This window comes from Muntiacus reevesi, chromosome 8 (genome assembly GCF_963930625.1).
Source record: "Muntiacus reevesi chromosome 8, mMunRee1.1, whole genome shotgun sequence".
Taxonomy (NCBI): domain Eukaryota; kingdom Metazoa; phylum Chordata; class Mammalia; order Artiodactyla; family Cervidae; genus Muntiacus; species Muntiacus reevesi.
Window position 1 is genome coordinate 19,094,628 of NC_089256.1, and position 288,358 is coordinate 19,382,985.

Genomic DNA, 288,358 nt, shown 5'->3' on the forward strand with positions numbered 1-288,358 from the left:
CTGTAAAGCTTTTGAATTCTCCTGCATATCTGAATGAGATCCTTGCTGGGTACAGTCATCTAGGTTGTAGGTTATTCTCTTTCATTACTTTAAGTATGTCCTGCCATTCTCTTCTGGCCTGGAGGGTTTCCATTGATAGATCAGCTGTTATCCTTATGGGAATCCCTTTCTGTGTTATTTGTTGTTTCTCCCTTGCTGCTTTTAATATTTGTTCCTTGTGTTTGAACTTTGTTAATTTGATTAATATGTTTCTTGGGGTGTTTCGTCTTGGGTTTATCCTGTTTGGGACTCTCTGGGTTTCTTGGACTTGGGTGGCTATTTCCTTCCCCATTTTAGGGAAGTTTTCAGCTATTATCTCCTCGAGTATTTTCTCATGGCCTTTCTTTTTGTCTTCTTCTTCTGGGACTCCTATGATTCGAATGTTGGGGCGTTTCACATTGTCCCAGAGGTCCCTGAGGTTGTCCTCATTTCTTTTGATTCTTTTTTCTTTTTTCCTCTCTGCTTCATTTATTTCTACCATTTTATCTTCTACCTTACTTATCCTCTCTTCTGTCTCTGTTATTGTACTCTTGGTTCACTCCAGAGTATTTTTTTATCTCATTTATTGCATTATTCATTTTTAATTGACTTTTTTATTTCTTCTAGGTCTTTATTAAACATTTCTTGCATCTTCTCAATCTTTGTCTCCAGACTATTTATCTGTAACTCCATTTTGTTTTCAAGACTTTGGATCATTTTTATTATCATTATTCTAAATTCTTTTTCAGGGAGATTCCCTATCTCCTCCTCTTTTGTTTGACTTGGTGGGCATTTTTCATGTTCCTTTACCTGTTGGGTATTTCTCTGCCTTTTCATCTTGTTTAGATTGCTGTGTCTGGAGTGGGCTTTCTGTATTCTGGAGGTCTGTGGTTCCTTTTTATTGTGGAGGTTTTACCCAGTGGGTGGGGTTGGACGATTGGCTTGTCAGGTTTCCTGGTTAGGGAGGCTTGCGTTGGTGTTCTGGTGCGCGGAACTAGATTTCTCCTCTCTGGAGTGCAATGGAGTGCCCAGTAATGAGTTTTGAGATGGATCTATGTGTTAGGTGTGACTTTGGGCAGCCTGTATGTTGACGCTCCGGGCTATGTTCCTCCATTGCTGGAGAATTTGCGTGGTATGTCTTGCTCTAAAACTTACTGGCTCTTGGGTGGTGGTTGGTTTCAGTGTAGGTATGGAGGCTTTTGGATGATCTCTTATTACTTAATGTTCCATGTAGTCAGGAGTTTTCTGGTGTTCTCAGGTTTTGGGCTTAAGTCTCCTGCCTCTGGATTTCAGTTTTATTCTTCCAGTAGTCTCGAGATTTCTCCAACTATACAGCACTAATAATAAAACTTCTAGGTTAATGGTGAAAAGATTCTCCCCCATGAGGGACAGCCAGAGAGGTTCACAGAGTTACATGAAAAAGAGGAGAGGGAGGAGGGAGATAGAGATAAGCAAGACGAGAAAAGGGGTGACTCAAGAGAAGAGAGACAGATCTATGCAGTTCTTTCTTCCCAGAGTGTTCTCCGTGGGTCAGACACACACATTGATTCACAGAATTGGATTGGGAAGAGAAGTGGAAAGAAGGAAATAGAGGTTTTCTGGGGTAGAAAACGGAAAGTCAAAATTGGGAGAGAGTAATCAACACACTCCTGCATAAAAATGGGAACTGAATATTGGATTCTTAAATGTCCTAAATTTATATCACATGCTGAAAAACAAAGATTAAAAATCTAGAGTAGAGGTTAGACTCCTAAAAATACAATATTAAAAACAAAAACACAAAAAAATTTAGTAATATATATGAAGTTTGATTTAAAAATAGGGCTTCTCTTTTTTTTTTTGCAAGGTTATAATGAAATGAAAATGAAAATTAAGGAGTAGTAGAGGAGTAATAGAGGACTTTAAAAGGAGATAAGAGAAAAAGAAAAGAAAAAAATGAAAAGAAAAAAGAATGAGAAAATTTTTTTTCCTAATTAAAAAAATCATAAAAATCTATGAAAATGAAAGTTAAGGAGTGATGGGCGTGTAATAGGGAATTTTAAAAGATAATAAAAGAGAAAAAATAAAAAAGAAAAGAAAAGAAATTTTTTTTAATTAAAAAAAAAGTTAAAATATATCTAGAAATTTCTCTGGAGCTGTTGCAGTCAGTGTGGGTTCGGTTCAATTTCAGATAGCTCTTCGTTCCAGCTTACACTTCTCGATATCTACAGGCCCCTTCCCGTGTAGTCGGTGTTATCTACAGGGATTTTAATCTGTTGCACCGGTCCCTTCTGAAGCGGTTCCCTTTGTTTATTTGGCTTCTGTTTGCTGGTCTCTTCAGTGCCTAATTTCCGCCCTGACACAGGCGGGCGGAGGTGGTCTCTTGTTCAGGTTGGCTGGTGCTGCCTTCCCTGTCTAGGCTGCTCAGGCTCCCGGCTGCTCTATATCGAGCATGCCCTGCCCTGCGCTGCGCCCGGTTCCAGCCCTCCGGTGTTCCGCTGCACCTGCGTTTTGTGCCTTCCCTGGCCCAAGCAGCTCAGGCAGCCAGGAGCTTGACGGGCTCACTCTCCCTGGGTGCGGCGCGCCTTCTCCCCTCCGCGTCCCCAGCCCTAGTCCCCGCCCACGCTGGTTGGGTGCGTGCACCCTGTGTCTAGCCACGCCCCTCCCAGCGGATGTTGTCCATCCAGAATCTCAGGAGGTCTTTGATTAGAAACTGGAGGCCTGTTTGCAGTGCAGTAGGGGATGCGGTCCTTGGTGCCCAGCCTGCCCTTTCCCCTCCCCCCTGCCTCCTGCCTCCAGCGGGGCTGGGCCGGTTGGCAGCTGGCTAGCTCCTCTGGACTTGCTCGGTCCCTTTGTTCTGCAAACGGCTGGCAGTGCGTTCAGGCCGGTTAATTATCTCTCTCTCTTTTGGTGTCCCACAGTTTAAGTTGGTAACTCACAAAAGCTCCCTCGAATTGCCCTCAGGGCACTCAGGCCCGGTCCTTACTCTAAGCAATGCTGCCTGCTCCTCTCTGTTCCGCCCCCACTTGCTGGTGGCAGATGTGGGCATCTGGGGTACTTTTCTGCTGGAAGTTGTTTTTAGACATGTAATCTGTGGGTTTTATTTATTTTTCCCCTCCCAGTTAGGTTGCCCTCCGATATTTAAAAACTTCCACCAGACCCACCAGTGAGAGGGTTTCCTGGTGTTTGGAAACTTCCTCTATTAAGACTCCCTTCCCGGGATGGGTCTCCATCCCTAGCTCTTTTGTCTCTCTTTTTATCTTTTATATTTTGTCCTACCTCCTTTCGAAGACAATGGGCTGCTTTTCTGAGTGCCTGATGACCTCAGCTAGCGATCAGAAGTTGTTTTGTGAAGTTTGCTCCGCATTCAATTGTTCTTTCAATGTATTTGTAGGGAGAAAGTGGTCTCCCCGTCCTATTCCTCCGCCATCTTGGCTCCTCCCCCTAGATTCCACATCTTAAAATTTCTTATTTGTTTATCATCTGTCCTCCCTGCCCAAATAAGAGCTCCTTGCAGACAATAAACCATGGCCATCTGGTTCCCCTCTACAGTCCCAGGGCTGGAAGGGGTCTGGGACCCAGCATACACTTTAATAAACTGGTGTTCAATGAATAAATACAGGGATTGTTGGAGGTCTTAATATGTATTCATTGCTCTGATGATGAAAAGTTATTCTAAAGTCTTTAATCTCAAGCTAGGAAAAATAATTAAATCCAATATTATGGGGTCTTTGGGAGGCAAACAAATTTTCCATTCTGATAGTGCTACACATGTAACCTGGTGTCCAGCAAAGTGGCAATGGGTGATGAAAATTACAAAAGCATTCATCCCTTTGCTAGAAAAGCAATGAAATAATGACTCGTTTTTTTTGGCTGCACCTCCTGGCATGTGGGATATTAGTTCCCCAACCAGGGATCTAACACAAGACCATTGCTTTTGGAACTCAAAGTGTCAACTGCTGGATCACCAGAAGTCCCAAATGATATGACTCTTTTTTGACAATGAAGTAATGAATAACCAAATTAACTGCAGAGAGGTTATGCAAAAATGCTACATCAAGAGATTTATAAGGCAGTGAAGCTATTCTGTACAATACTGAAATGGTCAATACATGTCACTGTACATTCATCAAGATTTACAGGAAAAATGGACAGAAGACCTAAATAGACATTTCTCCAGAGCAGACATACACATGGCCAATAGGTATATGAAAAGATGCTCATCATCACTAATTATTAGAGAAATGCAAGTCAAAACTACAATGAGGTACACCTCACACAAGTCAGAATGGCCATCATTAAAAAGTCTAGAAATAATAAATGCTGAAGAGGTGTGAGGAAAGGGAACCTTCTTACACCATTGATGGTGGTAATGGTGTAGCCACTGTGGAGGTAAATTCGTGTAGCCACTGTGGAGGTTCCTCAAAAAGCTAAAGCTAGAGTTTTATGATCCTGCAGTCCCACTCCTGGGTATACATCTGGACAAAACCAGAACTCAAAAATATACATGCACCCCACTGTTCACAGTAGCATGTTCATAATAGCAAAGACATGGAAATAACCTAGGTGCCCATCAGCAGATGAATAAATAGAGAAGATGTGGTATATACAGTCAATGGAATCTTAGTCATTACAAAGAATGAAGTAGTGCCATTTGCAACAACATGGCTGATCTGGAGATAATTGTACTAAACAAAGAAAATCAGAAAGAGAAACACTATAAGATATCACATACATGTGGAATCTAAAATATCACATAAATGAACATATCTATGAAACAGAAACAGACTCACAGACATCGAGAACAGACGTGTGGTTGCCAATAGGGCAGGAGGTGGGGGTGGAGGAGGGAAGTATTGGGAGTTTGGGATTAGTAGATGAAAACTGTTATTAATATATAGAGAATGAATAAACAATAAGGTCCTACCACATAGCACAGGGACCTATATTCAATATTCTGTGATAACCCATAAGGGAAAAGAATAAAGAATATATATATATATATGTGTGTGTGTGTGTGTGTGTGTGTGTGTATAACTGAGTCACTATATATATATGTGTGTGTATAACTGAGTCACTTTGCTATACAACAGAAACTAACACAACATTGTAAATCAACTATATGTCAATAAAATTTTTTTAAACCTATAGAAAGTGAACCCCAATGAAAACTATGGACTTTAGTTAATAATAATGTGTCAATATTGGCTTATCAATTGTAGCAAATGAAGCACCTGAATGCATAGTGCTAATAGAAGGAACTATGGAGGGGGAATACAGCGGTATATGGAAACCTTGAAGTTTCTGCTCACCTTTCTGGAAACCTGAAATCACACTTAAGAAGTCAATTAGTAATAAATAAAAAATTTAAGCTACAGCACAGTTCCTAAGCATGACTAGCTGGAAACAGTTTGAGAACCTAGTGATACAGAAATGATGAGGGAACTACTAAGATGGAACCACAATGTGAGCTTTTTGGAATACACAACAGTTGTTTTTTTTAATCTCATGCACGTTGATTTTATTTTAGACTCCACAGCCCTAAAGAAGGTAGGTTATCACCATCACCCCCAAAAGAGACAGCAGGGTCAGGTGGAGAGATGGGAGGGACACCTGCTGGTCCCTGAAGCCTCAAGGGGCTTGGACCTGGTATCCTGACTCTAAGTCCACGATTCTTCCCACCCCATTATATCACACACAGAAAATGGGCACCAAAGAGGATTGTCCCACTGCAAGGAAAGGAAGACAGTGCCAAACCTGATATATGAGAAGTGCATAAAGCAGGACTCAAGGAGAAAATCTAAACTAACGCTGGAACAGATTTTGAAGTTAAAGAGTGGTTAATACAGTTCATGGCAAATAGATGGGGGGTGGAAAGTGGAAACTGTGACAGATTTTCTTTCCCTGGGCTCCAAAATCACTGTGGACAGTGACTGCAGCCACAAAATTAAAAGAGGCTTGCTCCTTGAAAGAAAAGCCATGACAAAACTAGAAATCACATTCAAAAGCAGAAACATTACTTTGCTGACCAAGGTCTGTCTAGTCAAAGCTATGGTTTTTCCAGTAGTCATGTATGGATGTGAGAGCTGGACCATAAAAGAAGACTGAGAACTGAAGAATTAATGGTTTTGAACTGTGGCGCTGGAGAAGACTTTTGAGAGTCCCTTGGACTGCAAGGCCATCAAACCAGATATTCACTGAAAGGACGGATGCCGAAACTGAAGCTCCAATACTTGGGCCACCTGATGCGAAGAGCCAACTTCACATCAGGAATAGACCCTGATGCTGGGAAAGATTGAGAGCCGGAGAAGGGGGCAACAGAGGATGAGACGGTTCGATGGCATCACCGACTCAATGGACATGAGTTTGAGCAAACACGGGGAGATGTTGAAGGACAGGGAAGCCTGGTGTGCTGCCGCCCATGGGGTCACAGAGAGTCAGACACGACTTAGCAACTGAACAACAAACACAGTGAATGTGTGTCTCCTGGTTGTTCAGGTTCTGTGCGCTTGGCCAAGTTTATAATGATCAGGTTTTAAAAAGACTGGAAGCTCGGGGTCCCAGGAGGCACTGTTTTTTAATTGGAGGAAAGCTGCTTTACAGTGCTGTGTTGGTTTCTGCCATAGAATGCCAATCAGCCACACCGGAAGGCACTCTGGCTGATGCTGAGACACCCGCCTCCCTCCCAACTTCTCTGCCCTCTCGTCTTCCCGTGAGCACACCCAGTGGGCCTGGCCCTCAGGCAGAGTCAGGGTGCTAACTGGGGAATTCCTCTGCAGCATCACCCCTCCCTCAGCCCCTGTGCCCCCCCACCCCCACCCCCACCCCCAGGCTGGCGCGGCTGTAGCTGCAGACTCAGGTGAATCTCCAATGATGGCAGCAGTCTGCCAGTCAGAGGGCTTGTGAAGGATGACTCAGTACCAGCTGCGGGAGTGGCCTCATGCTTCAGGCGAGCCTGGCTCCTTGCACGGTCATGGGGGCGGGGGGACGGGCAGTGTTGTCGGGGATCCACAGGTGATCTGGGAGAAAGAAGCTGAGGGTGGGTGGCCCCTGGCACCGGCTAAGTCACTGGGTCCTGCCAACCACTGCCACACACTAGAGGGACAGGGAAGGAGCGTTGTGAAGGGATGACCGCAGTCACGTCGAGGGTCACCACCACCACCGTTTTAAAGAAGAGACTCAAGGGACTTCCCTGGTGGTCCAGTGGTTAAGAATCTGCCTTCCAGAATTTATTTACAGGGCAGTAATGGAGAAACAGACATAGAGAACAGACTTACGGACATGGGGAGAGGGGAGGAGAGGGTGAGATGTGTGGAGAGAGTAACATGGAAACTTACATTACCATGTGTAAAATAGATAGACAACGGGAATTTGTTGTATGGCTCAGGAAACTCACACAGGGGCTCTGTATCAACCTAGAAGGGTGGGATGGGGAGGGAGATGGGAGGGAGGTTCAAAAGGGAGGGGATATATGTACACCTATGGCTGATGCATGTTGAGGTTTGACAGAAAACAACAAAATTCTGTAAAGCAATTATCCTTCAATAAAAAAACTAATTAATTAAAAAAAAAAATCTTCCTCCCAATGCAGGGGATGCCAAGTTCTATCCCTGGTCAGGGAATTAAGATCCCATAGTTCTCGGGGCAACTAAGCCTATGCACCTCAACTTGAGAAGCCCCAACAAAGACCCAGTGTAGTCAAAAATTTAATTAATTTAATTTTTAAAAATAAAGAAATAAAGAAGAGGTGCAGGGCAGTTCAATGAGTCACTACAGAGCAGAGGATCTCAGATCCCAGACCCCCTCTCAGCTCTGCTGGCCTGAGATGACCATCCTCCCCTAGAAGCAGTTCACCCTTTGCTTTGATGCCAGTCTTGGGTTTGAGGGACTTGTGAGACCCTCCCCCAGATCCCTTATAGCCAATACCACACTCAAAAGGTCATCCTCAGAAGTCATCAATCTTGCCGGAGGCGGTCTGGGGTGCTGCCCTGGCAAGCAGGGGGTCTCACTGTGGATGAGAGGAGACAACCACCTTCAAAGATGCTCACCTATTTCATTTTAAGAAAACACAACAAACTTGTTCCTGGCAAACAGAGCACACGTGGACATCTCTCCATGAACTCCAGCCGGCCAATCTGCCAAAGTTAAAGACATCAGAGAGGGGTGGGGAATATATGGAGAGAGTAACCTGGAAACATACATTACCATATGTAAAATGGATAGCCAGTGGGAATTGGCTGTGTGACTCAGGGAACTCAGACATGGGCTTGGTAACAACCTAGAGGGGTGAGATGTGGAGGGAGGTGGGAGGGATGTTCAGGTGGGATGTTTGGTAGAAACCAATGCAACACTGTACAGCAATTATTGTTCAATTAAAAATAAATAAATTTTAAGAAAATAACAACTTCAACTCAAAAAAAAAAAAAAAAAAAAAAAAGATGTCAGAAAAACTGAAGATTCGCCCACACTCACAGCTAAAGATGTCATGAACCTAGGAGAAACGCAGGGAGGGTTCGACCAGCAAGGCTCAGTCTCTGGTCAAGAACAAAGAGGGTTTCATTCCCACGATAAGTGGTAATGACTGCTTTCCCCTTTATTGTCCCTCCAGAGAGGTATCAGACTTCTCAAACCCACACGCACACACACATGTGCACATGCACATGCACTGGTCTGTGTTCCAGGGGAGTGTGTGCAGGAGGTGGCGTGCACACACAGCTGTGAGTCCAGATCCAGGCTGGTGGGGGTTGCATCTTGGGTCCCGCACCTGCCCTGCTGGGAAACGGCAGAGGCAGGGAAAAGACTAAACCGGGGATTCTAATTAAAGCAAGCTGATCTTCTGTTCCTCAAATAATCTGGGGACAAAGCATGACATTTTTCCTGAATGTATTTATGGCGTTTTTCCATTTGAAAAAGCATCTGCAAAAGCAAAAAAGGAAACAATGCTAAGAAACATTGTCTCCATTTTCTAGAGGAGGAGAATCCCTTTGGTGGGGGGGGGGGGGGGGGGTTGCCCAAATCTGTAAATAGCCAACCTTGGAAGGAACAGCGAAGGAAACCATGTTTGTGCCTGTGTCCATGGGGGTGGGGGGGTGGGACGAACCTTCCAGAACTTCCCCATCCCATGTGATGGCAGGAAGCCCTCTATAAGCTGAAGGCTGCAAACCCCACAGGGACCCAGCTAGAAGCTCCAGAGGTCCAGGTAAGAGCCCCTCCCACCACCATGCGCACACACACACACTATATCTGTTTCACTGTGTTTATTTCCATTGCAGAAAAAGGAGGCGCAGAGGCTGGGGAAAGAGCACAGGGGCTGCTTTACCCCATGTCTTTGTTGAATTACCCTATGTTCGTTGGATTTGGAACTTGAGATCATTTGTGTGTGTGTGTGTGTGTGTGTGTGTGTGTGTGTGTGTGTGTGACCTCCCGATTAACTGTTGTCTCTTAAGAGATTCTGGCATCACGCCCTAATCTTCAGCAAGAACCCACTCTCCTTTTGGGATACAGCACGCCGTCCCCTCCCCACAACCTAGACACACATTCCATACACAGCACACACATCACCCTCACACCATGCACCGCACGTGCGCATCGCACACCCCTGGCCCTTAGGACATCTCCTGCAACATCTGGTGCCGGGCGGGGCTCAGCTTGCAAAGCAGGTTAAAGTCAGGTCACGATGCGCCCACTGACGGTCGGGACTGGAAGGGCCCTGCCGTGGAAACCGCAGGATGCAGCGCCACCTGGAGGCTCCTCGGTGACACTGTTTCCCAACTAGGGTAGAACAGAACACCAGGCGCTTGGCATCTTGTGAAAGAGATCGCCAGTCCAGGTTCGATGCATGAGACGGGGTGCTCAGGGCTGGTGCACTGGGATGACCCAGAGCGATGGGATGGGGAGGGAGATGGGAGGGGGGATCGGGATGGGGAACACATGTAAACCCATGGCTGATTCATGTCAATGTATGGCAAAAACCACTACAATATTGTAAAGTAATTAGCCTCCAATTAAAATCAATAAATTAAAAAAAATACTAAAAAAAAAAAAAAAAGAATGTGGGAGAGCCTGGGATGATCTAGGAAGACGCCGCGTTTCTTGGGAGGACTGGGGAGCTGGGGCTGCCCCTTCAAGGTGCTGGTTGGGTCACTACGGCAGCCGGATGTGCTCCACACCCTGTGATTTTGTGACTCCACCTTTTGTATATTTATAATTCCTTCAGAGCACAGAAGAATTGATATCTTCCAACTATGGTGCTGGAATAGACTCCTGAGAGTCCCTTGGACAGCAAGGAGATCAAACCAGTCAGCCCTAAAGGAAATCAACTCTGAATACTCATTGGAAGGATGGATGCTGAAGCTCCAGTATCTTGGCCATCTGATGTAAACAGCTGACTCATTGGAAAAGTCCCTGATGCTCAGAAAGACTGAGAGCAGAAGAGGGTGTCAGAGGATGAGATGGCTGGATGGCATCACCACAGCAGCAGACATGAACTTGAGCAAATTCCGGGAGATGGTGACGGACAAAGAGCCCTGGCATGCTGCAGTCTTGGGGTTGCAGAGAGTCAGACACAACTGGGCGACTGAACAACCACAGAAACTCCCTTTCCACATGTATATCCATGAATCAAGGCAAATTGGAAGTGATCAAACAGGAGATGGCAAGAGTGAACATCAACATCCTAGGAATCAGCGAACTAAGATGGACTGGAATGGGTGAATTTAACTCAGATGACCATTATATGTACTACTGTGGGCAGGAGTCCCTTAGAAGAAATGGAGTATCCCTCATAGTCAACAAAAGAGTCTGAAATGCAGTACTTGGATGCAATCTCAGAAATGACAGAATGATCTCTGTTCATTTCCAAGACAAACCATTCAATACAAGTCTACGCCCCAATCAGTAATGCTGAAGAAGCTGAAGTTGAACAGTTCTATGAAGACCTACAAGACCTTCTAGAACTAACACCCAAAAAAGATGTCCTTTTCATTATAGGGGACTGGAATGCAAAAGTAGGAAGTCAAGAAACACCTGGAGTAACAGGAAAATTTGGCCTTGGAGTACAAAATGAAGCAGAGCAAAGGGTAATAGAGTTCTGCCAAAAGAACGCACTGGTCATGGCAAATACCCACTTCCAACAACACAAGAGAAGACTCTACACATGGACATCACCAGGTGGCCAACACCGAAGTCAGATTGATTATATTCTTTGCAGTCAAAGATGGAGAAGCTCTATACAGTCAGCAAAAACAAGACTGGGAGCTGACTGTGGCTCAGATCATGAACTCCTTATTGCCAAATTCAAACTTAAATTGAAGAAAGTGGAGAAAACCACTAGACCATTCAGGTATGACCTAAATCAAACCCCTTGTGACTATACAGTGGAAGTGAGAAATAGATTTAAGGGACTAGATCTGATAGACTGCCTGATGAACTATGGACGGAGGTTCATGACATTGTACAAGAGACAGGAATCAAGACCATCCCCAAGAAAGAGAAATGCAAAAAAGCAAAATGGCTGTCTAAGGAGGCCTTACAAATAGCTGTGAAAAGAAGGGAAGTGAAAAACAAAGGAGAAAAGGAAAGGCATACTCATTTGAATCCAGAGTTCCAAAGAATGGCAAGGAGAGATAAGAAAGCCTTCCTCAGAGATCAATGCAAAGAAATAGAGGAAAACAATAGAATGGGAAAGACTAGAGATCTCTTCAAGAAAATTCGAGATACCAAGGGAACATTTCATGCAAAGATGGGCTCAATAAAGGACAGAAATGCTAGGGATCTAACAGAAGCAGAAGATATTAAGAACAGGTGGCAAGAATACACAGAACTGTACAAAAAAAGATCTTCATGACCCAGATAATCACGATGGTGTGATCACTCACCTAGAGCCAGACATCCTGGAATGTGAAGTCAAGTGGGCCTTAGGAAGCATCACTATGAACAAAGCTAGTGGAGGTGATGAAACTCCAGCTGAGCTATTTCAAATCCTAAAAGATGATGTTGTGAAAGTGCTGCACTCAATATGCCAACAAATTTGAAAACAAATTGGAAAACTCAGCAGTGGCCACAGGACTGGAAAAGGTCAGTTTTCATTCCAATCCCAAAGAAAGGAAATGCCAAAGAATGCTCAAACTACCACACAATTGCACTCATCTCACATGCTAGTAAAGTAATGCTCAAAATTCTCCAAACCAGGCTTCAGCAATATGTGGACTGTGAACTTCCAGATGTTCAAGCTGGCTTTAGAAAAGGCAGAGGAACAAGAGATCAACTTGCCAACATCTGCTGGGTGATCTTAAAAGCAAGAGAGTTCCAGAAAAACATCTGTTTCTGCTTTATTGACTATGCCAAAGCCTTTGACTGTGTGGATCACAATAAACTGTGGAAAATTCTTAAAGAGATGGGAATACCAGGCCACCTGACCTTTCTCTTGAAAAACCTGTATGCAGGTCAGGAAGCAACAGTTAGAACTGGACATGGAACAACAGACTGGTTCCAAATGGGGAAAGGAGTAGATCGAGGCTGTATATTGTCACCCTGCTTATTTAACTTATACGCAGAGTACATCATGAGAAACCCTGGGCTGGAGGAAGCACAAGCTAGAATCAAGATTGCCGGGAGAAATATCAATAACGTCAGATATGCAGATGACACCACCATTATAGCAGAAAGTGAAGAAGAACTAAAGAGCCTCTTGATGAAAGTGAAAGAGGAAGGTGAAAAAGTTGGCTTAAAGGTCAACATTCAGAAAACTAAGATCATGGCATCTGGTCCCATCACTTCATGGCAAATAGATGGGGAAACAGTGGAAACAGTGGCTGACTTTATTTTTCTGGGCTCCAAAATCACTGCAGATGGTAATTGCAGCCATGAAATTAAAAGACATTTACTCCTTGGAAGGAAAGTTATGACCAACCTAGACAGAATATTAAAAAGCAGAGACATTACTTTGTCAACAAAGGTCCATCTAGTCAAGGCTATGGTTTTTCCAGTGGTCATGTATGGATGTGAGAGTTGGACTATAAAGAAAGCTGAGCACCGAAGAATTGATGGTTTTGAACTGTGGTGTTGGAGAAGACTCTTGAGTCCCTTGGACTGTAAGGAGATCCAACCAGTCCATCCTAAAGGAAATCAGTCCTGGATGTTCATTGGTAGGACTGATTTTGAAGCTGAAACTCTAATACTTTGCCCACCTGATGAGAAGAGTTGACTCATTTGAAAGGACCCTGATGCTGGGAAAGATTGAGGGCAGGAGGAGAATGGGATGACAGAGGATGAAATGGCTGGATGGCATCACTGACTCAATGGACATGGGTTTGGGTAAATTCCAGGAGTTGGTGATGGACAGGGAGGCCTGGCGTGCTGCGATTCATGGGGTCACAAAGAGTTGGACACGACTGAGCAACTGAACTGAACTGAACACATATCTAATTTTTCTAATTATAAAAGTAAAGTGTTTTAAAAGATGCCAGGTGTCTTTAGTCATGAGAAAATGCAACCTGTCCCAGGGGGAGGATGGGAGGAGGGATAGTTAGGGAGTTTGGGATGGACATGTACACACTGCTTTATTTAAAATAGATAACCAAGGACCTACTCTGTAAAAGCCAACTCCTTGGAAAAGAACCTGATGGTGGGTAAGATTGAAGGCAAAAGGAGAAGAGGGTGGCAGAGGACGAGAGGGTTAGATAGCATCACTGACTCAGTGGACATGAATTTGAGCAAACCTGAGGACATACTGAAGGACAGAAAAGCCTGGCATGCTGCAGTCCGTGGGATCACAGAGTCCGACACAACCTAGCAACTGAACAACAACAAACCAACTCGGACCCACCGAATAGCACAGGGAGCTCTGCCCAATGTTATGTGGCAGCCTGGATGGGAGGGGAGTTCTGGGGAGAATGGATGCATGTGTATGTATGGCTGAGCCCCTTTGCTGTCCACCTGAAATTATCCCAACATTGTTCATCAGGCATACCCCAATACAAAATAAAAAGTTTAATTAAAAAAAAAGCAAGAATGCAAACTAAAATCATATGCAGCTCCTGAATGCTCATATGGGGAACACCAAGTGTTGGTGATACTGTGAAGCAGCTGGACTCTCGTAGCCCACACATGGGGGCATAAACCCAGTACCCGGGGGGAACTGTGTAGGGCTTATCTGTGGAAGCCCAGCCCAGGCATCCCTGGGCACCGTGGTCCCACTCCTGCTGTACACCCAACACACACGCGGGCACACAGACCTACTGCTCCCCCTCCAGGTGCATAAAATGAGGGCCTGCAGGACCTCAGCTCTCACTGGGCCCTTCACTCCTGAAATGGAAGATCCCCCGGGTGCAGGGGCATCACAGGTGTGGCTGGCCCTCTCCACCTGCTCTCTCTCCACCCTCTCTCAAGGCAGCAGTCCCCCACAGGGACAGTTTGGCCCCAGGGGACTCTGGGCATCTGGAGATTTCTGGTTGGCATTTCTGGTTGGCAGCACTGGGGAGGCGGGGTGCTGTGGCATGCAGTAGGTGGAAGCCAAGGGTACTGCTCAACATCTTCAAGGGCATAGTGCAGCCCCTGCCAGAGCAGGACCATCTGGCCAAAATGCCAATAGCAGGTTGAGAAACAACCTTAAACGCCCAACTCTGGAGCAATGGTGTGTATATTATTACTGCTTTTAAATAAATGGATGTTTTATCTAAAATTTTAGAATAAAAAATTCTAAATAGAATTAATCAGATGAGATGGTTATATATCATCACCGATTCAATGGACATGAATTTGAGCAAACTCCAGGGGACAGCAAAGGAAAGAGGAGCCTGGCATGCTGGGAAGAGTTGGACATGGCTTAGCAACTGAACCACAACAAAAGAATCCAGCAGAACACAGTTATAACATAAGTGCATCCAGCCTGTATTGAAAAGGACAAAACTTCAGAAGGAAAAAGGGAGTTAGAGCACTTGTTATCCAGGGCTTATGTACAGCTTTTAATACTTCTTTTATCAACAGTGGGGTCACTCTGTTCTCCAGCTAGCATTTTGCTTTCTTACCTAACAACTGTTACAACTTTGGACTTGGGAAGGCACTCACATCCACGCGTTTCTGTAGGGAGCCATTCAAGAAATACATTTCTGCAGCTCTTTTCTCCCTAAGGGCAGTGCCTTGTGCAACATTCCTTTTGCCTAATTGGATACTTTGACTAATTTAATTATGTTACCTATGAGATTGATGATTCAAAGGTCTACATAGTCAAAGTAATTAGCCTCCAATTAAAATGAATAAATTAAAAATAAAAATACATAAATAAAATGATGTTCAAATTGAAAAAAAAATGAAACAGTCATATGGTCTATTATGGTCGGCATTAGCCGTGAAAATTGTTTCCACTCACCATGGATTTATTAGGCATTTAACTCAATATTGCATAGAATTTACTGGATGCCATAGGAGGCACAAAAAAAACAGAAGACACAGTTTCTACAAATGAGGAATTCTGTGTGTTCGATTTTTGCCAAACACTTTCTAGATTGTAGCTCTATCTGGTGTTTTAGAGACTCTGAGGTCTCTTTCAGTACTTTTATTTGTTGATCTACATCATTCAAATACAATCCAACAAAGTTTCAAAATTTATTCTGGCTGCTCTGCTTTTGAATAATTAAGTATTTTTCTTTGTAAAACAGTTTTGTAGAAGAAACCAAAACCCCAACAGCTCAAAATATCTCAGCAGAAACCAACACAAGGAATCAGTATAATCTTCAAGGGCTGTTCCCAGAGTAATTTAAGGGATCAATGTAGGAGAAAGTCCAATCTACTCATTACTAACTTGTTATAAATTTTAAAAGTCAAACATGCACATCATAAATTAAAATTCCAAACAGCATCAGAAAGTATACAGAGAAAAAGTAGGTCTCCACTTCATATGATTTCCCAGACTCCTTACTTGTCAGTTTTTTTGTGTTCTTTCAGAAATTCTTCAGGCTTCCCTGGTGACTCAGATGGTAATGGATCCACCTGCAGTGCAGGAGATCAGGGGTCAATCACTGGGTCAGGAAGATCCCCTGGGAGAGGGCATAGCAACCCACTCCAGTATTCTTGCCTGGAAAATTCCATGGTCAGAGGAGCCTAGTGGGCTACAGTCCATGGGGTCACAAAGAATCAGACATGACTGAGCAACTGTATTTTCACTTCAGAAATTCTTTATGCATGCAACAAGCAAGCATAGATACTTTTATAAATGGGGGTTCTGCTACATACTCAATGAAATGATGAGCCATGCCATGTAGGGCCACCCAATATGGATGGGTCTTGGTGGAGAGATCTGACAAAACGTGGTCCACTGGAGAAGAGAATGGCAAGCCACTTCAGTATTCTTGTTTTGAGAACCCCATTAACAGTATGAAAAAGATATGACACTGAAAGATGAACTCTCCAGGTAGGTAGGTGTCCAGTATGCTACTGGAGATCAGTGGAGAAATAACTCCAGAAAGAATGAAGAGGTGGAGCCAAAGCAAAAACAACACCCAGTTGTAGATGTGACTGGTGATGGAAGTAAAGTCCAATGCTGTAAAGAGCAATATTGCATAGGAACCTGGAATGTTAGGTCCATGGATCAAGGCAAATTGGAAGTGGTCAAATAGGAGATGGCAAGAGTGAACGTCGACATTCTAGGAATCAGTGAACTAAAATGGGCTGGAATGGGTGGATTTAACTCAGATGACCATTATATCTACGACTGTGGGCAAGAATCCCTTAGAAGAAATGGAGTAGCCCTCATAGTCAACAAAAATGTCCAAAATGCAGTACTTGGATCCAGTCTCAAAAATGGCAAAATGATCTCTGTTTGTTTCCAAGGCAAACCATTCAGTATCACAGTAATCCAAGTCTATGCCCCAACCAGTAATGCTGAAGAAGCTGAAGTTGAACAGTTCTATGAAGACCTACAAGACCTTCTAGAACTAACACACACACACAAAAAACGTCCTTTTCATTATAGGTGACTACAATGCAGAAGTAGGAAGTCAAGAGATCCCTGAAGTATCTTCAAATTTGGCCTTGAAGTACAAAATGAAGCAGGGCAAGGCTAACAGTTTTACCAAGAGAACGCACTGGTCATAGCAAACACCTTCTTCCAACAACACAAGAGACAACCCTACACATGACATCACCAGATGGTCAACACTAAAAGCAGACTGATTATATTCTTTGTAGCCAAAGATGGAGAAGCTCTATACAGTCAGCAAAAACAAGACTGAGAGCTGACTGTGGCTCAGATCATAAACTCCTTATTGCAAAATTCAGGCTTAAATTGAAGAAAGTAGGGAAAACCACCAGATCATTCAGATATGACCTAAATCAAATCCCTTTCAATTATACAGTGGAAGTGACAAATAGATTCAAGGGATCAGATCTGATAGAGTGCTTGAAGAACTATGGATGAGGGTTTGTGACATTGTACAGGAGGCAGTGATCAAGACCATCCCCAAGAAAAAGAAATGCAAAAAGGCAAAATGGTTGTCTGAGGAGGCCTTACAAATAGCTGAGAAAAGAATAGATATACCCATCTGAATGCAGAGTTCCAAAAAATAGCAAGGAAGGATAAGACTTCCTCGATCAATGCAAAGAAATAGAGGAAAACAATAGAATGGGAAAGACTAGAGATCTCTTCAAGAAAATTAGAGATACCAAAGGAACATTTCATGCAAAGATGGACACAATAAATGACAGAAATGGTATGGCTCTAGCAGAAGCAGAAGATAATAAGAAGTGGCAAGAATACACAGAAAAACTATACAAAAAAGACCTTAATGACTCAGATAACCATGATGGTGTGATCACTCACCTAAAGCCAGACATCCTGGAGTGTGAAGTCAAGTGGACCTTAGGAATCATCACTGTGAACAAAGCTAGTGGAGGTGATGGAATTCCAGTTGAGCTATTTCAAATCCTAAAAGATGATGATGCTAAAGTTCTGCACTCTGCCAGCAAATTTTGGAAACTCAGCAGTGGACACAGGACTGGAAAATGTCAGTGTCCATTCCAATCCCAAAGAAAGGCAATGCCAAAGAATGTTCAAACTACCACACAATTTCACTCATCTCACATGCTAGCAAAGTAATGCTCAAAATTCTCCAAGCTAGGCTTCAAGAGTATGTGAACCATGAACTTCCAGATGTTCAAGCTGGATTTAGAAAAATCAGAGGAACCAGAGATCAAATTGCCAACATCCACTGGATCATCAAAAAAGCAAGAGAGTTCCAGAAAAACATCTACTTCTGCTTTACTGAATAGGCCAAAGCCTTTGACTGTGTGGATCACAACAAACTGTGGAAAATTCTTCAAGAGATAGGAATACCAGACAAACCTGACCTGCCTCCTGAGAAATCTGTATGCAGCTCAAGAAGCAAGAGTTAGAAGTGGACATGGAAAAAAAAAAAAAAAGAAGTGGACATGGAACAACAGATTGGTTGCAAATTAGGAAAGGAGTACATCAAGGCTATATATTGTCACCCTGCTTATTAAACTTATATACAGAATACATCATGCAAAATGCCAGGCTGGATGCAGCACAAGCTGGAATCAAGATTGCCGGGAGAAACATGAATAACCTCAGATACATAGATGATACCACCCTTATGGCAGAAAGTGAAGAGGAACTAAACAGCCTCTTGATGAAAGTGAAAAAGGAGAGTGACAAAGTTGGCTTAACTCAACATTCAAAAAACTAAGATCATGGCATCTGGTCCTATCACTTCATGGCAAATAGATGGGGAAACAATGGAAACAGTGACAGACTTTATTTTTCTGGGCTCCAAAATCCCACAGATGGTGACTGCAGCCATGAAATTAAAAGAAGCTTGCTTCTTGGAAGAAAAGCTATGACCAACATAGACAGCACATTAAAAAGCAGAGACATTACTTTGCCAACGATAGTCCATCTAGTCAAAGCTATGGTTTTTCCACTAGTCATGTATGGATGTGAGAGATGGACTAAAAAGAAAGCTGAGCGCCAAAGAATTGATGCTTTTGAACTGCAGTGTTGGAGAAGACTCTTGAGAGTCCCTTGGACTGCAAGGAGTTCAAACCAGTCCATCCTAAAGGAAATCAATCCTGACTATTCATTGGAAGGACTGATGCTAAAACTGAAACTCCAATACTTTGGCCACCTGATGCAAAGAATTGACTCCTTGGAAAAGACCCTGATGCTGGGAGAAATTGAAGTTGTGAGAACAAGGGGACAACAGATGATGAGTTGGTTGGATGGCATCACGGACTTGATGGACGTGAGTTTGAGCAAGCTCTGGTTGTTGGTGATGGACAGGGAAGCCTGGCATGCTGCAGTCCCCAGGGTCGTAAAGAGTCGGACACGACTGAGCAACTGAACTAAACTGAACTGTGCTACATACACATTGTTTTTGCAAGTTGCTCTTTTTTCAATTTTTTATTGTGGTGAAATACACATAAAATTTACCATCTTGGACTTCACTGGTAGTCCATTGGTTAAGAATCCACCTGTCAATGCAGCGGACACAGTTTCCCTCCCTCTTCCAGGAAGATTCCACATGCTGAGGCGCAACTAAGCCCTTGTGCCTAAACCCGTGCTCCACAACGAGAGACCCCTCCGCAGTGAGAAGTCCTTACACTTCAAATAGAGAATAGCCCTTGCTCATCACAACTAGAGAAAGCCGGAAAACAGCAACAAAGGTACAGCACAGCCAAAAATAAATAAATGGTGTAATTAATTATTTTTTAAAAAAGAAAGAAATTACCATCTTAACCATTTTTGTGTATACAGTTCAGTGGCATTAAGTACTTTCATATTGTGCAGCTATCACCACTGTTTATTTCCAGAACTCCTTCATCCTGTGAAACTGAAACCATCCCCATTAAACAACTATTTCTCATTCCTCCCCTGGCAAGCACCATTCTATTCTAAACTTTCTGTCTATGAATTTAACTACTTTAGATGCCTCATGTAAGTGGATTCATACACTATTTGTCTTCTCTGTGACTGGCTTGTTTCCCTTCCCATAATGTCCTCGAGGTTGTAGCATGTGTCGAAATTTCCTTCCTTCCTTTTTAAAGCTGAATAACATTTCATTGTATGCATACACCATAATTTGTATATCCATTCATCTCTCAGTGAATACTTCAGTTGATTCCACACTGAGGCTATTGTGAATAACGCTGCTATGAACATGAAGGTACAAATCTCTCTTCAAGATTCTGCCTTCGATTCTTTCAGGTTTATACTTAGAAATGGAATTGTTGGATAACACGGTTGTTGTTTAGTCCCTAAGTCGTGTCTGACTCTTTTGCGACCCCACGGACTGTGGCCTGCCAGACTCCTCTGTCCATGGGATTTCCCAGGCAAGAATACTAGAGTGGATTGCCATTTCCTCATTTCCTTCTCCAGGGGATCGTCTTAACCCAGGGAAGATAAGTGTACAATCTCTCTTCAAGGCTGCCTTCAATTCTTTCAGGTATATGTTCAGAATTGCTGGATCGTATGGTAAGTCTGTCTTTAATTTTTGGAGGAGCTGCCAAATTGCTTTTCATAGAGGCTATACTACTTTACATTCTTACAACAGTGTACAAGGGTTCCAGTTTCTCCATATCCTTGCCAGCACTAATTTTTTTTGTGTGTGTGTAATATACATCCTGACGGTTACAAGGTGGTTTCTCATTGTGATTTCTCATTGTCATTGCACTTCCCTAATGACCTAAGGATTCATGACGTTAGGCTTCTTTCATGTGCTTATTGGCCATCTGTATGTCTTCTGTTCACTTTCTGTGGTTAGAACTGAGTCATAAGCAACTACAAGGAAGCTTGAGAGATACAGTCTAGTTGAGCTAATGCTAGATAACATTAGCTATCTGTTATGCCTAATAACATTGCCACTAATTTACTACCTCAAAACTGAACATTTCTTATGTCACAGTTCCTATAGTCAGAAGCCTGGGCGCAGCTCAACTGGGTTCTTTGCAAGGCTACAATTAAGGTGCTAGCTAGGCCTGCAGTCTTCTCTGAGACTGAATGGGGAAGGATATGCTTTTGGTTGTTGGCAGAATTCAGTTCCTTGCAGCTGTAGGACGGAAGACTTCAGTTTCTTGCTAACTGCCCATCAGAAGCTTCCCTCAACTCCTCGGAGCCACCTTCAGTTCCTTGTCATATGGGATTTCCTCCAAGCCAGTGAAAGAGAGAGAGACTCCAGGAAGATGGGTGCTACAATCTTACAAACACACACAAGTCTGTGTCCTACTACCATTTGTAACCATATTCTATGGTTACAAACAAGTCTCAGGCTCTGCACACTCAAGGGGAGGGGACTGTGGCAGGGCACAGACATAGGGATTGTGGGCAGCACCCAAGGGTCCTACAGAGGCCTGCCTAGGATTCCAGGACAATGGAAGAAAGAATACAGGTTTCAGAGGACAACCAGCTTTCAGCCTCCACCACATTATGTTGCAATGGAAAATTGCTATGTGGAAGATTGACTTTATATTTTAATTTGATGGTTACTTTTTGGTTGAGATTTTATTTTAAAAAATATTTATTTATCTATTTTATTTGGCTATACTAAGTCTTAGTTGCAGCACCTGAGATCCTTTTTTTTTTTTTTTCAGTTGCAGCGGCTCAGACAATAAAGAATTTGCCTGCAATGCAGGAGAGGTGAGTTTGATCCCTGAGTTGAGAAGATCCCTGGAGAAGGTAATGGCAACCCACTCCAGTATTCTTGCCTGGGAAATCCCATGGACAGTACAGTATATGGGGTCACCAAGAGTCGGACACAACTGAGTTTTTCTTTCATGCATAATCTTTGGTTGCAGCATGTGAGATCTAGTTCCCCGACCAGGGATCCACCCAGGCCCCCTGGACTGGGAGCATGGAGTCTTAGGCACTGGGTCACCAAGAAAATCCCTCGACTGATATTTTAAATACTCACGACATAGAGAAGCTTTCCAATTTGATGAAGTCAAATTCATCAATATTTTCCTTCAAATACCTTCTGAATTTTGTCATGATATATGTCATGTCTTGTAAGATCTACCCCTCCCAAAGCTACATAAAATCCCATCCATGTTGTCTCCTAAAACAACTCATTATTATAGTCAAGCATCCCATTTGGGGGAAATTGTTCTTCACTGGCAGGGTAATTTGTTTATATAAACTATTTTGCTGCTAACTTGCTTAAAAAGCAATTTGTTCACAATTTTGCTTATCAGTGACTTTTTAAGGGGACAAGTATGATTTCAGCAAATTATTTTCACCCTTTAATATACAATTCTTTGTACAGTTCTAAGATAAGCAATACAATTTCATGGAAAGCTCTTTTTGGGTGCAAAATCATCATTATCCCCATACAGTTCCCGGTATTGTTTATTCCATTTCTGAATTCTTAGCCTTTCTTGAGCAGGGCATGACTTCATGTTTCTGAGGGTTTACTTCCAACAGAAAATTATGATTGTGCCAATGGTATTCGTCCACGTAAAGTCACCCGCCTCTCAAACAGAGGTTGAATCATTTAGTAAATCATAGAGAGACACAGTTTCCTTCTTGTCTTTTAGCAAATATTTAGTGCACCCCCTACTCTGGGCAAAAGAACTCATTCAAAATGGGTAGCTGCTAGCAAAAAAAAAAAAATTTTTTTTGAAAAATTGTCACCAACTTAGGAACCCCATAATTATATTCTACAGATTCTACACTTTTGGTAATAGTATAATATTCCAGCATTCTTCATATGTCCAAGTAGCATGAGACCTTCAAGCATGGCCACCTGTGGTCCTGGTGGCTCAAGAAAGGATAAAAGAATAAAAGAGGAGACCAGTGTCTCATGAGTGTGTGTCTGTGACAGTTTTTGCATCCGCAGTACTCATTATTTTGCCAGGCCCAGAGCTGATGTCCGTAAAGTCTTGTGTAGCAGATCCAGATCTCTGTTGACAAGTACAGGTGAAACCCTGTTCATTTCTCTGTACTGGTACTCACTCAGTTGTGTTCCACTCTTTGCATCCCCGAGGACTGTAGCCCACGAGGCTCCTCTGTCCATGGGATTTCCCCGGCAAGGATACTAGAATGGGTTGCCATTTCCTCCTCCGGGGGGTCTTCTCTTCTCAGGGATCAAATTCATATGTCCTGCATTGGCAAGCAGATTCTTTACCACTGGGCCACTAGAGAAGCTTGAAAATATTCTAAATGATTGTATGATGGTGGGTACATGTCACTATACATTGGTCCAAACCCACGGAACACACAGCACCCAAAGTGAACCCTAACATAAACTATGGGCTCTGGGCAATGATGCATTGTCAGTGCTGATTCATGGATTGTAACCTGTCACCCTCTGGTCCATAGACTCTTAAATATATTTTTAAGGATTTTTTTCCCTTGAAATTTTCATTATTACCAAGGATGAAACAGCGATCCTCTCCTGGAAGATGCTGTCCTGTGTCAGCAGAGCTGGAACATCCAGTTCCAGAGAGGATCGCTTTTAAAGGTCCGATGCACACATATTTGGGGGGCATATTTTTAATTGCTTCTGGGTCCTCGAAAAAAGAACAGAGTATTATTGAATGGACGTATTTAGAAAGAGCAGATTACCAGCTCCAGGTTCAGCTGCCTAAATGAAGAAACTGTGGGGCAATACTGCCCCCTGGTGACCAACTTTTACTTTATTTCAGGACGTCCCATCTAGAAACCAATGCAGCTAATTTGCATCAATACAATCTGCAGAACAGGACGTGAAACAACCGACTGGTTGCAAATTGGGAAAGGATTACATCAAGGCTGTCTATTGTCACCCTGTTTATTTAGCTTATATGCAGAGTACATCGTGCAAAATGCCAGGCTGAATTAAGCACACAGTCAAAGCTATGATTTTTCCCATAGTCATATACAGATGTGAGACTGTGAAGAAGGACTGTAAAGACCACATGTTGGACCATAAATAAGGCTGAGTGCCGAAGAATTGATGTTTTCAAACTGTGGTGCTGGAGACAACTCTTGAAAGTCCCTTGGACAGCAAGGAGATCAAACCAGTCCATCCTAAAGGAAATCAACCCTGAATATTCATTGAATATTCTTGACTGATGCTGAGGCTTCAATACTTTGGGCACCTGATGTGAAGAGCCGACTCATTAGAAAAGACCCTGATGCTGGGAAAGACTGAGGGCAGGAGGAGAAGGGGGCAACTAAGGAAGAGATGGTAGGAGGGCGTTACCAACTCATGGGACTTGAGTTTTAGCAAACTCTGGAAGATAGTGAAGGACAGGGAAGTCTGGTGTGCTGCAGTCCATGGGGTCACAAAGAGTCAGACGCAACTGAGTGACCGAACAACAACAACTAATCTGCAGAAATAGAGGAATCCTATATGTTGCACCCCTGTTAACACCCTTGTACTCTTGAAGGAAGTAGGCATTTGCAGCACCATCTCTAAGTATGGAGAAATTTTAGAACAATGTCACCAAATTGTCACAGTGGCATTCCCAGGACAACTTAAGAAAATGTGGACCATTGATGTGGTGAGGAAGGTCTCGCCTCCATCCTAGCATTTTTTTTTTTAACATTCCCCACAAATAAGGGAGCTGCAAATGCCCAAGGGATTAAAGTGTAAATTCCTTCCAGCTCATATAACTTACCTGGATTGTTTGCTGTAAAGAGATTGTTGTTCAGATAGTTTGTCTTCCTGACTGAGAACCCTGCAGCAGAAATAGCTATCACCAGCCCTGTGTCATAGCAGGAGATGCAGCAAGAGTAACCATCCAACATCACTAAAGTTGCACAATTAGGCTGCAGTGCTGACGGGCAGGCACAAGGTTACTGGACCATGGCACAGCTAAGTCCACGGGCCACAACTACCGACTGCACTCTAGAGCCCGGGAACCACAGCTACTGAGCCCATGTGCGACGATCACTGCAGCCGGCGCCCTAAAGCCCGTGCTCTGCAACAAGAGAAGCCGCCTCCCTGAGAAGCCGTCACACCACAACTAGAGAGCAGTCTCCGCTCACTGCAACTAGAGAAAAGCGCGCACAGCAATGGAGACCCAGCATAGCCAAAAGTAAATACATACATCTTTAAAAAAGAATGAAACAGGAATGGAGGACAAAGAAAGTGTCAAATGAGTGGGCAGATTTCAGTGGCCGTCAGTTATATAAATCAGCAATAATAACCACTGGATCTTTTCATCTGTACAGATAGACTTCAATCCCCAACTGATAATCCTATGTCAGGAGCAAGAACAGGCTGAATGTTCCCTAAGATCTGTGTATTATCTAGGAGGAGGGGGATGCTTTTCATTCATTTCAAAAATAGCTTAATTTCATATGTTTATAATTTCTAAAGTAACCACTAAAAGAACAAAAAGAGTATAATTTACAAGCCAGTGAACTGGGAATAAATGGAACAATGTAAGGAAGAACTGATAGATCCCAGAAAAGGCAAAAAAAAAAAAAAGAGAGAGAGAGAGAACACTGACAGCATGAAATAAGATGGCAGAAATAATCCAAATATAACAATTACATGAAGTATAAATGGAGTAAATGCCTCACTTAAAAGGTAAAGACTCCATTTTTTAACCCAATTTAGAAGAGATGCAGGGAAATGTATATATTTCCCTGCATCTCTTGTAAATTGGAAATATATATATACAAAAACTGAGCAAATGCTAATCAAAGAGAGTTAATGTCACTAATTAATATCAGATAAAATAATATCATTCAGCATTGAAAAAGAAGGAAATCTTGCCTTTTGCAAAAGTATGACGGGACCTTGAGGGTATTATGTGCTTAGTCACTCAGTCGTGTCTGACTCTTAGCAACCCCATGGACTGTAGCCCGCTGGACTCCTCTATCCATGGGGATTCTCCAGGCAAGAATACTGGAGTGGGCTGCCATGCCCTCCTCCAGGGGATCTTCCCCACCCAGGGATTGAACCCAGGCCTCCCACATTGCTGGCTGATTCTTTACCACCTGAGCCAGCAGGGAAGCCCTGAGGGCATTATGCTAAGTGAAATAAGTCAGAAAAAGAATGGGAAACACTGTATGTTCTCATTTTTATGGAGTATCAAAAAGGCCAAGCCCGAAAAGATAGCAAGTAGAATGATGGTTTCTAGGGACTGGGGTTGGGAGAAACAGGAAATGTTGGTCAGAGAGTACAAACTCCCAACTTTAAGGTGAATACATTCTGGGATCAAACTGACACACAGTGACTATAATTAACAATATTGTATTACATACTTGAAAGTTGCGGAGAAAGTATATCTCAAATGCTCTCATTACAAAATAAAAAATTGTCAGGACTTCCCTGGTGGTCCAGTGGCCAAGACTTCATGCTCCCACTGCAGAGGGCCGAGGTTCCATCCATGGTCAGAGAACTAGATGCCGCATGCCACAGCTAAGACTTGGCACAAATAGATAGACAATTTTTTTAAAAGCTTTTTAAGTGTAAGGGGAGGACTTCCCTGGTGGTCCAGTGATTAGTGATCTGCCTTCAAGTGTAGGGGGAACAGGTTCAGTCCCTGATCGGGGAGCTAAGACCCCACATGACTCAAGGCCAAAAAACCAAAACATAAAACAGAAGCAATGTTGTAACAAATTCAATAAAGATTTTAAAAATGGTCCACATCAAAAAGAAAAAAATCTTTTAAAAAAAGTGTAAGGGGAAAGAGGGACCCTTTTATAAAAAGGTATAATAAGTGAGAAGATAGATGGGTTAGCTAACCATTTTTGTGGTAATCATTTATAATATCTACATGTATAAATCACATTGTAACCTTGAACTTACACATGTTTTATGTCAATGATACCTCAGTAAAGCTGAAGGAAAATAAAAGTAGTGGATGAAAGCTTAAAAGAATATTAAATAAAACATAATTTTAGTCCAAGGCATTTTTAGAGTCAGATAAGATTGCTAGGGGGACTCTTGGGCCAGCGTCCATGGTTTGACTGAGGTGTTCACGAGAACGTGTTCACTTGTGGCTGTAGGTTTAGGATCTGTGTACTTTCTGCACAGAGGAAGTGGGGGCTGCTCTGGCCTCTCAGGCTTCAAGCCTTATTCCTTCCCCCCAGAGGCTAAAAAAGGACTTTAACTTAAAGTCAGACTTGCACATGGTGAAAAGGCAGCGTCTGTTCTGTCCAAGGCCTGAGGTTTTAGATCCTAGACTCTCCCCCCATGTGTCCCTGATATGCCTTGCATTACGACTTCCCTGGTGGATCAGATGGTAAAGAATCTGCCTGCAATGCAGGAGACCGGGGTTTGATCCCTGGGTCGGGAAGATCCCCTGGGAAAGTGAATGGCTATCCACCCCAGTATTCTTACCTGGAGAATTCCATAGACAGAGGAACCTGGCAAGCTACAGTCCACAGGGTCGCAGAGTTAGACACGACTGAGGGACTTAAATACACACCACTTGTCTGGCTTTGCCTAATTAACAATTTTGCCTAATTGAAACAGATAGATTTGTGTGCCAGCTGCATGTAACAATTAAGGACAAACCCTCTCCTCCGCCCCCCCAAAAAAATCACAAAAAGTGAAAAATGAAAGTGAAATTCACTCAGTCATGTCCGACTCTTTGCGACCCCATAGATTTTACGGTCCATGGAATTTTCCAGGCCAGAATACTGGAGTGGGTAGCCTTTTCCTTCTTCAGGGACTCTTCCCAACCAGGGATCAAACCCAGGTCTCCCACATTGCAGGCAGATTCTGTACCAACTGAGCCACCAGGGAAGCCCAAAAATACTGGAGTGGGTAACCTATCCCTTCTCCCGGGGACCTTCCCAATCTAGGAATTGAACCTGGGTCTCCTGCATTGCAGGCGGATTCTTTACCAACTGAACTATTAGGGAAGCCCAAAAGTGAAAAATAGACTTTTCTATAAAGTCAGATTTTAAGTCCCTATTTATACAAAAATCTTTTTTATGAGATATACATACAAAAAACATTCTAACCCACTGACTTATAAAGTGACTGAAAAGTACATAATTTGTGGATTGGGCAGCTGCGTGCCTTGGTTCTCCTCTCATTTCATGAGCAGGAAAAATGAAGTCAGGAAATCCAGAGCCTGAGCTCTACCTGGGAAGTCTTCAGCATCGCAGGTGAGCCCCTGGCTGGCTGTCTGCCTGCTGGCTTCCTCTGTCATCAGCCAGTAGGAGAAAGACCTGCTTTGATTGTCTACAATGAGCCGAGCTCCTGGTACTCCAGATGTGTTGAATGCTTGTAACACTTCTCTGAGGTGAGTGTTTATGCTTACTTTAGAGATGCCCAACCCCCCAGCGCCTGAGAGTAGTACTGCAGGTGCCCCGGGAGCGTGGTCCTCCCTCTACAGAAACTACAATATCAACACGTTTAATTAACACCAGCACCAATTGTGCTGCAGGTGACTGTCTCCAGGTACCTGTCTGGAGATGTAGGAAAATGCTCAGACAACTTGACAAGTACCCTCAGGGAAACAACGTGGATGCTTCAGAGTCTGCTGGTTTCCATCAGCTAGGAGGGAGACCAGGGGTCTTTGGGGCACCTGAATGGAGATGGTGGAGCCCAGAGAGTGAGTGCAAGCATCCTCTTCCTCCTCTGTGTCCTGCCAGAGCCCAGGTTTCCGAAAAAGCAGAAAGATACCACAGAAAAAGGCTTTTGCACAGAACTAACTAACATTTTGGACCCCGTGGATCACCAGGCTCCTCTGTTTCTGGGATTTCCCAGGCAAGAATACTGGAGTGGGTTGCTGTTTCCTTCTCCAGGGGATCTTCCTGACCCAGGGATTGAACCCACATCTCTTGCATCTCCTGCATTTGCAGTGGATTCTTTACTGCTGAGCAACCAGGGAAGCTCAACTAAACCCAAGTGTAAATCCTAACTCTGGCACATGCTAGTTTATGATAGGCAAGTTACTTCTCTGATCTGCACTTTTCTAAGTCAAAAAAATGAGGAAACGCTTACCTAGAGAAATGTTACGAGCATTCAATACATCTGGAATACCAGGAGCTCGACTCATTGTAGACAGTTAAAGCAGGTCTTTCTCCTACTGGCTGATGACAGAGGAACCCAAAAGACAGACAGACAACCAACCAGCTTTCCTGAGGGTCCCAACACCCCCTTGGGGATCTTTCCAGCCTGGAGACGGCTCCCATCCAAACCCAGTCCACATCCCTAAATCGATTCCTGCCTGCCTGCCTGCTTTCTGAAATCCTGGAAATGTTCTGTATTTCCACTGTGCAAAAACCACGTGGAGCTACTGAGCCCAGGGAATGTGACCAAAGCGACGGAGGAACTGAACTCTCCATTCCCTTCGTTTCACAGTGAAGAGCCACATATGACCAACAGCTTCTGTTCAGAACGCTGAGTCTTCACAAGCTCCAAGAGACCCACTTAGTTGCTGGAATGGTCAGATGAACTCCAAGTAAGGGCACCCCAGCATTGATTAAGCAGCTCTCCCATCTGAGGTCTGCATGAATTGCTGGATTCCAGGACTGGGATTACAAACATCAGATAAGTATTTATTTTTGCACTTTCATAAAGCAAGCCGTCTTGATTGGACATAAAGCCCAAGCCCTAGTGGAGCCGTTTTGATTCATTGGGTAATTATGTCTAAAATATGTTCTGTTTCCCTCTTCATTGTTTCATACTCCGCATGTCCACCACACATTTGCACACATGTGCATGCAAAACCTCACACACTTAGCACTTTGATATCCCAGCCTCCTTCTCCATCTGCTGTTCTGCTGGTGGCCAGGGCTGTTGAAAGGGCAGGGAGCTGTGGTCCTGAAAACTCCAGCCGGGCTCCCCAAGAAAAGCTGGAGAGGGTGTGTTTGCTCTGTCTCCTCCTTCAACCCCAGCACCTGCACCACCTTCCAAGACTGGCCTGGGGCAGAAGGTGCTTCCTGGGAATCAGAGTAACTGCAATAAATAGATCTCTAACTTATTTCCATTGTCATCAAAGAAAATACTATATTTGATGCTCTTTAGTTGCTAAGTCGTGTCTTACTCTTTGTGACCCCGTGGACTGTAGCCCACAAGAATCCTCTGTCCACGGTATTTCCCAGGCATGACTGCTGGAGTGGGTTGCCAGTTCCTTCTCCAGGGGATCTTCCTGACCCAGTTATCGAACCTGCGTCTCCTGCTTGACCAGCTTTACCACAAAGTCATCTGGGAAGCCCATGATGGTAATCATTTATTTTGTAAACATCCCCTGTACATTTGAAAACAAAGAGTATTCTGCTGTTGTTGGATGAAGGGTTCTACAGGTGTCAATCAGGTCAAGTTTTTTGAGCGTGCTGTTCACGTTTTCTATTCTTGCTGATTTTACACCTACTTGTTCTATTACTGAGAGAAGAGTATTAAAATTTTCAACTCTAATTATTGGTATTTCTATTTCTCATTTCAGTTCTGTCAGTTTTTACTTTATGTATTTTGGAGCTTTCTTTTAGGTACAAATAGATTAATAATATTTCATTTATTCCTGCTGTATGACACTTTCATCATTTCGATATAGTCCTGTCTCTAGTAATATACGTTTTCTTAAAGACTCTTTCATCTGGCATTAATAAAAATCACTCATCTTCCTTATGATTGTTGTTTACACGTTTGCATGAGATATATTTTGTCATCCTCTTACTTCAACCTTTTGATGTCTTTGAACTTAAAGTGATCTCTTGCAGACAACATCTCTCTCTTTTCCCAGTCTGACAATTTCTGTCTTTTGCCTGGAATTTTTGGTTCATTCCCATGGTTATGTCTGCCTTTTGCTATTTTTTTTTTTTCCTATTGGTTTCATCTTTCTCTCTCTTCTTTATTTATTTGGCTGTGCTAGGTTTTAGTTGCAGCTCGTGGGATCTTTGATCTTTGTTTCAGCATGCAGGTTCTTTAGTTTTGGCATGTGGGCTCCAGTTCTCCAACCAGGGATCAAACCTGGGTTTCCTGCATTGGGAGCGTAGAACCTCAGCCACTGGACCACTGGGGAAGTCTTCTCTCTCTTTTTAATGCCTGTTACTGTTGCACTATTAAGTTAAACAAATATGTTTTAGTATTTTGTTTTAATTCTTTTACTGACTTTTTAGCTGTATTTCTTTGCATTCTTTCCTATTTTATGTATTACAGTATACATTTTTGATTATCACAGTCTATTTCAAGTTAATACTGACTTACTTCAAATACAATACATATAGAAATTTTACGTTTTTGTAGCTTTATTCCTTTTGTGCTATTTCTGTGCTATTGAGTGTGTGTGTGTGTGTATATATATATATATATATATATATATATATATATATCTTTTTATATGTTAAAGTCCAACAAAGTGGAATTAGAGTTTTTGCTTTAGATATTTCTTCTTTTAAAGGGAGAGGAAAAAAAGAAAATTTTTACATATATATATATCCTCCACATTTCCATTTTGAGTATTCTGTCCTTCTCATATCTATGTTACTATCCAGGTTCCCATCTGATATTTCTCTTTAGCAGTTCTTTTAGCACAGGCCTGCTAGCAACAAATTCTCTCAGTTTCAATTTTAAAGTTATTCTCTCTCTCTTAATCTAAAAATGACTTTATTTTTTGTCTTCAGTCTTGAAAGATAGTTTTGTTGGTTAGAGCTTTTTATTTTCTTTTAGCACTTTGAAAACATCATTAAATGGAATAGGAAACCACCAAAAAGAATAGGAAGCCACTCTTCTTTCACAGAAAATGCAGTAAATCCACAAAGTATCTTAGGCTGTCAGTGTCTTTTAGCTTTTATTATTTGTATGAAAAGTTAGCAATAAATCATATTGTTGTTCCCCGTGTATGATGTAAATTTTTCTTTTCCTCTCTTAAAAATTACTTTTTTACTTTTGGCAGTTTGATCATGAAGTGTTTTCTTTTTGTTCTTTGTGTCAAATCATTTCTATCATTCTATCAAATTCAGGGATTCTTTCTTTTCACATTTCAAATAAATTCATGCCATGAATTTTTCGCTTCCCAGGTGGCACTAGCGGTAAAGAACCTGTATGCCAATGCAGAAGACACAAGAGATGAGGGTTCAATCCCTAGGTCAGGAGGATTCCTTGGAAGTGGGCATGGCAACGCACTCCGGTATTCTTGCCCGGAGAATCCCATGGACAGAGGAACCTGGCAGGCTACAGTCCATAGGGTCATGAAGAGTCAGACTCGACCAAAGCAACTTACCACAGCACACAGTGAATTTTTAAGTTCTAGAATTTCCATTTTCTTCTTTTTTCCATTTCTCTGTTGAGATTCCTCAGTTGTTTATTCATTGTTAGCACAGTTTACTTGAGTATATTGAATATATTTTTTAATAGCTTCCTTGAACACTTTATCTGCTAGACATGCTGTCCGAGCTGACTCAGAGTCAGTTTTGATTAAATTATTTCCCTCCTTCCTTTTCTCCCTGGGGATGCAAACAATTTTACTGTTTCTAAGCACGTCTAGTGCGTCTTTATTTAAGACCAGACATCATAGGCAATATGTCGCAGCAATTCTGGATTCTGTTTCACTCTTCTGAGGACTCTTGGTTTTAGTTGACAAGTAACTTGCCTGGATTCAACCTACAAGTCTATCTCACTTTCAGTGGCCAACCACTGACATCTCTGCTCATTTCTCTTTCTGAGGGGAGGAGGGCTCTGATTCTTAGAGGTTCCCCTTTCACCTGCATAATTTTGTAGCCAGGCAATGATTTAGTCAGAGATTATGCTCAGACACCTCAAGCCAGTAAGTCACCCACTCTCTGATACCTAAGCTGTGTGTGGACTGAGGGATGTTCTCAAAAGTGCAGTAAATCTACACATCTCTCAGGATTTGAATTTTTTCCAGACCCCTGAGTTTCCTGAGTGCCTGTGTAGTTGAGCAGTCAACCAGGGATCCGTAGAAAGATTTCTATCTGCTCTTCCTTGGTTCTCTCACTCCCAAATCTCACCCTTAAGTTTCTAGCTACTCTGTCAACTTCCTGAATCAAACCTGCCAAACCCAGCTGACAAAAGTTGTGTTTTCACCACCCAAGTTGGGTGAGATGGGAAAGCCTCCAGAAAAGAAGGCCACAGACTTACCATTCTTACCCAGTGCTGTAGCAATGTTCATGGGTAAATTCTGCTTAACTTATTGCCTATCTTTAATCATTTTCCAGTGACCTGAAATGATTGTCCTTAATAACCTTGCCAGTTTTGTACTTTTTTTTTGTACTTATTTTCTACAGAGGAAAGTCACTTGATTTTCTTTCACCATCATTACCAGAAATAGCCCCGAGATTTTATCCTAAATGGAACAGGAAGTTACTAAAAGGACTCAAGCTACAAAATGATAGAAATCAGCTTTGTATTATTCTTAAGTACACATTCTGACTGTTGTATGGGAAATTCACTGGTGGAAGCGAGTTCCAATTAGGATGTATTTAGGAACAAGTCACAAGAAACACAGCACATTCAGCTAAAACAATGAAAGTAATTTTGTTGTTATTGTTCAGTCGCTGAGTTATGTCTAACTCTTTGCGATCCCATGGGCTGTAGCAAGTCAGCTTTCCTGTCCTTCACCATCTCCTGGAGTTTGCTCAAATTCATGTCCATTGAGTCAGTGATGTCATCCAACCATCTCATCCTCTCACCTCCTCCTCCTACCCTTCATCTTTCCCAACGTCAGGGTCTGTTCCAGTGAGTCATCTCTTCTCATCAGGTGGCCAGACTATTGGAGCTTCAGCATCAGTCCTTTCAATGAATATTCAGGGTTGATTTTTCTTTAGGATAGACTGGTTTGGTCTCCTTGCAGTCCAAGGGACTCTCAAGAGTCTTCTCCAGCACCACAGTTCAGAAGCATCAGTTGTTCAACACTCAGTCTTCTTTATGGTCCAACTCTCACAACCGTACACGACTAAAGGAAAAACCATAGCTTTGACTATACAGAACTTTGTTGGCAACAGAGTGATTTGTTGGCACATAACTAGAAGTAGGACAATGCAGTTGGAGCCAGATATTCATGATGTCTTTAGAACGGTACTTCTGTTTCTCTGTGATGCCCCTCTGGTCTGTCTCAAGCAGTCACGGTAGTGAGGTGTGTGTCAGGAGCATCCAGGGTCATGTTTCTCCATTTATATCCAAGAAGAAGAATCTTCTCTTTCCTCAGTCATTGAGCCAGAGCACTGGGCTTTTCTCTGGCTGGGTCCATATGCTCACTGCTCACTGCTGGACCAAAGAATTCAATGTGAAATGGCTCTGACTGATCAGGATGGATCCCACCCAGACCACGTACCTGGGAATTTCTGGACCTCAGTAGAAAGGGGGAGGGTTAGGTAGAGGCTGAGGAGGCTCCAGGGTACCAGAGGGGAGAAGTCCTGATCCTGTCCTCCATCACCAGTGTGTACCAGTCAGTGTGTACCAGTGTTGTCGTTGTTGTTCAGTCACTGTTGTTCCGACTGTTGTTTAGTCACAGTCATACAAACAGTGTCCGACTGTTTGCGACCCCATGGACTATAGCCCGCCAGGCTCCTCTGTCCATGAGATTATCTTGGCAGGAATGCTGGAGTGGGTTGCCATTTCCTTCTCCAGGGGCTCTTCCTGACCCAAAGATCAAACCCACATTACAAAATCCTGCATTACAGGCAGATTCTTTACCACTGAGCCACCAAGGAAGCCCCATTAGTCAGCGTGGGCTGCTGCTGCTGCTGCTAAGTCGCTTCAGTAGTGGCCAACTCTGTGCGACCCCACAGATGGCAGCCCACCAGGCTCCGGCGTCCCTGGGATTCTCCAGGCAAGAACACTGGAGTGGGTTGCCATTTCCTTCTCCAATGCATGAAAGTGAAAAGTGAAAGTGAAGTCACTCAGTCGTGTCCAACTCTTTGCAACCCCATGGACTGCAGCCTACCAGGCTCCTCCATCCATGGGATTTTCCAGGCAAGAGTACTGGAGTGGGGTGCCATTGCTTTCTCCAAGTCAGCTTGGGCAGTTATAACAAAATACCACAGACTGGGAGACTTAATAGAAAGCATTTTCTCACACCTCCGGAGACCAGAAGTCCAAGATCAAAGCATCAGCAGGGTGGGTTTCTGTGTGACGAGTCTCCTCAGCTTGCGGATGGCCACCTTCTCCCTGTGTTTGTACACAGCATTTCTCTGTGCACATGTGGAAAGAGAGACCTCTAGTGTCTCTTCTTCTTCTCCCAAGGATACCAGTCTTTGTGGGTTAGAGCCCACTTTTATGACCTTATTTAACCTTAATTATCTTCAAACACTCAATCTTCAAATACAGTCACATTGAGGGTTAGGTCTTCAATGTACAAATTCAGGGTTGGCGGTGGGGGGACACAATTCAGTTGATAACATCAGACAAGGAGCAAGGCTTTGGACCACCACTGCTCTCCTCTGGTCTGGCCAGTATCACTGCAGAAGATTCCACATGCCATGGAGCAACTAAGCCGAGTGCAGCAACTACTGAAGCCATGGGGTCACAAAGAAGGGACACGATAGGGCTTGCATCCGCTCTCTCTCTGCCATACAAGGATTCAAGGAGCAGATAGCCATCTTCAAGCCAGAAAGAGTCTTAGCAGAAACCAAGTCAACCAGCAACATGACCTCAGACTTCCCAGACTCCAGAACTTTAAGAAATAAATGTGTGGGTTTTGCTACCATATGACCCAGCAATATCACTTCTAGGCATACACCATGAGGAAACCAAAACTGAAAAAGACTCATGTTCCCCAATATTCATTGCAGCACTATTTACAACATCTATGACATGGAAGCAACCTAGATGTTCATCAACAGATGAATGGATAAAGAAGCTTGTGATACATATATACAATGGAATACTACTCAGCCATAAAAATGCATTGAAGTCAATTCATTAGATGAACCCAGAGCCTAGTATATAGAGTGAAGTCAGTCAGAAAGAGAAAAGCAAATATCATATATTATCACATATATATGGGATTTAGAGAGATGGTACTGATGAGCCTATCTGCAGGGCAGCAGTGGAGACACAGATATAGAGAACAGATGTGTGAACAAGGAGGGGCGAGGGGGAGGAGGGAGAGGGTGAGATGAATGGAAAGAGTAGCATGGATGCATATACAGTAACCTATGTAAATAGATAGCCAATGGAAATTTGCTGAAATTAGGGAACTCAGACTGGGACTCTGTAAGAACCTAGAGTGGTAAAAGGTGGGAGGTGGGAGGGAAGGGACATATGTACACCTATGGCTAATTCATGTTGATGTATGGCAGAAATCAAACCAATATTGTAAAGCAATCATCCTTCAATTAAAAATAAATAAATTTAAAAAAAAAAGAAATAAAATACTGGTTTTTAAACCACTCGGTCTGTGGTAATTTGTTGTGCCGTCTGAGCTAAGACACTCCTCAACACTCCTCCTGCTTTCCCACACAAACCCAGTCCTCAGGGGACAGAAGTGTGTCCCCCCTGACAGCTGTCCGCCTCTCAGGAGCTTCTCTGGCTGGAGACCTCTAAATCCCATGGAGCCCATTCTCATACTCGTGTTACTAATCCACAAACACGGAGTCATGAGTGCTGAGCCGCTGCGCTAGGGGAGACATGGGCACACACACTGTAGATAACGCACCTCACACGAATCACAGCCTCTCATCCTTAAAACAACCCATCCAGGCAGATCCTAGTTTCTTTATCTTATGAAAGAGAAAACAAACAAAGTTCAGAAGCTTAAAGTGAGTTGCCTGCCACAGCAGAGCTCAGAGAATAGGAGTCAAACCGTGGCATTCTGAGTTCTCAAATGTGAAGGTGTGAGTCACTCAGTCGTGTCCGAGTCTTTGCAACCCCATGGACTGTAGCCCGCCAGGCTCCTGTGCCCATGGGATCTCCAGACAAGAATACTGGAGTGGGTTGCCATTTCCTTCTCCAGAATAAATAATGTGGAGGATCATAATAAACTGTGGAAAATTCTTAAAGAGATGCGAATACCAGACCATCTTACCTGCCTCCTGAGAAATCTGTATGCAGGTCAAGAACCATTAGTTAGAACCGGACACAGAACCACAGACTGGTTCCAAATTGGGCAAAGAGTATGTCAAGGCTGTATATTGTCACCCTACTTATTTAACTTATATGCAGAGTACATCATGAGAAATGCTGGACTGGATGAAGCACAAGCTGGAATAAAGATTGCCAGGAGAAATATCAGTAACCTCAGATATGCAGATGACACCACCCTTATGGCAGAAAGTGAAGAGGAACTAAAGAGCCACTTGAAAGTGAAAGAGGAGAGTGAAAATGTTGGCTTAAAACTTAAAATTCAAAAATGAAGATCATGGCATCCGGTCCTATCACTTCATGGCAAATAGATGGGGAAACAATGGAAACAGTGACAGACTTTATTTTCTTGAGCTCCATTTCTTGAGTTAGATGGTGACTGCAACTATGAAATTAAAAGATGACTGCTCCTTGGAAGAAAAACTATGACCAACATAGACAGCATATTAAAAAGCAGAGACATTACTTTGCCAAAAAAAAGTCCATCTATTCAAAGCTATGGTTTTTCCAGTAGTCAGCTATGGATGTGAGAACTGAACCATAAAGAAGGCTGAACACTGAAGAACTGATGCTTTTGAACTGTGGTGTTGGAGAAGACTCTTGAGAGTCCCTTGGACTGCAAGGAGATCAAACCAGTCCAGCCTAAAGGAAATCAATCCTGAATATTCATTGGAAGGACTGATGCTGAAGCTGAAACTCCAACACTTTGGCCACCTGATGCAAAGAACTGACTCATTGGAAAAGACCCGAATGCTGGGAAAGATTGAAGGCAGTGGTGAAGGGGATGACAGAGGACGAGATGGTTGGATGGCATCACTGACTCAATGGACATGAGTTTAAGCAAGCTCTGGGAGAAGGTGAAGGACAGGGAAGCCTGGTGTGCTGCAGTCCATGCGGTCACAAAGAGTCGTACATGACTGAGGGACTGAACAACAAGTCATATAAATAGATAAATTTTTTAAAAAAAACATCTAAGCTGGGACTTCCTTGGTGGTTCAGTGGCACCTCACAAAGGTGGAGGCATCCTGGGACCCCCTCCACCTCTCCATGGACAAGCCCAGAAGCCAGCCTGGCTGGGCAGCCCTGAAGGCAGGCTTGGTCTTGGCTGGCCAGCTGGCACACAGCACTAGCGGTCAGGTCTACGGGCTGGCCTAGTGGGTGATGCTGTCTGGATCAGGAGTCAAGGCAGCAGGTGGATGAGCTCTGCGACAGTCCCCCTAGCACGTCAGCAGCGCCTGGCTGGGCCCCACCAGGCTTGTTGGAGGAGCCGAGTGCCCAGCAGACAGACTTCCAAATCCCGCGTTGCCGTCTGCAGCCCAGTTCAGCTGACAGATCTCTGGCTGGCCATGTAAGCTTGTAGTTTGCCCTTCATAAAACAACTGCAGACATCCTCAGCCTGACTGTCTCTGAGCCACGGCCTGCATGGCCTCTAACTCCCTTTCTTCCAGGACTTGAGTCTCAGAACCTTGCTCTGTCGGCCCAGCCGCCAGCCCATGGTTTCCAAACCTGCCCAGCAGGAAACGGGTGCCAAGTTCAGATCTAGGAGGAGCATCAGGGGAACCGGGTCCGGAGCTAAGAGGCACAGCGCATGAGAGCCTGTGATGGAAACCCGGGGGCAGAGCTGAGAGAGACGAGACTCCACAGCTGGCCGCATGTCACCCCGGCCTAGCCAAGGCTGCCACTCCGTGTCCAGGTTCCCCAGCTATGGCCAAGATGGAGCCATCGAGGCCAGGAACTGGTTCTTCTGGAATGTTTCCCTCCCAACAAGGCTGAATCCACTCTTCAGCAGGTGCACTCTTCCCTGTCTGCTGGTGGTTCCAACCGTGAGGCCCAGAACCTCATATCCCCAGCCCTGGGCAGGGCAGGATGGGCAAAACCAAATCTGCTCCTTAGCAGAGTGAAGTTCTACTCAACGCATCTGTATCATAAAACAGGCTCTTCTAGGCCTGCTTCAAGGATATGAAATCGGGGAGGGATGAATTACAAGTTTGACTAACATGCTTTTTTCAGTCGCTAAGTCCTATCTGACTCTTTGTAACTCTATGGACTGCAGTGCACCAGGGTCCCCTGTCCTCCACCATCTCCCGGAGCTTGCTCAAACTCATGTCCATTGAGTTGAAAATGACATCCAACCATCTCATCCTCTGTTGGCCCCTTCTGCCCTCAATCTTTCCCAGCATCAGAGTCTTTTCCAATGAGTCAGCTCCTTTAGGTGGCCAAAATATTGGAGCTTCCCCTTCAGCATCAGTTATTCCAATGAATATTCAGAGTTGATTTCCCTTAGGATGGACTGGTTGGATCTCCTTGCCGTCCAAGGGACTCTCAAGAGTCTTCTCCAGCACCACACTTAAAAAAAGCATCAGTTCTTCAGGGCTTAGCCTTCTTTATGTAGACACTACTATCTATAAAACAGACAACTAACAAGACCTTACTGTATAGCACAGGGAATTAGCTCAATATCTTATAATAATGCTTATTAGAAAAGAATCTGGAAAAGAAAGAATACATGTATACATATAATTGAATAACTCTGCTGTACATCTGAAACTAACACAACAGTTGTAAATCACCTATATTTCCATTTTTAAAATAAAGAAAACAAAGCAGGGACTTCCCTGGTGGTCCAGCGGTTAAGAATCCACCTTCCAGTGCAGGGGCCTGGGTTCGATTGCTGGTGGAGGAACTAAGGTCCCGTGTGCTGTAGGCTGCGTCCAAACATTTTTTAAAAAGGAGACACACATAAAACCAAAGAAGGGGACATGAAATGACAAATATAACCGTGTCTAGGCAGTGCCACGCACGCTATGAGGATTTCAGAAGCATTTGTCCCTGCTCCTCTGGTTAATCACAGTAGCTTCTTTTTAGGGTGGAATTCAGGTGAAAGGGGAGTGAATGCATTTCCAATGGCCCCGAGGATGGAGAAAGGAGAGGGAGGTTTTAGTTCATTTTGTTTGTCCTTTTCCTAAATAAGCAAGTCTGACGTTACTGGCTGGAAGTTATCTTTTCCTGAAAGAAACAACACTGACCTGGCTTCTTCGGAACCCGTCCGTTCCCTCCCTCTCTCTCCGCTCTGCTGGTGTGAAACCCGGGAGGACTCAGATCAAGCAGCAGAGATGTGTTAATAGTAGTCAGCCAGCTTTGCCTTTCAACTCCCTTCCTTTGCTTTTCTGAGGTGCTAATGAAGAGTGACATAGCCATGGGGTTTCATGAATTATAAAATGTCACTTGCAGATTATGCTGAGACAAGGCTTCTTTTTGTGGTCATACTTAAATAATTTTAAGCAGCGTTAGATTGTGCTTTATTAAATACACAACCAGATAGGGGCTAGAGATGGTTTTCATGTTCCAAAATCGTTGTGGCGGCTGTATTTAATGGGAGGGGGTGGACCACAGACTGGATCACCAGCAACGAGATAGACTGATGTCAGATGATTATTTCAAAGAACTCCACAGACGTGGGTGACGTGTGTGTGTGTGTGTGTGTGTGTGTGCACATGCGTGCTCGTCATGTCTGACTCTTTCCAATTCCACGGACTGTAGCCCGCCAGGCTCCTCTTTCCATGGGATTTCCCAGGCAAGACTACTGGAGTGGGTTTGAACCCAAGTCTCCTGCATCTCTTGCATTAGCAGGCAGATTCTTTACCACTGAGCCAACTAAAGTGTGCAAAATGAGTTCCTCCTCTCATCGGAGGCTCTTGGCCAAGCTGAATTCAGTCTGAGTTTTTCTTGAACTCTGATTTATCTGGAGAGTCCCAAGAGGAATCCAAGCTGCATCATGCATCCTGCTTCCCTAAAAAAAACAGGAATACCAGGCTGCTCTGGAAGCAGTCAGTACCCCTCTCTATTTTCCTCTTCTCACACTTTCTTCTCTCTGCCCCCTCCAAGGCCCTAATGAAGGTCACGAGACTTGACTACAACACTGAGAGAAGTCTCCCTTGCGTTGGAAAAGAGAAATCAGAAGGAGAAATCATCTGTGTGCATTACGATGTTTACTTTCCTCCAGAAACCACCGCCATACACATTCATGATCCACTGGCATGAATAAAATCGCAAATCCTAAACCTTGAAATAATTACTGATCTGTTGTGTGCATGCTAAGTTGCTTTGGTCATGTCTGACTCTTTGGACCCTATAGACTCTAGCCCACCAGGCTCTTCTGTCCATGGGGATTCTCCAGGCAAGATACTGGAGTGGGTTGCCATGCCCTCCTCCAGGGGATCCTCCTGACCCAGGGATTGAACCTGAGTCTCTTATGTCTCTTGCATTGGCAGGCAGGTTCTTTACCACTAGGTCCACCTGGGAAGCCCATTGATCAGTTACTCTTTAATCTCTGTGCAAAGTGAGGGATTTCAACCAACCACCACACTGAGAAATCCAACCTCGTTTTCCTTGATGTATCAGCAGTATGAAAGTCAAACAATCCTTCCTGCTGCAAGCACCTTCTTGGAAGGCTTGCAGGAAACCATGGTCTCCCAGCCCCGTCCTGCTTTACTGGGGGCCCTTCTGGGCTTCCCTGACCGATGACATTGCCAGGCCCCAGGGCTTGTCCCTTGGCCCCTCATACTCATTGCCTGGAGATCTCATCCCACCCCAAAGCACCAAAATGGTCCCTTTGCAGCCAACTCCCATCTTTAGCCGCCAACCAGGACCTGTCTTCCAAGCCCCAGGCTGTGTGTCCAACTCAACATCTCCACCTGAGCATCTAGTTGACACCTCAGACTGATACCCAGAGCCACCTGGACTTCTCTCCTTAACCTACAGGCTCTCCGCCTTGACTGACATCCCTGCTTTTTTAACTGTTCGCAACACAGGTGCATCCTGGCTTCTATAGCCAAGCTGTTAGCAAATACCATTGGTCAGATTGCTCAGTGGCTGGTGGGGCAGTGTAGATACGAGGAGTGAATTTTACTGGGAGAGAAGTGTCACATTTCTGAACTTGTTAAGAGCAGAGACGCTAATTCAAGGCTGTTTGTGGGGCAAATGATCCTGGAAAATGGAGATTGGATCTCCTGGAGCAAAGCGCAGATCTGTTTCTTATCCAATGACATAACGTTTCCTACAGAGAAAAAGCAGGGCTTCCCCAGTGACTCAGAGGGTAAAGAATATGCCTGCAATGCAGGAGATACAGGAGATGTAGGTTCCATCCCTGGGTTGGGAAGATTCCCTGGAGGAGGAAATGGCACCCCACTCCAATATTCTTGCCTGAAAAATCCCATGGACCGAGAAGCCTGGTGGGCTACAGCCCAAAGAGTCGCAAACAGTTGAACACAACTGAGCGACAAAGCATGCACACAGAGAAAAGGTAGGTTTGCTTATCATTCATCATGGAAGTCCCAGGTTCCTTAAACACAAGTCTTCATCTCTGACGCAGACCCACTGCGAGCAAGTATCTACCTGGATAGTTCTGTCTCACCCTATTGAGACTTGGGGGACGGAGGGCAGGTGAAACTGACACAAACATGAAGCACAGGCTCCTTGTTACACTGCAATCAAGTCCTTTGTCTCTAGCCTGGAGTCTCACGTCTATACCAGGCCTAGATTTTGGCAGACTTACCTGTAAGTTTGCAAGTCAGCAAAATTCCTGACCCTTCACGGTTCTTGACACTGCGATATTTCACAGAGTGGACTATGATTAGATATATAGAAACAACACAATGTTTTTAACGGTGTTGTATTTCAGGCCATCATCTTTTTACTAACCAGAAAGCTACAAAGCTACTAACAAAGGTCATTTCTTTGAGAGTATGCAAGGAAGCAATGAAAAAGAATGTTTTAGGAAAGGACAGAGAATGAGGTGGGAGAAGCTCTGCCAGAGAAAAGAAACGGTCTTGTCATGGAACACTTCCCTTGAGTAGGGGGCGGACGCCAGGCACTAATTTCAGGACTGGTACAACCAGTGCCTACTACCTGTGTTGGGTTTCCCGGTGGCGCTAGTGGTAAAGAACCCACCTGCCAGTGCAGGCAACATGAGACACAGGTTTGATCCCCTGGAGGAGAGCACGGCAACCCACTCCAGTATTCTTGCCTGGGGAACCCCATGGACAGAGGAGCCTAGCAAGCTGCAGCCCACAGGGTCGCAGAGTAGGACACAACTGAAGCGACTTAGCTCCTATGCCTTATCTGTGTTCTAGTCTTTGCGTTTTCAAATAGAAGCCTTTCTTGCATATGGACTGTCCCTGTCTCACCCTCGTGCACCAGATGTGTTGAGAACAACTTGTCTTTTTAGTTTGTTGGTGTCTGTAGAGGGTGCATCTTGACCTGATCTAGGTCACAAGATTCTGGACTTTGAGCCTGATACAGTAACTAGAAGAAACAATGGGTGTCCAAGGACTGGGATGCATGTATGTTGCACGTGGGAGAGGCGTGAGTAACTGTGATCAGAGGGCAGACCCAGGCATATCGATTCTATTGATGGCCCCGGTTTCCCATACTCCCCTGCCCCTGCCCCGTCTATATCTCTTGGTGGCCCCCCTCCCACATACTGTCTCTGGATGCGACCATGGGATTACAGCAAACTTGATACAGTGACTTGAAAAAGCCCTTGCTAGCTTCTGTCCCCTCTCTTGCTCCTCTGTAATCAGTGAGAAATGCTGAGGCAGGTCTCAGCACATATCCTGGCTCCTATTGAGTCAATTCCTAGGCAGGTTGATAAGAAGTCCGGGGTCCCCGAGGAGGAGGAAGGGGTCTGGGGCCCTCAAGGAGGAGATAGGGGTCTGGAATTCTCAAGGAGGAAAGGACAAATTTTTTTTTCTACATTCCTTAGGAAGGATTACATAACAATAATGTATCCCGCTTGAGGACGTTTTTCCTTCCTAAAAACCTTCTGACTAATCGTTGTCTTAAAATGTATATTATGGGAGTGGGTCTAGTAAGATCTTTACAACTTTGAGATATTCTTTTGATTTATTGTAATAACCAGTTAAAAAGTATATAATTCCCTTGCCAAGACTAGGGATTGGGGCACTCTCCATCCCCCTTCTGATGTCTGTATCAGCTTTTTCTGTCCCTTTTTGTACTTTAATAAAACTTTGCTCCACAAAAGCTCTTGAGTGATCAAGACTGGTCCCTGGTCCTGAGGCTAAATCTTCTTCTTCAGAGATCATGAATTGGATATCATTCACCGTAAGCCATCACTGTGCTGGGGGAACAGGAGTGATGGGTGGAAGAAAGCTGAACCACACCGAGGCCGTCGCAGGATCAGCCAGGCCCCAGGAACTCATGTCACACACCCAACTATGGATGTGGGAGCCGAGAGACCAGCCAGTCAGGGACACCTGCCCAACCTGCAGACTCAAGATTGACAGAGAATGCATTAGGTCTCCAAGTTCAAGTGTGGGTATTAGGTAGTAGTATTATGGCTAGTATACAGGTTAAGTTACAATTTTGTTCTCAACTGCATGGCACTTCGGCTTAAAATTCAATAATCTAGCTTTTTGTCTTCCTTCTTAGTATTGATGGGGCTCTTTCAATTTACAAAAAGTCTTTCAAAGTCTGTCTTCATATTGGAAGAAATTGTTGTCATTAATTACTGTCTCTGGTCTGGTCCCTTCTTCAGGAACAGGCTGTCTTGCATCATTTTCTGCTACCTTTCCACTCCTGTCCTTCTGCATCTAAGGACACCACCTCAGCTTAATTCCCATCGTAACAGCTTTGTTTGTATTAAATACTGTAATATACATGCAATAAATAGTACATGTGCTTACATGACATACTGCATTCTATTGCCTCATAATCCCGATTTTAATTCTAAGGGTAAATTTTGGTTTCTTTCCACATTTCTTACACAGTTCTTAAATTTTCCTTTCAGCTAGCTTCTTTAGCACATACATTCTCAATCTCTCAGAAGAATCCAAAGTCTCTGAATTTAAAAACAGCCTGACAGGCATGGTTCTGTCAACTTCACCATTTTAAAATTTATCTTTGTGGATGCAGGTTACGGTTTAATGAGTGGTTCTATGCAGCAGTGCAGCTCCTTGGAGCTCATCACCTCCTCACATTCTAATGAGAACACAGCCGCAATGGAGCTGGGGACATCAGAACAACAGCAACATTGCAAACAGTCCAGAAAATCCGGGGAACGAAGTTGCCATTAAGAGATTACTGAAAGTCATGAAACTCACAATATAGAACCTTTCCACATATTAAGACTCACCAATACCAGATCATCAGCTTTCAGGTATCACATAGAATTTTTGCACTGAAGTATATATTTTGCCATAATAGTAACACTTGTTAGCTGTAGCTATAGCTTTTTAACAACTTAACTGTCTTACCTTAAGACAGTCAAATAAGACAAAACCCCCACCTTGTGGATAAAGAGAACCATCTGGCTTATTTCAGGTGTGACTAGAACTACCATAAACAAGGAACAGAAACTATAATGAATTTAAAATAAGTTTATTCTGTTAACACCCTCATAATACACCTGTGGAAAAAAGTAATTACAAAACAGGGTACGCTGTTGCCCTTAAAGGAATGGATGGGCGATAGATACACTGTACAAAACCATCTTGGGAATCACGTGTAAATGTTACTCTGAATCTCATTTGTTGTCATCAATTTCTTCAGTATCTCTGTGCTCTGGGGAATATCCTGAAAGGAGAGAAGAAGTGTTATCAAAGTGAGAATGTAGTCAGAACAAGGCACACGTGTCCAGCCCCACTACTGACACAGACGCAGAGAGGACACCGAAAGGACAGGCCCCGCCTCTCACCTCCGCACCTGACGGACGGGACCTCTGAGTGGGTCCTCTTCAACCCTGCCCGAAGCTCTCTGACAGGACCCCAGGCCTCCAGAGGAGTCTCGAGCCCTTGGACGGACACTCGCCTCGGTCACCTCCCCCACACGTGCTCACTCCTCCCTGCACCCCGACCGAGGGTCCTCCAGTCTCCTCAAACGCACCTGAGCCTGCCCACTTCACGCCACCCGCCTCCCTGGCCATGTCCCCTCCGCCAGGACCCGCCCGCCCCTGGGGTCCCGCTGAAGGGCCCCTTCCCGTGGAGCCTCTCCTCGGCTGACCTCACCCCCCGCCCACCCTGGCTGGCAGCTGGCACCGGGCAACCTGTGCCCCATCCAGGCCGTGGGCACCCAGCACCATGGGGTCCACAGCAGGGACGCAAGGGAATTCCATCTTGTTCCCAACTTGAACTCCATCCTGTTGACCAAAGAGCACTTCAAGAAGAACAGAAGCTCTGCCCTAAGCCAGGACGACTGTGCTCAGTCACTAAGAGGACAGTGCTCTTCAAAAAGCCCCTTCACCCTCCCACAAGTCATCATGTTTACAGCAAGAAATGAAAAAGTAAAAAGAAGTTAACTACATTTCCCCTACAAAGGATGTCACCTGAAGGTTGACTTAAACTCTACATGACAAACGGTTTACAAGTCTCAGAACAAGTACAGAATATTCTGGGTCACTGGTGCCCTGAGCACTGACTACGCCATCAACAGAGCCCTTTCACGGGAGCCTCCGGACAGCTCTGCTCCCCGCCCTTCACCACTCTCACTGCGGAGCTGACGGCTGCCAGGCAATTTGCCATAAAAGAGGAAATAACTGCCTACAGTCTGGACTTTGCCACCGCCGAAGGACTCTCATTTCTTTGTCACTGAGTCTCAGCCCTCACAATGGTATGCATGGTGACAAGGAGACCTGGTGTCTTAAAACAGGGGACTGTGACAACTACGGACACCGACATGACAGAAAACATGGCGACAAAACCCAGGGGACCACATGCAACACAGAGCCAACAGGACTTGGCTGTGTGGTTCAGGAGACTCACACCGGGGCTCTGTATCAACCTGGGGGGGGGGATGGGGAGGGCGGTGGGAGGGACGTTCAAAAGGAGGAGATGTATGTACACCTATGGCTGATCCATGTTGAGGTTGGACAGAAAACAAAACTCTGTAAAGCAATTATCCTTCAATAAAAAAATAAAATTAAAAAAAACAAACAAAACAAAAAAACCCAGGGGAAGTGTGACACGGGAGCATGAAGCCAGACTGCGTGCTATATAGAAAAGAGCACATCCGTGGCAAAGCCTTTGGTGATCTTCAGGCGCAGAGTCGGGTTCACGCTTCACACAGAATTTAGAACGTCCACCAACGGACATGTGAGAAGGGGCCAAGAACAGACAGTGCAGAACAGGCTTCACAAGATAACAGCAGGCTCAGGCCACACATCCACATCCCAGGCCTGGAAACTATAAAGGGAGAAATTCTGGTGAAAAAGACGAGGTGCGATGCTGAAAAGGGAGACAAATCAACAAGTCTGTACCTATATACACACACACACACGTATGTTCACATGGACGTACAACCTAGAAGACTAGTGCTTAAGTACAACCCACAGAACCCATTCTTTGCACAGCACTGCCAGGATGTAGATACATTTTAAATGTATTCAAATATTTTGTGCTTCACAATAAAATCTGTTTGTTATTCATTTCTCTTGTTTCACTATGTCCTTTTTAATGTCCCTCTTTTATTTTTTCATTATTTTATCTCTCAAAACAAAACTGCCCCTCAGACAATTAGCTAGGTGGTGACAACGTCTGCAGTGAATGAGCTCGAGTGGCCATGACGTCTGTGGTGAAGATGCCTGGGGGCCAGCACCCAGAGTGAAGATAGCGGCCACGGCCCCTGCTCTTGATGAGGTGGGAAGAATCGATCAGGTAATCACAGATGCAGGCAATGCCACTAGTTACCACATCCTCAGAAAGGGATGCTAAGTACAAAACAACTTGTCTGAGAGGTTATCCATGACTCTAGCTAAGCTGAAAGATAGACTTGAATTATACCAAGTTAGGACTTCACTCTTGCTAATTCAGTAAATGCCCGAGGGCCTTTGACACATCAGACTAATGAACTGGGGCTACCACAAGAGAAAACGCTCCCATGTAGGTGACAGTCTAATTTATGAAACCTATGAAATCAGCTGACGCCACCAGAAATTACAAGGAAAGCTGCCCTACTACTAATGGCAATCCTAGAATAAAACAAGGCTTCCAACCTGGAATAATGCTGTTATAATCTCGTCCCCTTAAGGAAGAAGTTCTTCAACCAGGAGTTCATACTGTCAGTGAATCTCTTAGGGAGAAGAGGGGAGTCCCTGGACTACCTGAAATTACTGGCAAAACCTTTCTGTACATGCTCTGATATGTGTTTTTCTGGGAAAAGAGCCCACATGTACATCCAAACTGAGAACAGGGAATGGATTTAGCCCATCTAGTCCCATGCAAAATTAAGTCAATAAACATTACGATAACTTGATCCTTACTATGCTCAAAAATGCCTTCTCAAAAATTATACTTTCTAGGAACTTCCCTGGTGGCACAGTGGATAAAAATCCACCTGTTAACGCATGGGACCAGGTTCAATCCCTGGTCAGGGAAGACCCAACATGCCACGGAGCAAGGAAGCCTGTGCACCACAACTATGGAGCCTGCACTCTGGAGCCCATGTTCCACAACAAGAGAAGCCTCCGCAGTGAGAAGCCTGAGCACTGGAACAAACAGCAGTCCCAACTCGCCTTAAGTAGACAAAGCCCATGAACAGCAACAAAGACCCAGCGCAGCCAAAAATAAATTAATGTAAAAAAAAAAATTACACCTTCCAAATTAGAGTTACAGAAACTTCTTGAAGAGTGAAACCATCTTCCCTCACGGACATCTGGGATTTAGAGCACTGGCCTATCCTGACAAACATGAACAAAATATTCTCCAAGTTTCAGAAGTGTATCTAGAAGAACACGTGACAATCACGTGGAACCTGCCAGACCAGCAGCTTTCTCTTTACTTGGGGTGAAAAGGACCTCTATTTACTACTTAGGTTTCACATTCAATACCACACGTTTATGTTCACTACCGAGTTCATTATTAAGTCAATAAGATAGAGCCTTACCTTAACCAAACACTTTAAGCTTCTGGAAGAAAGTACAGGCTTAAAAGCTTCAACTGTGATCAGGTCTAACTTCATCACATCAGTGTAACACAAGTACAGAACTGCAGGGATTCTCCATACTTGGCAGTAACTCAAAACTATGAACAGACAAGAACAAAATCACTTAGGTTTTCTGTTATACAATTTTAAAGTGCAACACCTCTACCTCATAAAGGCTGCTTTTAAAAATAGTCGTCTCTGTTGCCTCTTTTAATCATTTACAGCCATTTTGAATCAATTATAATGCATATTTTCTTTCAAAGACAATTTACTTTCCTAAGTTATCTTTTGCTTTATGAATAAGATACAAGATTATAATTTTGTTGACTGCACTGAAGTAAATTAAATGCATATAATAAATATATAATGCATTGTATGAAACATTTGGCCATTTGTTCTAGTAAACTTAACATTTAAAGTTTAAAAAAAACTTTTATTTATGAACAAATAAGTGAATTATATACTATAACATATTAACCACTAAAAAGTGAGAATCAAAATTTGATGTTAGGGTATAATTGGTAATATGAATAAAAAATAAACTATTAAAGTAACTACCAAAATTCAGTATCTAAAGGTCTATTCTGACAATTAAAACACACTTTGCCAACTTTTCATGCACAAACAAATGACATCTAATACTGGCTTGCATGATAAGTTATCAACGCTAGAAACAAACGGCAGCTCTGAGTTAAGAGCTAAGAACTCTGACCTGCTCTCATACAATGAATGTGTGTCTACAAAGTTTAAACAGTCAAACCAAATATAACATGCAAGCGTGCTAAACTGCTCAGTCACGTCTGACTCTTTGTGACCCCATGTACTGCAGTCTGCCAGGCTCCTTTGTCCATGGGGACTCTAAAGGCAAGAATACTGGAGTGGACTGCCATGCCCTCCTCCAGAAGATCTTCCCCACCCAGGGATCGAACCCACTTCTGCATTAGCAGGCAGGTTCTTTACTGCTGAGCCACCAGGGAAGCTACAAAATATAACATACCAGCAACTACGGATACTGAGGACTAACACCAACACACTGGTATTGGTCACCATTAACAAATACCTCAGAAAGATCTCTACTTGTCCCAGTAACAACTATGAAAAAAGCAGTAACAAGAATAGAAGTGAATGTCATGCACTGCAATACTACCTGCTGCAGGAAGGTCGTGGACAATATTTGGTTGTTCTAGCAGTGAACAGAAGGGAGGCTCTTTGAAATTCTGAGTTTTTAGAGCTTTCAGGAAAGGAGTATGAAGGCTGCTGGTAGATTCTGAAGTTTTATAGTCAGTAACATGGCGACATGTGAGAATAGTGACTTGCATATTCTTCCTTGGACAAGAGCCAAAAACCTAACACAAAATTGATTTCAAATTAAAATAGATACATATTTTGTGACAGAACAGAAACATCCCTCAAGCTATTTACCTAACACCATTCATATAACAGTGTACACATATGCTCTGAAGGGCTGGACATGTCAATGGAAAACAGAGCCCCCGCTCTGCTGTCCCCTCACTGGGGTGGGACTGATCTTAATTCTGTCACTTTCTAGCCAGGTGACCTTCTCCAAGTCACTTCCCCCACCTGCGAACTAAGGACAGAGGGAGGTGTGATCTGAAGTCAGAGAAGTCAGAACAAAGAGGCAGAGCAGCTGCTCTAACAGCCAGGGACGCCATCACAGGCAAGGGAGCCTCAACTACAAGCACCTGTTCACTCACACCCTCCCCGTCCACCGCCGACGCCTGTAGGCGATTCTTTTTGTTTTGCTCCAGTGTTTGTTCAGTTTCTAAGAGCACCACTTGCCATCAGTGTTGAGAACAGCGTTACACTGACTGGAAGCGGCACCCATTCTTTACTGGAGAAAGCGACATAATTAAGATCCTACCTCTAAGAATGCTCCATTTAGACTAGTGTTGTATTAGCAACAGGAAGTGGTCCTCTCCTTAAGGCATGGAGTGATGGGTTTAAGAGCGCTGTACTGAGGATGCTTCTAAGAACATCACCTGCAAGTTGCACTCGTAACAGTGTTACATCAGTGAAAATGATTCTTAAATTCACTTTTAAGTGTATTTCCTTTATAAATCAAGTTTCAACTGCTCAAGGCCTCAATGTCCACCTAAGTTGATATTTCATGGATTTCTAAGGACTCTTCCAGCTTTTAAAATCTTTGGTGACATAAGAAAAAGGAAGAAGCTATCCTCAAGGGGAAAAAAAGAGTAGATTTTAGATCTCTGCACCTCTTCTGAAAATATTTTATGAAGAAAGAAAATGGCTATTTCAAATAGCAAGAGGACAGAAGATTTTAGATCATGTACTGTAAATGATCTGTAAGAGTATTTTAATTATAGCATAGCTTTATAAATAAACACAGAACTTAACATCATATACATTTATAAGCAATGTTCCATTTAAGAGATATAACATTATTCACAAGGCCTGATTTATCATCCTCCCTGAATACTTATGTTTTGGAATACTTTGTTTTGGAAATGCATAACTTTACACTTTCTCAAGTCTGAGAGAGGAAAGTTATTCCACAGTACAAAACATCATACATAAATTAATAATACAAATTAATACAGCTGTTTTCTATTCTTCTGAGATCTATTTGAAGTTATGGAGTCTCTCCCTACAAAATACACATAGGGACATAAAGTAAAATCACATATATAGCCATCAGAACATTCATAGACCTTATCTGAGAATTCCTCCTTTAATCAAAACTACCACCAAAAATTATAAAGTGCATTTTAAGTATGCCAATCTGGTTTCAAACAGGTGTGCACGAAACTTATCTCTAATGAACTTAATTATATCTATGTTTAACTGACATTAAATATATATAAAAAATAAATATAAATACATATCTATATTTAGCCTAACATTTAAACTGAAACATTTATAAGATGTATTGAAAAGGTTTATTTCATTAAAAAATAATACACAACTAAGAAAATTATGATCATTCCCTAAAATTGTTCAGTTCAGTTCAGCCGCTCAGTCGTGTCTGACTCTTTGTGACCCCATAGACTGCAGTATGCCAGACCTCCCTATCCATCACCAACTCCCAAAGTTTATTCAAACCCACGTCCACTGAGTCGGTGACACCATCCAACCATCTCATCCTCTGTCAGCCCCTTCTTCTCCTGCCTTCAATCTTTCCCAGCATCAGGGTCTTTTCCCAATGAGTCAGTTTTTCGCATCAGGTGGCCAAAGTATTGGAGTTTCAGCTTCAGCATCAGTCCTTCCAATGAATATTCAGGACTGATTTCCTTTAGGATGGACTGGTTGGATCTCCTAGTTAAATTCTTCATTGAAAAATATTTTACTGGGCACATACAATTGCTCTATTCTCCCGCAAAATGAAGACTCAATCGATCCATCCTAATGCTAAGAACCATGGCTGCAGCTCTGGTGTGAGTGGCGGCTTGGCGCCAGCCCCGTGAACCCAGGTTGTGAGCTCAGTTCACAGGGGCTTCCCACCTCGCGGCCCCACGTTTCCAGGCAGCCTGGGCACCATGGCCGGTTCTTACCTGTGGCTGTGCCCTGCTCTGCCTCTGCTCTCTGGGTAACTTGTTTGCAAATGTGTTACATTTTCAAGACCCACGATCTTCAGTACACGCTGGTTACATGTGCCCATGTTCTTTTATTCTTTATGTTCTAAAACTCCTATAATATTTCTAAGGGAAAAAGCAAATACTTGCTCTACATCAACATCTGACTACACAGGCTTTTGTGTAAAGACAATGAACCCCGATACGGCAGCAACCCCAGATGAGACTCTCACCTTTTCCAGCCACTGATACTGCTGATCTTCGGCCACGTAGCAACTGCACTGGCAGAGCATGATCTGAAATCAAATTCCATGTTTCCTGTCAGGTCAAGCAAACGTTACACACACCCCACGCTGTCATCACTTATGTATCATGTGAATCCCAACACAACCCTTGGATAACATTTGGTTTGCTTAATCTGCTACCGGCTTATTCGTTTTTCTTTAAAGTTTAAAATTTTAAGAACCAAGCCACAACTGGCAAATAGTGTCAGAAGACAGTGCACAGTGACAGCACCACCGCGAGGGCTGGCACAGGAGATTCTGAAGAGGCTGTCAGTAAACACTACCAGCGTCCTCTTTACAAAACAGGGCTTAACGCCAGGCCTGCTGCCCTTCTCGGGGTCACACACTGTGAAGACCAAACTAAAAAAAAAAAATCACAGAAACATCAAGTGCTACGAGAGTCAAGGGCAACAGTCCAGCCACATCTCAGGCCAGCCGTACCCAAGGACGGGGTTGATGTCTGGAAGGTGGTGGTAGTCTAGAAGCCACGTGCTCAAACTGAAAACCCGCCACACAGCGGTGTCAGAGGGTAAGATGCCTGATCATCAGTGCTCGTGGAACGACAGCATCCATAAAGATCAACCATGTCCAAATATCGGCAGCAACAGTCACACCTGATGATGCAAGCGGGAAAACATGAAGCACAAGGCCCAGTGGTTAAGACCCCGCACTTCGACTGCAGGGGCCGTAGGTTCAATCCCTGGCTGGGGAACTGAGATCCCACAGGCAGCATGGCACAGCCAAAAGAAAAAAATTAAGCACAAGAGGAAAAAAAGGGGCCCAGGGTTAGGGAGAAGAACAAGACTAGATATGTAATTAGTTACACACACAGGGTCTGAATAGTCAAGACACCCAACAAACCAATGGTAAAACTAAACACAGTAACCGAAAGTTCTCCTGCTTGACCTCCAAGACGTATTCTACAGCGAAAACTTTCCACTAAGGATCAGAAGAAGAACGTGCTTAATTCCCTTACTATTTATTCCCCATAAATACTGGATGCTTACAAAAATCCTTATGTAAATTTTAATAACGTTGGATTACATGTTACAGAAACAAACTGTAAATATTATAAAATCAAATTTTATCATTTTCAAGGCTAACATTACAGTATTACAGAGTTACTGACATCTTCCACTGTCTGAGCCCCTGGCCCTGGCCTCGGTTCAAGCGTCCAGCAGCAGTGGAAGAGCACTCTGTCAACAAGCAGGTGGACAGACAGGCATCACTTGCGGGGCTGCCTCACCAGCCTAATGTGTGTCCCCAACTGTGCTGCTTTCTCTGAATGGTCCCAAGGACAGAAGATGTGCTCAGTTGCTCAGTCGTGTCCGACTCTCCGTGACCCTATGGACTGTAGCCCGCCAGGCTCCTCTGTCCATGGGATTTCCCAGACAAGAAGACTGGAGGCGGGGGGGTAGCCATTTCCTCTTCCAGGGCCTCTTCTTGACCCAGGGATCGAACCTATGTCTCCTGCCTTGTTTCCTGTGGAGCCACCTGGGAAGCCCAGGACCCAACAACAGGACTAGGATAAATGCGATCCAATGGAATCACTAGGTGTCAGCTGCAGAGCATGTTTTATAGCTCAACAAATCAGGATGAATTAGGAATTCCCTAGGGGTCCAGCAGTTAAGACTTCACACTTCCACACCAGGTTCCATCCCCAGTCAAGGGGAACCAAGATCCCTCAGGCCATGCAGCAGCACAGCCAAAAAAAAAAAAAAATCAGGATGAATCAGGTAAGGATGAAAGCTCAGTATCAACAGAATTGCATTCAGAGTGCATAAACCACTCATCGGCTCAGTGTTAACTGAGTGTCCAGTCTACAGGAATGGGTTTAGAGCTGAATGCCAGGTGGGTTTAGGGCAACAAAGCAGAACCCCTGCTTCCACAGCATGTACGCATTTTCCCACATTTAGATCTGACAGCTTAAATCATTTTCTGAATGAGGGCAAGGTTTAAGTATCTAATGTTATGGTTTGTTTCTAAAAAAGTTACTTCAGAATTTCTTCAGAAGTTTACCAACACAACGTATTTGCCACATTGATATTATATAAGCAGAAAAATGATTACTACCACTGCCAACAGGCAGAATCCCTCAGTCCAAAAGTAGATACAAAGGAACGTGGAATTCAAATGAACACTACATAAGTGATGCCTAAATAACTCCCACTTATACACACAAGCCAGGCCCCACGTACCGAGGGATTCGATTTCAGGTGATAAAACACACAAAAAGCCTCTGCGGGGGACAGGTGTGCAGTGTCCGTTGTCCTACACCATTCATTCCAGAGTTTAGCACAACCGACTTCTTCCCAGGCTCCCGAATTCATGACAAATGACGACAAAAACGCTGTGAAAAACAACGCACATCAGTTAGTGCTCGGCTCCACAAGTTGTATTTTCTATTCAGTAAAACACAAATTCAGTATCTATGGCTGATTCATATTGTTGTTTGGCAGAAACCAACGCAACACTGTAAAGCAATTATCCTCCAATTTAAAATAAATGAATTTTAAAAAATTGTAAAAAATAAATAAATTCAAGTTGAGAATCCTAATGCTAAAACAGCCATTGAGAGCATCAACCTTACACACATCATCATTGTATAGAAAAAGAAACTGAGGCCTCAAGAAGTTAGAGGCCATGCCCTGAGTTTAGATGATACTGGAGCCAGGAATCAGGAAGACAGGTTTACTGACAGATCTCACCAAACTCTCACACTATAACAGCCTTCTGGAAAATTTTAGGCCAGGAGAACTGTAAATAAGTGAGTCAGCAATTATTTACCATGTACTGTTCTACAGGCACTAGGGGTACCTTACAGGGCAAGGAATCTTCACTGGAGTTCCCCAAGGCTCTCCTCTGAGCCTGTGAACTCCCTAAAATGATACAGGTTTGTGTACTTTTGTGTGAACATTCATTGTTCTAGCTGAACTCTGCACTGTTCCGACTTTATCAAATGAATTCATATATATGTAAAAACCTTATACTGCTTAGTTCTTATGGTTTTAAAGGAGTCAGCTAACTCACAAACATACAGGGACCCACTGTGACAAGGGGCCGTGTGCACACGCCACCTCTGCCCCTGCTGAGTTGGGCCACAGCAGGCCCAGAAGCCCAAGAAAACCTGGGTACTAGAAACAGTGTTTCCTTGACTTCGTAAGTTCCTAAAGCCAAGGATATTGCCCCTAAATTTTATTTTTCAAGTTTCTCAAAAAGCGCCACATAAGCAGGGACAGATTTCATTCAGACACAGTTATTCTGCTATGACTTCTTCTAAAAAAGTAATATACCTCTGAAATCTGTTACGATGGAAAGAAGCAACTTCAGCTTCTGCCCTTTCAACAAAGCACGTAATCTAATGCACTTCCACTTACCTACTGCATTATTTCCTACTGCAATTATAAACTTGGAGCAAGGATGTTTTTCCAGCAGAGAAACTTCCAAACTTGCTTTTGTCTGTCTTCGAAAGAGTCGCACCTCCCTAATAAGAGAAACAGAAAAATGAAAGAAAAGCCATTTAAATGTTGTTGTTCAGTCACTCAGTTGTGTCTGACTCTTTGTGACCCTATGAAATGCAGCACTCCACCCTTTCCTGTCCTCCATACAATTTAAATGCAATTAGTATCATACTGTGACAAAAAGGTTCCCACAGGTATGATTCTGTATTAAGCAGAACGCAAACTTTAATTCTATAAAGAACATAATTAGCATTTTAAGGAAGCAACGGATTCAGGCAACAATAATTCATAGGTAAAACCGTTTGTTGCCCAGTTCATGGAGAACTGTACAAGAGAGATCAGGCTGTCCAGTTGATCCACAGATCAATCTATCTTAGCAACCAAAACAGTGGATCCCTTTACTGGAAATGCAGGTGACAGACACACACCTGAATAAAGGACACCAAGAGGGAGCAATCAGGCCAATCCAGACGGTGGGACATCCTACAGGGCACTCGGTCTCTCAAAGGGGGTGAGAAAGTTGGGGGACCGGGGCCGGGCCGGGGGGGGGGGGTCCTGCTCTAAATACATGGAAGTTCAAGAGATAAAACGTATGAAACTTAAGGTGTGTGCCTTGCCAGGGTTCTGACTTCCTCAAACCCACTGTAAAATGTCGCGTCTGAGACAACTGGATAAATCGGACCACGGACTGGTTACGTTACACAACATCCAAAAAGTATTATCAATTGTTAATATCTAAGAAAACACCTGTATTGTTTGATACGCATTCTGAAAACTGTAGAAGTGAAAGGCCACGGAGACTGGGACCCACCAAAGGGTGGAGAGAGATAAAATGTAGCAAAATCTTCCTAACTGTTGAATTTATGTGACTGGAGGGGCTTAACGTGCCACCTTACTGTTTCCTCTAATGTCTGTGTGTTTGGAAATAACACTTTAAAAAAAAAAAAAGACATATCTATCTGCTGCTAACACACGATGCTAACCAAAAAGTGAGGCGGAGAATACAGTTTTAAAGAGTTGTCTTATATCCATGAACCAAACACACGACAAACTTGGGGGAGGAAAACAGCCCCGCACCGTTGGAAAATGGATCACGCCCGCAGGAAACCACCAGCACCAATGCTGAAGGAAGCCTTGAAAGACGGCAGGAGCCGACGTCCCACCGAGCCGTCAGCAGGCCCGCGGGCCGCCTCCACCCGGCAGCCCCGCAAGGCCGGAGGCCTGGGGGAGGCCGGAGCAGCCGCAACCTCAGGGCCGGCGCGTCCGCTCCGATGCCCCAGGACCTCACCTCTTCCGCGCCAGCTGTCGCCGGACCTCCCTGTCCTCGGGAGTCTCCCTCCTCCCCTCCTCTTCCTCCTCCTCGTCCTCCGTCCCGGCTCGGCACGGCGTCCGCACCACCTCTCCGAAGAACGTAGCCGCCATGCCGTCCCTCACGCTCTCCCAGCCTAACTGCGGTCCCACTGAACCGCGCACGCGCCCCGCCCACGCGCCCGAGAGCACCGCCACGCCCCCTGCACCACCCCCGCGCACGCGCCCCGAGTCCTTGCGGCGGCGCAAACCCGGGGCCTTTTTCTTTCGCAGCCCGAGCCGGGTGGGGCCGCCGAAAAATCAGGTGACTGCCGACTAGAGAGGAGAGAAACAAGAGGCGAGCCGAGGGGTGGGGCCTCCCGTCCCCGCAGGTAACGAACCGGGCCGACCTGGGGCTCGACCGCCCGCGGCCCAGTCCGTACAGCTCCGGGCAGAGGCCAGCCCAGTTACCTTTCCTTCCTTAACTCCGTTTCCGTTTTCTTCCCCGTTAGGAGTGACAGGGTGAGCTTTGGTTTATTAAGCACCCGGCTTCAAACCGCGACCGCCCCAGGTAGGTGCCGGCCCGGCCCGGCGCGTCCTCGGGACAGTGGACAGAGGGCGGATGGACGGGCAGGAAAAAATACAGTGCTTCGCGGTGTTGTAAAAATGAGCCTTTACTCTGGCAATAGGAATTCACATTTCAAAAGCTGATGATCTGAAAGATTTCATGAGAATGCAAAAATAGTTGCTTCTTTTTAAAAACTTGGCCATCTCTGATACAAAATTTCGTTTTAAATAGCCTTTCATTAAGAAGAAACGTTATGTAATTATTTTTGAATTGGTTCTTTTTTTAACAGAGCACTAATCCATGCAGGAGAGAAAAGTGACACTATACCATAGCTTAAGTGAAAATATACAATATTGCAACGAAAAAAAAATCCATTTACCTACATTCAGTTGTGCTGAAACTAGAGGGCATTTGCTTACATCCTGGAACCCTATCAATAAATAAGTCACAAAGTTAAGTACTAATATGGGGTCGGGGGTGCCTCTTGAGATTAGAAAAAATCGCAAATCTGTTGCTAGAAACATCTTGCTTTTAGATGTGGAGAAACTGTCAACAAAAACATTTCCCTAAAATCAGTTATTTAGCAATTTTACACATTACTGCAAAATAATATATTGGGTTTTGAAGCAAAATATGAACATTAAAGTATAAACAATAAGACTAACTATCTAGTTCGCGCTTAGGAAACTCTGGCTATTGTTAGCACGCTAGAATAGACAAGATTACCAGTGTAATATTTTAAAATTGCATTAACACTTCTGGGCTACAGTTTGGGCACAACTTTGTCTTAGTCCTTTTGTTGAATAAAATAACATCACTTTTACCAGTAAGATCTTCAATATGATTTCAGTTACATTATGAAGAAGTCACTTGTGGAAAGCTGATTAAAAATCATAAATAGGGTAATGATAGTACATTTAGTCATGATTAAAATTCTGCATACATTTCAGAGAGATTTTTACAAGAATATTAAATTTTAAACAAATACTTATTTCATGCAGTTACAATAAATTTAGGCCAAGCACTTAAAAAAAGGCAAGTATATGTTCAAATCAAATACTCAACCAGAAAAGGGATTCCATTATGAAAGAAGGCTAATGGTACAATCTCAAGTGCTAACAGAAATTAACACCACCACAGAAAATTATAACTTCAAAATGAAATCTTCACGACACTAAAACGGTCAAAAAACTGCATAAAATACTCGAGATTTTTAACATTTTACGGCATTTGTTGAGGACATAGCATATCCCAATAAGAAATTTCTGTGAAATTAAGTGCAAATATGGGACTGGAAATAGGTTTAAGCATTTCATTAAAGATCAAAAATCAAACCCCATGCACCTAAAAATATTCGCAGTTTATTAGGAATTCTTCCCTTTCTCACCTGTACTAGTAACAAGTTACTGGTATCAGTATTTCAGATGAAAATATACTACAAACAGAGTAAATACAGACTCTGGCTTTTACTAAGAAAAAGAAAGTGACAACAAAAAGCCTTTTTTTAAAGCAGACATGCAACCACAAGTAAATTTCTCAATAAGACACTTAAGTGATCTGTGTAACAAAAGAAATGCATTACATTGTCTTTTAATGAAAAAGGAACAGAAACCCTTAGATTGCTGTATTTTACTTGTTTAGATTTACACATGCAAATCATATATTAATATTCACAGATACTTTTAAATGGGAAAACAACTTGCTTGTAACAGTTCATTTTTCCAATAGCATGTTACTATGTTAAAAAGATTTGACAGTGTGATCATTTAATCTGGTGATTTTAATTTCAACAAATACCTACTCACAAACCTCATTGCAGATAAATTCTTTATATTATCAAGACCAGATTTTCTAATCCTAATGAAGGATTGATATAGCCCAGACATGCTGCCTTTAAGTCTGTTTTGATGAGACTCTAATAAATTTGCTCAAAATATTCATAAAGTTCTAACTTTTAAGGTGCTATAAAGAAACATAAGATGTGACAGTATCATCTAAAAATATGACTGTTTCGATCTTTAAACTTTTTATTTTCTAACTCATTAAGTAAGACCTGCCTCATAGTGAGACACATTTTTGGCATTTCTATAAATGCTGCTACATGAAAGTAAAAATGAGAAAAAGTTGTGATAGTCACATTCATAGCTTTCATATAAAAATATATATTCCCTGAATTCATCTATCAAGTGGTCATTCTGTATGAATTGCAGTATTATAAACAAAATAAGAACATCAATGGACTTTTTCTATTTCCAACACTACTTCAGAACTCATTTATTAACATTCCCATCATGGAATCCCCAGGCCCTTCTAGTTTATGACTTTTGGGGTTGTGAATTATAGGGCGTGGATCTTAGTGAAGTATTTGCTTCACTCAAATGTCAAATAGGCTCAGTGGCACTCCCTCTTGAAATGTGCCTGTTTTTTCCCTTATTTCAGTAATGACACCACAGTCATGGTGGCCTGAAATGTTATACTCTTTAACATAGAACCCTGAAAATTAGCATCAGGTTGAGATTTTGAAATGTTCTCAGTCCTTGAAGTTTTTGCTACTGACCCTGTACACTTCCCGTTTTCTTCCTCTACAGAATCAAGAGATTTCTTCAAGGCCCTTCCTTTCAGAAAAAGAATAATCTCATGACAGGGTCATTTGTCTTTCCACCTCTCCAACTACAGGCTCCACAATCTGTTTCCTCCTCAGAATTCTCTTGTCATGTGCATCGGTACAAGGGCTGACTAGGAGGAAGCCCTCCTCCCACTTTGCCCCACTGGGTTATGGCTTTTAGAAAATCCCTCAGAAGGTGCCAACAAGGGGTTAAACAACGTTAGAGCTAGGAGCGGAATGCAACTGCCAGTTTACTGTGGCCCCTGGTTTTCAATTCCACTTCTACATTTTCATGGTCACTACTGTGCTTTTTCTTTCCAGGATCTGAACCGCCTTAAAAGGGGCATTTTTCTATTAATATCTTCTAGCTCCTTTTCACTTTCAGAATTTATGGTTGTATCATCCTCTTTATAAACATTGAGTAATTTTTTCTTAGCCGCAGCAGAAGCATTTCGATGGGGCAGTTTTCTGCTGCTCTTCCTAATCCACACATTTTCTGGTCCTGAAATGGTTTCCTTTAGATTACTCATTATCTTTATTTTATTTGCAGCAACAGTAGCACATCTGCGGGGAACTTTCTCAGGTACCATTTTTGCTTTCAGAGTCTCACTAGGCATTGGCACTGCGTCCTTCTGATTATGCACACATGTTCTCATTTTTGTATTGGGTTCTCTGTCTCTAGGAACAGATTCTGAAAAATGAAAGTTCATGTAAATGCAAAAATCTTGTACCACAAGATTTTACTACTACGTACATTCCTCAACAATACATTCCTCAACAGTGTTACAAATACTCAAATTGCTAAATGAAAAACCAATGATCATCAATGACACTACACCTTTTCGACGTTGATAACACCTTCCACTTCCTTGTCTACAAATGAAAGTCTTGGACAGAAATTACAGCACCTTGCACACTTCACTGTCTCTAAGGGTAACTGTCCCTTAAAGCAGCAGACTTGTAAGAATAAGGTTAAGTACCCTCAGGGTCATAAAGCGAAGGCATGTCACTCAGTCGTGTCCGACTCTGCGACCCCATGGACTATAGCCTGCCAGGTTCCTCCATCATAAAGCCACTCACTAAAAAGCACTTTTTAAAAATCTTAATTTTTACAGAACTTTGTAGGTTTTAAATTTTTGGTGTCATTTCTAATATTCTATGTTGAATTACTTTAAAATATTCAACAGGATTTCTGAAATAATTTTCCTAGAACCTAAACAAGAAGGAAATGCCATCACGACTATGACGACACAGCATCAGCCCTACTTCAAGATCCTTAAGGTTTTAGTTCCAACACTGATATTTCCTTTAGTCAAAAAAAAAAGTTAACATGGTTCACTAGTAGATAAAAAGGAATTGTATATTGGTTTTATACAACCGAAATGTGGTTTTAATCCTAGATTTGTCTTTTTCAATTTCAGGATTTTATATAACTGAAATGATTAAATCCTAGTTTCACTGCTATTCAGATAGTTTCTGAGCTGGTGTATGTGGGGCACAGAGAGGATCAGGCTGAAGCTTCTAAAAGAAACGAACTCTACACACACAAGCAGTCGCTGTAAGGAACTAAGGAAGTAGCGCAGGCCGCTGTGAGAACTTGTTCTAGAAACGAACCTCCTAAGGGGCAAGGAGAACCTCTTTCAAGGAAGCGTTATTGTAGCTGAGAACCAGAAACTAGGATAGGATCCAGCAGCGAAAAGGCAGGACAGAAAGCACTCTGCAGAGGCTAGTCCTTCACTGGGCCTGAGCCAGCCAGGGCAGTTTAGATGGAGCACAGTGGGGGCAGTTTAGATGGAGCACAGTGGGGTTGGGCAGAGCCACCACGTGGTGCTTACTTAGATGGGCTCAAATCATTTCATTTTGCCAACATCTGAAAGCCAGACTTTCAAATTTCAAATACAAACTTAACTAGCACTGTTCTTGGGCACTAGTATTTGTTGATAAAAATGCACCTGAAGTTCATCAGCCCCTGAATGTCAGGCCTTATCTGTTGGCACTCTAGTCTTGCTGCCATTAAGAGCCAAACTATCTAAGACTGTCTTCACAGGGCACAAGTCTTGCTGGTGGTGAGCGTGTAGGACGCTGCCTCAGGTTTCCAGACATTCAGCATTTGCTAAGGACAGTCTGCAGCCACTGAAATAACCATACATCATTTGGGACTCACTTCCTTTTCACTGCTAAGGATAGAAAATAAGGGTTTTCCCAGTCGTTAGGACAGTTACTCGGTAGCAGTGAAACTACAAACTACCAGCCTTCTTCCTTTTTCCTTTTGTGAAGGGAGACATTTACCTGTGATCAAGGGCAAATGAGTACAGGTGAAAATGACTTCTGTGGATTGACAAGTTCGTTAGCAACAGAGTGATGAGCAAAGCCTTAAAACCTCAAAATTAACTCTTCAGAGTTCACCTTAAATCTGTGACACACATTTCAAAGATGTGCTTGTGTTTTCTCCAGGACCCACGAAAGTTTTTCCCATAGTTGGCTAGGAACTACTTCGCTAAAAGCAATTCCCCACAAATGCTTCAGTCCTTTTTACCAAAATCACATTATTCACTTGTTTTTCCAGTGAAAATTCCATTTCTAAAGACATGTTTTGCTCAGTGTAAGTCACAAGGCATTGCAAAAATGGCATTTTAGCAGGCTGAGCTGCTCAGCGGGGCCCCCCCATCAAGCCCCCCCAACCTTGCCTTGGTTGGGCTCTGGAGTCGCTGCACAGGAAGTTGGGGAGTGGACGGAGGAGAGGCTTAAAAGTGGTGTTATTATCATTTCAAAAAATATTTTCTTAGGAATTTTTAAATTAGAAACTACTGTCTGCAAACCACTCCTAGATTCAGAGTGAATCTTCAGCACATTAAATCAGTGTTAAGCAAATACTAGAATATAAATATGCAACAACAGATGAATAGTTTTTAACAATACATGTAAAATTAAGGTGAAATTTGTACTTTACAGTAAAATGAGGATATGCTATTATCAGTCAACAAACTGCATCCATTTGCATGTTGGAAAAATATTAAAAATATACAATTGGTTCATTCCCAACATATCCAGTGGATTTGTATATATAAAATCCTACTACACTAAATTTCTGTGAGACAAAATGATTGAAGTTGCAGCAACTAACTCCTTTTCAGTGTTGTGATGAAAGTACTTATACTGACACCTTAGAAACCTAGTAAGTACCAACTCTTAAGACATTTGTAATCCAAAGTAAGGGGAAACATTCTACAGAAGAAATGGTAACTAGTCTTTTTAAAATGCTCTAAGGAAACATGAACTATTAGAGCAGAGAGGATACAGGATTAAGTTATATCATATAAGGTATCTCCAACTTGATTAAGCTGAATCTCTAAAGGGTTAAACCATAAAATGGGAATGTCATCAAGCTAAAAACAATCTGAGGAACACAGAGTGACAGTGTGGGGAATTTTTAAAACTGTAACACAAGTCAGTGTCAATTTTATTACCGAGAACTTGGTAAATTATCAAGTGCTTTATTCTGAGAAAACTAGTTTTTAGAAATATATATACAGACTGATTCAGGGTTAGAAGTTCAATATATATATTAGGTATAAGCTTAAAATTTTTGGAGGATACTGCTCTAAGGATAATTTATGAGAGTGCCATTTAATGTTGACTAACCAGCACAACCCCACAAGTCCGTCTATCCCAGGTGGTCTTGGGTCAGCCATGGGTGTTGGAATGGTCATTGAGTGCTTGAGGCATTGTTGCTCTTCATTAAATGACTCCTTACTTGGGTATAATAAAAACTTCATTAGTACAGTGACAATTTACATCTTTAGTAGGGCTCGGTCATAGTTTACTGAGATGACCACTTTAAAATATAACTCACAGATCACTATGTATTCTAATACGGTCTGTAGTGAATAGAAATCTGGATGTAGACATTCTAGTTTTGAATCAAAGCAACAATCTCTGGTTTCTGAAGGATTATTCATATTCCAATTATGATACTTCATAATACAAAATTGTATTCCTAAATCTGAAGTAAACTTCACATCATTGCTATAGAAGCATAAACAATTGTATTCTTATCAGCATTTAAACAGAGAATTAGAAACAAATTTGAGAATGGAAAAATATAAGAAAATGTCTGAATCAAAGTAAAAATAATATACTGGTCTATTTCATACACTTTAAGTACAGACAACTACTGGTCACTATGATCACAGGTAAATTAAACTCCTGTAAAGGGAAAACATTTTAGTTGCAAATCATAACCTCTCTCCAGCAAGCCTATCAGAGCAGACTTTGAGATGGCCTTTCTTTTCTTCATCGTCTGACTTTCACTGATAGGCAATGACCAAAACTCTGGAAGCAAATAGCATTTACTGATATTCCCCACAGTATAAGTCTCCAAATATCCCATAACCTCAAAGTCTCACTAGAGATGGGCTGTAGAAGAGGGTTTTCTGTAACTCTCAGGGTTTAACATTTTTCTCAGGGGAGCTGGTAACACTGAGAAGTCAATGACTGTAAGTATGGCAGTGTCAGGTCAAGAGATTGTTAAATAATTCTGTAACCTAGGGTTGTTCTCCAGTAGTTTGGTCACTTCTGTGGTTGAATAAATGGCCTTCAGTCTTCAATTCACTCAATGATGGGTACACAGAACCTTGATGTGTTTTGCATCTACAGCTAATCTAGCTCCCTATAATTTTATCTCTAGAAACAATTAATTGATAACAATCATTTTTAATGATTTTCACAAGAGTTGTGATGGATACTGCAACTTTTTCTAAAAATCTAATTTAAAAAAATATGAAGTATGAATTCAGGGATCCTAATCTGCTTAACAAATCTGTTAGGAGATGGATCATTTCAGAATAATGCAGGCAGGATAAGATGATATCAGAAGTAAATACTGGGTTTTTCAATCTGTTTTATCAGTTTACAAATGAAAAGCAATGGAGCCACCGACAGCTGGAAGGCAGCCCCCTTTCAAGCACGATTGACTCCCGCCAGGCTCTGACTCACACCAAACGTGGGAGTCATGCTTTCTGCCTGCAGGAGAAGAGATCACAGATGGACACAGGGTGGAGAGCTGCTTAAATCCAGAGGTGAAAGAGCTGCAGGGAGAACTGGATGGTGCAGCCCTCACAGAATCAACCAGCTAGAAGGCTTGTAGTAGTTTAAAAAAAAAGCCTTGTAATTATAATGACTATTAAATTTATTGTATTTTACTACTTCAGTTAGTTGAATAAAAAACTGGTTCCTAGTTGACAATGCAGATTCTAACGTGGTAATGACCTAATTTAAAAAGTTAAAAGTACAGACCTCATAGGAAGGTAGAAAACTAAAGATCTGCCTTTCTGACAGGCTCCAGTTAAATGGTTAGAATTTTACAGGTGAACCAAGTATGTCCGTACACTCCTAGAACTTGGATCAAAACTTAGAAAATAAACTTTAACCTATTAAAAACTGAAGATTTCTTTAACATGTAATCACTGATAGAAAAAGGTTAACAATTTCTAAATAATTTTCCTTGTGGAACCAAGGGTAGGCTGGCTGCTGCAGTCCACATAAGTCTGTGCCATCTCATTTCAACTGTCAGACTGCCTCTTTCTCTTTACAGTCTGAACTTCCACTGAAGATTTTAATAAATGATAAAACTTACCTTAAAATTAACTTAAAAAACTAAAGTATGACCAGACAATATGCTGTGGCACTGATAACTCAATTCAGTGAACCCATCAGTCTTGACAAACAGTCTGAAGTTACTTACATGCTGCCAGAGAGAGCCTGCAGGCTGCAGGACTCCAACGCTGAGCACCCCCACCCGCCTCCCTCCATCAAATCCCCACACACAATCCTTGAACAGACACCAAGTAAGAGCCTTGATTGTTTTTTAACCAAATTAGCAATGTATTAGAAACCAGTTTGGCTTATGAGTGATCGGTGAAAATTTCGCTTAAACTTGAGAACTCCCATGTATCCTTAGGCAACATCTATAATTTTTAAAAAGTTATAAGATTCTCCTTAAACTGTGAGAAAAGACAACACAGCTCTCATCAATATACTTTTTACATTTCAATCCTTTCCATTAAATTCACAATTTGATACTACTACTATAAGTAGTATTTATTAATGTAGTTGGACTAGATTTTTCCACAATGCTTCATTTTCTCCCTAGCTTTGACAAATATATTTGGTCTGGTCTGTATGTTCCCAAATACTAGAATAAGAGACAGTCTTATTCTGTTAGGTTGCAATTTTCTTAGGGTTTCTGCTTTATTATTCCCTGATACCCACAGCAGAAGTTGAGAGATATAACTTAAATAATTAACACACAAAAAGTTCTTCTACAATGAAGGTGCTTTGTTACACTCCATCATACTAGAATAATTGAACTGTAATTTCCATACAATGTATGAACTAAAGGATTTGGTGACAACTACAAGATACCTGATAAAGTAAGTATACTGACTTAACACCAATGAGAAGAATGCAGATGGCATTTCAGCTATAAAAAGGCAAGGCAAAAAGACCTTTTCCTAGCCACTTAAATATTACTCAAAAAACAAATACAATTGAGTAGAAAGGAAAACCAAAAATACTGTATGTACCTTTAACAATGTTCTTGCAATCTGATATACAAAATCTCTCATTTTTTTTTTCCAGGTAACACAAATTAAATTTGTACTGACAGAAGAGATTAATAAAGTCCTTCCATTTCAGTTCTTAATACCATACAGTGAACTTAATAAATTCTGTGTTCTGATTATTCTAAAGAAAAAAGGCTAGAAGAGGGACAAGGGAACATGGTTATGGACCCAACGTTACTCTAAATAAGAATTTTACTTAAGAGATCATCAGCCAGTGGAGTATGAAGGATTTAGTGATGTATTTTATTCTTACTTTTGGATAGTAGTACCTTCAGGTGGTAAGTTTATTGGTTTATGTCTCCTTTTCCATTTACCTAAAACATAAGTTCTTTCACCCCATTTCTTATTATAAAACTAATTTCCCTTTTAGGTACAACTCTTAACTATTCTTGGAAGAAACTTTTATGTTGTAACATAGAAGTTGGGAGTAAATAAATGTTTTTTATCATTCTTTTGAGGATTATTAAACTGACAAAGGATCTAATCCCCTAAAATTAAAAACAAAGGGGGCAAGGGAGAATGATTACCTTAGGAATTATCTGAAAATGGGATAAATGTTTCCTTTTATTCAGAAGTTACTATACATTGTCAATATACCCTTTTTAAATAAGGAGGAAATGGGTGGGGGAAGCTTTTTAAACTTCACCTATTTTTATGTTTGAAATCTTTTTGTCTTAATATGCTTGGTAAAATTAGGAATCAAAACTCCAATCTAAATAACCTCAAACCTTTTTTTAACCCATAAATGAATAAAATCATAGGACTCTGGACATACACAACCACAGTAGTCTTTTCTTCTTCATATACATCATTCAGTTACTTCAAGTGCATTGGAAAGCTCTAGCACTTACTTCTGGATCAGTTCACATTCCACTTGTAACCTTTTGTCTTTTTTCACAGGAAAAATACAAACTGATCCCAAACTTATTAAAGTACATCTGTGCATTAAATCCCTGCTCATTATGCATAAAGAGAAATAGAAAAAAAAGTCAAACATGTTCTAGTGCTCAATGTAAACATTTTGAACTATTAATTATTTATTAATTTTCCTTAAGGGTACTTAGAAGTGTGTGTCACATATTCAAAGTTAACCTTAGGAATAGCACCGTGACCAAAAAAATCCATAGAAATGATTCTCTCTATAATCCCTTAGTTTTACTCCAGAACTTGAGAAGCTACCATTGTCAACCATGTTTTCAAAGTCACCAGGCCAATTCTTACTTGTTGTGTTTTTTTGTTTTTGTTTTTTTTTCTTCAGATGAAACCAAAATACTGCTTCTACACACAAGGGTCTAACCATTTTGGACAAAATGAAAAATGAGCAACCGGTTGACCAGCCAATCAATTCAGTCCAAAAGTTAAGAACAGTTCTACTGATGAAGCCTAAATGGTTTAAGTATCATTTTACCAAAAGAACTGATGTATTTATGAATATATTCCATATGAGTTTATGGATTTTTTTGGTACCTTTTTGCAGATGATGGTAAACATGGAGTTATAACCCTGAGAATAGATATAAAACAGAGAAGTTTAAAAAGAGTTAAAATAAATTAATGGATATGACATCTATCACCAGTTTCCAAAATTAAGGAAGTAAAAAGCATTCCATTAATTTTTTTCAGGTCACTAGTCAAGGACAATTATCCTGACTCAATCTGTCAACAATATAGTTAACACGAACTTTGAGAAGGAAAGCATCATAGTTTTGAAGTGGTGATAGCTCTCTCAACAACCAGAGAAGCAGGCAGACCACCTATCTCACTTGGTAATATCCAAGAATATCCTCCCCCTTACACCAGAGCAGAAAGAGAAAGAACCTTCTACCATGTCAACTGGAATAGAGAACCAAGAAATACCAACACTTGAGAACATTCTAACACTGATATCAGCCTGATGCTTTCCCATGTCTGCCACCTTAAGGATACACAGGAGAAAAGGGTTAATTTTGTCTGAAACCAAACACAGTTAGGGCCAATAAATAACAAAGGGTGGGGGTACTGTAACACACCCTTTAGCTACAAAATATGTAAACCACTTGAGTCAAGTCCATCTTCAGGCACAAACAAGCTAGGAATGGCCACCTACACTGTTTGGAGTAGCACAGCCTATCAAGTAAAAATATTTGGCTCGAAAATAAGTGTACTATGGTATTTGATGATGTGGCAAAAGTCACGCTTTAAGTGAGTTTCAAAATTATTTTCCCACAACAGTTTCTGATTTATACTAGAGGTCACTAATAAAGATACTTAGTTGCACCAGCAAAGAATGCTTGGGATTGCACATGGCAGCAGTAGAGTAAAAGAGATGGAGAATAACAGCTAACTATTTTCCTATATGAATGAGATTTGCAATTGCACTCTTATCAAAACTCAACTCTACAATTTAAGAGATGGGGGAAAACTACATATAAATACTCTTTTAGCCCTGTACACTCTATTAAAGAACACACTTTATCTAAATCTAAGGCACACAAACTCTATTTCACAGAGTAAGACTATGGAAGACCAAGATTTTGGTTAAATTCCATAAATGGAAAACAGGAGATCTTGGAAAGACAAATTATATAATATTTTGTTAGTGAACAATTTAAAAGAAAATGCTAGCTATGGTCTGGCCTTAGAGATTTAAAATATACAATCAAACATTAAAAAAAAAATAATTTACCAGCACTTTATGAATTCAAGTTTATAAAATAAAGTGGATGATATTTTCCTTAAAAATAAAGAGAAAAAGAAGACCCACCAGGACTTGGAAAGAAAAAATGGAAACCATTTCAATGAAAATGATAAAATCTGGTAAAATGCAATCTACTCAAGTAGCCAGGGAAAGAAAAAAGTGGCAGGTACCTTGCCTACTAATCGTGGTTACCACCCACTCCCCAATTGTTATGTCAGTATGAACATAATATTTGTGAAGAATCTGTAAACAAAGGTCATGTGAAATTTATACTACAATAGGACTGAAATTAGAAACTACCATCTCTTGAAGAATTCTGAAAATAACTGTATGACACTTGCTACCATAAAAGTAATGCTTATTGGTTCTGATAACCAGAATGTATAGTGTTTAACATATTTCAAACTCTTGCTATGTGTAGTTAAATACTGTCAAAAGTAGATTAGATCTGCCCCCAAAATGAAGCATATTTTGGCACCTGTGCTGAATGCTGCTACAAAGGCAAGCAAGTGCAAATAAAAATAACAGTCATGATTTAGTCACATTCATAACTTTTCATAGAAAAATATAAATATATTCCCTGAATTGTAGGACAAAAAATAATTTCAACAGCCAGCTTTCACTATAAATTCCAGTCCATTCCCTCTTTAAGTGAACTGGTTTTCCCTCAAGGTCATAAGGTGCAATCATCAAAATCTAACACATTTTCTAAGCTCCTATCATCATCCCCATCATGGTATCTCACGGTCCTTCTACCCTGATTTCTCGTCTTTATTTTTGAACGTCGAAGAACTCTTTTAGATTTTGCATAGTCCACATCCTCCCAGTCATTATCATCCACATTTAACCTAGGACGTTTGCTCTGTCTTGGTCGTCTCATGGTTTTAGATACATTAGCTGTAAAAGTTTTACCTTTTCTAACTACTTTTGCTTTCTCTTTCGTTTTCCTCTTTTTGGTTTTTGAATCATCCGTACAGTCAGCATCTGATTCAGTGGCAGATCCCAAATCTGAGTCAGATTTGGGGCTCGTGTCTGGTCCACACTTTGAACTCCCTGTTGTTCCAGAAGCTTTCGCATTTTCCAGTTCAGTCTGCAGTCTCTTCCTTTTCACTTCTGTCTCGGCAGCTTCCTGCGAAGCCCGCACCACTTTTGTCTTACTGAAAGGAGCCTTCCCGTAGGTCCGCAGCCTCCTGCCGTTCCACCTGCGTAGCCCATAGTTCAGTTCCTCTTCAAAGTTATTCTCTGCAGTAGTTTTGTGCACCAAAGTTGACTCAGAAGAACATTTTCTACCTATCTCACCCCCTGGAATATGGCTTTTTGAATCTTCCTCCAAAGACCCAATCAAGGCATTCTTTGTTTTAGAAGGTGCAACACTGGTTTTGAGACTCCTGGTATGCCTGTTCTTGTGTCCTGAATCCAACACACCTTCAGAGTCTGAGTCTTCATTTAAAGACTGACTGATACTTTTTGTACTACCTTCTGAGTCGGCTTCAGGTGGCTGCCCTTCACAGCCACTCTGTTCGTTTGGCACTTCACAATTTACATCCCCCTCAGAATCGCTGTCTAGCTTCTGAGCTGTGGCACATGCAATATGGAGGGGCTTTTTCCTCGCATTTCTGCTCCCAGTGCATACGTGGTCTACACTGCCATCTTCTGCGTCACTCATCAGCTTGATCCGGCTGGCAGCAGTGGTGGCACACCGCCGAGGCACTCTCAGAAGGCCTGGTCTGGCTCTGGATGCTTTCTTAACCACCTTCGAATTGCTGTCTGAGTCACTGGAACAGACCCTTTTCCTGGCAGCTTTCCTGCTCTGTCCATGATTTTGTGATGCAGAATCTAAAAATCAAGCATACTCTTTTAATCTTTACTAGAAGAGTAAGTCTAAAGGAATTAAATGTTCAACATTTTAAACAACTTAAGTCCGGGATTCCTTCTAACTTCAAAGGAGGATGGCAGTGAATGGGTTCAGCTTTTACTACTTTCGAACAGTGACTTTTTCAGCCTCAGCACCATTCACAAGTGTAACATACGCCCATCAGTAACACCCCATGCCTTTCTATCTATACACACAAGACACTCAACACTACAATATTTTATTTACCTGAATACAAACTAAAGTCTCTTCACCACTGCACTAAGATATGCAAACTAACCACGCAGCCTCCCTTAAACTTAACAAGTTCCGTCACACACTACGTTTAATCTGAGGTTTATATGGCTCCTGATCTAGTATTTTTCTCCATTTACCAGGACAATCTCAATTCAGCGATTTAGCTTAACTTTCCATACTCCAGAGTTATTATCAATAAAATGGACATAATAATAATAGTACTTATCTCATAAAAGATATGAAGATTAAACTGGTTCATAAATAAATGTAAAGCATTTAGAAAAAAATCCTGATGACAAATAGCTTGGGATCTGTTCTCTGAGCTGCTATTATTATCACTACCTACCACATTCCTTTCAATCACCCTTTTCTTTCCTTTTCTCAAACTATTATCACTAACAGCTTATAAATGCTGGCCTCTGCTTTTCTTGAACCCATAGCTGATACAATGTCCCCATTATCAATATAAGTGAAATCTCTATTAAAAAGAGCTATGGCTAAGGCTGCCTGTCACATGAGCAACATTAAATGTACTCAACAACCAGTAACAGTACACACAGAGAAAAAATGAATGGAGAATGCATGACATGGAAAGAAAGCAGGTGGCAAAGAAAAATTTCATGGGGAAAAAAAATGCTATAATAAAAAAGATAACAGTGAACCAAGGTTAAATGTTTTGAATTACCTTTTATAAAACTATTTGGTTTTTCTTTTGCTTTCTTGTCATCATCTGAATCCAAATCAGTTTCAGATACATGATCTGAAAAACACTGGGATCTGGCAATAGGTTCACACTTCGCATTCCCTGAACTCGGGTTCATTTCCATCTTATGACATCTGTCTTGTCCATCTTCTTTGTCAGACTCAGAGTCCTCTGAATCACTGAAGATCTTTGCTTTTTTAAGGAAAGGAGCATTCTTGCGACCTGTGCTGTATTTCCTACTGCTGTATTTTCTTGTTTCAGAACTTGCTTTCTCCTCTTCCTCTGAGATGCCTTCTGCCTTAAGTTTTGGCAAAGATGTTGATGGGCCAGCAGTTCTGTTATGTCCATTATCTGAATCACGACTTTTAGAGTCTTCCTCAGAAGACGCTATTTTAAGCAATTTTGTTTTAGAAGTTGCTGGAATTTGGGACTTGTAACCATTAGCATGCCAATTTTTCCGGGCTACCCGTAAATCACTTTCTGACTCTGAATCTCCATTTTCAGTATTCTGGGCAGCAAGAGAGTTGGACAATGGTGACAGTTGATCTTTTAGCTCCTCTTCTTCAAGTTCTGACTTCAAGCTCTGGTCATCCTCAGAATTATGTAATAATTTTTTTCTAGCTACAGCAGAAGCATTGCGGTGGGGTAGCTTACGGCCAGAACAGACACTTTCAGAGGTAGAATTCTCCTCTACGTCACTCATTAACTTGATTTTATTGGCAGCCACAGCAGCACACTTTCGTAGCACTTTCCGGTTATTTCCAGCTCTCGCTTTTACACTTTCACCAGTCGCCAAAGAATTGTTATCTGAGTCACTTAAATAGACTCTCTTTCTAGTGGCTTTTCTGCCACATCCATTTTCTAAAGAAACTGGACCTAAAAATAAAGTAACAGTTAGATTAGAAAGGGCTTCCTTATTCCAACGTTTTTAAACAACTTCATTATTTTAGTATTAATGTTCCTTATTCTTTTAATGTCAAAACAGATTACACCTTTCTAAATTTAAAAAGTTTAAAGGGTAGAACAGAACAGAGAATCCAGAAATAACCCAAGCACAGATGGTCAATTAATTTATGACAAAGGAGCCAAGAATATAAAATGGAAAAGGACAATCTTGTCAATAAATCGTGTTGGGAAACTAGACAGTCACATGCAAAAGAATGAATAAGACTACTATCTTATACCATAAGATATACTGTATTTTATACCTTATAATACACAAAATTAACTCAAAGTGGATTAAAGAATATAAGACCTGAAACCACAAAACTAGAAGAAAATATAGGCAGAAAGATCCTTGACATTGGTCTTGGCAATGATTTTTTAGATCTGACTTCAAAAGCAAAAGCAATGAAAACAAAAATAAACAAGCAGGACTACATCAAACAGCTTCTGCACAGAAAAGGAAATCATCAACAAAATGAAATGGCAACCCACTGAAAAGGAGAAAATATTTGCAAAAACATATATCTGATCAGGGGTTAATATCCAGAATACATAGAGAACTCATTCAACTCAAACCCCACCCTCCCAAAAAAAACCGATTTAAAAATGGGCAGAGAATCTGAATAGGCACTTTTCCATAGAAGACATACAGATGGCCAACAGGCACATGAAAAGACACTCAACATCACTGATCATCAGAAAAATTCAAGTCAAAACCAGAATGAGGTACCACCTCACATCTGTCTGAACAGTTATTATCAGAAAGATAAAAAATAACAAGTGTTGGTGAGGATTTGTGCCAGGAGCCAATACACGAGATCCTACCCATGACAAGGTCATGAGGGAGAAAACCTGACAAGCAAGGCGGATCAGGTTTTCAGGGATTCCGAAAAGCTGCCCCCCGCACTCACCTTAAAGATGATATCTGTCTTTCTAATGCTTGCTTCAATAGACTACGCCCTAATTTCTGTGACACAGGCAGAAGGCCTTCCCTGATCTCTTTCCAAATAAGAATCAATTTAGAACTTTAATCAATAAGTTTCCCAGGTGGTGGTATTTTATGAAATTATCCAGGGTGAAAGGAGTGTTTTAATTTAAACTCCTTTGCTGATATTTTAGTTTGTTTGGCAAATGCGTTTATGCCCTTGGTACTAATATGCATGACTGGTTATAATACCCTAATCATAAAACAGCATAAAGAACCTGATCATATAAAGACCCTAACAGACATAGAGCCCTTCGGGGAGTAAGGAAGCCCTATTAGAAAACACAAGAAAAATTATTCTAAAAGTGGCTATTGGGTTAACATTTGCTTGCTGTGTTTTTGCTCTTAATGTGCTAAGGTTGTGCAGTGGAAGCCATTGTTAATATAGTTATAGATCTAGAAAAATAAGAGCTTAGCCCTAGTGTGGTACCAATGAGACGGTTGTTAATTATTAGCCAGGAGTGCTAGGCAAGGGCTGCCTCACCGAAGCCGCAGAGTCTGTGTGGGATAAACCTCTTAGATAAATTCAAGTGACAACTTCTGCCGAAGAATTGACTTTTTGTGTTAACAAAGTTATACTTCTACTATGTTGTGACATGCTGTACTGTTGCCCTAAGAGATTGCAACTTTTCTGTTAAGATCACCACAGAAACAGAAAATAGGTTTACATTCACCTGACTTGCATAAAATGTTAATAGGTCCCAAGGTCAGAAGACAATGTACAAGACCCTCATAAACAGAAGAAGTATGCAGAAAACACCCTGGTTTCGTGAGGGACAAGCTGACATAATGTTAAACTATCTTCCCCTCAGAAATGTACTAACTTAGGGTATAAAAGATACGGTAAAAAATAAAGCATTGCCAGACCCTGCTACCAACACCCCCGTTTGGTCACTCTCTCTCTATCTCTCTCACCAACACCGTTCATCCTGAGGGTACCCCTGGATCCTGCCAGGGCTGGACGCCAGCAGATTTGAAAGAAAAGAAAACCCTTGTGCACTGTTGTTGGGAAAACTGGTGTAGCCACTATAGAAAATAGTATGGTTGGTCCTCAAAAAATTACATGATCCAACAATCTCAATTCTGGCTATTTATGCAAAGAAAACAAAAACATGAATTTGAAAAGATACATGCAACCCCCATGCTCACTGTAGCATTATTTACAAAAGCCAAGATATGGACACAACCTAAGTGTTGTTTCCATAGGGATGGATGGATAAAGAAGATAACAAACACATCTACACAAACAGGAATACTGTTCAGCCACAAAAAAGAATGGATTCTTGCCATTTGCGACAACATGGACAGACCTTGAGGGCACTATGCAAAGTGAAATAAGTCCGACAGAAAAACAAATACCCTATGTTAAAGTGGAATCTATACTTCTATGTGGAATCTACAAAAACAAAACAAAACATGCTCCACCAGAAAACAGACTGATGGTTGCCAGGGGGAGGGCGGATAGGGAGTGGGTAAAATGGGTAAATGGAGTCTAAAGGTACAAACTTCCAATTATAAAATAAATAAATCATGGAGACATATCATGGAGACATAATGTACAACATGGCAAGCAGAGTTAAATATGGCACTGCATATTTGAAAGTTGCTAAGAGTATGTCTTAAAAAGTCTTCATCACAAGAAAAAAGAAAATTTTCTGACTATGCATGGTGACACATGGTAACTAAACTTACTGTGGTAATCATTCTGTCAAGTACACAAATGTCAAGTCAATTACACAGTAAACCTGAAATTAATATACTTTATGTCAATTATGTCTCAAGGGAAAAAAGCATAAAGGACATGTAATCGTGTGCAGATGCGTCAGGTGAGTAAAGCACTCGCTGTTTATTTAGCTTTGGGCTCCCCTGACCACACGCTTCCCCCAGCACACTGAGCCGCCTCTCACCAGCATTTCTCTGCGCAGCTCTGGTCCTGGTCACCCTGAGGCCGCTGCTCCTGGCCGGCCCACTGCGGGAGGAGGGGTCTCGAGCTCTTGGACTCTCTTTGCTTTCCTCAGAACTATTTGAAGCTGAAGATGATGAAGAGGTACCTAAAGAATCTTCCATTTCACTGTCTAAGAAAAATGAAGCATTAACAGTTCATTACATATACACTCCTATCTTTACACAGTAAGCAGTTATTTTGTAACAACAGACTAAAGGCAGATTCTTAAATACTTAGAAGCGAGTATATTTTTAAAAATGGTTTCAAAGAATAGCTGATAATACTAAAAGGTACATAACCAGCATTTGAAATCAAGTTTGTTCTCTTATTTCTGAAAGTAACATATTAATACTGATTTAGATTCAGAAAATAAGAGTTTATATACTGATATTTTATAAACAAGCTTTCATTAAAATTTTAACAAGCCCCACAATAGTGGGGCTTCTTCCTGCTTCTGTTTTGAAGTATTTCCTATAGAAAAGACAGTCACTTCAAGTCCAATATTTCAGCAGGCTTTCAGGTCTCTCTCTAGCAGTTGTTCCTAACAGCATCTTTGTACCACACATGCTTCCAAGCTCAAGAAAGAGCATTTCAACATGCAACACACACACACACACACACACACGTAGAAAGGTGTGAGATGAGTAAGATAGGAAACCAAATTTCCTGTTTCTTCAGCCAGGCATGTCTATCACAAAACAAATATTCCACCAAAATGAGTGGGGACATATTGTTAAAGGACAAAATCGTGCTCCATAATACAACCCAACTCTATGTCAAAGAACAAAGTGGCTGATAGAGGAATGTGTATGTGCCATCTCCTGCATTCCACGTCCCATCATTCTGACTATGTTTCCAGATTCTTCTCCTTCCCCATGTATCACTGTCAAACTGATTCCTCCTCCTGAGACAGAATTCGTCATGTGATTCCCTCAAAACAAGGGACCCTATTAAGTAATCCAAACTTCTCTGTAAGGCTTGCCATTCTCTAAACTGAGGCTGCATTCTACCTGCCTGATCTTACTGTTTTTAAATCACAACAGTAATCACTAGACTATCATGACAAGTCACCAAAATCACTCAGAACAAACTCAAGGATGTACATAACACAACATCATTCACAGGATGTTCACAGTCTGTGTCAGCTTCAGTTAAACTGAAGTTTAGTAATAACTTCAGTTATTACCAAATGGTAATAAAATAAACAGTATTTTTTATTTTCCAGGTCATCAAGCCTTAAACTTACATGATTTAAAGAAATTTTTCCATGTCAAATTTTGCACACAAAGTATGATATTTATACCACATTATTTAAAACCTGAAGGATTCAAATTTGCTTAAAATGTGGCTGCACCATTTGCAAAAAACAGCATTTATCAAATATAATTAATTATTCCATGTGTTATTTATGTCTCTTCTGTTAAATTTTACATTCCTCGAATATCAAGACCATATCTTACTTCTTTATTCTTTCCTCAAAATCCATAGTAACTAGCAGTGTTATAAACTGTCATAACTGTTATAAAGCAGTGTTATAAAATGTTGTGAACACACAACATTCCATTTCTCACCAGATAATGTAGAACCATTTGTCAGAGTGACAGGTCTATTTCTTCTCATTCTTTCTGATGATGCTGCTGAATCTGAAGAGTCACCAGAAGTAACACCTGAAGAGACACTAGCAGTTGTCTTGCGGCTTGTGGAATAAGTTGTCCTACTTGAGGTAGGCTGGATAGGAGAACCTACGAACTCAGAAATTACTTTTGTCTGAGATTTTAAACGCTTCTGCTTGGTATTTCTGGTCAAAGATAGGAAAAATAAAACAACACTGAGCAAAACAGAGGATGTCTAAATAACAGTGTATTATTAAAGAATAACTTTATGATCAAGACACTGAAATATTCATTATTAACATCTTACTCTAGCTTGGGTTACTATTCTTTCACTTTAAATTTGACATTGTTTTATTCCAAATTTGAGTAATAAACAGATGATCTAAGTAACAGTATTATAGAAAATCATACTGAATACCTTAGATTCTTTGGATTAAATGCTAAGAAGAGCCAACATTTATGTTAATATAGGCATTCATTCATATGATATATTTTCTAAAGTTGTATGTGTAATGAAATTTGTGATTTTTTATTTATTTATTATTTTTGGCCACATAACTGCCTGTGGGATCTCAGTGTCCTGACTAGTGATTGAACCCAGACCATGGCCGTGAAAGCCTGGAGTCCTAACCACTTGGCCACCAGGGAATTCCCTATATTAAGAATGAGATTCTCAATATGACAATATTCCCTCTAGGCTCATTTTTATATATTCCTAAAGACAGTATAGACTTCCCTGTATTTCAAAGGGTAAAGAATCTGCCTACGATGCAGGAGACCAGGGTCTGATCCCTGGGTTGGGAAGTTCCTCTGGAGAAGGGAATGGCAATCCACTCCAGTACTCTTGCCTGGAGAATTCCATGACAGAGAAGCCTGGCAGGCTACAGTCCATGGGGTCACAAAGAGTTGGAGACAACTGAGCGACTTACACACACACAAAGACAGTATAAAATCAGGAGAAATCAACAAAACCTGAACAGAAAGAACAGAGAGGCAAAAGACAGATCGAGCTAGCTTTTTCCTGAGACCAATATGTTTACATCTAAGTGCCAATTCACCATATTTGATTCCTGAGCCATGTATTATGGTGAAAAAAAGATGGAAGTTTAAGACAATCTGAGTTTAAATTACAGATTTGACTAATATTCATGTTTTTTAAAGATAATCCTTTAAAACAAAAGATTTGGTTTTGTTTTCCCTTAAAACAAAAAGATAAAGGTGCTTTCTTTTCCTTTTAGGAGTATCTAAGGCATCTGAGCTTAAAGATAACCACACTCAACTATACTGCAATTCTTTGAAGGAAAAAAAAAAAGTAATTCTTTTAAGCAGTAACTTTATCATAATTAAGAAAATCCAAGTTTCAAATGTAAATAGACCGTTTTTAAAGGCAAGCAGTTTTCTAGTTTCCATGTGTTAAATGCAATCTGTCAGTTACAAATGGGAGAAGGACAGATGGCTGCAAAATGTATTATCTTGTTTTCCTTCCTTTATTAAAAAAAAACAAAAGGATTTAAAAAGAAAACTCAAGTTTATTATGTCAAAAATTTAACTTCCATTAATATCAAACATGGGCTTCCCCAGAGGCTCAGTGGTAAAGAATCAACCTACCAACGCAGGATGCATGGGTTAGATTCCTAGGTCGGAAAGATCCCCTGGAGAAGGAAATGACAACCCATTCCAGCATTTTTGCCTGGGAAATCCCAGGGACAGAAGAGCCTGGCAGGCTACAATCCATGGGGTCGCAAAGAGTCAGACATGACTGAATGACTAAACAACAACATCAACTAGAGAGTAATATAAGAAGAAATAATTACATGCTTACTGCTGCTGCTGCTGCTGCTAAGTCGCTTCAGTCGTGTCCGACTCTGTGCGACCCCACAGATGGCAGCCCACCAGGCTCCGCCGTCCCTGGGATTCTCCAGGCAAGAACACTGGAGTGGGCTGCCATTTCCTTCTCCAGTGCATGAAGGTGAAACGTGAAAGTGAAGTCGCTCAGTCATGTCCGACTCTTCGTGACCCCATTGACTGCAGCCAACCAGGCTCCTCCATCCATGGGATTCTCCAGGCAAGAGTACTGGAGTGGGGTGCCATTGCCTTCTCCAAATTACATGCTTATACCTATCATAAACTTGACTTTTAACAGTAGACAAGGTGTAGTAGCTCAAAATGAACACATTCTCTTTGTATCCTATCCTTTATGAATAAAAAATGAAGGAAGCCTCAGAAACCATTGGGAGAGCATTACACACACCAGCATATGTATAATGGGAGCCCCAAAGGGTTTCCTTTGTGGTTCAGTTGGTAAAGAATCCACCTGCAATGCAGGAGGACCTGGGTTCGATCCCTGGGTTGGGAAGATTCCCTGGAGAAGGGAAAGACTACCCATCCCAGTATTCTGGCCTGGAGAATTCCATGGACTGTAAAGTCCATGAGGTCGCCAAAAGTCGGAGACAACTGAGCAACTTTCACTTTCACAGGAGACAAAAGGAGCAGAACAAAAACATTTGAAAACAAAATGGCTGAAAATCACCCAAATCTGATGAAAACAGTACATATCCATAAAGTTGCACAAATTTCAAGAAGGATAAATTCAAATCCACACCTACAGTCCGCTGCAAGATGAAGACAAAAAAAAAAATCTTGAAAGCAGCAAGAGAAAAACTGCCTGTGTACAATGGAAGGAACCTCAATAAGATTAATAGCTGACTTCTCATCAGAAACACTGGAGGTCAGCAGGCAGAAAGATGACATAGTCAAACTGCTAAAAAGAAACACCGCCAACTGAGAATTCTATATACAGCAAAACTAGTCTTGATAAAAGTGAAATTAAGACATTCCCAGATGAACAACAAAGATTAAGGGAATTCACTGCTAACATGTCTGCCTTACAAGAATAGTAAAGGACTTCATAGACTTCCCTGGTGGTCTGGTGGTTAAGAATCTGCCTGCCAATGCAGGGGACATGGGTTCAATCCCTAGTCCCAGGGAAGATCCCAACATGCCTCAGAGCAACTAAGTCAATGTACCACAACTATGGAGCCCACATGCTGCCCACATACTGCAACTGCCGAAGCCCACATGTTCGAGGGCCTAGGCTGCACAACAAGAAGCCACAGCTGTGAGAGGTATGCACCTCACACAGCCCGTCAGCTGTGGGAAGCCCGTGCACCACAAGAGAGTGGCCACCCCTTGCTGCAACTAGAGGAAGCCCACATGCAACAGTGAAGATAGAGCACAGCTCAAAAAATAAATAGGGAACCCCTGCTGGTCCAGTGGCTAGACTCCATGCTCCCAATGTAGGGGGCCAGTTTGATCCCTGATCAGAGAACTAGATCCCAAGTACCTCAATTAGAACCCAAACTAGCACAGCCAAATAAAGAAAGATAAATAAGTAATTTTTTAAAGAAACATTAAAGGATTTTAGGTTGAAAAGAAATAAAACCAGAGGGTAACTCAAATCCACAAAAAAAAATAAATGACCACTGGGAAAGGTAATTACATAGGTAAATATATTGGGCTGACCAAAAAGTTTGTTCTGGTTTATCCATTAAGATGTTACAGAAAATCCTGAATGCGTCTTTTGGCCAACCCAATCTAACAGTATAAATAATTTGTTTCTTCTTTTCTTAACTGATTTGAAAGGCAACTGCATAAAACAGCATATAAAAGTATAAACTGTATGAGAGTTAAGGGCACAAATAAGAAGGGGAAAAGAGCTAAACTGAAACAAAATTCTTAAATCTGTGGGAATGAAATAGTATTAACCTGAAATAGATTGTTTTCAATTTAGATGCATGATGTAATCCCAAAAACCACCATGAGGAAATCCATCAAGGTAACAGTGCACATTCTAAATGTACATGAAAACAACTAAACACTGAAAAACTCAATCTCCACATTTCAACACTTTAAACATCTATAAATGTGATATTAATGCAAGCTACAGTCATAAATGACAGAATAATTTACTATAAAAAAAGAGTAACTCCTGCATTTTATATTTCTTCTCTACAAGTAATCTCCAGTGAAAACATATACATTACATCAAACTGGCACTTTACCTTACACAATCAAATGCTCAGTAGCCATATCTAATAATCATTTTACTCTCTGCATTAAAAAAAAATTCTTATGCAAAACATAAATATTTTGCATAATCCTTAATAAGACTTAATTGATGTTTCATTAAATGCTTACAAATTTATGTAATGAAAAATCACCACAATAGCTCTATATGCAGAGAATGCCTTCAACCTATAAAAAGTGACTATTCTTTTCTGTTCTCTAAAATGATTAAGCATTTCTAACGTAATAGAAATCAAATATCAGAACCTGATTTAAAAACTGCATACAGAGACTACAATAACCAATTCACCTGATATTTCTGTTAGCCTGATTGACACGGTTACAATTTTGTCGTCTCTTAAACCTCTGGCTTCTTCGAAGTTTTTCATTGAATTTTTGACCAATTTTAAAATCAGAGGAGATTTTCTTCATTTTTTCTTCAAATAAGGCAGACAATCTCAATGTCATACTGTATATCTGCAAGGACATAGCAAAACTGGAACTATAAAATCTTATATTTTTACAAATAAATTTGTAATAATCACTGAGGTACTTGTAATCTATTATATCACTGTTCTAGATAATGGCTGGTCCTTATTTTATCTATTTCCCATCCCTTCCCTTCAAGGACACTGAAGTACCAAATACACACCTCTCTGATAAAAAGGAAGTAATTTTAAGTCAATTAACCCTCTACAATCTTGGGTTTAGATCTGTATGTTTTCAGTGGTTCTCAGCTGATTTTTCCCACATCTACATGTACAAACCTCCAAAATGCCTCCTTCTCCTAAAGTTATATAGGAAATTGATTGGTTTTATGGTTGCTATTTAGGCAGCAAAAAGGCAGTGTCTCCTTGGGACAAGGGAACAAAAGCACTTCCACATCAGTCTCTAATTGAAATCTGAATGCCCCTTATGCCACTTAAGATCTAAATTATTGTTAGAAAAAGAGATGGCTTGCATCCAGAAGAAGACATTATGCCCTATAACCTTAATTATATAAGAAAGATTATGTTATAATAACTTTTATAATTAAAAACATCAAATTTTCAAAAGGACAGCAATGCTATTATAAATAACTTTTGGCACAGCTATGTATTTACAGGAAGTACTATGCATTCATCCACAATCATTCCTGACAATAAAATGCAAAATTATTTAACAAAGTTAAATATCAATCACTCTGGTGCATGGTGGAGGAAGGTGAAGAGACTAACACTGGCGAACCTTTAAAAAGTATGTAAAATATGTGACTTTCTCATATTTATATATACACACACACGTATATAGGTATCCCCCACTTTTAAGAAAGGTTTACTTTCTGCCACTTCATTTTTATAAAAGACCTACTTTAGTAGTATCTCTTTTCACTAACTCAAAGAAATCCAAAGATTTTCCCTTTTATGAAAAAAGGTGAAGAGAGTCCAGCATGTTTGCAACAAGCCATTACAGAGGCACAGCGAACCGCCAACAGCAAGAGCAGCGCCACCAAGCTGCTTCTTCCCTAGCAACTACTCGCCCTCTCAGCAATGTGTCACCACAGTTGTGATTTTAGTTTTTAAAGTGACATCCCAAACCAGAGAGAAACATTTACTGTGGCTGCTGAGCCTGCACTGACACATCATCACCCATAGTCCAATGACAACATTAGGGTTCACTCTTGGTGCTGAATATTCTATGGGCTTTGACAAATTTTCCCTTTCAACAGCCTTCTAGTCAGCGAAGTTTTGGCAGGGAGATCAGCTGATACCCCTTTATGGGGGATCCCTTACTTAGGATTCTCTGTTTCTCTCTTGTTGTCTTTAAAATTCTCTATGCTTGACTTTTACCATTTCAACTATGCTATGTCTTGGTATGCATCTGTCTGTCTGTGATTCATTTTGTTTAGGCAGGTCGCCATAGTTCTGAACTGTGTCTGAGAGCATCTGAGTTTTATCTTGGTGTATTCTGTGCATCTGTCATTAAAATGTGTCCTAAGGTAACTGGTTTTTCACCTCACACCATTTCACCTAAAAAAAGATTTCAAAGGAATGTTCTACCTTCAAATACAGGAGGAAACCTAGACACACAGACACACACATACATCTATATACACACACACTCAATGAGTATATGTGAAATCTGTAATCCCTCTTATCTTTGAAATGATGTTTAACAGTTATTTCTAGTATTTTGTATATATATTCAATTTACTCTTTTTCTTCAAACCTGAACTCTAGCGTAAGTCACCAATTTTAACAAAAGTGATTCTGTTCCTTAATCGTATTAAGTTTGAAACCTCTGAGAATCTTGAGTTATCAATATATATGAAAATTTTATGAAAATATATATGAAATTTTTCATATATATGAAAAATCATCTAACAAGTGCTAAAATTATCAGTTCAACATGAATATGGGCATGTCTCAAAAACCCCCAATTATCACTATGCGCAGTGGTAAATGGTAAAAGACTGGTCAGCAATGTACAAGGATACCTGGTTTCAGCACTACACTGTACTTTAAATTTCACCAGAGCAATTAGAAAAGAAATAAAAATAACTCAGGTTGGAAAGGTAGAAGTAAAACTATATCTATTTGCAATGAAGTGATCCTATGTATAGAAAAAATCCAAGATTCTACAAGAAAGCTATCAGTGCTAATAAATTAATCCAACAAAATTACAAGGTATGAGAACAACACACAAGAATCTGCCACCAACAATGAACAAGCACAAAAGGAAATTAAGAAAGCAACTGCATTTCAAATAGCATCTAAAAGAATAAAATATCTGGGAATACATTTCACCAAGGAGTGGGAAGTCTCCACTGAAAATTACAAAACCTTGCTGGAAGAAATTAGACCTAAATAAATGGAAAGGCACCTGGCATTAAGAGACAGAAAGACTTAGTAATGTCAAGACACTAATACAGTCCAAAGCCATCTACACACTGAATGCAATCCCTATCAAAAATTCAACTATTTCTCGCTTCTGGCGCCAAGCGCCCGGCCGCACGCCGGCCGGGCGCGACCCGCTCCGGGGACAGTGCCAGGTGGGGAGTTTGACTGGGGCGGTACACCTGTCAAACGGTAACGCAGGTGTCCTAAGGCGAGCTCAGGGAGGACAGAAACCTCCCGTGGAGCAGAAGGGCAAAAGCTCGCTTGATCTTGATTTTCAGTACGAATAGACCGTGAAAGCGGGGCCTCACGAAAAAAAAGCAAAAAAAAAAAAAAAATTCAACTATTTTTAAACAGAAATGGAAAAAGTCAATCCTCGCATTAATAATGAATTGCACCCCTGAATTGCCAAAATGATCCTAAAACAGATCAAAGCAAGAAGATCAAAATTTCCTTTGTTCCAAAACATACTACTAAAGGTACAGTAAGCAAAACATTTTAGTACTGACATACAAGACAGACAGAGATAAGAGACAGAGATTCATATGTACAAACCAATGAACAGAACTGAGCTCAGATACAAACCAATCTAACTATCTACTAGCAAATTGATTTTCAAAAAGGGTACTAGGCCATTTAATAGGGAAAGAACAGTCTCTTCAACTGATTGTGCTGTAATACCCAGATTTCTACACACAGAATAAACTGGACCTCTGTCTCACTCCATACACAAACAGTAACTCAAAATGGATCAACAGCTTAAATATAAGAACTAAACCATAAGGACACATGAGGTCAATTTTTATGATGCTCAATTTGGCAATGGATTTATTTTTTTAACTATTTTGACCACGATTTCCAAACACTTGCCTCTATAAATTATTCCTTAATATACATGTATTCTCCAAGTATTCTTTTCCACAGTTAATTGTCTATAAAAAAATAATTAAAATTGGAATTAATGAGTCAAATGGCGCTTATTTTTCAAAATGCTCCATAACAGTGTCACATACTTATAGGCTCTGTGACCCTAAGCAGCAATGGGTTCTTAAATATGAAACCAAAAGCACAGAAACCAAAGGGGGGAAAAAAAAGTTGATTAATTAATAATTTTAATTTTATCAAAATTAAAAACTTCTGTGCATCAAAGGACATTATCAACAAATAAAAAGACAACCTACAGAATGAGAGAAAATAACTGGGAAACACTTATCTGATAAGGACTTAATATCCAAAATATATTTTAAAATTCTTACAACAACAAAAAGACAAAATTCAAAGTAAAAACTGGGAAAAGCACTTGGAATATATCTTTTTCCAAAGAAGATAAACAAGTAGTCAATACGCACATGAAAAGATCGTCAACATCATTAGCGTAGTGACTATATTTTGTTTTCTGTATTCTTGATGCTCTGGCATTTGAAGCCTTGATCCTGGAGAGACTGCCCCTCCCAGGGATAACTGATAGCAAATGACTCTTTCACAGGTACACCTCTGATACAGAAATCAATCAATCCAGAGCTCACATACCTAACCTCTTCTTTATCAAATTCTCATACACCAAGCGAATAATATTCCCGCTACCCAAATCACCCCAGATTTGGGTAACAGTCAGATAGCTAGAGACCACACCTACAAACCAAAGCTCCAATTACTGGTACCAGCCAGTACTAGACTGTTTGCTCCGTTCTGTCTTGCCTTCCTGTGAAAATCCCAACGTAGGCTCTGTATCATGCTCTTCCCATCCCTTCCCTCTGCCAACTCTGCCTACTGATCAACTTTGATCCATCCCCATGTGGCCTGAATGTTGTATCACACTTCTGGTCCTAGGGATCTGTAAGCATAAACCTCTTTCTTCATGACAATTCATATCTGCATGTCTTCTCATATGTGATAAATATAAATTCCAGGTACAATTTTTAATAAGTCACAACAAACACAAATCAAAACTACAATGAGATAATACTTCACACTCACTATGATGTCTATAATTTTTTTTACAAACAGAAAATAACAAATTTTGGCAAGTATGCGGAGAAACTGGGATTCTTGTACATTGCCAATGGGAATGCAAAATGGTCTAGTCATTATGGAATAGTTTGGTGGTTGCTGAAAAACACAGAATTACCCTATGAACCAGAAATTCCACTCTCAGATATATACCTAAGAAAATTGAGGACAAGAACTCTTACAGATTCTTACATTCCCATATTCACTGCAGCATCAGTTACAACCACCAAAAAGTAGAAAACAATTCAAGTGTCCATCCACAGATTAATGAGCCAAATGTCATACACCCATATGGTGGCATATTATTCACCCCACAAAATGGAACAAAGTTCCAAAACAGGCAACAACATGGATGAACCTTTAAGATAATATGCTAAGTGAAATAAGCCAGACACCAAAGACAAATTCTGTATGTTCAATTTGTATGAAATATCTAGAATAGGCAAATTGATAGAGATACAAAATGAATGAGAAGCTATCAAGGGCTGAGGAAAGGAAAGAATGTGGAGTTGGTTGCTTACTGGTTAAAGAGTTTCTGTTTGGGGTTATGAAAGAGTTTTGAAAATAACAGTGATGGCCGATCAACACTATGAATGTAATTTATGTCACTGAATTGTATACTTAAAAGTGGTTAAAATGATAAATTTAATGTTATGTATATGTAACCACAATTTTGAAAATTTGGTCACATAATACACCAAAACCCATTAACTGTGCACTTTAAATGGGTAAGCTATATGATGAATCCTCAAACACGTATTTTAAACAAAACGGAAAAAAAGACATGAATGAAATTTATTTTCTCTCTGGAAGGAAGTCTCACAAATGGTGAATATTGATGAAAATACAAACTGAGAAAAATGTTAAGACTTGCATGTCAAATTGATCCAATAAGCAACCTGGATATTGAATGTGAAGGTTCTTAAATTAAGCTAAGAATTAATAATATGGGTAGAGTCTGATAAGTAATGAAGGGGAAGTGAAATTAAGATAAAACAATTAATTAGCAGTAACAGTCACCGATGGCAGAGAAAATGCTATAGCATCAAGCAAGTATTTTAATTTTAAAATCTTACTCTCAAAGCATTGCTGTTTTTTTCTAACGATCCAGCACACTGACTGTAAGGGTTTATGAATACTCACTGAGAATATGTATACAACTTTGTGTACTTATTATGCTTGAACAGGTTTTGAAAAACTATCCAACATGTAACATTTTAACAAAAATTTAGGAGTGTCCACAATGCTGTTCTTAACTAATCAGATGGCTCACATGTTTCCTCTTCAGATCCAAATTATTAGCATGCATCAGTAGTCCCACCCCCATCTCAGATTTTCCCTTTCTTACTTGTAATATTTGTCCAACCTCTATAACTAAGTTCCCAAAGTTCCCAATCCACTTTCAAGATTCCTGTATGTAAGAGAACAGACTTTTCTCACTATACATCCAACACAAATCTGTTCATTTTTCACAGGTCTCCTCACTGGTACCAATCTTCTTTTGTTTATAAAACCTTAGGAAAGACAAACACTGTCACCAGGAAACAATGCTTCCACGGCAGATACTTGGGCTGTGGTGAAAGCTCTATTCTTAAGAGTAGTCTTATTATACTCACTGTTCTCTCATGTTTCCACCTCCACCAAACAATAGAAAATCATCATCTACACAGATCACACATACTTTTTTTTTTAATAAACCACTTTTAAAATTACCTTTGATCTTTTGTTTGGTGTATATGCTTTTGCATTGCTAAATATCAAACGGATGTCTTTGCAAAATTCCAAAGGGCTGTCATAGTTTCCTGCTTCTAAAGTTTCCCTTACTGTTCCAAAATCCATTGGAGTATCTATAATGTCTCGGTAATCCTAGATTTTAAAAACAATAATTAGTTCAAAAATTCAATTCCTGTTTTTAGAAATGCAAAAGTGCATCAAATCTCTAAAACATTCAAAATGACAGAAGAGAAAAAGGTTATAAGGATCTTAAAAATCATTAATAACTTTTTAAAAAAGACATTCAGACAGACAGACAAGAAATGCAACAAAATTATATATTTGGAATCAGGATATGAAATTGTTTTTATTTCCTTCTGTATACTCTACTATGTAATTTCTAAGCTTCCTACAGCAAATTTGTGCTTTCTATCTTTTAAAAAGGTCATTTTTTATTTCCCTGTTACAAAGTGGAGAGTGACACTTTAAAAAAAAAATCTTTATTTGACTGAGTCAGGTCTTAGTTGCAGCATGCTGGACCTAGTTCCCTGACCAGGGATTGAACCCAGGCCCCCTGCACTGGGAACAGGGAGTATTAGCCACTGCACCACCAGGGAGGTCCCAAAGAGAGACACTTTTAACCAATTCATAGTTTTCCCAGGGTTAGGCCTACTAAACCTCCGATAATGAGGGGTAACATTGGTAACTAAGTCTTACCCAAGGTACAAGGTCCAATTTCTTGAATTCTATTAATTCAAGAAACTGTAAAACAACTCTTCCACTACTGTCTTAGTGGTAAGAGACAAAGTTAACATTAAGCCTAGACATCTCACTTTTTGGTTGCAAGGAGCGGGGGTGGGGGGCAGGCAGGCAGCGACGGTTGATTTTCTTTTTTTTGTGACTATGCCTTGAGGCTTGTGAGATCTCTCTAAGTATCCCAACCAGGGACTAACCTGGGCCACAGCAGTGAAAGCCTGGAATTCTAAGCATTAGGCCACCAGGGAATTCTAGACAGCTTACTTTTTCATTTAAACACCCCTATCCTAATCTCCACACCAATAAGAAAAGCACCAAACATTCAAATAATGACAACTTACTGGATATTCAACCAAATCAACAGGTTGTCTAAATGGCTCAGAATCTTCACATTGAAAAATTAAGTTCACTAGTTCTTTACACTGTTTCTTCCAGTTGTTTTCAACATAATTGGTTGTTTTGATGCTCCTTTTTTTCCAGTCATGAACCTAAAAATACATTTACAATATTAAACGTTTTCTCGGCCTTGGAAAAGCTGCACTGTGGTATGGTATGGTACAATAATGGTAAAAATCTAACTGAACTGTTGTCTTCTGTACTATGTCAAAATATGTCATTATATGATTTTCTATCTACTTGTGAAAAAGTCCACTTAAAAAAAACAAACCAATAATGTCATATCTGTTACTCCAAAGCACATTTTCATTCCACCACTTATCTCCTAAGTTTAAGAAATGTTTTCACAGAATATGAAGTACCCACACTGGATAACATAGTAGGCAGAATAATATCTACACCTAGGTCCCAAAAACCTGCGACTGTGGCCAAAGGAACTCCACAGATATGATTAAAGGAGTGGATTTTGAGATAGGAAGGTGGACCTGGATTATCAGGATGGGCCCAATGTAATCACAAGGATCCTCATACAAGGGAGGCAGAATGGTCGGAGGCATACTGGGAGATGCTATGCTGCTGACTTGGAAGATGAAAGAAGGGGGCCGTGAGACTCCAGAAGCTGGAAAATGCAAGGAAATTACTTCTACTCCATTTCCAGAAAGAAACACAGCTATGCTGATACCCTGACTTCAGTCCAGTGAGACCCATGCCAAACTTCTAATCTACAGAACTACAAGCTATTGTTATTGCTTAAGCCACTGAATTTGTAATTTGCTACAGCAATCATAACAAACACTAAACAGATAACTAAATCCTTAAGTCTGTTTAAAAGTGAAATTATATGAAAATGACTATTCAAGTCTTAACTTTTCAATGTTATTTGAGGCAACATATTATGAAAATTGATATGACAGAAAGCTTAAATTTAAGCAGCATTCGAATGAAATTTAAAATAAGTTAACATTATTAAGCATTTTCAATTAATAACCTTTACTCTTAATTAACGTTACATTAGAACTTTTTAAGAACTGCTGATGACACAATTTTAACTCATCCAAAACTTATTTCTCACTTTATTGTCCCCTACCACTCCAACAAATTCTCATGTTTTTAAAAGGTCCAGTCACCAAATCCTAGTTTTTCCACTAAAAGTTCTCATCTTTTTCCCTTCCCCTCTGTTCCTAGCCAGCACTATCGTTCTTTTTTTTTTTTTTTTCAAATGGCCACATGGCACAGTGGCTTGTGGCATCTTGGTTCTCTAACCACAGATCGAGTCTGAGCCCTCAGCAGTGAAAGCAAGAGTCCTAACCAGGGAATTCCCAGCCAAAACTATTCTTGACTAGGTTTCCCAACTTTTACTTAAGATTCTTGCAATCAACTCCTAACTTTAATATATTTAGTACCTATTCTCTTATCCTTCAGAATCTACCGTTTTGGCTATGAAAAGTGACTCTACTAAAAATTTAACTGAAATCCTTGGTTTTTAATATCATCATAATCTGCTCCCAACATAAAGGCTAGATACAACCACTTGGCTTGCTCCAAAATTCAACCCCTACACTAGCCAGGCTAGTGTTCTCAGTACCCACCGACATGCCATACTTTCCTACTTTCTTAAACCCTATACTATTTGAATTTCCTCTTCTTACTCTCTCTCATTCTGAGAACACAGAGCAAATCCCAACTCTTCCACTAACCTTACCTAGCCATCCACCTTCCAGTGATTTCTCCCATTTCTCTTATAATATTCAATATACCTTTTCAAAGACAACACCTAAAATATTACATTGATATTAAATCAGACAACTAAGGTTAATCACACAGATTAACTTACTCTCCTTCTTCCAGAAGATGTTTTAGGAAGATCACTATCCTCCTAGGAATAAAAATCAGAGCACTTTAAGTGGTAAGATTGTCATTAGGCATACAATAATCTTAACATAAAGCATATCAAAAACTTTTTAAATCCTACAAGGGTTGTAACTTGATAACAGAACCTCAAAAGACATACTATCACATGATCTTCATGGCACTCGAAGAAACCGACCCTTATTCTTAATAATCCTTTATATTCCCTAATATAAATATGCACTAATTCCAAAATATAGCTATAACAAGTTGCTCTGTGCACATTCACAGAAGACATGCACAGGATAAAACTTAGAAACAACAGTCTCCCACAGATGCTTACATTATGTAAACTACACATTTTATCACCTAAATCACATATTAACATACTCATTTATATTCCAATATTAAATTAGCATGAAAATCAGTGAACCACGATAATAGTTTGTGTGGAAACTGACACCACAGAGTATCCTTCCTCCAACTACATACAACAACCTGATTTCGTATGAAGTGAAATTACACAATACAGTGGATATCTGCTTTGTACTTACACTTCAACACCCATCTTGAGTGAAGGACTTTAGGGTACTTAAAACATAGTAATGTTTACTGATTTTTAATTACAATTAAATCCAGCCCTCAGATACTGACTTTTTTTTTGGCCGCACTAATGTGGTTTAAAGGATCTGAACCCGACCAGGGACTGAACCCAGGCCACGGCAGTAAAAGCACACAGTCCAACCTCTGGACTGCCAGGAAATTTGCTCAAATACTGACTTTACCAAAAATATTTCCAAGGTAGTTCTTACACTACATCTTTCTCTACCTAAACTTGGAAAGAGAACATGTTCCAAGCCTAAATTACTTCTCTAGACATTACTTGTTTATTTAGTATCAATTATTGTCTATTACCTCACTGACCACCTAGATAATTTTAAACTGTAGTTTTATCAAGTGCCCTGTTTTCATAGTTCACTGAACTGATATAGGTAACCAACGTTTTCTACTTCATTCTTCATTCGAAGTCATCATTTGAAATAAACAAAAGCCATAAAATTCACAAACTTCATACCAAATCCTCGGCATTTTGCTCATCATTTTCGGAAGTGTTAGAAAGTTCTGAGATATTTATACAGTCTTGATTCCTAAAAGACAATTTTTTACTTTAATAGTATTCAAATGTAGTTCTTGTTTCTGAATATTTAAGCTACCTTAAGATACAGCTCCCCAACTATGCAAACAGCTCCCCAACTATGCACACACAATTAAAAGCAGCAGAATATCAGGTTTTCACTCTATCCTCTGTGGAAACAATCGTACTAGAATACTGAAAGTAATTTTTTTCAATTAAGTATGTTATGCAGGTCAGGAAGTAACAGTTAGAACTGGACATGGAACAACAGACTGGTTCCAAATAGGAAAAGGAGTACGTCAAGGCTGTATATTGTCACCCTGCTTATTTAACTTATATGCAGAGTACATCATGAGAAACGCTGGGCTGGAAGAAGCACAAGCTGGAATCAAGATTGCCGGGAGAAATATCAGTAACCTCAAATATGCAGATGACACCACCCTTATGGCAGAAAGTGAAGAGAACTAAAAAGCCTCTTAATGAAAGTGAAAGAGGAGAGTGAAAAAGCTGGCTTAAAGCTCAACATTCAGAAAACTAAGATCATGGCATCTGGTCCCATCACTTCATGGGAAATAGATGGGGAAAGTGGAAACAGTGTCAAGACTTTATTTTTGGGGGCTCCAAAATCACTGCAGATGGTGACTGCAGTCATGAAATTAAAAGACGCTTACTCCTTGGAAGGAAAGTTATGACCAACCTAGAGAGAATATTAAAAAGCAGAGACATTACTTTGCCAACAAAGGTCCGTCTGGTCAAGGCTATGGTTTTTCCAGTGGTCATCTATGGATGTGAAAGTTGGACTGTGAAGAAAGCTGAGCACCGAAAAATTGATGCTTTTGAAGTGTGGTGTTGGAGAAGACTCTTGAGAGTCCCCTTTGGACTGCAAGGAGATCCAACCAGTCCATCCTAAAGGAGATCAGTCCTGGGTGTTCACTGGAAGGACTGATGCAGAAGCTGAAACTCCAGTACTTTGGTCACCTGATGAGAAGAGCTGACTCACTGGAAAACACGCTAATGCTGGGAGGGATTGGCGGCAGGAGGAGAAGGGGACGAGAGGATGAGATGGTTGGATGGCATCACCGACCCAACGGACATGAGTTTGAGTAATCTCCGGGAGTTGATAATGGAGAGGGAGGCTTGGCATGCTGACATTTATGGGGTCACAAAGAGTCGGACACGACTGAGCGACTGAACTGAAGAACTGAAGTATGTATGGAAATTAAGCTGGTAATCCAGAAGTATTGTAAGTATGGTCTCAACTAGATGAATACACAGATGAGTTTTTCTAAGTTATCACCACTGGTAATATTTGTACAGTAAGTATCAGGAAAATGGCTGATTTGAGATAAAAGAGAATAGAAAAAAAAAGGAAGTAGAAACTGAAGCAAATTACATCTTGACCTCACTGTAAACACAGCACAAGAAAGAATGTTAAATAGGGCTATCTAGACATGACGGGGATGAAAATGGGCATGAGAATTTGGGGGAAAAGGCAACAAGCTTGAGTTCTCCAGACAATGGACAGATTCCACCCAGGAGGGTGAAAAAGACTGGAATTACTTATTCACCAGTTTGGAGCCAGATGTTTAAAATAATGCCAGAATTTAAAAATTATCTTCTCTAATACATAATTCTTTCAAAGAATTTTTATAACTGTGGGGGAAAGGCATATAAGATCATACAGCAAAATCATGTAACATTTTAAAGGAAAGAGGCTGAGTAATGTGTCCAAAGTCATCCAGAAAGTTGACTAGAAAGGATTATGTTAGGACTAGGATCTCAATTTGCAGGTCAGTTTTAATCCTACTATTTGAAACTGATTTCCAAATGCCAGAAAGTGTGGACTATTCATACATACACACTTTCACAGGATACAATCCAAAACAGACTAAAACTCAATCTAATCATGAGAAAATATCAGATGACCCAAATTAAACTACATGCTACTAAATAAGGGTACAACATTCATTAAAAAATGATGAGGTGATTAAAGAAAGAAAAGACTAGATTAAAGGAGACTATGAAAACCAAAGAGCGAATGCAGTGGGCATTCTGGATTGGATCCTGCACCAGAAAAAGACACTGATGTAAAAACTGATGAAATCTATATAAATTCTGTACTTCAGTCAATAGTATTGTACCAAGGATAGTTTCTTAACACTTCATAAGGACAACACAGCTGTGTAAGATGTCAACCTAAGGGGAAAACAGGGCAACTCTCTGTAGTATAAAATTATTTCAAAATTTTAAAGAAACAAAAAATTTGAGTGTTCAACTTCTTATTCCTTTAACTAACTTATAACCACAGAAAGAGAAATTTAAAGAAATGTCCTTTAACATAACACATTAAAATGCAACAAATTAAATACACAATATGCAAAGTGACGTTTCCACAACATCTATAACATGAGGTCACTTACTTGATAAATTTTAAAAGCTGGTCTGTTATCTTCTTAGCTGATCTTGCAATTACACTCTCAGGTTCATTAAATGTTCTGGCATTGTGTTCTATATATCTGACTTCCCAAACTAACGCAGATAGCCTCCTTCAAAGTAAACAAGGAAGTTAGGGTTTAAAAAAGAAAATACAGAAACCAAGTTTAAAAATCCTGCATGTTAAGCCAGTATGATACAGTAAAATAATGCTGTCAACTTCATCACAGTCATAGCAATTATATTAGAAGCTGAACTGCAGAGAATACATTTAAGGACTGAAAATCTTAACAGATAACTTAATCACATCCAGAAAACCAAAAAGGCAACTCTTCCTTTTCACACTGCCTTTAGGCATGTTTGAAGCTATACACTCAATGAATGAAATGTGTTAAATACCATCAATCCTAAGAAACTCAGTCTGACTACAAACTGACAAAGTAGTTTCTGACTAAACCCACGTTTGCAACACTACAGGGGTAAATTAACATCAACAATATGAACAAGAAGTCAGTATTTTGTGAAGATAATTTCTCAAAGTTGCTGAATCATACAGAATAAAATACCATCACCTACTTAAAAAAAAAATCATTGAGATTGGGAAATTTTATGGTTTTTCAGCACTATAAAAGCCAGAGACAAAAAGTTGATGATTCCAGGAAATTAATTTTCAAATGTCAAAGTCCAATTATTAACTCAGTTCAGTTGCTCAGTCGTGTCTGACTCTGTGACCCCATGGACTGTAGCACGCCAGGCTTCCCTATCCATCACCAACTCCTGAAGCTTGCCCAAACTCATGTCCATTGAGTCGGTGATGCCATAAAACCATCTCATCCTCTGTCGTCCCCTTCGCCTCCTGTCTTCAATCTTTTCCCAGCATCAGGGTCTTTTCCAAGGAGTCAGTTCTTCACATCAGGTGTCCAAAGGATTAGAGTTTCAGCTTCAATATCAGTCCTTCCAGTGAATATTCAGGACTGATTTCCTTGAGGATTGACTGGTTTGATCTCCTTGCATTCCAAGGAACTCTCAAGAGTGTTCTCCCACACCACAGTTCAAAAGCATCAATTCTTCGACACTTAGCTTTCTTTATGGTCCAACTCTCACATCCATACATGATTACTGAAAAAACCATACTTTTGACTGATATGGTTTGTCAGCAAAGTAATGTCTCTGCTTTTCAATATGCTGTCTAGGTTGGTTATAGCTTTTCTTCCAAGGAGCAAGCGTCCTTTAATTTCATGACTGAAGTCACTATCTGCAGTGATTTTGGAGCCCAAGAAAAATTATTAACTAAATTTTATATTTAAATGGAGCAGCTTTTGAAAGATAGAGACCAATACAGTATACAAATGCATATATATGGAATTTAAAAAGATGGTAACAATAACCCTATATGTAAAACAGAAAGAGACATAGATGTATAGAACAGACTTTGGGACACTGTGGGAGAAGGCAAGGGTGGGATGATCTGAGAGAACAGCATTGAAACAAGTATACTATCAAGGGTGAAACAGATCACCAGCCCAGGTTGGATGCATGAGACAAGTGTTCAGGGCTGGTGCACTGGGAAGACCCAGAGGGATCAGATGGGGAGGGAGGCGGGAGGGGGGATCGGGATGGGGAACACATGTAAATCCATGGCTGATTCATGTCAATGTATGGCAAAAACCACTACAATATTATAAAGTAATTAGCCTCCAACTAACAAAAATAAATGGAAAAAAAAAAGAAAAACAGAATACTAAAGAATGAAATGTGTCACTTTCCTTGCCCAGGTTCTATCCATACCTACCCATAGGCATCTAACCCTGTCTTACACACAGGACCAAGAAATGACTATAATGAAAGAAGAGAATGAAACGGAAAATAATGTGAATCAGCATTGTCAACCAGCATTGTCAACCCACTCCAGCATTGTCAACCACACTACCTCTTTTCACTCTAACTGGTACGTCCCCAATTATCTTTAAAGTAAGTTTCTACTCACCTGTAAAATCGATTCACAAGTCTCATTCGAATGGTGTACAGATCAGTTGGGTAAGCCACTACAGTACAGTACTTCGGGTATGTACACAAATCAACCGGACCTGCAAAAGCTGCTGCGATATCTGTAACGGCAGAAGGAAGAAACTTCATCTAAGTTCACGACCTCTACGGGACATTTCTCAACAAATCATTCATAAAACAGAGCTACCATCAACACTGCAGGCTTACCACAAAAGTAACAAATGGAAATTGTAACAAAAGAACACGATCACATCACGATCACATTACTATTTTAAAATACCTCTGTGGAAAAGAAATCGTGAAAATCAAACTTTTCCCCATAAAAAACTTACCAAGATTCAAAAGTTGATCTATACCACTAATAATTCGTTCACATTCTTCATCTCTTGATTTCTGACCCCATTCACCATCTTGGGGTTTGTAGAGCAATTTCTCTAGCTCATCTGAAGTGACAGAAATACTAGCGCCTAATTCTTCAGGTGGATCAACTATGATTTCATCAAAAAAAAAAAAAGAAAAGAAAAGAAAAAAAAATCAAACGAGAAACCAAATATACACTATATTTTAAATTCAGCTGCCCAAGTTCATAAACAGAATACTAACCAAAGGAAAAAGAAGCTATTTGTAGTGGACAAACCTGGTCGACTCCACTTAAATCAAATGATTAGTTAACATTCCCAGTAATAGGACAAACTACTATCAGATGCCTCCTATAGGATGTACTGGGAAAGCCACAATATCACTTCTCTGACACGACTGCCAAACATGCAAACTCCAGAAATAATCATGGGGGACATCAGACAAACCCAAACTGATGGAGATTCTACAAAGTGGCCAGTGCTCTTCAAAGGTATCATGGCTGTGAAAGATAATGAGAAAATTCAGGGACCACAGACTAAAGGAAATGGAGAAAACATGGCAATGAAACCCAGTTCAGTTCAGTTGCTCAGTCATGTCCGACTCGTTGCGACTCCATGAACCACAGCACACCAGGCCTCCCTGTCCATCACCAACTCCCGGAGTCCACCCAAACCCATGTCCATTGAGTTGGTGATGCCATCCAACCATCTCATCCCCTGTCATTCCCTTCTCCTCCTGCCCTCAATCCTTCCCAGCATCAGGGTCTTTTCAAATGAGTCAACTCTTCGCATCAGGTGGCCAAAGTACTGGAGTTTCTGCTTCAACATCAGTCCTTCCAAACAACACCCAGGACTCATCTCCTTTAGGATGGACTGGTTGGATCTCCTTGCAGTCCAAGGGACTCTCAAGAGTCTTCTCCAACACCACACTTCAAAAGCATCAATTCTTCAGTGCTCAGCATTCTTTATAGTTCAACTATCACATCCATACATGACCACTGGAAAAATCATAGCCTTGACTGGATGGACTTTTGTTGACAAAGAAATGTCTCTGCTTTTTAATATGTTGTCTCTAGGTTGGTCATAACTTTCCTTCCAAGGAGTAAATCTCTTTTAATTTCATGACTGCAGTCACCATCTGCAGTGATTTTGGAGCCCAAAAATATAAAGTCAGACACTGTTTCCACTGTTTCCCCATCTATCTGCCATGAAGTGATGGCACCAGATGCCATGATCTTGGTTTTCTGAATGTTGAGCTTGAAGCCAACTTTTTCATTCTTCTCTTTCACTGTCATCAGGAGGCTCTTTAGTTCTTCACTTTCTGCCATAAGGGTGGCATCATCTGCATATCTGAGGTTATTGATATTTCTCCCAGCAATCTTGATTCCAGCTTGTGCTTCCTCCAGCCCAGCGTTTCTCATGATGTACTCTGCATATAAGTTAAATAAGCAGGGTGACAATATACAGCCTTGATGTACTCCTTTTCCTATTTGGAAGCAGTCTGTTGTTCCATGTCCAGTTCTAACTTGCTTCCTGGCCTGCATACAGATTTCTCAGGAGGCAGGTCAGGTGGTCTGTTATTCCCATCTCTTTAAGAATTTTCCACAGTTTAAAAAAAAAAAAAAAGAATTTTCCACAGTTTATTGTGATCCACACAGTCAAAGGCTTTGGCATAGTTAATAAAGCAGAAACTGATCTTTTTCTGGAACTCTCTTGCTTTTAAGACAATCCAGCAGATGTTGGCAATTTGATCTCTGGTTCCTCTGCCTTTTCTAAAACCAGCTTGAACATCTGGAAGTTCACGGTTCACGTATTGCTGAAGCCTGGCTTAGAGAATTTTGAGCATTACTTTGCTAGCGTGTGAGATGAGTGCAATTGTGCAGTAGTTTGAGCATTCTCTGGCATTGCCTTTCTTTGGGATTGGAATGAAAACTGACCTTTTCCAGTCCTGTGGCCACTGCTGAGTTTTCCATATTTGCTGGCATATTGAGTGCAGCACTTTCACAGCATCATCTTTCAGGATTTGAAATAGCTCAACTGGAATTCCATCACTTCCACTAGCTTTGTTTGTAGTGATGCTTCCTAAGGCCCACTTGACTTCACATTCCAGGATGTCTGGCTCTAGGTGAGTGATCACAGCATCGTGATTATCTGGGTCGTGAAGATCTTTTTTGTACAGTTCTTCTGTGTATTCTTGCCACCTCATCTTAATAATCTTCTGCTTCTGTTAGGTCCCTACTATTTCTGTCCTTTGTTGAGCCCATCTTTGCATGAAATGTTCCCATGGTATCTCTAATCTTGAAGAGATCTCTAGTCTTTCCCATTCTGTTGTTTAGCCAAGCTGTGAAAAAACATTAGGACTATGGCAAAAACCTGGAAAAGGCTGGGAGGATTAGAATTGTTATTAAGGGTATTTCCTGATTTTGATGACTGCACTGCACTATGGAAGATGCTAACATTTGAGAAAGCTGGGCGTTCAGAAATTCTTTGTACTTTCCATTGTCAATTTTTACTGTACTTTTTAAACATTTCATTTTGAAATAATTTCAAGCTCAAGAATACTACAAAACATTGTTTTAAAAGAGCATGCGCATTTTAAAAAAGAACAAGAGGCAATGTAAATATTCAAAGAATAGTTTCTTAATTATTTAAAAAGGAGAAAAATGTCAGCAAGTCTGGAAGACAAATGTATCACTCTAACAATCTGATATGTAAAACAATATTTTATTATTACTTAATGCACCTTTCCAAGACTGATAATGCAAATGAGCTTTTCTTCATACACCTCCAAATTTATCTTTCTGCCTATTCATGTTGTTTGACAACTCTTCCAAGGACTTCATGGCCTCATAAACATGTAAAATCTTTCTATGAGAGTGCTTTCACTAATTTGGCATTGTTTAGACAGAAGCATCTACAACTGGCTGTTAAAAACACGGGCTGATGCCAGACAGCTTAGAATCCTAATCCTATCCTTTTCAGAGCTGTGCAACTCAGAACCAGCTACTGGAGACTCTTGAGTCTGCATTCCTTCACCTGTGAAATTAATAACAGAGCATCACCTCAGAGAAAGATTAAATGAACTGATACAGAGGAAGTCCTTAGCAACAGAGTAAGACCTCAAAAAGTGTTGATTTTCACTTATCTATATATGCATTATACAATGCAAAATTTCATTTCACATTGGTAAGTATTATTTGTTAAGATACTAAGCTCAAAAGAAAATTTAATGACAAAGTCACTGGTGACTGTCAAGAATGGTAGTTGTTTTTTCAAATTTTTCTGGAAAAACTCCTCATTTCCAAAGTAAAGCAAGACAACAGTTGATGGAGATATGTCAGTGAATAACACATGAAGGAAAAGGGCTTGACCCCTAAGGTGGACACAAGAATACCACACAGAGCAAAAGTTTCATGTGTCAATAAGTGGAGGTAGAAGGAAAAAGTTTTTGCATGTTTTTATGTTCAATCAACACTAATACAAAAGAAAAGCCTGATAGAGGAGAGATGGAGACAAGAGATACAGGGCACTCCTTCAAAAAGTTTAACAGGAGTGCAGTTAATTCAGTAGCTAAAATGTTGAAGAAAATGTAATGAGAGCTGTTTTAAAGGTACAAGACTCAAATTCAAACTTGAATGGAGATGGGAAAGTTTCATTGTTGAAGGCAATGAACTCAGTGTCAATATCGGGTCTGAGAGGAGCTCAAAGCAGGGGACAGCAGGCACTGCAGAAGAGGCTGCTGTTGGAACAGACACTTACCTCTAACAGGAAAGGAACAGACAAACCCTAGTAAGACCAGCAAGCTGACATAACGCAAGAGACAGACAGAAGTCAAATTAGACTTTTCTTTGAAGAAACAAACAGGGTACTAAAATAAGGATGAGGAAAAGGAAATGGAGGGTTCATGAACGAGGTCAAGAAGAGATAAATACATAGTTACATGAGAAATGATAGCTGGTGACTAAGATATAGTCAGAAACAGGCTGGAAACAGGATAAGAATTAAGGAGCCAGATACACATAATTCTGTTCACTTATTTTACTGAAGCTCAGTTACCATAATTTTAATGTTTCTCAAAGACCACAAATGCACTCTATGTACATGAATAAGATTAAATACTGAAAACATATTTTCATCATTTAAAAACTACATACCATTGTCAGGTATTGGTTCCATATCCCATGGGCTAAGTTTTTCAATTTCAGTATTGTCCCACCTGTTAAGACCGAAAAAGTTTGGTTAGCCTTTCACAAAGACAACTTCTGGTTAATAACTAGGTATCCACTATTAGAGTAAACAAAAAGATAGAAAATGCAAAAATTAACCTCACTGTAGCAATGAAAGTTTAAGTATTAACAGTGAGAGTTTTTCAAGATACATTATAAAGCATGCATGCATGCCAAATTGCTTCAGTCATGTCCGACTCTGCGCGACCCTATGGACAGCAGCCCACCAGGCTCCTCTGTCCACAGAATTCTCCAGGCAAGAATACTGGAGTGGGTTGCTATTTCCTTCTTCATATAAAGAAGTATAAAAATGTATGGCACATTCAAAAACAGAACCAAAAATCTTGTGTGGCCTGTACCCAGGATAAGTGAAGAAAGACTGTGTGAAAGGCTTGAATGCCATGCTTCAGAATGTGGACTTTGTTTCCACAGCCAATGGAAAGACAGCAAAGACTTTTTCTGAACAAGGCAAATGGAGTAATATGTGCTCCTGAACAATGAAATGATCCTGCAACACTGGGCTGAGGAAATGCCGTGCTCAGTCACTCAATCATGTCTGACTCTTTGCAACCCCATGGACTGTAGTCTGCCAGGCTCCTCTATCCATGGGGATTCTCTAGGCAACAATACTGGAGTGGATTGCCATGACCTTCTCCAGGGGATCTTCCCAACCTAGGGATCAAACCCACATCTCCTATGTCTCCTGCATTGGCAGGTAGATATTTTACACTGAGTCAGAGCTACACAAAAGGCCCCTGGGAAGCAAGGAGAACCTATACCAATGAAGGCACTAGCAACAGAGGCATGCTAGAAAGACTCTACAAGTGTGAGACTGACATAATAACAAATTAGATGGTGTAATTTTTATTAACCTGAAACACTTCAGTGATTTATATTACAACCTGTCTCAGTGAACAAATGTTGGCAGAGGACTATTTTCAATGACATACAAACCTCACAATGTAACACTGGAAATGACTATCAGGGTACTGTGGCTGATATGGCTCTTGACGTAGCACCGTTCCAAACCACCAAGCATCATCAATGATAGAACGGAACCTGTCACCTATAAGAGACAACCAAATCTGATATATCAATTTGCCAATAACATTAACAATTTAAATTTATACAACTCCTATGACACAGATAAATCAAATAATATTTTATCTTAAAATTAGTCATTCTTCTTGTAGAGAATCAAGGTTAAAATTCTTTTTCAAACGGGCACCTTATTGAAACAGAATGAGAGCTTATAATTTACACATTATGGGGGTTGAAAAACAGGAATAGCTAAGAAACTATCAAGTTCTTTGGGACTTGGCTGTACAATGTTAACTTCCATATATTCCAGTTGTCTGGTTTTTGTTTTCTTTTTGGTGGCTAGATGTTCTTCTTCAAGAAAACTTTCATCTCCTCAGTCCCCAAAATAACCCTGATTACCTGAGTGGACATTAACATTAAACTAGTATACCAAGAGAAGTCATATTCTCTGAAAAGATTTCATTTCAAATAGGGACTCAGGGAATTTATCTAAAATTTACCTATTTGTATTGCCTGTAGAAAAAGGTAACAGAAATTAGAAAAATTAATGAGGTCTTAGCATCATTTATGAATGTGTACATGAGCTGACACAGTGGAGGTAGAACAGAGTACTTCACTAATATTGATAAATGGAGAATGAGCTGTTCTAGGTGCCTGCAGTCAGCTTAATACATGAGCTCCCCAGACAGCACTGCATGCTGAACAGCAACACATGCGGAACTGTGAAACAGCTATGACAGGCGCTGGCCTAATGACAGTCGTCAATTACATCCTGAGGAGATTAACGACCACACAAGCCTAAGCAAGCCAGCCCACTGGCCTGCTTTAAACAGTCACCGCAAAAACAACATTCAAACCACATTCAAATGCCCACATTAAAAATTAGTGCCTACATTTAGGTGATTTTATTTTTTCTGTCCACCTATATAATTCATGGTTATAAAATGTCAATTTTACACAAATTTTTAATTTTTTAAAGGAACAGTTTTCTCAAGTCATTCTATTTACGTCTAGGTTGATATAGTATCAAAGGCAAGATATTCTGATAGACCAGAACACTATCAGTGTAACATTTGCATCATTTTTCAACTTTCTGATTGTTTTATATCAGAGGTAATTTTATGGATTATACCAGTGTCACATAGTAGATGGAGATAATGCAGTGTAGACCAGTCTGAAAGGAAATAAAGGATGTACTCTAGCCTATAATCAAGGAGTAAGAAATCATTCTTCCGAAATGTCACATATCATAAGCCCTAAGCAAAATATACTTAGCAGTCACTTATATTTCTTTCCAGAATTTACATGCTTCCATCCTCCATAATAAGCAGCACCACAACCAAAAAATTCAGATCAATGAGAGATTAATTTCTCAGGGAATAAGAACAGACTTACAAGACTGCCAATTCCTCTGTCTTGCTTCATCATAAAACTGACGTAATACAAGAAAGTCAATAACATCTGGCATATCGTGGTATCTAAACAAAAATAAAAGATTGTTAAATTTCCTTCATAGCAGGTTATAGTCTAAAACAACAATGTCCAAAGAAACTACAATGGGGCCCATATATGTAGTTTTTAATTTTCGACTAGCCTTATTAAAGTAAAAAGAAACCAGTGAAATTAATTTTAAGTGTATTTTATTTAACCCAATATAGCCTATTGTTTTACCAAAAAATTAATACAAAATATTGAAATATTTTACATTATCCAAGCCTTCAAAATCCAGTGTGTAGACTTACATCACACTCAATTCAAATTAGCAATAGTTCAAGTTCCCGGCGGTTGCCTGACAGCTACCACATTGGACGGCACAGGTTTAGAAAATTATTCTAACGTTTTCTGAAAAACAAATGTAGATGCCATCTCCACTACAGGCCAAAATTCTCTACACATTTAAGTGGCATGGAAAATGTAACTGACACACTCCTGCCTAATTGCCACGGCAGACCCAGGATTTTACTTATGTGGGTCTCCTCTATCTGAACTGCAGCTCACACCTGTGCTGTCCACAGTGCTCTACTATTTACCCTGCAGCTGAATGGAAAGGACATACTAACCAGGCAGGAGGGAAAATCTAAATTTAAGTAACTCCATTTAAAAAATATAACATGTACCTAATAGAGAAAGATTTGTCCATAAGTTTTCCAGTTGCAGGATCTATAAATGCTAGTTTGAGGCAACAAAGTGTAGGGGGTCCAACCTCATATCGTATTCCAACTATTTTGACCAATTCTTGATCCTGTAACAGATATTTTAAAAAGGATATATGGTTAAAATAAAGCAATTCCTCAAGATGATTAATTCTCCCCATATTCCCAAATTAAGTCAACTCACAATTCAGGATTTCAAACCAGGGGAGGGATTTAATTTACCACTAATTACAGTCATTTTTTGCTAAATCTTCACATCTTTTTGAAGGTGTATTTAAACATTTTCAAATGTAAGCAATATGCTAAAATTAGGAAAAAAACACAACAAAGTATAAGGAGGAGGACACAAATCACCCATCAGCTCAGTATCTAAAGACAACCACTGTATACAATTGGAACTTTCTTCTGACATTCTTCTCTTTCTAGAGACACATTTTCATTTACATAATTTTGTATTATGCAAATCAAAATATATAATCATTTGGCTTACTATTCTTCAAAAATTTGATATTAAATTTCAACCTGATACACTGCCATAAATAGTTGTTTATATGAAAATCTACTGTGTGTTGTGACCTACTCCAGGCAGTTGGGGTAAGTAAGGCAACAGGAGAGGTTCCTGTTGTCAGAGAGCATCCTACTCATTAATGAGACTTCTCCCAATATCTGCTTCCTTAACGCTAACAGTATGAGATCATTCATCCACTTATTCACTGCACAAAACATTAGAGTTATAATATGCCAAAATGCTGAAAGTACAGTTGATTTTCATTATCTGCAGCATTCTTATTATTCTACAGGGCCACCTAAAACAGGGCATCAGTGAGTTCACAGTAAATACTGAACCACTGCTTCTGAAGGAAAAACAAGCTCAGGTTGCTACAAGTCACATTTCAGTCACCTAATTAATATAGTATCTTGTGTAATATGAATCTCGGTGTTAAAAAACCTTCTTTAATATATGTGCTGAGTCATTAACACTGGACTCAAAGCCAACAGCACACTATGACTCATGTCTCAGTGAAGCTAATCTAACACAGACCTTCTACATAAGGTACATCATCACTTTCTTGTTTTTAATAACACAAGACAGTACTTGAGCACTATGTTTGGGGACCATTTTAAACAGCAAGTCACCAACAAAAAAGCACAAAAACGTGAAAAAATTTAATGTGGCAATGAATAAAATGAAAAGAACACTTATTTACAACATGAGAGCTCAAAAGCAGCTCATCTTGTTCAACCTCAGCTAAGAAAAACGTTAGGCGGGCAAATCAAATTTTTGCCAAGCTATGCATGTCTCCAAAATGACTAGAAAGTATGCTGAATATTGATTCTGGTGTTACAAATGGTATACAGTGAATAGGCAAGCTGCAAAGAAAAATTCATGAAAAATGAGAATCAACTGTCCTCAGGTACACAGTAGTAAGAAAAGAGACATACATCTCAATGTATCTAAAGCCAACTGCACAGAAGCAGTGTTTTTTCACCTTCCACAGTTAATCAAAGTATTCAAAAATATGAAGCATAAAAAATAAAAATTACCTATAAAACTATTCTACATTTAATCACCACTGACATTTGTATTTATTTTGGTTGACCCCATCCCTTTAAAATTTTTTTGTAACTAAAACTGTAATTTCACACCCCCTTTTTCCTCTTACTGGTACATTATGAAAATGCAACATTCATTTAACAAATACTTTACAACTTTCAGTTACATGGTGGGCTCTACATAGTAACCAAATATAGAAACATATCATGATTTGGTTCATTCGGTATTGTGGGATATTTGGATTTTTTTTTTTTACTAATTTTTGGTTGTTATAAACAGTGATACGGAATTACCTTGCTCATAAATTTGTATGCACTTTTGGTTGTTTCCTAAATTACCAAAAGTAAAATCACTATTTTAAAGATGTAAATATTTTCAGTTTTAATTCTAATTACCAAGATATCCTCTAGGGAGCCTGGACTTGCTTCTTGCACCTTTATCATCAAGTTGAATAACTGTTAATAAACCAAAACCTTTGCTGCTACTTGTTAGAACATGGTATTTTTCTTTAAATGTTAAAAATATGTATACAAAGTACAGGGAAGCTGAAGTTTTTCCTGTACTTTATTATGTGTGTCATTGAAACTTTTTTACGAATATTTTTGTTTGTTTGCTTTTTGGAGACTTGCACTTCTTTTCAAAATCTGTCCTGGGTACAAGCATTTTTAAATTAATGGTAATATAGTCAAGATGCCTTCTAGCAGTATACAGAGTGTCCACCAATAAGCATGTCTTCTCATTAGACCTTAATGCTTAGCAGGTTAACAGCAAAAATGTTAAGGTGGAAATTAATGGAAAGATAGTAATATGGCATGCCTCCAGAGTGTCTCTTAAATGGATTTATGAATAACTACATATGAACGTGCTAAATGTTTAAGATTTCATAATGCCATCATCTTACCCTAAGATCCATTTTTCTCCATGGCTCCTTGTTAGGGTTTAGTTCATAAATGTTATTTCTTCTGACAGCCTCAATATAAGCTTCATGACCCTGTCGAAAATATATTACCTACAAAAGGGAAATAGACATTTAAAAATAAAAACCTAACAGTAATATTAATTTTATGATTTATATTCATATTTTTAAGCTCTGTAACTCTCACCTCATCACCCATTTGAGGAACAAAAGGAGATTTTCGAAGTGTGGTGTCAGTTATCCAAACTGGAGGATGAAATTCATATAAATGTTCCACGTCTGCAAGCTCTGTCTGAGTCATCCTCCGCAAATTCTGTCAAGGGGAAGAGTACAAAGTTTAATAGGCTAGAAAGTGGCAGCATGCAACTGTTTAATTGAAAACAAAATACCTTGGCTGTTTTATAAGCATGTCACCTAATGATTACTTTCTAATAGCATATATATTTGGTTCATACACACACAGGAACATTATCAGTTGTATAAGCATTGTAAATCTACTGAGCACTTTCTCCTGAATTTCTAACAGATTCTTCATAGCACTCACATTACATCCTATGAAGTGGGGCTAATTTCCAAGTAAACCCTCTTCAACAACCCTCTTTAACACACTAAGCATGCTTTGCCAAGACTCCACAGTGAATTTTACCACAGACTAATTATCTCAGGCAGTCTCCTCTAGATTTGAGGTTTTGAGACTGCTAATTTTACATGATTTCACTTACACGTGGAACTTAAAAGATAACACTAATGCACTTTTATAAAACAGAAACAGATTCACAGGCAGATAACAGACTTGTGGCTCTCAAGGGGAAGGGAGGTGGTAGAGGGATGGGCTGGGAGTCTGGGGTTGGTAGAGGCAAGCTATTACATACAGGATGGATAAACAACAGATCTACTGTATAGCACAGAGGACTATATTCAATATGCTGTGATAAACCATAATGGAAGAAAAATTTTTAAAAAAAGAGACTGGTAATTTTAAAACAGAACCACAAATTCTGATACTCTTCCTTTCCTCTTTAACAGGTGGAGCCCAAGTCTCCTCCACTGGAGTGTGGGCTCCAACTCCTTTTAACAAAGAGAAAAAAGCATAAGTAACAATGGGCAATTTCTAAGCCTAGGTCAGAAAAGGTTTAACCCTTGTTTACTTTTCATTCCATGTGTTCTGGGGACAATCTGCTACCAACTTAAGAAGACACTCAAGCATCCCTATGGAGAGACCCATGTGGTGAGGAACTGAGGCCACCAGCCAACTACCCCATGAACAAGCTTCAAAGATCCACCTCTGGTCAAGACTTCACAACACTGTGACCCACGCCAATATGATGACTACAACCTCATGAGTCAAAAATCAGCTAATCAGTTTCCAAATTCCTGATTCATTAAAACATGAAATAATACATGTTTGTTGATCTGTTATACAGCAAAAGATAACGAAATACAAAGACACAGCATCTTTAAATACTCAACAGGAGCACATGCACTATATGTATAACGAGGTACAGGGATGTTACAATTAGGAAAAAAGTACTAAGACAGAGCATGTCAAATGAAAACGGGAAACATGACAATAGCAGACAAAACAAGAAGGCCCTTAAAATGCCTGGAAGTATGTTTCTGGTGTTGAAATTGACAGGAGAAATAAGAGCTATGGTGGGGTTCTGAGCAAAATAGATCTTTCCCTCTGAAGTTACAGATTCAAAAAGGTGTTAAGTGCCAAGTTCAATTAAGAGCAGATTAGATAGTTTTAATAATAAAGAAGCTTTTCCAAAAGTAAGTTTGTTTGTATTTTACATTTGACTCCTGATGATACATTATGAGTCAAAATAATAATAATAATAATGAAGGCTCCAAATTCCCAAAGATATCCAATTTCTAAACATGGACATAATATAAACTATGAAAGTGTAGATAGATGTTATTTTTAAGGATATACTTTCGTACCTCTTTTTTAGGCTTATTTTCTTTCTTTCTCTTTCGTCTCCTTTTTGGAGGAGATAAATTCTCAGCAGACATTTCATCCTCTGAACTGCTGCAAAATCGAGTAATTCGTCGACGAGATGATGTTCGTAAAGGAGGCTGCAGGTGGATGCCTGCATCAGCTGTCCAGTCAGAATACCTAGAGGAAGAGTCACTGGAAAAGGAAAAGTTGTAAGTTGTATGGAACCAGAATCTAAGCCTGAATAGCAAATTAATCCTACAATCTTAAGAGAGATGGAGACAACAAGGAGGAAAGAAAAGAGCCTTGGAAGATTCAACTACCCTATCAATGAATACCGATGTGACCAAAGATCATGCAAAGAGAAAAACGTTCACTGACACTAGAAATTAGAAAAGGATTTAAGCTTGAGTAAATGTTTTTAAGTATAATTTGGATGAGACTTTACAGAAGACAACATCAAGAGCCAACTAATAATTCCCCCTTCCAAAAATGAAGTGTAGTTATGAAAACAGTAGAGACCCTGCAGAAAAGCAGCACTTTCCCTAAACTGCAGGAAGCTCAGAAATGTACTAGAAAAGTTAACTGGAATGACAGACCCGTCAGTGAGTATATTGAGAAGCACAAGGAAAGCAGAGCCATACCAAACAGAAAGTTGTAAGTGGGCACAGCTTCTTGCCAAGAAGGGGATTCTCCCTAATAGGAGAAAAGATCCCAGAGAGGGACAAGTCTTGGCCTACTCTGGAGCAAAAGCAGAGTCAAATAGGAAACTTAATCTTGAAAACTAGCCCCTGCCACACTGCCAGCTTTAGCAAACACAGAAGAGGACAAAGACCATCTACTGGGGCCATCGTAACCCAACCACATACCTCCCAAGCTCCATAAAACCCATATCCAAAAGCTATTCACTATAAATGTTATTTCTGCATTATCTTTTACACTATAAAAAGAGCTGTTTTAAAAATCTTAAGAGCATGTGCTTTATATAATAAAATTCACGATAAGTTGAATTCAAACATAAGGAATACAGAGACAGAAAGGCAAGGGTGGTGGTTGCCAGGGCAGGTGGGGTGGAGTAATGAATTGCTGTTCAGTGGATACATGTCTCAGTATTGCAAGACGAAATGAGCTCTGGAGACTGGATGCACAACACTGTAAATGTACTTAACACTACTGAACTGTACAGTTAAAAACAGTTACAATGATCAATTTCATGTTCTGTATATTTCCAACTAAAATTACATAAAAAAGACTGAGCACTAAAGAAATGATGCCTTCAAACTGTGGTGCTAGAGAAGACTCGTCTAGAGAAGACTCTGTCCAAGAGTCCCTTGAACAGCAAGGAGATCAAACCAATCAATCCTAAAGGAACTCAACCCTGAATACTGACTGGAAGAACTAATGCTGAAGCTGAAGTTCCAATACGTTAGCAACCTAATGTGAAGAGCCCACTCACTGGAGAAGCCCCTGATGCTGGTGAAGATTGAAAGCAGCAAGAGAAGGGGGTGACAGAGGATGAGATGGTTGGATGGCATCACCAACTCGATGGACATGGGTTTGAGCAAACTCCAGGATGTCCTTCATCATCGAAGGACAGGGAAGCCTGGGGTGCTGCAGTCCATGTGGTCACAAAAAGTTGGACACGACTGAGAGACTACAACAAACAAAACTAGACAAGTGTCCTAGAAGTGACTCCAGCTCCTAAGCCTAATGGGATAAAAGAAGACAAGAAAAGAAGCCAGGAGTATGATAATAGTAGTCTGTAAAGCAAAGTATCAGTGGAAATAAAAATACTCTGAGTTGTATTTAGGAGAGACAATCTTCTAGACATGGTGACAGAAATAATTATGAAGAGAGAATGACGTTTGGGTTTCTGGTTTGAGCATCGGCCAAGAAAGTTGACATTTATCAAGATGAGGAACAGATACTAACACCTTCATTTCCATGAATTTGGATACCAAAACTAAATAAAAGCTAGTATGTATGATAAAATAATGTTTATATTTTAAGGCAGGGCAAGGAAAATTCAACATAAAATTCTCTATGTGCATCCATTTGGGCCTTCCTCCCTAATGAGCAGTGGGCGTCAGCATTGTATGTTAGCCAGAGTCGCTCACAGACAGGAGTGCCTGCTCAATAGTAAAGATCCTTTTTTCTCCTTTATTCTGACGTTAGCAATTTAACTTCTTAAAAGAATAACCTGCTTTCCCAGCTCTGGAGGGGTCACACGTACTTAGTGCTCACTTTGTACAAGCTGACCTAGACTACGTATCCTTGGCGAGATTTACGTAAAATAGCAGAATGTCATCCCGATGGACCATCTTTTATCTTGAAATTGCACGTGACTGTGCCTTCAGCTTCCAACAGGCCCAACAGTTCTCAGAGCTTCCTGTGAATCTGCCTCCTGGTTATAATCCTTAGTTTGGCTTAATTGGTTAATATTCCCTTTTTCTTCTTGATTAATTAACTGAATTTCCATCAACATATGCAATAACTAATAATAAATTTAACAGTGATTTTACCATACAGACTTTGGATATTCCTCTTTATGAATGTAGCCCAAGGCTAAATTGCTATTTTGAGTACACATATTTACACTTTGGCTCACACGTTTTATAGTCAAACAAAATACCCAAAATATTCTCTACAGAAACAGCTGTTAATCCAGGTTTTTTCTCTTTTTAAATATATTAAAAACCCGGTAGATGAAAGCTCTTACATCTTGAATGTCACTCAAGTATGATTCCATTCAAGGTTATGACTAAAACGCTTAAAAGTTTAAAACAAGTAAAAACAGGTACCTTGAACTTTCACTGTCACTTTCACTTCTTCTATCACTTTTCCATTCTTCTTCTTCAGAAGAACAAGAACCTTCACTTTGATCACAAGAAGTCTCCTGATTTGTGGAAGGAGAAAAATAAAAATCTTGATCTCCAACTTTAAATAACACAACTCAAGAGAAACCACACAGTCCTTCTAACCAGGTAATAAAATATAATTAGGTAAACTTAAAACAAAAAGCAAGTGTCTTTACTACATCCCTTTTCTTATCAAAGAATTAGGCAAGAGAAAATATCTGTGAGACTTAACACTACTACTATTAACAAATAAAAAACTGATATAAGAGACCATTCTCTGAGCAAAGTTAATAAGAAGATAATGTAAACGTTCTCAGTGTTTCGAACTCAAGTCAGTGTTAAGACGTGGGCAGTAGCATCTCGTACACTCTCAGTTCTCTAATGACATATGATGTTGAGCACCTTTGAGAATGCTTATGTGCTATCTGTGTATCTTCTTTAACAAAGTGCCCGTTGGATCTTTTGTCGATTCTTAAATTTGATTATCTTTTTCTTGAATTTTAAAAATTCAAGTCCTTTATCCGATATGAGTTTTATAAACATCTTCTCCCAGTCTGTGGCTTGTCTTTTCATTCTCCTAACAGTATTTTTCAGGCTTTTCTATTGTCAGGTTTTTCTTTCATGGATCACAGCATTGAAATTGTATCTAAAATTCATCACACCCAAGGTCATCTAGATTTTTATTATATCTTTTAGAAATTTTATGATTTTCTATTACATTTACATTAAGTTTATGATAATTTGGAATTAATTTTTGTGAAACTGTGTCTAGATTTATTTTTTTCTTTTGCATGTGGCTATCCAGTTGTTCCATACCACTTGTTGAAAAGACTATGCCTTGTCCATTGAGTGGTCTTTGCTCCTCTGTCAAATCCTAATTGAGCCTATTTGTACTGGTCTATTTCTGGGTTTGTTATTCTATTCCACTGATCTATTTGTCTACTCTTTCACCAGTACCATGCTGTCTTAAAGACTGTACATTATTTATACTAAATCTTAAAGTCAGGTAGTAGCTATCAATTCTGTCCTTTTGTTGCTCTTCAGTATTGTTAGTTATTCTAGGTCTTTTTTATTTCCCCTCCAAACAAACCTCAGAATCTCTCTGCCAATATCCACAATATTAACTTGCTGGGACTTTGACTGGGACTGTGTTCATCTATAGATGAAGTTGGGAAGAAATAATATCTTAACAAAGATGTGGAGCACAGGAACTTTCATTCCCTGGTGATTGTAACACAGCCACTGTGGGTAAGAGATTGGCAATTTCTTACAGAGCTAAAAAGAAACTGATCAGAGAGGAAAATTAAACTCACATTACTAAAAAGGGGTCAATGTGAAAAGGCCACATACTTTTTGATCCAACTATTTAACATTTTAGAAAAGTCAAAACTATGGAAAATGGTAAAAAGATCAATGGTGCCCATGCTCAAGAAGACAAAGAAAGTGATGATTAAGTACAACAGAACGGGGTTTAAGACAATGGAACTATTCTGTATCTTATGGTAGATACCAAACATTATGCATCTGTCACACCCCATACAGCACAGTGATCCCTAATGTAAACTACAGAATTTAGTTAATGATAATGTATAAAACTGGTTCATGAGTTGTAGCAAGTGTACTATACTAAATCAAGATGTCATTAACAGGAAAGAGAAACCATATATGGGACCTATGTAATTTTTTTTAAACCTGAAACTACTCTAACATATAAAGTCTTTAAAGGAAGAAAGGGGAACAAACGACTAATTTCCACAACCCTAAAAGCTGCAGTCTACTTTAACTGCTGGTCTTTGCTGCTAAGCAGGTATTTTTTTGTTTTGTTGTGTTTTCAGCTGTACTGGGTCTTCGTTGCAGGGGGTGCAAGCAGGCTTTCTCTAGTTGTGGCGAGCAGAGGCTACTCTCTAGTCGCAGCGCACAGGCTTTTCATTGTGGTGGCTTCTCCTGTTGCAGACCACGGGCTCCAGGCACTCATGCTTCAGCAGTTATAGCTCATAGGCTTAGCTGCCCCAAGGCATGTGGGATCTTAGTTCCCAGACCAGGGATCAAACTTGTGTCCCTTGCATTAGGTAGGCATATTCTTAATCACTGGACTACCAGGGAAGTCCCCCGAAGCAGGTACTTTTAAACTGAGACACCACCTTTTCCTGTAACAGCCATTAAGTGCATCATAACAGATAATGAAAATGCCAGGGAGAAACAAAACTAAAAGAAAATATCAACTTTGCTCACTTCATTTGAAAATGCAAAGTAAACATATTCTAAAAAAAAATGTTTCTCAAAATGGGAGCCCAATGCCATTCAAGGAGTACAGATTCCTAGGCCTACCAATCTAGATCAACTGAACAGAAGTCTGCTTTTTATGTTCAAAATAGACTTCTAAAAAAGTCACAGTAATAATAAACTATTAAAATCTACTACCCAGAAACCACACATTCCGTAAAAAAATTTTACATGTTTTGTCTCAGTTAACTCTCAAAACACTTATGTAGACAAAGGCAGGGTTAAGACAAAGCCAATGAAACTTAAGTTTCAGAGGTTTTCAATTTAACTTGTCTATCAAGGCCTTGTGTCTACTTGTAACTCCCGAGGTCTTTTTCTAAAGGATGTCCCTAAATTAAACAAGATTCAAACCCCCAAAATCCTGGATCTATCCTGCCTATGAGTTTTATACTGTCCAGTCACTACCTGCCCACTAACTAAAGAACAACTGTGGACAAGGATGTGAAGAAACTGGAAACTTCATACACCACTGACTGGGAATATAAAATTCAGCCACTTTGGAAAACAGTCTGGCAATTCCTCAAAAGGTTAACTACAAAGTTACTATATGACCCAGCAAACTGACTACTAGATATAAACCAAAATGTAAACTTATGTCCTAACAAAACCCTGTACATAAATGTTAATAAGCAGCAATATTCACCACAGTCAAAAAGTAGAAACAGAACTTCCCTGGAGGTCCAGTGTTCAAGTATCTGCAGGGGATACCAGTTCAATCCCTGGTGCAGGACGATTCCACATGCCATGGGGTAACTAAGCCATGCACCTAGAGCCTGTGCTGCACAACAAGAGAAGCCGCCGCAACGAGAATCCCACACACCACACGAAGAGTAGGCCCTGCTCTCCCCAACAAGGGAAAGCCTGTGCATAGCAGCAAAGAACCAGTGCAGTCAAAACTTTTTTTTTCTTTAAGTAGAAATAATACAAATGCCCACTAGCTGATGAGTGGGTAAACAAATGGCAGTCTATTCCTATAATAGAATATAGGGCAACGAAAAAGAATGAAGTCCTGCTTATACAGGGAATCAGCCCTGAAAGCATTAAGTGAAAAAAGTCAGTCACAAGATCATTCTGTCTGTGTCTATTAAATGAAATGTCCAGAAAGCAAAAATTAACAGGAATAGAAAGATTAGTGGCTGCCAGGGGCTTGGAAGGAGTACAAGCCCATCCATGGAAGTATTTGCAAATGGGTATAAAGTTTCTTCTTAGGTGATTAAAATATTTTGAAATTAAACAGTGGTGGTGACAGCACAATTTTGTTTTTGTTTTTCTCGTTTATTTTTATTAGTTGGAGGCTAATTACAATATTGTAGTGGTTTTTGCCATACATTGACATGAATCAGCCATGGATTTACATGTGTTCCCCATCCTAATTCCCCCCTCCCACCTCCCTCCCCATCCCATCGCTCTGGGTCTTCCCAGTGCACCAGCCCTGAGCACTTGTCTCACACATCCAACCTGGGCTGGTGATCTGCTTCACCCTTGATAGTATACTTGTTTCAATGCTATTCTCTCAGAACATCCCACCCTTGCCTTCTACCACGGAGTTCAAAAGTCTGTTCTGTACATCTGTGTCTCTTTTTTCTGTTTTGCATATAAGATTATCATTACCATCTTTCTAAATTCCATATATATGCGTTAGTATACTGTATTGGACTTCATCTTTCTGGCTTACTTCACTCTGTATAATGGGCTCCAGTTTCATCCATCTCATTAGAACTGATTCAAATGAATTCGTTTTAATGGCTGAGTAATATTCCATTGTGTATATGTACCATAGCTTTCTTATCCATTCGTCTGCTGATGGCCATCTAGGTTGCTTCCATGTCCTGGCTATTATAAACAGTGCTGTGATGAACACTAGGGTGCACGTGTCTCTTTCAGATCTGGTTTCCTCAGTGTGTATGCCCAGGAGTGGGATTGCTGGGTCATATGGCAGTTCTATTTCCAGTTTTTTAAGGAATCTCCACACTATTCTCCATTGTAGCTGTACTAGTTTGCATTCCCACCAACAGTGTAAGAGGGTTCCCTTTTCTCCACACCCTCTCCAGCATTTATTGCTTGTAGACTTTCGGACAGCAGCCATTCTGACTGGTGTGTAATGGTACCTCATTGAGGTTTTGATTTGCATTTCTCTGATCATGAGTGATGTTGAGCATCTTTTCATGTGTTTGTTAGCCATCTGTATGTCTTCTTTGGAGAAATGTCTGTTTAGTTCTTTAGCCCATTTCACAATTTTGTTAATATTCTAAAACCACTGGACATTGTACATGGTATGGTACAAATGCTGTTCAAAATTGTTAAGAGAAATTAGTGCTCGCTTCGGCAGCACATATACTAAAATTGGAACGATACAGAGAAGATTAGCATGGCCCCTGCGCAAGGATGACACGCAAATTTCGTGACGCGTTCCATATTTTTTAAAGAACATTACAGCATACTAACACATATATATGGAATTTAGAAAGATGGTAACAATAACCCTATATGCAAAAAAGAAAGAGAGACACAGAAGTACAGAACAGACTTTTGAACTCTGTGGGAGAAGGTGAGGGTAGGATGTTTTGAAAGAACAGCATGTATATTATCTATGGTGAAACAGATCACCAGCCCAGGTGGGATGCATGAGACAAGTGCTCGGGCCTGGTGCACTGGGAGGACCCAGAGGAGTCGGGTGGAGAGGGAGGTAGGAGGGGGATCGGGATGGGGAATACGTGCAACTCTATGGCTGACTCATGTCAATGTATGACAAAACCCACTGAAATGTTGTGAAGTAATTAGCCTCCAACTAATAAAAAAAATTTTTTTTTTAAACTGTTAAGAGAAATTTAAAATGTGAAATTTCGTCTTAATCTCTAGAGAATACTATTGTTGTTAGTTTATTTTTTGTTGTTGTTAGTTTAGTCGCTAAGTCATGTCAGACTTTTTGCTGCACCATGAACTGTAGCCATTTCCCAGACAATAATACTGCAGTCCAGGGGATCTGCCTGACCCAGGGATCAAACCCACAAAAAAAAAAAAATAATAATAATGATAAAAATAAAAAATAGAATACTGTTATTTTTACATAATTTCAAGGTAGATTCAAAGTGAAGAATTAAGACAAATTATTATTCAAGATAATTTTATACGTTTTAAAGTTATGAAACTCACATGTCTTATGGAGCTTGAAGATTCATTTCCAGAAGATAACTCAAGCCGTCCAAGATTTCTTCTACCATAATTTGGATATTTACGCCTACATGTCCTCTGTCTAGACTGTGACATCAAAGTCACCGAATCAGACTGAAATACAAATGTGCAGATGAGAATAAACACTTAAATAAGTACAACCTTCAAAGAAATATTTATCATTCTATCAAGTCCCTAAAGGATTTAAGACAAAAATAATAATAGTAAGTTCAAAAAATAAAATATTCTTGAATGGGTATTTTTGCCACATATTGTTAGTCAAGATTGGTTGTTTTCTGCTTTTTTGTTTTCCTTTTTAACTTTTAAGATATTTAGATTCCACAGCTACTGGTCTGCAGTTGTTCTTAAAGGTATCAGCTGTGGCATTCCACTGTGGGAAAGAAACTGTCACACAACTCAGCACCTCTTTCTCAGCACAACAGAAAGTGGGCATGTGTGTGACAAACACAAGGTGAAAAAAAAAAAAAGAAAAAAAAAAGATATTTAGATAACATGGCTAAATTTAATAAGCACATTAGATCAGCATCTTCCAAACTGTATCATGTTAATTGGTTTACCATAAGATAATAACTACAGTCCAAAAAAAAGAAATCACTTTAAAGTATTTATCTTAGAAGTCAAAGTATATATTCCTATATTATGATGCAGTAACCAATCTTAAGAAATGTATCACTGTGTGAATACACAGAGAGAAATATCTGAAATGATCCTTAAATAACAATACAACTTATTTTCAGGTTTTAACTTTTTGGATGATTTGTTGTCAGTACTTTTCAGTTGTGCTTAAATTTTTTTTATGTGTGTGTGCTTGAATTTTTAAAAATACTTTTTAATTAACAAAATAACTGAATAATCTTTTAAAATCAGCCAAGTAAAATAGCTAGATTGAAAGGGCAGCAGTGGGGGGTGAAGGGGGGAGGAGTATGCTATTTCTCACACACCAAAATCATGTATTCATGTATGTGAAAGCACTCCGTGAAAGTATATATTCCCAGAACTGATATACAAAATCAATTTTCATGTTAGTGCCATCTTTTTATAACCATGAGGGTGTTTTATCAACATATCCTGGCTGATTTTAAAACAACTCCTTTCCTTAATCTGCCAGTACTTTTTTTGTTAAAGCAACAATTCCTATTAATGAATTTCATGACTAAGAATATATAAATCAGAGGGACCAAAAAACTACCAATAAGAACAAGAAAATCTGTCAAAATATAATTTTTTTAAAAAGTTTGAGGGCACTATATACCTAGTAAGTCTATGAAGATTTACAAGACCAATACACACAAAAAAGTTATCAGCAATGTAAAAGAACCCTAGATTTTCACTCTGGAAGAGGAAGTCAAAAGATTTAGCAGATAAGCAAAAAACTGACAGACTGAATTCTTGAGTTAGGCTAACAAAAATTGCAATCCAGAGTCTCCTACATATAGGTAAGAAACTCAAGCTTTGGCTGTCAGCCCAAAGGACTACAATCTAGACTATAAGTAAACTACAGACCAACAGTAACCCCAAGGAATTAAAAGTCCATCCTTGTCTGCGTTAAGGCGATACAAGCTTGAAAGAGGCCCAAGTAGCTCATGAGAAGCAAATTATACGTGGAGTAAAAACATTCTGAGACTTCAAATCATCTCTAACCTCTAACATTCAATGAAAAACCACAGGGAACAGGATTTCCCTGGTGGTCCAGCAGTTAACAAACCCCCTGCCAATGCAGGGGACAGAGGTTCAATCCTTGGTCCAGGAAGATTCTACATACTGCAGGGCAACTAAGGCTGTGCACCACAACTATTTGAAGCGCACACTAGAGCCTGTGCTCTGCAACAAGGGAAACCACCACAATGAGAAGCTTGCACACCACAACTAGAGAGTAGCTCCCACTCACCACAACTAGAGAAAGCCCATGGGCAGCAATGAAGACCCAAAACAGTCATAAATAAATAAATAAAACACAGGCAACAAAGAAAATGTAACTGTAAAAAAAGAAAAAAAAATCAATACTGAATGGAAACGTATCAACAGGGGAATAAGATACTGAAATAATCAAATAAATAACTAGGGTTTTTTAAATAACTAGGGCTAATTTTCAAGGAAATAAATAATGAGAACTTCAGAAAATGGAAAATTCTGAACCAAAAAAAAATACAATGAAACTAAAAATACAAATTTAATAGCAGATTACACACAGCTGCAGAGAACTAACTAAATGGAATATATTCAGTCAGAAAAAAATGCAGAACAGCAAGAAACAGCCTAGAAACAAAAGAGATACAAAATAAGAGACAGAAAAGTAAAGGATAAAAACATACTATGCAAACACTAGCACAAATACCTTCATACAAAAGAATCTGAAGACTAAAGCACTACTACAGATAAATTCGTAATGATAAAAGGTTCAATTCAGTAGGAAGAAGGAAAACTCTAAATATGTACACATATACACACCACATGATATAGCTTCAAACTACATAAAAAACAAGCAGAATCAAAGATATCTACAAACACAGTGATATTTTAACACACATCTCATCTTATAATGATATTTTAACACACATCTCACCTTCCTTATAGAAGATTTTAATCATTTTGAAACCACATGTGGCATTAACTACTACAGCTGAATATACACATATTATAAGCTCCAATAATTTTGCTCTAGTGCATATACTCAAAAGAAATACATACACGGATACCAAGAAATATGTACAAAATGTTCAAAGCAGTATTCCTAAGTTATTATTCATAATATGAAAACAATCCAAATGTCCTTTAAGAACAAATTAAACAGCAACATGCTCATTGTGTGAATACTATCCAATAATGAAAACAACTCAACTGCAACTACTCACAGCAAAGATAAATCTCACAAGATCAAATGCAAGCCAGATACAAAATATTACATATACATACTGTATGATTCCATTTAGATCAGTATTTATCCTTTTTAACTTTGTAACTGTTTCTTGAATAAATTTTTGATGTAACTTAATTAGATTGTAAAATATCAAATTACATACCCACATTAGAAACATGAATATATGTGCTATGCTATGGTTGGTCATTCAGTCATGTCTGACTCTTTGCAACCCCATGGACTGTAGCCTGCCAGGCTCCTCAGTCCATGGGGATTCTCCAGGCAAGAATACTGGAGTGGGTTGACTTGACCTCCTCCAGGGGATCTTCTCAACCTAGGGATCAAACTCAGGTATCCCGCATTGCAGGTGGATTCTTTACCATCTGGGCCAGCAAGGAAGCCCAAGAATACTGGTGTGTGTAGCCTATTCCTTCTCCAGGGGCTCTTCCTGACCTTGGAATTGAACTGGGGTCTCCTGGATTACAGGCAGATTCTTTACTGTCTGAGCCAGCAGGGAAACCCAAGAATACTGGAGTGGGTAGCTTATCCCTTCTCCAGGGGATCGTCCTGACCCAGGAATCGCACCGCGGTCTCCTAGATTACAGGCAGATTCTTTAACAGCTGAGCTACTAGGGAAGCCCTCGATGAATATATAACAGCACTGTAATCAGATTTTTTTAAAACTATTTCATAACTTATTTTTTCAGCAAAAACAATTGAAAAAATTGATTTCTTAAAAATTTTAGTTAAATTTAACTTTGAAGTTTTTTCAAGAGGAAATACCCTAACTAAAGCTGAAGTTATACTCATTCAGATAGTCAACATTTTCTTCTTTTCAGTACTTTACATAGTAACAGCTTGAATTACTTTTAAATTAATAAGATAGAGACGGTTTTTATTTAATTCTTAAAGCCCAAGTCACAAACAAAGGCACTGTTTATGTGGCATCAAGACAGTGAATGTGGCAGCCAGGCACACACAGGCCATTTCTCACGATACAGTCATAAGACTAAATGATCAACTGAGAGAGAAACCCTGCAAACACAACCATTGTTCCCCACAGTTTTGTAGCACTTATCTTGCATATATTTTGTGTAAATTCCATTAACTTGCTAATGCTTCATATATGATAGTTATGAAAATCTAAAATGAGCAATTAAACACTAAGGAATAAGATTTTTCTCAAGTGGGTCTGGGCTTGGAATGATCACATACCTAAGATTTTTTAGATAGCTAAGATTTTTAATAAATGCATGATTTAAAAAACATCAGAAACAGACAAAGCTAACCAGCATCTTTAGAAGTCAAACAGTTGATTACCTTCAGGAGAAAGGAGAAGTAATTGAGAATGGAAACAAAATGCTTTTGATGGGCTCATAATGTTCTAGTGATTATTAAGAACGTAATCATTTTTTCTTTTTTCTTCTTAGGCCACGCCATGAGGCATGCAGGATCTCATTTCCCCGATCAAGGACTGAACCCAAGCCTCCCAGGCCGTCTGTATTGGGAATGGGGAGTTTTAACCACTTAACCACCAGGGAAGTCCTGACAATAATTTTCTAGAATCCTTTAGCACTCTCAGGCATTAGGCTACTTCCTGCAAGTTTCAAGTCACTTTTCCTAACAGCTGTACAACTTTAAGTCTACCATTTAAAGTCCCAAATAGAAGACAAATATTACTAATATTCGCATTGATAAAAAAGAAAACTATAAATTTCAGTTCAATTTCTAATTTGTTTATTCCTAAGAAAATGGAATTTAAGTTACCTTTTGTGAGAACTGGAGAGTCTTCCTCTTTCTTCCAATTATATAAAGATTTCTTTCTTGTTCACCTTTCTCTATTCTGAAGTCTTCCAACTTCCTACAAATTTAAGTACACAGTTATATTAGTTACAGATAAATAAAGGATATATAGAGAAAAAAAGCACAATTCTGGGAATCATAAGTTACTTTTTTAATTATTAAGAAAATTCCTCAAGTTATAATAAAACAAGTCAAATAGTAGTTTGCAAGGAACTTAATATAAACAATATCTTACAGGCAACTATCTAACACAGAAATATTCATTCATTTATGTTCTGCTTGGCCCTATGAGGACCAATCTGAACAGGATCTCTCACATTAGCTACTCAAAATATACCTATGATTTTTCAAAATTGCAATTCTAGTCTCTAAAGAAAAAATAAGAGCAGAATCCTTCTCCAAACTTAACACTTCTCATTTTATAATTTCTAGAAACCAGAACAGCAATGTTACTGGTTCTTCTAATCACCTATATTTCACTCACATGACACAAAAGAAAATTTATAATGCTGCTGTGACCAATTACAGAGCAAGGGGTCTTTGGCAATGAAGATCATTTTCCTTCTTCACCACTAGAGAGTTCAAGTAACTAAATGTCTTTTTTCTCAAATATGTTGTTGAAAACATGGCTTTATGCTTTGTGTGCTCACTTTAAAATTCCACTAGAAAAGTTTCAAAACTGACTTTGTACCCATGCTCTAAGATATAAGTGAACACTGAAATGAGTATAAGCATAAATGATATAAAGACAAAGACTGATTTCCAAGGAAATCACTTTTTTCTCAAAATACATTAGCAGCCCACACTCATATGACAGCCAAACATCATCCACAGGGGAGTTCTAAATCAGACTCCCCTTTACAAGTAATCAATTTCACCAGCAGTATATGTATTTAAGGAACTACCATGAGGTTTTTTACTTGTAGCCAAATGAAACTCCCACCCTATACCTGTACACCTCCCTTTATTTGACAGTGAACCACTACACACAGTTTATTTTCAATCAATAATAAAGCAAAGGAAGATTCTAGATCTTCAAAAGTACCACGCTCAACTGTATGTGATTCCACACCTATGTGAGGTGGTCAGTTAAGAAAAGTAACATTATGACAGATCACAATATATATATGTGATTCACTCATTCATTTAGAATGAACATAATTTCTATTTACTGGATTTAGACAAACTATATACCTGAACTTTAGCCCCAAACAGAACCATGCCATGCCCTGCTAAGTCACTTCAGTCATGTCCGACTCTTTGTGACCCCATGGACTGTAGCCCGCCAGGCTCCTCTGTCCATGGGATCCTCTAGCCAAGAATACTGGAGCTGCCATGCCCTCCTCCAGGGGATCTTTCCAACCCAGGGAATTCTGAGACTTCCCTGGTGGCACAATGGATACGAATCTGCCTGCCAGTGCAGGGGACACCAGGATTCAACCCCTGGTCCAGGAGGATTCCACATGCCTTGGAGCAAATAAGCACATGCACCAAAACTATGGAGACTGTGCCCTAGAGCCTGTGCTCTGCAACAAGAGGAGCCACTGCAATGAGAAGCCTGCACACCACAATAAGAAGCCCCAACTTGCCACAGCTAGAGAATGCCTGCACCCAGCAAGGAAGATACAGCATCACCAAAAATAAATAAAAGTATTTAAAAAAAACAAAAGAAATGCTTGTTTAAGGAACTATTCTTTAGGACTTTCATTTCTGATAACTGTTTGCTTCCCTTGATTTTGACAACAAAAAGTATAGCAAAATGACACTTTCAGTTTCAATGATCATGCAACTCAAGACAAATTTTAAGGCTTAATTATAGCATACTACATACATGGTGGTGATTTTCTGTATTTCTTATTCCAATTTCAGATTTTGCTTTTCACCAGTTTACTGTATACTTATAAACATTCTGAAATTCACTGTATAAAATAGAAGTATCATAAAATACTAATCCCTGACTCTTCTGGCTAAGCACATGAAAACTTACACAAAATTATCTTCAAGGTATTAGTTATTACGAGACACAAACATGACAGAATGCTGAAAGGTTTTAGATATCAACAAAAATAGTATCTGCTGCCTCCATTTTGGTACCTTGAAAACCAGTATAGTACAATTCAGTACAAGGAAAATCCTACCATCCACAGCATACTTAGGAGATATCATTTCTCCCTAAAAGAGAATAGGGTTACTTAAGAGGAAAGACTGATCCTAGATCTAGGTAAAGAAATTTACAAAATGAATCTGTAACCCTGTCATGCCTGACATCAAAGACGATATGCAAGGCTACTACGTCATTTCAAAAGGACTCCAGGGCCAACTTGCAGAAGCTCCTCCTAGCCAGAGATGGAAAAACTTAAATATCAATAAGGACATTAGAAATAGCTATATCACAACAGTGTGATTAATACAGTGAAAAACACAAACACATATGAACTGGCCACTCTAGGACATAAAGGAATAAATTTTTATTTTGAAGGTAAATAAAGCACAATCAGCAAGCATTATCCTGCTTTTTATACAAACTTTACTACTAGATGATCAAATAATAGAAGTGGGTAAATTTTTGTTTAGAAGTATCCAAGATAATAAAGAACTCAGAGCTGAAATATCACTCTTTTATAATCTCTAAAGAATTAATGCATCTTTGGTAGTCAGCATCAACACCTGCTACCACACACACACACAAAAAAAAGGAAATTATGTGCCTTCTGATGGAATTTTACCACTTATGAAATAATCTCACATAAAACTAAAAATAAGACATTTGGAATAACTAGAAATTTAAACACTGGCTATTTGGTTCTATTGAGGAATTGTTGTGTTTTTTTTTTTAAGATATGACAATGGCACTATGGTTTTAAGATAAGTAATTATCTTTAGAAATTACATACTGATAAACTTTTGGACAAAATGGAAGTCTGAAACATCCTTCAAAATAATACTGAAGGAAGAAAAGGCAGGTGTTTATGTAGATGAAACAAGATGAGTTATGAAAAAACTTACCACAGTAAAAAGTTAGAGAACACTTATGACATTTTCCTACCACAATTAAAATATATCCCAATCCATTACTAAAATATATGTATATGATTATTTATACCATTAAAAATTTAACTGTGTGTAAATAACCATATAGATATATTTTCATAGATATAAACAATATTAATAGATATCCTAAAACAAACCTAAATATGCCTAGTGGTACCTCTGGGACAACCACTCTTCGCTTCCAGGCCTGCAGGTCACGCTCCGTAGCCATCTGACTGCGCGGAGCATTCTGGTGCATCTGACGGACACCTTCCACTTGTCCACTACGACGCAGACCAATATTTGGAGGAGACTGGATGTCTAAGCTTAATCTTCTAAAACCTAGGAAAAAGTTGTAAAGAATGACTGCAAAACAAACTTCAATCTAATGTGCATATACATTCCTAACATGATACGAACCAAAATAAAAGATCTACTGAAAAAACTTTGGAAAAAAGAACTTTTAATGTGACTGAGATTAAAATGTAGAATACAAAACATGACTATTAACGTCATTTTCCATTTTTACTAGACTTTCTGAATTTTATGTTACAAGCATTTTCTATAATAATGTTATACTTGCAGTCCTAAAAATCTTGCCTTTCTCAAAACTGCAAGCTAAAATATCATCTTTCTGGAAAAATCAGCAATGCAAATAAATGTCTCAAACTGTGGTGGCTTGATAATAAGAGATCTAATAACAAACATTATTTATGACCTAAAGAGATAATCTAAGCACTCAGGCAGGCAGCCTGCCAGAGACCATTATTAAAAATTCACAAAAATGTGAAGTGGGGAAATGCCAGCAGCACCTGAAGTGGAGCTCGGGTAACAGAGCAATGTGAACAACACAGAGCCCTGAGCCTGCGCAGAGCTGGGAAGGCTCACAGGAGGCCGCAGGGTAACCTCCAGGAGCTGCAAGTCACAAAGGATGGAGACCACACTGAGGGGTTGTGGGGGGAAGCCCAGGCAAGTACTTGTTTCCTTAAAATACAAGGTGTGCACAGGGAACTCTCCTCAATGCTCTGTGGTGACCTAGATGGAAAGAAATTCCAAAGAAGAGGGGATATATGTATATGCATAGCTAATTCACTTTGCTGCACAGAAGAAATTAACACAATGTTGTAAAGCAACTATACTCAAATTAAAAAAATTTTTTTTTAAAGAAAGTAAAAAAAAAAAAAAAAAAAAAAGAGTGAAGAGGACCCTGCTACTAACTGGGGGCTATATACTTTTTGGCCACCTCATGTGAAGAGTTGACTCATTTGAAAAGACCCTGATGCTGGCAAAGATTTAAGGCAGGAGGAGAAGGGGATGACAGAGGATGAGATGGTTGGATGGCATCACTGACTCCATGGAGATGAGTTTGAGTAAACTCCAGGAGTTGGTGATGGACAGGCAGGCCTGGCGTGCTGTGGTTCATAGGGTCTCGAAGAGTCAGACATGACTGAGCAACTAAACTGAACTGAACTGAAGGAGGCTATTAAGTTTTACTTCAAATACGCCAGCTCTCCGTGTCTAGGATAAAATTCAAATATGAGTGAATGTAACTTCTGCACTCTTCTACATATAACATTCTGTTTACTGATCAAATGTGAACCAGTTTGTACTGCACAACACACTATACTTCATCTATTAAAAATTGTTAAGTGAGCCTTCTATTAATCCAAAATTTATATTAAAACATACTGATGTTTAAGAAACACTTTTTGCATTTAGAACTAAAAATAAATTCTAAATTCAACTGCCCAAGTCACAGCATTATTCTCCAACAATTTGAAGAAAACATATACACAGGTAACTTATCTCAGGTTACTTTTCATACTTGCTGTTCAAAGTATGAAAAGTAACATGAGTGACCATAAACAGATTAATTACAAAGAACTGTTATTCCACATAGTGGAATACTATGAAGCTATACAAAGGAATGAAGAAGAGTTCCATGAATGGATAGGAGCGATTTATAGAACATACTGTAAAGCAAAAAAACAAGGTGTGCAGAAGAATTCATACATATCTTGTGTCACTTGCTCTGATGCACTGAGATAAACACAGCAGCAACTATGTAGTGTGTGTGTATGTTAGTTGTGTAGTCGAATCCGACTCTTCGCAACCCCATAGACTGTAGCCCACCAGGACCCTCTGTCCGTGGGATTCTCCAGGCAAGAACACTGGAGTGGGCTGCCATTTCCTTCTCCAAAAGAAACTACAGAAAGGAAAAAAGTGAAGTCCCTCAGTCATGTCCAACTCTTTGCGACCCCATGGACTGTAGCTTACCAGGCTCCTCCATCCATGGAATTTTCCAGGCAGGAGTACTGGAGTGGGTTGCCATTTCCTTCTCCAGTATTCTTGCCTAAAATATTGAACCTGAATCCAATTATAAGATAATTAGACACATTCAGGGACTTGAGGGAAAATCTGTGAAATAACAGGCCTGCACCCTCGTAAGTACCAACGCCATGAGGGAACTATTCTAAATTAGGAGGGATAATAACTAAGCACAACAACCAAGGCTTGATTAAATCCTAAAATTTTAAAAAGCTCTGAAGGGCAATTTTGGAACAAGTGATGAAATATGAAGACTGTACATTAAGTAGCAGTATTTTATAGTTTGTACACTGTATAGTATTATAGTTTGTTGACCTACGATCACTGTATTATGAACGTATAAAAATGTTTCTGGTTCTTGGAAGATACAGAATCATGTCTGAAGGGATAAAGTTCACAGTATCTCCAACTTGCTCTAAAATTTACGAAAAAGAATACCAGAGACAGAAATTATTTCAAGTGTATATGAGAACCATACAAGACTGTTAATATCATTTGTTTGAGATTAGCAAACTCTCAAAAGTACCCAAAAATCCATCAAGAGATTGAGTGAATAAAATCAGATATAGGCATACAACAGAGTACACAACAGTCAAAATTAATCCAATGCAATAACTGATCAGTCTTAAAAATACAGCATTCTAATGGCAGAAAGTGAAGAGGAACTAAAGAGCCTCTTGACGAGGGTGAAAGAGGAGAGTGGAGAAGCTGGCTTAAAACTCAGCATTCAAAAAACTAAGATCATGGCATCCAGTCCCATCACTTCATAGCAAATAGATGGGAAAATAGTGGAAGCAGTGACAGATTTTGTTTACTTGGGCTCCAAAATCATTGCAGATGATGACTGCAGCCATGAAATTAAAAAACGCTTCCTCCCTGGAAGAAAAGCCTGACAAACCAACACAGCATATTAAAAAGCAGAGATCAGTTTGCTAACGAAGATCCATCTAGTCAAAGCTATATGGTTTTTCCAGTAGTCGGGTATGAATGTGAGAGCTGGATCACAGAGGCGGAGCGCCAAAGAATTGATGCTTTCAAATTGTGGTCCTAGAGAAGACTCTTGGAGAAGTCCCTTGGACAGCAATGAGATCAAAGCAGTCAATCCTACAGAAAATCAACCTTGAATATTCATTGGAAGGACTGTTCCTAAAGCTGAAGTCCCAATACTTTGGAACCTGATGCAAAGAGCCAACTCACTGGAAAAGACCCAACTCACTGGAAAAGACCCTGAAGCTAAGAAAGATTGAGGGTAGGTGGAAAAGGCAACAACAGAGGATGAGATGGTTGGATGGCATCACCAACTCAATGGACATGAATCTGAGCAAACTCCAGGAGACAGAGGAGGATAGAGAAGCCTGGAGTGCTGCAGTCCCTGGGGTCACAAAGAATCAGCCACAAAGTTCCCTTTATAAACCTTTTTATAAAGTTTAAAAACAAATGCTTTTTATTAATACATTTAAGAATGTCAAGTCTATTTTTAGAATTCAAAGGAAGGATCAACAGAATTGTCATCTTGGGAGAGGGAAATAGGGCAGGACCACATAAAAAGATGTGTATTATTATCATGATTGAAAAAAAAAAAAAAGAAAATGAAGAGCATCTGTGAACCAATGATAAGACTATGTCAATAACAAAATTTGAGAGTTTTGTTGCTGTTGTTAAGTATTTACTTATTTACGTGGCTATACCTGGTCTTAGCTGTAGCATGCAGGATCTAGTTCCCTGACCAGGGATCGAACCCAGGCCCCCTGCACCAACAGCATGGAGTCTCAGTCACTCAACTACCAGGGGTTCCAAGAACAAAGTTTTGACAGACACAATTCTGTGCTGCTAGACCAAAACAACTAAATATACAAAAGAAGTAAAACTTAAAGTATAACGCACTGATTTTAAAGAGAATTAATGAAACTTCCAGACCTAACAGTCACTTCAAATAAAAATCTAAAGCTCTCCGAGTTTTCTGGAGCCCAGTGGTTGCAACTCTCTGCTTTTACTGCCGAGGACCTGGGTTTGATTCCTGGCCAGGAAACTAGACCCCATCAGTCATGTGGCCAAAACAAAAAATAATAATAATAATAAATCTAGTCTAGTTATGAGGCAGATTAGATGAAAGAGAGCAAGAGTGAAAGGGCAGGAAGAGCTGAAGAAACTGTTCCGAACAGAGCACAGAGCAATAAAGAGATAGGAAATGTTATAGCATTTATGGACTCAAAAAGCTCTAATCTTCCACAGGGTTTTAACTTTCCCAGAGTTCAGCTCCATAACAATCACCATCTCTTCTAGATTATTTCCATTAGTATAATTATTACCACATACCACATTAAGTACTCTGCCCTGAAAGTCACTGCAAGCTTTCTAATTCTATAAGAAACATTAGGGCTCTACTCAATTAATTTTTTAAAAGATTATATAAAAAGGAAACCTAATGTTTCCTTTAGAAAACAGTTTGTTCTCTACTCTTTTTAACTCAAAACAATTTAATTTTGTAAATACTCTTATTTTAGAGCAAAAAGACTTCAACAGCCTTTCAAAGTACCTGAAATTCAAACGTTCATTTGTTAGTTCATCAACCTTATACCTCATAAAGCTATCCTCCAGACTTCTGCTCAAAGTTGTAAATGTATACTGCTTAAAGTTTTTCACACTGCATGCAAGGGACAATGACTTCATTTATTCTTCAATTTCAATCTAGCCATGTTAAGGCAAAATACCTCTGCTGTATTTCTTACCTCTTCGGGGTGTTTCTTCCCCATTTGAAAGTCCACTTGGAATAGCCTCCTGACCTGCTCCCATTCTCTGATCTTGCTGCTGCTGCAACTGTCTTATCATTCCATCCAGGACACTGCGCTCTGGGCTTCGTTCACCATTATCATTGGTTTGCAGGCTTATAATTTGTTCTATTACCTCTCCATCACCTGCAAATTCAATGAATGAATATCAAATCAAAATATATACAAAGATGGAAAAAAAACCTTTCAACAAGTTACAATTAAAATGACATTAGCAACTGTCAGAAGACTTGTTTTTCAAAAATAATCATTAAAGATAGCCTTTATTTTCACAACTAATTAAGTTAGAGAAAAGATTCAAAACCAACTTTACAGTACCAAGTTCCACAAAAACCTCAACAGAGCTTCTGAAATCCGTCGAAGTAAGTAGAGGAAAACACATTTCAGCGAAAATCTTGTTTTTCTGTTTCAGATCAATGCCTCTTATTTATACAATTATTTCATTAAATCTTATTTCCCAAGGTCTCTGACTATAATAGATCAACAAAGAATCAACTGGACTTCATTGTATACCTCTGAGTTTTCTATGCAACTCAGTCTCTGATGTAGAGAAAAGCAATGGTATTTCCTTAGTCTTAAGAAATAAAAGAGTAACACCTTTTTGGCCTTCAGCAAATGACCACTCCGAACTGCAGCTGTAATTCTTCAGGTACAAAATCAGATTTTTTTTAAGTGTCTTTGCTTCTTTATTTTTCAAATAATACATTTTCAGAGATATTTAATACAGTCATAGTTAGTGTTAATGGAGAAAAACTGCTGGATGGTTGTGGGGTCTTGAAACATACTTAAGACAGTAACATTTTCATACAAAAACAATTCCTTACTTTTCCTCCCACCATAAAATACATCTTCTTTGAACAGAGAACATAGACCTTTCAACCACACCAGCTTATAAGCAGAATTCTAACAAATTGAGATTAATAGGGTATTAGGCAAAAAGAATGCAAAGATAAACTTGTATACTTGTATCCATAGTAACACATGAGAAATTGAAAAATGTCATACTATTTCAGAGAAAAAAAGAATACTTCTATCCTACTACATGAGTTAGATTCCCTTGTGTCTCAGATAACATCTCCATTTTACTACGGAAATCAATGAAGAACCTAAAAGAGCTAAATAAAAATTACTGAAACTTTTTTGATGACTGTCAAAAAAAAAATGAGCTAAGAAAAGCAGAAGTGGAGCCCTAATCTAAAAGGACAAAAAGACTTTCATTAGAACCAGGAGTAACATAACTTTCCTAAGATCACAACATGGAACCAAAGGGAAAGGAGCAGAAAAGGAGACTTCTAATCCTCTCCCCTCTCCCCCAAAACCCATGTTACACTTCTCTCCTGGCCCTGAACTTAGATGTAAGCTTGGCGAACACCATCAAGAATGATACTGGTTTCTATCTGGCATAATGCAACCACCATTCAAATATTTAAGAAGGCTTCAATGCTATAGTATTCTTTCACTACAAAATACTACAGCACTGGAAAGAATACAAGAAAGAACGGCTTTCAAATACTGGAGAACTGGGCCCCCTGAGAAGACAAGAGTCCAGTCTTTGGACTGCTCCAGGTAACAGCCTGGAGGCAATTTCCAAGCTGCAGACCAAGGAGAGGGAACCCAAACACCATCCAGAAATCACACTGAGTGGAAAGACAGAGGTCAGGGTCTGGGAGCAAGCGGGAAGACTAAAGTATGCAGACTGGTTAGAAGAACTGAAAAGATACGCCATGATGACACTAATTTTAAAAAGCTGGATTATGGGACTTCCCTGGTGGTCCAGTGGCTAAGACTCTGAGCTCCCAGTGCAGGAGGCCCAGGTTCAACCCCTGGTCAGGGAGCTAGATCCCACATGATACAACTAAGACCCAGAGCAGCCAAATAAATAAATAAAATTTTAAAAAAATAAAAAGCTGGATTATTTACATTAATATGAAACAAATAGTCTTCAAAACAAGAAATACTCTCCCAAGAATAAACAGGGACATTTCATAATGATGAAAGAATTAATTTACCAAGAGCACAATCTGAAATGTGTATTTACATAACAGAATTTAAAACAATAAAGCAAAAACTGATTGAATCGAAGGAAAAAAATAAGACAAATCCACAGGATAGTTGGATATTTCAGCACTCCTTAAAACAGCCACAAAATGGGAAAAAGTCAAGTGTTCTCCAGCTACTAGTGAATGGATAAATAATGGTATATCCACGCAATGGTACATGATCACTAAACAAGGGGGAAAAAAAAAGACTGATACCTGCAACAACAGGAATGAATCTCAAAAGCACCATGCTAAGTTAAAGAAGACAGACACCACAGACTACATATTGTATGATTTCATTCATATAAAATTCCTTTAAAAGGAAAAATTAAAGTGACAACAACAGTCATTAAAAGGGGCCAGAAGGGAGAGGAATAATTCTACAGAGGCTCAGGAGAATTTCTGGGGGCACTGGAAATGCTCTGTTATTTGCATTGTGGTGGTGGCTTACATGACTGCCTTAACATTTCTTAATTCATTTGAATTGCACACTTAAAAGTGGTGAATTTTGTTGTACATAAAGTATACTTTAATCAAACTAATAAAAAGAATTTGGAAGAGTAAACATATGGTGATTGTAAATCTTTAACCTTCAAGTTTCAGCAAATCAATCCTCATCCAAACAAAAGTATCTTTTTTTGTTTTTAATTGGAGGATAACTGCTTTACAATGTTGTGTTGTTTTCTGTCATACATCAATATGAATCAAGTCACAGGTATACACGTTCCCTCCTCTTGTACCCCCTACCACTTCATTGCACAGACGTATCTTTTTTTCTTTGCCCAGTACAAGAATACTAGAGAAAAATGCTACACTGCTATGAACAAAAACCAAACAAAGCAAAACACCTCTGCCCTTGGCTAAGACAGGCAAAGGACAAGATGGAACTGGAACCTCCTCTATCAGAAAGTTAGTGTTCAAGGAATGATGGGGACTTGGGAAAGGACACAAAGCTCAGCCTAAAGGGTTTCCACAGCCAAATCCAAGGATAACATGAGCAACTAAGTAATGACAGTACTGGATTTTAACACACTATATAACAACTCAGAAATCCAGACTAAAACTTAATAAATGGGAGAATAGTAGATGGTCAGCTAATGATAAAATGAAGAAGCAATGATAAAAGAGTTGGAAAACCATTTCGCAACCTTCAGAACAACAACTGATTCAGGCAAGAATTACCAATGGATCTTCAAACTTCCAGGTAAAGTTAGAAAAGGAATAGGTTATTTATTCAAGTTACTAAATAATTACAAAGAGGAAAAAACCTTCAGAGTGGAGCACTTTGGCAGATACCCAGTGTTCAAAGTCAACATCATCAATAATTGGATGAAACACAGCCATAGGCATCCTGACATGATACTCCAAAAAGACTACATCATTTATGTTGTGCTCTTCAAAAATGCACAACCTGAACTTCCCAAATTAAAATCTACACTGGGGAGGGAAAAAAAGCTGTAACAGGCATTATTAGAGTAACAAAATTTGATTATAGGCTAGCTATATAATAGCATAAATGTTAAATGTTCTATTTTTGATAACTGTTCATGATTATATAAGAAAACATATTTGTTCTTAAAAAATACATACTGAAGTATTTAGGGGTAAATGGACATGAGGCCCAGAACTTAAATCTCAAGTGGGTCACAACAATGATATCTATCTAGAGATAGAATAATAAAACAAACATTGCAAAATATTAAGGACTGGTAAATCTGAAAGTACAGGAGTTCTCTGTATTATTACTCACATTTTTCAAATTAAAAAAAAATTTTTTTAAAGGTTTAGCACTTACTTGTTGCCACATAGCCTAGTTGTGGAACCAAATGTTCATCTGCAGAATTTTCTCGGCCAGGCACTAATCGCTGATACTTAGTTGGATGAGGGTTTCCATCTACATCTACCAAGAATGGTGGAGGCATAAGGTGAGGGGCCTGCTGAGTCTGCTCATCTAAGACGTAATTGTTAGAATCCCTAATCAGTGGTCGATAGTCAGTATGGAAGAACATCTGGTCAGGAATCTAGAAATGGAAAGTTTACAGACTGAAATTTTGAGGATTAAACATGTTAAAGAACATAAATATTAACCAGTTAATTTTATTAGAAAGGATAAAAAATCAAAACAATACATCTAACCTATTTTTAAAACATCCTTCTTAACTATTTACATGCTCTATGAAAGTATGTACAATGACCTTTTCATATGGCTTGCTGCATCCAAAACCAAATATCAGAAGGTGACCGTGAGAATCTGTACAGGCAAAATGCTGTCCATCCTGTGAAAACTTACAATCAAAGACAGCTCCATGTCCTTGTCCTTCAATCTAGGAAACAAAGATGGAAAATTTTATGACCATTTCTATGTAACACCTTAACTTCTGAAAAAAATATTTAAAAACAAATTTTTCATTAAGCACATCAATATTTTCAAAAAGTAAAATTCACTTTAGATATCACTGGCCTAGAACAAACCTTGAAAGATCTTCTAAGAATTAGTTCTCAAAATGATCAAATGAAGGATCATCAGTTCAGTCCAGTCACTCAGTCATGTCCGACTCTTTGCAACCCCATGAATCTCAGCACGCCAGGCCTTCCTGTCCATCACCAACTCCCGGAGTTTACTCAAACTCATGTCCATCGTGTCAGTGATGCCATCCAGCCATCCCATCTTCTGTTGTCCCCTTCTCCTCCTGCCCCCAATCCCTCCCAGCATCAGGGTCTTTTCCAATGAGTCAGCTCTTCTCATCAGGTGGCCAAAGTACTGGAGTTTTAGCTTCAGCATCAGTCCTTCCAATGAACACCCAGGACTGGTCTCCTTTTAGGACGGACTGGTTGGATCTCCTTGCAGTCCAAGGGACTCTCAAGAGTCTTCTCCAACACCACACTTCAAAAGCATCAATTTTTCAGCACTCAGCTTTCTTTACCGTCCAACTCTCACATCCATAGATGACCACTGGAAAAACCATAGCCTTGACTAGATGAACCTTTGTTGGCAAAGTAATGAATGTCTCTGCTTTTTAATATGCTATCTAGGTTGGTCATAACTTTCCTTCCAAGGAGTAAGTGTCTTTTAATTTCATGGCTGCAATCACCATCTGCAGTGACTTTGGAGCCCCAAAAAATAAAGTCTGACACTGTTTCCCCATCTATTTGCCATGACCAACCCAAAATGAAGGTCTTCTTTATGTCTTACAGGAGAATGAAACTTCCACAAACTTTTTAGTACATAACAAAAATCTACTGATTAATAACTTACACGGGAAATGATTAAAAATGAATAAAGCTTGTTACTCATGAATTAAAATCAATACTTTTATGAAGTTTAAGCTTTTCACTTAGATGACTAACCACCATGCAAAATTTGTAATACTGCAAAAGTCTCAAGGGTGCATATGTAAATTCTTACACCTGCAACTACCTTACTTCAGACTGCCACAAATTTCTAAGTGTGTCGTGAATGTTGGGCTTCCCTCATAACTCAAGTTGGTAAAGAATCCGCCTGCAATGCACGAGACCCTGGTTCGATTCCTGGGTCAGGAAGATACCCTGTAGAAGTGAAAGGCTACCCACTCCAGTATTCTGGCCTGGAGAATTCCATGGACTGTACAGTCCATGGGGTGGCAGAGTGAGACATGACTGAACAACTTTCACTTTCATGAATGTTGCCTTAAATAGGTAACTTCTAAACTGCTTTATTCTTGTTATTTTAACTCTATATTCGATTAGTTTAGTATTAACAATTTATAGTTAAATGAGATGTTTCATTAACTCATTAGTATAGAGCTACACATACTTGTTGTCACAGCCTATAAATAATAATTAAAATCTAGGACAAGTTAACCTAAATCAGTACTGGAAAAAGGAGTCATCCACCCAAACAAAACAGAAGTATCTATTTTCACTGCCAGAACAAATTCTCATACATACCTAAATACCCACTTGAAAAACAATTCACTTCTGCTATACCACACATGAAAGAGTGCCTTTAACAAAATGGGGGGAAAAATTAAGATATCAGGATACTTAGGGACCTGCTGAATAAGATAATGCCCCCTTGACCTGAGACTCTCAGACCAAATAAAGCAAAGGCAGGTGGGGAGGCAAAAGCCCTGGGCTGGTCAGGCAAAACTGGCAGCAGCTACTTTGCTACCACACATGTGCAACTAACCTCACCAAAAGCTCTGCTAAGGGTACCTACTGAGAAGGAAGTTTCCCAAATGGGCAAACCTACCTAGGCAGAGCAAGACACACGCCGCTTTTTATCTGCTCTCTGAAGAGTCCTACACAATCATTCCTGATAAAACAAAAATAACCTGCAACTGTGTCCGGAGAACACTTCAATGTCACACTATGTTTACTACTTTTTTAACGAAATACTGTCTCATTAGTAGCTTAAAACCCAAGAATTAGGAGACTCTCAGGTGATCAGTAAAGTTAAGAATTATTCAGCCTACAAGGCCAATTTTTGGTGTCTGACTAGAAATAAAATCATCATTGTCCATTTGAGACTTAACAGGTTACTCTTAGTCCTAGTGGTTATTTTAGATTATATTCTGTTTAAAGCCTGAATTAATGTAGTCTTCTGTTTAAACAGATTAAATTTAGGATGTTCCTATTGAGTTTTAAAGGACAATTAAGAAGCTGGATGTACGTATGAGTTTTAAGGCCACAGAAAAACTAAAGAAGGCTTCTTTCTTTTCCAAGGAATCTGAACAGAGATGCAACATTCAGAGATGCCTAACGATGTACTTTATGCTACTTGAGTTGTTTTAGTGCATTTAATGTTAGTAAATAAAACACTTTAGAGAGTTAAACTGTCCAATGTAAGCATATTAAAATTTAATTAAAATTAAAATTTTAAAGGTCAAAAAAAAAAGAGCAAAAACATAGAACACATGGACGAAGATGGTTTTCAATCAAAAGGTCTAAGAATCACTCATCTGTAGGATGCTACTGTACTGCCTCAAAAATTAATTAGCCTTTGAACTGGGTCTCAATATACATAAAGAGTAATTTTAGAAAACCTATCATGTGTGCGTCTCAAAAGTCTTAACCATGTATAAGTCCTTTTATACATTCCCCTCAGAATTTATCCCAAGGAAATAATCAGGGATCGACATACACAGCCATATATATTCAAACTGTTGCTGCTGTGCAGGTTTTAGAAACTACTGAAATACTCAACAACAGCAAATTAACTACATAAGTAATTTTCTTTTAAGAAAGGCTGAATTTACCCACAAACATACATTTACAAATTATTAAAAAATATTTAAAGGCTTGAAAAGCATTCTTTACATAAAATGAGAAGCGATTACAAAACTGTATGTGAAAGAGTAAAAACAAAAAACTATGTGTAAGAACGCCAACTAATAATTATGTAAAGAATGATGCCATCAGAAAATCTCCAATGGATATTGATACCTGTGAAAGTTTAATAAGGAAACAGACATTTACACAGTCTCTGAAAAAAACATCAGCTTAAAAATTACAAAGAAAAGAAACATTTAAAAAATTAGTGCAAAAGCTTGGCAGATGTCACCTTAACCAAATACTTGTAATTATCACCACATTAACAGTGGAACATATAAAAACATCATTAGCCTCCTAATATAATGCATGGAGGGCACATTATCATTTATTTTTTTTTATCAAAAAATATACAACAGTATTACATCATGAGGAAATACCAGACAAAACAAATATAATATTACTTGTCTGTAAAAAGGCAAGATATGCAGGGTGAAGGATTACTGATTTTACAAAAGTGGAAATACATAACTACTTAATACGATGCATGATCCTGAATTAGTCCAAGGGGTAAAACGTAACTATAAAGGCATTTTTAGGACAACTGACAAATTTTGAATGTAAACTGGATTAGGTAATGCTACCTTATCAATGTTAAATTTGCTGATTTTTGGTAACTATATTGCAGCTATGAATAAGAAATTCTAAAAATATGCAATAAGGTCATAATCTGGCTTTCAAATATTTGTGTGCAAAAAGAAAAAAACTGAGGAAACAAAAAATGATGTTTGACTCCTGAGAGGACTTTACTGAATATTATTTTTTATTACCAGGTATTTTAATAAATTTAAATAGTGAAAAAGTGTGAATTACCATACATAGTTTTGCCAATTTAAACACAGGAACACATTCACAGACACAAAGCTAAATAAATAAATTTTGAAAATCCTTCCCTCATGTGAATTAGTTATACAGAGTTCACTTACATATGTACATTTGTATGTATGACTATCAGATATTTATCAGCCTTAAATAAAGTAGCACCCTGATCTCTAGAAATACAAACTGCCAAAAATATGCAGATTGGTTTCGGCTACATGTCCTTATACAAACATTTGAAACAAGTGCAAACAGGCATGGAGACACATACTCCCCCCACTTACCATATTGAAATAATGTTTCATCTTGGTGCCTTTTGTGATATCCCATATGAATATGCTGCCATCATGTCCTGCAGATAACATAATTCTGGAATCAAAGGGATGTGTCTCCAAAACAAATACTTCATCAGCATGTCCCTTTATTCAACAAAGTCATATAGTTAAGGAGGGTCTGCAAGTTATAAGTTTAAAATTAAAAGCCCATGTTGTCACAGTATCTAAGGGCTTTTAAAAATGCATTAATGACAGCAATTTATACATTAGTATATATACAAATTTCTGTTCATTTGATAATATAAATGAAACAGGTTTTTTTTTAAGTTAAAAAAAAAATCTTTATTTGTTGTATGTTATAGAACTACCTACCAACAGGTTATGAAGCAGCTGTCCAGTATAAGAATTCCACACTTTGAGGACATGATCATTCACAGCTGTGACAACAATGCTATCATTCTGATTCCAAGCTATCATTGTTACTTTGGGTTTCATAAACCTTTCCTCTTCCAAAGATAAATCTCTAAGAAAAAAAAATACAACATGTGCAGTGCTATATGTGTAGGAGGCTACACAATCCCTCATCGATACAAAAATAGTAAATAATCTAGCTCACGTCCACACCTTATCCACATCACAAGAGTTTATCACGTCTGACCCACAAGAGGTTATCTACAAACAGATGAGGGCAAGATCCCAAGGGGAAAGGGATGATCCAGGAACAGTTCAGAGGCTGAATATAGGCAGACTCCAGAACACTACCATTATTCATAAAAGCAAAGCTTTTCTCTACACCTAGGATTCCTTTCTCTTGACTGCAAGGCTTATCGGTAATATTTTCAACTACATGGAAGACAGGAAGAAGGTAATTCACCTTCATGCCCCTCAATGTCTAGAAAAGTCCCTGACAGACTTTCAGTGTGCTGAACTATCTCTTTACACTTCCTACAGACTGTTCCTACGGCTCCCTTGGCAAGAAGGGTCTTATATACACATGTCTGCAATGCTTTGCTGCCTTCATGAAAGCAATATGCAGATTCTGTGTAAAATACAGCAGTCAGTAGTATGGAGGGGTGGGGGGAGAACCTAGCTGCTTCTGAAGTCACACAGCACATTCTAAGAAAGTATAGACATAAAATACACATGTATTTTAAAGAAAACAGCTACAAGAAGGAGTGCTATGTAACAGCTACCTGTGTAAGCACAATGGAACACAAAAGACTGAATAATTCTAACTAGATTGGTCAGAGGAAGTGTAACACAAGAGACAAAACGGAATACAAGCCAAGATTTCCACGCTTCACCTGAATTTACTAACAGACATGTTGCATTTCATCAAACTGATCAGTCAAGATCAGAACACTAGAACAAATATATCCATCAATTTATACGCAAAGAAAACACTGCTTTTCAAGATTCGGAAAGAGGTAAAACTTTAAATGAGAAAAGAATATTTCTACCAAGAGGGGAAATACAGGAAAAGTTCTCTCCATGAAGAGAGTATAGCAATAAGAAAACTAAACAGTTCTCAGTCTCATTTTAAAAAGTTCTGAACCTCCTTGGTGACCCAGTGATAAGGAATCCTGTCAACGCAGGACTTGGGTTCAATCCGAGTCCAGGAGGAGTCCACATGCCATCAGGCAAGGCCCAAGGCAGCCAAATAAAGTATTTTAAAAATTTTATTCAAGTTTTTACAATAATGTTCCTATTTTGCCTAATGAAGTAGCTGTTCATACATGAATACGGTTTCAAATTTTCTTCACTGTTATTCATTCATTATTATTCACTTTCACACTAAGATGCTGAATATCCAGATGTAACATTTTTAAGTAACTGTAAAGATTTGTTTGTGAACAGGGATTATCAGATTTCTAGTATGTGTTCTTTCCATTCTCTACCACAGGTCATTCTACAAAAATATTAATATCAAATTTACTTTGAAATCCAATACAACTGTTTGAGTCACAGTGGAGAATGAGTTAATTTCTCCTACTATTACTAAAAATAAAGCAGATATGAAGATTTCTAAACAACAGAATGTGTAACATTTTCCAGAAAAAATGCTAAAAACCGTGATATGCCTACTCTACACCAAGTAGACCAGGCTTCCCTTGCAGCTCACTCATTAAAGAATCTGCCTGCAATGCAAGAGACCCAGATTCAACTCCTCGGTCAGGAAGATCCCCTGGAGAAGGAAATGGCAACCCACTCCAGTATTTTTGCTTGGGAAATCCCAAGGACAGAGGAGCCTGGCAGGCTAGTCCATGGGGTCGCAAGAGTCAGACATGACTTAGCAACTAAACCACCACTACCACACCAAGTTCTGCTAAAAATCTGCATATGATTTTCAACTGCCAATAGTACTTACAGGCAGGTAGTTTCATCTCCCAGATGATGAAACAGATTGTGGTGGTCTCAAAATGATATAGCTATAAAAAGTGTACGTGGTACTTGAGCAAAGTTCTGACTCCAAAACTCATATTCTTCCCACCACCTATACAGTCTCCCAGTACATACAAATCCAAAAACACAATGTATTTGAAATTTATAATATCTATCTTGGGAAATACTAAAATTATCTCAAAGCTGCTGAAAATGTTTGAGACTCTGGAGTGTTAAGCGGGGGTGGGGGGCCACAGTTAAGACAAATTTGCCTTCAATACCATTTTACAAACCAAAATTTTACTATGTAATAAAAATATCATTCCCAATGGAGATCAATTTTTAAAAACTGAAAAAATAAAATGTATTTGCTTACTTTTTTTTTTAAACCAGATATAGCTTTTTTTTTTCCATTTATTAGCTGGAGGCTAATTACGTTACAATATTGTAGTGGTTTTTGTCATACATTGACATGAATCAGCTATGAATTTACAAACCAGATATGGCTTTTTAAAATGTAACTTTTTAAAGATTCAAGTCAGTGTGTGGCAAAACCACTATAATATTGTAATTAGCCTCCAATTAAAATAAATAAATTTAAAAAATAATGAAATAAATAAAAAATTCTAGATCTTTACATAAGTAAAAGAAAAATAAAAAAAATAAGAATTCCAAAAATCGTATCTTCATTTTTGTTTTCCCAGCTTATAGGATCTTAGCTCCCTGATCAGGGATTGAACCAATGGCCCCTACAGTGGAAACCTGGAGTCTTAAACAGTGGACTGCCAGGGAGGTCCCATCCTATCTTCAGAAAAACAGAATTTTCTGAAAATCTCCACGTTTGACATACTTATTTATATATTTAAAACAGCAGGTGGTTTTAAATGCAACACTTCAGAGGAAGTCAATGCTTTGAACAATGGAATAAATACAGTGTTCTTTCCTACATAAATCTAAGATTTTAACAGGTTTAAGTATGTGTCAGACATGCAGGAGAGAGCCATTCATTTAGATTGGAGGTGGCTCTAGTTCTTGAACAAAGCAAAAAACCAACCAGAGAGACAGACCAAGTATTCAGTCAAAAACCAACCAGAGAGACAGACCAAGTATTCAGTATGCACCTACTTAGGAAAAAACCATCTCAACTTACCCTGAGATTCTAGTGGCCATATCTAGTAAGATGCTTCTCCATTCTAACTGTTCAAATCTCCAAATTCGTGCTGTTCCATCTCTGCTACCACTTAAGAACCTTAAAATAAAAGAAACAGATCTACTTACATACATGCTACCAAAGCCTACAGTTAAAACCACAAGCAAAAAAATTTTTAATGTAGCTATCTTGACTGCAGGTAAATCTACAGGTGTTAATTCAAAAAGACGGGGATTTAGGGCCTATCTAAAAGGAGAAAATCTGGTTTGCTCTGATTTGCCTGGCCCTATTGTAAAGCACATTTCAAACCCAATCATCACCTTGTCAAATAGTTTTGAAAAGATAACGTGATAAGTACTAGGGAGCAGGGAAGGACAATTAAAGATGAATGGAAGAATTAGTAAGAGCAAAAGTGCCATTATAAGCATTTAAATTCTAAACTCAATTTCATGCTAGTCACTATGTATAAATAAATCCATCGCTTAGTTAAGTGTTAAAAAGAAGGGGTAAGAGGTACCTGAAAAGACAGTGAGGACCACAAAAAAGGATATAATTTAAGGGATAATTTTGTTGCAGATTACATCACAGTAACTGATTAGAAAAGATTTAACTATTCAAATGGGCATCCCTGGTGGCTCAGCTGGTAGAGAACCCGCCTGCAGTGCGGGAGCCTGGGCTCAGTCCCTGGGTTGGGAAGAGCCCCTGGAGAGGGGACGGCCACCCACTGCACTATTCTGGGCTGCAGAGCCCATGGGGCTGCAAGGAGTTAGACACGACTGAGCGACTTTCACTTCCACACAACTACTCAAATATAAGAAATTTCATTATCCTTATACCTAATTCTCCTGTAAATCAAACAGCCAGTAGTGAGCTAAAGAACTACTTTGGATAAAGGAGGCTGCAGAAACTACAATTCTAAAAACTTAATTGTTTCCTCCCTGTCACAGACACTTTTCCTTCAATTACTACAGTTACTAACAAGGGCCTGCCATATGATATATAACTGCAAAGTGACATATAAGCTACACTAATAGGAAGCATAACATATTTACCTAAAAACACACTCACGAATACAAACTCACACTTACTTACCGATCTCCACTGTTACAAAATTGGATGCTATCAACTTTATCCTAAAGAGAGGAGAAAACCAAACACAAAAGAAATCATCTACATAGTTTGTAAACAAAGAAAGAGCCCACCCAGTTTTACAGTTAGAAGCACATTTGGTTTAAAGCAAGAGATCTGCACTTTTGCTGCTTAATCCTGCCATTCAAACATATATTGTATGTTTAAGAGCAAAGAACCTAACTACAAATCAAACCAGACTAAGATACAGCTTTTATCTCAAACATAGATACATAGGGTTTAAAAAGAAAAAACAGCCTGCTTCTAAAATTAAACCTGTATTTACAATTAATTATATCTACAAAATTAATATGGATAGAAAGTGATAAAGTTTAAGTAGCTGAAAACAAGTCGCATTCACTTGATTATGTGCAAAACAAACAAACAAAAATTTCTTTGAAAGTGATTCTGTTTTTTATCAAATAACTTCACAGAACTTCCTTAAGGAGAAAAAGATGACCTGACCGCTGACCAGTACTCCAGAACACTGAGAGTTATCTATCTTATAGTGCACATTAATAAAACAGCATTCTAATTCCATGAGCTTGGTTAAGATAAACAGGCCCAATTCAAACCTAATCCACTCCAATCAACTGTCATAATCAAATGGACCTGAAGCAGAAATAACCACTGTAAAGCATTTGCACAGTAAGATACTGACAGGTGCTGAGCCTGTCAGTATCATCTTTCATCTTTAAATGCAATTCCTCCTCCATTTAAGTTAAAAGTAAAGTCAATAATGGTTATTGAGACTATGTACCAACAAGAATATTAAAAATTTACTTAATTTTACAGCATGAAGACTTACAGTGTGACTTTCAAGTTCTGCGATTTTTTCAGGTGCTTCAAAACCCAAAAAATACATTCTGATTACATGATCAGTACTACCTGTGGCTAGAAACATACCACCTGAAACAAAAATTTTAAATTTTAAAATCCAGTTTGTAACAAATGTCTTAACCAAACTTCTATATTAAGGAAGCTCTCTATGCCAAAAGTAAATTCATCTCAATAGATCCATCTCATTATATAAAGAACTTTTAAAAATTAACATAATATGATGTTATGATTTTTAGAAGAAATTTGTATTTGGTCTTCATCCCTGTTTCTGGCTGAACTCCTAACACCCTTAGAATTTCCTAAGTGAAATGATACTGCTGTCTTGATTTTCATATAACAAACCCATTTCAATCACACCAGACTTTATGTTAATGAGGTAACTTTTGAAAAGCATATGGAAGAAGAACTAGCCATGTGATAGAGATTGGGAGAGAGGGCTGGGAGAGAGCTGAATCCATACTTACGGCCAATGAGTTACCCAACTGTGCCTGTGTGATGAAGCCTCATAAGAAACCCAAAGGGCAAGACTCAGAGAGCTCCAGGTGGATGAACAGGAGGAGATTAGAGAAGAATAGCAGGACTGGAGAGTCCTCCTTCCCAGAGACTTTATCCTAAACATCTCCTCCATCTAGCTATTCCTGAATTATGTTCTTTCATAATAAACCAAAAATCCATTGAGTGAAAGGACTTCTGTCAGCTGCTTCAGCAAATTAACTAAATCCAAGGAAGAAGTTGTGGGAACCTCTGACCTACAGCCCGTCAGCAGAAGCAAGGTGACAACCGGGTCTGAGGCTGGAGGTGGTCTGGGAATCTTGTAGGACTGAGCCCTTATTCTGTGCAGTCTCACACTATTCTCTAGGTAGGCAGTGTCAGAATGGGGTTGAATTGTAGGACACCAAGCTAGTATCAGAGAACTGTTTGGTGGTATTATACCAGGGGGTGGGGGTGGGGGGTGTACACATCAGATGACAATTTTAAAAAGTTAATTCAGTCTGGAAATGTTTACTATCTCCCTCCGTCATACTGGTTGTGAAAAGGACTAAGATGCAGCCACTCCAAAAATGCATGAAAACAGGTTCTGCTCTCTAAATACCTTTACAGTCCTAGGGGATCCTGGTGACTTAGATGGTAAAGAATCTGCCTGCAATGTGGGAGACCTGGGTTCAGTCCCCGGGTCAGGTTCCATCCCTGGGTCAGGAAGGTCTTCTGGAGAAGGAAATGGCAACCCACTCCAGTACTCTTGCTTGGAAAATCCAATGGACAGAATAGCCTGGTGGGCTACAGTCCACGGGATCACAGAGAGTCAGACATGACTAAGTGACTGACACTTACACTCCTAAACATAGCTATGGTATATGAAGTTCACTTGTTCGCATTTTCAGACTTCTATGGGGGAATATCTTTGACATCTCCCCAAAACAAAGGTTATCACACAAGTCCACTGTACAAAAAAAGAGGAATAATTTCACAAGATGTGTGCAAAACAAACCTAAACTCCCCAAAACCAGCAATTCAAAGAAAATCACAATCTTGGTTTATCATATACACGGGGCACATGGCAGAGGAATTGCTCATTTGGACACTTTAAGCGTCCTTTATGACAATTCTCCTAGATCCCTGGCTCTGATTACTATGAAAAATCGAAGAAAGTCAGAATGGGGAAGATAAGAAAAAGGCTAATTAACATCACAGGTTAAATCTAATGAAATGAACATAAGTCATTCACCATCTATCTGATAAAGGCCATTAGTCATAATGTGGTTGCTCAAAAACACTGAAACAAAACTAAGAAAAAAACACTAAAGGTATCTTACCAACACTAAATGAAGAACACAGCATTTGAACACCTGGTCTAGGCTTTTCAGTGAACTTCAGGGGACGTGGACTAGAAAAGAAGAACATGTTGTTTTAAAATACACATTAACATGGTTTAACATACTGGAAGTTTCCATAAGCCTCTTATCCTTATTTCATCAGAGGGCAGACAGAATGAAAACCACAACCACAGAAAATCAGCCAAACTATCACATGAACCACAGCCTTGTCTGATTCAATGAAACTATTAGCCATGCCATGTAGGGCCACCCAAGATGGACAGGTCATGGTGAAGAGTTCTAACAAAATGTGGTCCACTGGAGAAGGGAATGGCAAACCACTTCAGAATTCTTGCTTTGAGAATGCCAAGAAGAGTATGAAAAGGCAAAAACATGTGACACTGAAAGATGAACTCCCCAGGCCGGTAGGTGCCCAATATGCTGCTGGAGAAGAGCGGAGAAATAACTACAAAAAGAATGAAGACACAGTCAAAGCGAAAACAACTCACAGTTGTGGATGTGACTGGTACTGACATAAAGGTCCAATGCTGTGAAGAACAATATTGCATAGGAACCAGAAATGTTAGGTCCATGAATCAAGGCAAACTAGAAGTGGTCAAACAGGAGATGGCAAGAGTGAACATCAACATTTTAGGAAATCAGTGAACAAAAATGGACTGGAATGGGTGAATTTAATTCAGATGACCATTTTATGTACTACTTTGGGCAAGAATCCCTTAGAAGAAATGGAGTAGCCCTCACAGTCAACAGAGTCTGAAATGCAGTACGTGGTTGCAATCTCAAAAATAACAGAATGATCTGTTTCCAAGGCAAACCACTCAATATCACAGTAATCCAAGTCTAAGCCCCAATCACTAACGCTGAAGAAGCTGAAGTTGAATGATTCTATGATGACCTACAAGATCTTCTAAAACTAACACCAAAAGAAGTTGTTTTCATCATAGGGGACTGGAATGCAAAAGCAGGAAGTCAAGAGATACCTGCAGGAACAGGCAAATTTGGCCTTGGAGTACAAAATGAAGCAGGGCAAAGGTTAACAGAGTTTTGCCAAGAGAACGCACTGGTCACAGCAAACACCCTCTTCCAACAACACAAGAGACGACTCTACACATGGATATCACCAGATGGTCAATAACGAAATTAGACTGATTATATTCTTTGCAGCCAAAGGTGGAGAAGCTCTATCGCTTCTCGGCCTTCTGGCTAAGAGGTCAAGTACAAAGATGAAGAAACCCTATCCAGTCAGCAAAAATAAGACTGGGAGCTGACAGTGGCTCAGATCATGAACTCCTTATCACAAAATTCAGACTGAAATTGAAGAAGAGAAAATCACTAGACCATTCAGGTATGACCTAAATCAAATGCCTTACAATTATACAATGTGATAAGTGACAAACAGATTCAAGGGATTAGATCTGATAGAGCACCAAGAACAATGCACAGAGGTTCGTGACATTGTACAGGAGGCAGGGAACAAGAAAAAGAAATGCAAAAAAGGTAAAATGACTGTCCGAGGAGGCCTTACAAATAGCTGAGGAAAGAAGAGAAGCTAAAGGCAAAGGAGAAAAGGAAAGATATACCCATTTGAATGCAAGGTTCCAAAGAACAGCAAGGAGAGATAAAAAAAACTGTCCTCAGTGATCAATGCAAAGAAATAGAGGAAAACAACAGAATAGGAAAGACTAGAGATCTCTTAAAATCAGAGATACCAATGGAACATTTCATGCAAAGATGGACACAATAAAGGACAGAAATGGTATGGACCTAACAAAAGCAGAAGATATTAAGAAGAAGTGACAAGAATACACAGAAGAACTGTACAAAAAAAATCTTAATGATCCCAATAACCACAATAGTGTGATCACTCACCTAGAGCCAGACAACATGGAGTCCAAAGTCAAATGGGCCTTAGGAAGCATCACTACAAACAAAGCTAGTGAAGGTGATGGAATTCCAGCTGAGCTACTTCAAGTCCTAAAAGATGACGCTGTGAAAAGTGCTGTACTCAATAAGTCAGCAAACTGAGAAAATTCAGCAGTGGCCACAGGACTGGTAAAGGTCAGTTTTCATTCCAATCCCAAAGAAGTGCAATGCCAAAGAATGCTCCAACTACCGCACAATTGCACTCATCTCACACACTAGGAAAAGTAATGCTCAAAATTCTCCAAATGAGGCTTCAACAGTAAGTGAACAAAGAACTTCCAGATGTTCAAACGGGACTTAGAAAAGGCAGAGGAACCAGCAATCAAATTGCCAGCATCCACTGGATCACAGGAAAAGCAAGAGAGTTCCAGAAAAACATCTACTTTTGCTTTATTGACTATGCCAAAGCCTTTGACTGTGTGGATCACAACCAACTCTGGAAAATTCTTAAAGAGATGGGAATACCAGAACACCTTTCCTGCCTCCTGAGAAATCTATATGTAGGTCAAGAAACAACAGTTAGAACTGGGCATGAAACAATGGACTGGTTCCAAACTGGGAAAGGAGTACATCAAGGCTGTATATTGTCACCCTGCTTATTTAACTTCCAAGGAGAGGACAGACATCACACGAAATGCCAGGCTGGATGAAGCACAAGCTGGAATCAAGACTGCCGGGAGAAAGATCAATAATCAGATATGCAGAGGACGCCACACTTATGGCAGAAAGTGAAGAAGAACTAAAGAGCCCCTTGATGCAAGTGGAAGAGGAGAGTAAAAAAGTTGGCTTAAAACTCAACATTCAGAAAATGAAGATCATGGCATCCGGTCCCATCACTTCATGGCAAATAGATGGGGAAAAAATGGAAACAATGACAGACTTTATTTTCTTGGGCTCCAAAATCACTGCAGATGGTGATTGCAGCCATAAAATTAAGACATTTGCTCCTTGGAAGAAAAGCTCTGACCAACCTAGATAGCATATTAAAAAGCAGAGACATTACTTTGCCAACAAAGGTCCATCTAGTCAAGGCTATGGTTTTTCCAGTAGTCATGTATGGATGTGAGAGTTGGACCACAAAGAAAGCTGAGCACCGAAGAATTGATGCTTTTGAACTGTGGTGTTGGAGAAGACTCTTGAGAGTCCCTTGGACTGAAAGGAGATCAAACCAGTTAACCCTAAAGGAAATCAATCCCGAATATTCTTTGGAAGGTCTGATGCTGAAGCTGAAACTCCAATACTTTGGCCACCTGATGCGAAGAACTGACTCATTGGGAAAGACCCTGATGCTAGAAAAGACTGAAGACAGGAGATGGGGATGACAGAGAATGAGACTTTTGGATGACATCACCGTCTCAATGGACATGAGTCTGAGCAAGCTCCGGGAGTTGGTGATGAACAGGGAAGCCTGGCATGCTACAGTCCATGGGGTCATCAAGAGTCATACACGACTGAGTGAGTGAACTGAACTGAACCTACTGGCTTTAGGCGAAATTGAAACTGTGATTCAAAAATCTCCCCAAAAACAAAAGCCCAGAACCAGACAGCTTCACAGCTGACTTCTATCAAACATTCAGAGTAGAGCTAATGCCAATCCTTCTGAAACGCTTTCAAATAATTGCAGACGAAGGAACACTTTCAAACTCATTGTATGAATCCACCATCATCATGATACCAAAACCAGACAAAGACATCACAAAAAAAGAAAATTACAAGCCAGTATCACTGATGAACATCAACACAAAAATCCTCAACAAAATTCTAGCAAACAGAATTCAACAACACATTAAAAAGATCATACACCATGATCAAGCAGGGGTTATCCCAGAAATGCAAAGATTCTTCAATAAACACAAATCAATCAATGTGATACACCATATTAACAAACTGAAAGATCAAAAAAAAAAAAACAAACCTGAAAGATCAACACCATATGATAACCTCAACAGATGCAGAAAAACCTCTTGACAACATTCAAAAGCTTATTTTGCCCATTTATGGGCGTAGAACGAACCTACCTCAACATAATAAAGGCTATATACAACAAACCCACAGCAAACATTATTCTCAATGATGAAAAACATTCCCTCTAAGATCAGGAACAAGACAAGGGTGTCCACTTTCACCACTATTATCCAACACAGATTTGGAGGTCTTAGCTATGGCAATCACAGAAGAAAAAGAAATAAAAGGAATCCAGGTTGGAAAAGAAGCAGCAAAACTCACACTGTTTGAAGATGACATCATACTATACATATAAAATCCTGAAGATGCTATCATGAAATTACTACAGCTAATAAGTGAATTTAGTAATGTTGCAGGATACAAACTCAATACCTAGAAATCACTTGCATTCCTATATGCTAACAATGAAAAACAAGAAAGAGAAATTAAGGAATCAATCCCATTTACCATTGCAACAAAAAGAATAAAATACTTAGGAATAAACTTACCTAAGGAGTCAAAAGGCCTGTATACAGAAAACTATGAGACTGATAAAAGAAATCAAAGATGACATTAGCACATGGAGAGATATTCCATGCTCCTAGGCTGAAAGAATCAGTATTGTGAAAATGACTGTACTATCAAATGCAATGTAAAGATTCAGTGCAATCCCTATCACGTTACCAAAGACATTAGTCACAGAATTAGGACAAAAAATTTCACAATTCATATGAAAACACAAAAGACCCCAAACAGCCAAAGCAATCTTGAGAGAGAACAATGGAGCTGGAGATATCAACCTTCCTGACTTCAGACTATACTACAAAGCTACAGTCATCTGGACAGTATGATAAAAAACAGAAATATAGGCCAATGAACAAGACAGAAAGCCCAGAGATCAACCCACGCACCTATGGGCACCTTTTGACAAAGGAAGCAAGAATATACAGTGGGGCAAAGATAGTCTCTTCAATAGTGGTGCTGGAAGAAATGGAGAATGAAGAATTGAAGAATGAAATTAAAACACTTCCTAACACCATACACAAAGATAAACTCAAAATGAATTAAAGACCTAAATGTAACATCAGAAACTATAAAACTCTTAGAGGAAAACATAGGCAGAACACTGTATGACATAAATCACAGCAAGATCCTCTATGACTCACCTCCTACAGTAATGGAAATAAAAACAAAAATAAGTAAGTGGGACCTAATTAAACTTAAAAGCTTCTGCACAGCAAAGAAAACTATTAACAAGGTGAAGAGGACAACCCTCAAAATGGGAGAAAATAATAGCAAATAAAACAACAGACAAAGGATTAATTTCCAAAATACATAAGCAGCTCATTCAACTCAATATCAGATAAACAAACAACCCGATCAAGAAGTGGGGAAAAGACCTACACAAACGTTTCGCCAAAGAAGACATATAGATGGCTAATAACACATGAAAAGATGCTCAACATCACTCTAAATTATTAGAGAAATCTAAATCAAACTACAATGAGATATCACCTCATACCAGTCAGAATGGCCATCATCAAAAAACCCATAAACAATAAACGCTGGAGAGGGCGTGGAGCAAAGGGAACCCTCTTAACACTGCTGGTGGGAATGTCAACTGATACAGCCACGATGGAAGACAGTATGGAGATTCCTTAAAAAAAAAACAAAAAACTAGGAATAAAACTACCATATGACCCAGAAATTCCACTATTAGGCATATAGCCTGAGGAAATCAAAATTGAAAAAGACACATGTACCCCAATGTTCACTCCAGCACTATTTATAATAGCTAGGTCATGAAGTTGCAACATGGATTGTTCATCAACAGATGAATGGATAAAGCAGCTGTGGTACATACATACAGTGGAATATTACTCAGCCATAAAAAGAAACGTATCTGAGTGAACTCTAACAAGGTAGATGAACCTAGATCCTATTATACATAAGTGAAGTAAGTCAGAAAGAGAAAAACAAGTATCGCATATTAATGCATGTAATATGGAATCTAAAAAGATGGTGCTGAAGAACCTATATGCAGGGCGGCAAGGGAGACACAGAGACCGAGAGCAGACTTACTGACACGGGCTGGGGAGGGGGAAGAAGAGGGTGGGATGAACGGAGAGCAGCACTGAAACATATGCACTACCACATGTAAAACAGTTATGGGGATTTGCTGCATGACTCGGGGAGCTCAAACCAGGGCTCTGAAAAACCGAGAGGGGTGGGGACGGGAGGTGGACGGGAGGCTCACGAGGGAGGGGACTGATATATGTATCACATGTCTATGGCCGGCTGATTCATGCTGATGTATGGCAGGAAGTTAAAACAATGTTTTAAAGCAATTATTCTTCAATTAAGAATAAATTTTTTAAAAAGATAACAGCTTTAATCTAGCATACATAAATGTTGTCATCTTACTTCTGTAGTACCTCATCGTATACCAAGTATTTCCACAAACGCTGTTATAGGTGGGTGGATGTGAGAGGACTGTCTAACCCCCAAACTTACACGGATCCTAGTACACAGAAAGAGCAAGCCCACTAACCACTGTTCTGTAACTGAGGTGATTAAAGCTCAGAGAGTGTAAGAGAACCCATTATCAAGGCCACAGAACAGGCTCTAAAACCACCAGATGATAGCATGCGCCAAAGGAAAAAGAAAGCAAGCTGCATATCTAACATTAAATTTTTAGCAGCCACATCTTAAGTAAAAAGATAAAATTAGTTTTAATCCGTTTAGCCCAATATATCCAAAATACCACAACAATGTTAATAAAACTTTAATGAGAATTTGAATTGCTTTCATAGTATATCCTTTAACTCTTCCATAGCATACTGGACACTTATAATAGATCTCAATTTGAAAAGTTTTCATCAAAAATACTTGATCTGTACTGAGATTTCATGAAACTTCTAGTTGAAAAACTAATTCACATACTCAAGTTGTTCAAAATATGCTTAAAAGTTCTATAATTACTGAATCATATCTGTTAAAAATTTAATAATTCGATTTCCTCAATTGCACCAGCCACAACCAAAGTGTTCAACAGAGATGTGTGGCTAAGTGGGGTACCATAATGGGCAGTGTAGGGCTATATAATCCAGGTCTGATTCTTAAATAATTCCTGCCTAAATTTCTGCCTATGCATATAATTATGTATATTTCTAACATTTTTCAAAATATTTCACATACTATCACTTTTTCAAAAACATGTGACCACTAAGAGAGAATGGCTCTGCCCCTTTAACATACCCAAATATCTAAATGGTACAGTGTAAACAGCAGTCAATATGGTACATGAACTGTATCCATCAAAAATTAAGTTCAAAAGTAAAAAGGCAAATCACAATACATAATTTCTCTTTATAATCAGATTTCATTTTTAGACTAAACTGCAACATCATGAAAAAAGAAAAAACTTACTAAACAATTACAGCCACTTACCTGAATTTCAAGGATTCTAAATCCCACTGCCAAAAACAAACTGTCCCATCAGCACCAGTGGAAACCATGTATCTTTGCGAGCCTTTCGCCATGGGGCTGAACTAAAAAGGAATAAAAACATTTACAAATCAGTTTCCTGAGCTGCCACTAACATTACACTTTAAGTTTTTCAAAGTTAGTTTCAATTGACACTTTGAGTAACATGCAAGAAATCCAAAATACAGGTGACACTACAGTGAGAACTCATAACCAATTAAAAAAAAGGAAAATCAATCTCTAATTTATAAATATAATGTGATCTCAATAAAAGATTATTTTGGAAATGAATAAGAACAGTCAGAAAAACTTTTGTGAAGAGAAAGTAAAGATCTAGTCCTGTTGCTGTAAGACCTAACACAAAGCCTCAATAATTAAAACTATGGGGCACAGTATGTACATTATGACAGAAAGACCAACGGAAAACTGTGAAGTCCAAACTGGACCCTAATGCACAGGACATACAACAAAGGAGCCATCTCAGTCAGGCGGGGAAACGATGAACCATAAATGCATAAATGGTAAAGGGACAACTATGCAACAATCTGGGGAAAAATGGATCCAGTCTTCAGACTATAACACAGGATAAATTCCAAGTGATCAACATTTTAAATATTTAAATAACAAAACCATAAAAGTAATATAACAAAAGAATTACATTGTAACTTCAGAGTAGGGTTAACACTTGTGTTTAACAAAGTTCCAACTGTGCTACACAAACAAGCTAGAGAAAGGAAGATCCATTTGGTCCAGAGACATCCAAGGCAGCTTATAAAATAAGAGAGGGAATTATAAGGAAAACAAGAAAAACACACTCAGCAAAGGAGTAAGATGAACAAAACTACAAAAGTGAGAGGGAATGTGGTATGTGATAAAGTAACAGAAAGATCTACACTAATACTGAAGTTAACTCCAAACACATAAGCTCTTATTACTGTCAGTTTAATTCTATATATAATCTAAAACCCTAAGAAATGATATTTGTTGCAGGTAGTCAATGTTTATTTCCATTTACCCATACACATTTTCTTTTTTTTTAATTTTTCTTTCCTTCTTATTACTCCAAGCCTGGGATCACATTCCTTCTCTGCCTGAAGAATACTATTTCAAATTCCCCTTAGTGCTGTCCCATCACTAAGAAACTCTGAATCTATCTGAAAAAGTGTTTATTACACTTCAGTGGATTTTCAGTAGGTTCAGAATTCTTGACCTGCAGTCATTTCCTATCAGCACTCTCAGAAAAGCACTCCTTTGTCTATGAACCTCCACTGCTTCTACTGAGAAGTTGGCCATCAGTCTTGCTCCTTCGGTATTTTCTGCTCTGATTACTTTAAGATTTCTCTTTGTCTTTGGTTTTAAAACTTTTATTGTGGGACTTCCCTGGTGGTCCAGTGGCTAAGACTCTGCACTCCCAACACAGGGAGCTCCAGGTTTGATCCCTGGTCAGGGAACTAGATCCCACATGCTACAATTTAGACCCACACCAGTTAAATAAACATTAAAAAAAAAAAAAAAAAACACCTTTTATTGTGATTCCATAGTTGTAGTTTTCTGTATATTTACTCTGTTCAGGAACCTTAGCGTTTCTTCAATCTGTGGCTTTATTTCTTTAGTGTACTTTGCAAACTTCTCAGCTATTATCACTACAAACACAGCTTTTGCTTCATTCTCTCCTTCAGGAATTCCAGTTACACATATGGTACATATATATGTATACACATGTGGAATCTTTTCAGCATTTCCTCTCTATTAACCTCTTTTGGTACATTCTAAACTCTTCACTCGGTACTTCCATTTGTTTCTTTTCTCTGGCCTCATTGCCAACTCATTAATTCTCTCTTTGATTTCCTTAGGAGAATCTAGTCTGCTGTTAAAACCATCTACTGAACTACTAAATTCAGTCGTATGCTTCAGTTCTCAAACTTCCTTTTTACTAATCCTAGTACTCTGATGAAATTTCATCAATAGCTGATTTTACTATGCATGGATATTTCCAAGATATATCCTCCCCAACCCTACAAGTCTGTCAAAATGTCTGCCAAGCTTTTCAGTCACCTATCAAACTGCTAAATGCCTTCAAATTCAAGCTTCCTCCCTCTGGGCTTTCCATATCTTGGCTACATAATTTCTATGTTAGTGCTTTGTGAAATGGAATGGAAATGGAAACAATGACAGTCTTTATTTTCTTGGGCTCCAAAATCACTGCAGATGGAGACTGCAGCCATGAAATTAAAAAGACGCTTGCTCCTTGGAAGAAAAGCTATGACCAACCTAGCATATTAAAAAGCAGAGACATTAACTTTGCCAACAAAGGTCCATCTAGTCAACGCTATGGTTTTTCCAGAAGTAATATATGGATGTGCGAGTTGGACCACAAAGAAAGCTGAGCACTGAAGAATTGATGCTTTTGAACTGTGGTGTTGAAGAAGACTCTTGAGAGTCCCTTGGACTGCAAGGAGATCAAACCTAAAGGAAATCAGTCCTGAATATTCATTGCAAGGACTGATGCTAAAGCTGAAACTCCAATACTTTGGCCACCTGAGGTGAAGAACTGACTCCTTAGAAACGACTCTGATGCTGGTAAAGATTGAAGGCAGGAGGAAAAGGGGACGACAGAGGATGAGATGGTTGGATGGGATCACCGACTCGATGAACATGAGTTTGAGCCAACTCCAGGAATTGGAGATGGACAAAGCCTGGCATGCTGCAGTCCACGAGGTCGCAAGGAGTCAGACATGACTGAGCAACTGAACTGATTAGTACTCTGGACACTTTTTCACCTTCATCCAACTTTTCTATTAATAGTTTCCAGCTATGCATTATGTTTCTTACTCCTCAAGAATGTTACTTGATACTCTTAAACAAAAGGTTCTAACTCTAATCCAGTTAGTCTAATACTAACACTATTGAGAATGTAAATTATAAGTGATATTGTATACTGCTACCCATGAGAAAGGTTATGTACTGAAATACTGACAGTGATTATTCTAAATGGTAAGATTATGGAAGTTTTCAATATTATTTGCTATTAACTACTGTAATTTTTTTGGCAAACAATATTATCTTTTTTTAATAAAAAAAAAAAGCCATTACTACAATTAGGATGGTTTATACATGCCAGTAACAACAGGGCAAAGAACATGAAAAAGATTAATATATCATGCACTTGTGTTTGAACTTCAGAGTAACCACTAATAAGCACAGATAAGCCTGATGTATAAAAACTTACTACCACACAAGTAAATTTTCTGATATATTTGGTAGGTGATAAATACAGGTGGGCCCCTATTATCAGAACAATGGGGCTTTCATTGAAGACCAGAGCTTCACTCTCACAATGAACAATCCCATAATGGTTTTTTTAAGACAGATATGCTCACCAACTACTTACTATAAATGTTCTTATTTGCTGTGATATTGTCTGTAAGTTCATAACAAACTTTAAAATTTTAAAACCTGTGGAACATAGCGGTGATTTGAATTAATTTTTAATCTATAAAGTCATCTAGAGAACAATATACTCACTGTCAAAAAATAAATAGGCAAACCAAAGATTTTCCTCCAATATTCAAAGTAAAACACAATCCCAATTTTAGTTGTCATCCTTAAAAAACAAGTTTGCAGTCTCTGTTCTTTAAAAATATTGACCACAGGAGTTAAGAAAAGTCACTTTTATCACAGAACTTCACACCAAATCTATTTATAGGCCACTCAGCATATAGCCTGGGTAAATTCACATATGAAAATGAAACCACTTTCCTTGTTTTAATCAAACTCAAATCAGAGGCACCAACATGCCTTAAAAGGCCTTATAAATCATTACCTAATTACTAACAAAACGTAATTTCTAAAAAGTGACTGAATATTACCATTCTTGGAACTAATGGATCTAAGGCAACTACACATACAGAGAGACCACCTGGAAGAGCATATGCATCAAGGTAACCAAGTATCTTTTAATTTCAATCAATGTTCCTCACCTACTTCCAGCATTCTGAATCAAACAAAATCTTAAGCAGTGGGGCCTAGCAATCTGTGTTTTAAACAAAGCCTCCAAGTGACTCTCATACGCATTAAATAAAACTACTACTCTGGACCCAACAACCAACTTACAAGAAACACAAAGAAAGATGTTAATCTACACAAGGATGCAAATGGTACCCAAACTGTGGAAACTCTATAAACCCAATTTCCTCAACAAAGAAACTGCAAAAAAATTGGACAAGATGGTGCAACTTGTTGTAAAATTCTTTTAATGTATAGCAACCAATTGTAAGGTACTGACTTTGGTTCCTAATTCACACAAACTACATAAAATAATGCTATTTATGAAAGAGTTGTGTGCGACTCTTTGCGACACCACAGACAATATAGTCCATGGAATTCTCCAGGCCAGAATACCAGAGTAGGTAGCCTTTCCCTTCTCCAGGGATCTTACCAACCCAGGGACTGAACCCAGGTCTCCCACAATGCATACAGATTCTTTACCAGTTGAGCCACCAGGGAAGCCTATTTATGAAACTTTCTGAAATGTGAACATCAACAAACAAGTGTGATGATAATGCTTTTGGTTGTGTTTTTAATAAAACACAGTAGACATACTGAAGCATTTACAGATGAAATGATATGAAATCTAGCATTTGCTTTAGGTACAAGGTGAAACAGATGAAGAACTGGCCAGGGCTGATGGACACATAAAGGATCATCATACTATTTTGTCTACCATCTATACAGTTCAAAATTAATGTCCACAATAAACAAAAAATATAGCTCAGCTAATTTAATCAACTTATCAAAATCCACAAATTTTAAAGGAGAAAAATTATTAACCTGTCATCATGAGTATATAATTGCCACTCACTCAGTTCAACTGTAAACCTAAAGGAAACAGTAAGTCATTCCAGTAAAACTCTTAACTACACTAGGTATCTATTACATCACCCTTCCAAGATTCATGGAACTCTGATTGATTATATTTTCCTGATTACTAAATTTAAAATAGATCATGTAATTACTAAATATCTTACTATTTCTCATCTCCAAAGATAATGACCATTTAAAGGAAAAGGAGACAGTACACCGATGTGCACACTAAAGGGGGTTTTACCTGTAAAGATGTAATTGACCCCGTGTGTCCTTGGAGCACAGCAACTGGAGCACAGGTTCTCAGGCACCACACTCTAATTATTTTATCACAGCTCCCTGCAGCAATCATTGTATTCTCATAGTTTACTGCCATATCTGAAATTTCTGCAGAATGACCTCTTAATGTGGACAACAGGCGGCCATTGTGTGTTGACCAAATCTTCACCAAACAGTCATCTGAACCCTAAGAAAAAATATACCCCAAGATAAAATGTTAATACAGAAAGTCTTATATTTCATTAAAAAAAAATACCATTCACTTGTCACCCAAATTAAATGTCTGTATCTCCTCCTCTCTTTCCAACTACAGAATACTCTGGGGAAAAAAAAAAAAAAGAATACTCTTCAAATTATGAATCTGATGGCCAAGAACACTTACAATGTTTTTTCCCTTCAAATCAAATAACAAAAAAGATACATTCTTGAAGTTTTCATTTCTATGGCTTAGACCTATTATAAATACTATTTTCTCCAAATTCTCTGCCATATAATAAGTCCAACCAAAGTCCAAGGCTCACCCATTTCAGTTAACAAAGCTAAATGTTTGTTTCCTTCACATTAAGTTAAATAACTTGGTAAGTATTAGTTAGGACACAAGTTGCGTAAGTGGCAATTTCAAAAACAAAAAACAATGGGACTAAAGCCCTCATTTTAAATAACTAAGCAATAGAGTCTCAAATTTATAGTACCATCCAGTATCCATCCATCCAGAAAATATCTGAATATCAACTGTGAATCTCTACAATGGAAAAATGAAATCTAAACTTCTTATCCATCCTAACTTTCCCTTAAAACACTGAAATGTTAAGTTAAACTCCAAAAATTTACATGTAGTTTTATAATAATTATAAAATAATCTTTCAGTCAATTTCCCCAGATCACGAGTAATCAATGTGAATAAGAATCACCTGTAGACATTTGGATTTTGAGGGGAGAGGGTCTTTCTGATTAAGGTAGGGGGATTTTTTGGATTGTTTTTGTTTAATACACACGAGAACCTAATTTAGTAGGTCTAGAATGAGCAAGAGGTAATCCACAAACACCATACAAGGCCTGATTATTTGCTTCAGAATCACAGGGGATACTTAATAAAAATGCAAAAATGCACGGACCCCACACCAGACCAAGTCAAAATTTCTGAGAAAGGGAAAAGACAGGTTTAATTAAGCTTTCCTAGATAATCGTGAGGCACACTAAGTGCTCCAGATGATACCAAATTGACTTTAAAATGGTAACTCACTGTAAAGATTCTATGTCCTGTCCTATCAAATGCTACACAGTAAACAGCAGACAGATGTCCAAGAATCCTCCTGTGCATTTTTATGTGCTGATACATAGCTCCTGGAAATGCTGTGCTAAAAGTGGAACACCCTGTGAGTTGTTTTCCTCGATGGATCTCCACTAGGAAATAAAAACACGAAAATGATTAAGGGGAAGCCAGTATGTGAGAAGCTAAGAAAAACTCCAAAACAATTTCTAGAGGGCCACAAAAATTAACACTTGAGAAAGCCTAACAATGAAGTTTCTTCCCAATTCTGTTCTACCATAAGCACTAGTACAGATTTATTAAATAAGACTGTTTTTCATTACCTTGTATTACTTTTAGTAATAATTTTAGGAAAGCAATTATCTGAGACATTACCAGCACCTTCTTTAAAGTTGTAATACAGCAGTTACAAAGTTGGTCAAGAAATTAAAAAATTATCTTGGGCAACTGAAAAGTCAACCTCACTTACCAAGATTTGGTGGGGAACCATAATTCACCGGCATTTCAGGAGGTCTTCCTCTATGAAGAGCAGCAAAGGCAGAGCCCTTCCAAACTGTGTGCCTGCAGTCTTTAAAATGAATTTTAGATACACATAAAATCTTGAAAGTTAACCCCAAGAAAGATTTTATAGAATACTTACGTATATTGTAATAAACTGTTTATTAAAAGGTTTACCAACTAATATACTTTAACAGAAAAGCCCTAGAGGTTTATTAGACTATTTCTGAAAGAAAAAAAAAAATTTAAGACATCTCAGATACAACAACAACAACTAACATTTGTGTAGCACTTTACAATTTACAAAGTGCTTTCCACATACATCATCTCATTGAATCCTCACAACAACCCTGTGAGGTAGGTATTATCGCCAATTTACAAGTGAGGTAACTGAGGCTCAAAGGTTCCAGGACCTTTAAAGAGATCCGCTGCAAATGACTTGTCAAGATGGACCATAAAACCAGATCTTTTGATTCCAAGTCCTACTCAATGCCAAATGGATTTTTATTTTTCATCACAGAATTACACCATACAATCATTAGTGATAAATGTCTTAATCGCAACTGATTCAATTTTTCCAAAATGGATGTTTTTGTAAGGAAAATTTTATTTTTTTTCATTTATATGAAAATCCTTGACTTTATTTAAATGCTACTGAGTTTAAAATTAATGCTGGCCAATATTACCATGACTTTAATCTCCTTAGTATTGACAAATGGCTTTCCTCTTGTTTTAGGATCAGAGACAATCCTTTACACAAGAGCACATGTAGGACCTGTGAGTCTGAACACTTAATTGTGAAGTTCTATCCCTCTTAGCAAATATACAAAGAAAACTGTCTAACCCCCTCTAGAGGAGATAGCAGCTGAGCACAGAGTATGCTGTGCTAGAAACTAGCTTCTGCACAACTGAAGGAGGAAGGGAAGAAAGGCATTATATAAACCTCCACTGAGCCTCGGGTGCCCCAAACTAACAGGCATATCATGTTTTACAGGAATGAATTCATTACCACTATCATTATCAGTTACAAGGCATCCTCTCGTGTCACTAGTACAAACAGAGAAATATAGTCCCTACCCTAGGACAGCTTGCTGAAGAGCTTCTTCTACAGTCTGCCAGTTCTAAAGCAGTGCTTGTCACAAAACAACATTGAGCTTGACACAAGTAAAGAAAACAGAAGAAAACAGGCTACCCAAGCAACTACTATATAACAACCTAAAACAGAAAGTTACAAGGTGAGTAGAACACAGAAAAAGGAGGAATATGAACAGTTTCCTGATTCGAGCCAGTGTGGCGTGACTAGGCAGAGCACTGAAAAACAACTAACGCTGACAAACCAGTCTGGCATGGAACCAAGAGGAAGGGTTGTTCTTTCTCAGTCAAACTTTACACTGGTGGGGCATCTAAGAGGCAGCATCACAACAGCAACAGATCTTAAAAATCATCGTGAGGGATGAACGTGACGGATACTCAGGATCAGAAGAGCCAACATTCTTGCCCATTAGCAGTTAAGCCACGTTGTATACATAGATCGTATCACATACATATACTCAGTCTAAGTGATTTATACCAAGCTAACAGAAAAACAGCAATTCCAAACATTTTGCTACCACACAATTTTGCAAAAAATTAAACTGGTGGAAAAAGAACCATGCAATTGTACATTTTTGGTGCTCATTTTCAAAATGCTACCAAATTTAGAAAATCACTTCCCCTTATAACAAAGGGCTTGCAGAATCTAAATATCAAATGAAATACTCTAGCATTTAAAGAGTTTATTAGACACATACAATTACATTCAATGAAGTTATAAGTGAGCTACAAAATGGAAAATTAAGAACTCACATTGATAAAACCTCAAACACATCTCAGAATAAATTCAAGCTTTTGAGCTTAACATCTATACCTTTATCATTTTTTAAAATGCAGAAGGACCCATTAAACACTGACGTAATAGAATTCAATGCCTAGGCTAAATGCAGAGAATTTTATAGTCCACAGCATGGTTTTTAGTTACATATCACCTTTCTTCCACAATGCTTACATTACTTCACAATTATAGTAATTATTAAGCTAGTAATACAAAGCAGAACACTTCTTCAAATTAAGGTACCTTTTGCTGTACGTAGCAAAGACTGCCTTCCTGCCCCAAGTAAAGAAGTGACTCTTGAAATGCTGGGTGGGATCTCTTTATCCAGCATGGGACCGATGCGCTGGCAGATTTGCAACAGATGGTCAGGAGCCACATGCTTATTGGATAAGACCTGATTGGAGAGCAAGTTTTGAAAACAACATTTTTTACAAGAGTTTCAAAAAAACAAATACTTAGGGACAAGTCTGACAAAACATGTGAGAAACATATACAAAGAAAACCACAAAATGCTGCTGTGAGAAATTAAAAAACAAAATAAGCAGTAAATTAATCTACAGATTCAAAGTCATCCCAACCAAAATCCCAGTAGGCTTTTTTTCATTGTTAGAAATTGAAAATTTTATTCTAAAATGTATATGCAAACAGCTTAGAAAAGCCAAAGCAGCTTTGAAAAAGAGCAAAGTTGAGGACTAACCACTTGATTTCAGGACCTGTTATATAAGAACAATTGATTTTTAGCAAAGGTGCAGAAAAGAAAAGATAAATCTTTTCAAACTTGGTGTCAAAACAAGGGAATACCCATTTGTCAAACTAATTATAATAATAATGAAAGTGTTAGTTGCTTAGTCATGTCCAACTCTTTGCGACCCCATAGTTTGTAGCCACCAGGCTCCACTGTTCATGAAATTCTCCAGGCAAGAATAATGGGGTGGGTAGCCATTCCCTTCTCCAGGGGATCTTCCCAAACCAGGGATCAAACCCGGGTCTTCGCACTGGAGGCAGATTCTTTACCATCTGAGCCACCAGGTAATTAACTTTAATACGTACATAACACCATAAACAAAAATTATCTCAAGACATATCATAGATCTAAATGTATCATCTAAAACTGTAAAATCTATAAAAGAAAACTATAGAGAAAAATCTTTATGACCTGACATTAAGCAAAGATTTTGAAAATGACACCAAAATCAAAATCCACAAAACAACAGATAAAGTATACTTCACCAAAACAACCTCTGGTTTTTCAACAGATATTGTTAAGAGGATGAAAAGACAACCACAGGCTGAAAGAAAATATTTGCAAAGTATGTATCTGATAAAGGACTCATATCCAAAATACATAAAGAACTATCAAGACAATAAATTTTTAAAAACCTAATTTTTAAGAATGGTTTGACTATATACCTCACCAAAGAAGATATACAGATGGCAAAAAAACACATGAAAAGATGCTCAACATCACTGGTAATAGATGAAATACAAATTAAAACCATAATGAGATATCACATCTATTAAAAAAGCTAAAATTTTAAAAACTGACCAGACCAAGATCACAAGAATGTAGAGAAACTGCTGGTGGAAAGGGAAAATAATACAATCACTTTGGAAAACAGTAGGGTAGTGTCTTTAATATGACACATACATAACCATTTTACCCAGCTATAATACTCGTAGATGTTTACAGAAGAAAAAAGGAAGCATATGTTCACATTAAGGTTTGCACATGAATGTTCTTGAACAGCTTTCTTCTCAAGAGCCCCAAGTGAACACAATTCAAATGTCCATTAACGGGTGAATGACTAGACACATTACTGTGTCTGTACAATGGAATACTACTCAGCAATAAGGAAATTTAGTAACACAAATAAATGGATGAATCTCAAAATAACTGTGGAAAGAATCCAGAAAAAGAGAACAGGCTGTATAATTTCATTTATATAAAACTCCAGAAAATGCAAATTAACTTATAGTTACAGAAAGCAGGTCACAGGTTACTGGGGGTTGGGAGAGAAGCAGAAGGAATTATGAAGAGGAAACCTTTAAGTGTAAGAGGTATGTTCACTATCTTCACTGTGGTGATGGGTTCATGGGTGTAACACATCTAAATCTATCACTCAAACACTTTATATGCAGTTTACTCTGTCAATTATATCTAAAAAAAAAAAAAACAAAAAACCTAATGTTACCTGATATGATTTGGCATAAATTTTAACACTTCATCCCAAGGGCTCCTCAATCATGTTGCTACCAGCATTGAGGAAGTTCTGACAAAATATCACTGTAGGATTGTCCCCACATTCAAGACACACAGTATCTCTGCTCCCTTCCATTAATGCCAAAAATATTCCCCACGCCATTCTGACACCAACAATGCTCCACATTATTTCCAAACTCCTTGAGAAACACCACTCCAAAAAAAAATTGAAACCAACTTCTATTAATAAATCTCTTTTGGCTCTGAATCAAGAATTCAACGTAAAATAAATTTGGATTCAAAATAAAGTTTTTGGTTCATAAACCCTGGTGACATCTTCAATTTTCCAACCTGATTTAACATTTCCCACCATAATAGATATTCCAAGGCAAATCTCAAAAGATATTATCAGAGCTCAGATAGACCTCAAAAAAGCATTCGATACACTTAGCCCTCTGCTGTGAAGTGTCAGTACGTAAAAGTTCAAGAACTGTTGCAAATATTAGCTCATCATAAGAGTGGAAAGGAAGACAGAAGGAACTAGAAGGTAATTCCAACAGGATCAAGAAAATCAAAGATCTAAGACCTTGTCAGTAAAGAAAACCTGAAAACAAAAACCCTATTAAAGCAATTGTACTGAGTGACCTGAACAACATAAGGATTAAATATCCTATGGGTTAAATATTTAAGATAAAATGACTGTGGGCAATGGCAACATGACCTCGATAAGGTGGAAAATCACACCTCTCTAATAGTTCTCTTTAAGGTTTCCACTATTTAGGCAGATGTATGTGTTAGTCTCTCAGTCCCGTCCAGCTACTTGTGACCCCATGGTCTGCAGGCCACCAGCCTCCTCTGTCCATGGGATTCTCCAGGCAAGAATACTGGAGTGGGTTGCCACTTCCTTCTCCAGGGGATCTTCCCGACCTAAGAATCAAACCCAGTCTTCTGCATCGCAAGCAGATTCTTTATCTTCTGAGCCACCAGGGTAGCCCATTTAGGTGCCAGAGAACTCTTAACTATATACACAACCAACTCTATCTGAGTTGAATGGAGACTTGTTTTTGAAGATCAGCTAAAAAGCTATGGATAAAAAAAAAATTCTCCAGAGAGAAAAGGTATGGATAGAAAATTTTAAACAGATTGTTTCCCAGTGGTAGAATCTTATTTTCTCTCAAGTGATATGGAAAAAGAGCTTTACAAACACGCAGTAAAAGACTGCCTGTGTTGAAGAAGCAATAAAACTGATCATTAAAATAATAGGCAAGTGGATCTAGATAAACTCCTTATAGAAGTATGGACTCTATATGGCAGTTATTAATTCTCATGAAGAGAATTACAGATTCTCTGCATTTTTTCTGAGGATTCTAACGTAACCAAATCAAAATAATAATAATAACCAGAGATCTGGCGTGGGGGGGACATCCTATTCTCATACAAAATAAGATGTATCTGAAAAATAATATGGTCCAATATAGACCAAAAAAAAAATAAACAGTCCTGAATTTTTAAAAATATATTGATAAAAATTAATATAATAAGTAACAAATAGGTAATTTTCCTTTAATATTTTCAAGTCCTAGACAAGAGCATGGGTAACAGTTTCTAACGAGAGCTTCAATCAGTAAATCAGTCATACAAGGTTCTCAGGAGTCAGGCCAGAAACCAAGTCCCTCCAATGGTCCAACAGCCAATCCCTCTACCATCTTGTTCATTGTAGCCATATTCAGCTTCAGGAAGTTTATCAGCCACAACCCTAGAATCACTGTGTCATTATCACCAAGTTCTGGTCATAAGCCTCTTCAAGCCCTGGGTAGCAGTTAGAGAAAGTGGGAGTAGAGTCTAGATAACCTAATTGGAAAATTATGGGGGAAAAAAGCTTGTTCTGTAAAGTTTGGGATGCTGTAATCTAACCAGGACCTAAAATGAATATTCAATATCTTAAAGATGTACCTGTCTGACCGTTACCTTTCCCTCAAAGTATCTTAAGCTACATCCAAAAATTCTGCAATGGAAAATGAATGAGTAAACTACTGTAACTCCTGTAACTGAAAATTACAGTACAACAATGAAACACAAGTGACAGGAAGCCCTGCCTTTTACACAAAATACAAAATTTGGTGTCTTCCTTGCTTAAGAAATTCTCCTCAGCTTCTGATGACAGACCTTATTCTTTATTTAAAAAGTGCAAGTTTAGTATCAATAGCAGAATATTACCACAGAAGAGGAAAAAAGAGCTTAACAGTATAGACAAAAGGACCTACGCAGAGAAATGTTCTAGTGCTGGCGTGAGACCTTCATGTAAAAGCACTTCAGTGCGTTTTAACTACAGAAAGTTAACTAGCTCTAGCTTCTCAGAGCAGTGACTGCTTGCTTACCCAACAGCTATCACCTCCCCACTTCAGCATTACCTCACTTTTCCAGATTCTTTCATAACCAAGAGACCACATGATCTAGTTCTGGCCAATGAAACTGAGAAGCAATCTCCTGAGGCAAGGGAACATTCCTGGAAAAATTGTCCTCCCTATAAAATAGTCATAGGAAGAAAGAATTCTTCCCTCCCAGCATTTCTAGGGTATGATGACAAGAACTGCAAAAAACCATCCAGCAACGTAAAAACTGAGAGTCTGAGGTAAAAAGACCAAAATGGCAAGGACTGACTCTAGTGATACCATTAGACCCCTACATCAATTCTATTTATAGACATGTAAGAAACCATTGTAGATCTTTATTGTTATTTAAGTCACTGCTTCTCAGCAAATATATTTGATAAGTCTATCGTGCCACATGCAATCTCACCAATCCTAACAGCATGTTTACCAATCCGAGTATCTGTAACAAAGTAATCCACCAACCATCTCAATCAAGCCAGGCTTGCCTAGAAAATGCTATTAATGCTGACTGCTATGTTAAACAAGAGATACAGCCTTAGCTAGCATTTTTATGCAATCTATTAATATCATTTTCATCCTCCCTTAGCAAAACAATGACCCCTCTTTCTAGACCATTTAAGCTTTTCCAAATTACAAACTACTCAGGAGAAAAAAAATCTAACATTTTTGATATTGTCTGCTTGTTTGGGATTGAACCCTGGCCCTGAGAGTGAAAGTCCTAACCAGTGGACTGCCAGGGAATTTCCATAAGATACCTGATTTTCTTGATTAAGAGAGTTCTTTTGCTGTTTCTAGACCTATCATCAGATCATCTGACAAGAGTAAAATACAGAAAGCAAAATTCTCAGGGACTTTATCCATAAATCAACTGGCTTCTGAAGCTTCTTGAAATTTGTGTGCATTAGTCTTGTCTGACTCTGTGGACCCCATGAACCGTAGCCTGCCAGGTTCCTCTGTCCATGGGATTCTCAGGCAAGAATACTGGAATGAGTAGCCATGCCCTCCTCCAGGAGATCTTCCCAACCCAGGGATTGAACTAGCGTCTCTTAAGTCTCCTGCATTAGCAGGTGGGAACTAGTGCCAGCACCATCTGGGAAGCCGCATTTTGAGATTTCTGCTGTATCCAATCACGATAACAGAATTTTCTAAGCTGAGTATGACCAAAACATGGACTTATTAAAGTCTGAATCCTATATGGAACTTAATAAAGAGATAAATATCCACTCCCCCCTCAAAAAAACTTCATTTTTAAAAATGTTTAACAAGATGGTATCACTGGGTTGGCCAAAAAGTTCATTCGTTTTCAGTTACAATGGCTTTCATAGCACTTAGTTGTCTTAACTTCATTCGAAGTTATTTTGTTAGATTGTCTTGTGACAACTGTCATATCAGCATACATTAAAATAAAAAACTTATTGAAAATGGTGAATTTTTGTGTAGCCATTTTAAAATTGAAGCTAGGGGGGAAAATCAACATTTTTGGCATATTATGCTTTATTATTTCAAGAAATGTAAAAACCCAACACAAAAGACTTGTGCAGTGTATGGAGAAGGTGCTGTGACTGATCCCAAACATGTCAAAAGTGGTTTGTGAAGTTTTGTGCTGGAGGTTTCTCACTGGATGATGCTCCATGGTCAGGCAGACCAGATGAAGTTGATAACAATCAAAGCGAGACACTGAGAATAGTTATACGATGAGGCAGTCAGCCAACATACTCAAAATATCCAAATCAAGACTTCCCGGTAGCACAGTGGATAAGAATCTGCCTGCCAATGCAGGGGACATGGCTTTGATCCCTGGTCCAGAAGATTTCACATGCTGTGGAGCAAGTAAGCCCATGTGCCACAATTTCTGAGCCTGCGCTCTAGAGCCTCAACGACTGAGCCCAAGTGCCACAACTACTGAAGCCCGAGCACCTAGATCCTGTGCTCTGCAACAAGAAAAGCCACCGCAATAAAAAGCCTGCATACCACAGTGAAGAACAGCCCCCACTTACCACAACTAGAGAAAATCCTCGAGTTAGCAATGAAAACCAAAATTAAATAAATAAAAAATTTAAATATCCAAATCAAGTGCTGAAAATCATTTGCACCCACTTGGTCATGTTCATTGCTTTGATATTTGGGTGCCACATAAGCTAAGCAAAGAAAACTTTCTTGACTGCATTTCTGCATGTGAATCTCTACTTAAACATAATGAAAAGTTATTTTTTAAAGCAAATTGTGACAAGCGATGAAAAGTGACTATTTTGCAATCATGTGAAATGGAAGAGATTATGGGGTAAGCAAAATGAACCACCACCAACCATATCAAAGGCTGGTCTTCATCCAAAGAAAGTGATGCTGTGTACATGGTGAGACTGGAAGGGAGTCCTCTATTATGAGCTCCTTCCAGAAAACCTAATGATTAGTTCTGATTAGACCAACTGAAAGCAGTATTCATCGAAAAGCGTCTGGAATTAGACAACAAAAAAATGCATAATTTTCCATCACGATAACACAAGACCCATGTTTTTTGATGACCAGACGAAAACTGTTACAGCTTGGCTGGGAAGCTCTGATTTATCTGCTATATTCAGACACTGCACCTTTGGATGGTCTTTTCAAAATTCTCTTAATGAAAAAAAATTCAATTCCCTGGAGACCGTAAAAGGCCACTGGAATAGTTCTTTGTTCAAAAAGATTAAAAAAAAAAAATCGAGGAAGATAGAATTATGAAGTTGCCTGAAAAAAGGCAGAAGGTAGTGGAACAAAATGGTGAACATGCTCAATAAAGTTCTCGGTTAAAATGAAAAACCGTCTCTTATTTTTACTTAAAAAACAAAGGAAATTTTTAGTCAACCCAATAAAAGAGAAGAGACCAGCACACTTTTTTTTTTTGGCCACACAGCTTGTGGAATCTTAGTTTTCCAACCAGAGATCCAACCTGTGACTCTTGCAGTGGAAGCGCACAGTCCTAATCACTGGATGACCAGGGAATTCCCAATACAGGTGCACTTTTAAACACATGAATTTTACAAAAGCTACAGCCTACAGAAGATATGAAATAATAAAAGTTCTTGGTCAAATAATTTCAGTCACATGTACATAGTAAAGACCACAGATTTCAACACTAAGGCAAAACATCTCCTAGTCAGTCTGAGCTCATTATTTCACCCAGAAGTCTGTACCTGTTTCAAATTATCAAAAGAAATGTACCTATTTCAAAGGATCAAAAGAAATAAAACTTATTCTTTTAGCTACATCTTTAAAACAAATTCATAAAATACAATACAGACATAAATCAAGAGTTTACAGAGTCACATAAAAGAAATGTAGCTGATGGAGATTCAAAGGTTCAGCTGCTAAGCCCAGAAATGTATCAAATACTAGGTAAATGCAATTACACCCTCACAACAGAAATAGTAATTCCTAAATAAAAAGCCAGAAAGGACCCATGGCTTCACAGCTATTGGTTAAGTTACAGTTCAGAGCCAGTTCCCTAGTATGTAATGATCACCTTCATGAAAACAGCACAGAATGTCACAGGAACAAAAAAAAGATCATGGAGGAAAGTCAGAAAGAACTTAGAAAATAATGATGACTGCATTCTCTACAAAGAGAGATGACTCAGATGGTACTCGTTAACTGACTGACAAACTGTAAAAGGCTAGACTCAAATATATTAACCAAATGCTAAAATATACTCTATATAAAGACATTAAAAAAGAAATTATAAATGGCATAGGAAAAAATATAAATGAATAGATACACAATATTGCCTTTATAATTTTATTGTACAGAAAGGCCTTAAGGACAACCATAAAGGCAAAATAAAGATTAAGAGATGCAAAGCATTAAAAATCTTGAACCATCAAAAGAAAGAAAAACCCCCAAAGAAAACTAAAAAGCAACCTGCAAACTGCAAAAAGGAATTCAGAACAAGTGACAGACTAAAGAATAACCTATATATATATATATACAGAGAATACTTACAAAACAGTAAGATAGTAGTAGAAAATCAGATAAAAGATATAAAAAGGCAATTCAAAAAAGATGATTACCAACAGCCAATAAACTCACTTCCTTTAAAAAAAATCCTAGACATTTAACTACTGGGTCAGAGGTTATGCAGGTTTTTAAGGCTGACGGTGACCACACTTTCTTCTGATCTTCACTTAGCTGGCTCCTTTTCATCCTTCAGGTCAAATGTTATCCCATCAAAAAAAGCTTTCCCTCACCATTCCTTAAATATCAGGTATCTCCTTTCACCCTCCTTTCCCAATCCCCATCACCAGTCTGAATTTGTATTACAGTAACTGGTATGCTGCTCCTGGTCAGCTACACCCCAAGGGGCCAGCTCCATGAACATAGGAGCCTTGTCCATCTCCTCCAGACTGGTACCCTGGAACTGTGAACATGGCAGACTTATTTATTGCATAAATGCACCACGCATTACTGAATGGTCAACACACAAAGCGCAGCATACAGCCCAGATAAACATAACCTCATCCAAGTTACTTGTCTCTTCCAAGTTCATTTCAAACAGGAAATCATGATACATATAAGGTAACAGGGTTGCTGAGAAAACTAAGAGAGAAAATACAAAGGTTAAAGCTTTTCTGTGCAATACTTGGCAAAAAATGCCTCAAACCTTAACCATGAATACTATTTGATCCATCAAATTAACAGAGATTAAAAAAAGGTTATGTGGGTATGAAATCAGTGTATTACTGCATACAGTAGTCGAAAGTTTAAAAAGGAAGAAACCTAAGGAGAAGAAATCAAATATTATAAAATGTAAACCATTTTGTGAAGTGAAAGTCACTCAGTCTTGTCTGACTTTATGCTCCCATGGACTATACAGTTCATGGAATTCTCCAGGCCAGAATACTGGAGTGGGTTGCCATTCCCTTCTCCAGGGGACCTTCCCAACCGAGGGATCGAACCCAGGTCTCCTGCACTGCAGGTGGACCCTTTTATCAGCTGAGCGACCAGGGAAGTCAGTAAACCACTTTACTCAATGATTAAATTTCTAGAAATTTATTACAAGGGACAATTATGTACAACAGACAAATAAATACATAGACATACAGATTTCATTTTGATATTCACAGAATCACTAATAGAAAAACCTGGAAACCAACCAAATGTCCAAGAAGCAAATAGTTAGGTAAAATTTTCCAGAGAAATGGCAAGGAATTAATTTTTTTACCCCAGTTTTGTTAAATTATATGCATAAAGAAAAATAAACACTTCTCATTTTAGTGATTTTTTGCATTTTTTCTTTGCTTTTGCATTTTCTGAATATTCTAAAATGAACTTAAGCAAGCTTTAACATTAGGCCTATTTTTAGCCACAGTTCACCCAGAAAAGCTAATGAACTGATTACATGCCAGTTTTTAAATACCTATAGAAAGGTCACTATCAATATCTTCAAATATTTACATAAAAATAAGGGCAAATTTTAAGGCTTTAAATTGAGGCCCTACCACAAGGTCTTTCTCAGGCAAAGGTCTCTCCATCTAACACCCGGCCGGCCTCACGTAAACCAGTGATAATTTAACTAACTGATACCAGAAAAAAGGGGGTCAGGGACTCTCCAGATCCACAGGAAATACAGTTAACAGTTCTAACTCTACATCTAACTAGTTATGGGAAAGCTAGACAAAGTACTCACTAGGACTTCAGATTCCACATTAACAAAAATAACAAGAGGTAATAATGTATATTTACAATGTACACGTCTAAGTATTTCAAAGTTTTGACCAATTCATGACATTAATAACAGCTAATACTTGACACAGTGACTATTATCCGACACTGTGGTAAGAACTTTGTATACACTAGCTTACTACACTCCCAACTAATTCTCACCTTAAAAAGGAGAACAACCTGGGACCTCCCTGGTGGTCCAAAGGCTAAGAATCCGCCTACCAATGCAGTGGACATGGGTTCGATCCCTGGTCTGGGAATGAATATTCCACATGTTTCCAAACAATGAAGCCTGTTGCTCGACAACCACTGAGCCTGCGTGCCTAGACCTCATGTCCTGCAACAAGAGAAGCCACCTCAATCAGAAGCCCAAGCACCACACTAAAGCCCTCACTCAGCAAGACCCAGTGCAACCAAAAATAATTTTTTTAAAGCGAGAACAAGCTGGATTATCTTTAAAATAACTTTTATCAATACCTACCCTTCACAGAGCTAAGAAAACAAATCTAAATTAACTACACCCCAGAAACTGATAAGCCCTTCTGTGAACAGAAAACAAGACTTCAGCTGTTTTCATCCCTTGCAGACAGGCAGGAAGAACTGACACAGATGAGAAAAAGAAAAAATCTGCCAAACCTTTAAACAACCGCCTGCAGACTCGCACAAGTGATGAGAATGCTAAGGAGCTTCCTCAGAGTAAGTGGCACCCACTCCCATTCCCTTCCATAGGCCTTCACCAACTACACAGGGCCAAAAACTGGACACAGAGCAGCTGGGAGAGAAACCTCCTAAGGTAAGGACAGTTCAAGGTAGAAAGCCAATGGCTGGACTGGAGAGCAAAGAGAACTCTTCATCAAACAAAAAGTTGGCAGCGGAACTATAAAACAGCACAGGATCTTACAAAGTCTGGAAAGCTGGCAACTGGGCCATAAAGTATGACCTCCCAAGAATCTCATTATGGCCCAAATTTCAAAACTGGCTGAAAAAGAAAGTCTTAATCCCACCCTCAAAACATGTGAGCCAATTATTAAATGAATGCAATTAAAGTCACACAAAAGGTCAGAGATGATCAGATACAAATTAGATTGACCCAACCCCACACTAATAATTTGGGGGCTGCCGGAGGAGGGGGTGGTGAGAGGCACATCTTTTTTTTTTTTTTTTTTTGACCACATCTGAAAGCATGTGGGATCTCAGTTCCCCAACCAGGAATCAAACTCCTGCCCCATGCAATGGAAACACAGACTCTTAACCACTGGACCACCAGGCAAGTCCCAGTACCTTCTTTACGGAGACTAACTAAACTACTTTTTTAATGTAAAAAGGCCCAGTATACTTCAAAAGATGAAAAACACAGCAAAACAAAACATGAGACCCAGGGTCAAGAGAGGGAGTGGCCAACAGCAGCAGACCTAGAACTGGCTGATGCTGGAAAATGTTCAGCCATTATCTCCTCAAAATACTTACTCTGTCCGATGCTTCCATCCTTTCTACATGGGACTTTTAAGGTATTGATTGAACTACTTGATATCCTACAGGTTTAAGAAGCTCAGAGAACCTTCAAGTGCCCAAAAAACCCACCTAGGCACATGTGGTAGGCAGTTTCTGACACGGACTCCAATATTTCCACCTTCTGGTACTCACAGACTTTGTGAGTCCCCTCCCCATGAGTAGCTTATTTCTAACCAACAGAGCACTAACACTGGGTAACATATCCATTACTAGGTTACAAAAGAGTGTGACTTCTGTCTTGCCTTCAGGCTACCGCCTTGTCAGCTTTCATCTTCTGACAAAGCAAGTTGCTCAGTTGGAGAGATCAAGTTAGTATGGAGCTGAGGGCAGCCAAGAGCCAACCAGGAATCGAGTCAAGGCTCTCAGCCCAACAGTCCACTCCAGGGACTGTAGCCAGCCAAAAACCATGTGAATGTGGAAGCAGCTCCTTCCACAGTCAAGCTTTCAGTGGAAACGCCAGCTCTGGCCAACACTTTGAGAGCAACCTTGAGAGGCTGAGAAAGAGAATTCAGCTCAGTTGTGCCTGGACTTCTGACAAACTGTGAGACAGTAACTCTGTGGGAATTCTCTGGTGGTCCAGTGGTTAAGACTCAGTGCTTCCAATGCAGGGGTCATGGGTTCCTTCCCTGGTCGGGCAAATAAGATCCCATATTCTGTGTGGCATGGCCAAAGAGAAATTAATTAATTAATTTGTGCTGTTTTAATTCAGTAAGTTTCAGATAATTTGTTATATAGTGATAATGACTATGGTATATCACATAAACCTTCTGAAAATTAAAGACAAAATTAAAATCTTGAAAAACAGCCAGAGAGAAAAACATTATATTGGGACTTCCCTGGTGGTCCAGTGATTAAGAATTCACCTTACAATGTAGGGGACACAGGCTCAAATGCCTCAAAGCAACTAGGCCCAGGTGTCACTACTAAGGCTCAACACAGCCAAATTAATTAATTAAACTCACATACATCTTAAAAGAAGAAACAGTAAGACTGTTGGCTTTTCAATACTAATGTGCTGAAAAGAAAAAAAAAAAAAAACAGAACCAACCAACCAGAATGTCACAGCTTTAAAAAAAAATGTATTTAATAAAATCAAAACAAGTTTTCAAACCAAAAAGGAAAACTAAAATCATTGTCAACAAACTTTCATTAAAAGAAATATCAAAATAAGTTGTGGAGAACAAGGAAAAAAGTAGCACAGCCAAGACTAAGTGGCTCAGACAGCAACACCACTACCATGATTTGGGACTAAGCTAGAGAGAATGCCATTCTCCATCCTACTTTGTGGTCATCCATAAGGGTAAAAACCAGGTATCCTTAGCCCATGTATTAGAGCTCACACAGACTGTATTTTGTTATTTCACAAGACACTACAAATATAAATTAGGTGAAGGGGAAGTCTACACATTATGACTTAACGGTCCCATCAATGTTATTACTCATAAATACTATTGATTACTACTGTGTGCCCAGCACAGCAAAATCATTTTTTCAGTATGTTTACAACACTTTTTATTGTTATACAGATTAAAGAACTGAGGAAGAGATTAAATAATCTGCCTGAGATTACATGTGTCAAAGCTATGGTTTTTCCAGTAGTCACATATGGATATGAGAGATGGACCACAAAGAAAGTTGAGCACCGAAGAATTAATACTTTTGAATTGTGGTGCTGAAGAAGACTCTAATTTAGAGTCCCTCGGACTGCAAGGAGATCAAGCCAGTCAATCCTAAAGGAAATCAACCCTGAACATTTATTGGAAGGACTGGTGCTGAAGCTGAAGCTCCAATACTTTGGCCACTGATGCAAAGAGCTTACTGATTGGAAAAGATCACGATGCTGGTAAAGATTGAGGGCAAGAGGAAAAGCAGGCAACAGAGGATGAGATGATTGGATAGCGTCACTCACTCAGTGAACAAGAACTTGAGCAAACTCCAGAAGACACTGGAGCACAGGGAAGCCTGGCATGTTGCAGTTCATGGGGTCTCAAAGAGTCAGACACGACTTAACAAATGAACATGAAAATGTAGTAGCAACTAGAAAGGCAGGATTACAGCCCAAATTTCTAACTTAACACTGTCCTATTGCTAGACTGCAGCTTCTTATCACACTGCTATGATCATTAACTGTTCCCAAGTGGTATCAATGAAATGCCTACATTGATCTCTACAGTCAAGTACAAAGACAATGCAGAATCCATATGGAGAGGGAAAAAAAAGGCTGCACTCAGGATAAAGGGTCTTTAGACTCCACAATGAACAACACAAATGGTAATGTGACTAGTTGCAATACAGATTTGGAATACATAGTTGTATCATTTTAGTTATTCATTTTTTGGCTGTTTGGCACAGCATACAGGATCTCAATTCCCTGACCAAGGATGGAACCCCTGACCCCTGCAGTGGAAGCAAAGAGTCTTAACCACTGCCAGGGAAGTTCTGGGAGTTTTGTTTCAAATGAGTAAATAAATAGCCTTGCTATTAAAAAAAGAAAAAAAGGTTCAACTTTAGACTCCAACAGTCTATCTGGCGGAGCACCCGAATCTCACATCTTGGGTTAGAATTTTCTATCATAACCTGAGTCCTCAATCCAGTAAGAAGCTCAAGATGGTTATACCACTCTCCCCTTAATTTGGAGAGTGAATTCGTAAACTGAGGAAGGTTGACAAATAAGTAGAAGTGAAGAAAAGAAGCAGAGAAATATTTGTACAAGTCACAGTTATTCTGATATACTAACAAATGTTGCACTTACTAAACTATTTTTAATGTTTGAAAGAGTAAAAAATAATCTACTTGATAAACTTAAAATATATTTACAACACTTAAAATTCTTAGAAAGATTATGCTTAGATCTAAATGTGCCATATAGAGGCTTCTACAGATTAAATCCATCATTGTAAATATAGTGTGGAAACCCTTAAGGAAATTTAATTAAGTGGTGTTAATATTTTTTAAGTCGTGTTAAATATTTTAAGATTAAACTCCCATGACAAATCAAACACTAATCAAAATGTAGAAATAAATATACTGGTTTCTACATATTACTAGATTTATTAGATTTGTAAGTGAACTTCAAGGTTTAAAAAAAATGACTACTTACAATTCTAATAAACCAAATACTGATTTCAATACAAATATCTCTGAAGTGTTCTCCTTACACAAAAGGTCTATTCAAACATGACCAAACAAATAAAAAAGTGTTAATGACAATAAACCCCCTAATGATAGTCTACAATTTAAGAATCTTGATTTTTTTCTCTGCTTAAGGAAGAGACTGGCCTACAAAAAATGATCTATCATATCACTCAATTACAAAGTGTATCAAATCTCTATCCCCTTTCCAAATATACCCCTCCTTTAAAAACCTTTCCAATTCTCATGCCTAATTCTATACTTCTATTTCATTCTTCCCCTTTCTTTACCACCTATAAATCATAAAAATTACATAAAAATTCACAGGCTCAACTGCTAATGCAGAGTTGGTATTGAGAGATAACTAGTTTCAATTTTCCTAAGAAAATACCAAAGGTATTCTTGCTTCCAAAGCACAGGCTGGACTAATAGCATAGTCACAAGCCTAAGATAAACTGCAGCTGTGCAGATAGGAATACTGGAATCACTTGAAAGGCTTTAAAATAATAGTGATGTTCAGTCCCACCACAAAAATTCTGATTTAAGTGGTCTGGGGCACAGCCTGGGCAGATTTTATAAAGCTTTCCAGATGGTTCTGATCCAAGAATCAGAACTACTGAGAAAAAGGAATTAACAACATACAGAAACAAACAACATTATAAGGATTTAGACAAAATCAAAATGTGAATATTCTACAGAATAACTCAAGTCTCTTCAGTAAATCTACAGCACAGGGGGGGAAAAAAAAAACTATACAAGATAGAAAGATTTAAGATTATTTCAATGTGATGCATGAACCCTGTATGAAGCCCAATTCAAGGCAAATATTGAAAAATATAGCAAACTGGTAATGAATTTATGATATGGAGACCCGTTACATTGTTCTCATTTGTGTATATTTGAATGTGTCCCTGCTAAGTCGCTTCAATCATGTCTGACTCTTTCCGAACCATAAGGACCATAGCCTGCCAGGCTCCTCTGTCTGTGGAATTCTCCAGGCAAGAATACTGCAGCGGGCGGACATGTGCTCCTCCAGGGGATCTTCCTGACCCAGGGTTCAAACCCACATTGGCAGGAGGGTTCTTCACCACTAGTGCCACCTGGAATACTTCTTAAAAAATATTTTTAAAAAGAAAAAGTGTTTGGAGAACTAGAAGCTACTCACATACCCTTGACAAAAGAATAATTCTCTACACAGAAAGTTCACCGTCTACCACTTAGTGCTGGGAAAGGAGGCAGAGGGAAGGTAAAGGAGGCAGAGGATCCTCACAAGACAAATCATCCAGGCAGTGAGAAAACGTATGTCACAGCCACATCACAGGGATACATCACAGAGCAAGATTCCGAATAATTTAAAGCAGAATTTTATTTTTATTTTTTTGGCCACACTGTGCAGTATATGAAGGATCTCAGTTGAAGCACAGAGTTTTAACCACTGGACCACCAGGGAAGTCCTTAAGGCAGAATTTTAAGTTTTAAGCAGTACTAACAGGAAAAGCCAAAAAATATGTAAATCTATTTTTAATGTAACTTCCCCAGTAGTTATAGTATCATGGTTATTTTAAAATGTAACAATTTTATCCTCAGTAACATAGCTGCACATCTTATCAATAATGCTTTGATGGGGAGAGGCGGTGGGAGAGGGTTGGATTGGAAGTTTGGGGTTAGCAGATGCAAACTGGTACATATACAATGGATAAAAAAGGTTCTACTGTATAGCACAGGGAACTATCTATATTCTGCAATAAGCCATAATGGAAAAGAAAATGAAAAGGAATGTATATATGTGTGTAACCGAGTCACTTTGCCGTACAGCAGTAATTAACACATTGTAATTCAACTATACTTCAATAAAAAAGATTTTCAAAAATTATGCTTTTCTAAAAAAAAAAAATTATGCTTTTCTGCTTCATGGACACAGTTTGCACCTAGTAACAGGAGTAAAACATCCTTTAAATATTCCCTTAACGTTCAAAATGTCAAACTCAAGAAACCATTAAAAACTCTGCCATGATGAAGAATTTATACAATTCCCTTTCTTTAAAATAAAAGTTCGCTTCAAAAAACTCTAGGAAGGGAAATATTAAAACTGGCAACTAAAACAGAATCTTTCGTTACATTCACCCAGCTTTAAGTGTCAACACTTAACTGTTCAGTATCTACTAAGCATAAAGACTCACAAATAAACACGGAGAATAGACTTATGGTTGCCAAAGAGGAGGTGGGAGTGGGGGAAGAACAGACCGGGAATTCGGGATTCACAGACGCAAACTGTTATATCTAGGATGGATAAACACCAAGGTACTTCTGTACAGCACAGGGAACTATAGTTAATATCCTGTGACAAACCACAATGGAAAAGAATATGAAAAAGAATTTAAGCATGTGTAACAATCACTTTGCTGTACAGCAGAAATTATCACAACACTGTAAATTATGTTCTAAATTAACAAGACTTCAACAAAGGTTTAAAAAAAACTTGTCATATATAGATAACAAATCCTTCCATTTCTGTCCTTTTATATAATTTAAGAATGGTGATGTTATTCTATATTAACACCTACTTCTACTTGCAGTTGTTAGAACTGCGATAAAAGATCACTCAGCTCTTTTTCTCTCAGCTGTTTTGCACGTACAAGACGCTGACTATGCAACTAAAGAAAATCCTTTGTCCTAATACACAAGTCGGGAAAAAAATTTTCCTGAAAAATGTTTTATTTCACTAAGGACTAACAAGTGGCTCAAACCAAATCACATATTGTGAGAGGAACTAAAAAAGATGACAAAGTACAACGAAAAGAGAACTGTAATCCATGTTATTGGTGCTCCAGCAAGACAAACTGCATCGTTAGGGCCTAAATTCAGTTACATACAGCAAAGAGCAATATTAAAAATTCATCAAAGTAAGTTTCCTAAGGCGCTCAACAAGTGTAGCACTGTTTAGCGCGGCAAAAGTACTGGAGGAGTGGCAGAGTCTCACAGCAGCAAGATTTTTATTACTCTGCTGAGGGAAAAGAAAAGAAAAATGTTCCGAGAAAGGAACATCTCTCCACCTTTCAGACACGGGTGCTTCTATTCCTAGGAACAAGTGGTTGGAGAATCTGGGAGGGGCAAATGGAGGAAGACCAATCAGAGGTCGAGTTACAAGTCGGGCTCCGAAGAAACACAGAAGAGAGCAGCTCGCTGACTGGCTGGCGCGCCCCCGCTCTCACCAGACGCACCGCACCTGGGGACCCACCCGGCCACAAACCGCGGCACAGGGTCGCCCCCACCTACCCCCGCCGCCCCCGGGGCCGTTTCCTGCCCAAACAAACCAGCCACCCCAAAACAAAACAAAACCTACGGGGGGAAGTCCCGCCGTCCCCGTGGTTCCCCGGCCGCCTGCCCGCCCCCTCCGAGCGCCGCTCTGTCACTTCGCCCCTCCAGCAGGAGCCCCGAAAAGGGGGCGGGGGAGGGGGGCAGGCGCTGGGAAACATCAGGATGGAAATGTCAAAAGTCTCACCAATTCCTCGTAGCTCCTGTTGTGCTCGTTGCCCTCCCAGTCCAACCTCTTCGGCAGCAACTGCAAAGACCCGAGATGCACACGACTGACCACCGCGCGGGGCTGGAGGGGTGTGGGTGGGGGGGTTGAGGGGGCAGGGGGCGGCAGGGCAGGGGCGGGGGCGCCGGGGAGCCGATCGAGCGGCACCCGGGCAGGGCCGGCGGGGGACGTCGCCAAGCACAGACCTGGTACTGCTCCAGCTCCTGCACCAACACCTGCAGCCGAAGAGACACGCAGTTAGGGGGGCGGGGGCCGCACCCCAGTCCACCGGGCGCCCTCCTCCCGCGACCCCGGGCGGCGGCGGGGCCGGAGCTCCTGGAGCGCGGCCACCGCCCGCGGGCCCGCACTCACCTGGGCGGCTCTCCGACATGGGCCGGCCGATAGGTACCGGGCGATGAGGAAGTACAGCTCTGCGGGGAAACGGGGAGATCGGTCAGGAGACGGGGAGACCGTGGCGGCGAGGAAGGGGCCGGGGCCCGGGCGGGGGCGCCGGGGGAGGGCGCGGGCGTCGCGCGTCTTACCCGACTCGATGAGAGGCACCGGGCGTCGGGCGGGCGAAGGCTCCGCCATGGCCGGGCGGGGGCCGGGGCGGGAGCTGGCGAGCAAAGCGTGTAGGCCGCGCCGAGGCCTGACCGGGCCGGCGTCCCTCTAGCTCAGGCGCGCCGCCGCTGCTGCTGCCGCCGCCATGCCGTGCGCGCCGCCAGCGCTGACGCCTCCGCGAAGTAGTGCCCGCGGGAGAAAAAGTAGTTCCTCCGTGGGAGCAAAAGTAGTTCCTCCGTGGGAGCCACCTGCGACACGGGACGAACGACGTTTGGGCCCCGCCCGGAAGAGTGAGCCTCGCCTCCTTCTCTGGCTCAGGGGACGCAGAGAGGAGGCTGTATGCGCCAGGAGTCGGGCACCGGGGATGCGGCGGGTGGGGGAGGGGAGCGCGCGTGGCTTGGATCCCTGCGCGCGGTGAAGCGGCAGCCGGCCATTGTGAGGCGGCGGCCGGGCTGCGCGGCTGGGCTGGCGCCGGGGGCGGAGGTCGGGCGGGGGCAGCGGCGGGGGCTAGGGTGGGGGTGGGGACAGGCTCCCGCTTTTCCAGCCAGAACCGAGCCGCGAGACGCGGGGCCGCAGGGGCCCAAGGAGGCGTGGCGGAGTCTCCGGCTTCGGGCTGTCAGAAGAACATCACAGACGGTCAGCTGGGGCCAGTGCGTTTGCCCCCCACGAAAGAACGCTGGCTTTGAGGACGCGAAACCCTTAAAACTGAAAATCGTGCCAGCTGCAAAGAGTAGAACACCGGCCCGAGAAGCTTTGCCCGGAGACGGGAGGAGGAATGCGGGGAAGGGGGGCGACTTCGGACACTAACCCTCTGCGGTTCGGAGGGTACTGCAAACGTTACGGAGACTCCACGTTGCTAGAGTGCAATAGGAAGAAGAATCGTGAGACCCCGCCGCAGTTCTGGGGAAACCCAGAAGGGTGAAAGAAAACGCACTACATCGCAGAGGATGTCGACCTGGCTAGTTGGGGAAGGCAGTCCAGGCCGGCGATGACTTAGCCGGAATAGGAAGCGGGGTGGGAGGAAGCGAGCCAAAGATACGCAGCGGCCCACTCCCTAAGACGACACCTGGGGGAGGGGGGAGCCATGCGTCCTTAGGATACTCTTGGAAGGCAATAGTAGGATTTGAGCCTGGGGCAGCGGACGGGGATCCGGAAATTTCCTTCAGGCTGTGCTAGGCTGCGGATTCATTCACTCCGCCTAGCCAAGGCCCTGTTGTGAGCCCTAAAGAACAGCAGGAAGCAAAACACTGCCCTCAAGGAGTTGTTTATTCTGCAGTCCCTAAGTCGTGTCCGACTCTGCGACCCTTATGGACTGCAGCAAACCAGACTCCCCTGTCCTTTGCTGTTTCCTCGAGTTTGCTCAGATTCACGCCCATTGAGTCCGTGATGCTATCTAACCAGCAAAGAGTGGACACTGAAAATTCCAGTTCCTACGGAGTAGAGTGACCTTCACAGCATGGAGAAGTTAGGGTAGTGGTTTAGAGCAGACCCTGGAATGGACTGACCCTGGTCTTTGCCGAGCTGTTCAGTGTGTGACTTTTAAGTAAATCACAACCTCTGAGGCCAGTTTTCTTCACAAATAAACTGCAGGTATTTGTCCCTACTTTGTAGGGTTGTGAGGATATAATGGGTTAACCTGTGTTCTTAGCATGTAGCAGGCACCATATACATGCCAGCTTTTATTCCTACCACGTGGCAGAAGTTTTTATACATGTTTGTGAGGGAATAGTCCAAACGTGTTTGAGCAAGTGAGTCTTGTATCTGTTGGTTCAGCAAACACTATCAAGTGATGGGGATAAAGATGAAGGAATAAGCTACAGCTTTGCCATCCCAGATTTCAGTGTCTGTTAGGAGATAGGATGGAAAGAATGACTGAGATTTAGGGCCGGGATAGAAGGGAAGTTAACCCACCTGTGGGAGGGGGAGAAAAGTCAAAGTGTTAGTCACTCGATTGTGTCCAACTCTTTGTGACCCCACGGACTATAACTCGCTAGGCTCCTCTGCCCTTGGAATTCTTCAGGTAAGAATACTGGGGTGGGTTGCCATTCCCTTCTCCACAGGATCCTCCCCACCCAGGGATTGATCCCAGGTCTCCTGCATTGTACCCAGATTCTTTACCCTCTGAGCCACTAGGACGGGGAGATTTTAGAAGAGTCTTAAGTGTGGGAAGGGCCAAGATGTGAATAACATTCCAAGTTTAGGAACTCAAGTTTAGTAAGAATGCTTGAGGTGAGTTTGGAGGTGGAATGGGACTCATTAAATCAAAGTTAAAATTAGGGGAGGAGGAGTTGAAACTGGGAGCAAGTGAAGGGTGCGAATGGAGAAAGGATTCTTTTTCATCTAGGATAGATTTGAGAGTGTTAACACAGGAAACCACTTAGACCCCTAAAATAGGAAACAGTCATTATAAGGATAGAGAGAAAGAGATGGCTTCAGAAATACCTAAGAAGTTCAGTCATAAGATGAGGTTGAAGTGGAATGAGAAGAAACTTCATAAAAATCTCAAGTTTGAGGCTTCGTAGGGTCAAGGTTGTGCCACCAACTGAGATGGGCACACAGGCAGTAGCTAAATTGTTAAGATGGATAACTACTCGGAACAGTGTGATTATTTGAACTTACAGTGCATGTATCCCTGTAGGACAGTATGCTCTGATGCTCCAAGATAACCAAAGTTAGCAAATAACAAAAACATGAAGAGTGCATCACCTTTCAGAGATGGCCAGGCAGTTGCGTATTTTATTTTGTAGCAGTCTCATAAAAGTAAAAGATAGCCCCCAAAACATGTTACAAGAATTTATATCCCGAGCACTGGTCACTGTCCAAAACTGCAGTTCTGGTGTGGGCAACTTGGTAACTGTCATAAGAGGTCAGAAGAGATTTCAGGAGTTTGCCTTTGCACAAGCAAGGTTCCTTTACAGCTCACTCTGAAGTCTGTGACAAACACCATTCCTAGATTTTGAAGGAGAAACGCAAGATTGATGACAGGAGGCAGAATATCTTCCCGCCTCCAGCTCTCAAGTGACAGAGACCTAGATTTGACTCCCACTTATGCCAGCGAAGTGGAGGAAAGGGGGAAATACTATCCATCAGCAACTCCATAGTAGGGACTTGCTGGAAATGGTCTCCAAACAAGGCATGAATCATGTCTGTCTCTCACACAACTGAATCCACACCATTCCAAATGTACACACTAAGGTTTACTTTGGGGGTAAATGGAAAGAACTGAATGTCAAAGTAGTCGAAGGAAAGCAATTATTGAAGAAGTGCTTGGTAAGCAAGGGTTGGAAGATCTCAATGGCTGGTGACATCGGCTGTAACGCTGTCACCCATCTCCACTAAAAGGAAACTAATACAAAATTTTAGTCCTTGGATGTTTTAGTCCTCCTGAATAAGCATCACTGATCTTCACAAAGGTCTGGTGCTACTGGTACTCTCACTTCACAGTGACCTCAGCTGAGAAAACTGAGGCCCAGAGACATTGAGGAGGGCCCAAGGGCACATAGCTGCAAGCCTGGTGGGACAGTACTACCTTAGACAAAGCACAGGCCCCTGCAAGATGCTTTCTACCCTGGCTGCATTGCATGAAGGAGGAAGCCAGAACCAGAGAGCTTGGACAAAAGCACACAGCTAGTAGGTAAGAGCTGAAACTTGAACATGCATGATACGTGCCTCATCTCACCACAGTCAAGTCTGAGCCAGACTCTGTTCTTCTTGTTTTAAGGATGAGGAAACCTAGGCTTAGAAAGTTTAAGAGTTTGCCTCAAGGGGCTTCCCTAGTGATCCAATAGAAGACCCCTGGCCACCAATGCAGGGGGCGTGGGTTTGATCCCTAGTTGGGGGATGGGGGTACTAAGATCCCATATGCCATGTGGTGTGGCCAAACGATTAAAAGAACTTTAAAAAGAACTAATTTGTCTTAAAAAATAAAATGTGATGGGGCCTTCCAAGTCACCGCTTAGGAGCCACAAAGGCATGAAGTGTGAAAAGCACATCTGGAATACGGTGAGCAAAGCAGCCTGTTTCCAATACCTCCCATAGGAGAGTGGTCCAAAATGAGGGTCAGAGTAGGTTGCAGGCACTTTTAAAAGAGTAAAAGGGAGGTCAGTCTGTGAGCAGTGGAGATTATGCAAAGAAAATTATTTACACTCTAATTCTAATTTCAGTGTGTTAATGCAAATATCTGTGGTTAACTGAATTTAGTTTCAGCTTGTTGTTTTAGTCGCTCCGTTGTGTCCGACTTTTTGCGATCCCGTGGACTGTAGCCCGCCAGGCTCTTCTCTCTATCCATGAGATTTCCCAGGCAAAAATACTGGAGTGGGTTGGCATTTCCTTCTCCAGGGGATCTTTCTGACCCAGGGATTGAACTGTCATCTCCAACATTGGCAGGCAGATTCTTTACCACTGAGCCAACTGGGAAGCCTTTCGTCTCAACTAGCGGGAACCAATACTGCAGGAACCGTGTCAGCATAGTTCTGAGGGATGTTAGAGTAGAGGACACTGGAACTATGGAAGAACAATACCACAAAACTGCATCAGTACATGGAAGTGAATTCAGGTGCACCCAAAACCCGGCATCATTTCATTCATTCATTCATTCAACAAAAGTCGAATTTCCCTAAGGCAGGCCACATAGGGTAAACACTGACTCCTGGGTTTCTGTAAGATAACTTCCCCAGAAGTAGAAGAGTTAACATCTTGATAGATTTCCAGGGAACTTTGAAAGAAAAAAAAAAAAAAAGTAACTTTGGGATCAGGCCGTAGTCACTAGCAGACCTTGCATCTAATTCCCAAGGCCCCTCCTCCACCTTGGGGCAGTGTCGCCTTTCTCTCAGGACCTCTTCCCTCTTGGTCTAGCCCAACCAGCTGTCCCCTGAATGCAGCCAGTCCCTGCCTCCCTCAGCAGATTGTTTCCACATATATCTCTTCCCTTTCAGTTCTGCCTCTTCCCTCGTCATTGGCTTCTGTCCCTCATGTTCCCACACTGCAGGCACTGGATCGTGTCCATCTCCAAGACATACCAGTTCTTCTTTTGAAGTGTCTCTCAGGGCACTGCGGAAAACAGTGAGGTTGGGTATGACCTTGGGAACATGGGAGCCAGCATCAGAATGTCCCTATGGTTGAACACGGCTTACGAGTTGAGCAGCCTCTCTGTGGCTCAGCATTTGTTTTTGATTTTTTAATCATCTTTATGATGGGGGTGCCAGCTAATTGATCACCTGTGTTGAATATTTCTGTCTCCTGGGCACTGTGCTAAACCATTGACTGTACCATTTACACTCACGTGATAATTGACACTACTTATGACTGCTGCCTGATGCCTGCAGAGCTCTTTGAGCAATGCCTCTCTCTCAATGAGATGCTATCACATAAAAATGAGTATTCTCTGCTCCATTCCCTCGATCACTGAAGAGGCTCTTCCTTGACTCCCCACTCAGTTTCCCGAATCACAACTCTGCATATTCTCTATTCAAGCCTCTCTTGATCCCTATCACCTAAAGTTAAACTCCTGGCAGGTTCTGAAAGCTGGGTGGGCTGCCTGGCGCTCTACCCTCTCCCTCCCCACCCCACCCCACCCCACCCCCTGCATCCCCAGGCGAGCTGACTGCACTAACAGCAAAGAGCTCTCTTGCCCTCCGGCTTCATCCAGTAGGAGCCCCGGAGGGAGGTAGGAGAGGTGGGTTTCTATTTTCCCAGCTACCTTCCTGCCAGGCCATATGTTGGTGGTGGCTGCTCTTCCTCAACACAGCAACTGTCTTGGGGTTTTGATACCCCTGGCCCCTTAGGACTTGGGTTTGTCTTCCCAGTAAGACGGAAGTCCCTAAAGTCACCATCCTTTGTGCTAAGTCACTTCAGTCATGTCTGACTCTGCAACCCCTTGGACTATAGCCTGCTAGGCTCCTCTATCCATGGGATTCTCCAGGCAAGAATACCGGCATGGATTGCCATGTCCTCCTCCAGGGGATCTTCCCAACCCAGGGATCAAACCCTTGTCTCATGCCTCCTGCATTGGCAGGCAGGTTCTTTACCACTAGTGACACCTCGGAAGTCCCTTTATTTTTACTGCCCACACTCTTATAAGTAATCATTGTTGTTCAGTCACTAGGTCATATCCGACTCTTTGTGACCCCGTGGACTGCAGCATGGCAGGCTCCTCTGTCCTCCACTATCTCCCAGAATTTGCTCAAACTCCTATTCGTTGAGTCAGTGATGCCATTCAACCATCTCATTCTTTTGTTGTCCCCTTCTCCTGCCCTCAACCTTTCCCAGCATCAGGGTCTTTTCTATTGAGTCAGTTCTTTGCATCACGTGGCCAAAGTATTGGAGCTTCAGCTGCAGCATCAGTCCTTCCAATTAATGTTCAGGCTTGATTTCCTTTAGAATTGACTGGTTAATAACATCACTACTGCTCCTCCCTTATCCCAATGTGTTATGCATTCTGTATTCTTCCAGAACTCTGATAGGTGCTTATTCTTTCCGCCATGACTTCTCCCCTCAACTGTATCCCCTGGGGCTGTCCAGAGCACCCCCTGTCCAGCTCTCTCTCCCCTCTGCTCCCAGATTTCTTACTTGTCTGTACACATCTGTCCTCTAGCCTGAAAGTATCCACCTAGATCCCTAAACTCCTTCCTTCACAAAACATTTCTTAAGTCATTCTGGTTCTAGTTAATCTCTATTCAGAAATCTTAGAATCATCTGTCTTTTCTACCTCACGTGCTCATCAGTAAGCCCTGACGAGCCAACCTTCAGGGTAGATCTCTAATCTGAGCACATCTTGCCCAAATGAGCACTGCAATCTCCTAAGTGTCTTCCTCCTTCTGTCTTTGTCCTGCTAACTGCCCATTCTCAACAGGCCTCTGATGGATCCTTAAAACCGGTCAGATGTGTCCTTCTCTAAAAACGCTTCAGTGGTTCCCATCTGACTCACAGGAAAAGGCCAAGGCCCAAGAGGCCCAGAGGAGTTGATCTCCCTGGTCCTTCTCTGACCTCTTGACCCACTGTGCTCCCCTCCTTTCACTCTGCTCTGACCACACTGGCCACCTTGTCATGCCAGGCATGCTGTTGCCCCAGGGTCTTTGAACATGCTGTTCCTTCTGCCAAGAACTCTTTCCCCCTAGAAAACCTCATACCTTCCTACCCTCCTTTATGTTTTGGCTCTAGTGTGCGTGCTAAGTCGCTTCAGTTATGTACGACTCTGCGACCCTATGGACTGTAGCCCGCCAGGCTCCTCTACAGGCAAGAATACTGGAGTGAGTTGCTGTGCCCTCCTCCAGGGGGTCTTCCCTACCTAGGGATCAAACCCACATCTCTTATATCTCCTGCAATGGCAAACAAGTGCCTCCTGTTAGTTTGACCCTAAATTCATTGATTAAGTCTTGGCTCAGATGTTACCTTTTCAATGAGACCTTCCCTGACTGCCCTACAAAAAAAAAAGTAAAACCTACCCTCCCTCTGCGTGCCGATTTCCCTTTCTTTCCTCCTTGCATTCTTTATTTTTTTTCCTTAGTACTTTTGACCTTCTAACCTACTGTGAAATTTGCTCATCTCTTTTGTTCATTGCCTGTCTCTTCTCACTCTGAGGGCAAGCAGAGATATATGCCATCTTGCCCTCTGAAATCTCTCTAGAGCTACAACAAAGCCTAACACACAGTAAGCACACAATAAATAGCTGTTGATGTTTAATGAAAAATTCCTTGAGCAGACAGTTCCTAAAATATGAGATAGTTATGCTCTCAACACTCACTCATAAAGCTTCTGGATGGTGTGGTAGTTAGACCTGGCGACAGCCCACAATAACCTGTTAAGCCCTTAACAGACCTGGAGACCTGGCCCCATGCCTGGCCAGTGCTGCCACAAAGAAGGCCAGCAGAAGTCAAGCCTGGAAGGCTGGGCGTGCCCTCTCCCTCTCCAGAACTACTCCCCACAGTGAGCCCACAGGAGAAGGACCTCCTGGCTTCTCTCAAAGGCAGGAGGGAAGCCTTTTTGAGAGACCAAGGTGAGTGGAAAGAACATTTGAGAGCAGGAACAGAGGCTGCTTTAGGGAGAGGATCAGAGCGCTCCATGGGTGGAAGTTCCGTCCTGCCTTCTCATGGGCCTCAGCCTCCTCCCTGCCCACACAGGGCGCTGTACCCACTGTACCCACTGGAGACCAGCTGGCTTCACCCCAGCTGGTCCGCAGCCTCTGGCCTGAGCCCTAACAGCAGAAAGCCCACCACAGGACCCTCCCCAGCCCCTTCCCCAAGCAGGCCCCGCCTTCTGGGGTTTCCTCCAGGTTTCACTCCCGCAAAGAGGAGGAGAGAAAGTAAACTGGCCTCAGCCCTGCCCAAGATGTGAGCCACCAGAGCTGCCCTGAGGGAGGGGAGGGAGGGGAAGCCCAGCATGCTCAAGAGGAAGTTTGTACCGAGGAAAGGACAAAGGGTGGAGTCTAGGGAAGAAGGGAGAGCTCCAAGGTCCCTGGGTCGCCTGGCTGGGGAACCCTCCCCTCCCAACTAGGGTTGTTAGTTGTTGTTCAGTTGCTGAGTGGAGTCGACTCTTTGAGACCCCATGGACTGCAGCCCCCCAGTCTCCTCCATCCTCCACTGTTTCCTGTTTTGTGTTAGTCGCTCAGTCGTGTCCGATTCTATGCGACCCCATTGACTGCAGCCCACTAGGCTGCATGGGATTCTCCAGGCAAGAACACTGGAGTGGATTGCCATGCCCTCCTCCAGGGGATCTTCCTGACCCAGGGATTGAACCCCTACTATCTCCTGGAGTTTGCTCAAATTCATGTCCTTTGAGTTGGTGATGCCATTTAACCATCTCATCTTCATCTGCCCCCTTCTTTTGCTTTCAATCTTTTCCAGCATCAGAGTCTTTCCCCAAGAGTTGGCTCTTTGCATGCGATGACCAAAGTATTAGAACTTCAGCCTCAACAGGAGTCCTTCCAATGAATATTCAGTGTTGATTTTCTTTAGAATTGACTGGTTTGATCTCCTTGCAGGCAATGGCATATGTAAACTAGGTGCCTCAGGCAAGACTGCATATTTTCTGTGATGATGTTTGACACCAAATTGCAGTGATAACTTCCATGTTTACAATCTGAAGAAAGTTTCCTGGTCCCTATTTTTCACTTATGATTAAGTCTGGCCTAGAGAAGGATCCAGAAGCCCAGAGTCTAACACAAAATAATCTTAATTTTTAAAAATTACCTGGAGAGGGAAATAGCAACCTAATCCAGTATTCTTGCCTGGAGTATTCCATGGACAGAGGAGCCTGGAGGGTGGGCTACAATCCATGGGGTTGCAAACAGTCGGACTCGACTGAGCACACATGCAGAGAATGCACATGTATAATTAATAAGAACCTGCTGTATAATGCAGGGAACTCTACTCAATACTCTATAATGGCCTATGTGGGAAAAGAATCTTTAAAAAAGTGGATATATGTACATGCATAACTGATTCACCTTGCCATACACCTGAAACTAACACAACTTTGTAAATCAACTACACTCCAATAAAAATTTTAAAAAAGAAAATAATTAAAGTTACCAAATGTTTAAGATATGAATGTTGGTAGTGAGATGAGGGGAATTCCCAGGTGAAGCTAGTGGTAAAGAACCTGTCTACCAATGCAGGAGACCTAAGAGACACAGGTTTGATCCCCAGGTCGGGAAGATCCCCTGAAGGAGGTCATGGCAACCCACCCCAGTATTCTTGCCTAGAGAATCCCATGGACAGAGGAGCCTCGTGGGCTGCACTCCATAGGGTCATAAAGAGTCAGAAACAACTGAAGTGACTTAGCACACATGCACTGAGACGAGGTGAAGATAATGTTTGAGTTAAGAAACCAGAATCTCAAATCTTGTCCTTCAGCCACTTCCTTCCTCAAAGTCTCCAGGGAAAGTCTGTGCGTGGTGGACACTGCTGCAGGGATTGCTTTATGAACCCTGAGCCCACCACCTGGTGATCTAGGTTAGATGGAACATAGAATTATTTGTTCAGGCCAAGCAGTCTCAGGAGACTAAGACAAAGCAGCCCCAGAGGGCCTGAATAGGCACGGTGGTTCCCCATAGTCGGAGTCTGCAGGTTCACCTCGCCTGGAGAGGCCCATCCCCCCAATACTAGGACTGTGGGCATGGCTCCTGCCCCTCCCCCTAGGCAGATCCTTCTAGCTACTTGGGAGGGAAGACTTGATCAACCCACTCCCCATAGGACCCAGCCTAACCTCTGGAAGAACTGAGCTTTGTAGGGGGTTAGACAGGGCTTCCCTGGTGGCTCAGGGGTAAAGAATCCGCCTGCCAATGCAAGGGACGAAATTTCCATCCCTGGGTCGGGAAGATCCCCTGGAGAAGGAAATGGCAACCCCCTGCAATATTCTTGCCTGGAGAATTCCAGGGACAGAGGAGCCTGGAGGGTTACAGTCCAAAGAGTCAGACATGACTGAGCATCACACACACACACACACACACAAGCATTGGTGTGTTTCCTAGGCTTTTAAGAGGGCAGATACCAGCACACTGACCAGCCAATGGATTCGTGCAAAAGGAGATAGCAAAACAAAATTAACGCAGTCATAAGTAGTGCTAGAATTATCACAAAGTGGATAAGTTCATTATAATATTGTGAGTAGATTCGCTCTCCATAACAGCAACTAGAAAATATAATTTTCCTACAATGAACCTATTAGACAAACTTTGCCAAAAATCTAACTCACCAAGATTACACATTCCACAAAATTTAATTACACATTGCACAGAATTTAGTTATAAAACTCTTACTGGGTTCAATCCCTGTGTTTGGAAGATCCCCTGGAGATGGGAATGGCTACCCACCCCAGTATTCTGGCCTGGAGAATTCCATGGGCTGTATAGTTCATGGGGTTGCAAAGAGTCAGACATGACTGAATAACTTTCACTTTATAGAGAGCAGAATGTGATAGAACATCTTGCTCTTTACAGTAAATAATTAACTCAATTTCATGACAAGATCTACTATAAAACATATGTTTTCCTTGTACCAGAACTTGGTCGCACATGGCTAATGTTTTGGAATAATTAAGATATAAGTTCTTCAGCTTTCTCTTTTTTCTTTATAAAAGAGAGTAATGGCCAGCCCACTACTTTGAATTCTCTACAATCTTAAAACTTTTCAAGGATTCTAACTGCATGATTGTCTCATTAAGATGATGGGGATGGATTGACCTGTAGGTATAAAGTTTCCCCAGCGGCCAAGAACACAGATCTAAAGTTTGCCAGTTACACAAAGCAGGAGACACACAACCTGCCTGGTTGCTCCCAGCCAAGCATAGCTTTCCAGACTTTCTGTGTTCCCCAAGAGAACCCACAACTAGCAAAGATTCCGGCAGGTGGATGAAGCTCTTTTTTTTTTGTCATGCCCCTGTTTTTTTTTTAAACTTCCGGATCCACTTTCCCACCTGACACTTCTTGAGGCTTAAACGTCCTGCCACCGAGGACAAAATACCCCAGTATTTTTCTGAGTGCATTCCGTGTATTTTAACACACCATTGGTGTGCACCTTAACACACCATTTAACCCAAGGGATGTGTGTCACGGCCTAAAATAAATAGACCGTCAACAACTGCATCATTTTAAAAGTAAACCAAAACACACATGAAGCAGATACTTTCGTCTGATCTCCCAGCTTCATTCCACAGCTGAACTTTACCCTATTGCCAGTTCCCGGGGCCCAGGGTGTTGGGAGGCTGGGTAAGAGGGACAGCAGAATGACAGGGAAGTCAGGGACAGGGGGAAGGGGCAGGATCAGGAATGGGAAGGATACGGATGAAGCCAAACGGTGGTTTCCCCAGTACCCACTGGGGCAGCGGGTGTATGCACACCCTATGACCCAGCAGTCTCACTTCTCAGATGATAGACAGCAGAGATGTATGTTTGTGTTCATCAGAAGACACATGCAAATAAGTTTTTGGCGGAACTTATTATCGCCCCCAGCCGGAAACATCCAAATGCCCATCAACTGTGGAATTGATAAGAAACTGACATTTATTCAAAATACTGGGGGATTTCCCTGGTGGTCCAGTGGTTAGGACTCCACCCTTCCACTACAGGGGCCATTGATTCGATCCCTGGTTGGGGAGCTAAACTGCCATATGCCACAAGGTGTAGCCAACAACAACAAAAACAACACACAAACAAAATACAGGTAAACTATACAGATGTGAGTTTACCAGTATTTTGTGACTTTCCTGGTAGCTCAGCTGGTAAAGAATCCTCCTGCAATGTAGGAGGCACCAGTTCGATTCCTGAGTCAGGAAGATCCCCTGGAGAAGGGATAGACTACCCACTCCAGTATTCTTGGGCTTCCCTGGTGACTTAGACAGTAAAGAATCCACCCGCAATGCGGGAGACCTGGGTTCGATCCCTGGGTTGGGAAGATCTCCCAGAGGAGGGCGTGCAACTCACTCCTATTCTTGCCTGGAGAATCCAATGGAGAAGAGGAGCCTGGCAGGCTGCAGTTCACGGGGTTGCAGAGAGTCGGACACGATTGAGTGACTAAGCACACATACAGATGTGAAAATAGATGTTCAACATAAGTGACTTATAAGGATTAAGCGAAAGAAATCAGACACAAAAGAGTACATCCTATATAATTCTGTCGATGTGCAGTTCCAAGCCAGGCAAAATGAGTCTGTGGCATTAGAAGTTAGGATAGCAGTTGCCTTTGGGGGTGGGGTATGTGAGTGACAGAGGAACACAAGGGCATTTCTGTGTGCTTGATTTCTTTTTCTTTTTTCCTTAATATATATATTTTATTCAAGTATAGTTGACTTAGTGCTCTGTTTCTTAATCTATTATGTATTATTCACTTGGTGAAAAATTCATTCATCCGTAGGCTTATGACTTCTCCACTTTTCTAAACATATGTTACCCTTGATTAACAGCTTACATTAGAAGAAAAGAAACAAGAAAAAAATTCCATGGTGCCTGTGGCAGTCAGATTAATGACACTCTACAATATCCACATCCTAATCCCCAGAATTTGTGGGTACATTGGGATGGCCAAAAATCTCGTTCAGGTTTTCTGTAACATTTTATGGAAAAATTCGACTGAACTTTTGGGCCAGTCGTAACAATATTATGTTACATTGCAAAAGGGACTTTGCAGATGTGATGTGGTTAAGGATGTCGTGACTCAGAACCTAACCTAGATTATCCAGGAGGGCCGATGACATCACAAGGGTCCCTGTACAAAAAAAGCAAGACTCAGAGTCCAAGAGGAGGGACCCAGAGGTTAGAGATGGGCTTTGAAGTTGGAAGCAGGAGTCACAAGCCAAGGAATGGGGGCAGCCTCTAGAAGCTAGGAAAGCCCAGGAGACTTGTTCTCCCCCAGCCCTGAGCCTCCTTAGGGACCACAGCCACCCTAATACCTTGGTTCTGACCCACTAAAACTCATTTTGATGTCTGACCTCCACAGCTGTAAAATAATAAATAAATAATAACCTACTAAGTTTGTAGTCATTTGTTACAATAGCAGTAGATGCCAGGAGCAACTCCTTTTTTGGCTGTGCTGGGTCTTTGTTGCTACACCTGCATTTTCTCTAGTTGCATTGAGGGAGCTCATTGCAGTGGCTTCTTGTGTTTTGGAGTGAGGGCTCTAGCGTGCTCAGGCTTATTTGCTCCTTGGCATGTGGGATCTTAGTTCCTTGACCAGGGATCAACCTACACTGCAAGGCAGGTTTTTAACCACTGGGCCGACAGAAGTCCCAGAAGCAACTTTTAAGATCCTAATAATCAACACCGGTAATATTAACAATGTGCCAATTTACATGAAACTAGTTTTCATTCAAAAATTCCAGACTCTAGAAAAGATACCTCTCTCTTTCTTCTCAGCTTAATTAGATAATTCTGAAAAGTAGGTTCAGATGTGACTCCAAGCTAGTTAAAGATGAGTGATCAATTATTTACATTTGGACACTTACTTTTTCTTTTCTTTTTTTTAAAGTTTGGGCTTCTGTCAATAGTCAGGATTCCATCAAAGAAACCAAACCACTGGTTATATAACAAGCATCTCTTGTTGCTATTGTTCAGTCATTCAGTTGTATCCAACTCTCTGCCTCCCCAGGCTTCCCTGTCCCTCACCATCTCCCGGAGTTTGCTCAAACTCATGCCCACTGAATCGATGATGCCATCCAACCATCTCATCCTCTGTCACCCCCTTCTTCTCCTGCCCTTAACCCTTCCCAGCATCAGGGTCTTTTCCAGTGAGTTGGCACTTCTCGTCAGGTGGCCAAAGTATTGGAGCTTCAGCTTCAGCATCAGTCCTTCCAATGAATATTCAGGTTGATTTCCTTTAGGGTTTTTATTTTTTTTAATTTTAAAAATTTATTTATTATTATTTTTTTTTATTTTCTTTAGGGTTGATTGGTCTGATCTCCTTTCTGTCCAAGGGAACTCTTAAGTGTCTTCTCCAGCACCACAATTCGAAAGCATCAATCTTTTGGTGCTCAGCCTTCTTTATGATCCAACTCTCACATCTGTACATGACTACTGGAAAAACCATAGCTTTGACTATTGGGATCTTTGTGGCCAAAGTGATGTCTCTGTTTTTAAACACACTGTTTAGGTTTGTCATAGCTTTTTCCCTAATGAGCAAAGTGTTTTATTTTCATGGCTGCAGTCACCATCCGCAGTGATATTGGAGCCAAAAAAAGAAAAGCTTCTGCAATTGCAGAAGCTGGTTAATTACTCTCTGTGAAACTATCGTCTTTCTTACTTAAGTTGGCGTCTGGTGTCCACAGGGCAGGCAGTCAAGAAGAGAAAAAAAAGGACATAAAGGGTGTGAAAGGAGGACAAACAAACCCACAGAGACAGACAGAAGGCTGTGTCAGGTCAGAGCTAGCCTCCAACTCCACATCCTCCAACTCCAACAGGATGTGTGTCCTGTTAGAGAAGGTAAAGCACGCTTTGTCACACCTGGAGAATCCAGAGGGAAGAAAAAGGAGCTTGGGAGAGGCTGAGCCAGCAGTTAACCTGTTGCATGTGAACGTCAACAGCAGCTTGGTACCCTGCACAGGTCTGCTGGGCCTAAGACTCCACCAGGCTCTGGCTCCACCCCTCCCTTCCCACATGGATGCAAAATGTCTTTTATAGCCCCACAAGGAACTAAAGAGCCTCTTGATGAAGGTGAAAGAGGATAGTGAAAAAGCTGGCATGAAACTCAACATTCAAAAAACTAAGATCATGGTATCTGGTCCCATAAGTTCATTGCAAATAGAAGGGGAAAAGTAGGAGCAGTGACAGATTTTATTTTTTTGGGCTCCAAAATCACTGCAGATGGTGACTGCAGCCATGAATTTAAAAGACATTTGCTCCTTGAAAGAAAAGCTATGACAAACCTACACAGTGTATTAAAAAGCAGAGACATCACTTTGCCCACAAGGGTCCCAATAGTCAAAGCTATGGTTTTTCCAGTAGTCATGTACAGATGTGAGAGCTGGACCATAAAGGAGGCTGAGCACCAAAAAATTGATGTTTTTGAATTGTGGTGCTGGAGAAGACTCTGAGAGTCCCTTGGACAGCACGGAGATCAATCCAGTCAATCTTAAAGGAAATCAACTCTGAATATTCATTGGAAGGACTAATGCTGACACTGAAATTGCAATACTTTAGCCACCTGATGTGAAGAGCCAACTTATTGGAAAAGATGATGATGCTGGGAAAGACTGAAGGCAAAAGAAGGGGTTCAGCAGAGGATGAGATAGTTGGATAGCAAACTCCGGGAGATGGTGAAGGACAGAGAAGCCTGGCGTGCTGCTGTCCGTGGGGTCTCCAAGAGTTGAACATGACTGAGCAACTGAAAAACAACAACCCATCCGAGTGACACACACAGAGAGGAGAATTCTGGGAATGCAGTTTTGCTCCTTGAGTTGGCCCATTAAAAACTACCATATGGCTGTACTCTTAAAGCCAGCATCCTTGCAGAAAATTCCTTCACTTCATCTGAAAAGTGGGAGCTATTGTAATTTCACACAGACTTTCATAAGACTTAAAAGAAAGACTATATATTCTAGGTACTCTGCCTAGAATATGACACTCAGATTTCTGTTGAATGAGTTCATTGATCCTACTGTGAACTTTGATGCTCAAAGAATGTGCTTTCGGTTTAAATGGGTTACTCATAAAGATAGTTAGCCCCTTGAAATTGTAAAACAGAATTATTACATGCAAATTTAAGATGAATGATAACATCATAAAACTTTCATCCATTTCTTTACGACAAAAGCCCAAAATCATAAACAACGGTTCTGCGGTCAGACAATGTGGATTTGACCCTGGACTCCACCTTGTACTTGTCACGTGAACATGGTGTTAGTAACAGGGGAAGGTGTTAGTTCTAACCTCTTGGAGTTGTGATATTAACTTAGAAAGTGAGTGCCTGCTTAAAATAGTACCTCACACATACAAGTGTAAAAGAAACTCTTCCTGCCCCACCCCCACTGAATAATAAAAGACTATTTTTGTGGGATTGAAAGCAAAACGATCTGAAACCATTATCTGATCTAGTATTTTGTGTTTTTTTAATTTTATTGGGGTATAATTGATTTCTAATGTATTAATTTCAGCTGTACAGCAAAGTAATTCAGTTATGCATATATATATTCATCCTTTTTTAGATTCTTTTCTCATATAGGTTATCACAGAATATTGAGTAAAGTTCCCTGTGTTTTTTTTCTTTTTAGAAATTGAAGTATAATTCACTTACAATATTTTATTATTTTCAGCTGTACAGCATAGTGCTTTGATATTCTTATGCATTACAAAATGATCACCATGATAAGTCTAGTTGTCATTTGTCACCATACTAAGATTTTACAATATGATTGAGTATATTCTCTATGTCATACATTTGTTATACATTTATTCTGTAACTGGAAGTTTGTACCTCTTAATCTCCCTCACCTATTTCACTCATCCCCCAGCCCCCTAGTCTCTGGCAACCAACTGTTTGTTCTCTGTGAGTCTGTTTTGTTATGTGTGGGTTTTTTTTTTTTTGAGTTCCACAATAAACATTTGCTCATTGTCATCATCACTTTTTCTAGTGTGCAGAAAACAGCCTGGAAGCTCCTAAATACTATCCTGCCTGATGGAATGTCAGTAGTTTTGTTTTATTCTTGTGGGGTTTTTTTTTTTTTTTTTTTTTGGTCTTCAAAATCATCTACAATACATGTACAGGTTATGTTTGAAACAATCCCCCACCCCCACATAAAAACCTTTGCCTTTTTTTGTCCCACCTTCTCCTCCTACCCCTTGCCTTTCTTTCACAAGCCCTTTCCTTTGACTCCATTTACACACTCTCCTCTACATTCTACCTTCTACCCTTCCACATAGGAAAAAATACATAAAATTAGATCCTTTCTGTGTTCCCAAGATCAACCATGCATCTCACCCTCTCCATATAGTTTTTTTTTTTTCCATTTATTTTTATTAGTTGGAGGCTAATTACTTTACAATATTGTAGTGGTTTTTGCCATACATTGACATGAATCAGCCATGGATTTACATGTGTTCCCCATCCTGATCCCCGCCCCCCCCACCTCCCTCTCCACCTGATCCCTCTGGGTCTTCCCAGTGCACCAGCCTTGCGCACTTGTCTCATGCATCCCACCTGGGCTGGTGATCTGTTTCACCATAGATAATATACATGTTTCGATGCTGTTCTCTCGAAACATCCCACCCTTGCCTTCTCCCACAGAGTCCAAAAGTCTGTTCTGTACATCTGTGTCTCTTTTTCTGTTTTACATATAGGGTTATCGTTACCATCTTTCTAAATTCCATATATATGTGTTAGTATACTGTATTGGTCTTTATCTTTCTGGCTTACTTCACTCTGTATAATCCATATAGTTTTCTATCATTATCCCATCTGTTAGAATTCTCTTGTTCCTCCTTAGGTGAAGAGTGACAATTTCTGTCTTAATTCCTAACTATTAGGTAAATATTAAATGTATCTTGTGAATAGTTGTACTGTAAAATTCAAATATGATTAGCATGGGGAGAACATTTTCTTCCAGCCAGTAGGAAAGGCACACCCTGCCAAAATCAACTCTACCTTGTTAACTGTTAATTCAAAGAGCAAGTATTTCTCCATGACTACCCTGTAACCTAAATATAGATTGCTTCAGCAAAAGTATCTGCATTTTAAAAATATTTATTTCAAGATTCCAAATAAATGCAATGCCAAGTTTAACAACATCAAAGCATAACAATGTTTTATTAACCAAGTGATGCTCTTCTTTTACTGTTGTTTTGCATTTTTCCCCTCAAATTTTTATCTTGACAATCACAAGCCTACAGAAATGTTGAGAGAATGGTACCAAAAATATCTTATATATCCTTTGTGTAGTTCATCAGTTGTTAACTTTTTGCCATATTTGCTTATATTTGTTTAACCTGACCCACGTGAAACAAGTTATACACATCCTGACTTTTCATCTCAAATAATTTTTTATGTATCTACTAAGAATAAGGACATTAAGCCACATGATCACAGTACAGGATGATACTCAAGTAAATGAACAAGAATCTTTCAAGGTTATCTACTATGCAGTGTATAGTCAAATTTCTCCAATTGTCTAAAATTGTCAAATACAAAAAAAATTTTTTTTTGGATGCAAGATCCAGTCAAGTTTCAGATACTGTGTTTGGTTTTATTTCTTTGGTCTCTAGAATTGTTCCTTCCCCAACCTTCTCCTTTGTGTATTTTTTTACTGAAGAAAAGTTGGGAGACCTGGGTTCAATTCCTGCATCGGGAAGGTCCTCTGGAGAAGGGAACGGCTACCCACTCCAGTATTCTGGCCTGGAGAATTACATGGGCAGAGGAGCCTGGCAGGCTATTGCCCATTGTCTCAAAGAATCAGACACAACTGAGTGACTTTCACTTTCATAGCTGATTTAAATATCATGTCAGTTTCAGGTGTACAACACAGCGACTCAGTTTTATATATACACACATGTATTGTATATTCCTTTTCAGATTCTTTCCATTTTTTCCATTATAGATTGTATTACAAGATATCGAGGGCTTCCCAGATGGCACAGTGGAAAAGAATCTGCCTGTCAATGCAGGGGACACAAGAGACACAGGTTTGATCCCTGGGTCAGGAAGATCTCCTGGAGGAGGAAATGGCAACCCACTCCAGTGTTCTCGCCTGGGAAATCACATGTACAGAGGAGCCTGGCTGGCTACAGTTCTTAGGATAGAAGAGGGTAGGAAATGAGTGATATTAAATATAGTTCCCTGTGCTAAACAGTAGGTCCTCGTTGGTTATCTATTGTCCCTCACTTTTTTTTAAGACATTGATTTTTTTACAACAGTCCAGGTCATTTGTCTTCGAAATTGTTTCATTTCACTTTCTGAATTTGTCCTACTATTCCTCATGATTAGATTCTGGCCAAACATTTTGGACAAGGCTGTCTCATAGGTGATACCATTTATAGTAATTCTTGTTTGTTTTTTGGCCATGCCACTCAGCGTTTGGAGTCTTAGTTCCCCAACCCCTGCCACCCGCAGTGGAAGTGCATAGTCTTAACTGCTGGACTTCGGGGGAAGTCCTATCATTTGTTTTCAGTGCTTCATATTAGAGAGGCACTATATCAGTTTGGATGATATGGGGTAATGCCAAATTTGATGACTTGTTTTTTTCATGTAAATCATGCAATGATTAATTTGCTTGAGATTAAATGTAATTTAAGCTCAGTCGTGTCTGACTCTTTGTGACCCCATGGACTATAGAATCCATGGAGTTCTCCAGGCCAGAATACTGGAGTGGGTAGCCATTCCTTTCTTCAGGGGATCTACCCAACCCAGGGATTGAACCCAGGACTCCCACACTGCAGGCAGATTCTTTACCAGCTGAGCTACCAGGGAAGCCCATTAATGTAAATCATGCAATGATTAATTTTAGATTAAATGTAATTTAATTATTAAATTATTTTGCTTGTATCAAGCAATACTTTGAAAATCTTTGTTTTATTAGATCTACACTGCTTTTCATTTTTTCAACTGTTACACTCTTTCATAGGGTGGTATATTCAACACTTCACAAGATCTGGGATATCTACTAATATAGACTGAATGTTTGTGTGCCCCCTGCCCAGCTTTCCTATGTTGAAACTCTACCACCATGTGATAGCCATAGGCGGTATGATCTTCGAGGGTCACAGACTAAAAGGCCTTGGTTACGAGGGTGGAGCCCTTATGAGTGAGAATAGTGTCCTTATGAGTGGGAATAATGTCCTTATACAAGAGACCCCAGAGAGCTCCCTTGCTTCTTCTGCCACCTGAGAAGACAACTAAGAGATAGCTGTCTATGAACCAGGAATTGGACTCTCACCAGACACCGAAACTGCTAGCACTTTCTTCTGGATTTTCAGCCTCCAGAACTCTGCTAAATAATTTTGTTGTGTAAGCCAGCCAGTCTAAAGCCTTTTGTTATAGCAGCCCAAATAAACTAAGACAACTGGCCCCAATTTTTTTTTTTTGCCCAAATTTTTAACATCTACAAATCATGTATCTGATAAGGGATTACTATGCAGAATATGTAGAGAACTCCTAAAACCTAACATCAAATAACCTTATGATTAGTCCTAGGGTATTTTTTTTCTTCCTGCCTCTGGGCTATCCAAATAGCTTAATAGATAATGTTATGTTATGACATTTATTTCAGTCCCCTGTGAGATTGTTTCTCTTTTTCTTATATTTTACCAGATCTATCCCTGCCCCATATTTTAGCTTTCTGGTTTGATTCATGTAAAATAATTTATGTATTAAGTGATGAATCCAGCCCAATATTAAAAGGAACTCCCTGGAACACATCGTCCAACTAAAGAGCTTTTCAGTTGGATATTTAGAACATGTTGGGACTCCCTTGGCAGATCAATGATTAGGACTCTACTTTCACTGGCTTGACCTGGGTTCCATCCCTGGTCAGGAAACTAAGATCCTGCAAGTCATGTGGTGCAGCCAAAAAAAAAAAAAAAAAAAAGATTAAAAACTAAACAACAACAGAAAGGTCAATGTTGTCGAAGTTACCCTCCCAATTTTATTCCATGTGTGGCCCCCAGAGGAACCTGTTAGCCTAAACTTTAAGTTTATCTGGAACTGCTTTGGTTCTTAGTTCTAAATAGTTTTACCAGGTACATAGGATTCCTTCCATAGCATACTGTTCAGCTTCCTTGGTCTCAAGCTTTGTAAAAATGCGATCATATCATCTATAGTTGTATCAGCTGGGATCTCTCTAGAAAACAAGCGTCATGGATCAAAGGAAAAGATTGTACTGAAGGAGCTACAAGTTTTGGCCTAAGCTGAGGGAACCTAGAAAGAACATGGTGCACAGTGCAGCCAAAAAAAAAAAAAGGATATATAATGGGCGGATGGAAGCAGATCAATGAAAACCTGTCTATACTTGGTGGAGACTTTTCTCTCACTCCATACAGTATTGCTTCTTAGGTTCAGCCTTGCTGTGTGTGATGGTGGTTCATTCATTTTTAGGAACTGTTTAATATGCTGTTGGATGGATATACCACCACTTATTAACCCATTCTCTTGTGGATGAACGTCTGGGCTGTTTCTGGAGTTTTATGACTATGGACAATGCAGGCGGCCATGAAGATTACTGGGATGGGGGGTGGTGGGCGGGGGGTTGCCTACAACCAAGAGTCTCATCAGAGCTGGAAAAAAATCCTGGGCTTTTCATAACCTTTTCTGGAGCGGATGTGACCCAGCCACCTCACCTCACTCCAGGCGGGATTCATCAAGATGATAGTTTTTGTTTTTCATTGTGTTAAAATACACACAACACAGAATTACCACCTTAACAATTTTTATTGTATGGCTCAGCGGCATTAAGTGCATTCACAGGGCTGTTGTTCATAAAAGGAGTAAAGCTGAACAGCTACCTGGCATGATCTTTATGCCAAGATTTCTCCCATGAATTTTACATACATAATATGTTCAATTTTTCATATTTCTTGATTTATTTGTAAGAAAGGTACATTTAGTGGAATGTAGTTGGGTGGAATGGGTGGAATTTAGTTGAAAAGAGAATACAAGTTTGGAGCGGTTATTTATTTATTTATATTTATTTTTGGTTGCAATGGGTCTTTGTTGCAATGTGAAGGCTGCTCTCCAGTTGCCATGTACGGGTTTCTCATTGTGGTGGCTTCTCTTGCTGCAGAGCAAGGGCTCTAAAGCACAGTCTCAGTAGTCATGGCACACAGGCTTAGTTACCTCGACATGTGGGATCTTCCTGGACCAGGGATCCAACCCGTATCCCCTGCATTGGCAGGGGGATTCTTCATCACTGCACCAGGGAATCCTATATATTCGTTGATAACTGAATCACATTGTTGTACACCTGAAACTAACACAACATAGTAAATCAACTATGCTTCAATTAAAAAACAGGAATGAACAATCCACACATGGAATAGCATGGATGAATGTCAGAAACATTCCTCTGAGTGAAAGCAGCCTGTTATAAGAGTACATGTCACAGGGTCGCATTTCCATGAAGTCCTAGGATTGTTGTTCAGTTGCTAAGTCATGTCTGACTTGGACCGCAGCATGTCAGGTTTCCCTGTCCTTCACTATCTCCCAGAATTTGCTCAAACTCATGTCCATTGAGTCAGTGATGCCATCCAACAATCTCATCCTCTGTTTTCCCTTTCTCCTCCTGTCCTCAATCTTTCCCAGCATCAGGGTCTTTTCCAATGAGTTGACAGTTTGCATCAGGTGACCAAAGTATTGGAACTTCAACTTCAGCATCAGTCCTTCCAATGAACATCCAGAGTTGATTTCCTTTAGGATGGACTGGTTTGATCTCCTTGTTGTCCACGAGACTCTCAAGAGTCTTCTCCAACACCACAACTCAAAAGCACTGGACTAATCTATGGTGGATAAGGTAAGGCTGGGGTGGGAAAAGGGTGGAACAGGAAAACCCATGAGGGGACTTCTGGGTGATGATGATTTTCTGTCTCTTCATAGGAGCTTGGGTTACACAGGTGGTTCTCATCAACAGTACACTTGAGAGTTGTACGTTTCAGCAGATGGAAATCTAACCTCAAAAGAAAAAAATAGAACCATAAACAAATGTTGAACTCTAATTAAATAATATGCCTGCTGAAGTATTAGGGGGAAGTGTGCTGATGTCTGCAACTGACTGTGAAATAAATGAAAAACACCAGATGAAATTTTGGATGGAGGAGGAATGGGTACGTGGACAGAAAGTGTGTTAGTTGCTCAGTCATGTCCAACTCTTTGCGACTCCATGGACTGTAGCCTGTCAAGTTCCTCTGTTCATGGAATTCTCCAATCAAGAATACTGGAGTGGGTTGTCATTTCCTTCTCCAGGGGATTTTGCCAACCCAGAGATTGAACCTGGTCTCCTGCTTTGCAGGCAGATTCTTTACCATCTGAGTCACCAGGGAAGCCCCATGGCAGAAAGACATGGAATGAAGCAATTGTAGTCAAAACATCTATGTTACATGGGTGTTCTCTAAAAAATTGTCAACTTTTTCATATATCTGAAACCATTAATATCATAATAAAGTGTTAGGACAAAAACTGTACTACAAATTGTGGCAACAACTAAACTTTTATTAGAAGGTTCAGATTGAGCCAGACAAAACTGGATTCAAATCTTAGCCACACAACTTTCTAGCTAGTTGCTTAATCTGTGTCTACTGCAGTTTTCTCACATATTATGTGGTCATGATTCTTTTGAGGGTTTTGTGAGAATGAAATCAGATAATATACTTAAAGTATATTAAAGACATAGCAGGTAAACAATGAATGGGCACTTTTATATTCCTCTTGGTGACTATAATGTAAGAGTTCAAAGAAGATGACCCGTGGTGTGGACTAGAAAAATCTGGGGAGACTTCTTAGGAGGTGAGATTTTAAAAGAAGGGTAGAATTTAGATGGAGCAAATCAAGGGCTTGCCTCATGGGAGAAAAAGCTTGAGGAAAGGCCTAGAAATAGGAATGAGTTCAAGAGGGCAAATCTGGTGAGGGGAGAAGACCCTCTTTTTTTTTTTTTCAAGATAAAATTAAAACATCTGCATATACGAATCTCCAGATAAAGAATAACTTGTTGAGCAATTTACTACATGTTCGTGAATACTTTTGGGCTTCCCTTGTGGCTCAGCTGATAAAGAATTCACCTGAAATGCATGAGACCTGTATTTGATCCCTGGGTTGGGAAGATACCCTGGAGAAGGGAAAGGCTACCCACTCCACTATTCTGGCCTGGAGAATTCCATGGACACAGCCCATAGGGTTGCAGAGAGTCGGACACGACTGAGTGACTTTCAGTTCACTTCATGAACACTTTTAGGGCCAGGGTTTTTAAATCCTGAAGTGAAGACAGTTTTCAGTTCCATTGTTTGAGAGTAGGATTTTACTGTCTACTGCTTTACAACAGTAAACAAAATTTCATTCCTTTTACCCTCTTTACCAAAGGATGAGCTGGTAAACAGGACTTGATAGGAACTGAAGCTGTCAACGAGAGTCCTTTATCTACAGGGGCAAAGACTCCTCCAGGCCAACCTCATCCTAAAGGTGTGGACTAAGGAAACACCCTCTAGGGACTTCCCTGATGGACTCTTAAGATTCCACGCTCCCAATGCAGGGGGCCTGGGTTCAATCCCTGGTCAGGGAACTAGATTCCTCATGCTGCAACTAATAAATAAATAAATGTTAAAGAAAGGCCCTCCAAGGTGCAAACCATCTCCCCTGTCCACCTCCTGTGCTATCTCACTTCCATTCTTGTCCTGTGAGGTAGGCAGAACAATGGCTGTCCTACACAGGTGTCTAAATCCTGGAACCTGTCACTTTGTTACCTTACATGGCAAATGGATTCTGCAGATGAGATTAAATGAAGAATTTGAGACAGGGAAATTCTTCTGGATTATGCAGGTGGGCCCAATGTCCTTATAAGTGAAAGTGAAGCAGGAGGGTCACAGGCAGAGAAAGAGATGTGACAACAGAAGCAGTGGACAAAGTGATGCAATTGCCAGAGGGGGTGGTACACAAGCCAAGGAACGCAGGCGGCCTCCAGAAACTGGAAAAGACAAGGAGACAGTCTTCCCTCGAAAGAAATGCCGTCCTGCTGGCACCTTGATGTTTAGCCTGTTGAGATGCATTGCAGACTTCTGAACTCCAGGACTGTGAGATGATTAACCTGTGTTGTTGTAAGCCACCAGTGTTGTGGCAGCTTGTTCCAGCAGCCAGAGTTAGCTTTTAAAAGTAAAAACTGGAGCACATTGATCATAAAGCTTTGCCATCACACTTAGACTAAGACCCAAACTCTTTCTGTGATCTGGTTCCTATGTACCTATTTCTCCTCAGCCCCTACTGCTCTTCCTAACAATGATGAAGCCTGCCTTTACTTCCTTGGCTAAACCCAGCTTGTGTTGACCTCAGGGCCTTTGCAGTTGCTGTTTAGGGAAGAGTGAAGGATGGAAGGGTGAAGGACAGAGGGTGTACCCAGGACTCTTAAGAGATGGGCATAGATTCGAGTGACTTTCTTCTCCTTGAATGCTCCCATTTGTCTTTTATAGTAATTTATGGACATTCCCCAGTGGCTCAGATGGTAAAGAATCTGCTTGCAATGTAGGAGACTTGGGTTCAACCTCTGGGTCAGGAAGATCTCCTGGAGAAGAAAATGGCTAGCCACTCCAGCTTTCTTGCCTGGGAAATTCCATGGACAGAAGATCCTGGCAGGCTACAGTCCATAGGTCGCAAAGAGTCCAATATGACTGAGTGATTGACAGTATGGATACTTGAAGATGTCTTTTCAGAACCTTTCATCTGAAAGAAACTGTGACAGAGCAGAAGCTGGAGATGTCTGGATTGAAATGCGGAGAGCACACTGCTGTTTAATGATAAACTGTCATGAGGTATACTGTTCCTCCTTCCTGCCAAGGCTGTCTCACCAAGATCAGACTGCAAGGTCTTTCAGAAATGTCTTTCAACTTATTAGTAAATTGGTGATGATGCTGGAATCCATAACTGCCTATTAGCTGCCACTCAGTGGCAGATATTTTACAGAGAGATGCAAGCAACCCAAGTGTCCATAAATGGATTTTTAAAATATGTTATATACCTAAATGGAATCGCTCAGTCGTGCCCGACTCTGTGACCCTGGACTGCAGCCCACCAGGTCCCTCTGTCCATGAGATTTTCCAGGCAAGGATACTGGAGTGGGTTGTCATTTCCTTCTCCAGGGAAATGGAATATTATTCAGCCTTAAAAAGGCAATTCTGACATATGCCAGAACATGGATGAACTCTGAAGATGTTAAGTGAAAAAAGCCCATCACAAAATGACAAACACTGCATGAATCCACTTACACAAGGTACTTAGTCAATCCATAGAGACAGTGTTTAATGGATATAGAGTGTTTAATGGGTACAGAGTTTTAATGAGGGAGATAAAAGTTCTCAAGATGGATGGTGGTGGTGGCTGTATAACAATGAATGCACTTAATGCCAGAAAATGGTACACTTAAAAATAAATGACTGAAATACCTATGTCTGATTTATGTTGATATTTGACATAAAACAGCAAAATTCTATAAAGCAATTATCCTGCAATTAAATAATTTTTAAAAAAATTTAAAAAGTGATTGAAACAGCAAATGTTAAGTTATCCATATTTTACAATTTAAAGTATGACTTTTTAAAATTTGTATTTCTTTTGTGAATTGTCTTTAAATATTGATGTTATTTCTATTGATATTTTTCTTTTTCAGTGACCAAAGAAATTCTTTCTATGCTTTGGATTTTAATCCTTTGTTTTATATATATATATATATATATATATATGTAAAATATTTTCTCTCAATCTAACATTTCTCAGATATTTGTTTTAAAAAAATCATATAAAAGCCTGAAATATTATAAGATCAAATATTTAACATTTTCCTTTATGGCTTCATATTTATTGCTTTACAGAGAAAAGCAGGCCTTCTCCATTTCATAATTATAAAACTAATAACTTTCATAGCTTTTCTATATTTAGATTTTAAATCTATCGGAATTTGTGTGTGTGTGTGTGTGTGTGTGTGTGTGGTTCAAGGTAGAGAATCTAATTTACTAGTTTATTGTACTATAAACTAACCTAATTTATAGTTTTCTAAAGGAATGGCCAACTGGACTGAAAATCTTTTCTGAATGATCTCTTCCTGACTGATTTGAAATGCTACCTTTATCATGTATTAAATCTGCTTTGGTCTATTCTGTTTCATTGACTTTCTCTATTTCTTCTCCAAAATCATATTGCTTTTATTACTGTAGTTTTATAGGAGCTTGTGATTTCTGGTAGAGCAAGGCTTCTCTTATTTATATTTATTATCAAAAAAATTCTTCGCTAGTCTCACAATTTTATCTTTTAGATGAACTTTAGAATCAGCTTTCTAGTTCCTAATGGAAAACCTACCAATATTCTGATTGGAATTGCATCACATTTTTAGATAGAAATGCCACCCTTAAAATATTGACCCTTTGTAGGAACATTGTGTTCCCCATTTATTCAGATCTTTTACATTATTCAGTCAAGTCTTTTGTTTTTCTTCATAGAGAGAAATGCCCATTTTTAATGCTGGCCAAGACCCATTTTGAATTCCAAAGTTCAGAAGAGCAGTGTGCTCCTTGTCAATGTCAAGTATCCAGGCTTTGTTTATCCGGATATCTAAAGAAAAGTATTTTATTCATATTAGTTTAGGTAAATTAGTTGAATGGCGTAGTGGTAAAGAATCCACCTGCCAATGCAGGAAACCCAAGGGACCCAAGTTTCCATCCCTGGGTTGGGAAGATCCCCTGGAGTAGGAAATGGCAACTGGTATTCTTGCCTGGAGAATTCCATGAACGGAGGAACCTGGCAGGCTACAGTCCATGGGGTCACAAAGAGTCAGACATGACTGAGCAACTGAGCACACACACATCTCACTCAATATTTAGTTCACTTTGGCTTCAGAGATAAATAAGAAGTGAACCAAGGGGACTTCCAGATGGTCCAGGGAACTCAGGTTTGATCCCTGTGGGGGAACTAAGATCCCACACGCCGAGAAGCAACTAAGCCCATGGGCCATAACTTGAGAGTCCAGGAGCCACAATGGAAGATCCCACGTGATGCAACAAAGATCCTCATGCTGCAACTAAGACCCAAAGCAGCCAAATAAATAAGAAGTGAAGCAGAAAGTGAGAAATCATGCTACAACGGCTAAGACTATCTTTAAATACATTTCTTGTGAAAGCCTAAATCAGCATTGGTGGAAATTTTTATCTTGCATATTTTGATAAACAGCCATCACCTTATACAGACACATCCAAGCATGCAAGACTTTCAGCTTTTCCTCTTTATAAATCATGTATAACAGATTAGTATATTAGTATATTCAAAATTATTCATACATTACTTGAATGTATCATTTGCTTTCATACATTTTTCAACTTGAATTTTCTCTGGGTAACAAAGTGCTTTCCATAAAAACACAAAACAAAACCCCCCAAAAAACTGCTTTCCGAGATAAAACGTAACATTAGCATAATTTGCAGTTAGGAATTACACCTACAATGCAACAGTAGCCTTTACAGTAAGTTAAAGATGTCATGGAATACTACTGGACTTAAGCAATGCTGCATTCTAGTGAGGAAGCACAACCAGATCTGATGAGCTGGCGTTCTCATTTATAGCACTCAACTTAAAGTTGGTTCAATCAAATGTATTGTCTAAGGTTTTACACCCAAAACATATATCGGTGTAAAGGGGAATAAATCTAACAAGAATCTAGGTACTGTAAGCTCTGAGAATCACTGAGGAATAACAACATCAGATATTTTATTGGGCAGGCTTCTCTGGTGGCTCAGCAGTGAAGAACCAGACCACCAAAGCAGGAGACATGGGATCTATCCCTGGGTCAGGAAGACACCCTAGAGAAGGAAATGGCAACTCACTCCAGTATTTTTGCCCGAAAAATCCCATGGACAGAGGAACCTGGTGGGAAACAGTCCATGGGGTGGGAAGGAGTAGGACATGACTTAGCGACTGACTAAACAAGCATTTTATTGCGTGCTCTGTGCCAGCACTGCTTTAACTCCTTGGACCTTCTGAAAAAGGCATTAATATCACTCCAGTTAAGTCCTATTACCAGTCCTTCTCCCCTTCCCTGGTGGGGTCACAGGCTTCTGCAACCAAGGTAGTGAAGCTGCTATAATCACCCTTGACTCAGATCTGCGTTTGAACCATGTTGTCCAGACTATCTCTTGGACCCCGGCACTGTGGTTTCCCTTCTCCCTAGCAACTTTCGGCACTGTGGTTTCCCTTCTCCCTAGCAACTTTCTTACCAATCATGTTCCATTTCTACGCCCTCCAAAAATTTCCAAACACCTTCTTACTTAAAAAAAAAAAAAAGTGGAATCAGCGTCTGATGATGTTACAGGTGGGACTAACCACACCAGATTTTCTTGTCTTTTTTAAATAGCAGCTTCTTGTTAAATTGAATCTGCATGAAACCCTGACCAAACATGTAAAACTTCAAAGATAAATGAACAATTTTTACCGCCTATGTAAATATCTGCTTCCTGTACATTCTGTTCACTTTGTTTCCTATTTATAGGTATTTTTAAAATATCCATCTTTATTTGCTTCACAATAAGAAGGATGGACTAGACTGGTCACGGTTGGATGGCTTTGGGGACTGGTTGACTGAAACACAGGGGTTTAGTATACTGTACTTCTTCTGAGCGTGAGTAAAATCATCTCTAATTAAAAAAACTGTAGGGGCCAAATTATGGCACAGCCATACAAGGAACTATTAAGCTAATATTAAAACATTTTACAAATAAAGAAAAACCCAGAGCTTCCCGGTGGCTCGATGGCAAAGAATCTGCCTGCCAATTCAAGAGATACGGGTTCAGTCCTGATCCGAGAATTTCCATGTGCCGCGGGGCAACTAAGCCCACAGGCCACAACTACTGAGCCTGCGTTCTGCAGCCTGGGAGCTGCACCTACTGAAGCCCAGGCACCCTAGAGCCTGTGCTCCACAAGAGAAGTCACCACAATGAGAGGCCTGAGCACCAGTGTAGGCCCTGCTCACCACAGCTAGAGAAAAGTCCGAGCGGCAACAAAGACCCAGTACAGCCAAAAATAAATTAAAAAAATTTTTACAGAAAACCCCAAACATATATGAAGAAATTCAACATGTTGAAAACAATTATTTTTAGCTTCCAGGATTAAATGATTTGTATTTTTCAGTTTTTTAATGTAATCCTAAACATTTATTACCTGAAAACCAATTTGTTACTTTCTGAGCTGCTTCCCATCATCTATTTAAGATTCTTTATTACCTATTTAAGTTTAATATTTTGAAACTCTCAGCTGCCTTGCAATTAAGTGATGGAACAACTCTGAATTGTAATAGGCAGATATATACTTAGAATTTATCTGTAGAGGTTAATAGAACTCACCCATATTTCAGTTTCACAATGCTTGTTTAATGGGGAAAATGTCTAAATGTCTGACAAATTACGTTCTTGAAATAAAATACTATGCAGTGCTCACAAATGCTATGGAAGAATACTCATTAACCGAGGGGAAAAGTTCACAGTGTGGGAGAGACTACAAAACTGGATGCAGAGGGAATTCCCTGGTGGCCCAGTGGTCGGTGCTCTCTGTTTTCACTGCCAGGGCCCAGGTTCCATTCCTGGTTGGGGAAATATCTGTAAGCCATGTGGCTCAGCCAAAAGCAAAAAATAAAAATGGAAAAAAGGACTTCCCTGGTAGTACTGTGGATAAGAATCACTTGGCCAATGCATGGGACAGCAGTTTGATATTTGGTCTGGGAAGGTCCCACATGCCTCAGAGCAACTAAGGAGGTGAGCCTCAACTACCAAGCCCATGCCCCTAGAGCTTGTGCTCCGCAACAAGAGAAGCCACCATAATGAGAAGCCAAAGCTCCACAGCTAGAGTATCCCTTGCTCTCTGTAACTAGAGAAATCCCTGCTCACAGCAATGAAGACCTAGCACAACCAAAAAAAGAAAAAAACCAGAATGTATGACACCAATTTTGTAAATTCATATAGGCACAGAAAAGGATCTGAGAAAAACACATCTTTAAATAGTTGCCTAGAGTGAATTTATAATTTCAGGTGTTTTTAGCTTGTCTGTTTCCTCCGATTTTCCCCCCAGTGAGCACGGATTGCCCCTGTACTCAAACTAGATGCACATACATACGTATTTCTCCTCCCTGCACCTGCCAAATCCCATAATTCCTGTCCCCAACCTCACAGGCTTTTGCATGTTTCTCAGCGCCCCTACAAATCTTTTCTGGGGCCTCTGTGATTATCATGCATCTCTGCATCATGCACCAGGCTTCGTGCTTTAAATCCTCTAATTGGACTCATTTGAAGGTCAAATCCAACCTCAGACAAGCCCAAATACAGAGCTCTTGCTGACTTCCCTAGCTAACAAATGAGGCTAAGATTTGTCAGTGAAGTCAGTCACTCAGTCATGTCCGACTATTTGTGACCCCATACAGTCCATGGAATTCTCCAGGCCAGGATACTGAAGTGGGTAGCCATTCCCTTCCCCAGTTGGGATCTTCCCAACCCAGGGATTGATTGAACCCAGGTCTCCCACACCGCAGGTGGATTCTTTACTAGCTGAGCCACCAGGGAAGCCCTGGTTTGTCATCATTATTAGTAAACAGTTCTCTTCCTTGTCCTTCTAGGACTGCTGAACTATGTCCACTCAACCATTCCTATCACTCGGTTCTCGTTGTTCAGAACTAGTTGTTCAGTGTTAGGAGATGAAACTTTTCCCAAGTACCAATCCCAGAAAAGATGCCTCTAAGTGGTTTTCTTTTTCCTAATCTATTTTTTAATTGAAGAATAAATTTAATTGAAGTTGCTTTACAGAATTGGTTTCTGTCAAACATCAACATGAATCAGCCATAGGTATACATACCTAAGACAGTTTTTTTAAAGTAATAGTTCTGACAGCTGAGGGGAACATCCACTTAAGAGTTCACTTTATCATTTAAAAAAAAATTATAAAAGGGCAATGCTTAAAGGCCAAGGATTTAGAAGTACTTCATTCCAATTTTCTACAGCAAAGTCAATTTCTTTTAGGTATCAACCTATAAGTCAAAAAACCTTAACCGTCATAATACTTTTTAGAAAATTAATGTCTCTTTACACATGCTATTATAGCAATGAGTTCAGAATAAGAAAATACTTGTGACTGTAAACATGTATCACATTCTTAGGGGTGGGATGGATGGGTAGTACAATAAACACTGCCAGATGGATTACAGGGTTAAAACTATTTTCCCATTGGTTTTTTAGATACCCCTTAACCTGTGAGAAAATAGCTGCTAGAAATTCTGGTACCCAAAAACTGCATGAGTAGCCATTCACACAGCAAAATGTTTCAGCTCCTTTAAATTTGCATATGCACACTGACCTATTCTATCAAAACTTACAAACTGTCTGAAGAAGGGAATGGCTTATCCACTCCAGTATTTTTGCCTATAACAGTCCATGGACAGAGGAGCCTGGCGGGCTACAGTCCATGGGGTCCCTGAATCAGACATGACTGAACAACCAACACTTTTATTGGTGTCAGGATCAAGAATCTTCCCATTCTCCAAGGGTTGCCAAAGCCCTGTTTTGGGTACCAGATCAACCCAAATCAATGTCCTCTGCATTTTTTTCTGTAGTTTCACTTTTTAAGATGCCACATCTTGCCACTTCCTGTGAACTCTGATCTTATGGGGCCATTCAAATGGCACATGGCCTTCGCAGAGCTCTATGACCCTGTAGGACTCCTTTCTAAAGCACTCTTGCATCCTACTCATCAAATCCACATGTGACGTAACATCAAGTGTAGAGAGCTCTAAACTCTTCCATGGCTTCTCCCTCTTCAGTGCTGACCCTTGCAAATTGCTATCTTTGGCCCCACTTCTGCAGTTACCAAATCAGCACAGGTGTCCAGTATTATCTCTGAAGACTATTTAGATAGGAAAACAGGACAATACACATGAAAACAAGTCTTGAAAATATGCAAACACACACGTAGTTCTAGCTTACTCAGTATTTAAAGCTTACTTTTTAAGAAAAGTAAGTAATTATGCATTTATTTTGCTTCAGAGGACAAGTGGCTCATTTCCCAATAAGCCAATTTAGTCACAAAAATATCTGCAAGGTACACTGTAGAAGTATTATAGAAAAAAGGAAGCATTTCACTCTTCCAAAATTTTAGTAAGATTTTAAGAACAAATGTGGCAATTCTTTAAAATCTAGGGAACTCCCTTGAAGTCCAAGGGTCAGGACATTTCAGGCTTTCACTGCTGAGGGGGAATGAAGATCCTTTAAGTCACTGAGCCAAAAATAAATATATATATAAAATTTAAACCAGAACTTATGCATTTCAAGGAATTCTTTTATAACTGAGATTTTATTGGTTGTTTTGAGGATCACTACACAGACATTTCAATTTGTACACAATTCTTCACATACGTACCAGAAATCTAAAATATCATGTAGTTGTGATTCTTAACAGTTATTCCAGTGACTTTCCAGCTTAAAATTTGGAGCAAACTTTCCTTAACAGGATATCAAGTACCAATATCTTCAAATATTGATATGTTGTTACATAAGTCCCACTGATTCACAATTTAATATCATATACACTACATATCCAAACTGTCAATCGTTCACAGCACATTAACCAAGTTACTAGGAAAACTGGACTACCACGACCAAAGATGTTATAGTATAGTGCACAAAATTCTGACCAGGAGAGCCAAGATCAAAAAGTGGTTTGCTGTAGGAAATAATTCTACCAAAACAATATGGGAAGAGAAGTAATTTAAAGTGTTCAAGACATTAAATGCACAACTGACTCCAAACTGCCATTTAGTATGCTTTTGTATTATAGGATATAAAAGCTACCCCCCATCTATGGAATGTTAAGCTGACACCCAAGACAATCAAAGCCTCCCATATCCAATATCCCACTATTTTCTGGTTGTACCAAAAAATAAACAACCAGCAAATGATTTCACCTCTTAAAAAAAAGCATTTACACTTAAAAAATGGGATGAGGTGGGATTCCCTCCTTTTTAAAAATGTTTCTAGAGCTACTAAAAAACTTGCATTTACAAAATAGTTGATAAAAATATTCCTCTGGATTGTACAAGAAGGGAAACAGGGACCACTGACAGGACTGAGTGTGTGGTTATTAATCAGACTTGGCTTCTTTCTCTTCTGCTTCATCAGAGGCTGGGCTCTGCAATCAAATGAAAAAAAAGTGATCAAACATTTGACTCCTGCGTCATTGCTATGAAGTCACCAATATTTAGCATTTATCATAATGTAAGCTTTCCTCACTGTACTATTAAGTCTTAAAAATACATTCAATCCTCAATATTTGTAGATTCTGTACCGGTGAATTCACCAACTCACTAAAAGTTACTTGTAAACCCAAATCAATACTGATGGCACTTCCACGGTCTTGTGCAAATACACAGCAGTAAAAACCATGAGTCACCTGACAAGCAGTCTCAGCTAACCCTTCTTGTTTCAGCTCTAACACTGTAAGCAAGCATCTATTTCACGGTCTATTTAGTGCTACACGTATCATTTTTTTCTGTCCTCATGGTGGAGAAAATGTTGACCAGACAAGTCTAGTGTTATCCAAGACTATGTGCAACAAGGCTGTGGTGTGCTATAGGAGAAAACCAACAACGGACAGCTTCACTGAAGCACAAGTTACAGTGCAGCTTCTCTTGGCCCTGCGTTCTGTATGATTTCTCAAAAACACGTTATTAAGCAGGAATACACATAAGGCTGGGGGCTTCCCTGGTGGCTCAGTGGTAAAGAAGCCACCTGGCAAGGCAGAAGACGCAGGAGACTCAGGTTTGCTCCTGGGTCAGGAAAATCCCCTGGAGAAGGACATGGCAACCCACTCCAGTATTCTTGCCTGGAGAATCCCATGGACAGAGAAGCCTGGGAGGGTACAGTCCATGGGGTTGCAAAGAGATGGACATGACTGAAGTGACTAAGCACACACACACTTAAGGTTATGGTTTGATCTGTTGATGGAAATGTTGCAATGAGTGTATTTTGAGAATCTAACCCTGTATTTCCACTACGTGCAACTATCCAGTACTTGGAGCAACCTTATAGAATACAACCATCACGGATAATGAGAATCAACTATAGTTTGATAAAAGGGATTAGAAGGTGACATTCTCCCCTTATAATTGTATTAGTTATTTACCACAACCTTGAAACCCACTTATTTTTATAGGTAAAATCTTTTTTTCAGAGCTTAAAAGCATAGATTGAGGACATCAACCCTTTCAATTGATCGAAGTTACTACCTAAATCTAGAGAAGTGGCTACTTTAAAAAAAGACTTCATTATGTAAAAATGAGAAAAATGTGAAACATTAAGGGAATGGATTAAAAAATTTTTTAAAGGAACATCCAGAATGTTAGAAACTAACAAAGGGATGTATGTATACCTATGGTTGATTCATGTTGAGGTTTGACAGAAAACAAAATTCTGTAAAGCAACTATCCTTCAATTAAAAAATAAATTTATATATAAAAAAAAGAAACTAACAAGATTATTAACAGATCTACATGGCAATTGGGATTAAAAAAAGATTAGAATGTTTAAACAAAATCCCTACGTTATGTAAAGAAATATCATTTACTAAATGAAATCTTAAAAAAAAAATCTCATTAGCAATAAACAAACATGTATACAATAAAAATGGTGAATATGAATGTAAAATTCTGTGTACAATTTCTTATTTACAGTAAAAAAACTCATTTACAGGTAAAATTTAAAATATGATCTAAATTCATAAAAAATATTCTGCCCACTTGGAGCAGAATACAAACTTTGTTCAATATTATAAAGACTGTCTTATCTGCTGCATTATCCACTGTTCAGAGTCAAAATTAATCACACACACACTCCTGACCTCCTCGTTTTTAGTCTCTCCATTTTCTGCAGGCAAGTCTTCTTTAGTCTCTTGGTTGGCCACTTCCGCCTGTTTTCCCTTCGCTCCTCTTTTCCCTTTTGTTTGCACTTTTTTGTCTGAAGATTTATCCTGTGATAAGAGTAAGAGTGTATTTAAGGATCAACTCTGCACTTGCAACATTTTCTGACTTGCTAGAAACTGTCCCCACCATAGCTGCGTTAGTGCTGCTGCTCGTCAGTCTGAGTTACAGGACACACTTCAAGGTCAGCCCCCCGCAAACAGGACCACATTGCATGCTGAGGTCCTAACAGCACCTGCACACCAAGCCTCACCAGACTCAAGACAATTACATCTAAAGCCCCAGCAACTCCCCCTCTCCACTATTCTCTGAAGTTCCACAGGAGAACAGCGGAACTGAGGAATGGTTGGAGGGCTCTCCCTTGCCCCTGTAACCCTACCCACCCCCAAACCTTTAAGTGGGGACAACGATCAGACTGTCAAATAAGCACTGTCCCGAGGATTCACCTGAGAAAAGCAGTATACTGTAGGGTCAGACTGACTGTCCTGCTACAGTTAGTCCCTTGATACATAATCAACAGCTAAAAAGACCAACTTTGAGCTTATCATTTCATTTAGGTGTATGAAGTATCTGAAAATGCACAGGTATATGATGATAAAAGACCTTCAAAGGTTATGCCACTTTAAAATAATATACAACAGTATTTCTGGATACCATCCACCAATGGGGAAAGAGAAATCTAACAAATATTTATTTCCTGTAAGTAGAGAAAGTAGTTAACAGCCAAATTAAGTAAAGTCACCAGTGAGTTGCATAATACTGACCAATACTTGCATTAAAGAGCCACAAAGATACAAAAGACCTGACAACTTTAATGCTAAGGGGGCAGGCGATCAGTGGAATGGATTCTGTGCCAATAGTGGCATTCCATACAAGACAGCAAGTCAACCTCTAGCAACTGAGTATCTTTAGAATAAACAATAAGTTATCTAATAAAAGCATATTTGGGGCAACACTGCTACATACAGACACATCATGAAGTATCACAATACTTTCTGCATTTAAAAATAACTGTTTAACAATCTGATTGCTTTAAATTTCTCATTAATATCATAACTGCTGTCAGAGAAGCATAAAAATATAAAACCTTAAATGGATTAACAGACTAGACTGAAATATCACTTTTAACTACTAACAGCTGGAAATCGAGATGAAACAAAATAAGTCTACATGTCTTTAGCATGGTAATCAATACACCAAAACTTTACTTTCTGTTTAAGGCTTTAAAGTGGATCAATTACGAAGACAATACTACTTTATTAAAATTAAAGAGAAAAAAAAAACTCTTCTCTTTTGCCATCACTTTTCCTTTAGCAAACTGAGCAGGCAGGTTTGTTTCTCAAGGAACACATAAAAACTTACCTGTTGGCCTCTGAAAGGGAAGAAAAATGTTAATTAAATCCAATGGTCCCAAACACAACTGAAAGTAAAATCTGACTTTTTTCCTTTTGGCCGCACTGTGCACCGTGTGGAATTTCACTTCCCTGACCAGGGATCGATCTTGGGTCCCCTGCATTGAGAACTCAAGAGTATTAACAAACTCACCACGGGGAAGTCCCTGAACTGTTTTCATTAAAAAAACAAAACAAAACCCAAACTTTTAGGACAGATCAAAACAGAGACAGGTGAATAAAAAAGATGTAAGAGAAAACAGGCATAGCATTTTAGCCAATTGGTTTATTGAAATAATAAATAATAAAAGATGAGTAGTAATAGCATACTTTACATGCGGATATTTTCCGACAAGATACACTATTTTCCCTGCATTCATGAAGTTTCCCTTTACTGAGTTTTCGTATGGAATTCTTCATTTTCAGGTCTGAGAAATTCCAAGTGGGCCTACTACACCTATACCTTCTTTAAATCCACTTTAAAAAGATCACAAAACAGAACTTTCTATTGGAAAAACGCTGAAATTTTTATATTCAGCTCTGTAGAATATTTAAATAAAGACATGGGAAAATTTTTTGGTATTATTCAGTATTTAGCTTTCACCTATACTCTTAGGAAAGGGGAGATGACAATGAAGATTGAGGGGAGAGGAGGCTTCTAAAAGCAAACTTTCACCTCAGTTTTGAGTTAACAGAAGTTAACCATGAATTTCCCCTGTAGAACAACTAAGAGCTTTAGAGGGTGGTATCAATGCTAGATCCAATGAGTCACAAATGATGTACACAGATTTTGCTGTTCCAACTTAGGTTTTCAAAATACAAATACCAACAACTACCCAAACACTCGCCATGTGAATAAAGCAATCAGGAATCTATTCCAGAGCAACACTATTTACGATCATTTCAAAGAATGTCAGGATAAAACAATTTAGAGAACTTTCACATAAACTATATAAAATAATCTTAGAAGAGGAATGTTCTCAGAGAACATAATTTTTTATCTCCCCCTGCACTTAAGGTATGATCCCTTACCTTGCCTTGCGAACCTCACAGGCAAAAACTTACACAGTCCCCATGTCCTGGCCTCAGTCCTAGCTTTTCTGATACTCAGAAGAGGAAGGCCAAGCATGCAACAGAAAACCACCAACAGGGAACCATTAACCATAACATACACAACACAAAGAATGGATTTCCCTGGTGAGTGAAAGTTTTTCTTCAATATTTTCAGTTGTCTTAAATTTCCCAAATTCTGGAGCAGCACTAATGTGATACATTATATTCCCGTATGCCAGGATGAGGACCACATTCACTGAATTTTACTCATACTAAAAAAGGCAGTTGGTGACGGACATGGAGGTCTGGCATGCTGCAGTCCATGGGGTCGCAGAGTCGGACGCCACTGAGCCACTGAACTGACAAAAGGCACTATTGACTGAAATTATTATAACATAAAACTCCAGTGGTAAATAAAATAACCCTCCGACAACTTTTCAGGAGACTGTGACACTAAACTGTGGTTGATTTGCCGAGTCTCAAAGTTAAGACCTCCGGGGCCAGCAGTGACCGTTAGAGACCTCCAACAATTCATAGACACCATGATCTCTAAAGGCTGAGTCTGAAACCTACCTTTCCCGCCGCCTTTTTTGGCTTCGTTTCCACTTTTGCAGGAGCCGGTTTCTGAAAAACAAAGGTAACACTGAGCTTCTTCCCTAGGTTCGAACCCGCGGAAAAGAAAGGTTAGGGGGCTCGCTTTACTTACAGCTGACAACCTCGCCGATCTCCTCTTGGGCTTTGGGAGAAAAAAGAAAAATGAGCAAGGAATGCACGGTGCGGAGGAAACCTAGCCCACCCCCGGGAGCGGAGCGGGGTCTTACCTCCTCCTTCGCCGCCCCCTCGGCGGAGCTGACCTGCGGGAGAAAGGAGAGGGCGAGTGGGCACAGCCCGTGAACAAAAGTGCCCGCGCGCCTCGGGCTTGTCCGCGCGCAAGAACAATGCCCGTCCGCGTGACGTCAGCGGCTTCCCGCCGCCGCGTTCGAATCTCGCACCCGGCTCCTCGGGCTGCCGAACGTTCCAGAACGCAGCACCGAGGCCGCCTTGCGCCAGCCCTCCCGCCCGCTCACCGCAGGTCCGGCCGCCTCCCCAGCCCAGCGCTGCTGAGGAAGCGGCGGGCCTGGGCCTCGCGGGGCTCTGAGGACGGCGGGCGGCGGAGTGGGCGTGTGCGGGACGCGGCCACTGCTCACCTTCCTCTTGGGCATCGTGGCGGCGGGGCGGGCGAGAGCCGGATGCCTGAGGGCCGCGGCGCGCCGAGAGCCTTCGCGAAGCTGAGTAGCCGGACCGCTGCCGCTCCTCCCGCCGCCCGAGCTGCTGGGACCCGCGGCGGGGGTGGTGGGAGAACCGGATGGAACCGGATTGGGAGCCCGCCCCCTCCTCCCCCCGCGTCCCCCGGCCGCGGGCTCCCCCTCCCCTCCGGCCGGGCCGCCCCCCGCCCTAGCCCCCGCCCATTGGCTGCGGGGTCCACCGCTCTGCGGCCCGCACCCCGAATAGGTGAGGCCGGCCGTCACTCGACCACTGCGCCCCGCCCCCGCTCTCGGCGCCCCCACCCTCCCGCCGTCTCGCGGGGCCCCAGACCCAGGCGAGGGGGCGGGGCCCCACAGGCAGCTCTCGCCTCACGGTAGTTTGTTTGAAGCCGAGCCGCAAAGTGCGGTCTGCGCGCTGATTGGCGGACGCCCGCCACGTGGTCTCCTGGTGCGCCCACCCACAACCCTCCGGGTTACTTGGTCGCCAGCCAGCGCCAGGGAAACCCCGAGGATAGAGTCCCTTCTCTGTAGGGGCAGTTGGGTTGGAAGGTTTATAGTTCACAAAATGGGAAGGGAGAGACAACGGGTTTAACTACGAACCAATTTTCCCTACCTCAGTCGGTAAGAAAAGCTATCTACTAGATTTGCAGTCTTGCTGGCCTGCGGGGAGTAGGTCTTAATGCGCAGGCGCGGGATAGAAGGTCGTGGGAAGGAAAAGTCCGCGCGGGGCGCCACTGCGCAGGCGCGGGTCTTTGCGACGGCGCTGGATTCGCAATCGGATTCCCCTGATTTTCGTATAGCTTTTTAAAAAAGTCGTCCGTTCCTTGAGGGGCTGGGGGTGCTGGCGGTTCGTCTCAGGAGCTCAGTGGGCGCCTGAGTCCCGACACACACCAAGCCGAGGACGCGTGGACCCACTCTTAGATCACTTGGCCGGCCGATCCTCTCCTGCACTGAAGTGAAAGGGCAAGAACGCCCACCCAGTTCTTGCTTGATTTTTAACCACTTCCTGACCCAACTACCTTTCTGAGGTGGAAAAAAGAACTTAACGCTGGGAGTCTGAGCTGGGAACCAGTGAGAGCACGTTACCCAGTTTCTTTACTGAATAAGAAAATTTTGCTTGTAAGGACCACTTGAGTTACTGCAGAAGTTTTTAATCAGAACATTGTTAATTGAAATTCATGGAGAGGAAGAAACAGACTGAAAACAGACCGAAAGGCCACCACTGCAGAGCTCCAGATAAACCATGACACTTTCACATCGTGGAAGAATGAGCTACTGCGAAAAAGAATGAGGCTGCTCTTTGTAGAAGTGAATTTTCGAAACCACTAGTCAGACTCCAACTCCTGATCAATAACCACTGCCTTCCCATCTTATTCAAGAAAATCTTGGACTGCCCTTGCGGTCCAGTGATTAAGACTCTGGAGGGCATGTGGGTTTGATTCTTGGTCCGGAAACTAAGGGGTTTCCCAAATAGTACAGGGGTAAAAAATCATGCCTGCCACTTCAGGAGGTGGGGATTCCTTCCCTGAGTGGGGAAGAGGAAATGGTAACCCACTCCAGTATTCTTGCGTGGATAATCCCATGGACAGAGGAGCCTGGTGAGCTATAGTCTATAGGGTCCCAAAGAGTTGGATGCCACCGAGCACACATGCCTGCACTGGAAACTAACATTCCCAGATGCCTCCTGGCTTGACCAAAAAAATAGTCTTAAGTTCTTAGAGTGGCTTTTATGGTCCTCTACCAGTGGGCTCACTTCAAAAGGTTTTTCCCCTTAGTTCTCATTCCCAGCCTCAAGTAGGGTGGGCGTCACTGCTGCTTCAGGCCTTGTCACCTGCTGTTCACTCTGCCTGGAACGCTTCCTGCGCTTCCTCAGACCAGTGCCATCTCTTCCTCACCTCCTATGGGTCTTGCCACAAATGTCACCATCTCACTGAGACCATTCCTGACTTGTCAGTTTAGGATTGCACCTCCCAGTCTCCAGTTCTTGTCACATCTGTCGACTGACTATGCTGAGTATAAAATTACGTGTTCCTTGTATATTTCAGCATAATGCCCAGAGAGGTGGTGCGATTGGTTGCCTGTGAGAACAGTTGGGGGAGTAGGGAAAAATGAAAATTTACCTTTTTCTTTTGGACAAGAACCCTAATTTTTTCTTCTTGAGATCTATTCTGGCAATCCTGTCCCTCTTTAATGTAATCTCCCCCTTTTCAGTTCCTTCCACGTCACTTTGCAGTATTTCTTTTATGATTGATCACATTCTATAATTGCTTTATGTGTTTAGTTATTTGCTGCCTGTCTCCCTCACAAGAGTGGGAGTTCCATAAGGGTAGGAACCCTGTTAATCGTCACAGCACTTCATCCCCAGAACCTTAGATATTCAATTAATAATTCTTTCAGAATTGAAGTATATTTGATTTACAATGTTGTGTTCATTTCAGGTGTATAGAATAGTGATTCAATTATACACACACACACACACACACACATATGTAGTCTTTTTCATATTATTTTCCCTCACAGGTTGTTTACCCACCCCCCCACCCCCCGCTCCTATCTGTAAACATTAAAAAATAATAGCATTGGGATTTCTGGTGGTCCAGTGGTTAACACTCCTGTTCCCAGTGCATGGGGCCCCAGTTCAGTTCCGTATCAGGGAACTAGATCCCACATGCTGCAGCTAAGACCTGGTGCACACAAATAAGTATTTATTCTAAAGAATAGCATCAGAGAGCCTCCAAGTTTGTGGCACAAACATGTACTGAACCCCTACCCTCTGCCAGTGGTTGTGATAATCCCTAGGTTAGAGGGACTTAATTCCAAGAATGTGGGTGGTACTTCAGTGGAGAGAAAAGTATTAATACACAAATTGGCCTGAATTACTAAGTGGAAGAGGAAGCCACTAAAAGGGAGAGAACATCCCAAGGCATAGGTTCTTAGCAGAATGAGACAGCCGTGCAGAACCCTTAAGAGTGGCGTGGATGGACACACTGACAGTGGGAAGGGAAGATTAGTGAAAAGAGGCAGAAAAGAGAAGGGCATCCTGGAGAGAGCACTTGATGCTAGGCTAAGTGATCTGGCTGTTAGAGTGGGAGACATTGCAAGGTGTGTTTTTTCTTTTTTCCCCCCTGCTGTCCATTTGTGGGATTTTAGTTCCCTGACCAGGGACTGAACCTGGGCCCTTAGCAGTGAGAGCTCAGGATTCCTAACCACTGGACCACTAGGGAATCCCACAAGGTCTTAAGGGAATGACATGCTGAGAGCTCAGCCTCATGAAGGTCTTTCTCCTGTGAGAACTGACGATGCACTGGGCCAGAGGTGATAGATGGGTGGCCCGCAGGTGTTTGCTTTACTTGTGATTTTTCTTAAAGTTGCCAAGACAAGGATGTGAAGCAACTGGAACACAGTAGGAAAACTTAGTATTTTTTTTTTAAAGTAAACAGATACTCTGTGACTCAGTAACTCCACTCCAAAAACATACCAAAAAAAAAAAAAGCTTACATCTGTTCACAAGAAGACATGAAATAGAATATTCATAACTGAACTATTTTATAAACCCAACTGGCAGCAACTTTGATGCCCACCAACAAGAGAATGGATGAGTGGGAAAGTATGAGCAATGAGAAACGGATGCCTGCAACTCCACCCAAGATGAGGCCAAGCACAATACTGAGAGGCAAGCCAGACACAGTAATGTGTGATCCTGTTCATACAGTACAGAAAGGCAGGTAGAACAAACCCAGTGTGTCTAAGTCAGGACAGTAATTGAGGTGGGTGGGTGCTAGTGACTGGGAGAGAGCAATGGAGGGCTTCAGGGAGCTGGCCATCTTCTATTTAAAAAAGGTTGTTTTTTTTAGTATTTTTGTATCTTGGCTCAACTTAGTTTTTTTTTTTTGGCTGAGTGGCATGTGGGATATTAGTTCCATGACCAGGAATTGAACCCCGGGTCCCATGCAGTGGAAGCTTGGAGTCTTAACCACTGGACAATCAGGGAAGTCCCATGTTGTATTTACTTTTTAATGCTACACATTTATTTAAAACGTCAAAAGTTTAAAAAGACTAAACATACTGGCAAGGATATGGAAGAACTGGAAGTCCCAAACTCTTTTGGTAAGAATACAACAGGAAACAACCATTTAAGATTACAGCATGAGTTGATGTGCTCAGTTGTGGCCGACTCTTTGCGACCCTATGGATTGTAGCCTGCCAGGTTCCTCTGTCCATGGAATTTTCCAGGCAAGAATACTGGAGTGGGTTGCCATTTCCTTCTCCACAGTCTTGTATTTCTTGACCTGTATGGTACCTGTACGTTACTTGTACTGTTGTGTTTGTTTTGTGAATATTCATTGAGCTGTGCATGTGTATTTCTGGAGAGACATCAGCAGTGAAGCCTGTAAAACTTTTTTGTTTTTTTGGTAACATGCCAAAATCAGGTAATTTCACCTACTAATAGGACTCTTCAACTTCTCCTGGTCTCCTGTGTGTGTGATTCCACAGTGCACTTGACCTTCTGACTTGGAAGGAGGCTTCCTTTTTCTAGTGTGTCAGGGTCCCAGCCCTGGTGATTTTTCTCACCTCTGTCTTCTACCAAGCCTCTGAAGGCATTCTAGTTTGACCTGCCTGTATGTAAGCATATGTAATTATAGATGCCACTGGTTATATTTATTTTTGGAAGAAATAATTATGTGGCTCAAAATTCCACAAGAGCAAAATGCTTCCCAGAGAAGTCTCCATTCTGCTTCTCCTTCCCCCAGAGGTCTGGCTGTCTCGAGGAGGAGCCAGTGCTGCTGCTTGTGGATCCTTCCAAAAGGCTTTATTTAAATATAAGTGTATATATAATATACACTTCTTATTTTTCAGTTTGGCACCTTGTGTTTTTCAGTTAATGGAGTTTGTTTCCTGTGAGTACTTGTTAAGATTCCTCCTTTTTCTTGCTGCACTGAAGTGCACTGTATAGATGTACCAAATGTTTATTATTATTTTTTGGCCATGCCACACGGCATATGGGATCTTAGTTCCCCAACCCGGGATAACCCTTGCCCCCTGCATTGGAAGCTCAGAGACTTAACCAGTGGATAGCCAGGGAAATCCTTGTACTAAAGATTTTAAAACCAAATTCTGCATTGACTGAACTTTACAAATTGTGCCCAGTGTTTTGTTCCCACAAAGGATGTTGCAATGAATAAACATGTATATACACGTCATGTGCATACTGTATAAAACAAATGTGCTTTCAAGCCCCAGTAAGCCCCTGGCTGAAATGATTGCTATTATAAAGTCCACTTATGCCTTTACAAACTTAAGGTTGAAATGTTTAACACTTAGTGGTTTTAGATAACTATAAAGCTAGAACTAACTTTTGAGTCTCCCAAAATCTCTACAAAACCAGTAAAATTTAAACCAGTAACATTAACAAGAATGAGTTTTGCTAAAAGCAAATTGCTGCATGCATATGATATTTGGCCTGTATGATCTCTGCAGAGATTGTTCTGGCACCTTGTGTGTGTAACTGACAAGCCATCCTTCATTTGGCCTTCTGTGGTATGACTTGGGTTTCATGTGATATACAATATTTACGAATTAAAATCGTTTCTACAGTTTTATTATTACCCATAAACTGTGGAAAGCTGGTCGCACTTGATGCCAAATACAAACACATACCCCAAACAGGCACAAAAATAGGTAATGCTTGGTCAAAAGTGGGAATCTATGCTGGGTGATGCAGAATGTCAGATGATCACGTGAACACACAAACGTCTTAAAATTCCCCAAGAACCCGCAGGACTTTTATATACATTCACAAAAGTATTCTCACCACCACTCTACCCAGGGTCCACGTGACCCACTTTGGAAAATCATGCATTGATTCAGGCTAGTCAGGACGTGCTTGCAGGAATTTTAGAATTACAAGTGTAATGTAGGGCAGAAATGGTGGTGACAGAGAAGGTTCTGAGGGGAACTGAGAAAGAATGGATAAGAGGCAACAGTTTGTCTACCCCTTTCCAGGTGCTGTCCTCAACCTAGGGATAGAGTGACCTAGGAATAGACAGGCACAAGAGTTAAGTGCTTGTCCTCCTGGGGCTTCTGCTCCAGTGGGAATACCAATAAGGAAAGTAACGAGATTCTTTCCCATGGAGACGGCACCTTGAAAGAAGCAATGTCCTTGAAAGAAGCAATGTCCTAAAATAGAATGTGCTGGAGGCATGCAGAAGGGGGCTGCTGTACATGGGATAGTTCGGGAAGGTCCCAAGGGAGAGAAGGGAAGGATGAGATGACTTGTACTCTGGGGGATCTGAGGGAGAAGCCTCTGGACAGAGGAAAACAGCTCCCACAAAGATCCTGAGGCAGGACCAAGCTTGGTGTCCAGGAAGGAGGCAAATGTGCTGTGCTTAGGGAAGGCAGCAGCCAGGGTGTGAGAGCAGTGATGGAGCTCTGAGAGGGTCTGAAGTCATCAATCTGGACTCCCAAGTGGAGGCTGGGCTGAGAGGCTGGGATGTGAAGTCTAATTGCTGGGAGGAGGCACAGGAGACCAGGAGAGGTTTTAAAGTTGTCTAGGAGAGACTTCTCTGGTGGTTCAGTGTTTAAGACTCCAGCTCCCAACTCAAGAGGCACTGAGCTAGATCCCTGGTCAGGGAACCAGATCCCACACCCTGCAACTAAAAATCCCGCCTGCCACAACTGAGACCCGGTGCAGCCACATAAGTATTTTAAAATGTTAAAGTTACCTAGACAACAAATGACTAGGATGCTGGCTGTGGGGATGGAAATGAGTGGAGGGAGGGTCTGGGACATATTTTGGTGGGGGTAGCTGACAGGACTCTTCAGTGGATTGGGTGGGTGAGAGACAAGAGTTTTGGTTAGGAGTTACATAAACCCAGATCAACACGAACAATAAGCAAATAGATTAAATAAGCAAAACCCGGACAGTGTTCCAGACTGGGGGATTCAGTGGCTTACTGTATTATCACAATCACAGATTCTTTCCTACCATCTGTCATGCTCTTGACTCCTCCCTCCTGAGCCGGCTTCCCCTGTGGTCCAAAAGTGCAGCTCCAGATGTTACATGCAGATTTACAGCATCCAGGAAAAGCATGTCTCTCTTATCCTAAGCCCTGACTAGTTGCCTTTATTACTGGTTGGAACTTTCACATGGAAGGGAGATGGCATATCCTTAGAGAAAATCAAGCCAATCCTGGATTTGGGCATAGGGCCAAAAATGGGAGTGGATGCCTGAACAATAGAAGGGTCCTGTGAGGAAGGACAAAGAGGGGAACAGGCTGATCATCATCTGTGTCTAGTAGGCTGTGTGGTTAGAGAGCCACTCGCCAGGCTAGGGACCTAGGGAGCTTTTGGGGAAGCTGGTGGGCTTGGTGTTGCCACACTGAGTGCAAAGGGCTTGGGAAACATCCAGAGTCTGGCAGGCAGTTGGATCTACAGGTTTGGAGCTCTGGGGAAGGACAGAGCTGAAAGAAGTGATGTGCTCTGGAGGCTGAAACCAAACGGATGTGAATAGTCAACCAGGGATTGGAAAGTGTCACCACCTGTTCCTGATGGACCCACTTCAGCAAGTGGTAGGGAGGAACCAGACTCAAGTTAGAGAGCAGAAAGGAAGGTAAGAAGCAGAGTGAGTTCCAAACCCTACTGTGCTGGGCTGTGCTCTACTGCATCCCAAGAAGCCCAGTCTGGGCCAGTTTGTTCATGTGGTGAAGACTGAGTATAAACGAGGGCAGCTGTGAGCCAGCGTGCAAAAGGAGGTGAGAGGGGAGACGATGGTCAAAGACTTAAATGCCTCTGTTCACTACTATGCTGGATATCCAAGCTGCAGAAGGATGAGATGTAAGGGATGCAGAGAACAAAGATATGGGCCCTGATACAAGAGCTCTTGAGGACCACTCTGTTCAATAAGTTGGCCGGAAATGCTGCAACACAAAGAGCCCAAGGATGAACAACAGATATAGATCTTATCATGCAGTGCTTGTTTCTAGCCTGCGTGCAAACTTTATGGATACGTGACTGTATTTATGGATATATGACTGTATAAATATTTGTTACAAGACAAGATCACTGGCATTATTATTGTTACAAGATTTCCTTTCCAGCAGTCCAATGTACTTACTGTTATTTTAAAAAGAACATTAAGCCAGGAGGAACATGTCACATTATTCTTTCCTGCTCCCAGTGAAGTATGCCTTTCCAAATATGGAAAGGAAGTGTTTTAATATGATGGGGCTGCTGTAACAAAAATGCCATAGACTGGGTGGCTTATAAACAACAAATTGTTTATTTGGTGCAAAAGTAACTGCACTTTTGGAACATGAATTTTAAATTATTATATATAGGCTCAAACACATCTTTATTAGTCAAAATAGGAACCATTACAATCAACACATTTTTGCCAACGAGAAGTAAGTTCATTTATTCCAGTAGTGTAAAAACCCGTGCTTCGGGATTCGACAAACTCTTGGAAAGCATTTTCTGCATCCTGCTGGTTGTGGAAGTGTTTACCCTGCAAAAAGTTGTCGAGATGCTTGAAGAAGTGGTAGTCTGTTGGTAAGAGGTCAGGTGAATATGGCGGATGAGGCAAAACTTCGTAGCCCAATTCATTAAACTTCTGAAGGGCTGGTTGTGCGACATGTGGTCGGGTGTTGTCATGGAGAAGAACTGGGCCCTTTCTGTTGACCAATGCTGGCTGTAGGTGTTGTAGTTTTTGATGCATCTCGTTGATTTGTTGAGCATACTTCTCAGATGTAATGGTTTCACCAGGATTCAGAAAGCTATAGTGGATAAGACCGGCAGCAGACCACCAAACAGTGACCATGATCTTTTTTGGGTACAAGTTCAGAGTTTTCCCTCGATCCAATCTCTGAGCTGATTGTTGCCGGTTATCAGATAAAATCCACTTTTCGTGGCATGTCACAATCCGATCGAGAAATGGTTCGTTGTTGTTGCGTAGAATAAGAGAAGATGACACTTCAAAACGACGATTTTTTTGATTTTCAGTCAGCTCATGAGGCACCCACTTATTGAGCTTCTTCACCTTTCCAATTTGCTTCAAATGCCGAACAACTGTAGAATGGTTGACCTTGAGTTCTTCGGCAATTTTTCGTGTAGTTTTAAGAGGATCGGCATCAATGATTTCTCTTAATTGGTCGTTGTCAACTTCTGATGGCCGTGCACTACGCTCGTCATCTTCAAGGCTCTCATCTCCTTTGCGAAACTTCTTAAACCACCACTGCACCGTACGTTCCTTAGCAGTTCCTGGGCCAAATGCGTTGTTGATGTTGCGAGTTGTCTCTGCTGCTTTACGACCCATTTTGAACTCGAATAAGAAAATTGCTCGAATTTGCTTTTTCTCTAACATCATTTCCATAGTCTAAAATCAACATCAACAGCAAATAGTAAGTCATTAGGAAAAAAACATAAATCAAGAAATGCCCATTAAAGTGATGTATAACAAAACCACATTTAAGAATATATTCCAATATCAAATGGAAAATTTGAACAATGCAAAAACCACAATAACTTTTGCACCAATCAATACAACAGTATTTTTGGATACCATTCATCAATGGGGAAGGAGAAATGTAACAAATATTTATTTCCTTTAAGTAGAGAAGGTAGTTAACAGCCAAATTAAGTCACTAATGAGTTTTACAATACTGACCAATACCTGCATTAAACAGCTACAAAAGCAGATCTCACAACTTCAATGCTAAGATGGGGAAAAAAAATCAGTGGAATAGATTCTGTGCCAATAGTGACATTTCATACATGACAGCATGACAACCATTAGCAATTCAGTATCCTTAGAATAAATTACCTAATAACAAACAGATTTGGGACAACACTGCTACACACACTGATACCACAAAGTGTCACAATTGTTTCTGTATTTAAAAACATTCTTTTTTTTAACTTTTTTTTTCATTTATTTTTATTAGTTGGAGGCTAATTACTTTACAATATTGTAGTGGGTTTTGTCATACATTGACATGAATCAGCCATGGATTTACATGTATTCCCCATCCCGATCCCCCCTCCCACCTCCCTCCCCACCCCATCCCTCTGGGTCTTCCCAGTGCACCAGGCCCGAGCACTTGTCTCATGCATCCAACCTGGGCTGGTGATCTGTTTCACCCTAGATAATATACATGTTTCGATGCTGTTCTCTCGAAACATCCCACCCTCACCTTCTCCCACAGAGTCCGAAAGTCTGTTCTGTACTTCTGTGTCTCTTTTTCTGTCTTGCATATAGGGTTATCGCTACCACCTTTCTAAATTCCATATATATGCATTACTATACTGTATTGGTGTTTATCTTTCTGGCTTACTTCACTCTGTATAATGGGCTCCAGTTTCATCCATCTCATTAGAACTGATTCAAATGAATTCTTTTTAATGGTTGAGTAATATTCCATGGTGTATATGTACCACAGCTTCCTTATCCATTCGTCTGCTGATGGGCATCTAGGTTGCTTCCACGTCCTGGCTATTATAAACAGTGCTGCAATGAACATTGGGGTGCACGTGTCTCTTTCTGATCTGGTTTCCTCAGTGTGTACGCCCAGAAGTGGTATTGCTGGGTCATATGGCAGTTCTTTTTCCAGTTTTTTAAGAAATCTCCACACTGTTTTCCATAGTGGCTGTACTAGTTGCATTCCCACCAACAGTGTAAGAGGGTTCCCTTTTCTCTACACCCTCTCCAGCATTTATTGCTTGTAGACTTTTGGATAGCAGCCATCCTGACTGGCGTGTAATGGTACCTCATTTAAAAACATTCTTAAACAATCTTACTTCTTTTCAATTTCTTATTAATTTAATTTTATTTTTTTTCACCCCCCCCAATTTCTTATTAATTTTATAATCACTATCATAGTAACATACAAATGTGAAACCTTAAAACTGAACATATCCTGTACTGAAACAATACTACTTTTAATAGCTAGAAAGCAAGAGGAAACAAAATAAAATAAATCTACAAGTCTGCATCATGGTATTCAAGATACCAAAAGCTTTACCTTCTGTTTAAGCCTTCAAAATGGATCAATTAGAAAGACAACTAAAGGGAAAAAAGCTCCTTCCTTTCCCCATCATTTTTCCTTTGGGAAAACTAAACCAATAGGTTTGTTTCTCAAGGAACATGCAAAAACTTACCTGTTGGCCTTTCCATGGGAGGAAGAAAAACATTATTTACATCTGATGTCCAAAGCCGAACTGGAAGTAAAATCTTTTCTTCCCCCCACCCTCTTTTGGCGGCTCAGATCAGCATATGGGATCTTAGTTCCTTAACCAGGGAAGGAATCTGGGCTCCCTGCATTGGGAACTTGGGAGTCTTAACCACTGAACCACAGGGAAGTTCCTGAACTCTTTTTATTATTAACAACAACGAAAAAAAACTTTTAGGGGAGATCAAAATAAAACCAGATAAATAAGAAAAATGTAACATAAAATAGGCATATTATTTCAGCCAACTGGTTTACTGAAAAAGCAAATAAACATAAATAATAATAGTAAACTTTTCATGCAACAAGATCCACTATTTTTCCCCCACCTTCATGAAATTTCCCTTTACTGAATTTTCGTACAGAATTCTTTCAATTTTTCTGGTCTGAGAAATTCCAAGTTGACATACTATGCCTATACCTTCCCTGAATCCTTTTATAAAAGATCACAAAACAGAACCTTCTATTGGAAAAGCACTAAGATTCTTACACTCCACTCTCTGTATTTGGTTGGTAAGTTGTGTCCAATTCTGTGACCCCATGGACTGTGGCATGCCAGGCCTCCCTATCCCTCACCATATCCTGGAGTTTGCCCGAGTTCATGTCCATTGAATTAGTAATGCCATCCAACCGTCTCATCCTATGTCATCCCCTTCTCCTTCTATCTTTCTCAGCATCAGGGTCTTTCCCAGAGAGTAGTCTATTCACATCTGGTGGTGAAAGTATTGGAGCTCCAGCTTCAGTCTTTACAATGAGTATTCAGCGTTGATTTCCTTTAGGATCAACCGGTTTGATCTTCTTGCTCTCCAAGGAACTCTCAAGATTCTTCTCCAGCACTAGAGTTCAAAAGCATCATTTCTTGTGACGCTCTGCCTTTTTTATGGCCCAACTATCACATCCACACATGACTACTGGTTTGACTAATCAAACTTTTGTCAGCCAAGCAATGTTTTTGCTTTTTAATACACTGTCTAGGTGTGTCATAGCTTTCCTGCCAAGAAACAATCGTCTTCTAATTTCATGGCTGACGTTACCATACACAGTGATTTCAGAGCCCAGGAAGAGGAAATCTGTCACTGTTTGCACCATTCCCCCTTCTATTTGCCGTGAAGTGTTGGGACCAGATGCCATGAACTTAGATTTTTAATATTGAGTTTAAAGCCGGCTTTTTCACTCTCCTCTTTTTACCCTCACCAAGAGGCTCTTTAGTTCCTCTTCACTTTCTATCATTAGAGTGGTGTCATCTCTGTATCTGAGGTTGTTGATATTTCTCCCAACAATCTTGATCCAAGTTTGTAACTCATCCAGCCCAGCATTTCCCATGATGTTCTCTGCATATAAAAAAGCAGGGTGACAATAAACAGCCTTGTCATACTCCTTTCTCAGTCTTGAACCAGTCAGTTGTTTCATAGAAGATTCTAACTGTTGCTTCTTGACCTGCATGCAGATTTCTCGGGAGACAGGGAAGATGGTCTGGTATTTCTATCTTTTTAAAGAGTTTTCCACAGTTTGTTATGATACACAGTCAAGGGCTTTATGGTAGTCAATGACACAGAAATAGATGTTTTTCTGGAATTACCTTGATTTCTCTATGATCCAGTGAATCCTGGCAATTTGATCTCTGGTTTCTCCACCTTTTCTAAACCCAGCTTGAATATCTGGAAGTTTCAGTTTATGTACTGCTGAAGCCTAGCTTAAAGGCTTTTGAACATAACCTTACTAGCATGGGAAATGAGTGCAACTGGCCAGTAGTTTGAACATTTTTTACTAATGTCCTTCTTGGGAATTGGGATGAATTGACCTTTTCCAGTCCTGTGGCAACTGCTGGTTTTCCAAATTTGCTAATATATTGAGTGTAGAACTTAAATAGCATCATCATTTAGGATTTTAAATAGCTCTGCTGGAATTCCATCATCTCAACTAGCTTTACTTGAAGAAGTGCTTCCTAAGGCCCACTTGACTTTACACTCCAGAATGCCTGGCTCTGAGTGAGTGACCACACTGTCGTGGTTATCCGCGTCATTAAGATTTTTTTTTGTACAGTTTTTCTGTGTATTCTTGACATCTCTTCTTGATCTCTTCTGTGTCTATTAGGTCTTTACCATTTCTGTCCTTTATTGTGCCCTTCTCTGCATGAAATGTTTCTTTGATATCTCTAATTTTCTTGAAGAGATTTCTAGTTTTTCCCTTTCTGCTGTCTTCCTATATTTCTTTGCATTGTTCATTGAAGAAGGTTTTCATGTTGCTCTGGATCTCTGGATTCAGCTGGATAAACCTTTCCCTTTCTCCCTTGCTTTTCACTTCTCTTCTTTCCTTCATAGGTCAGTGACTTGTGGAGAAGGAGCTTGTATAACTCAATGAAGCTATGAGCCATGCCTCACAGGGCCACCCAAGAAGGACAGGTCATAGTGGAGAATTCTGACAAAACGTGATCTACTGGAGAAAAGAATGGTAAACCACTCCAGTATTCTGGCCACGAGAACTCCATGAACTATGTAAAAATGAAAAAAAGATATGACACTGAAAGATGAGCCCCCCATGTTGGAAGGTGTCCAATATACTACTGGGGAAGAACAGAGGACAATTACTAATAGCTCCAGAAATAATGAAGAGGCTCAGCTAAAGCAGAAACAATACTCAATTTCGGACATATCTGGTGAAGAAAGTAAAACCCAATGCTGTAAAGAACAGTACTGCATTGGAACATGGAATGTTAGTCCATGAATCAAGGTATATTGGACGTGGTCAAGCAGATGACAAGAGAAAACATCATCTTAGGAATCAGTGAACTAAAATGGATGGGAACGGGCAAATTTAATTCAGGTGACCATTATATCTACTACTGTGGGTAAGAATCCCTTAGAAGAAATGGAGTAGCCCTCACAGTCAACAGAACAATCAGAAATGCAGTATTTGTGTGCAGCCTCAAAAATGACAGAATGATCTTAGTTCCTTTCCAAGAAAAACCATTCAACATCACAGTAATCCAAGTCTATGCCCCAACCACAAATGCTGAAGAAGCTGAAGTTGACCGGTTCTATGACCTACAAAACTTTCTAGAACTAACACCAAAAAATATCCTTTTCATCACTGGATTGAAATGCAAAGCTAAGGAAGTTAACAGACACCCCGAGTAACAGGCAAGTTTGACCTTGGAGTACAAAATGAAGTAGGGCAAAGGCTAATAGAGTTTTGTCAAGAGAATACACAGGTCATAGCAAACACCCTTTTCCAACAACACGAGAGATGACTCTACACATGGACATCACCAGATGGTTAATATTGAAATCAACTGATTATATTCTTTGCAGTGAAGGATGGAGACCCTCTATACAGTCAGCAAAAACAAGACCCAGAGTTAACTATGGCTCAGATCACGAGTTCCTTATTGCAAAATTCAGCCTTAAATTGAAGAAAGTAGGGAAAACCAGTAGGCCATTCAGGTAGGACCTAAATCAAATCCCTATGATTATACAGTGGAGATGATGAATAGATTCAAGGAATAGACTCTGGTAGACAGAGTGCCTGAGGAACTTTGGATAAGTCTGTAAGAGTGTACAGGAGGTGGTGACCAAAACCATCCCAAAGAGAGAAAAACAATAGAATGGGAAAGACTAGAGATCTCTTCAAGAAATCAGTTATCAAGGAAACATTTCATGCAAGGATGGACATGATAAAGGACAGAAACAGTAAGGATCTAAGAAGCAGAAGAAATTAAAAAGAGGTGGCAAGAATACACAGAAAAACTATGCAAAAAGGTCTTAATAATCCAGATAACCACAATGGTGTGGTCACTCACCTACAGTCAGACATGCTGGGGTGTGAAATCAAGTCGGGGTTAGGGAGGCTTACTGCAAAGAAAAGTAGAGAAAGTGACGGGGTTAGGGAGGCTTACTGCAAAGAAAAGTAGAGAAAGTGATGGAATTGCAGCTGAGCTATTTCAAATCCTAAAAGATGATGCTGTTAAAGTGCTGCACCCAGTATGCCATCAAATTTGGAAAACTCAGCAATGGCCACAGGACTGGAAAAGGTCAGTTTTCATTCGAATCCCAAAGAAGGGCAATGCCAAAGAATGTTCAAACTACTGCACAACTGTGCTCATTTCACATTCTAGCAAGGCAACAATCAAAATCCTTCAAAGTAGGCATCAGCAGTATGTGAACTGAGAACTTCCAGATGCACAAGGTGGATTCCAAAAGGCAGAGGAACCAGAGATCAAATTGCCAACATCTGCTGGATCACAGAAAAACAAGGGAATTCCAGAAAAACAACTACTTCTGCATCAATGACTATGCTAAAGCCTTTGACTATGTGGATCACAACAAACTGTGGAAAATTCTTAAAAGAAATGGACAGACCAACATAGTTGTCTCTTGAGAAATCTGTATGCAGGTCAAGCAGCAACAGTTAGAACTAGACATGGACCAATCCACTGGTTCAAAATTGGGAAAGGAGTATGTCAAAACTGTATATTGTCATCCTGCTTATTTAACTTCTATGCAGAGTATATCATGTGAAATCCTGGGCTGGATGAATCACAAGCTGGAATCAAGATTGCCAGGAGAAATATCAACAACCTCAGATACGCAGATGATACCACTCTAATAGCAGAAAGTGAAGAGAAACTAAAGAGTCTCTTGATGAGGACTAAAGAGAAGCGTGAAGAAGCTGGATTAAAATTCAAAAGACTAAGATCATAGCATCTGGTGCTATTTCTTCATGGCAACTAGAAGGGAGAAAAGTGGAAAAAGTGACAGATTTTATTTTCTTGGGCTCCAAAATCATTGTGGACAGTGAGGGCAGTCATGAAACTAAGACGCTTGCACCTTGGAAGAAAAGCTATTACAAACCTATACAGAGTATTAAAAAACAGAGACATCGCTTTGCTGACAAGTTCCCAAGAGTCAAAGCTATGGTTTTTCCAGGAGTCATGTGCAGATGTCACAGTTAGACCTTAAAGGTGGCTGAGTACCTAATCCTTTCAAATTGTGGTCCTGGAGAACACTCTTGAGAGTCCCTTGGACAGCTTCAAACCAGTCAATTCTAAAGGAAATCAACCCTGAATATTCATTGGAAGGACTGACGCTGAAGGGGAAGCTCCAATATTTTGGCTACGTCAGGTGAAACGGCAGCTCACTGGAAAAGACCTCGATGCTGGGAAAGATCAAGGGCGAAGGAGAAGGGGGAAACAGAGGATGAGATGGTTGATTAGCATCACCAACTCGATGGACTTAAGTTTGAGCATTTCCAGGAGATAGTGAAGGATGGGGAAGCCTGGTATGCTGCAGTCCACGGGGCCACAAAAAGCAACATGACTTATCAATAATACACATTACTGTACATAAAATAATTTTAGAAGATTGTTGGTCATGTTCTCAAAGAACACACCTCTTGATCTCCCCCTGCACATAAGGTATGACCCCCTATCTTGCCCTGGGAACCTTACTTGCAAAAAGTTATACATTCCCCATTTCCTGGCCTCAGCCCTAGCTTTGCTGATATTGTCATATGAGAAAGTACAAGCATGTAACCAACAGATATACTAACCAAAATGCACACAATGGAAAGAATGGATTTCCCTGGTAAGCGAAGGTTATTCTTCAGTATTTTCACCTGTCTTAAATTTCCCAAATTCTGCAGTAGCATTAATCTGATACATTATATTAATATTACCATAAGCCAGGTAAATGACTGTGCCAAGTTGCTTCAGTCATGTCTGACTCTTTGCGACCTTATGGACTGTAGCCCACCAGGCTCCTTTGTCTATGGGGTTCTCCAGGAAAGAATACTGGAGTGGGTTGCCATTCCCTTTCCCAGGAGATCTTCCTGACCCAGGGGTAGAACACACATCTCCTGAGGCTCCTGCACTGCAGGGGGATTTTTTACCCCTGAGTCACTAGGGAAGCCACAGGACAATGACAATATCTACTGTATTTTACCCAGACCAGAAACAACGTTGTTTAGTGAACCTGTTATAACACAAACTTAAAAAGTGGTGAATAAGATAAAACTCCTACTTTTCAAGAGGCTATGACACCAAACTCTGGTTGATTTTGAGATACTCATAGTCAAGATGTCAGTGGCCAGCAGTATGCATTAGCAGCACTGGAACATTTCGAAGACACCATGGTCTTTAAAGGTGAGTTTGAAACTTACCTTTCCTGCTGCCCATTTGGCTTCGTTTCCACTTTTGAAGGAACAGATTTGTAAAAGGTAAAGTTATTAGGTTGGTGCAAAAGTAACTGTGGTTTTGCATTGTTGAACTTGCGGTCTTATATAGGGATACATTCTAAAATTAATGAGGTTATGCTATACATGAATGTAATGTGCATTTACCGCTTTTTAAACTTTTGTTATGATTTATTACTTGCTATTTATACGACAAAAGTGATGTTAAGAGAAAAAGCAAATTAGAGTGACTTTTTTATTCAAGTTCAAAATGGATCGCACACACATTTGGCCCAGGTGCTAAGGAAAGTACAGTGCAGTAGTGGTTCAGGAAGTTTCGAAAAGGAGACAAGGGACTTGAAGATGAGGAGTGTAGTGGCTGGCCATAAGAAGTTGACAGCTACCAACTGAGAGCATCATCAAAGGTGATCCTCTTACAACGGCACAAAAAGTTGCCCAAGAATTCAACATCAACCATTCTACCGTCATTTGGCATTTGAAGCAAATTGGAAACGTGAAAGAACTCGATAAGTGCGTGCCTCACGAACAGACTTCAGATCAAAAGAATCGTGATTTGAAGTGCTGTCTAAATGCAACAACAATGAACCATATCTCAACCCAACTGTGACGAGCCACAAAAACTAGATTTTTATCCAACAACCAGCAGTGACCAGTTCAGTGGTTGGATCAAGAGGAATCCCTGAACTTGTACCAAAAAAAATGTCATGGTCATTGTTTGGTGGTGTGCTGCCAGTCTGATCCACTAGTTTTCCGAATCCAAGTGCAAGCATTACATCTGAGAAGTATGCTCAGCAAATCGATGAGATGCACCAAACAATGCAGAGCCTGCAGCCAGCACTGGTCAACAAAAAGGGCCCAATTATTCTCCACGACAATGCCAGACCATAGGTGGCACAACCATGCTTCAGAAGTTTTATGCATTGGGCTACAAAGTTTTGCCTGTTTGCTGCCATATTTACCTACCCTATTGCCAGCCACTTCAAGTTTCTTGACAACTATTTGCACAAAAGCTGCTTCCACAACCAGAATGACTAAGAAAATGTTTTCCAAGAGTTCATGGAATCCCAAATCAGGGTTTTATACACTAAAGGAATAAACAAACATTTCTCATTGGCAACAACGTGTTGATTGTGATGGTTCCTACTTTGATTAGTAAACATGTTTGAGCTTAGTTATAATGATTTAAAATTCACCTTCTGAAACCACAGTTACTGTTTGCCAACACCTAACAACACCCAATTTCTTCCCTGGGTTGAACCCAGAAAAAGAGAGGTTAGGGGCCTTGCTTTATCTACAGCTGATAGCTTCGCCAATCTCCTCTTGAGCTTTGGAAGGATATAAAACGAGCAAGGAATGCGTGGCATGGTGCAAACCGAGACCACCCCCGGGAACGGAGCAGGATGGCGCCTTACCTCCTCCTTTACTGACCCCTCGGCGGAGATGACCTGCAGGAGGAAAGAGACAACCGGTGATCGCAGCTCGCGAACAATACTGCCCTGACGCCCAGCGGCCACGGGCGCGTGACATCAGCGGCCTTCACCGCACCGTTCGGATCGCCCACCCAAGCTCCTCCGGCCGCCCGCTCACCGCAGGTCCGGCCGCCTCCCCAGCCCAGCGCTGCAGAGGAAGCGGCGGGCCTGGGCCTCGCGGGGCTCTGAGGACGGCGGGCGGCGGAGTGGGCGTGTGCGGGACGCGGCCACTGCTCACCTTCCTCTTGGGCATCGTGGCGGCGGGGCGGGCGAGAGCCGGGTGCCTGAGGGCCGCGGCGCGCCGAGAGCCTTCGCGAAGCTGAGTAGCCGGACCGCTGCCGCTCCTCCCGCCGCCCGAGCTGCTGGGACCCGCGGCGGGGGTGGTGGGAGAACCGGATGGAACCGGATTGGGAGCCCGCCCCCTCCTCCTCCCGCGTCCCCCGGCCGCGGGCTCCCCCTCCCCTCCGGCCGGGCAGCCCCCCGCCCTCGCCCCCGCCTAGCTGCTGCGGGGTCCACCGCTCTGCGGCCCGCACCCGGAGTAGGTGAGGCCGGCCGTCACTCGACCACTGCGCCCCGCCTCCGCTCTCGGCGCCCCCACCCTCCCGCCGTCTCGCGGGGCCCCAGACCCAGGCGAGGGGGCGGGGCCCCACAGGCAGCTCTCGCCTCACGGTAGTTTGTTTGAAGCCGAGCCGCAAAGTGCGGTCTGCGCGCTGATTGGCGGACGCCCGCCACGTGGTCTCCGGGTGCGCCCACCCACAACCCTCCGTGCTACCCGGTCGCCAGCCAGCGCCAGGGAAACCCCGAGGAGTCCCTTCTCTGTAGGGTCGGAAGGTTTATAGTTCACAGAATAGGAAGGGAGAGACAACGGGTTTAACTACGAACCAGTTTCTCGCCTCTCAGTTGTTCAGTCGCTCAGTCGTGTTCGACTCTTTGTGACCTCATGGACAGCAGCACTCAAGAAAAGGTATGACTCAATGGATATGAGTTTGAACAAACTCCCTAAGATGTGGACAGGGAAGCCTGGCGTGCTGCAGTCCATGGGATCGTAAAGAGTCGGACACGACTGAGCGACTGAAGAACAAAAGGTCTCCAGGGTCGGCGGTCTGCGGGAAGCGGGTCTTAGTGCGCAGGCGCAGGATGCGGGGGTCTTGGGAAGGAAAGTTGGTGCAGGGCGCCACCGCGCAGGCGCGGGTCCCGGCCGGGATTCCCTGCTAGGTTTCTGGGGTGGGGTCTTTCTGCGTAGCTTCTTTAAGTCAGCGTGAGGGGCCGAGAGTGCTGGCAGTTCGTCTCAGGAGTTCAGTGGGCGTCTGAGTTGCCACCCGCCCCTCCCCACACACCAGGCCCAGGACGCAGACCCTCTCTCAGACCCCACCTGGACCACCCATCCCCTCCTGTGCAGAAGGGAAAGCACATCCACCCAGCTCCTGCCTGTTTTTTTTAAACCTCTTGCTGACCTAAGCACCTTTCTGAGGTGGAAAAGAGCTTCAGGCTGGAGGTCAGAGCTGAAATTCCGTAACTGGTGAGATCACATTACTCAGTTTCTTTTCTTGCTGTTGTTCACTCGCTGAGTCGTGGCCAATTCTCTGGGACCCCATGAACTGCAGCATGGCCAGCCAGGCTTCCCTGCCTTACGAGTTTGGTCAAACGCATGTCCATTGAGTTGATGATGCCATACAACGCTCTCATCTTCTGTCACCCCCTTCTACCCTCAGTCTTTCCCAGCATCAGCGTTTTTTCCAATAAGTTGGCTCTTTTCAGCAGGTGGCCAAAGTATTGGTGCTTCAGCATCAGTCCTTCCAATGAATATCCAGGGTTGATTTCCTTTTGGATTGACTGGTTTGATCTCCTTGCTGTCCAAGGGACTCTGAAGAGTCTTCTCCAGCACCACAGCTTGAAAGCATCAATTCTTCGGTGCTCAGCCTTCTTCATGGTCCAACTCTCACATCTGTACATGACTACTGGAAAGCCCATAGCTTTGTCTATATGGATCCTTGTTGGCAAAATGATGTCTCTGCTTTTTAATATGCTGTCTAGGTTTGTCATAGCTTTTCTTCCAAGAAGCCAGGGTATTTTAATTTCATGGCTGCAGTCACCATCTATAGATTCTTTGCTGACTAAAAAAATTTTGTTTAAAAGTACTGCCTGAGAACACAAGAGAACACACTGGAAATATAGGAAACACCTTCTTCCAACAACACAAACCTTTCTATGCATGGTCATCACCAGATGGTTAATACCAAAATCAAATTGATTATATTCTTTGCAGTCAAGGACGGAGAAGCTCTATACAGTCAGCAAACACAAGACCTGGAGCTGACTGTGGCTCAGATCATGAGCTTATTGCAAATTTTAGACTTAAATTGAAGAAAGTAGGGAAAACCAGAAGGCCATTCAGGTATGACCTAAATCAAATTCTTATGATTATACAGGGGAGGTGATGAATAGAGTCAAGGGATTAGACCTGGTAGACAGAATGTCTGAAGAACATGGACAGATTTTTTTGTAACATTGTATAGGAGGTGGTGATCAAAACCATCCAAAAGGAAAAAATATGCAGGAAAGTAAAGGGGTTGTTTGAGAAGGCTTAAGAAATAGCTGAGAGACGTGAAAGACAAGGAAGAAAGGGAAAGATACACCTAACTGAATGCAGAATTCCAGAAAACAAAAAGGAGAGATAAGAAAGGCTTCTTTAGTGAACAATGCAAAGAAATAGAGGAAAACAATAGAATGGGAGAGATGAGATCTCTTCAAGAAAATTGAAAATATTGGAACATTTCATGCAAAGATGGGCACAATAAAGGACCAAAGGTCTTTTTGTTAAGGAAAGCAGAATGGTTTCCTTAATGAAAGCAGAATGGTTTAAGAAGAGTTGGCAAGGATATAAAGAACTGTACAAAAAAGTCATAATGTCCTGGATAACCACTCACCCAGAGCCAGACATCCTAGAGTGCAAAGTCAAGTGGGGCTTAGGAAGCATTACTGGGAACAAAGCTAGAGGAAGTGATAGAATTCCAGTTGAGCTATTTCAGATCCTAAAAGGTGATGCTGTGAAAGTGCTCCACTCAATATGCCACAAATTTAGAAGACTCAGCAATGGCCAAGGACTGAAAAATTTCAGTTTTCATTCCAACCCCAAAGAAGGGCAATCCCAAAGAATTTTCACACTACCATATAATTGAGCTCCTTCCCCATTAACAAGGAGTGCAGGAGTACTTTAAATACAAAAAATGATCAAATAAATAAGCTGTGGGCTCTTAAAAAAAAAAAAAAATGTATAATGTCAGACCATGCCCCAGATCTTGTGCTGGAGGGAAGATGTTACAAAGGATGTTATTTGGTTAACTGACAAAACTGGAACACAAATGGCAGATTAGGTAAAATATTGGATCAATGTTTACTTCACTGTAGTTGATAAATGTACTGTGATTATATAAGGGGATGTTCTTAGTGGTATATTGAAAGATATAAAGTAAATGATAAAACATAGGGTAAAATGTTAAAGTAGGTGAATATAAAAAAAGGGTACTGGGTTTTTTGGACTCCATTTATATATATTTTTATGTTTGAAATTATTTTGTTACTTATTTTGCTGCATTGGGTCTTAGTTGTGGCATGAGGCACCCATCTTCCTTAACAATGCAGGGGCTCTCTAATTGTGACTTAGTGCTCTGAATCATGAGGGATCTTAATTCCCTCACCAGGGATGGAACTGGAGTCCCCTGCATGCTTAGGTAGATTCCTAACCACGGGGCCATCAGGGAAGAAACTGCTATTATTTTAAAATAGTTTTTTATAAGAAAAAGCTCATAACAGTTTTATTTAGAGATGCATTTCTGGACATATTAAAAGCCTATGAAAATTTGAGGTCTAAATGAGATTTATTGTGCTAACAACAGTAAGAAGATTAATTTTTACCTTATTGAATTTTGCATATTTGGAACAGCTTAGCATAACACAAAGAATGGTTCTAGCAATATTTTTCTTAAATAGAGGTGAAATTCACATGACTTGAATTAATGATTTTAAAGCATACAGTCCTACTCAGCCATAACAAAATATTGAAATAATGCCATTTGCAGTAACATAGATGGGCCTAGAGATAGTCATATTGAGTGAGGTAAGTCAGACAGAGAGATACAAATATCATATGATATTGCTTATATGTGGAATCTAAAAAAGGGTACAAACGAACTTATTTACAAAACAGAGTTACAGATGTAGAAAATAAACTTACAGTTACTGGGGGTAAGAGGGGAAGGGATAAATCAGAAGATTGGGATGGACATATAAACATTAGTATTAACATTTATAAAATATCTAACTAATAAGACCTGTATAATACAGGGAACTCTACTTAACCCATTTAATGGCCTATGTGATAAAAGAATTAAAAATTTAGGTATCAGTAGAAATGGTTCTTGACACAAATTGGAAAAAAAAGTATACAGTCCACTGTCATTCAGTACATTCATGATGTTGTTCAAAACTATTTAGCAATAACCTCGCTGCCTTTAAAGATATTTAACATTTTCACTTTAAAACTTGCACAAATGCTTTTTAAAAACTAAGAGTCAACATTTAAGAAAAAACAGCAAAACAGCTCAAATTACAATCTGCTATACTTTCCTTTCTAATTAGCTCCTTATACACACATGTGCAGGCACATGCATATACACACACACAAGAATGCTTGAATATTCAGCTATCATAGAATGCAGTTTTCCAACAGATGCTAATACTTCATTCATCGTTAGCCATCTTGGACCTAGGACTGGCTGCCAATATACAGATAAGTCGAAGCCTCTAACAGACACTGAGCAAGATGATGACTATAAGATTTGTGTAAGTGAGGAACCTCCCTGCACTTCATTTGTGCCAGTCAATTACTGAAACAAACACTACAGATTTTACTTAACTTACTCTGAATATCTATGTACCCCTAGCTCCCAGTGGAAAGTGTGGGTCATTTCCTTGGTTCAACCTTGTATGTGATCATCATCACTATTGACATTTAGTACAACCAAGTGGGCAAAGCTATGAAGAGGTAAATTCAGTTCCTACTAAACTATTTCTTCTCTTTATCCCCTCTGTTTTCCCTGATTTGGGAATCGTTGAAGCTATCTCATTTTCACCTTGCAGTTCAGTGTTGCCTTCTGGGTGTGCCTATCTTGAGAAGACTCCACATGTGGGCCGCCCTCAGTCACTGACCCTAAATCACTCAGTTCTGGGCATGCCTCTGGTTCCTGCTGAAGTTCCTCCAAGTATCTGACCAAGATTTGGTCTCTATTAGAAAACTTATTTCTCCACTTGTTTTCGGTCAAAATCTTGGCTTTCTCTACCCACTGAAGCCACATAAAAAATGCAGAGAGAGAGTCTGGAGGAAATAGAAAGGTGCCTTTATCCTCAGCTGGGGGAGAGGGGAACACAGTAGGCTTATGCCTCAAGAACTGTGCCCCCCCATTTCCATGAGGAGTCTTGATGTCGTTCAGTCACTAAGCCATGTCCAACTCTTTGTGGCCCCATGGACTGCAGCATGACTGGGTTTCCCTGTCCTTCACTATCTCTTGAAGCTTGCTCAAACTCATGACATTGAGTCAGTGATGCCATCTAACCATCTCATCCTCTGTCGTCCCCTTTGCCTCCTGCCCTCCATCGTTCCCAGCATCTGGGTCTTCCAATGAGTCATCTCTTCCCATCAGGTGACCAAAGTGTTGGAGCTTTAGCTTCAGTATCATGTCCTTTCATTGAATATTCAGGGTTGATTTCCTCTCTGTATGAGGAGTCTAGGGACTGATATAAGATGAAGGCTTGAAGCCAGGGGTCGGTGATAAGGAGCAAAAGTATTAGGACCTCATATTCTTCCTTTTGCAATGTTTCAAAAACAGTCATTGGCTGGCCTCCGGTAGCCTCTGACAGTCTGGTATCCCGGTAGTTGGATCCATTATCTTTTGTTTATTGTACTGTGGTCTTCTTTCCGGTTTGTAAAAAGAGAAAAGGGGTGGTCTGTGAAGAGAGTGCTGCAAAGGTGAGCACCAGCTACAGGGTGTAATTAGCACAGAGTCAAAGGATAATAGGTACAAAATGGCTTAGGGGGGCAGAAAAGCACACTTAGTTACAGATAGGCAGAGTCAGGGGGCAGAAAACCAAGCTTAGTTACAGACTACCGATTAGGAACAGTTAAAGTAAAAACTAGGAATGTTCAGGTCTGCTCACTGTTCTCAAGAAAGGGAAAGAAAAACTCATTCCTCTTTTTTCCTTTTCACTGCAACAGTCTCAGTAGTGGTTTAACATTGACATAAAAGCCACTGATACAGGGTTCCATTAACCCATTCTATGAAGTGGTATGAAGAGAAATTGTATTGTGTCAGAGGTTTCTTTTCTTTTTTTTGAGGGCCCAGTTTTGAAAAAGAAATGGTTTGATGAAAGCCCCCAGTGGTGTTAGTATCTTCTTCCAGTCTTGCTCTGGACTGAAATCCATTTGTGACATTATCACAATCTTTATTTTCTAAGGGATGGCTGCTTTTTTTTTTTACTTGACAGTCTAGTGTGATGCTTGGATAGTGTTATCAGCCTTCAACTGTTGGTGCTTTTTTGTTGTTCAGTCGCTCAGTCATGTCTCTTTTCGACCCTACGGACTGCAGCACACCTCGCTCCCCTGTCCTTCATCTCCTGGAGCTTGCTCAAACTCATGTCCATTGAGTTGGTGATGTCATCCAAACATCTCATCCTCTATCGTCCCCTTCTCCTCCTGCCATCCATCTTTCCCAGCATCAGGGCCTTGTCCAATGAGTCAGTCTTTGAATCAGGTGGCCAAAGTATTGGAGTTTCAGCTTCAGCATCAATCCTTAGAATGAATATTCAGGGTTGATTTCCTTTAGGATTGACTGGTTTGATCTCCCTGCTGTCCAAGGGGACTTTTAAGAGTTTTCTCCAGTTTGAAAGAATCAATTCTTCACCAGTCAGACTTCTTTATGGTCAGACTCTCATGTCATCCATCCTGTAAGGTCCATCCTGTATGGTCATCCATGACTACTGAGAAAACTATAGCTTTGACTATAGGGATCTTTGTCTGCAAAAGTGATGTTTCTGCTTTTTGAGAGCCGCCCAAGTAGAGCAATAGGAGAGAGCTGAGTTACTTGAATTAGGTTGCCTTTGAAGACCAGATACTGCTGGTCTTCTCTCGCCACTGTTGTACTATCCTAGAGTGGACACACTCCAGGTTTTTGTTTTTTTTTTTTTTAAACCAAATCCTGAGGAGCTGGCAATACTCTCCTCTTCCTCCTGAAAAGCAGAGACTGGCTGCCGGGAAATGGACACAGGAGGACCTGCCACCACTTTTCACAAGGTTATTACTGCATCCAATTCTTCTAAACCTTTAGTGGGTAGAAGTAGTCAGGGTGCAGCCTTGGATGGTCTGGCTTCAGGGTAAGGCTATGGAGGAGAAGCAGGCTCCAAGCCTGTGTTTTGGTAAGCTTAGCATCACCTTTCCATGAAAATAATTCACTCTATCTCTATTGAACAGTTACATCTCACATGTCTTTTATTTTCATTTATTTTTATTAGTTGGAGGCTAATTACTTTACAATATTGTAGTGGTTTTTGCCAAACATTGACTCACATGTCTTTTTTAATGAGACATTTGTAGAACCACAGCTCGATTCATTTTGATTGGAAATTAGTTCTCAGACTCCAGCCAGGCAGAAGAGACAGCTAATCATCTTTTGCTTTATCTACTACACATAAATGGGATTAGGATCCTTTTTCTGCAAAACCGTCATCTTCACCTACATGTACGTTTGTGCTCAGTCGCTTCAGTCCTGTCTGACTCTGCGACCCCATGAATTGTAGCCCGCCAGGCTCCTCTGTCCATGGGATTCTCCAGGCAAGAATACTGGAGTGGGTTGCCATGCGAGGATGGAACCCTGCGTCTCTTGTCTCTTGCATTGTTAGGCGGATTCTTTACCACCAGCGCCAATAAAGGGCTGGGAAGCCCTTTATTACAGGTTGAATGTAACCAAGGCCTTTTACGTTAACACTTATTTTTCAGGTATGCAGTTTTGTAAATTACTTAGATTTATTACAGTGTTTAGTTTTGAAATGTAAAGACTACTTGCAAAACGTTTTTGTGTTTACGTTTCCTTGCTACTGTAATGATAGTCACTACTTACAGAACGGTGTCTTTAAAAATACAGTTACTTAGGAATAAAAAAAATACAGTTACTTAGGAATAAAGCTGAGTCAATTTAAAGAAAGTATTAATTACACAATAACACCAGTGGTTTGCTGATAAAACAAAACTAAAGACATGGTGGAAGCCGAACTTGGAAAATAGGTTCCGCAGGGATGAACGAGCCGGAGCGAGAAGGCTACGGAAGCCGGGAATGTCAAGAAATTGGAAGAAAAGATGGCCCCGCCTCCCGAAGCGCGGCGCACTGCGCAGGCGCGGCGGCGCCCCTCTGGGGCGCAGTGCTCACTGCGCACGCGCGGCCGTCGGCGTGGTCCCCATGGAGCTGCTTTAGCAGACCAGGCGACGCCGCTAGCTTCCGAGATGAGCGCTGCCGAGGCCGACCGCTGGGCGTGGCTGCTGGTGCTCAGCTTCGTGTTTGGGTGCAATGTGCTCAGGATCCTCCTCCCGTCCTTCTCCTTCTTCGTAAGTGGCTCCCTGGCCCTCCAGGGACCGGTGGGGTCGCAGCTTCGGTCCTCGGCCAGCCTGCGGTGTACATAGGCGTCTCCAGCTGGCCGCCTGAGGGCCGGATTTAGCCTGCTGAGGCGTCTCGGTTGGGCTGTTCTGTGTTCTAAGATGTTTTTGAGTGTGCTAGCGTTTGAGTACAAAGCCTTACCCCTAAATCTGGATTTCTGGATTCTCGGTGGGAAAAACAAACCATCATAACCTGCCCACACTTGGCCACGTTTTCACGTGGCAGCAGCCCTAAGCCTGGAGTGCTCAGTGCCTTTCTGCCCGCCTCCACCCTCATTTCCGTTATCCTCTGGCCCCTGGGGGCAGAGAGCAGCCTTCGGGTGCTGAGGGTCAGGGCCCGCAGCTCTGCAGCCGGCAGCCGGGGCTCCGGGAGGTCCCGCCTTGTCGTGTGCAGTGTCTATTGTTCCAGGTCCCAGGGGACAGGTCTCAGGGTGCAGGGGCCCCCATTCTTGGGGCGGGAGGGGTTGGAGACAGCACAGACAGAGAATCTCAGTGCTCTTCGTGTTGTTTCCCGTACCCAGAGGAGCCACGGCCACCTGGGAGCCCTTTGAGGGGCGTTTTGCCCCATCATGAGTATAGTTCCTCGTGTTCAGTCGCCAGGACTGCTGTCGCTGTCATCCTATCTTCCTCTACCTCCCAGGGGAGGTGTCTGGCCCAGAGTCTGGTAGTTGTACTAAATCATCCAGCTGCTGACTGATGGCTGTAGAGTTGATCTTTGGTTTGTGATTCTCCAGGGTCTGCCCTTCTGGAGCATGAATATGGATGGGGTTGGGTGGCACATTTGATGGGAGGTGTGTGTGGGAAACGTAGGCAGCTGTTCCCCGGGGAAGGGCGCCCTCTGTATGCCCACAGTGGGACTGAGGAGCTGTCTGACTCAGACCCAGGCTTCAAAGGTGGGCTGCACCACACTGTAGCAGTATCCTGGGAACTCAGTTCTGCTATTCTCTCCTGATATAAATCTGCGGCGGCGGTGATGGTCGGGTGTTTAAAGCTAGACAAGATTTCTACTTCTTTTTCTTTTACTCTACCCTGGAAAAGAACCTGATGCTGGGAAAGATTGAGGGCTGGAGGAGAAGGGGGTGACAAAGGATGAGATGGTTGGATGGCATCACCGATTCGATGGACATGAGTTTGAGCAAGCTCCAAGAGATAGTGAAGGACAGGGAAGCCTGGCGTGCTGCAGTCCATGGGGTCGCAAAGAATCGGACACGACTGAGCGACTGAACAACAACTGGTATCCACTGAGTGCCTGTTTTATGTAAAACTCTATTCTAGGACCTTACCACACAAATTGCCCTGTGTGTGTGCTAAGTCGCTTCAGTCGTGTCCGTCTTTTTGTGACCCCCATGGACTGTAGCCCACCAAGCTCCTCTGTCCTTGGGATTCTCCAGGCAAGAATACTGGAGTGGTGGTGGTCATCTCTTCCTCCAGGGGATCTTCCTGACCCAGGAAACGAACCTGCATCTCTTCTGTCTCTTGCTTTGGCAGGTGGGTTCTTTACCACTAGCACCACCTTGCCCTGAGGCATGGGGATTTCTGTCTTAATCCCATCCCCTGTTCAGAATTTTTCCTGATGCTGTCTTGTCTTTAAAATGATGTCCCAAGTACTTAGCATTGCATAAAATACCCTTGAAGAACAGGCCCTTGTCCACTTTTCTTTCATTTTATTTTTTAAAAACTTGTGGTAAAATATGCATAGCATGAGATTGAGCACTAACTATTTTTAGGTTAGGTTAGTGTTCACATCATGTACAGCTGTCACCACCGTCCATCTCCAGAACACCTGCGGCTTCCTAAGCAGAGACTCTCTCCCCACTGACCAGGGGAAGTTAGGCTCTTGCTGCTTCCCCCAGTGCCAGGCAACCACCAGTCTACTTTCTGTCTCTCTGAGTTTGACTCTTCTAGGCACCTCGTATAAGTGAAATCATATTTTTCTGTCTTATATTTCATGTCCTTTTCTGTCTGGTTTATTTCTTCACTCAGCATAATGTGTTTAGGGTTCGTCCCTGTTTTAGCCTGTGTTAGGATTTCCTTCTTTTTTAAGGCCAAATAATATTCTGTTGTATGTGGAGTAGGAAATGGCAACCCACCCCAGTATCCCTTCATGGAAGATTCCATGGACAGAGAAGCCTGGTAGGCTATGTGTCCATGGGGTCACAAAGAGTTGGACACGACAGAGCGACTGAGCATGCACTTACGTATATATTACATTTTATTTGTTACTCATATTTTATGGACATTTGGGTTTCCACCTTTTGGCTGTTGTGAGTAATGCTGTTGGAATGTTGGTGTGTAAGTGTTTACTTGAATCTGCTTTCACTTCTCTTGGGTAAATATCCAGAAGTAGAATTGCTGGATCATACAGTAATTCTGTTTTTATTTTTTTTTTTTGAGAAACTGCCATACTGTTTTCCACAGCAGCTACATCATTTAAATTCTCATCATTTCAATTTCTCCACATTCTCCATCACTTGTTATTTTTTTCTTTTTGGATAATAGCCATCCTAATGGATGCCGAGTGGCTTATCTTTCCTTTCTTAATGATAAGTGGTGATGAATATCATCTCATGTGTTTATTGGCCATCAGTATATGGAAAATGTCTATTCTGATCCGTGGCCTTTTTTTTGGCTATGCCACATGACTTGTGGGGTTTTGGTTCCCTGACTAGGGGTTGAACTTGGACCCTCAGCCCTCTCAGTGAGAGCTAGTGAATGGGCTGCGGGACCATCAGAATTCCTTGTGGGCCATTTTTTAATGGGGTTTCAGGAGCTGTCCCTAGGAGAAGGGTGCCCTCAGCAAGAGCACCTCCAGAGTAAGGGGCTATGTTTTCAGAGTTGAGTTAGGAGGTGGTTCAGACAGGGCTTCCCTCCTAGTTTAGTCAGTAAAGAATCTGCCTGCAGTGCAGGAGACCCGGGTTCAATCCCTGGGTTGGGAAGATCCCCTGGAGAAGGAAATGGCTACTAACTCCAGTATTCTTGCCTGGGAAATCCCATGGACAGAGGAGCTTGGTGGGCTGCAGTCCATAGGGTTGTTAAGAGTCAGACATGACTGAGCGACTAATCCTTCACTTCTTCCCTCGGACAGTAAAGAATCTGCCTGCAAAGCAGGAGACTTGGGTTTTATCCCTGGGTCAGGAAAATCCCCTGGAGAAAGAAATGGCTCCCCACTCCAGTATTCTTGCCTGGAGAATTCCATGGACAGAGGAGCCTGGCAAGCTACAGTCCATGGGGTCACAAAGAATTGGACACAACTGAGAGACTAACATTTTCACTAGAAGTTCTTTATATAGTCTGGATATTAACTCCTTATTAAATATATGACTTGCAGGTTTTTCTCCCATTTTGTGTGTTGCCTGGCACACCTATAGAATCACCTAGATTCTCCTGACATACCCCATCTCTTTCCACCTTGTGTTGGCTGCTGCTGCATAGTTGCTTCAGTTGTGTTCGACTATGTGTAACCCTGTGGGCTGTAGCCTGCTAGGCTCCTCTGTCCATGGGATTCTCCAGGCAAGAGTACTGGAGTGGGTTGTCATGCTCTCCTCCAGGGGATCTTCTCCACCCAGGGATCAAACCTCATATTAGAATCACACACAAAACTAATCTCAGTTGTTCAAAGAGGCTGTTGGTTTTGTATTCCTCAGTGAATTGTTCCTGGGCTTCCCAGGTGGCTCAGTGGTAAGGAATCCACCTGCAATGCAGGAGATGCAAGTTTTTTTAAAAATTAATTTATTTTTTAATTGAAGGATAATTGCTTTACAGAATTTTGCTCTTTGCTGTCAAACCTCAACATAAATCAGCCATAGGTATTCATATATACCCTCCCTTTTGAACTTCCTTCCCATCTCCCTCCCCATCCCACCCCTCTAGGTTGATACAGAGTCCCTGTTTGAGTTTCCTGAGACATACAGCAAATTCCTGTTGGCTATCTATTTTACATATGATAAATTTCCATGTTACTCTTTCCATACGTCTCACCCTCTCCTCCCTCTCCCCATGTCCATAAGTCTGTTCTCTATGTCTGTTTCTCCATTGCTGCCCTGCAAATAAATTCTTCAGTACCATTTTTCTAGATTCCGTATATATGCATTAGTATACAATGTTTATCTTTCTCTTTCTGACTTACTTCACTCCATATAATAGGCTCTAGATTCCTCCACCTCATCAGAACTGACTCAAATGCGTTCCTTTTTATGGCTGAGTAATATTCCATTGTGTATATGTACCACAGCTTCTTTATCCGTTCATCTGTCAGTGGACATCTAGGTTACTTCCATGTTCTATTGTAAACAGTGATGCAGTGAACAATGGGATGCATGTGTCTTTTTCAATTTTGGTTTCCTTAGGTTATATGCCTAGGAGTGGGATTGCTGGGTCATATGGTGGTTTTATTCCTAGTTTTTTAAGGAATCTCCATATTGTCTTCCATAGTGGCTCTATCAGTTTACGTTCCCACCAACAGTGCAAGAGCACTCCCTTTTCTGCACACCCTCTCCAGCATTTATTGTTTGTAGACTTTTTGATGATGGCCATTCTGACCCGTGTGAGGTGATATCTCATTGTAGTTTTGGTTTGCATTTCTCTAATAATGAGCGATGTTGAACATCTTTTCACGTGTTTATTAGCCATCTGTATGTCTTCTTTGGAGAAATGTCTGTTGAGGTCTTTTCCCCACTTTTTGATTGGGTTGTTTGTCTTTCAGGAGATCTAAGTTTGATCCCTAAGTCAGGAAGGTCAGCTGGAGATGGAAATTGCAACCCACCCCAGTGTTCTTGCCTGCGAAATCCCATATACAGAGGATCCTGGCGGCTATAGTCCATGGGGTCAAAAAAGAGTAGGACACACCTTAGCGACTAAACAAACACAAAAATAACAGCTGTAAATAAGACCTGTCATCATCTCCAGCTCCCTCCCCAAGCTTCTACCAAACCTAAGCCCTGCAGCTACCACATTCTCATAAGAGATTATTGCTGCAGTCTGCACATGCATGAGGCTTGGCCTTATCAGGTGGCTGTTTGTCATTTAGGTGGGTTTGTCCTTGGACCCAGGTCATACCCTTTTGCTGCATCCTGCTGCTGTATAGCTTCTCTAATCTCAAGCCAGTTGTTGCTGTCGTTCAGTCGCTAAGTTGTGTCTGACTGTTTTCAGCCCCACGAACTGCAGCACACCAGGCTTCTCTGTCCTTCACCATCTCCATCTCCTGGAGTTTGCTCAAACTCTTGTCCATTGAGTCGATGATGCCATCCAGCCATCTCATCCTGTGTTGCTTCCTTCTCCTGCCCTCAATCTCATCAGTCTTTTCCAGTGAGTTGGCTCTTTGCATCAGGTGGCGAAAGTATTGGAGCTTCAGCATCAGCATCAGTCCTTCCAATGAATATTCAAGGTTGATTTCCTTCAGGATTGCAGTCCAAGGGACTCTCAAGAGTCTTCTCCAACACCACAGTTCAAAAGCATCAATTCTTTGGCGTTCGACCTTCTTTATGGTCCAGCTCTCATATCCACATATGACTACTGGAAAAGCCATAGCTTGACTATGAGGACCTTTGTCGGCAAAGTGATGTCTGCTTTTTAATGTGCTGTCTAGGTTTGTCATAGCTTTCCTTCAAACAGCAAGCGTCTTAATTTCACGGCTGCAGTCACCATCTGCAGTGATTTTGGGGCCCACAAAAAGGAAATCTGTCACTGCTTCCTCTTTTCGCCCTTCTGTTTGCCCTGAAGTGGTGACTCAGTAGGGTAACCACCACAACAATCAAAGAATATCCCTGTGACTTCTGAAAGTCCTTTTCCTCACCCAGCAGTTTTCTTGATTTACAAAGTTTAAGCAGCATCTATGAACTCCTTCCTCTTACCATGATTCTGTGGTTTTTAGAGCTAGTTGGGCCCATTCCCGTGTTCTTCTCTAGGGTGGGTCTGGCCGGAGTGTATGTTCTTTAGTTAGAGTGTAGGGCAGAGGTCGGTCCAGCGCAGAGAGGACAAGACGACTAGAGTGGAGCCCCCGCTGCAGGCTGAAGGCCTGCAGGAGGCTGCGCAGTGGTAAACACGGTGTGCTGGGCCCAGGCGCCCCCTGGCGACGGAAGGGCCTCATTACTCTGGTGCCGGAAAGGGGCCCTGGTGGGGCGCTGAGGGGAGGGGCGCGTCTGCGCGCCTGGAACTGGAGAGTCACCCCACTGTTTGCCGGGCATCGGGCATCGGGGCTAGACGTACAGACTCAATTATTGTGCGCCTGCTATGTTCCAGAACACTGAAATATGTTAATATATTTAAAAAAATGGAAACAAACACAGATGTGCAGAAAAGTTCAATAGAAAGAACTGCTTTTGTTTCCTGAGCCATTTGAAAGTAAGCTGTCAACCTGAACACCCTCTCTCTCTTTCCGCGACGCTTTTGTGTATGAACAACGGCCTTGTCCAGAGCCCGAACGTCAGGTGGGATCCTCCTGCCCCGTTGAGGGCTCTCTGTCCTGATGAGGCCCTTCCGCGCAGAAGGACCCTAGTCAGCATCGGGTGTAGCACACACTTGTCACGCCCCTCTTCTGGAAGGAGCCTTGGGCCCACCCTGACTTGTGCGGCTGACACTCCCGGGGGTCGCAGGGCACTGGTGGTGCACGGTGGCGTGCTGTGGATGTCTCTGCCCGGTGTTGGCGGGCTTGTCACATGAAGGATACTGTGTTTCATCACATCTCATCAGCTGCTGTGGGCATGGATTTGGGGATGTACGTGCGTCACTCGGGGCCAATCCCGAGGGATTCTCAGTCCCCTAGGAGGTGCGCCGGTGTGAGAGTGTTCCCCTCTCTCTCCCCTCCCTCTCCCGGGACCCTCACTCGTCCTGGTGGGCTTGGCACCACCTGGCAGCCACTGCCATCTGGAGTCCAGCCGCTGGTGTTCCCGGCAGGTTTGTGTGTGTGTGTTGGGGCCTGGTGCCTGGGAAGGGCGCCAGGGGTGGCGAGAGTGGGTCCCCTCCACTGTCTGGGCGCTAGGAACACCTTGGGGAGGGCGCCTGGGCCAGCTGCTTCCCCTGGGGCCCTGGCTGTGCAGGTGTATCCTTTGCAAACCTTTATGTCTGTTATTTCCTCTGTGTATCTGGAAAGTCACGTGTCTCCAATTTTAATCTCTACCCCTGCAGGACTCGTTCTAGTTCTCTACGGATTTGTATTTCTCACTCCCTTTTCTAACAGTGAGGACACTGCTACCATTATCCTCAGTAGGTTTACTTGACTAGCTCAATGCTTTGTAAATGATCCTTGGTCTCCAGCACCATCCCATCCCTCTCTGGGGCTCTGACACTGTGATAGTCTGGGTTGCTTTTTCCTGTCATGTTTGCCCTCCTCATCTGCTCATGCCAGGCAGCTCCTCTGTAAGAGTGCTGTCTTCACCAGCCACCACTTCATCCTTGACACCCAGCATCCACCTCTGCCCTAATTGAGGACAGAATTGAATTCTTAAGGGCGGGAAGAGGATGCGGGATCCTTGCCGCCTGAGTGCAGCTCTGAGGGTGGAATCAGTGTTCACTCTATAATCACAGTTTTACAGTAAAATTGAAGGCTATGTACACTTGTGCTGTAGCAGAGGAAGGAAAGGCATAGTTGTCAGGAGACTTGCCTACAAGGAGTCTTTATCTGTGCGATGATTGTGGGCAGCATGCCCAGGACATGCAGCAGAGCCAGGCTGTGGTGGTAAAGGGCAGCTCACCCAGGGGCAGGAGGCAGCAAACCCATAGGACGGAGGAGGAGGCGGGTGACAAGGCCCTGACCCTGCTGTTTCCTCCCCCAGATGTCCCGGGTGCTGCAGAAGGATGCAGAGCAGGAGTCCCAGATGCGAGCCGAGATCCAGGGCATGAAGCAGGAGCTCTCCACCGTCAACATGATGGATGAGTTCGCCAGATATGCCAGGCTGGAGAGGAAGATCAACAAGATGACGGATAAACTCAAAACTCATGGTACTGTGCTCAACTGTAGCCTGGAAAGCTTTGTAAGAGCTGATTCACGGAGAAGCCTTTATATGAAGATGCACAGTGTACACCCTTTGAGCTTCAATGTTCTGATGCTGATGGAGAGTTTTAAGTTGTCTGGAAGAGACCCGACAATAATTCTTATTTTCTTCTTAGTTTGCTGGTGAACCTTTGCTTTCTAAACATAGAAACCTGGGAATTCCCTGGTGGTCTAGTGGTTAGGATTCTGCGCTTTCATTGCCAGGGGCCCACGTTCCATCCTTGGTCCAAAAACTAAGATCATGCAAGCTTCACGGTGTGGCCAAAAATTTTTTTTTAAAAACTCAAAAAACCAAACAAAAAAACCCATACAGAAAGCTCTAACATCCTGTTAGATTTTCTTCATTCTCTGTAGGCTGATATTCTCAAATTCAACACTTTTCTGAGAGAAGCCCAAGAAAATCTTATAGTGAATTTTCAAAGGCTTTTGTGAACATTCTCTAAGAATTGCCTAGGAGTCTCCTTATCTGAGTGTTGACTTCAGGGTGGGGATCAGGTCTTACTCAGCTACTGTTCCTAACTCTCTCATGGGATGGAGAGGAGGTCAGCCTGCGTGCTATGAGTGTGCGTGGCTCATAAAACACGCCGAGGGGGCCTCCCCAGGCCTGAGACAAATTAGACTATGGATTAGTGTCCTGTGTGGGCTGGGAAGTCTGGAAAGAAAGTATAGTTCTGTTAGTTAAGTGCATTATAAAATGAATCTCTGATTAAATGAATAGTTTTAAGAGTTTTTAAAATTAAAGCTTCAGATCTTATAATCTGCATGTGATTCTATTTTAAATAATGGCATAGTGGATGATTTTTAAATTCCATTTTATATTTTCTAAGCATGTTGAGCAAATGTTGCAATACATAGTTAGAAAATATTTAATGAGAGGAAAAAACATTTCTGTGTTCTTGAATATTTTCTTCATTTTTTTTTTTTTTTTTTTAGGACTGATATCATTTGTTTTTCCTTTCAGTGAAAGCACGGACAGCTCAATTGGCCAAGATAAAATGGGTTGTAAGTGTTGCCTTCTACATATTGCAAGTAAGTGTCCTGTTGTGTCACCAGGGGTCTTTGAAGTCCTCCAAAACCATGTGACCCAGAATCCAGGCCTGGGAATTCAGGCTTTCCCACTTTCGTCTGCTGGCTGGTCCTGCTAGTGTGTGACTCTGAACACTGAATTTTTGTTAGACTTAAAAAAAAAAAACCCTTTCTGCCTCTTAGTCTCTTTTAGCTTTTTTCTTTGTTGTTGTTGTTCAGTCAGTAAGTTGTGTCTAACTCTTTGCAACCCCATGGACTGCAGCATGCCAGGCTTCCCTGTCCTTTACTATTTTAGAGTTCGCTCAAACTCATGTCCATTGAGTCAGTGATGCCATCCAACCATCTTATCCTCCTCTGTCCTCCTCCTGCCTTCAGTCTTTCCCAGCGTCAGGGTCTCTTCCAATGAGTCAGCTCTTCATATCAGGTGACCCAAGTCTTGGAGTTTCAGCTTCAGCATCAGTCCTTCTGGTGAATATTCAGGGTTGTTTTCCTTTAAGGTTGACTGGTGGTTTGATCTCCTTGCTGTTCAAGGGACTCTCAAGAGTCTTCTCCAGCATTACAGTTGGAAAACATCAATTCTTCAGCGCTCTACCTTCTTTATGGTCCAACTTTCATATCTGTACCTGACTCCTGGAAAACCATAGCTTTAATTATATAGATCTTTGTCAGCAAAGTGATGCCTCTGCTTTTTAATATGCTGTCTAGGTTTGTCATAGCTTTTCTTTCCAGGAGCAAGCATCTTTTAATTTCGTGGCTGCAGTCACCATCTGCAGTGATTCTGGAGCCCAAGAAAATAAAATCTGTCACTCTTTCCACTTTTTCTGCATGTATTTGCCATGAAGTGATGGGACAAGATGCCATGATCTTAGTTTTTTGAATGCTGAGTTTCAAGCTAGCATTTTCACTCTCCTCTTTCACCCTCATCAAGAAGCTCCTTAGTTCCTCTTTGCTTTCTGCCATTAGAGTGGTGTCATCTGCATATCTGAGGTTGTTGATATTTTTCCTGGCTACCCCCTCCAGTATTCTTGCCCGGAGAATTCCATGGAAAGAGGAACCTGGAGGGCTACAGTTCATGGGATCTGTAGTCAGATGTGACTGAGCTTTTCTCTTTAAGAGTTGTTAAGCATTGGAATTTTTTTAGCACATGAGCTTCTCTGGAGTTCTTTCATGTTGCAGTGTTGGGAGCCTGGGGGATCAAGTCAGAGAGCTTATTATTTTTTCACCTTCCTATTTGCTTTTATTTATTTTTTTTATTGGCAGATAATTACTTTACAATGTTGTGGTGGTCTCTGCCATACATCAATGCAGTTCAGTCATAATTATATAAATCTATCTTCTTCCTTTTGAGCCTCCATTCCACCCCTCTAGGTCATCACAGAGTGCCACACTGGGCTCCTTGTGCTACATAGCAGCTCCTCACTAGCTGTCTGTTTTACACATGATAGTGTATCTATGTCAGTGCTGCTCTCTCTTTCCACCCTCTTCCCCTGCTGTATCCACCAGTCCTTTCTCTGTGTCTGAATCTTTTATTTCTTCTCTGTAATAGGTTCATCAGTACTATTTTTCTAGATTCCACATACATGCGTTAATATTTGATACTTATTTTTCTCTTTTTGACTTACTTCGTATAATAGGCTCTAGGTTCATCCACCTCACTACAACTGACTCAAATTTGTTCCTTTTTATGGCTGAATAATATTTCATTGTGTATATGTACCACAGCTTCTTTATTCCATTCATCTGTTGATCGACATCTAGCTTGCTTCCATGTCCCGACTATTGTAAATAGTACTGCAGTGAACATTGGCGTGTGTGTGTGTCTTTCTGAATTGTGGTTTCTCCGGGTATATGCCCAGCAGTGGGATTGCTGAGTCATATGGTAGTTTTATTCCTACTCTCCAAACTGTTCTCCATAGTGGCTGTACCAATTTACATTTGCACCAGCAGTGCAGTAGGGTTCCATTTTCTCTACATCCTCTCCAGCATTTATTGTCTGTTGGTACTGTTGTTTAGTCACCAAGTCATGTTTAGTGCCAGGTCTTTTGCGACCCCACGGACTGGAGCCCACCAGACGCCTCTGTCCGTGGATTTTTCCAGGCAAGAAGAACACTGGCATGCGTAGCCATTTCCTTCTCCAGGGGATCTTCTGACTGAGGGATCAAATTTGCGCTTCCTGCATTGACTGGCAGATTCTTTACCGCCTGAGCCACCCAGGGAACCCCTTTATTGTTTGCAGTTGATAGCTTACTTAGACACCCTTTTACTTAACACTGTAAAAGTTATATTTTCTAAGGTGGTCAGTGATGTGGTGGTTGCTTGTCACCCGTGTAGATGACGAGTAGCTGTCTGTTCCAGTCAGGGGACACCATATTCTCACCCACGTCCAGCACCATTGCTTCCCAACTTTCTCACCTGGTGGATTTTTCCTTGTTTCATTTCTTGCCCCGGCTCCTTTCCCTCCACCCTGAGGTTGTGGATGGGCTGCACAAGAGGCTGGAAGCTGCTTTAAGTGACCTCTGTGTGTCGGTGCTGGGAGCCCTGTCTCCACAGTCCCGGTGGTCTGGGGCGTGTGAGGACTCTGATTCTAGGGCAGTGTCACTTTGCTATAAGAGAGGTTTCACAGGGGCAGGGGTTGCAAGAGCCACCCTCTTAGGTCTGGTCACCTGGGTGGCATTTTCAAGACCATGGAGAGGACGGAAGACACGATAGAACGCTGCTGGGAAAGGAGGGGCCGTTGAACTTCACAGAGGGCTGACTGCTGCGCTTGGGTTGGGGGTGGGAGGACTAGCTAGTTTTCTCAAGGGTCCGAGAGACATCACTTTTGTCACCAACGAGGTGTATTTAGCATAAGCTGGCCACTTCGAGGAGTTGCTTAATGGGAAAAGAACACGTACACTGTGGGAGACCTTGGATAATGTATCCGCTAATTTAATCGTGTGTGTGGATGGTGAGGACTGGATTGGCCGAGTGTGCGGTCACTGATTGGGAGGGTTTCCTTAGTCTGTCTTTCTGTTTCCTTGCCTTCCGTGGTGGTGGGTCGTGTGACGGGCAGGGTGTCTCTGCTCACCAGCTGTGTCTCCGCAGGCTGCCCTGATGGTCTCGCTCATCTGGAAGTATTACTCTGTACCTGTGGCTGTGGTGCCAAGCAAGTGGATAACTCCCCTGGACCGCCTGGTAGCGTTTCCTACGAGAGTCGCAGGTGAGAGGGTTCTGGCCAGCGTGGTCGGGGAGTGTGGCGGGGGGCACGGTGGGGCCTTGGCTGGGGAGCATGCGGGGGGCGTGGCGGGAGCGTGGTGGGGGCGTGGCGGGAGCGTGGCGGGGGCGTGGCAGGGGAGCATGCGGGGGCGTGGTGGGGGGCGTGGCTGAGGCTGATGTGGGGCGTGTGCAGTCAGGTGACCTCACCCTGCGCCTGGGATGAGTGGTGCTGTGTCCGCCCCCCCCACGAGACTTGAAGCGAAGAAGCCAACACCAAGAGAATTTACTTAGCTAGTCCAGCATGACCGAACTGTGGATTAGCAGAGCTATAATTCAACCCAAACCTGCCTCCGCAGTCCAAGGCCAATACCATGGTCTGATACCCGTTTATTGAAATACCACTTCTAATTCCCAGATTCAGTGGCTCCTTTTGAATTCACACTATGCTTAGTCCCTCAGCAGCGTTTCCTGCTGTTGGCCATTCTTTCAGTTTTGAAAGAATTTTTTCCAGATGTTAAAATCAGTCCATATCATGGGAATCCCCTGGCAGTCCAGTGATTAGGAATCTGTGCTTCCACTGCTTGGGGCTCGGGTTCAATCCCTGGCTGGGAAACTAAGATCCTACATGCCGCATGGCCTGGCCTAAAAAAGAAAAATTAGTGCATGTGTTTGTAGAATGAACAGAAATATCAGAAAAGATTTTTTTAAAGACTCATAGTTATGAATATCCCTCTTAACATTGTGGTGTATTTTTTCCAGTCTTCTTTCCTATATATTTTTATACAGTAAAGGTTATCTGGCACATACAGTTTTTTACCCTTCCTATTATTTAAGCCTTTTCCCACATCCGGCTTCCCTGGTGGCTCAGACAGTAAAGAATCTGCCTGCAATGTGGGAGACCTGGGTTCGATCCCTGGGTTGGGAAGATTCCCTGGAGAAGGGAATGGCCACCCACTCCAATATTCTGGCCTGAAGAATTCCGTGGACTGTATAGTCCATGGAGTCACAAAGGGTTGGACACAACTGAGTGACTTTCACTTCCCACATGATTAAATTTCTTCACATTAGGAGACTGAAATGCTGCTGGTTAGGCTGAGAGGGCAGCTTACTAAATTTCTATTTTTTTTTTTAACTGCTATGTTTACTCAATGAAAAGAAGTACATATAAAAGTGTACACATCTGAGCATTCAGCTACACACGTAGAAGGACGATGGGCCAGTCTGCTTACAACCTATCTATAGAATTTGGTCATTTGATGTGCTTTTCCTTACTGTTTCTCCTTCAGTCTTCTTCTTTTTTTTTTTTTTTCATTTATTTTTATTAGTTGGAGGCTAATTACTTTACAATACTGTAGTGGTTTTTGCCATACATTGACATGAATCAGCCATGGTACTAAATTTCTTTATGAAGGAACTTTGAGTAGCTGTTCTTCATTTAGGTGTATTATAATTCATTAATTTCCCTGCTAAAGGACGTTTGTTTGAGTCCTGATTGTTGCTGTGGGGTGGCCGCTGTAGGACATGTGCTGCTCGGCCAGTCTCTGGCTATGATTTGTGGTCACACTGGAGGTGAATTACTGCATCAGCTTAGCCAACCCCCTTCCTTCCCCTCCTCTTCCCCATTTCTGGATTCAACCAGGAGGGCATGGCAGGTGATTCTCAGTGGTCCTGAGCCAAGGAGCTAAGAGGCCACCCTTCCAGGCATCTTGTGGCCTGCCATCCTGTCTCAGCCACCAGTGGGGCAGGGAAGGCCCGGGTAAACATTGCTCCGTGTTTGTAATGCTTTTGTGAGAAGGGAAAGACAAGTGGTCTGAGAGGGTGGTCCTATAGTCAGTTAATATCATAAATAATGATGCACAGCTCTCAGGCAGGAGAGAGAAATGCAAATCATTGTTTATTATTCTGAATAATTCGTGCAGGTCAGTGAATCGGTAGAAAGCATGATCAGTTTGAACCCACAGAACACCAACTTAGACCTAGCCCAGCGTGACTCAGAGAGGACTAGCGTGCTCCATTTCCCAGAAGTCAAAGGCAGCAGGGGCAGGAAATGTGGGCGGCACTCCTGCATGCTCTCATGTTGAATTTCTTTGTTTTCAGGTGGTGTTGGAATTACCTGTTGGATTTTAGTCTGTAACAAGGTTGTGGCTATTGTGCTTCACCCTTTTAGCTGAAAACGAAGATGAATTCAACTACAGCACTTTCAAAAACGAATTTTCACTTGGGAGGTTACAAGTCTGATTTATACTTTTTTTTTTCTTTAAAGAAACACAAAGCCACAGATTAGTTGTTGTTGAACAGGTTTGTTCTTGGACTTCATGTTGAGATTCTAGAAGAATCACAATTTTCTATACTTGTCATGGGCCGTGAAGGTCAGTCTCACACGTGTGCACTGGCCACCGTCGCAGCAGATTTGTGACAAGAAGTGTGTGACGTTGTGGGCTACACGTTGTTACTTGTGATCTGCATGCGTGACATGTTTTAAAAGTCATCTTGCCAACTGGAAAGTCAGACTTTTCTAATAACGTAAGTGCTTTAAAGAGTTGGAGCTATTTTTAATCCAGATTACCAAGTAGCTTAATTTTAATACCACTACTAGAATTTGAAAATTTGTGTTTTAGTTTCATGCAGTAGTACCAGGAGAGTAACACTGACAGTGCTCTTTTCTTCCTCTGTTTCAAATGTCATTTGTTGGGCAAACTTTCAGATATTGTCTACTTATTTGAAGCGAATGTTTCATTGCTGTGTTTTATAAATGTGTTCATGAACCCATAATGCATTGTTTTATGCTTAAACTGTGTGTTTTATAAAGTATTTCCAATGAAGGGTATTTTTTAAAGCATATAATTTTTATGCTCTGTAGAATGGAACAAAGTTAAAAAACAAACTAGGACCCCCGATTAAATTCCTTTGAATGACTGCCTGTTTGCCCCATCAAGTACAGTTCTGCTAAGTATTTTTTAAAACACTTTTTTTCTAATTAAAATTTTTGCAAGCGCGTGTGTGACTTCGTTCCTTAGGGCCACTTTTTGCTACGACTGATCTGTGGTGGGAGCTTGCACCGATCACTAAGTGGGACTCACCCCTGTAAAGCCAAATTCTAGAGTGAGTTTTTGTTTTGTTTTTAAGTTATTTATTTATTTGAATTGAAATATAATTGCTTTATGATATGTTAGTTTCTGTGGTACAACAGCATGAGTCAGCCATCTGTAGACATGTACCCCCTCCTCCTCAGGCCTCCCTCTAGGCTCTGAGCTGAGCGCTCTGTGCTGTCCGGCAGCGCCCACTGGCTGTTTTACACGTGGTGGTGTGTGTACATCATTGCGACTCTCTGTCTGTCCTGCTCTCTCATTCCTGCTGTGTCCACAGGCCCATTCTCTACACATGTGTCTCTGCCCCTGCCCTATAGGTAGGTTCATCGGTACCCTTTTTCTGGGTTCTGTATATATGTGTTAATATGTGATACTTGTTTTTCTCCTCCTGACTTCACGCTGTATGACAGACTCTAAGTCCATCCACAGCACTGCAAATGACCCAGTTTTTTTCCTTTTTATGACTGAATACTCCATTATATATATGTACCACATCTTCCCTATCGCTTCCTCTGTCTTCTAGGTTGCTTTCATGTAGCACAAGTTTTAAAAAGTCATGTGAGTATCCTGGTACTCCCTGATGCTGTGATGAGTAAGCTCATTATTATTTCTGCTGATCATGCTATGAAGAGACCAAGCACTGTGTTGCTTCAGCTGGGCATCACCAGAGTGGGTTTTGGGTTCCTCTCAGACTCACTCAGCCCCAGGCTGCCCCAGCTCTGGGAGACGATGCAGAACGGGCAAGACGGCCGTGCTTACGGTCAACACCAGTGTCCACTGTCCGGTCACCTCACAGGGTATGTTTCAGCCGCAGGGGATGAGCCGCTGACCTCGTCCTCATCAGTGGAGGCGATTACAGCAGCACACAGAAGCTGTGGGGTCTCGGGCCCCCTGGAAGCCACATGCCCAGTGTGATTTTATGAGCTGCAGGCGTAAATGGCAGGTGACACAGTCCACAGTCGGGTGGCCAGGTACCCACACCAAGCCCATCCTGGGATCACTAATCCATGAACATCTCCTGGGCTAGACCCTTATTTCTCTGCTAAGGATATAGTCTTTCTGCATGCATTTTGACAAATTTCACTGAGGCTAGAAGAAAAGGTTTATAAATCACAGCTGTTCCCTTTTTCCACATGCATTAATAGTTTGTGAAGATTAAATAGGGGGTATTTAAATGTCTGTATGTTTCCCATCCTTGTGGTTTTTGAAAAGTGGTGGGTTTTTTTTTTTTAATATTAATGGTAAATGTGGGACTGAATTCAAAAGATACAAAAAGATGTGATAAAAGTACATCTTCTAAGCTTCTGCTGTCAGGTCACTCAGTTTTCCAGAGTTTTCACTGCTACCAGTTTCTTCCAGTGATATTTCATACCTTTATGAAAATTGATACATGTGCTTTTAAAATAACTTTTTAAAAGTAACACCTAAAAAGCTCTCCACAAAAAGTTTTATTTGTTTTTTTAAAATCCTAGCTGGAAGGTACAGAAAAGGAACTAGCAAGCGATGTCTCCCGAGATCCCACAGAACTGGGACAGTGGCGTTACTGTTGGAGCTTGTCTTTTCTAAAATTTTGTGGATAGCTTTAGGTTTTGCGCTCCTATTAAAAATGACTGGATATGGCTTATAGCTTCACATGAAAATAGACATCTGTCTGATTTAAAATACATCTAAAGTGGGACTGCCCTGGCGATCCAGTGGTTAGGATTCTGTGCTTTCACTGCCAGGCCAGGGTTTGGGCAAACAAAGATCCCACAAGCTGCAGAATGCAGCCAAAAAAAAAAAAAAAAAAAAAATTCTAAAGTTCTCTTCATACCAGTTTGGTTTGCTCTAGATTTATGATAAATCAAGCAGGGAAATCTTTTTATTTATTTTTTTAAGAATGGCAAATTTTATTATTTGTAAAATGCTTATATACCAGTTATATACTTTTGTAGAATAGACATACATTTGTTTAGGATAGCCACCCAATTATAAACAGCAAAGACTTCAACCCTTCAATGGGACATCAAGATGAATCTTCAACCCAGGGGCACACTAAAATTCAGTTGTGCTATTAAGGCTCAGAACATTAGGCAAATTAAAACTCAAAAACCAATTTCTATGTCTATACAATGGGAATCCAATGTATAAGCAGGGTCCTGGAGCTAGGCAGTGTTATCCAGTATCATGCCAATGGAGGTTTGGATAAATGCAATCTGACCTAAGATGTGTTTTTCAGCCCTAAACATATAAATGCTTAACTTAGCTTCATACTGAATGACCTATATTTATTAACTGAAAAGTGATTCCAAGGAGTATATATAAAACATGTATCTATAGATACAACCTAAATCTAAGTACTAGGATTGTTTTTTTTTTTGTATATTTTCTCATCTAAAATATAATTAAGGCACGAGTATCTATAAAAGTTTCCACAACTTACTGAAATTTGCCAAGTTTAAAAGGAGTTATGACAAATGGGCAGAGTCAGGGCTAGATACTAAGATCCAGCTTCTGAGTTCCTTGCCTTTTATCACACTAGGTTTCTAACCACAGCTGGTCACACTAGAATCATACCAGGCACCTCTGACAGTTCCAAAGTTAAACCCACACGCATGTTCAAAAATCCCAATATTCATCAACAGCAAGATCGCATGTGGCAGTTAACACAATTCTGTTTTCAAATGCTGTCATGTGTAAACTAGCTTATTGGCGCCTGGAAAACAATGGAAACAGGGTCAACCACCACAGGCTATCCATGTATTTCTGATTATTCTACTTAAAAAGTGGAATCAATTCCATAACACAACTCTATTCCTAAGACTTATCAGTATTATGAATAAAAGTCAACAAGATTTAACAACTGATTATCGATTTATTAAAAAGATTGATTTAGGCATCGGCAATGGTGACTTCCACCTCGACTCCCGGCTCAATACTGATGGAAGCGATCTGCTTGACAATTTCAGAAGGGCTGTGCAGGTCAATGAGTCGCTTGTGGATCCTCATTTGGAATTGATCCCAAGTCTTAGAACCTTCACCACAAGGAGTTTTCCTTGTAGTTATTCTCAGAGTCTTGGTAGGCATCCGAACTGGTCCTTTCACTTTGAGATTCTTTTCCTTCGCGCCTCTGATCAAGTCAGCACACACCTTCTCCAGAGACTTCACGTTGCGGCTGGTGAGGGTGATCCTAATCCGGTGAATGGCCACCTCTGGTTCCATGGGAGTCTTGCCAGTGGTTTTAAAGGCCATGGCTGCGGTGCGGCTTCCTGACCAACTTGTTCCTCGGCGAGAGCGAACAGCGGTGAGTCAGGAACAAGAGCGGGCGGCACCGACCTCCGCTGTAGCGGCGACCGCGTCTTCCTCAAAGAGCGGGAAATCTTTTTAGATACAAATCCATACAAATCATTTTTGTGTGTGGAAAGTGAAAGGTGAGAGTGAAAAAGTTGGCTTAAAGCTCAACATTCAGAAAACTTAAGATCATGGCATCTGGTCCCATCACTTCATGGGAAATAGATGGGGAGACAGTGGAAACAGTGTCAGGCTTTTATTTTTGGGGGCTCCAAAATCACTGCAGATGGTGACTGCAGCCATAAAATTAAAAGACACTTACTCCTTGGAAGGAAAGTTATGATCAACCTCGACAGCATTTTAAAAAGCAGAGACATTACTTTGTCAACAAAGGTCCGTCTGGTCAAGGCTATGGTTTTTCCAGTGGTCATGTATGGATGTGAGAGTTGGACTGTGAAGAAAGCTGAGTGCCGAAGAATTGATGCTTTTTTTTTTTTTTTTTTTAATTGATACTTTTGAAGTGTGGTGTTGGAGAAGACTCTTGAGAGTCCCTTGGACTGCAAGGAGATCCAACCAGTCCATCCTAAAGGAGATCAGTCCTGGGTGTTCATTGGAAGGACTGATGCTGAAGCTGAAATTCCAGTACTTTGACCACCTCATGTGAAGAGTTGACTCATTGGAAAAGACCCTAGTGCTGGGAGGGATTGGGGGTAGGAGGAGAAGGGGACGACAGAGGATGAAATGGCTGGATGGCATCACTGACTTGATGGGCATGGGTTTGGGTGGACTCGGGGAGCTGGTGATGGACAGGGAGGCCTGGCGTGCTGCGATTCATGGATTCACAGAGTTGGACACGACTGAGCGACTGAACTAAACTGAATATAGTCTGTTACTGGCACAGATGGGTGGAATGCTACCTCAGCTAGTTTACTCTTCTTTAACATGGCCAGACTGTTTGACCTCCCATGATTTTTCTTATACACAGGTCTGTGGGGGCAGTGTGTGTGTGTGTATGGTGTGTATCTGTGTGTGTGCACATGCAAGTGTGTGTAATGCCTCTTCTGTCCAATCTATATTTTGTGTGCTAAGTTACTTCAGTTGTGTCCGACTCTTTTGCAACCCTATGGACTGTAGCCCATAGGAGGGCTACATAGCCCAGAGGAGCCAGGCTCCTCTGTCCATGGGTTTCTCTGGGCAAGAATACTGGAGAGGGTTGCCATGCCCTCCTCCAGGGGATCTTCTGAACCCCAGGATCGAACCCCCTGTTACTTATGTCTTCTGTTTATATTTTAATGGGCCTTGAAGATTATTTCTGAAGCTTTTTCTGACTACTTTAGATGATAGTGATTTCTTTTTTCTTCCGCTCCTCGTCTGAACATCTGAAGTAGTGTCAGTATGACTGATCTGTCAACAAATTTTGTATTGACTTGTGATATCTGCTATTGTGTGTTTTTATTCCTAACGTTTGGTGGTGGTTTAGTTGATACCTCCTGTCTGACATTTTTGGGACCCCGTGGACCGTAGCCTGCCAGGCTCCTCTGTCCATGGGATTTTCCAGGCCAGAATACTAGAGTGGGTTGCCATTTCCTTCTCCAGGGGATCTTCCTAACCCAGGGATTGAATCCCAGTCTCCTGCATTGCAGGCAGATTCTTTACCATCTGAGCCACTAGGGAAGTCTGATTCCTAATGTTTAGATACTTCTTTTGTGATAAAGGGTTTTCCTTCTGTTGATGCTGTAAGTGCCTTAGGGCCAGAGACTGTTCCTTAGGCTTTTTTGTACCCCTCCCAGCACGTTGTAAGTCAAAATCCAGGAATATTTAACTTAAAAAGGAAAAAAACAAAGCTGCACCAAATAATGGTTTTCACCTAGGGCCATGTACGCCTTTTCAGCGAGTATATCTACACAGTTGAGCTGTTACCGGTCAGAAGTTAGGGGAACTTCCTTGGGTGCTGTTCTGTTACAAGTTCATGGCAGAGCCTTTTGGTGGTGTCACCAGATCCACAGCTCTTGTGTGTTTTCACCCCATGTGGATCCTGGGACACACGGCTCATTTTCTCTCTGGGTTCACTGTTCTTTTCCTTTCAGGGGTGGGGGGCGGTGTGCGCACCGTGCTGCTTGTTGGGTCTTAGCATGTTGGGCCAGGGGTCAAACCTCTGCTCCCTGCAGCGAAAGTGTGGAGTCTTAACCACTGGCCCTCCAGGGAAGTCGCCGGTTCACCATTCTTATTTGTGTGTGCCGGCTTTGCTGCCTGCGTGTCTGGAACGTAAAGTGTACGCATCCCTCTTTCAGCATGGAGAGTACTGACTCTTGCTGTTGAGTCCAGCCTTCAGCTGAATGAATGCCATGTGTTCTGCTGATGCTTTAGTTGTTTCTTGTGCTTTTGGTGTCATTCCTAAGAATCCATTGCTAGATCCAAGTTCAAAGGTTGATACCCATGTTTTCTTTTCAGAGTTTTATAGCTTTAGCTTTTACATTTAGGTCTTTGGTTCATTTTGAGTTAATTTTATATACAGAGTGAGGTAAGGATTCAATTTTATTCTTTTATATGAGGGTGTCCTGTTGTCCAGGCTTCCCTGGTGGCTCAGTGGTAAAGAATCCACCTGCCAATGTGGGAGACCTGGGGTATGATCCTGGGCCAGGAAGATCCCCTGGAGGAGGAAACGGCAACCCACTCCAGTATATCTGCCTGGAAAATTCCCCGGACAGAGGAGCCTGGTCGTCTACAGTCCATGGGGCCACAAAGAGTTGGACACGACTTAGCAACTGAGAATGCACGCATGCGTCCTGTTGTCCAAGCGCCGTTTGTTAGAGAGACTTATTCCCCACTGAGTGGTCTTGTAAAAAATCAGTGGACTATAAATACATGGATTTGTTTTTTGGACTCAGTTCTGTGCCATCCATCTACATATCATTCTCATACCAGTTCCATGGTGTTTTGATTACTGTTGCTTGGTAGTAAGTTTTGAAATTAGGGAGTGTGAAGCCTCCAATATTGTTCTTTTTAAAGACTTTTTTGGCTGTTCTAGGTCCCTTGTGACTCCATCTGAATTTTAGAATCAGTTTTTCAGCTTCTTTAATGACATTAGCTGGGATTCTGTTGCCACCTTGACATTATCTTTTAGTCCTTGTGCACAGGGTGCTTTCCAGTTATTTGGATCTTTAGTTTCTTTCAACAATGTTCTGTAGTTTTCAAATGATAGACATTGCATATCTTTTGTTAAATTTATGCATTTTTATTCTTTTAATGCCATTATAAATGGAATTGTTTTAAAATTTCATTTCAGATTTTTTGTTTCAGGTATATAGAAATAGATTTTTGCACATTGATCTTGTTTTATGCAACTTTTAGCACTCCTGTAGCAGTTCCAATAGTCTTTTAGTGGATTCTTTAGGATTTTCCATGTATAGACTGTGTCACCTGTGAATAGGGAGAGTTTTACTTCTTCTTTTCCAGTTATTGCCTTTTATTTTTGCCCAGTTGCTGTGACAGGGATGTCCAGTGTGGTGCTGAGTAGAAGTGATGAGTGTGGATTCACTGCCTTTTCTCTCGTCTGGTTTGGTGTCAAGTCTCATAAGAATGAGCTGGAGAGTGTGCCTCCTTTTTCTATGTTCTGGACTAGCCTGCCTAGGGCCTGGATTATTTATTCTCTGAACATATGAATTTGCTGGTAAAACCTTGTCTGAGTTTTCTCTTGTTTTTATTGGAAGATTTTAACTACTGATTTCAATGTCTGTAGTGATCCTAGGGTTATTCAGTTAAATATTTCTTCTTGAGTCATATTAGGCATTTTAGGGTAGGGACTTAGAAATTTCTTGTCAACTTTCGAATATATTGGGATAAAAATTTTTACAAATACTCTGTCGGTGATGGTAAACACGTTTTAAAGTTGTTGGATGTGGCTTCTGTGTATGTCCACTAGGTCAGAATTACTAGTTGTCTTACTCAAATCTTTATCTTTACTGCTGCTTTTTAATTTGCTGAGCTGTCCATTACTAAGAAAGATATGTGAAAGTCTGCTATTGTAATGTAGACTTGTAGTTATGTCGACTTTTGCTTTATGTTTTTATGTTATTATTGTTTTATGTTACATATGCTTTGTGTTTTTAAGTTATTATTAACTGTATGTATGCTTAGGACTCATATATTGTCCTGGTGAATTGAACTCTTTATTGTGTCTTAATAACCCATGTTATCTCAAGTAATAATTTTTGCCTTCGTGTCTTTTTTTTTTAACACCAACTTTCATTTGGATGGTATTTGCCTGGCAGATCTTTTTTCACTCTGACTTAATTTTAAGATCTTTTTGATTTGTACCATTTTTAAAGTCTTTATTGAATTCTTTACAATATTGCTTCTGTCTTGTTTTGGTTTTCTGGCTGCAAAACCTGTGGAATCTTACCTTGCTGACAAATGAAATATTTTTTGCCATATCAGTAAGCAATGGATGTCATAGTCTTCAGCAATTCCAGCCCGCAGGTAAGTGGGTGAGCCACGAGGGACTCAGAAGAAAGAACGCTTACCATCGGTGCAGCCATCAGAACTACAGCCTCTCCGTGTGTTGAGCCCTGAGGAAGCTCAGGATGTGGGAAACACAGCATGCTGACCCCGAGAGCTGAGGTGTATATCAAAGGAGTGATTTCAGTGAGCCCAGATTCTTGCCATACACAGAAAAGCACTAAATTCCTTAACTTGGGATATCTGGTTTTCTTTAATTTACAAAAATCTTGCTATGTTCAGACTACCTGCCCATTGTTGCAAAGCTTCTATACAACCTGGCTCCTCCCCCCACCTCCTCCGAGCAGTCCTTTCTGAACGTGCTACCTCCTAAGCTCAAGTCCTAGAAATTTTCACTGAATAAAACGTAACTCTCAACTTTTAGGTCACATGTAATTTTTTCAGTTGACATCTTTGACCGGGGATCTAACTTGAACCCCCTGCATTGGAAGTTGAAGTCTTACCCACTGGACCTCCAGGGAAGCCCCACCCTTTGACTTTCTGTATCTCAGTGGCTTAGATATGTGTACAAAGAGCACCAATCTATATTGCCTTTTAATTGGAACATATAACCCATTTATACTTATTGAAATTACCGATATATTTGGATTTGTCATATATTTTGTGTTTTTATTTTTGTTTTTATTTATTGCATGTTTTTCTGTTTTCTTTTTCCTCCTTATTTGCCGTTTCAGGAAAACTTATTGTTTCCTCCTCCTGTGTTTCTTTGTATCTCCTCTAGTACACACACAGTACACTTCCTGTCCCCAAATGCAAGTGGGTTCTACTCCTGAGAAATGGAATATTTCCTGTCATATCAGTAAACAAGGCTGTCACAATTATCAGCAACTGCAGCCTTCCAGTGTAAGCCAGTGAACCCTGTGGTGGGAAGTCATGAAGAATACCTGCCATCCAGGAGCCATCAGACTGCAGCCACTCCCTACGCTGAACTCTGAGGAAACTCAAGATGTGAAAACATAAGATTCTGGCCCCAGATAGGTGAGGTGCATATCAAGGGAATGACTGCAGTGAGCCCAGACTCTTGCATCTTCCCATTCTTAGAAAAGTGCTCAATTTCTTAACTTGGGATTTCTTGTTTTCTTTAACAAACAACTTTTGATGTTCAAACTTTGTGCGTTCTCAGTCACTTCAGTCATGTCTCATTGAGACCCTATAGATTATAGCCCGCTAGGCTTCTCTGTCCATGGAATTATCCAGGCAAGAATACTGGAGTGGATTGCCATATCCTCCTACAGGAGATCTTCCTGACACAGGGATCAAACCTGCCTCTCATGCATTGCAGGCCGATCCTTTACTGCTGAGCTATTGGGGAAGCCTGATGTTCAGACTGCCTGTCCTTTGTTGCAAAACTTCTATATAACCTGGCTTCTCCCCTTGCCTCCTTGGAGCAATTCTCTCAGGGCTACTTGAGGTGCTGCCTCCTGGGTTTAAAGTCTTAAAAATTCTCGATGAATAAAACATAACTCTCAACTTAGGCTGTGAATATTTTTTAAGTTCACACCGCATAATAAGCAACTCTGGGACACCAGCTTGGTGTCCACCAAGTTAACTCAGTTCTGACAAACTTTACCTGGAGATGGTGTCAGATGCCACAGGTGGTCTCAGTACCATAACACTGCCCCTTCCCCTTCCCCCACTTCAGATGCCAATCCCAAGTTCAGGTTGTCACCAGTGCTTCTGACCAATCAGTTAAATATCAGAGGTTCCCACAGCCCTCTCCTCAGCAACTGCAATTTGATTAATTTGCTAGAGCTGCTCACAGAACTCAGGAAAACCACGTACTCAACTGTTTTGCTGTTCAGTTGCTAAGTCATGTCCGACTCTTTGTGACCCCATGGATTGCAGCACACCAGGCTTCCCTGTCCTTCACCACCTCCCAGAGTGTGCTCAAACTCATGTCCATTGAGTCGGTGATGCCATCCAACCATCTCATCCTCTGTCGTCCCCTTCTCCTCCCACCTATCTTTGCAGGGACTTTTCCAGTGAGTTGGCTCTTGGCATCAAGTGGCCAAAGGGTTGGAGCTTCAGCTTCAGCTTCAGTCCTTTCAATGAATATTCAGGGTTGATTTCCTTTAGGATTGACTTGTTGGATCTCCTTGCAGTCCAAGAGACTCTCAAGAGTCTTCTCCAATACCACAGTTCAAAAGCATCAATTCTTCAGCACTCTTGCCTTCTTTATGGTCCAGCTCTTACATCCGTACATGACTACTGGAAGATCTATAGCTTTGACTATGCAGACCTTTGTCTGCAAAATGATATACATTTACTAGTTTATTACCAGTTTTATTATAAAGGATGGGATAAAGAACCCCAATGAACATCAAGAGGAATGAATTCATAGGGCAGGGGCTTCGTGCCTTCTCCGGGCATGCCAGTCTCTCCAAATCTTCATGGGGTCACCAACCCAGAAGCTCCCCAGCCCTGTACTGTTGGGATTTTATGGAGGCTTCATCATGTAGGCATGATTGTCATTAACTCCATTTCAGTCCCTCCCCACTCAAGACAGTGGAATGCACTGCTGACAAGGTCCAAGCGTCCAGCCATGGCTTGGTCTTCGTGGTGAACAGCCCCCACCCAGGAGCCATTCAGGAGCCACCCAGAGTCAATTCACAGAACAAAAGACCCTCCCATCACCCAGGAAATGGCAAGGGCTTTTAGAGCTCAGTGCCAGGAGCTGGAGTCAAGGACCAAACACCAGAACAAAAGATGCCCCTGGTGGTCTCATTGTTGGAATCGCCAGGATTTCAGGAGCCTTGTGCCAGAACCAGGGGCAGAGACCATTACACATTCTCTGTTTAATCTCACGATTACCTTTTGTTTTTCGCATCTGTCTCTCCCACATGCTTTGAAGTCACTTGACTTTTGCTTTAGTGCTTACACTAGAAAATGTATCAGTGCTTAGAGTGACTAACTCCTCATCAGCGTAAGACTCACAACACTTTATCTCCAGTCCTTTCCTCCCAGTGTGTATGCTATGCTTGTCATAAACTTATGTGATAGATACAGGATACTTCAGCTGTATCTTACTTTTTTGCAAGTTCATGAGGGATCAATTATATAAAACTAAATTCCTTAACTTGTTCATCCTACTGTATAGCACAGGGAGCTCTGCTCAATGTTATGTGGCAGCCCGGATGGGAGGGAATTTTGGGGGAGAATGGATACATGTGTATGTATGGCTGAGTCCCTTTGTTGCCCACCTGAAACTGTCACAACATGGTTAACTGGCTATTTCCCAATACAAAATAAAAAGTTAAATAAAAAATAGTAATGTCGGGGCTTCCCTGGAGGCTTGGTAGTAAAGAATCCATCTGCAAATGCAACAGACATGGTTCTGGGAAGAGCCCACATTCTGCGGAGCAACTAAACCTGTACTGTAACTACTGAGCCTGTGCTCTGGACCCCAGGAACCACAACTGCTGGGCCCACATGCCCTGGAACCTGTGCACAGTAGCAAAAGAAGCCACTGAAGTGAGAAACCCATGAGCTGCAATTGGAGAGTAGTCCCCACTTGACGCAATTAGAGAAAGGCCTGCTCAGCAGTGAAGACCCAGCACAAATGAAAATAAATACGAAATTTTTAAAAGCAGTAAGTCACTTAAAATTACACATTTATTACTCTCTTGCATATGAGACCTTTTAAACATCTCAAGTGACTTTTCTCCTGCCTGAAGTTTATCTGTTAGGACAGGATTCACAAAACACTATTTGCAAAATCAGGCAGCAGCTGGACTTGGCCTATAGGCTTAGTGTGTTTATTGGAATGCAGCCATGCCCTGAGATGTCTGGGCTTACTGAAATAATTCCTTTGATATGTTTATTATCCAGGGCCTGTATCCTGTTTTTCTCCATCCCGAATTTCCCTCGGCCATCAGGGGCAGCTGCAGTGGCTGCTGGTTTTCTGGCCCCAGCATCCTTTGTTTACTGAAATGGCAGATGACATTCTTTGTCCACAGTGGTAATAACACTAACATGTTAATAACTTGCAGAGCTGACCCTGGTATCTATTGTTCCTGTTGGTTCTCTTAGCACTTTATTTTCTCGTGTCTTTCTCTTACCTCTCTTGGGAATTTCTTGAGGCCTGGGTCAAAGCTAGCTTCTTCCAGAGACGGCTTGCATCTCTACTGCCCTGGGGGTACCACTTGCCTCGATCACTTTAAACTTTAGATTACAAATACCGGGTAACCATATAGTTAAGGCTATGGTCTTTCTATAAGTCATGTATTGATGTGAGAGCTGAATAATAAAGAAGGCAGAGCGCTGAAGAATTGATGCTTTTGAACTGTGGTGCTGGAGAAGACTCCTGAGAGCCCCTTGGACAGCAAGGAGATCAAACCAGTCAATCTTAAAGGAAATCAACCCTGAATACTCTTAGGAAGGGCTGATGCTGAAACTGAAGCTCCAGTACTTTGGCCACCTGGTGGGAAAAGCTGACTCATCAGAAAAGACCCCGATGCTGGGAAAGATTGAAGGCAGAAGGAGAAGAGGGCAACAGGCAATGAGGTGGTTGGATGGCATCACCGATTCATTGGACATGAACTTGGGCAAACTCTGGGAGATGGTGAGGGACAGAGAAGCCTGCATGCTGCAGTCCATGGGGTTGCAAAGTTTAGGACACGACTTGGTGACTTAACAACAACCCAGTTCAGGCTCTCCTGAGGATGAATGCTGCTTACGGTTACAGAGTTTCAGAGTTTAAGAGTTTGGGAGCTCATGGAGGCTGTATGTCCCCTTATGTGGGCGGGAACTCCGCTGAGGCTCCTATTTGGGCTGGTCTTGTCCTCTGGGTTTTATCCTGGAGGCTTTTTGGATACTTATCAAATGCCCCGTGAACTAGAAATGTCCCTGCCATATCAATTAACAGAGGATGCTGCAGCCACAGTGTTTCAGTCTCTCCAAGGTGAGCGCCAGAGGAATAGGATGCCCGCCATCTAGTGGTCAACTGCTGCAGCTGCCCTGACAGTGCACCCTGAGGAGACTCAGCATGTGAAAAAACACGGGATCCTGGCCTCAGAACAAGTGCGCATCAAAGGAATGATTTCAGTGAGCCCAGATTCTTGCATCTTCCCATATGTAGGTGCACTAAATTCCTTGAGATGCCTGGTTTTCTTGAACAGTCATCTTTTGATGTTCTGACTACCTGGTCTTTGTTGTGAAAACTCCTATATATCCTGGCTTCCCCCCTTGCTTGTCTCTTCAGAGCAGTCCCTCAGAGTGACCTGGGATGATGCATCCCAGGCTTAGGTCCTCAGTTTTATCTGTGGAATAAAGCATAACTCTCAACTCTTACGTTGTGCTTTTTTTTTTCAGTCGACAACCTGTTAGACGGAAGCTGACTTCATAGCCCTCAATCCTGCCTCCCTGGTGCCCACTTTCCTGAGTGTTTACCCGCTCAACAACTGATCAAGAAACATGTTTATATAGTTACTATGGCATTTTTAGCCTTTTTACAGCAGGAGAGCCAGAGGACCTTGTATACCAGACTACATGAAATGGTTCTCTTGTTTTTATTTTGAAACCTTTTTTCCTCTTGTTTACAAAATTGTGTTCATTATAGAAAACCACAGTTAAAAAAAAGCCAAGAATAGATTTAAAAATTGGTCACAATCTCATTCCTCAGAAATAAAAATTTAGCATTTTACTTTATTACTCTAACTTCCTACACCTATAATTTTTAAAATAAGATGACCTGCAAATAACTATCTTAGTTTATATTAGATTATATTTTAAAATATTCCCTACAGAGCCTCTTTTAGATTGCTCTGATTTAATGTTACGATTTGTGCTTCTATTGTGGGTAGGCATAAGAAAAGATTCCCCTGAAATTCTCCATCTGCTATAAAGCAGGAGTAGGTGTTGGAATATTGTAATATTACTCTGTACACCATTTCATTCAATCCTGCATATTCATTAGAAGGACTGATGCTGAAGCTGAAGCTTGAATACTTTGACCACCTGATTCAACGAGCTGACTCATTGGAAAAGACCCTGATGCTGGGAAAGATTGAAGGCAGGAGGAGAAGGGAATGACAGAGGGTTAGATGGTTGGCTGGCATTATCAACTCAATGGACCTGAGTTTGAGCAAACTTTGGGAGATGGTGAAGGACAGGGAAGCCTGGTGTGCTGCAGTCCATGGGGTTGTAGAGAGTTGGATACAACTTAGCGCATGAACACCACCACCACAACCATTTCTAAGAATCCTTTTAGTACATTTCTCCAGAATGTAGAGCTGAGCAGTTGTATAATGTCATGTGCATTAGTGTGTCTCCCCCTCTAGAAGCCTCTGAGAATTCTAACTCTCCTCCCTCCCTCTCTCCCCTTTTTTTTTATTCCCCCCTATGATTTTCATAAAGATCAAAGCTTATGCCAATTCTAGTATTTATCTCATCTTTGGTTTTAAATATAGTTCTTTTCCAACCATGACTTCTGTTTCCTTTGGAAAGTTTATTTGGCTATTCCCAGTTTTCAAAAGGGTGTTGCTATTAAATAAAACTCATATTTTATGGTGAGACTTTAAACATAAACATTTCCTCTGCCCAACTGGGCCTTCTCTCTCCCGTTTGGTGTCTGTCGTGCATCTGCATTAACCAGACCTCCTTAGGAGATAACATTCCTTCTTAATCTCAGGAAGGATTGCCACTGCTCAGGAAGATAACCTCCCTTCTTGATGTTACAAGGTCACGGTGATTCACTATTTGTACGTGCAGATCTGGATTGTGTAAACTAGCAACAGTAGATAACCCTTTGTCTCAAAAACTTACATAACTTACATAACTGCACAAAACTTACATAACTGCACTTTGACCTTTAGTGGGTAGAACAGTCCTAGAGCTTTCTGAAAGGTTGTCTACAGGTTTTAACCCTCAGCTTGACTTGAATGAAGTTGAACATTTCTTAGATCGACTACAGTCTTAGGTCAACAATATTACACACCAACCCATAAACATATTTGGAAATAATATGGTCTAAATTATAAATAAACTACCCTTGTACATGCATTACTTTACCAACAAAGGTCTGTCTAGTCAAGGCTATGGTTTTTCCAGTAGTCATGTATGGATGTGAGAGTTGGACTATAAAGAAAGCTGAGTGCTGAAGAATTGATGCTTTTGAACTGTGATGTTGGAGAAGACTCTTGAGAGTCCCTTGGACTGCAAGGAGATCCAACCAGTCCATCCTAAAGGAAATCAGTCCTGACTATTCATTGGAAGGACTGATGTTGAAGATGAAACTCCAACCCTTTGGACACCTGATGCAAAGAACTGACTCATTGGAAACGACCCTGATGCTGGGAAAGATTGAAGGCAGGAGGCGAAGGAGATGACAGAGGATGAGATGGTTGGGTGGCATCACCAACTCAATGGACATGAGTTCAAGTAAACTCTGGGAGTTGCTGATGGACAGGGAGGTCGGCGTGCTGCAGTCCATGGGGTCACAAAGAGACGGACAGGACTGAGTGACTGAAATGAACTGAACTGAACTGATACATAAATGAAGGTAAGTTAAGTGATTAACATTGGGAGTACATTATTCTAAGTATAATGAATATATTCATTAGGACTGAGCAGCTAACCCAGTGGACACTAATTATAACAATATACTGTTTTTAAACAAGATTGATAGAAAAAGGGTCAAGTTACAGATATTCAACACATGTAAATAAAAAATATGGACTCTTGGGTATACTTGAGGAAAGTGTTAACAACCAGGGCAGGATATTGGATACCCAGTTTACCTGAATAAGAGATGCTCAAAAATAATTTTCATAAAACCAAACTTGGTAATCAATGTGCTTTTTTGTCTTTTCTTTAAAAAAAAAAAAGAGAGACTTCTTATATTCTCTTTCAGAGCTGCTTCCATGTTTTTAAGTTACAATCTAGTCTGATTCCTGATAAGGCTCTGACAGGTATGAAATGTGTATGTTTTGGGTTGACTAACTTAGACTTATTAGCTATGGAGCCGCATACAATATTGAACTAATATAATGAATCAGTCTTCCAAAAGATAGTGGACATGTTTCAGTTGTAGGAAAAAAAGATGTAATTTTGTATTTGAAATGTTGTCATTGGCTAATATACAATGAACTTTTAAAATCAGATTAGCAATAAAACAAAACCTTAATTTTTTAAAATCAGTTTATGTATTGAACACACACACATTAAAATTATAAGACTAAAGGCACATAAATCCAGAGTGGGTTAGGATACTGATTATATTTAAGTAATTATCTTTCTCTTTCCTTCTGTGGGTGAAGATGACTTAATAGAATTTACTACGGTTACTCTAGAATCTCCAAAAGCATTGCTGGTAGACGCCTGGCTAGCGGGTAGATGATGCATCTTCGTAGTCTGCAAAGTCTCCTCAGGCTCTTTCATAACAGTAGTACTTGTTTGGTTGTTTTTTAAGACATAGCCTGACCCAAAGAGCTCCTCCATTAGATGGCTTTTCTTCTCCCTGAAAGTTGTGTCTTTTGCGTTTGTTCTGGAAGATTTAGCGAAGGAGGGTTCGTAGGCGATGGCAGGATGCTCCGGCTTCGTTGCCTCCGAGTGACTGTGGTGCCTGCCTGTGCTATAAGCGTGCCTTGTGCTGCCAGCACTGGCCAGCCCGCCTGAGGCAGGAAGCCCGTGATGCAGGTTTTCGATTGCTTCCGTGAATGAATAATGCTTTCTTTGTCTGAAGGGTATTTTGATACTTGGAGCAGCATTTTTATTTGGCATATCACCCATGTCGCTGATTTCTGGACTTCTTTTAAACTTGTCTTTTTCTGTATCATCTTCCTGACCACTTTCCCCTTTGGGATGGATTACTTGAATTCTTTTTGGTGGTAGTTCCTGTTCTTCTTTCACTAAAGTGGCCTTCTTTTCTTGATTTTCTGTTCTCTCTCTCTGTTGTCCAGTATTCTTCAGAGATGGTTGTGCTTCCAAATTTTGTTCTTCCTTGGATAAATCTGTAGTAGAAAAATAGTCAATTTATTGATCTTTAAAATTAATAGATTTCTGTTTCAAGATGGCATGTTATTTTTACACCTCCTGACAAGCACATTAAAATGACAAAAAGGAAAAAAAAGTAATGCACACAACCCTAGAATCCAGGGAAAGGTGCTATTAGCAAGTCTGATATGTTATACTTTTGTAGAACATACCAGATAAGTGAAAATGATGAAGCCAAAAGAAAACGATGTTCATAAACTTTGCCAATATATTATTAACAGATGTTCAACATCACCAGCTAGGTTGTGCCAATTAAAAAACAATGAGAGTATTTTTCACCCATCCAATTGGCAAGTAAGTTTCAGAACTGGTGATAATATGGGGAAATGGAAACTTTTGTTCCCCATTTGTGGGTGAGTAAGCTGGTAGGTAGTTTGGACGGTGATTTGGAAGTCTCTATCAAAATGTTAGGTGAGCATGCCCTTAGACCCAACAACTTCCCTTCTAGAACCAAACCCTACCAAAATATACAACAGTGTGTCTAAGGATGTTCACTGTAGCCTGATTTAGTAAGAGTGAAACATCCGGAATACCCCTGAAAGGAGCCCTGGATGAATCAATTAGAGCAAGTGCATGCATGCTGTCGCTTCAGTTGTGTCTAACTCTTTAGCACCCCATGAACTGTAGCCCCCCCCCCCCCAGGCTCCTCCATCCATGGGATTTTCCAGGAAAGAATGCTGAAGTGGGTTGCCATTTCCGACTCTGGGGGATGCTCCCGGCCCAGGGACCGAGCCCAGGCTCTCATGTTTCCTGTGTTGACGTTGGCAGACAGGTTCTTTACCATTAGTGCCACCTGGGAAGCCCCCAAGAATGTGTGTGGCTGTGCAATGTGGGCAGTAATTACAGAGAATGAGAGGGTAGCATGTGCTGACACAAGAGACAATTGCAGAACACCGTCGGGTGTAGAGATGCTCTTTCCTCTGCTGCCTCTTCCCCAGGCACCCAGGAAGCCACATGTGCAGCCCTCTGCTCCTCCCAGGACCACACCCACGTGGGTTCTGAGGAAGCAGCATCACTCCCTGCCAGCCACTCAGCGAGGCCATCGTTTGTGTGTGTGTGGGGGGAATGGGGACACAGTCGGGTATGCAGAGAGTTGAAATGTTTTCTCATGTGAATAAATTTTTGAATAAAATAATTTACCTACACTCTAGGTAAATGAAAAAAAAAATACTAGGAGGAGAAAGTAGTATGTTTCAAGAATTAATGGTGAGCCTAGAAACCAGTCAAACATATAATTACTTCTAAATAACTGTTAATATTGTGCTCTATAACACTTGATGAGAATGTTAACATTTGAGACCATGGGGGTCACGTGCTTCTTTTCCACTGCCTCCCCTGCCCCCGCCTGGCCCCCCTGGCCCCAGGAGTGGGTCTGCTCCCTCCTCTGCTCCAGCTGGTTCCAACTCCAGGGGACCTTTCTGGAGGCCACAGCCCTTGTATGACCCCTCCTCTGGCCCTGGCGTCCCGGGGACATTCTGTTCCAGGAGTAGGTCATGTCCTTACTGGTCTCTCCTCCTGAGCTGTCTGGACTGAACCTCATCCTTCCCTCCACCCCAGCCCCTCCCCACCACCTCCTTAGTCTGGACCCTCTTTTTCGTACCCATCGCCCTCCCTCACTGCAGATCTCCCCAAGGCCACAGGATCCCTAGGGTGCATTTTCCCCCAGCGTTTGGAGCAGTCCCAGACACACAGTATATGCTCAGAAAATGTCAAGCAAATGAAGAAACTTTCTAGGACAATATGTGTGTATGATAGTTGTTCAGTGGTGTCTGACTCTGCAACCCCATGGACTGTAGCCCACCAGGCTCCTCTGTCCATGGGATTCTCCAGGCAAGAATACTGGAGTGGGTTACCATTTCCTTTTCCAGGGGATCTTCCTGACCCAGAGACTGAACTCAGGTCTCCTGCATTACAGGTGGATACTTTATCTTCTGAGCCATTACCAAAATGAACTAAAACAGGTGGAAAATGTAAACAGAATCAGTATTTACTGCATTGGAGCAGTGGCTTTCCAGAGGGTTCAGCCCGACCCGGGGGTTGTTTAAACTTCATTCTAAGGCCATTTGGGGACTTCCCTGGTGGTCCAGTGGCTAAGACTCTGCACTCCCAATGCAGGGGGCCTGGGTTTGATTCCTGGTCAGGAAACTAGATCCTACATGCCGCAACTAAGACCTGGCACAGCCAAATAAATAAACATTACAAAAATAAAATAAAACTTTCCTGGTGGCTCAGAATCTGCTTGCAAAGCAGGAGACCAAGGTTCAATCCCTGGGTCAGAGAGATCCCCTAGAGAAGGAAATGGCAACCCACTGCAGTATTCTTGCCTGGAGAATCCTATGGACAGAGGAGCCTGGTAGGCTACAGTCCACTGGGGTCACAAAGACTTGGACATATTGCAACTAAGACCTGGCATGCCAAATAAATAAACATTACAAAAAGAAAATAAAGCCACCTGGACCCCACAGCTAAGATGTGGCCTCTCCAGGCCCACTGCCCGAGGCCCTGAGGGCCCCCTGAGGGCTCTTCCCCATGGCTGCTCTTTCCTGGGGGTTGTGCTTGCCCAGCTGGGTGGAGGGTCACCCAGATGCCCCATATCAATAATTTAACATGGAAACAATGGGGGAGTGTCTTCAACATTCTGAGGGAAAATGATCTTCAGCCTAGAGTTTTCTTTCCAGTCCATTACTAACCAAGTCTAGGGTAGAACCATGACATCCCCAGGGAAAAGTGCATGGATTTGCCTTACGTGCACCTGTTTCTCAAGAAGCCAGTAGAGGTTGTGCTCCCAGTCCAGGGTGGCATTCATTACAGGAGGACACAGGGGAGTAACAGAGACCTGGTGGAGAAGGGGGCAGGAACCAGCAGGAAGGGTGATGGGAGCCCCTGGACCACAGAGGCAAAGGGCACCAGGCCCGAGGCCAAGGGCTTAGGCCTTAAGGGCTGGCGTCACCGAGACTCTGCCAGCTAACCCCCCAGCCTCTAGCGTCCTTGGTCCATCCTGGCCAGCCGTGGCCTGGGGGCGGTGTCCCTCCCCCTGTGGTGTCTGCAGCCTGGGTGGGCCGAGAATGCTCCAGGGCCCAGTGCACGGGCCTCTTCCTGCACCAGCAGAGCAGCCCTGCCACGTGTCTGGCTCTTATGGGTCCCCATCCCCCAGGACTGTGAGTGACCTTGACCCTGGCCAGGCCCTGTGCCCTCAGGGAAGCTGCAGCCAGTCTGTGTCCAGCCTACCTGCTCTGGAATCTTCTTCAGGGGCGGTGCTTCCCTTAATTCAGCTGGGTTTGGGTTTGAGACTCAGTTTTTCAAAACTGAATATGTTGTTTAGGATACACACAGGTTTGGGAGCTGTGGCAGAAAATGGAATATTGAGGTTGCTTTTGGTGGTGGTGATGGGGCAGGGCAAGAGCGTTATGGTTATGAAGGGCCCACAGGGTGTCCCAGGGGATGCTTATGTTCTGTTTCTTAAACAAGGTAGTGGCTACACAGGTGTTTATTTTATAACAGTTCTTTCAACTGAACACATCTGTTTTATGTATACTTTTAAACACACACACAGTACTTGCAATTTAAAAAAACACAGTGTAAACGAGATTTTTACCAGTTGTTAAAATTACCTTCATATTTTCTCTTGGAATCCTCTGGGTTTGGTAGTTTGCTGATACAGGGAGTAATTGCATGGATTATTTCAATAGATTTTTCTTTATGACCATTGTTTCCTGTTGTCTTTTTGCTCTATAATTTAGAAAAGTGGCAAAAAATGTTTTTTGGCGGTAGAGATAATTTTAAATTGTGTTTTATTTAATGAATACAATTACTTTTTGTATAGAACAAGTGTGTAGAGGCTATGTTTGCAAAAGTATGTTTAATTAGACACTTCAAGAATTCAAATTTGCTGTACCTTACTTGTCCAAGATGGAACATCTTCCGATTTCTGGGTTTCCTGGTGTCGCATACTTGTAAATGGAAAACTTTTCCTGTCTGCTTGTACTGACTTTGTTGAAGAAACTACAGAACAGTTACATTCATTATATGTAAGAAGCATAACTTGCACTTGGAAGCAATGTTGATTTTAAATAGAAAATAACAACTGAAGTTGGTAATATAATAATAAAACAAAACATTTTCTAAACAAAACTAGACATTTTCTAAAGATGTTCAGTAAATATCAAACATTTGCCAGTTTCACTTTCTCCTCTACCATGTCAGCACTTTTGTCCTGTTTTGGGCTGCAGAGGTCATGGGTATCACAGTGGTACCCATACAAGCAGGCATGAAGATGGGTGAGCATTGCTCTGGGAGGACACAGCGGCCCCTGCTGGCAAGAGGGGTTCAGAAGCATAGTTCTGCAGTTGTGAGAGGGGCGCCACCGTGTCTCCTGCGTCAGAGCTGTTGGTTATCAATGGTTAGATCGCCCACGCTAAAGTTCACGACTTCTAAATCTGGTAGCCACTTTCCTCGGAGGTTTCATCCTATTTAAATAACCCCATGTTTGATTATCATCTCTGCTGTCTGTTATTCTGGATTATAAACCAAAAGCAAAGAGATTGTTGCCTTTAACAGTAAACACACAGTTACTTCTTCTAGCAAAATAAGAGGTGTTTCTGTTGTTCCTCTTCTTAGCAGAATCTTGCTGGATGGTCTTGTCTGTCCGGGGTGGGGTGGGGAGGGGAGTGAGTAAGTACATCCTGTCTTGAAGGAAAAGGTACTACTGATCCCCTGGAAAAAGGAATGGCAACCCACTGCAGTATTCTTGCCTGGGAAATCTCATGGACAGAGGAGCCTGGCATGCTACATATAGTCCATGGGGTCACAAAGGGTCAGACATGACTGAATGACTAAACACAAACACAACACAGCAATAGAAAGGTACAAACTAATGATAATAGCACAACATAGATGAGTCTCAAACACACTCTGCTGAACAAGAGAAGACAGCTACAAAAGAGGACCTGCTGTATAACCCACTTGTGAATCTGTAGAGCAGGCAAACTGAGCAACTGTGACTGAGGGGAGGTCAGAGGTGGCTCTGGGCTGGGGCTGGAGGGTCCCTCACCTGAGTGCCAGGGACAAGGGCACCTCCTGAGGAGATGGCCACATTCTACATCTAGACAGAGGTGGTGGTTACATGGGTATAAGCACGTGTCAAAACCCACTGGACTGCACACTTAAAATGGGTGCACTGCATTGAGGTGTATGCATACCCAGTTGTGTCTGACTCTTAGCGACCCCATGAACTGTAGCCTGCCAGGCTCCTCTGTCCATGGGATTTCCCAGGCAAGAATACTGGAGTGGGTTTGCCATTTCCTTCTCCAGGGGATCTTCCTGACCCAGGGATCGAACCTGCTTCTCCTTTGTCTCTTGCATTGGCAGGTGGATTTACCACTGAGCAACCCAGGAAACCCACTGTATTGAGGTGAGAGTGTTAGTTGCTCAGTCGCGTCCCACCCTTTGCAACCCAAGGGCTGTACTTGCCAGGCTCCTCTGTCCATGAAATTCTCCAGGCAAGAATACTGGAGTGGGTTGCCACTCCCAACCCAGGGATCGAACTCTGGTCTCCTGCATTGCAGGCAGATTTTTTACCATCTGAACCAAAGGTACCTAGATAAAGTTAACCTTAAAAACCTACACAGGGTCTTCCCTGGTGGTCCAGTGAGTGGTTAGGACTTGGTCCTTCTATTGCAGGGCGTGTGGGTTCCATTTCTGGTCTGGGAACTAGGATCTCGCATGCCATGAGGCTCTGCCAAAAAAAAAAAAAAAAAACCCAAACAAAAAACAAAACAAAACAAAAAATCCACACACTGGATGACAGATCTACCTAGAAAGTTCAGTATTTGGTGGACATTTTGCATCAAACTGAAAGTTATCCTCTCATTCACCCAAGTGAGGACAAAAAGGACTGAGCCGATGATGGGGAGAAGGAATGCATTTCTGTTTTCTTCTAGCTGTTTCAACCATGTGGCAGTTTCATTATTCTATATTATGTTTCAGTGCCTAATAAAATGATTTTTTAAAAAATAGACTTTTGGACTCTGTGGGAGAAGGCGAGGGTGGGATGATTTGAGAGAATAGCATTGAAACACGTATATTACCATATGTGAAATAGATCACCAGTCCAGGTTCAATGCATGAGACAGGGTGCTCAGGGCTGGTGCACTGGGACGACCCTGAGGGATGGGATGAGGGGGAGGTGGGAGGGGGGTTCAGGATATAGGGGACACATGTACACCCATGGCTGATTCATGTGAATGTATGGCAAAGACCACTACAATATTATAAAGTAATTAGCCTCCAATTAAAATAAATTAATTTAAAAAATGTCCATTATCTTGATGATATTAGTTAGGAAAATTTGGCTACATACTTTAAAACAGATTTCAAGCAAAAATAATTGAAACACACTTTACCTTTTGGATAATCTTCTTTGTCGTGTAAATTTCTGAGTATCCGGTTAGTATAGATGTTTCTAATTTCGAGCTCTCGATCCTTCTCCTATAAAGAACCACAATACCAATATTTCTATAAGTGTTTACTTTTATCAACCTTCATTTCCTGTAAAAAACTATTTAATGTGAGGTAAGCTCCAGCAGAAACAAAAATTGGCCATATCATCATATATCATTCCCAACATAAAAAATATTAAAAAAAAATATTTATTTATTTTGGCCATGCTGGGTCTTAGTTGTGGCATGTGGGATCTTGTTCCCTGACTGGGGATTGAACCTGGGTCCCTTGCTTTGGGGAGTCTTAGCTACTGGACCACCAGGGAAGTCCCCAAAAAGCACTAGCTTTTAAACAGAATGATAAACCATTGTGACTCAGACAATATTTTGAAGAGTTTGCAGGCCAAATTCTTTCACAGTATTTTTTTCTGTTCCCTGGGTCTGCGCCAAGAAGTTTACTGTTCTTTGTGGTGCAATGCAATGGCCACTAGCCATGTTGTTCCTTGGATTAAGTAGCATTAAAAATACTCAGTTCTCAGAGTCACATGACTGTATTGTGGATGCTCAGTCCTGTGTGTGAGTGGTGACCACAGGGTTGGACAGTGAGAGAGAACACTGTCCTCATCACAGAAACTTCTGTCTGCACAGCCAGTGCAGGGTGGGTGGGACCTGGAACAAAAACACTGCTCTTTAGCTTGAGATTTCAGTGCTGACTTTTTAAGTTTTGGCAAAACAGAAGGTTTGACACCCTAGTTTGCTGAGAAAAA

At 40.9% G+C, this 288,358-nt stretch overlaps 7 protein-coding genes, 1 long non-coding RNA gene and 2 other non-coding genes across 12 annotated transcripts in view; 4 read left to right on the forward strand and 6 right to left on the reverse strand.

Annotated features, from left to right (window-relative positions):
• Positions 1-45,322: 45,322 nt before the first annotated feature.
• PSMG1 (proteasome assembly chaperone 1) lies at positions 45,323-57,622 on the reverse strand. The gene is made up of 7 exons (XM_065943077.1): positions 57,460-57,622; positions 56,088-56,194; positions 54,909-55,060; positions 52,660-52,722; positions 50,023-50,221; positions 48,837-48,973; positions 45,323-45,533 (listed from the first exon to the last, which is right to left on the reverse strand). Exons 1-7 carry the CDS (start codon positions 57,591-57,593, stop codon positions 45,459-45,461), a joined length of 867 nt encoding a protein of 288 aa, XP_065799149.1. The 5' UTR covers positions 57,594-57,622; the 3' UTR covers positions 45,323-45,458.
• A 125-nt stretch (positions 57,623-57,747) lies between these two features.
• Positions 57,748-68,644, forward strand: LOC136173316 (uncharacterized). The gene is made up of 3 exons (XR_010664209.1): positions 57,748-57,850; positions 57,971-58,029; positions 68,513-68,644. It is a non-coding gene; the product is annotated as an uncharacterized lncRNA (long non-coding RNA).
• BRWD1 (bromodomain and WD repeat domain containing 1) lies at positions 58,069-181,994 on the reverse strand. 2 transcript variants are annotated; one of them, XM_065942844.1, is made up of 42 exons: positions 181,704-181,994; positions 181,534-181,592; positions 181,368-181,397; positions 181,144-181,203; positions 162,954-163,104; positions 160,812-160,910; positions 160,316-160,476; positions 159,038-159,259; positions 153,895-153,995; positions 146,557-146,627; positions 144,711-144,811; positions 143,867-143,907; positions 142,775-142,873; positions 139,615-139,765; positions 139,252-139,386; positions 135,034-135,162; positions 134,634-134,859; positions 130,740-130,925; positions 125,841-126,024; positions 122,617-122,710; positions 117,954-118,085; positions 112,461-112,555; positions 109,665-109,854; positions 107,908-108,033; positions 107,706-107,813; positions 105,214-105,338; positions 104,492-104,574; positions 103,010-103,121; positions 101,984-102,045; positions 97,803-97,958; positions 97,451-97,571; positions 95,451-95,576; positions 92,971-93,043; positions 91,882-91,923; positions 89,993-90,139; positions 88,896-89,048; positions 82,607-82,773; positions 78,190-78,416; positions 76,581-76,748; positions 72,726-73,619; positions 70,843-71,766; positions 58,069-61,322 (listed from the first exon to the last, which is right to left on the reverse strand). In XM_065942844.1, exons 1-42 carry the CDS (start codon positions 181,750-181,752, stop codon positions 60,931-60,933), a joined length of 6,972 nt encoding a protein of 2,323 aa, XP_065798916.1. In that variant the 5' UTR covers positions 181,753-181,994; the 3' UTR covers positions 58,069-60,930. The 2 variants fall into 2 exon arrangements, with proteins under 2 accessions (XP_065798916.1, XP_065798917.1); XM_065942845.1 differs by lacking the exon at positions 58,069-61,322 and having other exon boundaries at positions 66,856-71,766; positions 181,704-181,992.
• Positions 117,114-117,221, forward strand: LOC136173819 (U6 spliceosomal RNA). The gene has a single exon (XR_010664299.1). It is a non-coding gene; the product is annotated as a U6 spliceosomal RNA (small nuclear RNA).
• LOC136173888 (small nucleolar RNA SNORA41) lies at positions 118,309-118,442 on the forward strand. The gene has a single exon (XR_010664353.1). It is a non-coding gene; the product is annotated as a small nucleolar RNA SNORA41 (small nucleolar RNA).
• A 32,823-nt stretch (positions 181,995-214,817) lies between the features above and the next one.
• On the reverse strand, positions 214,818-221,685 carry HMGN1 (high mobility group nucleosome binding domain 1). Its single transcript, XM_065943471.1, has 6 exons — positions 221,447-221,685; positions 221,081-221,113; positions 220,966-220,995; positions 220,833-220,883; positions 217,737-217,865; positions 214,818-216,029 (listed from the first exon to the last, which is right to left on the reverse strand). Exons 1-6 carry the CDS (start codon positions 221,459-221,461, stop codon positions 215,982-215,984), a joined length of 306 nt encoding a protein of 101 aa, XP_065799543.1. The 5' UTR covers positions 221,462-221,685; the 3' UTR covers positions 214,818-215,981.
• An 8,073-nt stretch (positions 221,686-229,758) lies between these two features.
• Positions 229,759-243,321, reverse strand: LOC136173592 (histone-lysine N-methyltransferase SETMAR-like). The gene is made up of 5 exons (XM_065943282.1): positions 243,308-243,321; positions 240,914-241,196; positions 240,619-240,876; positions 240,324-240,356; positions 229,759-230,873 (listed from the first exon to the last, which is right to left on the reverse strand). Exons 1-5 carry the CDS (start codon positions 243,319-243,321, stop codon positions 229,857-229,859), a joined length of 1,605 nt encoding a protein of 534 aa, XP_065799354.1. The 3' UTR covers positions 229,759-229,856.
• A 5,537-nt stretch (positions 243,322-248,858) lies between these two features.
• GET1 (guided entry of tail-anchored proteins factor 1) lies at positions 248,859-264,281 on the forward strand. Of its 2 annotated transcripts, none has more exons than XM_065943470.1 (5): positions 248,859-249,030; positions 256,848-257,013; positions 257,999-258,094; positions 261,176-261,290; positions 263,384-264,281. In XM_065943470.1, exons 1-5 carry the CDS (start codon positions 248,929-248,931, stop codon positions 263,418-263,420), a joined length of 516 nt encoding a protein of 171 aa, XP_065799542.1. In that variant the 5' UTR covers positions 248,859-248,928; the 3' UTR covers positions 263,421-264,281. The 2 variants fall into 2 exon arrangements, with proteins under 2 accessions (XP_065799542.1, XP_065799541.1); XM_065943469.1 differs by having other exon boundaries at positions 258,027-258,094.
• A 1,967-nt stretch (positions 264,282-266,248) lies between these two features.
• LOC136173312 (small ribosomal subunit protein uS10-like) lies at positions 266,249-267,709 on the reverse strand. The gene has a single exon (XM_065942841.1). The coding sequence runs from the start codon at positions 267,604-267,606 to the stop codon at positions 267,247-267,249; it is 360 nt and encodes a 119-aa protein (XP_065798913.1). The 5' UTR covers positions 267,607-267,709; the 3' UTR covers positions 266,249-267,246.
• Positions 267,710-280,380: 12,671 nt separating this feature from the next.
• LCA5L (lebercilin LCA5 like) overlaps positions 280,381-288,358 on the reverse strand; it is a 20,470-nt gene continuing 12,492 nt past the window's right edge. The window contains exons 4-7 of the mRNA XM_065943283.1: positions 287,556-287,640; positions 285,050-285,156; positions 284,766-284,883; positions 280,381-281,111 (exon numbers count right to left, since the gene is read on the reverse strand). Coding sequence (XP_065799355.1) covers positions 280,381-281,111; positions 284,766-284,883; positions 285,050-285,156; positions 287,556-287,640 — 1,041 coding nt within the window. The remainder of the gene's footprint in view (positions 281,112-284,765; positions 284,884-285,049; positions 285,157-287,555; positions 287,641-288,358) is intronic.

What these genes read in the sequence shown, in the direction of transcription:
- HMGN1 (XM_065943471.1), bottom strand. An exon ending in AGGGGGCGGCGAAGGAGGAG is followed by an intron (nt 220,996 to 221,080) that starts GTAAGACCCCGC and finishes TTTCTCCCAAAG; the next exon opens with CCCAAGAGGAGATCGGCGAG. An exon ending in GATCGGCGAGGTTGTCAGCT is followed by an intron (nt 220,884 to 220,965) that starts GTAAGTAAAGCG and finishes TTTGTTTTTCAG; the next exon opens with AAACCGGCTCCTGCAAAAGT.
- LOC136173592 (XM_065943282.1), bottom strand. An exon ending in CCACGATGCCCAAGAGGAAG is followed by an intron (nt 240,357 to 240,618) that starts GTGAGCAGTGGC and finishes TTCCTCCTGCAG; the next exon opens with GTCATCTCCGCCGAGGGGTC. An exon ending in AGGGGTCAGTAAAGGAGGAG is followed by an intron (nt 230,874 to 240,323) that starts GTAAGGCGCCAT and finishes TGTTGATTTTAG; the next exon opens with ACTATGGAAATGATGTTAGA.
- BRWD1 (XM_065942844.1), bottom strand. Translation starts at nt 181,752, where the DNA reads ATGGCGGAGCCTTCGCCCGCCCGACGCCCGGTGCCTCTCATCGAGTCG. An exon ending in TTCCTCAAATGGGTGATGAG is followed by an intron (nt 107,814 to 107,907) that starts GTGAGAGTTACA and finishes TCCCTTTTGTAG; the next exon opens with GTAATATATTTTCGACAGGG. An exon ending in CATCTTCTGGAAGAAGGAGA is followed by an intron (nt 90,140 to 91,881) that starts GTAAGTTAATCT and finishes ATGTATTTTTAG; the next exon opens with GTTCATGACTGGAAAAAAAG.
- PSMG1 (XM_065943077.1), bottom strand. Translation starts at nt 57,593, where the DNA reads ATGGCGGCTACGTTCTTCGGAGAGGTGGTGCGGACGCCGTGCCGAGCC. An exon ending in AGTAGGAAATAATGCAGTAG is followed by an intron (nt 55,061 to 56,087) that starts GTAAGTGGAAGT and finishes TGTTTTTCACAG; the next exon opens with CGTTTTTGTCGTCATTTGTC. An exon ending in ACCTGAAATCGAATCCCTCG is followed by an intron (nt 52,723 to 54,908) that starts GTACGTGGGGCC and finishes ATTTGATTTCAG; the next exon opens with ATCATGCTCTGCCAGTGCAG.
- LOC136173312 (XM_065942841.1), bottom strand. Translation starts at nt 267,606, where the DNA reads ATGGCCTTTAAAACCACTGGCAAGACTCCCATGGAACCAGAGGTGGCC.
- GET1 (XM_065943469.1), top strand. Translation starts at nt 248,929, where the DNA reads ATGAGCGCTGCCGAGGCCGACCGCTGGGCGTGGCTGCTGGTGCTCAGC. An exon ending in TCCCGTCCTTCTCCTTCTTC is followed by an intron (nt 249,031 to 256,847) that starts GTAAGTGGCTCC and finishes TTCCTCCCCCAG; the next exon opens with ATGTCCCGGGTGCTGCAGAA. An exon ending in GGATAAACTCAAAACTCATG is followed by an intron (nt 257,014 to 258,026) that starts GTACTGTGCTCA and finishes TTTTCCTTTCAG; the next exon opens with TGAAAGCACGGACAGCTCAA.